Source organism: Myotis nattereri (assembly GCF_964212035.1).
Source record: "Myotis nattereri genome assembly, chromosome: X".
Lineage (NCBI taxonomy): Eukaryota > Metazoa > Chordata > Mammalia > Chiroptera > Vespertilionidae > Myotis > Myotis nattereri.
Genome location: NC_138078.1, coordinates 145,420,404 through 145,707,583, shown reverse-complemented (window position 1 = coordinate 145,707,583; position 287,180 = coordinate 145,420,404). Strand labels below are relative to the sequence as shown.

General features: G+C 47.5%; 5 protein-coding genes, 1 long non-coding RNA gene and 2 pseudogenes across 16 annotated transcripts; 5 read left to right on the top strand and 3 right to left on the bottom strand.

Moving 5' to 3' along the window:
- Window positions 1-89,769: 89,769 nt before the first annotated feature.
- Window positions 89,770-93,689, top strand: GPR173 (G protein-coupled receptor 173; the record flags this gene model as incomplete). Its single annotated transcript, XM_081081156.1, has 1 exon — window positions 89,770-93,689. One exon carries the CDS (start codon window positions 89,770-89,772, stop codon window positions 90,889-90,891), a length of 1,122 nt encoding a protein of 373 aa, XP_080937282.1. The 3' UTR covers window positions 90,892-93,689.
- Window positions 93,690-94,865: 1,176 nt separating this feature from the next.
- Window positions 94,866-101,344, top strand: TSPYL2 (TSPY like 2). 2 transcript variants are annotated; one of them, XM_081081194.1, is made up of 7 exons: window positions 94,866-96,022; window positions 97,312-97,389; window positions 97,501-97,612; window positions 97,697-97,842; window positions 97,951-98,048; window positions 98,334-98,959; window positions 100,643-101,344. In XM_081081194.1, exons 1-7 carry the CDS (start codon window positions 95,189-95,191, stop codon window positions 100,795-100,797), a joined length of 2,049 nt encoding a protein of 682 aa, XP_080937320.1. In that variant the 5' UTR covers window positions 94,866-95,188; the 3' UTR covers window positions 100,798-101,344. The 2 variants fall into 2 exon arrangements, with proteins under 2 accessions (XP_080937320.1, XP_080937319.1); XM_081081193.1 differs by having other exon boundaries at window positions 100,640-101,344.
- A 2,273-nt stretch (window positions 101,345-103,617) lies between these two features.
- LOC308511496 (small ubiquitin-related modifier 2-like) lies at window positions 103,618-103,899 on the bottom strand (annotated as a pseudogene). Its single transcript has one exon. The product of its transcript is annotated as a small ubiquitin-related modifier 2-like (transcript).
- Window positions 103,900-108,145: 4,246 nt separating this feature from the next.
- Window positions 108,146-122,659, top strand: LOC308536018. Its single transcript, XR_013997323.1, has 4 exons — window positions 108,146-108,284; window positions 108,400-108,473; window positions 117,927-118,306; window positions 121,993-122,659. It is a non-coding gene; the product is annotated as an uncharacterized lncRNA (long non-coding RNA).
- KANTR (KANTR integral membrane protein) lies at window positions 118,744-118,974 on the top strand (the record flags this gene model as incomplete). The annotated part of the gene is made up of 1 exon (XM_081081381.1): window positions 118,744-118,974. The coding sequence occupies one exon, from the start codon at window positions 118,744-118,746 to the stop codon at window positions 118,972-118,974; it is 231 nt and encodes a 76-aa protein (XP_080937507.1).
- Window positions 122,660-139,826: 17,167 nt separating the features above from the next.
- Window positions 139,827-172,049, bottom strand: KDM5C (lysine demethylase 5C). Of its 6 annotated transcripts, none has more exons than XM_081115056.1 (26): window positions 171,339-172,049; window positions 167,435-167,512; window positions 164,561-164,683; window positions 164,076-164,246; window positions 163,420-163,554; window positions 162,507-162,630; window positions 162,222-162,403; window positions 160,750-160,908; window positions 158,676-158,795; window positions 158,385-158,543; window positions 157,709-157,890; window positions 157,455-157,617; window positions 150,802-150,921; window positions 150,494-150,688; window positions 147,216-147,397; window positions 147,001-147,125; window positions 146,726-146,873; window positions 145,999-146,104; window positions 144,946-145,304; window positions 144,273-144,411; window positions 143,647-143,826; window positions 143,367-143,504; window positions 142,606-143,205; window positions 142,254-142,329; window positions 141,921-142,120; window positions 139,827-141,816 (listed from the first exon to the last, which is right to left on the bottom strand). In XM_081115056.1, the coding sequence occupies exons 1-26, from the start codon at window positions 171,486-171,488 to the stop codon at window positions 141,451-141,453; spliced, it is 4,680 nt and encodes a 1,559-aa protein (XP_080971182.1). In that variant the 5' UTR covers window positions 171,489-172,049; the 3' UTR covers window positions 139,827-141,450. The 6 variants fall into 6 exon arrangements, with proteins under 6 accessions (XP_080971182.1, XP_080971184.1, XP_080971180.1 ...); XM_081115058.1 differs by having other exon boundaries at window positions 142,263-142,329; XM_081115054.1 differs by having other exon boundaries at window positions 162,222-162,424; window positions 171,339-171,816.
- A 7,283-nt stretch (window positions 172,050-179,332) lies between these two features.
- On the bottom strand, window positions 179,333-265,422 carry IQSEC2 (IQ motif and Sec7 domain ArfGEF 2). Of its 3 annotated transcripts, XM_081081333.1 has the most exons (16): window positions 264,488-265,422; window positions 238,373-238,402; window positions 223,530-223,625; window positions 200,319-200,580; window positions 198,038-198,439; window positions 194,841-195,736; window positions 193,397-193,558; window positions 192,806-192,928; window positions 191,182-191,348; window positions 188,497-188,636; window positions 187,130-187,255; window positions 185,106-185,205; window positions 184,419-184,580; window positions 182,682-182,855; window positions 182,143-182,192; window positions 179,333-181,551 (listed from the first exon to the last, which is right to left on the bottom strand). In XM_081081333.1, the coding sequence occupies exons 1-16, from the start codon at window positions 265,195-265,197 to the stop codon at window positions 180,586-180,588; spliced, it is 4,566 nt and encodes a 1,521-aa protein (XP_080937459.1). In that variant the 5' UTR covers window positions 265,198-265,422; the 3' UTR covers window positions 179,333-180,585. The 3 variants fall into 3 exon arrangements, with proteins under 3 accessions (XP_080937459.1, XP_080937457.1, XP_080937458.1); XM_081081331.1 differs by lacking the exons at window positions 179,333-181,551; window positions 182,143-182,192; window positions 182,682-182,855; ... (8 more) ...; window positions 198,038-198,439; window positions 200,319-200,580 and adding an exon at window positions 210,543-211,256; XM_081081332.1 differs by lacking the exons at window positions 179,333-181,551; window positions 182,143-182,192; window positions 182,682-182,855; ... (10 more) ...; window positions 238,373-238,402; window positions 264,488-265,422 and adding exons at window positions 210,543-211,256; window positions 225,405-225,517.
- A 1,295-nt stretch (window positions 265,423-266,717) lies between these two features.
- Window positions 266,718-267,486, top strand: LOC308511937 (small ribosomal subunit protein uS2B-like; annotated as a pseudogene). The gene has a single exon. The product of its transcript is annotated as a small ribosomal subunit protein uS2B-like (transcript).
- Window positions 267,487-287,180: the final 19,694 nt, after the last annotated feature.

Below are 287,180 nucleotides of genomic sequence, written 5' to 3'. Positions count from 1 at the left end.
AGTCACAGAAAAAACAGGTCCATTGAGTTTGGGAAGCACTGAGGAGCTGGACCCCAGTGCTTCCGTGTGCTGCAGGCCATAGTAGGGGAGGTCAGTGGGATGAAGTAGGATTGCTCGTGAGTGAGGTAGTGGTGTTTGTAGAGTGAGAGGGAAAGTGAGAAGCACCCCCCCCCCTGGTTATGCAGTTAAGATAAACAGTTCAGTAAGGTTTATATTTTTGTCATCAAAGCTCAGGTGCTCAGGCACAAGCAGGCTGTGTCCCTATGGGGGCACAACAGGAGAGTAGGAAGGCGGTGAAAGGAGCAAGAGAGTTGTTTTGGAGCAGATTATATACCCCGGGGACGCTGTAGAGAAGAGGCCTGGTGGAAGGTGGGGAGGCCGTGGGCTCTACACTGGAGGCACCAGAGGGGTCCAAGGCTGTCTAAGCAGGTGCATTAGAAGGAAGGGAGCTAGACATCCAGGGAAGCTGTTGAAGCGACCAGAGAGGGGAATGCTAGAGAAGGACGGCATGGAGGGCCCCGAGCTTCCGATACCCAGGGCATGACCTTGGGCAGGGGGGTGCTCGGCTGGGTCGCGGGAGAACCTTCTGGACTGCAGAGGGGCTCCGAGTTGTCCGTGCTGGGCTCCTGTGCCCTGAGTCCCAGGAGGGTTCTGCGGAGTGAGGTCTGAGAGGACCGAGAGAATGACAGGAGACCAGTGTGCCCACAAGCTGGGGAGAGGCCGTAGGGTGACGACCAGGGGCGGTACCAGTCCTGCTGGTGGGGCAGAGCAGCGACTAGGGCCGCCGGGCCACAGGAATCTCAAAATTCCTGTCCAAACCCGCAGCTGATCTTTGCAGCAGGATCCGGACTAAACCTCCAGCAGATGCTGGCAGAGAAGCCGGCAGAAACCTCACTGCGCACCAACGCGCATGCCCAGGACCCGCCAATGAGCGCGCAGAACCGGCCCTTCTGTGCGTCATACGTCATTCCTGTGCGCCTGTCCCGCCAGTGTCTGTGTTGAGGGCTCCGAGGGCCACTTCCCGGAGTTCGTCCGCGTTCCCTCCGTTAGGGGATCCTCCTCTCCACCCAGGCAGCCTTCCTCGGCCCCGGTCCCTCTGGCCCCGCCAGCAACTCCGCGGGAAACACGGGTTTCCCTCCGAGATCGGGGCCCGGTGTCTCCGGCCAGCAGAGGGCAGTGGAGGGCCGTGCGCGGGCCAGCCCCCTCCGCCCCGCCTTTCGGGCTTGGAAAAAACACGGGAGCAGAATGCAGGGAAAAGCCCTAACCGCCTTTGCCCAGCGCTCCGCACACTCTTCCCGCAGCTCCTGGGCACAGTGGTTCATTCCTGCAGTGGCCAGTGAGCGGTTTCCTCTGTGATCAAAACCACTTGCTTTCCAAATGGACGATTCTGCCAAAGTCCTTCCTGGGTCACTTAGCAACTTGCAGTCCCGCGACTCTGAAGGCCAGAGTCACGTGCTTTCCCCAACTGTTTGGGGTTTTCTGGGCCTTTTCAATACACTGTTCAATAATGACAGTCACTCAGACCTCACTAGGAAACATGGTAATTCAAACGACAGCCCCATCACCCAATATTGACCATTAGGAATATTTTGTGATCAGGTTCTTAGAGATCTTTCATCAAACACCAGGTTCATTTTAAATATACTAAGGGTCATTTTTGCATCAGGACTTCAACCTCCCCTTGTTAAACTCAGTTATTCCTTTTGGAAAGTCATTTTTAGATTTTTAGTTACATTACTGAAAAAATAAGGGAGACATCTTGCAAACTGTTGGAAGTGTCTGTAAATGTGGAGTGGAAGGTGCCGTGGCCTATGATCCAGAAGCAGCAGAGCCCGTGTGTGAGAGCAGGGGCTGCAGTGCGGGTGGGCTGCACTCTTCCCTCAGCGCCAGGAGGAGGACCAGCACTTAGCTGGGCTCAGGAAATACTGGGAGATGTTTTCAAAAATTTACTTTTGTGATCGTTTTTATTTTTATATATCTAAGATCCATCTTTTGCTAGTCCTCAATTATTATAATGTACAAACAGTTTTCTACATGTTTTCTTTTTTTTTAATTTGGCTCTTTGTGGATCAGCATTTCTCTAAGTCATTAGCATTTCTTAACATCTGATTTTCTGACTTACATTCCTGGGTAAGGGAATGGAGCAATATGTAGCAACTTGTAGGATCCTGTGCAAGGCAAATTGTCTAAAATGTGGGTGTGTATTTATTCAAAAAGTTTTCATACCAGTATTGTTTATATTTCTAAAACGGTGTAGGTGGAGTGGATAAAACATTTGGCTCAGTATCAGCAAAGTTGAATTTCAAGAAAATACAGGAATAGCATACTATCAACCATAAAAACTTCACAATGACTGTAAAAATGAAAGTGATATGCAAAACATGTTGAAAGTGTTTGGGATGTGGGTGACTATTCTTCCTTTGTCTTTTCTCTATCTTCTTAAATGGCTAAAATCAGACCAATTTCCCTTAGGGCCTGAGGGGAAAATAATGGAGTGACTAAATGGTAAATTTCAGTGGGTTTTGTAAATCCCCAGGCCCACTGGACAGAAGCAGAGAGCAGTTGGCCCTTACCATGGGGATAATAAAGTAAGGATGCTGGAGGACAGACAAAACAAGTGTTGAAAATACAATGTTAAGCAAAAACAAAGCCAAAAAGATAGCTCCCTTCCTTAGGAAGGTAACAGTATAGTGCAGCCCTGGGCAAACTACGGCCCGCAGGCCTGATCCGGCCCATTTGAAATGAATAAAGCTAAAAAAAAAAGACCGTACCCTTTTATGTAATGATGTTTACTTTGAATTTATATTAGTTCACACAAACACTCCATCCATGCTTTTGTTCCGGCCCTCCGGTCCAGTGTAAGACCCCATTGTGGCCCTCCAGTCAAAAAGTTTGCCCACCCCTGGGATAGTGTTTCTCTTTGAGATAGGAGTCACGGTTTATTTCTGTTTTTTATCTCCATTATCAAATATCGCATTTTCACTCTTTAAGAGTATATAGGCTACTAAGTAGAAAAAGGAATAAAAATTATTCAAGTCCTTACAAATTATTTTTAGAACAGCTAACTCACACGAAAAACCTGAGTTTAATACAATATGTTGTAGTCACAATGTAATAAGAATCTCCTTCTGTGTGCAATGCACCTTTATGGATGGGAAGACCTCTAAAGAAATGGATTACACATTATTAATGGTCATCGGTGGGTGATAAAACTGGGGTTTAGATAACTTTATTATATGTTATCAGTCTCCCAAATATTCTGCATTGAGGTTTGCGTGCTTAGGGCTAACTGAAAAAAATATACTGGTTCAAAGCCAATGGGAAGACCATTCAGAGAATCAGAAATACATGAGGCTAAGGAACCAAGGCACCTCATTTTCACTAGGACTGCCAAGAATGGAACAGTTCAGCCCCAGGAAGGAACCAGCCAGCTCCTGTTCAGAAACAATTGAGCAATTCTTCCAGAAATGGCTCACAGCATTTTTTCCAAACACAAAAGGAGGGGGAGAGAGGATTTCGTGGCTCCATGCTGCCACCTGCTGACCAAAGAAACTCAGAGCCATGATTCTTGCAATAAAATTCCCATTTTCCCTTAGATTTCCAAAATAACAGGACAGAGGATGTCACAAAAAACATACCTGATGACAGTAATGGTCAGGAAAAGCAGAGATTAGCTCAAGGGACGCCTGTAAAACAACACCAGCACCACCTCTTCCATATTCCCACCCTCAGAACTGAGGAATTTAGAATAAAGTGTCTGGTCCCAGAGCCCACCCCAGAGGATCCAGGGCTGCATTTCCATTGGAGGTTCTAGGCCTGGAGGAAAAGAGAGGGCAGTGGAAGTCTCTGAGCCTCTCTCAGCTACGTGTTTCCCCTGATAACCTGTTGCAAACTTTCAGCTGATGGATAGAGCCTGTGATGTCCAGGTCCTGTGACTTGACTGCCCAAGCCACCTCACTTAATGGTCTCTGCCAATTCCCTGCTCACCCTGTGCCTGCCCTAGCCTTTGTACAGGCTGGTCCTTTGGAACTACCACCTACCTGATCTCAGAACTCATTCTTGAGAAACCTCTTGATGATATCAGGGCCCAGGAGCCTAACTAGGTCAACAACAATGGAGACTCTCACCTCAGTGTTATTTTCCATGTGATCACTTGAGCATCACCATACACAGGATCATGCCTTGAACATTCAAAGGAAACCACCTGCCCTTCCATGATGTCCGCTTCTAGCATTCCCCTTTGTCAACACCTCACCACTGTGCAAGGCTTCTAATCTCTCTGCTTAAATAACCTTCAGTGTCATGGGGGCCTACAGCTAGGAACCCACAACCTTCCTCACTTCCACAGGCCCCTCCTTACTCAGCCTACTCCATCCTATAAATTCCCCATCTAACAAAGCTCTCTTGCTCCTTTCTCCCCCTCCACACTCTCATGCTGTGTCCCTGCCTGTATGTGAGCACCTGAGCATTGATGACAAAAACACAAACCTCACTGAATTGTTCATCTTATATGCATCACCAGGAGACCATTGCCTCTCACTGTCACCCTGCTCCAACCTCCATCACTACCTCACTCACCAGCACCCTCTTCCATTTCAATGGAGAAGACAGAAGCAATGAGGGTGACTTCTCGCAGGTCCCAAGTCCAACCGACCGGGTCTCTGCCCTGACAGTCCCTGCTGCGCCTGGGCATACCTGCTCCCGCCTGCAGCCAGCCCTCACGCGTGCTCAGGATCCCGTGTCCTCCGCCTGCTCAGGGACTCTGCCCCTGCACTTGCCATCACTCCTCTCCTGCACTGTCGCCGAGCAGGAAGGGAGAGGAAACCAAAGGGGAGCTATACAGCCTATACTGTACGTGGCTTCCAAGGAATCCACACGTGGGTATTAGAAGCAGAGGGCTGTTTGCTTTTCGGTATGTTATTTACCACCCCCAAAACAAGACAACACCCCAAGACGCAGGTAGCAGGAAGCCCTAAGGATCCTGAGGACACTGGCACAAGGCAATGTTCCAGAGCTGGCATGAACCTCAGAGGAGATGCCTTAAGTGAGGGCGGATGATCAGGGGTTTCAAGGGGCACTGGGTCTACAAAAAGACCCCGTCCTCTCGCCTGCTCCCATTCTTTGTCCTGATCTAGGACGAGACCCACAGGGCCACGAGTTTGACCTGCTTGCGTTGTCAGCGACCTCACTGGACTCCTGCGCGCGTGCCCAGAAGCCGCCAATCGGAATGCAGCACCTTGGCCTGTTAGAAAATTTCCGAGTTGCCTGGACTTCAGGCCCCTGTTAAGGTGGTTCCCAGAGCTACAAGGTAAGTAGTCTTGCTGGACCTTTTGAGCAGGTACTGAAGCCCCTCCCCTTCCCCTTTGATATAAGCACCCTGGGGAGATCAGACCTGGCTGGGCATATCTGCTCAGCAGACTGCTGTTACCTACAGTTTGCAGCCTTCGGTTTCTCCGGACAGTAGAGGGCAGTGGTGCATCGTGTTCCAGGCCAGGCCTCCTCTCCCCCGCCCTTTGTGTCTGAAAAAACATACTTGTGTCTTTTCCAGAATTGGTAGATACTTTCTCAGTCCCAGCAGCTTCGCTGGCTTAGCAACCACCTTCACTAAATTGCTCCTTCAGGGGCTTCACAGGTGAAACTTCTAATCTGCAGACTGGAACACTGTGCCTTTCAGATCGCCTGTTTTTCTAAGTTTCTGCCTGGGTTGTTTAGCAACATTTATTTCTGCTTCTCAGAAGGGGATCCTCATTGGCTTTCCCCAACTCATTTTGGGTTTTATGGACCTTAATGCATACACTAGAGGCCCTGTGCATGAAATTCCTGCTGGGGGGGTGGGGGGGTGGGGGGGTTATCCCTCAGTCCTGCCTTCGCCCTCTTGCAATCCTGGGAAACACTCTTGCAATCCAGGATTCCTCGGGTAGGGCCTAGGCCTGGCCAGCAATCAGGGCCTATCTGGGCTTTCCTTCCCCAGGCTGCCAGCAGCTGGCCCCGCCCCCGCTGCTGCCACTGTTTGTCATCTGTGCAAAGCTACCCCCCACTCCCCCGCCACCTGTAGCCTCCCTCTGAGGGCAACAGACATGGGGTGTGATCCCTTGGCTGGCCTGGGCCTCCCTCTGTGGGGCAATTGCTGGCCAGCCTCACACACCACACCATAGCTGACCAATGGCCTGGGCCTCCCTCTGTGGGGTGGATCTGGTGCCCCAGATCCATTGCTACACAGAGGGAGGCCCCACCCATCCAGGACAGTGCCTCCAGCCGCCTCCTGGTGGCCATGGCCTCCCTTTGTGGCTGCCAGCCAGGTGGCCTGGGCCTCCCTCTTTGGGGCGATGGATGGTAGAGGTCCACCATCAATCGCCTGCAGAGGGTAATCCAAGCATTTGTTCTGCTGTTCCTTTGGTCAATCAATTTGCATATTATGCTTTTATTACTATAGATAATTCAATGATGGCAGTCACTCAAACCTCACTGTAGAAAATTGGATGGGGGAGAGATAAAATATAATAAAGTAATTTAATCCACGTTCCTATCCTCCAATAATAACCATAAAGAGTGTTTTGGGGTCAATTTCTTAGAGATCTATCATCAAACACAAGGTGCATTTAAAATATACTAAGGTTCTTTTTTGCATCAGGACTTCAACCTCCCCCTTGTTAAACTCAGTTATTCCTTTTGGAAAGTCATTTTTAGATTTTTAGTTACATTACTGAAAAAAGAAGGGAGACATCTTGCAAACTGTTGGAAGTGTCTGTAACTGTGAAGTTGAAGGTGCCGTGACCTATGATCCAGAAGCAGCAGAGCCCGTGTGTGAGAGCAGGGTCTGCAGTGCGGGTGGGCTGCACTCTTCCCTCGGCGCCAGGAGGAGGACCAGCACTTAGCCGGGCTCAGTAAACATTGGGAGATGTTTTCAAATTTTACTTTTGGGTCCTTTTTCTTTAAATATGTATAACTCGTCTTTTCCTAGTACTTGATTATAATATACGAAGTTTTCTTTTATATCTATATATTTTATTGATTTTTTACAGAGAGGAAGGGAGAGGGATAGAGAGAGTTAGAAACATCGATGAGAGAGAAACATCGATCAGCTGCCTCCTGCACAACCCATACTGGGGATGTGCCCGCAACCAACGTACATGCCCTTGACCGGAATCGAACCTGGGACCCTTCAGTCCGCAGGCCGACGCTCTATCTACTGAGCCAAACCAGTTAGGGCGAGCTTTCTACATGGTGGTTTATTTTTTCATTTGGCCCTTGGCACATCAGCATTGTTCTATGTCATTCCCATTCCTTAAAGTCATATTACCTGGCTCAGCCAGGTAAACTCCTGAGTCAAATGCTGGTGAAAAGCAAAGTGGTCCATTGAGTGTGGGACACCTGGGAAAACAGGGACTCTTGTCTCAAAGCCCATCGCCACATGACCCCATCTCAGTGCAGGCAGGGATTTTACAGGCAGAGAGAGGAAAGCAGAACAAAGACATCGAGGGCAGGGGTTGCAGAGTGGTACGTGGCGGCCAGCACGGTACACGCCGATAAGCATCTTGAAACCTGTCAAGTGATGGTCTGGTGTGCGTCAGGCTGGTCCCCATCGTGCTGGCTCTAGGGCGGAAGGTCAGCAATTCCCTGGGAACTGGGATGACTGAAGGCCACACTCTGTATGTTTTCAAGTTAGTTCCCAGGATTCTTAGACAAACATGCTGCTTATCTACCAGCTGCATTTACAGAAAGAATGTGAAAAGAATGGTGGGTGGGTTACCACTTCCTACTGTTGCATTCCCAAGCGGCTATAATCTGAAGAATTTCCTTTACACCCGGAGGGAAAAGTAATGGAGTGGATATGCGATGGATCATTTCGGTGGGATTTGTAAACTCCCATCCCCACCCAGCAGGATCAAGGGAGCAGCTGGCCATCCCTGTGGGGCCAAGCCAGGTTGGGAGAAGACACACACAACAAGTGGGTTTCATGCAGGCCTTTCTGCCAAACTCAAGTGCCCTTTAGTGTGGAAATGGTAGGACAAGTCTGGTCAGTGGGAACTACCACCGTCTTGTTCTTTGAAGTCAAATCCTGTCTTACCTGCCCTGCCCAACCCCTCCAACCCTTGCCCCTGCCATCTGTTCTGAAGACGAGTTTTGTTCCCACAGCTGCCAGGTTCTTTTCTTTGAAAATACTTTGCCTTTATGTGTGGAGTTTAAAATAATCTTCATGCTTGGGCGACCTTCTGAGTCAAAATCTGCGGTAGAACATTTGAGGTAAGAGAAAGCTAAAGCCACAATTGAGGGAGAAGTTTATAGAGGAGCATCTACGGGTGCCAATACCACTAGTCCATAAGCACAGAGGAAAGGTCCATTAGGGGCCTGGGAAGGAGAAATCCTCTCTAGTGTGTTGGCTGCTGTGAAGTGTCATTTGTTGGGGGTCTCCCCTTAGTTGGAGGTAGGCAGGGGAATGGAGTTAGGAAAATAGGGATGGAAATAACAGGACAGGCAGATTAGGAAGGGCCTTGTCAGTTTTGTACCAAAGAGCAAAGCCACGCAGGGAAAAATGACCCTGTAGATATGGCTACATAAAGTAAATTTATCCCTGCCTCTGAAAGCCACAGACATAACTAAAAGGCAAACAACAACAACACACACACACACACACACAACAGGAAAAGAACTTGCACCATATACGACAGCATGGCAGTCTCTTTCTATACATACAGCTGTTAAAAGAAATGCGCTGAGGTTTTTCAGAACACAAACAGGTTCTGGTGTGAGTGTGAAGGAACAGGAATTCTCACAGAATGTGGGGGGCCAGACAAATGGGTCTGTGTTCCTTGCAGTGCGCACCAAGCCTGTTGCGTGTTTACGCCTTCAATCCAGAACTGTACTCCTGAAAATCTTCTCTAAACAACCCGAGGCGGTTAGCATATGCGTGCGCCACAACATGCTTTTCACGTTCCGGGGGGGCAGCCTTTGAGGAAGGGACCAGTGTGCTTTCCTCACCTGTATCCTCTTCATTGCGTCTCCCTCCGAGTCACCATTGAGTCTTCCTCCACAAGGCAGAAGCGGCCAGTTGAAGTCACCTGCTGCATGTAAGTTACGAGAGCGCCTGCCTTTTGTCACACTTGGGCTGTGGCTGGAAACCCTGTGCCGGCTCCACGCATTACAGGGGATAGTGCAGCTAGCACCAGCAGTGGTACCGTGACATCTCCCACTGCCCAGCTCCGCCCTGTGGGGGGATTTATGCTGGCCACCACCCCGTGAAGCACAGGCTGCTCCCGCCCTCATCTGATACCCGTGGAAGCTGGCACACAGTCAGGGGTCTCAGGGCTCCTCGCAGAGGGCCCCAAAGTTCAGTCCGACGCTACAGATCGCACACTGCTTTGCAGGATGCCTTCCTGCCCCCGACACCACGGGCTAATAACAGACTCACTGGGGAAGAGGGTAAAAGAGCCGGCGAAACCTTCCAAAGCATGTAAGACATAGTTATTGCTCACCATCGAGTCCTCAGTGGAAAGGAGGAGGGGGAAGCCATGTAGGAGGTGTTGCCTACATCTCATCCCAGTATTAGGGAACAATTCAGTATTTACAAAGAAAAGAACCTGAAAGAAATTAATAGGTGCTCATTTCCTTTAAAAAAGTGTACTGAGAACACACTGCTTCCCCCTCAGTTTTATTGAGAAAGAATTGGCACACATCACTGTGTGATTTGACGGTGTACAGCAGGATGGTTTGGTTTACATACATTGTGAAGTGATTGCCAAATAGGATTAGCTAACCTCCATCTTCTCCTGCTCACGTAATATTGCCATAACAAGCAAATAGAGAAGAAAAGAGAACAGTTTTCTCCCTGGGGTGAGAACCTTAGGATTTATTCCCTGAACAACTGTGCTATGCATCCTACAGCAGTGTGAGCTACAGTACTCCTGTTTACATCATATCCCTCGCCCCTTTTTATCTTATAACTCAGCTTTCTACCTTTTGATCACCTTCCTCCAGTTTCCCTTTCCCCCACCCTCCGCCTCTGGCAACCACAAGTCTGATCTCCTTTTCTAGGACTTTCTTTTTGTAAAGATCCCACATATAAGTGATATCATACAGGACTTCTCTTTCTCTCAATTATTTCACTTAGCGTAATGCCTTCAAAGTCTATTTATATGGTAGCAAATGGTAGGATTTATTCTTTTTAATGGCGGAATAATATTCCAGGGCTACAAACTTTTCCCACTTATCCATCAGGTTGCTTGCATACCTTGGCTATTGTAAAACACACTCCTATGAACATGAGGGTGCAGATATCTTTTCGAGCTTGTGTTTCCTTTTATTCCTTTGCTTTTCTGCATATATTCCCAGAAGCAGAACTGCTGGGTAATACGATACTTCTATTTTTAATATTTGGGGGACCCTGCATAATGTTTTCCATAGTGGCCCGAGCATTTAAATTCCCACCAACAATGTACAAGGGTTCCCTATGATGCACATCCACACTAGCGGTGTTTTGTTCCTTGTGATATAAAAAAAATATTAACATATAGTTGATGTGCAATATTATGTGAGTCTCAGGTGTACAACATAGTTATTCGATATTTATATGCCTTAAGAAGAAATCACCACAAAAAAAGCCAAGACTGATCTTTCTTTACCAGGCTTACCTTCTTGCCTTTTGGATGGCGGACACATTAACAGGTATGAAGTGACATTTCATTGTGGTTTTGATTTGCATTTCCCTAATGGCTACAGATCTTGAGCATTTTTTCATGTATCTGTTGGCCTCTCTTATAGCTTTTTGGATAAAAGTCTATTCGGGTCCTAAGCTGACTTTTAAAACTGGCTTACTTGGATTTTTGCTAATACTCCTGTGAGCTCTTTCTATAGTCTGCATATTAATCCCTTGTCACATATGTGGTTTGCAAAGATTTGTTACCATGCCTGAGGTGGTCTTTTCACTTGGTAGATGGTTTCTCTTGCAGTGGGCACTTATTTCTTGACCTCTTGAAAATACAGGCGTGAGCACAAACAAAGCAAATTATAGCTCTGGTCTTTGGGAAAATTACAGGTCAGGTGGTCCTTTCTGCTTTTTATGTCAGCCTTTAAATATAATTTTTAGTCTTTTAGACTACGTGTACTTTTAGGAAGAGAAATGAATTTTAAAATGTTAAAGTCTTTTCAGATGATTTCTGAAAACTAACGTGAAAAATCTCAGTTTAATAAAAGATGTTGAATTGACAAAGCAATATGAATTTTACACGAAGCACCTTAATGTATGAAAAGTCTCTAAGAAAATGCATCACTAAGTATTGTTCATGGTCATTGATGGGTGATGGGACTGTGGCTTAGGTGACTATATTTCATCGGTCCTCCAAATTTCTACAGTGAGGTTTGAGTGACTAATGGATCTGAAGAACATAATGATAAAGGGTCAAAACAACTGGGGGAAACCACTGAGGCCCATTCAGGGAAGGAGAAATAAAAATTGAGGAACCAGGGGGCATACGTTTCCACTAGAGATAGCTCCTAAGGTAGCAAGTAGCCCCAAGATCAGTGAGGCCAGCTAATCTCAGAGGCCGAGCTCCATTCTTTGCACAAAGATGCGTCCTATCATCTTTCCCCACCGTTTTTTTCAAGAAGGAAGGGCGGGGGAAGAGGCGAGCAGTTGTGGTGCGTGGAGCAACACTGCCCCCTCCCGACCAGAGAAACGGAACGCCATCATCACACAACAAAAGACTCCTTGCCGCGAGTCGGGGGTCTGCGGCTGAACACGAGTAGGACCGCGGAAGCATCACGGAGGGGCGGGACCGCGAAGACAGCATAGAAAGTCGCGGAGCCCTCGGAGAAGTTTCAGCGAAGGGGCCCCAGGAAAGGCATTTCCACAGTCCCGCCCTCGGAACCCAGCAACACTGGCAGGAAGTCCTGGCACCCGAGCAGGAAGTTCCTGGAGAGACGCTGCGCATGATTGGCCAGATCTGCACATGCACACTGATTGGCCGGTTCTGCGCATGCGCACGCGATCCCGGTGAGGCGCCTGCCAGTCCCCCAGCCTCCGGGTCCTGGAGGTTGTCCTGCAGACCGTGTTGGGACCTGGGGCTGAGGAGCCCGATCTGCGATGTCCACCCGGGTGCTGTGACCCGACTGCTGCAGCCGCCGCCCCGCCGCCACACGGCAGGACCCTTACCCGTGCCCTCGCCGTCCTGCTCCTGTTCCCACTGTCCCTAGCCATGAACGAGCTCTGCTAACCTCAGGTCCAGGAGCCTGACCTGGTCAACCTGAACGCGCTCCAGGAGGGCCACTGCCCCTCCTCCCGTGTCCACCTCCCCACGGCCATGCCCTGGACTTCAGGAAACCCAGCGCCGCTCCGTGACGTCCCTTCCAGCTCCGCTCCGGTCACTTCTGAGCACCTGCCCTGGTCAACCAGCTTTCTACTCCAATGCCTCTGCTTAGAGAGCCCTCAACCCTTAGGGGCGTCCGGTGTGGAAGCCACAGCCCTCCGCCGCCCACCGACTTGAAGGCTGTCTCAGCGGAGGCATTAGAGGAAGGGGGCTGGACAGACGGGACATGCTTTTGAGGTGAGGGAACAGGAGAATGCGAGAAAGGGATATGATGGAGTGGCGCGGGGCTCCCTGCAGCCCAGGCGTGACCTTGGGCTGGGGGGCAGTGGGGGCATACAGGACGTGGAGGAAGTGAAGAATGGCCCTGAGAATTTCTAGACTGAATGTTGACCTAGTGCAGCTCATGGGCCGAGAGGTCACCTGCAGGCTTCCAAGGAGTGATGAGCAAGGGGGAACATTTCACAGAACATGTTTGTTCCAAGACTAGGGAGGGGGAGGAGAGGCCAGGAAGAGGATAAAGAGGAGATTGGTACCTATGCCACTGGTGGGCCGCTTGGCTTCTCGGACAAGTTCTGGACATCACAGGTCCTATCCTATAAGCTGATAGGTTGCAGCTAGATCGGAGAGGAAACCTCAGGACTCAATACTGGCAGCGACCTCACTGGCTCCCAGAGCGCATGCCCAGAACCAGCCAATCTGAGCACAGCACCAGCTTATGGACACAGCTGTTCAAATATAACTGAACTTCAGCCAATTGTTTTGGTTCCCAGAGCAAGACTACAGAAATGGCATTGCTGAGGCCTTTTAAGCAGGTTCTTTTTCATTTAGTGATACTCATCATCATATCTCTTCACCTTAATCTGGCTTGCAAAGTCCACTCAGAAGACGATTTTCCCTACAGTTTGTGGCTTTCCGTTTCTCTTGACAGTAGAGGGCAGTAGTGCATCGTGTTCCAAGCCAGGCCGCCTCTCCCCCGCCCTTCCTGCTTGAAAAAACTGGCCTGAGTCTTTCCCATAATTGGTAGAAAGTTTCTAGGCCTCAGCAGCTTCAGCTGCCTTAGCAGCCACCTTCACTAAATTGCTCCTTCTGGGGGTTCAGAGGTGAAAACTTCTAATCTACAGACTGGAACACTTAGCCTTTCAAATCGCCTTTTCTTCCAAGCTACCTCCTAGGTTGCTTGGCAACATTTACTTATGCTTCTCAGAAGGGGATCCTCATTGGCTTTCCCCAACTCATTTTGGTTTTATGGGCCTTTATGAATCTATACTTACCTTATGGCAGTCACTCAAACCTCAGTATCGAAAATTGGGGGGAGGGGAGGATGAAGAGGAGCAGATAAAATATAATAAAGTGATTCAAACAACAGTCCCATCCTCCAATATTAACTATTAAGAATATTTTGTGATCAGATACTTAGAGATTTTTTCATCAAACACAAGATGCATTTAAATGTATTAAGGTTCATTTTTGCATCAGGACTTTACCCTCCTTTTTTAACCTCCTGTTGTTCTCAACAAGGAACTCATTCCACAGTATGCCCCGTTGACCAGCATAAATATGGGTCATCTTGAGTCAACGTGAGAGAAAACAAGGAAAGAGCATCTGTTCCAGTCAATGGGCAACAAACTACAGAACCAGTGGCAGTCAGAAATGAGACATCTCAGAAGGGAGGTGAGTCAAGAAGAATATGGACCACGCACATGTTGCATCTAACCATGCTTAGCAGATTAGAAGCCAAGGCAGGGGCCTTTTCTCCCTCACGAATATTCCCGTTCAGAGGGCGGGCACTGCTGCTGAAGATCAGCACAGTCGGGCAGAAGGCATAACCCAAGTGGCGGTGCAGTCAGAGGAGCCAGCACCTGTGAATCTGGGTGTCGGCACACCTTCCCCACAGGTGCTCCTGTGCCCGCCGTCCAGTCTGTCCCTGTGAGAGGCGACCTGGGGGTCCTTGCCTCCCCCTGCCTTTAGCCAGGACAGCATGTAGCCTGCCATGAGCGGACCCTAAAACGGATCACAGCAAGCGGAGAGGCCCAGACAGACTCACCGAGAGGAGGAGCCGATGAGGGTGTCACTGAGGGCAGCGGGGTCTCCTCCAGGCCGTCCTCGCCTCCACAGGCCATGCTGGGCTCCTTCTCCTGTAACAGCACGGGCCATCCCTGCAAGGCCGGCGTCCTGGAGCTGGGCTGCAGAAAAAGGTTTCCAGAGCCAGGAAAGGAAGCCTGGGGAAGGTGCAGAACGTCAGTATGCTCATTAGGAGAAGGCGCTGTTTTCCTCCTTATTCCTTTGGGGGGTGAATCATGCCAGTGTCCTCTCTGAGTTGAGGCCTGGGTGAGTATCGCAAGAGCTGCTGACAGACCCAGAGTATCTCCCAAGATGTCTTGCCCAGCCGGCTGTCCTCAGAGAATTTGTTCTTTGTTTTTAAATACATTGTTGTTGATTTTAGAGAGGAAATGAGAGGGAGAGAGAGATAGAAACATAAATGATAAGAGAGAATCATTCATTGATTGGCTGCCTCCTGGCACACCCCGTAACAGGGATTGATCCAGGAACCCGGGCATGTGCCCTTGACCGGAATTGAATCCTGGGACCCTTCAGTCCCTAGGCTGATGATCTATCCATTGAGCCAAACCAGCCAGGGCCAGACAATCTATAGTTCAAGGGGAGCCCTGCCCTTCTGTCCTATGCATCCCAGCCCTGAGCATAAGCACTGCCTTTTGTCCATGAATGGCAGTCATCAAACCCTCCTAGTTATGGGCAGGTCTCAGTTCTCCACTCCTGGGCAACTCGGGTGCCCATTGTCACTGGAGTGTGTTTTCCACAGAGGAGAGCCCATTGAATAATGCAAACCATCAGTTAAATATCAGAATTTAATTTAGCAGGCTTCCTGTACATGAGGTCATGTGACTTAGGAAGCATTTACATATCCTTTCCCTCACTGGGTTCTTGAAGCTCAGAAAACCATACCCTCTACCCCCTTCTGCTTAAGGGGACAGAAAGGGTCTGAGGCCCTAGAGTCTCTCAAGGGGAAACCAGGGACTTGTCCCAAGAAGCCACTGGGATCCTGTTGTCTCAACCTGGTGACTGAAAGGGTCAATTTGCAGGAAGGACGTGGTTCTTCCATTTTCCGTCATGGTCCGCCTCAGCCCCGTTCCTCATCATTTGCTGTCTCAGCTCTGGTCCTCCCCTCCCCCACCCCCCACACAGGGGTGGAGGAGCTTTGGGAAAACACGGACTCCTGCACAAAGACCCGGAGTGGCTAGAGTGCCCGACTGTGCCCAGGTAGCAGCGGCAGAAATCTCAGGGACTGGACCCGGCTCCCTCACCCGAGAGCACAGGCTCACAGTTGTCTCATGGTGGCCTGAGACCTGTGGCCCTCGGTAAGATGCTGAAGACTTGAGTCATGTTTCTCCCTGCCCTTCTAACAGCCCACCCTGCCCTTTGTGAGGATCTGTGGGGAGATGGATACCCACCTCCGCAGGGACCAGAACCAGAAGCGAGCTCCTCTCTACTGCCCCGTGGCCCAGCCCGCTGTTCCTTGTCTCAGGGACCCCAGAGCACAGCCCCATCACCAGCAGGTGTGAGTGACCGAGGCCAGTCTCATCCACAGGGCTTAGCCTTACAGATGCTTCAAATCCATCCGCATCCAGGGCCCAGACCCGGCAAACCTCTCCTAGCTCTCCTGGCTTCCTGGGCTTCTACGGTCCTGCAAGGAGAAGTGTCTGCAGAGACATTTTGTCTGAACTTGGTGGCCATTCAAGTGCCCATGACTCCAGCTCCTGCCGTCACCCCAACCCCAAGCCCTTGCACCCACTGCCCTCATACAGGACTGCTGTGTGGTCCTCCCGTACAACTCACCTTCCCTCTTATGCCACTTTTCCCAAAACTCTTCTGTTTCCTTCCAGGATTCCCTTCTTTAGTTCACTCAATCTTGTTCTCTCCCCCTATATTACCGATGTAGGCCTTTGAATTGGGTGACCTTGCGTCTTTCAACCTGGTAGCTCTGTGGGTCACTGAGGTAAGAATGGTAGCAGGAGTGAGGATGGGGGTCTTCCTGTGACCTGGTACTGCTTGAAAACCCTGCTTCTCCCTCTTTGACTTAAAGCATCTCCTCTGAGGTGCACCCCAACTTCCCAACACTGTTATCTATTCAACATCCTCAGGATCCTTAGGGCTTTCTGCTACCTGCGTCTTGGGGTCTGCTACCTGCTTCTAATACCCACGTGTGGATTCCTTGGAAGCCACGTACAGTATAGGCTGTATAGATCCCCTTTTGGTTTCCTCTCCCTTCCTGCTCGGCGACAGTGCAGGAGAGGAGTGATGGTAAGTGCAGGGGCAGAGTCCCTGAGCAGGCGGAGGACACGGGATCCTGAGCACGCGTGAGGGCTGGCTGCAGGCGGGAGCAGGTATGCCCTGGCGCAGCAGGGACTGTCAGGGCAGAGACCCGGTCGGTTGGACTTGGGACCTGCGAGAAGTCACCCTCATTGCTTCTGTCTTCTCCATTGAAATGGAAGAGGGTGCTGGTGAGTGAGGTAGTGATGGAGGTTGGAGCAGGGTGACAGTGAGAGGCAATGGTCTCCTGGTGATGCATATAAGATGAACAATTCAGTGAGGTTTGTGTTTTTGTCATCAATGCTCAGGTGCTCACATACAGGCAGGGACACAGCATGAGAGTGTGGAGGGGGAGAAAGGAGCAAGAGAGCTTTGTTAGATGGGGAGTTTATAGGCCTAGGTCCGTGGTTGGCAAACTGCGGCTCGCGAGCCACATGCGGCTCTTTGGCCCTTTGAGTGTGGCTCTTCCACAAAATACCACGTGCGGTTGCGCGTACAGTGCGATCGAATCTTTGCGGCCCATGCGCAGAAGTCGGTTTTCGGCCTGGGCGAGTCTATTTTGAAGAAGTACTGTTGATATTTGGCTCTGTTGACTAATGAGTTTGCCGACCACTGGCCTAGGTATACTGGGTAAGCACGGGCCTACTGGATGGTGAAGAGGGCTGTAGGATCCAAACTGAAATTCGCCAAAGATTGAATGCTCTCCAACCACAGGCATTAGAGGAAGAGAGCTGGTTTACCAAGGTGTGCACAGGTGATCAGAGAGGCAATGCTTGGAAGGGACATCACAGAGCAGCGCTGGATTTCTGATGTGCAGAGCATGTCTATGCGGAGGTGGACACAACAAGGGAAGGAGCAGTAAAACCTCCTTGAGAACGTGTCAGGGTTGACCAGGTCAGGTTCCTGGACCTTGAGGTTCCCAGGAGGGTTCCCAGGAATAAGGGCTGAGCCTGTGTCAGAGGATGAACTCTGTCATGGCTAGAGACAGAGGGAGCAGGAGAAGGATGTCGAGGGGATTGGAACACAGCACCTGGGCATCATTGTTCAGTTCCCTCAGCCTAAAATTTCATCACAGTGTACAAGAAAACCTCTCGCACTGTGTATGCTGGCGGAGTACTGGCAGGGACTTCACTGGTATATCCTGCGCATGCGCACGACTGGCCAATCAGTGCGCAGCGCCTTAAGGAACTTCCTGTTCCAGCCAAGGGACTTCCTGTCTTTGTTTCTAGGGTTCCTCGGGCGGGACTATGAAAGTGGCATTGTGGGGGCTGGTTCCCTGGAGCCCCTGGGCGCGTTCTGTGCCTTTCTGCGCTGTTTCCGTAGTCCGGTTCGTGCTCAGACACGCATCCCCAGGCTCCGCGCGGGAAAGTCGTGGAAATGGTGTTTTTAATTGTGTTTGGTCCCGTTCCGTTTCTCTGGTCAGCAGGGGGCAGTGTTGCTCCATGCATCCGAGCTGCTCACCACTCCCCCGCCCTTCCTTCTTAGAAAAAATGGAAGGGCAATTTTTCTACACCAAATGGCGCTTCGTTTCAGAGATTGCGCAGTGGGTTCTTTACTCTTTGGGAAATAAATGACTGTTTTTCTTCCCCTGACCTATATATGGGGGAAAGTTTTTCTATGTGAGAAGTCTGAAATTTTGCTGTTTACATATTATTCTAGGATTTTTATTATTTCATAACTTATATTTACGTCTTTTATGCCTTTTGTTTGTGGTGTAAGTTGGTAGTTTGGTTTCATTTTTTGTATGGACCTGTCCACTTTTCCCAACACCCTTTGCTGAACAGACTGTCTTACTCCATTGTATGCTCTTGCCTCTTTGTCAAATACTAATTAACCATAATGCCTTGGGTCGACTTCTTGGTTCTCTGTTCTGTTCCATAATCTACATGCCCTATACATTGCCCATGGACACAGATAATAGGATGGTGAAGCCCTGGGGAGGGCAGGGCCGGTGGGAGGGGCAATGGGGAAAGAAAAGGGGGACCTCTATAATACTCTCAACAATAAAGATTGAATAAAATAGAAGGGACTGAGGAAAGCTCTTCAGATTTTTCCATGAGTTCCTCTTGTCTAAGAGGAGACAATGTAGATTAATTAAAATAAATCCCAGTTTTCCTTACTTAAAGCCCTGCCCCTTAAACTTTTTTTCTCTTCCCTGTTGTACCTTTTTTGGTAGCTCCTGTAACGCTCAAAATGTAAAAAAACAACAAGGCCTACAAAAACATGTCTCAAAGAACTCTGCTGCTGGAATGGAATTGTACCAAGTATCCAAGCAACAGGCAAGTTGAACTAATTCCCAGCCTTTCAAACCATACCTTTGGGATAGTTACAAGAAACTGAAACCTGAGCAATACCAGTCATGAACCTGTCTTCTTTCCCTATACATGGTCCTCTCATCCCCTTCCCCTGTACAACATCCATTCTGCTTCAGCTCAGAATTACCTGGTCTTATGGAGACAAACATCAGCTGAATGAAGCCATTAACTTCTACTTGAGTCACTTTTACTAGATTTTTTCTCCCTAAGTTCTACCACTAATTTGACCCCGATTTTTATTTTTATTTTTTTAATATATTTTATTGATTTTTTACAGAGAGGAAGGGAGAAGGATAGTTAGAAACATCGATGAGAGAGAAACATTGATCAGCTGCCTCCTGCACACTCCCTACTGGGGATGTCCCCGCAACCAAGGTACATGCCCTTGACCAGAATTGAACCTGGGACCCTTGAGTCCGTAGGCCGACGCTCTATCCACTGAACCAAACCAGTCAGGCAGGGCTTGACCCCGATTTTTTAAAAAAAATATATTTTATTGATTTTTTACAGAGAGGAAGGGGGAGGGATAGAGAGTTAGAAACATCGATGAGAGAGAAACATTGATCAGCTGCCTCCTGCACACCCCCTACTGGCAATGTACCCGCAATCAAGGTACATGCCCTTGACCGGAATCAAACCTGGGACCCTTCAGTCCGCAGGCCGACGCTCTAGCCACTGAACCAAACCGGTTAGGGCTGACCCCGATTTTTGACCATCCAAAGCAAAGACTTCTACAGGTCCAGTTAATGAATTATAGTCACCACTGGGATGATACAAACATTTCAAGGCACCAGTGTTCCTAATCATGAGATTCCAGGGTAACTTCTTCCCTCGGTCATCATAGGGTTCATGTTAGACTCCCTGAGTACTGATCTCTCTAAGTAGCAATTTTCTTCCGTATCTGTTAAATGGGGATAATTATATTAACCTAACAGGTAAAGTTTTTGTCATAAATGACACCACATAATATACAAAGGACTCACCAAAACCAGTTTGGCTCAGTGGATAGAGCGTCGGCCTGCGGACTGAGAGGTCCCAGGTTCGATTCCGGTCAAGGGCATGTACCTGGGTTGGGGGCACATCCCCAGTAGGAGATGTGCAGGAGGCAGCTGATCGATGATTCTCTCTCATCGATGTTTCTAACTCTCTATCTCTCTCCCTTCCTCTCTGTAAAAAATCAATAAAATGTATTAAAAAAAAAATATATATATATATATATATATATATATACACACAAAGGACTTATTGGAGTGCCTAACACATAGTGTATTCTCAATACATCTCAGCAGCTAAGAGCGCAAGCTCTGGAATCATAATTTTAGGATGACTAAAGAATTTCACGCCGGCCTTCGTGGTTCAGTGCTTGAACCTTCAACCTATGAACCAGAAGGTCATGGTTCGATTCCTGGTCAGGGCACAGGCCAGTTTTTGGGCTCAATCCCCAGTGTAGGGAGTGCAGGAGGCAGCCTATCAATGATTCTCATCACTGATGTTTCTATCTCTCGATTCCTCTCCCTTGTTCTCTGAAATCAATAAAAATATATTTTAATAAAAGAATTTCCCTACATTCTTAGATTAAAAACAAAGGATGTTTGTGCCAAAATAATACAACTACACATGCCATTAGTTTAAAAATATACAAAAAAGTTTTTTGGTTTTTTTTAAAATATATTTCATTGCTCCCCCACAGAGAGGAAGGGAGAGAGACAGAGAGCTAGAAACATCGATGAGAGAGAAACATCGATCAGCCCTCTCCTGCACACCCCCCACTGGGGATGTGCCCGCAACCCAGGTACATGCCCCTGACCGGAATCGAACCCGGGACCCTTCAGTCCGCAGGCCGACGCTCTATCCACTGAGCCAAACCGGTTTCGGCTACAAAAAAGTTTGATTTTCTATTTTGAAAAGATATTTTGTAGAAAACTCGAGCAAAAAAAAAAAGGACTCAAATTTCTAGGAATTTTTTTTTTTTTTAGTGATGCTGCAGTCTACACACTTATATTACGGAACACTCTAGTCTTTTGAATAAGGGGGCAAAAATACTTTCGCTTAAAAAGATGGAAGTTTCTCTATTAGATAATTTTTGCATTACCATAAGAGCAGGTATAGTAACTTGACAGTGTTGGGGACCTAAGCTTTGAGTTTCTTTTTAGTGTGTGGTACTCCTGAGGATGGCCCCGTCTATTCATTTTTATAATTTCATTCCTCTCCATTCTCCCTTTCATGCCTGCAGAACTGAGCAGAGGAAATCTCAGAGACCATGTAGTCCAGGGATATCAAACTCTGTCAAAGTCAGTTAAACCTTTCCTAGGGTGAATTCCCATACAGACAAGAAAGAAGAGGAGTTTCTGTACGAGGAGCAGGGGCTCTCTCACCACCCCTTTCCTAGGTGCGTCCTCCTCTTCACCAATAACATGGCCTGACTCCCCCCCCCACCCCCCACCTGGGGCTATTTTTTCCATTGATTTTTTTAGGAGAGAGTGGAAAGGGGAGAGAGAGAGGTGAGAGGCACAGACACATTGACTGGTTGCTTTGCGCGCACACACCCCTGGGGGGGCGGGGGGCAGGGATTGAGCCTGCAACCCAGGTACATACATGCCCTTGACCAGAATCAAACCCAAAACCCTTCCGTCAGAAGGCCAGCGCTCTAACCACTGACCAAAACTGGGTAGGGCTTCACTTATTAAGACTGAGGAAACAGCAGGCCCAGAAAGCAAAGGGACTTAGGGAAATGGGGAAGGCTGGTAGAGCTGGAACTGGGAGCGCGTTCTCTGGAGCCCTGGCCCAAGGCCCTCCAGGAGACCTACAGAAAGAAAATATTAGGGAGGAACTGCATGTCCAATCAAAAGTAGCCCCCCTCTCCCATTTCACGTAGAAAAAGAAGAAAAAAAGGAGCCTCTTTGGGAAAGAAGTTGTCAGTATACATGAGTTCAATTATTTATGCACACTACTCTTTAAAATGAAAGTTTTTGGTAAGAAATGTGGGACTTTTTTCAGTTATGAGAGGCCTTCCAAAGCAGAAGCAGAAGCATTCGCGGACTTGGGGAGAGAAAGACCTTTGCAGTCAGATCGGGCTGGCTTCATGCACACTGCTCTCTGTCAGATGACCACGTTCCCAATCCCAACAGCATGTCATTCACTGGGCCCCTTAGTTCATGCGCAGCGTTTTCTTCTTTATGCACCCTGACACTCATTGCATGACCCAAACCAACCCTCCAATGTGGCCGGCTACGGTGACTGTAGTTTTTAAACACTGGACCAAAGTATCTTAGGTGCATTGCAGAACGGAAGTTCTACCAAGTGAATATGCTACAGGGCAGGATCCTTCTGGAAAGATTCCCAACATGTTGACAGCTGATGAAAACAGGGAGCAACAATGAAAGATGTATCATTTCCACCAAGGCCATTCTTATTCATTTAAGTTTCACTTGAACTTTTTATACCATGAAGGAAACAGGGCTGAAACTGGAAAGACCTGGGCTTTGTCCTGAATGTGTCACCAACAATCTATAAATGGCTTTCACTTAGTCAACTGGCCTGGCCTAAATCAGAAAATCTGATGTTAACAAATGCTAATGACATAGAGAAATGCTGACTCCAAAAGGACCTAAAGAAAAAAAAACAACAATAAAAGCATGTTGAAAACTGTATATTATAATCAAGGACTTGAAAAAGATGAATTATATATATAAAGAAAAATTACCAGAAAAGTAAATTTTTGAAAACATCTCCCAGTGTTTCCTGAGCCCGGCTAAGTGCTGGTCCTCCTCCTGGCGCTGAGGGAAGAGTGCAGCCCACCCGCACTGCAGCCCCTGCTCTCACACACGGGCTCTGCTGCTTCTAGATCATAGGCCAGGCACCTTCCACTCCACATTTACAGACACTTCCAACAGTTTGCAAGATGCCTCCCTTATTTTTTCAGTAATGTAACTAAAAATCTAAAAATAACTTTCCAAAAGGAATAAAAGTTTAAAAAGAGGAGGTTTAAGTCCTGATGCAAAAATGACCCTTAGTATATTTAAAATGCACCTTGTGTTTGGTGCAAAATCTCTAAGAAATTGGTCAGAAAACACTATTAATGGTCAATATTGGAGAATGGGACTGTGATTTGAATTAGTTTATTATATTTTATTTGCCCCCCAAATTTTCTACAGTGAGGTTTGAGTGACTGCCATAAATGAAGTACATATTCACAGAGGCCCATAAAACCCAAAATGAGTTGGGGAAAGCCAATGAGGATCCCCTTCTGAGAAGCATAAGTAAATGTTGCCAAGCAACCTAGGAGGTAGCTTGGAAGAAAAGGCGATTTGAAAGGCTAAGTGTTCCAGTCTGTAGATTAGAAGTTTTCACCTCTGAACCCCCAGAAGGAGCAATTTAGTGAAGGTGGCTGCTAAGGCAGCTGAAGCTGCTGAGGCCTAGAAACTTTCTACCAATTATGGGAGAGACTCAGGCCAGTTTTTTCAAGCAGGAAGGGCGGGGGAGAGGCTGCCTGGCTTGGAACACGATGCACTACTGCCATCTACTGTCAAGAGAAACGGAAAGCCACAAACTGTACGGAAAATCCTTCTCTGATGACATAAAGTACAAGGTCAGAAACCGCCTGGCTGCTTTCGTCAACAGGGATGATAACTGTATCACTACGTGGACAAAAACCTTCCCAAAAGGCCTCAGCAAGGTCTTTTTCCTGGTTCCTCTCAGTGAACCACATCTACGGAGACTTTGAAATCCAGGCGACCAGGACAGCTTTGCCCACGAACTGCTGCCCCGCTTCGATTGGCTGTTTCTGGGTATGTGCAAAGATGGCCAGTGATGTCACAGCCAGTCTCCCCTTACCCATCCACTGGAGGTTTTGTCCAGGATCAGGCTGCAACCTATCCAGCTTACTGATAGGTCCTGTGTTGTCAAGGTCTTATCCCTTGACTGCCCCAGACACCCCAGTGCCCCACCTGTGGCATCGGTACCAATCCCCTCTTCATCCTCCTCCGGCCCCCTCTACCCGCCCCTCACCTTAGTCTTGAACAGGCCAGTCCTGTGAAAAGTTCTCCCTTACTCGTCACTATTTGGAAGCCTGCAGGTGACCTCAGGGGCCCATGAGCCAGACTAGGTCAACATAGAGCCTAGACGTCCTCAGGGATGTTCTTCGCATCCATCCTGTATGCCCCCACTGCCCCCCAGCCCAAGGTCACGCCTGGGCTGCAGGGAGCCCCGCGCCACTCCATCATATCCCTTTCTCGCATTCTCGTTCCCTCACCTCAAAAGCATGTCCCGTCTGTCCAGCCCCCTTCCTCTAATGCCTCCGCTGAGACAGCCTTCAAGTCGGTGGGCGGCGGAGGGCTGTGGCTTCCACACCGGACGCCCCTAAGGGTTGAGGGCTCTCTAAGCAGAGGCATTGGAGTAGAAAGCTGGTTGACCAGGGCAGGTGCTCAGAAGTGACCGGAGCGGAGCTGGAAGGGACGTCACGGAGCGGCGCTGGGTTTCCTGAAGTCCAGGGCATGGCCGTGGGGAGGTGGACACGGGAGGAGGGGCAGTGGCCCTCCTGGAGCGCGTTCAGGTTGACCAGGTCAGGCTCCTGGACCTGAGGTTAGCAGAGCTCGTTCATGGCTAGGGACAGTGGGAACAGGAGCAGGACGGCGAGGGCACGGGTAAGGGTCCTGCCGTGTGGCGGCGGGGCGGCGGCTGCAGCAGTCGGGTCACAGCACCCGGGTGGACATCGCAGATCGGGCTCCTCAGCCCGAGGTCCCAACACGGTCTGCAGGACAACCTCCAGGACTCGCAGGCTGGGGGACTAGCAGGCGCCTCAGCGGGATCGCGTGCGCATGCGCAGAACTGGCCAATCAGTGCGCATGAGCGGACCTGGCCAATCAGTGCGCAGCGACTCTCCAGGAACTTCCTGCTCGGGTGCCAGGACTTCCTGCCAGTGTTGCTGGGTTCCGAGGGCGGGACTGTGGAAATGCCTTTCCTGGGGCCCCGTCGCGGAAACCTCTCCGAGGCTCCCGCCCCTCCGTGATGCTTCCGCGGTCGTACTCGTGTTCAGCCGCAGACCCCCGACTCGCGGCAAGGAGTCTTTTGTTGTGTGATGATGGCGTTCCGTTTCTCTGGTCGGGAGGGGGCAGTGTTGCTCCACGCACCACAACTGCTCGCCTCTTCCCCCGCCCTTCCTTCTTGAAAAAAACGGTGGGGAGCGATGATAGGACGCATCTTTGTGCAAAGAATGGAGCTCGGCCTCTGAGATTAGCTGGCCTCACTGATCTTGGGGCTACTTGCTACCTTAGGAGGTATCTCTAGTGGAAACGTATGCCCCCTGGTTCCTCAATTTTTATTTCTCCTTCCCTGAATGGGCCTCAGTGGTTTCCCCCAGTTGTTTTGACCCTTTATCATTATGTTCTTCAGATCCATTAGTCACTCAAACCTCACTGTAGAAATTTGGAGGACCGATGAAATATAGTCACCTAAGCCACAGTCCCATCACCCATCAATGACCATGAACAATACTTAGTGAAGCATTTTCTTAGAGACTTTTCATACATTAAGGTGCTTTGTGTAAAATTCATATTGCTTTGTCAATTCAACATCTTTTATTAAACTGAGATTTTTCACGTTAGTTTTCAGAAATCATCTGAAAAGACTTTAACATTTTAAAATTCATTTCTCTTCCTAAAAGTACACGTAGTCTAAAAGACTAAAAATTATATTTAAAGGCTGACATAAAAAGCAGAAAGGACCACCTGACCTGTAATTTTCCCAAAGACCAGATCTATATTTTTGCTCACACCTATATTTTCAAGAGGTCAAGAAATAAGTGCCCACTGCAAGAGAAACCATCTACCAAGTGAAAAGACCACCTCAGGCATGGTAACAAATCTTTGCAAACCACATATGTGACAAGGGATTAATATGCAGACTATAGAAAGAGCTCACAGGAGTATTAGCAAAAATCCAAGTAAGCCAGTTTTAAAAGTCAGCTTAGGACCCGAATAGACTTTTATCCAAAAAGCTGTAGAAGAGGCCAACAGATACATGAAAAAATGCTCAAGATCTGTAGCCATTAGGGAAATGCAAATCAAAACCACAATGAAATGTCACTTCATGCCTGTTAATGTGTCCGCCATTCAAAAGGCAAGAAGGTAAGCCTGGTAAAGAAAGACCAGTCTTGGCTTTTTTTGTGGTGATTTCTTCGTAAGGCATATAAATGTCGAATAACTATGTTGTACACCTGAGACTCACATAATATTGCACATCAACTATATGTTAATATTTTTTTTATATCACAAGGAACAAAACACCGCTAGTGTGGATGTGCATCATAGGGAACCCTTGTACATTGTTGGTGGGAATTTAAATGCTCGGGCCACTATGGAAAACATTATGCAGGGTCCCCCAAATATTAAAAATAGAAGTATCGTATTACCCAGCAGTTCTGCTTCTGGGAATATATGCAGAAAAGCAAAGGAATAAAAGGAAACACAAGCTCGAAAAGATATCTGCACCCTCATGTTCATAGGAGTGTGTTTTACAATAGCCAAGGTATGCAAGCAACCTGATGGATAAGTGGGAAAAGTTTGTAGCCCTGGAATATTATTCCGCCATTAAAAAGAATAAATCCTACCATTTGCAACCATATAAATGGACTTTGAAGGCATTACGCTAAGTGAAATAATTGAGAGAAAGAGAAGTCCTGTATGATATCACTTATATGTGGGATCTTTACAAAAAGAAAGTCCTAGAAAAGGAGATCAGACTTGTGGTTGCCAGAGGCGGAGGGTGGGGGAAAGGGAAACTGGAGGAAGGTGATCAAAAGGTAGAAAGCTGAGTTATAAGATAAAAAGGGGCGAGGGATATGATGTAAACAGGAGTACTGTAGCTCACACTGCTGTAGGATGCATAGCACAGTTGTTCAGGGAATAAATCCTAAGGTTCTCACCCCAGGGAGAAAACTGTTCTCTTTTCTTCTCTATTTGCTTGTTATGGCAATATTACGTGAGCAGGAGAAGATGGAGGTTAGCTAATCCTATTTGGCAATCACTTCACAATGTATGTAAACCAAACCATCCTGCTGTACACCGTCAAATCACACAGTGATGTGTGCCAATTCTTTCTCAATAAAACTGAGGGGGAAGCAGTGTGTTCTCAGTACACTTTTTTAAAGGAAATGAGCACCTATTAATTTCTTTCAGGTTCTTTTCTTTGTAAATACTGAATTGTTCCCTAATACTGGGATGAGATGTAGGCAACACCTCCTACATGGCTTCCCCCTCCTCCTTTCCACTGAGGACTCGATGGTGAGCAATAACTATGTCTTACATGCTTTGGAAGGTTTCGCCGGCTCTTTTACCCTCTTCCCCAGTGAGTCTGTTATTAGCCCGTGGTGTCGGGGGCAGGAAGGCATCCTGCAAAGCAGTGTGCGATCTGTAGCGTCGGACTGAACTTTGGGGCCCTCTGCGAGGAGCCCTGAGACCCCTGACTGTGTGCCAGCTTCCACGGGTATCAGATGAGGGCGGGAGCAGCCTGTGCTTCACGGGGTGGTGGCCAGCATAAATCCCCCCACAGGGCGGAGCTGGGCAGTGGGAGATGTCACGGTACCACTGCTGGTGCTAGCTGCACTATCCCCTGTAATGCGTGGAGCCGGCACAGGGTTTCCAGCCACAGCCCAAGTGTGACAAAAGGCAGGCGCTCTCGTAACTTACATGCAGCAGGTGACTTCAACTGGCCGCTTCTGCCTTGTGGAGGAAGACTCAATGGTGACTCGGAGGGAGACGCAATGAAGAGGATACAGGTGAGGAAAGCACACTGGTCCCTTCCTCAAAGGCTGCCCCCCCGGAACGTGAAAAGCATGTTGTGGCGCACGCATATGCTAACCGCCTCGGGTTGTTTAGAGAAGATTTTCAGGAGTACAGTTCTGGATTGAAGGCGTAAACACGCAACAGGCTTGGTGCGCACTGCAAGGAACACAGACCCATTTGTCTGGCCCCCCACATTCTGTGAGAATTCCTGTTCCTTCACACTCACACCAGAACCTGTTTGTGTTCTGAAAAACCTCAGCGCATTTCTTTTAACAGCTGTATGTATAGAAAGAGACTGCCATGCTGTCGTATATGGTGCAAGTTCTTTTCCTGTTGTGTGTGTGTGTGTGTGTGTTGTTGTTGTTTGCCTTTTAGTTATGTCTGTGGCTTTCAGAGGCAGGGATAAATTTACTTTATGTAGCCATATCTACAGGGTCATTTTTCCCTGCGTGGCTTTGCTCTTTGGTACAAAACTGACAAGGCCCTTCCTAATCTGCCTGTCCTGTTATTTCCATCCCTATTTTCCTAACTCCATTCCCCTGCCTACCTCCAACTAAGGGGAGACCCCCAACAAATGACACTTCACAGCAGCCAACACACTAGAGAGGATTTCTCCTTCCCAGGCCCCTAATGGACCTTTCCTCTGTGCTTATGGACTAGTGGTATTGGCACCCGTAGATGCTCCTCTATAAACTTCTCCCTCAATTGTGGCTTTAGCTTTCTCTTACCTCAAATGTTCTACCGCAGATTTTGACTCAGAAGGTCGCCCAAGCATGAAGATTATTTTAAACTCCACACATAAAGGCAAAGTATTTTCAAAGAAAAGAACCTGGCAGCTGTGGGAACAAAACTCGTCTTCAGAACAGATGGCAGGGGCAAGGGTTGGAGGGGTTGGGCAGGGCAGGTAAGACAGGATTTGACTTCAAAGAACAAGACGGTGGTAGTTCCCACTGACCAGACTTGTCCTACCATTTCCACACTAAAGGGCACTTGAGTTTGGCAGAAAGGCCTGCATGAAACCCACTTGTTGTGTGTGTCTTCTCCCAACCTGGCTTGGCCCCACAGGGATGGCCAGCTGCTCCCTTGATCCTGCTGGGTGGGGATGGGAGTTTACAAATCCCACCGAAATGATCCATCGCATATCCACTCCATTACTTTTCCCTCCGGGTGTAAAGGAAATTCTTCAGATTATAGCCGCTTGGGAATGCAACAGTAGGAAGTGGTAACCCACCCACCATTCTTTTCACATTCTTTCTGTAAATGCAGCTGGTAGATAAGCAGCATGTTTGTCTAAGAATCCTGGGAACTAACTTGAAAACATACAGAGTGTGGCCTTCAGTCATCCCAGTTCCCAGGGAATTGCTGACCTTCCGCCCTAGAGCCAGCACGATGGGGACCAGCCTGACGCACACCAGACCATCACTTGACAGGTTTCAAGATGCTTATCGGCGTGTACCGTGCTGGCCGCCACGTACCACTCTGCAACCCCTGCCCTCGATGTCTTTGTTCTGCTTTCCTCTCTCTGCCTGTAAAATCCCTGCCTGCACTGAGATGGGGTCATGTGGCGATGGGCTTTGAGACAAGAGTCCCTGTTTTCCCAGGTGTCCCACACTCAATGGACCACTTTGCTTTTCACCAGCATTTGACTCAGGAGTTTACCTGGCTGAGCCAGGTAATATGACTTTAAGGAATGGGAATGAGCTGAAACCGGTTTGGCTCAGTGGATAGAGCGTAGGCCTGTGGACTGAAAGGTCCCGGGCTCGATTCCGGTCAAGGGCATGTACCTGGGTTGCGGGCACATCCCCAGTAGGAAATGTGCAGGAGGCAGCTGATCGATGTTTCTCTCTCATGGATGTTTCCAACACTCTATCTCCCTTCCTCTCTGTAAAAAATCAATAAAATATATTTTATTTATTTATTTTTTTTTCAGTGAGATAGATGACTTCTTTATTTTTAGTTTTTCCTTCTTCCTTACCCCTTGCCTATTATATATTATTTTTTTTAATTAAATCTTTATTGTTCAGATTATTACATTTGTTCCTCTCTGTAAAAAATCAATAAAATATATTTTAAAAAAAAGAAAAAAAAAAAAGAAATGGGAATGACGTAGAACAATGCTGATGTGCCAAGGGCCAAATGAAAAAATAAAACACCATGTAGAAAAGTGCTTGTGCATTATAATCAAGTACTAGGGAAAGATGGGTTATACATATTTAAAGAAAAAGGACCCAAAAGTAAATTTTGAAAACATCTCCCAATGTTTCCTGAGCCCGGCTAAGTGCTGGTCCTCCTCCTGGCGCTGAGGGAAGAGTGCAGCCCACCCGCACTGCAGCCCCTGCTCTCACACGGGCTCTGCTGCTTCTGGATCATAGGTCAGGCACCTTCAACTTCACATTTACAGACACTTCCAACAGTTTTCAAGATGTTTCTAATACTTCTCAGATAACTAAAAATATAAAAACAAGTGTCCAAAAGGTATACCTGTGTTTAACAACAGGAGGTTGAAGTCCTGATGCAAAAATGAACATTAGTATATTTAAAATGCACCTTATGCTTGATGAAAAATCTCTAAGAAATTGATTTCAAAACACTCTTAATGGTCAATTTTGGAGGATCAGACTGTCGATTGAATAACATTATTATATTTTATTCTTCCCCCCTCCAATTTTCTGCAGTGAGGTTTGACTGACTGCCATCATTGAATTATGGTAGATAAGAAATGCCTAATATGCAAATTACCCCCTCAGATGGTCATTAGACCAGGAGTTCCACCACTTGCTATGATGTGCGCTGACCACCAGGGGGCGGCGTGGAACATGGCGGGCATTGGTGACGCTCCACTGGCAGTGGGCAACAGTGAAGGCGATGCTGGCCCTGATGGGCCCAGAGGAGATCAGGATATAGTTGGATGGTGGAGCAGGTGAGCAGGCCGGTGGCATCAAGCCAAGGCAGGGTGCCAGGTGGGGCTGCTGGGCTGGGGGCTGCTAGGCTGCAGGGCTCCTGGCGCAAGCTGGGGCCAGATCTCAGATCTCTGCAGGCCACCCTGAGGGACCCCACCAGTGCATAAATTCGTGCACAGGGCCTCTAGTGTATGCATAAAGGCTCATAAAACCCAAAATGAGTTGGGGAAAGCTAATGAGGATCCCCTTCTGAGAAGCAGAAATAAATGTTGCTAAACAACCCAGGCAGCAGGTTAGAAGAACAGGCGATCTGAAAGGCAAAGTATTCCAGTCTGCAGATTAGAAGTTTCACCTGTGAAGCTCCCGAAGGAGCAATTTAGTGAAGGTGGTTGCTAAGCCCGCAAAGTTGCTAGGACTGAGAAAGTATCTACCAATTCTGGAAAAGACACAAGTATGTTTTTTCAGACACAAAGGGCGGGGGAGAGGAGGCCTGGCGTGGAACACGATGCACCACTGCCCTCTACTGTCCGGAGAAACCGAAGGCTGCAAACTGTAGGTAACAGCAGTCTGCTGAGCAGATATGCCCAGCCAGGTTTAACACACCCCCCCGTCCCCCCCCCCGCCCAGATTCTGATGTCAAACAGGTGAGATATCAGTAAAATGGAAAGAACCTGCTTAAAAGCCCCAACAACAGTACTTCCCTAGTGCACCTTTCGGAACCACAGTACCGGGGGTCTGAAGTCCAGGGGAATCAGGTAAGTTGCTAACAGCACCTAGTGCTGTGTTCATATTGCCGGGTTTGGGGTATGAGCACAGGAACCCAGTGAGGTCGCTGCCAGAGTGTACTGAAGGTTTCGTCCTAGATCAGGACAAAGAATGGGAGCAGGCGAGAGGACGGGGTCTTTTTGTAGACCCAGTGCCCCTTGAAACCCCTGATCATCCGCCCTCACTTAAGGCATCTCCTCTGAGGTTCATGCCAGCTCTGGAACATTGCCTTGTGCCAGTGTCCTCAGGATCCTTAGGGCTTCCTGCTACCTGCGTCTTGGGGTGTTGTCTTGTTTGGGGGGTGGTAAATAACATACCGAAAAGCAAACAGCCCTCTGCTTCTAATACCCACGTGTGGATTCCTTGGAAGCCACGTACAGTATAGGCTGTATAGCTCCCCTTTGGTTTCCTCTCCCTTCCTGCTCGGCGACAGTGCAGGAGAGGAGTGATGGCAAGTGCAGGGGCAGAGTCCCTGAGCAGGCGGAGGACACGGGATCCTGAGCACGCGTGAGGGCTGGCTGCAGGCGGGAGCAGGTATGCCCAGGCGCAGCAGGGACTGTCAGGGCAGAGACCCGGTCGGTTGGATTTGGGACCTGCGAGAAGTCACCCTCACTGCTTCTGTCTTCTCCATTGAAATGGAAGAGGGTGCTGGTGAGTGAGGTAGTGATGGAGGTTGGAGCAGGGTGACAGTGAGAGGCAATGGTCTCCTGTGAGGGCTGAGCCTGTGGCACAGGAAGAGCTGTCATGGCTAGGGACAGGGAGAGCAGGATGGCGAGGGGAGTGGTTAAGGGAACTGTACGTATAGCAGTGGGGCGATTCCCGTTGTTGGGCCTCAGCATCTGGACCTCACTAGTCAGGATCCTCACCCAGAACTTCCATCACACTGTACAAGAAAACCTCTCGCACTGTATATGCTGGCGGAGTACCGGCAACGACTTCACTGGTATATCGTACGCATGCGCACGACTGGCCAATCAGTGCGCAGCGCCTTAAGGAACTTCCTGTTCCAGCCAAGGGACTTCCTGTCTTTGTTTCTAGGGTTCCTCGGGCGGGACTATGAAAGTGGCATTGTGGGGGCTGGTTCCCTGGAGCCCCTGGGCGCGTTCTGTGCCTTTCTGCTCTGTTTCCGTAGTCCGGTTCGTGCTCAGACACGCATCCCCAGGCTCCGCGCGGGAAAGTCGTGGAAATGGTGTTTTTATTGTGTGTTTGGTCCCGTTCCGTTTCTCTGGTCAGCAGGGGGCAGTGTTGCTCCATGCATCCGAGCTGCTCACCACTCCCCCGCCCTTCCTTCTTAGAAAAAATGGAAGGGCAATTTTTCTACACCAAATGGCGCTTCGTTTCAGATATTGCGCAGTGCATCCCGTCCTTTACTCTTTGAAAAAAATCTTTTTCTCTTACCCTAGCGATGTATGGAGGCAAAGTTTTGCTATGAAAGATGTCTGATATTATGGTGCCTATGTATTATGCTAGGATTTTTATGGTTTCACGACTTATATTTAAGTCTTTTATGCATTTTGAGTCTATTCTTGTGTGTGTTGTAAATTGGTGGTCTAGTTTATCTTTTCTTTTTTTTTTGCATGGACCTGTCCACTTTTCCCAACACCATTTGCTGAATAGACTGTCTTACTCCATTGTGTGCTCTTGCCTCTTTGTCAATTTTTTTTTTTTTTTTGTCAAATATTAATTGACCATAATGCCTTGGGTTGATTTCTGGGTTCTCTGTTCTGTTCCCTGATCTATATGCTGTATACTTTGTCCATGGAATCGGATAATATGATGGTGAAGGCTTACAGGCAACGGGGAGGGCAGGGCCGGTGGGAGGGGCAATGGGGAAATAAAGAGAGGACCTCAGTAATACTCTCAACAATAAAGATTGAAATAAAAAAGAATCAACTGATGAAAGCTCTTCAGATTTTTCATGAGTTCCCCTTTTCTAGGAGGAGACAATATAGATTAGTTAAAATAAATCCCAGTTTTCCTTGCTTCAAGCCCTATCTCCTTAAACTTTTTTTTCTCTTTCCAGTTACATCTTTGTTTTTAGTTCCTATAACCCTCAAAATGTAAAAAACAAGGCCTACAAAAACTTCTCTCACCCTAGCAAATTTGGCTCAGTAGATAGAGTGTCGGTCTGTGGACTGGAGGTCCCAGTTTTGATTCTGGTCAAGGGTGTATGACTGGGTTGCACACTTGATTTTCAGTGTGGGGCATGCAGGAGGCAGCCAAACAATGATTCCTTCTTATCATTGATGTTTTTATCTCCCTCTCCCTAGCTCTCTGAAATCAATAAAAGTATATTTTTTTGAAAAAAGCAATTTCCCTACATTCTTAGATTAAAAACAAAAGATGTTTGTGCCAAAATAATACTACACATGCCATTAGTTAACAAGTATAGGAAAGATTATGACTTGTTCTTTGGAAAAGATATTTTGTAGAAGACTCAAGGAGCTAAAAAAAAAAAGAACTCAAATTTCTATAGTTTCATTATTTAGTGATTCTGCAGTCATTGCACTTATATAACAGGTACATTTTAGTCTTTTGAATAAGAGGGCAAAAATACATTTGCTTAAAAAAGATGGAAGTTTCTCTTTCATTAGAGATAATGAAAGATAATTTTCTTTAAAATTATAATTTTAAAAAATTATCATGAGAGATAATTTTTGCATTAACACAAGAGCAGGTATAGTAACTTGACAGTGTTGGGGACCTAAGCTGTGAGTTTCTTTTTAGTGTGTGGTACTCCTGAGGATGGCCCCGTCTATTCATATTTATAATTTCATTCCTCTCCATTCTCCCTTTCATGCCTGCAGAACTGAGCAGAGGAAATCTCAGAGACCATGTAGTCCAGGGGATATCAAACTCTGTCAAAGTCAGTTAAACCTTTCCTGGGGTGAATTCCCATACAGACAAGAAAGAAGAGGAGTTTATGTATGAGGAGCAGGGGCTCTCTCACCACCCCTTTCCTAGGTGCGCCCTCCTCTTCACCAATAACATGGCCTGACTCCTCTCTCTCTCTCTCTCTCTCTCTCTCTCTCTCTCTCTCTCTCTCTCTCTCTCTTTCTCTCTCTTCCCAACCCCCCCACCCCCCACCTGGGGCTATTTTTTCCATTGATTTTTTTAGGGGAGAGTGGAAAGGGGAGAGAGAGAGGTGAGAGGCACAGACACATTGACTGGTTGCTTTGCGCGCACACACCCCTGGGGGGGGGGGCGGTAGGGATTGAGCCTGCAACCCAGGTACATACATGCCCTTGACCAGAATCAAACCCAAAACCCTTCCGTCAGAAGGCCAGCGCTCTAACCACTGACCAAAACTGGGTAGGGCTTCACTTATTAAGACTGAGGAAACAGCAGGCCCAGAAAGCAAAGGGACTTAGGGAAATGGGGAAGGCTGGTAGAGCTGGAACTGGGAGCGCATTCTCTGGAGCCCTGGCCCAAGGCCCTCCAGGAGACCTACAGAAAGAAAATATTAGGGAGGAACTGCATGTCCAATCAAAAGTAGCCCCCCTCTCCCTCTCCCATTTCATGTAGAAAAAGGAAAACAAAAGGAGCCTCTTTGGGAAAGAAGTTGTCAGTATACATGAGTTCAATTATTTATGCACACTACTCTTTAAAATGAAAGTTTTTGGTAAGAAATGTGGGACTTTTTTCAGTTATGAGAGGCCTTCCAAAGCAGGATCAGAAGCATTCGCGGACTTGGGGAGAGAAAGACCTTTGCAGTCAGATCGGGCTGGCTTCATGCACACTGCTCTCTGTCAGATGACCACGTTCCCAATCCCAACAGCATGTCATTCACTGGGCCCCTTAGTTCATGCGCAGCGTTTTCTTCTTTATGCACCCTGACACTCATTGCATGACCCAAACCAACCCTCCAATGTGGCCGGCTACAGTGACTGTAGTTTTTAAACACTGGACCAAAGTATCTTAGGTGCATTGCAGAACAGAAGGTCTACCAAGTGAATATGCTACAGGGCAGGATCCTTCTGGAAAGATTCCCAACATGTTGACAGCTGATGAAAATAGGGAGCAACAATGAAAGATGTATCATCTCCACCAAGGCCATTCTGTGCTATTTCTTGTTAAATCCCAGTAAGGTTTTTATGGAATGCAGGAAAGATCCTAGAAACGAGAAAGACTTGGGTTCTGTCCTGAATCTGTCACCAACAAACTAAATGGTCTTCAAATCTGGCTAAGGCAATCAAATCTGATGTTAAGAAATAATAATGACATAGAGAAATCCTGACCTTAAAAAGGTCTAATGAAAATAAATGTAGAAAACTCTTTGTATATTATAATCCAGGACTAGGAAAAGATGGATTGTGTGTGTGTGTGTATGTATGTGTGTGTGTGTGTGTGTATATATATATATATATATATATATATACACACACACACACACACACATACACATACAATCTCTCTCTCTCTCTCTCTCTCTCTCTATATATATATATATAGAGAGAGAGAGAGAGAGAAAGGACCAGTAAAGTGAAATTTAAAAACATCCTATATAATAAGAAACATGCAAATTAACTGTCCCTCTGCCACAAGGATGGCTGCACCCACAGCTGAGGCTGAGTTCCCATAATGAGCCTTAAGGAGCAATCAGCAGGGACCTGAGGACACGCGCGCCCCCCCCCCACCACCACCATGGGGCTTAACAGGGGACCTCAGGCTGTGCCTTCCACCTGGCAGGGCTTGACAGGGGACCTCAGGCCGTGCCCCCTGCCCTGGTGCCAGGCCACAGGACCTCAATCCGCGCCTCCTGCTCAGCGGGGCTTGACGGGACCTCAGGCCATGCCCCTTGCCCCGGCACCGTGCCAGGGGACCTGAGGCCATGCCCCCACCGTGGAGGAGGTTAACATGGGACCTCATGGTGCGCTCCCCGCCCCGGTGCTGGGCCAGGGGACCTCAGGCTGCTCCCCCCACCCCGGGGCCAGGACAGAGTAACTCAGGCTGCGCTCCCTGCCCTGGTGCCAGGCCGGGGGACCTCAGGCCATGCCCCCTGCCCTGGCACCGGGCCAGGGGACCTGAAGCTGTGCCCTCCACCCCGGCACCAGACCAGGGGACCTGAGGCTGAGCCGCCCCCCCACCCAGCGGGACTTGATGGGGGACCTCAAGGTGCACCCCCTGCCCTGGTGCTGGGCCAGAGGACCTCAGGCCGTGCCCCCCACCCGGCGGGGATTTACAGGGGACCCTGAGGCCGCACCCCCCGCCCTGGGACCAGGCTGGGGGATGGCAGGCCGTGCCCCCCTCCACCCCTGGTGCCAGGCCAGGGGACCTGAGGCTGGGCCCCCCCACCCGGTGGGACTTGACAATGGTGGGACCGGCCAGGTCTGTATCTAGCCCAATGAGGGGGGTCTGACTGGGTCTGGGTCTCGTGCGATTTTGAGGTGCACGTGGGTAGGTGGGAACTTGACTCGGGGTCCCGTGGTGCACCCCAGACTCTGACAGGAGTTATATTTTCATATACGTTTTACTAATTTTCTTTCATCTCTGATACTTCTATTATAGAGAAAGGGCAAATAGCAATATTAAAATATTTCCTCTAATTAATCCCCTTTTAATGTGCACGAATTTCATGCACTGGGCCACTAGTCTATATATGTAACAGGCTAATATGTAAACATCCCCTCGAAGTTTGACCAAGAGACAGGGAGTTTGATTGCTCACTATGACGTGTGCTGAACAACAGGGGGCAGCACGGAATGAAGGAAGGCCCTGGCCAGAAGCTGGTAGCTGGGGAAAGGAGGCCCCAGCCAGCGGCTGAAAGGCCCTGATCGGCACTGATCACCAGCCAGGGCTAGGGACCCTACCTGTGCACGAATTTTGTGCACTGGGGCTCTCATCTCAAGATATTTACTGAGAACCCACTAACTGCTGGTACTCTTCCTGGTGCTGAGAGAAAAGAGTGCAGACCGCCAGCACTGCAGCCCCTGCTCTCACACAGATACTATGCTGCTTCTGGATCATAGATCATTGCATGTTCAACTTCAGATTTACAGACATTTCTAACAGTTTGCAATATGTCTCCCTTATTTTTTCAGTAATATAACTAACAATCTAAAAATGACATTCCAAAAGGAATAATTGAGTTTAAAAAGAGGAGGTTGAAGTCCTGATGCAAAAATGACCCTTAGTATATTTAAAATGAACCTGGTGTTTGATGAAAGATCTCTAAGAACCTGATCACAAAATATTCCTAATGGTCAATATTGGGTGATGGGGCTGTCGTTTGAATTACCATGTTTCCTAGTGAGGTCTGAGTGACTGTCATTATTGAACAGTGTATTGAAAAGGCCCAGAAAACCCCAAACAGTTGGGGAAAGCCAGTGACTCTAGCCTTCAGAGTCGCGGGACTGCAAGTTGCTAAGGAACCCAGGAAGGACTTTGGCAGAATCGTCCATTTGGAAAGCAAGTGGTTTTGATCACAGAGGAAACCGCTCACTGGCCACTGCAGGAATGAACCACTGTGCCCAGGAGCTGCGGGAAGAGTGTGCGGAGCGCTGGGCAAAGGCGGTTAGGGCTTTTCCCTGCATTCTGCTCCCGTGTTTTTTCCAAGCCCGAAAGGCGGGGCGGAGGGGGCTGGCCCGCGCACGGCCCTCCACTGCCCTCTGCTGGCCGGAGACACCGGGCCCCGATCTCGGAGGGAAACCCGTGTTTCCCGCGGAGTTGCTGGCGGGGCCAGAGGGACCGGGGCCGAGGAAGGCTGCCTGGGTGGAGAGGAGGATCCCCTAACGGAGGGAACGCGGACGAACTCCGGGAAGTGGCCCTCGGAGCCCTCAACACAGACACTGGCGGGACAGGCGCACAGGAATGACGTATGACGCACAGAAGGGCCGGTTCTGCGCGCTCATTGGCGGGTCCTGGGCATGCGCGTTGGTGCGCAGTGAGGTTTCTGCCGGCTTCTCTGCCAGCATCTGCTGGAGGTTTAGTCCGGATCCTGCTGCAAAGATCAGCTGCGGGTTTGGACAGGAGTTTTGAGATTCCTGTGGCCCCGCGGCCCTAGTCGCTGCTCTGCCCCACCAGCAGGACTGGTACCGCCCCTGGTCGTCACCCTACGGCCTCTCCCCAGCTTGTGGGCACACTGGTCTCCTGTCATTCTCTCGGTCCTCTCAGACCTCACTCCGCAGAACCCTCCTGGGACTCAGGGCACAGGAGCCCAGCACGGACAACTCGGAGCCCCTCTGCAGTCCAGAAGGTTCTCCCGCGACCCAGCCGAGCACCCCCCTGCCCAAGGTCATGCCCTGGGTATCGGAAGCTCGGGGCCCTCCATGCCGTCCTTCTCTAGCATTCCCCTCTCTGGTCGCTTCAACAGCTTCCCTGGATGTCTAGCTCCCTCCCTTCTAATGCACCTGCTTAGACAGCCTTGGACCCCTCTGGTGCCTCCAGTGTAGAGCCCACGGCCTCCCCCACCTTCCACCAGGCCTCTTCTCTACAGCGTCCCCGGGGTATATAATCTGCTCCAAAACAACTCTCTTGCTCCTTTCACCGCCTTCCTACTCTCCTGTTGTGCCCCCATAGGGACACAGCCTGCTTGTGCCTGAGCACCTGAGCTTTGATGACAAAAATATAAACCTTACTGAACTGTTTATCTTAACTGCATAACCAGGGGGGGGGGTGTTGCTTCTCACTTTCCCTCTCACTCTACCTACACCACTACCTCACTCACGAGCAATCCTACTTCATCCCACTGACCTCCCCTACTATGGCCTGCAGCACACGGAAGCACTGGGGTCCAGCTCCTCAGTGCTTCCCAAACTCAATGGACCTGTTTTTTCTGTGACTCTGCTTCCCCTGAGCATACCTGCTCCTGAGTGCAGCCAGCCCTCACCTGTGCTCAGGATCCCATGTCTTCCACCTGCTCTTATGAGCCGTCTCCTAAGGTATCACCTGCTCTTTGTACACTGGACCATCCCACAACAAATGGGGGAAACCCAACCTCCATCCCACATGTCATTTTGCAGCTACTGGCACGTTGATGGATTAACTCCAAAGCCAAACTGCTTCAACTCCTCCTGAGACCGTTTGCTCCTCCACCCCCTTCAATACGACTTATTTTTCCTATCACTCCACTGCAACTAGTCTACTCAAGGCCACCACTAATGTTCACGTTTTCTGAGCCACAACCACTTTCCTATGCTCATCTTAGGAAACAGTCAGTCATATTGGTCACATGTGACCACTGCATTCTTTATCACTGTGCTGCACTTAATATTTTTGAGGGGAGGGGTGATGTGCCAACGGTGCTCATATTGTTAGTGACAAGGTACACATTGCACAGTTGCCCGACTGACCTGGATAGAGCATGGGAAATCATCAACACAAAAGACGAGCCCCAGAAGAGAGTGTCCGTTGCAGTCACAGGAGTTCGGCCCACAGAAGCAGAGACGGGAAAGTAACACAGCTCAGACAAGGGAGGTGAGTCAAGACGTGCAGAGAGGCTCCAAGTAAATGGGCCTTGAAGGTGTTATGCTCAGAGAAATGTCAGTTAGAGAAAGACAACTACCATAGGAGTGCACTCACATATGGAATCAAAAGCACAACATAAATGAAAAAGCAAAACAGAAACGGACTCATAGACACAGAGAACAAGACAGATGGTTGCCAAGGAGAGGGGGTGGGGACTGGGTGAAAATGGAGAAGGGACCAAGAAGTACAAAGTGGTCGTTACAACAGAGTCATGGGGCTATAATGTACAGCGTAGGGATTATAGTTAATAATCCTATATAATAAAGAGCTAATATGCTAATTAGACTGAACAGCAGAACAACTGGGAATGACTGGTCTCTATGACACAAACTGACCAACAGGGGGCAGACACTCAATGCAGGAGCTGCCCCTGGTGGTCAGTGTGCTCCCACAGGGGGAGCTCTTCTCAGCCACAACCCAGGCTGACAGCTGCCAGTACAGAGTTGGTGGTGGGAGCCTCTCCAGCCTCCTCAGCAGAGGTAAGGATGTCCGACTGCAGCTTAGGCCTGCTCCCCGCTGGCAAGTGGACATCCCTCAAGGGCTCCCGGGCTGCCAGAGGGATGTCTGACTGCCAGCTTAGGCCCAATCCCCCCGGGGAGCAGGCCTAAGCCAGCAGGTGGTCATCCCCCGAGGGGTCCCAGTCTGCCAGAGGGCATAGGCCGGGCTGAGGGACACCCCCCCACCCCGAGTGCACAAATTTTTGTGCACCAAGCCTCTAGTGTTGTAATAAGTGCGTATGGTGCCAGGAAGGTACTGGGACTATCGGGAGAACACTTTGTAAAGTATATGACTGTCTAACTGCTATGCGGCACACCTGCAACTAATACAGAGTCATACGGAATGTAAACTGTCATTAAAAAATAAACGTTAAAGAGGTGTCCTTTCCACAAAGACCACCTGGGGCACTGTGAGCCATAGAGGTGTTATAGATCCCCTTCCCGCATCATCACACAGACTCACAAGCCACACGTGCTCGTTCCCAATGGGAAAGACCTGGAGATGTGGGGTAGAGATCTGGGAGAGAGCATTCTCAGTGAGGTCACTGAGCATTTGTACACATGGACCACGCACATGTTGCATCTTAGCTCAGCTAGCAGATTAGAAGCCAAGGCAGGGGCCTTTTCTCCCTCACGAATATTCCCGTTCAGAGGGCGGGCACTGCTGCTGAAGATCAGCACAGTCGGGCAGAAGGCATAACCCAAGTGCCGGTGCAGTCAGAGGAGCACCTGTGAATCTGGGTGTCGGCACACCTGCCCCACAGGTGCTCCTGTGCCCGCCGTCCAGTCTGTCCCTGTGAGAGGCGACCTGGGGGTCCTTGCCTCCCCCTGCCTTTAGCCAGGACAGCATGTAGCCTGCCATGAGCGGACCCTAAAACGGATCACAGCAAGCGGACAGGCCCAGACAGACTCACCGAGAGGAGGAGCCGATGAGGGTGTCACTGAGGGCAGCGGGGTCTCCTCCAGGCCGTCCTCGCCTCCACAGGCCATGCTGGGCTCTTTCTCCTGTAACAGCAGGCCATCCCTGCAAGGCCGGCGTCCTGGAGCTGGGCTGCAGAAAAAGGTTTCCAGAGCCAGGAAAGGAGGCCTGGGGAAGGTGCAGAACGTCAGTATGCTTATTAGGAGAAGGCGCTGTTTTCCTCCTTATTTCTTTGGGAGGTGAATCATGCCAGTGGCCTCTCTGAGTTGAGGCCTGGGTGAGTATCGCAAGAGCTGCTGACAGGCCCAGAGCATCTCCCAGGATGTCTTGCCCAGCCCAATGTCCTCGGACAATCTCTTCTTCAAGGAGGACCCGGCCCTTGTGTCCTACACATCCCGGCCCTGAGCACAGCACAGCCTTTTGTCCAGGGGGAGCAGCCATCAAACCCTCCTAGTGATGGGCAGATCTCAGGTCTCCACTTATGGGCAATTCAACTACCCTGGCCTCTGGAGTGTGTTTTCCACAGAGAACCCATCGAATAATGCAAAACCATCAAGTAAATGTCAGAAATGGTATCCACTGTACAGGACACCTGGGGGTCCCTGTACATGGGATCATGTGACTTAGGAAGCATTTACATCCCCTTTCCCTCATTGGGTTCTTGCAGCTCAGAAAACCGTACCCTCTACCCCCTTCTTCTTAAGGGGACAGGAAGGATCTGAGGCCCTAGAGCAGCCGTGGGCAAACTACGGCCCGCGGGCCGGATCCGGCCTGTTTGAAATGAATAAAACTAAAAAAAAAAAAAAGACCGTACCCTTTTATGTAATGATGTTTACTTTGAATTTATATTAGTTCACACAAAGATTCCATTCATGCTTTTGTTCCGGCCCTCCAGTCCAGTTTAAGGACCCATTGTGGCCCTCGAGTCAAAGAGTTTGCCCATGGCTGCCCTAGAGCAGTGGTTCTCAACCCTCTGGCCCTTTAAATACAGTTCCTCATGTTGTGACCTAACCACAAAATTATTTTCGTTGCTACTTCGTAACTGTAATGTTGCTACTGTTATGAATCATAATGTAAATATCTGATATTCAGGATGGTCTTGGGCGACCCCTGTGAAAGGGTCGTTCGCCCGCCAAAGGGGTCGCGACCCACAGGTTGAGAACCGCTGCCCTAGAGTCTCTCAAGGGGAAACCAGGGACTTGTCCCCAAGAAGCCACTGGGATCCTGTTGTCTCAACCTGGTGACTGAAAGGGTCAATTTGCAGGAAGGACGTGGTTCTTCCATTTTCCGTCATGGTCCGCCTCAGCCCCGTTCCTCATCGTTTGCTGTCTCAGCTCTGGTCCTCCCCTCCCCCACCCCCCACACAGGGGTGGAGGAGCTTTGGGAAAACACGGACTCCTGCACAAAGACCCGGAGTGGCTAGAGTGCCCGGCTGTGCCCAGGTAGCAGCGGCAGAAATCTCAGGGACTGGACCCGGCTCCCTCACCCGAGAGCACAGGCTCACAGTTGTCTCATGGTGGCCTGAGACCTGTGGCCCTCGGTAAGATGCTGAAGACTTGAGTCATGTTTCTCCCTGCCCTTCTAACAGCCCACCCTGCCCTTTGTGAGGATCTGTGGGGAGATGGATACCCACCTCCGCAGGGACCAGAACCAGAAGCGAGCTCCTCTCTACTGCCCCGTGGCCCAGCCCGCTGTTCCTCGTCTCAGGGACCCCAGAGCACAGCCCCATCACCAGCAGGTGTGAGTGACCGAGGCCAGTCTCATCCACAGGGCTTAGCCTTACAGATGCTTCAAATCCATCCGCATGCAGGGCCCAGACCCGGCAAACCTCTCCTAGCTCTCCTGGCTTCCTGGGCTTCTACGGTCCTGCAAGGAGAAGTGTCTGCAGAGACATTTTGTCTGAACTTGGTGGCCATTCACGTGTCCATGACTCCAGCTCCTGCCGTCACCCCAACCCCAAACCCCTTGCACCCACTGCCCTCATACAGGACTGCTGTGTGGTCCTCCCGTACAACTCACCTTCCCTCTTATGCCACCTTTGCCCAAATGTCCAATTCTCTCCCCTTTCCGGAGTTAACTCAATTGTGTTCTCCCGGATACCACCGATTGCGGCCTTTGACTTGGAAGCTGCTGTAACTCCGCACACATAGCTGCACGGGTCTCAGATGTAAGAACGGGAGGGGAGTGAGGATGGCGTCTTCCTGCAGACCCAGGGCTGCCTGAGACCCCTGCTGTGCACTCCTCACCTTCAAGCATCCCCCCTGAGCTCATCCAGTGTCTCCTTGACCTGTCATCCACACCATGGCCTCAGGGCGCTCAGGGTTCCTGGTACCTGCGTCCTGTGATTTTGCCCCTTGTTATGGGGGACACACCCTCAAAGGGCACACCCTGAGTGCACCCACCTCTGCTTCCAATGCCCATGTCTGGGTTCCTTGGAAGCCAAGCTTCTTGGGAGTGTAGACTCCAGTAGCCTGTTTGTTTGGTCACCTCTCGATCCTCCTCAGGGTCCCCCATCCAGGGAATGCTCCCTTGCGAACCTCTCCAAAGAGCTCCATGTTGGCAAACAAAGTACCCAATGCTGTCTTGCACACAGTTAACACTTTCCATTCTCTCAATGCCCTCCTTTCTCTTCATCTCTCCCACCTGCTTGGTTCTCATCTGTATCCTCTTGTGTCCTGACGGCTTGCTGCATCACCAGGTCTACCTAAGCAATCTCAGCTGGACTGCAGAGCCCCTTCAGGCCGAGACCTGTGGGCACCTCCCCTCAGATGTCACACAAGCCCTGCAATTCTCCAGGGGACCCAAAACCTATGTTCCCTGTGTCATGGGTGGGCTCTGCCATCTACCCATGTCCTTAAACCAAAGTCCTAGGAATGCCGCTAGGTGTGACCTCCACTACCCCATGCCTCCCCTGGCCCTGCCCTGGAAAAGGCTAAACCATGATCTTCATGTTCCCACGGATGTTGGTAAATTCCCAGGGCTCCCTCTTCCCAGTCACTGATGGCGTCTATGTCCTGGTTTGGCTGGGCCCGCCACAGGAAGTCCAAGGGGAACCTGTACCCTGTAATAGTCCCGACCCACTGAGATGCTCACCTCCTACAGGAACTCCACAGATGCTGTTTGAACTCCAGGGATCAGGCCATAGCAGCAGTGCCCATCGTGGCTGGAGGAGAACGTTTGCTGTGGCAAATGTCCACGGCTGTGCACGAAACATGGGTTGGCTAACTTTTCGTTTTCATCATAAATATCCTGGCCTATGTGGTCTGTCCCGGAGAGCACGCATGAATGTGAAAACACATGATCATAAAAAGTGAAAATGCCCCTGAGCGAATGTCACGGAGAAGCCTGACAGCTGGTCCTTCGCATGGACGGGTAAAATCTCAGCTCGCTGTACTTCCCACAGAACTCCTGTGCTCTGCCCCATGACGGCCTCTGTACACGGTCTCACAAACTTTTAAAGTAACTAAGCACACGGGATTGTGACAGGAAATGAAAAGCCGTAAGATCGGTTAGCGAAGGCAAGGTTTCAACTTCACACTTTTGGTTCCAGGACCTCGGAGGAGAGCAAAGGCAATGCTGGCTTTAGCACACAGGTACCTGGGCACGTGGCTTCCTCCCCCTCATCCCAAGTGAGCTGTCAGCCAGCGCGGGTCATGAGGAGAGCCCGCTTCCTTTGGAAGGAAGTCTCCCATGCCCAGGGCTAGCCTTCCTCCGTAAGGATGGCTGTTGTGGGGAGCTGATATACGATTAAGCCTCCTCGGACTGAGCTGTTGGCAAAGTCACAAGCAAGTCCTAGCTCAGAGGGCACAGTCCTCTTAGCATAATGAGGCTTGACCTTATGACGCTCCCGAGATCTTATCTGGGAAGCTGATGGGCTGAGGACAGTGCAGCAAGTGGCCAAAACAAGTGAAACTCGTAAAAACAGTGTAACTATGGTCAAAACAAGTGAGACTCACAAGAACAGTGTAACTATGGTAACCACTACCTTGTTTACCTCTGACTATAAAATAAAGGTTCAGTTTGCCTTGGGATCTTTCTCTGTAGCCTCAGCCAGGTGCAGGAAGATCCACGGAGACTAAAGAGAGCTAGAGAGTCCTGAACGCTGTCTCCGTGTAAAACATTCTTCTCCAACTCTGTCCACACCTTTGGGAAACCCTGGACTCCCGGGGCTGGACCCTAGCAGGCTGTTTCCACGACAGCAATCCAGGCTTTCACGGGAGGAGGACTCAATGAGGCTCCTGCAGGGGCCACATCCAGACCTACTGACTCAGCCTCTGGGCGGGGGGCGGGGGTGCCCAGGGCCTGCTCTTTTAAAGAGGCTCCCGGGCAGTGAAGGCACCCTGTGGTGGGGAAGCCTAAGCACCCCAGTGCCTCACCTGTACTGCTTTCAAATACCATCCTGGACTTACAGCCAGGTTTGCTAATCCGCTGTGATGTGTCTTGCCTTTTGAGAGCTGTCTATGGCATACTTCCTTTACCCTATACTCACACTCAGAACAATTGCTGGGAGTGAGGAGTGTGTTTATGCCACACCTGCCCTTGGCTGCCTAACACCAGGCAGGCGGAGAGGAGAGAGAAGGCCGGCTGCTGGAAAGGCAGCTGCATTCTGTCGTCTTGGTTACGGCTCTGCTGCGCATCCCCACTGGGTCCCGAGCTGGGGAGGGCGCTCTGTGACGGGGACAACACCCCTCCCCACTCTGTGTGCCTTCCTGTGATTAGAGGCTGAAGCTAAGGGCCCAGCTTGGTTGCCAGGGAAACTGTAGCTGGGTCTGTGGGAGGCGTGAAGAACAGGCAACCCGAAGTGGAATTGCAGACGCGGGGTGGATTATGGGAGCCGGCCCTGGGCGGTGGAATTGTGAGTCGACCATTATGTCCACCTGAAGGGCGCCTGCGCAGGAACACTCAGGGACACACAGGCAGACAGGCGGCCTGCACACTCACAGCTCTCCTCCTGGCCTTTGCACAGTGCCTCCCTCTGGTGGAGCATGGAGGACACTGCAGGAGGCAGGGATGGTGGACCCAGAACACAGAACACAGAAGAGGCAGGGGAGTCCTTGGCGTCAGGAAAGCGATGGCACAGCTTGGCCTCCATGGCTGGGGCATTCGCAGTGCATTTCGCAATTACCTGTACCGAGGTGTAATGTGCAGTTAGTGTGCACAGCAGGGACTGGTAGGAAATCTAAAGGGTTCTGCCACCGTCACCACACTCCAGTTTGAGAACCTTTCTATCGTCCCAAAGAGACCCCGTGTTCCTGTTCGCAGTCCATCCCCACGACCACCTCCGGGCCCAGGCCAGCTGCCAGCTAATCTCTGTCTCTAGATGGACCATTTCTGGCATTTGGGAAACACTGACTCATGGTTACGCTACCCCCACTCTCTCCCAGTATTTCCCTGCCTCCTGGCGCCTCTGATGTCTGGCCTGGAACCTGACACGCTGGACGTGTGTGCACATCGCTGGATTCTGGGCCCTAGTCTGTAGCTGGGGACTGTATCCCGTCTCACAGGTGGCCCCGGGTCTCCTGCTGTACCCCACACGTGGGCGTGAGGACAAGGCCTTTAGGTGGGGAGACAGCGGGTGTCCGCCGACTCCCCGTTACCCCTGCAGGCCCCTTCTCTGTGTGCCCTCATGTAGAGAGGTGGGCCGGTAGCACCACCCTCAGCCAGCCCCATCCCACCTCACCCAACCCTGTCCCTTCTCACCCCGCTCTTCTCCTGCCCCCCAAGCCTCACAGGGGCCAACGAGGTGCTCTCCACCACATGCATGGGTGTCAGATCCCTTCCCGGAGAAGAGGCTCATTGCCCAGGACAGGGACTGGCTCTGCCATTCCTCCCCCCCCCCCCCCGCCAACAGCGAGCCTAGCACGCAGGTGGGGGGCAAGGGGAGACGACGGAAGCCGTCTCCAGGGCACATGGTCGATTGTGGTTGGCAGGACTGACCTGATGTGGCTGCCGGAGTGAGGCCATCCCCGTCTGACCTCTGCCAGTGGGCACGGTCCCCGCCTTCTCTGTAGTCTGCATGCCACCTCACATCTGGGACGGGAATCTTGCTCCAGGATGGGTTTGTGGGAAAGAGGAAGTCAGCTGACATGCGGAAGCATGGAGCATACGGTGCGACACCTAGTAAGGAACCCATGACAGCGAAATGCCACGTTCCCCAGCTCACACCCCGCCCCCATGACCAGGCTGAAGTCAGGCCCTTGTGTTTCAGGAGGGACACGCCCTGACTCACTGACCTTCTCCCCGGGGCTGTGAGACCAGCTTGCCGGGCTCCAGGGAGCTCCCACGCTCTCTGCTGCGGTCACAGCTTCAGAATCTAATAAACGCACCTGTTCTCAAGCCACTTCTGTCTGCAGACGCAGACGTGTTTGCAGCAACACAGCTCTGGGCCCACCTGAAAGCACAGGGAGAGAATTCAGAATTCATTTTCACTCCAGTCCAACACGGTCCCTTCCTCGCTAGACAGGATCAGGTTCAGGGTGGGGGCGAGATTTAATCACTCGTGCCTCCTGAAATGAAATGCATCCTGCCCAAATCCCGACCCTTAGTAACTCTATGACATGCTGCCTCTGTTGCAGCAGCAGGAAACTGCTGTTCCCGCTCACCTCCGGGACACCAGGCAACAAGGCCTGGCCCGGAGCCTGAGGCCAGGGGCACCAGCACCACCGGAGGGCCCTCCTGTGGGCACGCCCTCTGTCCAGCTCTCCCTGCCCCGCAGGACGCTCTTGCTTTGCCTCTGCCCAGAGGATCGGAGGCTGGTCCTGCTGCAGGGTCGCCAAGAGTGACGTGCGTGTTCTCTGGGCCCTCCCTCCGCTCCATCCCAATCTGCTCCTGGTGATAAACTGGGATCTGCTGCTCGGGGACTGGAATGTGGTGGTCGCAGATCTGACAGAGAACAGGCCACGGTGGGTGAGGAAATCTCAATTCTAAACTTAGTTTCCTTTAATTCGTATCTTTATTGGGTGCCAGGAGGAAGTTATCCATCAGAAACTCCTCCTAGGGCAGCGGTTCTTAGCCTGTGGGTCGCGACAATACCTTTGGGGGTCGAACGACCCTTTCACAGGGGTCGCCTAAGACCACCGGAAAACACATATATAATTACAGATTGTTTTTGTGATTAATCACTATGCTTTAACTATGTTCAATTTGTAACAATGAAATTGGGGGTCACCACAACATGAGGGACTGTATTACAGGGTCGTGGCATTAGGAAGGTTGAGAACCACTGTCCTAGGGGAGTGCGACTCAGTGACAGGGAGCAGTGAACATTTGCCTGCATTGGGGTCCTATTCATTGTGGCAAAGACCACAATGGAGCACCCCCACATTCCCATTTTACACCCCCTTTCCACACTTTCTTGTTTTAAAATGTGTCTTTATTGTTGAAAGTATTACAGAAGGCCCCCTTTATTCCCCATGGACCCCCTCTCCACTCCTGCCCCTCCCCAGGCCTTCACCCCACTATTGTCTGTGTCCATGGTTTATGCAGATTTTCTTATTAGTTCTTTGATTGATCTGTTCCCCCTCCTTCCCTCTGAGGATCCTCAGTCTGTTACATGCTTCCATGTCTCTGGATCTATTTTGTTTGTCACTTTATCCTGTTCATTAGATGCCTCATAGGAGTGGGAGCCTGTGATACCTGTCTTTCTCTGACTGGCTTATTTCACTCAGCATAATGCTCTCCAGGTCCCTCCATGCTGTCTCAAAGGGTAGGAGACCCTTCTTTTTTACTACTGCATAGTATTCCACGGTGTAAATGTACCACAGCCTTTTTACCTGTTTATCTACTGGTGGGCACTTGGGCTGTTTCCAGATCTTAGCTATTGTAAAGTGTGCTGCTAGGAACACAGGGGTGCATATATCCTTTCTGACTGGTGTTTCAGGCTTCTTAGCGTATGTTTGTAGAAGAGGATCACTGGGTCCAACGGAAGTTCCATTTTTAATGTTTTGAGGAAACGCCACACTCTTTTCTGCAGAGCCTGTACCAGGGTTTCTGTTTCTCCACATCCTCACCAGCACTTGTCGTCTGTTGATTTACTGATGGTAGCCAATCTGGTAGGTGTGAGGTGGTATCTCATTGTCGTTTTAATTGGCATCTCTGCTGATGAGTCATGCTGAACATTTTTTCATATGTCTCTAGGCCATTTCTATGTTCTCTTTGGAGAAGTGTCCATTTAGGTGCTCTTCCCATTTTGTGGTTGGACTGGCTTTGTCTTCCTTTTGTTGAATTGTATGAGAACTTGATATATTTTGGAAATTAGCCCCTTATCCAATGTATCATTGGCAAGTATGTTCTCCCTTACAGTGTGTTCCCATTTGATTTTGATCCTGGTTTCTTTTGCTGTGCAGAAGCTTTATATTAGACACAGTCCCACCTGTTTATGTTTTCCCATGTTTCTCTTGCCCTAGGGGTTGCATCAGTGAAAATATTGCTAAGTGAAGTGTCTGACAGGATGGCTGCCATTGCTTTCTTCTAGGATTTTTATGGTTTCACGACTACACTGAAGTCCTTTATCCATTTTGAGTTTATTCTAGTGTCTGTGTAAGTTGGTGGTCTAGTTTTTTTTTTTTGCATGTACCTGTCCATGTTCCCATCCCCATTTACTGAAGATAGATGCGTGGAAGCAACCTCGTATTAGCACACGTGCATGGGAACGCTCACTGGGCTGCTGCCCGGAGGCAGTGAAGGCAATGGCACAGAAGCACCTGGGCATCGCGGGGCATTCGCACTGCGGAGAGCCTTCCTGTCCACGGAGAGCAGCACAGGGAGGACACAGAGACGGGGTGTGAAAGTGACTGCATGCGTCACGGAGCCATGACACAGGAGCTGAGGACCACTGCTGGGCGCCTCCCGGCCTCGGAGTGCCGCAGGGCGGTCCCACTGCCCCCAGAAAAGGCCAGGACGTTCCTGGGATCCGGGCGCGCTCATGCCGGAAGCGTTTTCAGTCAAACTGGTTGACTTAACCCTCCGCCTATTGGGCTCACTGTTGGGCCCAAAAGGAACCCCCGCCCAGCATCCGTCAGGTGAGGTGCGATGGTCAGTGTCCTTCAAGCACTGGAACCTCTTAGGAGCCTGTGGGACATGCTTCTGCTGTCCTGCCGCCCCTCCAGTTCGAGCTTGTCCTGTCCGTGCTGCTGTCGGAGCGGCCCTTCTGAGGGAAGGCCGGGCCAATAGGGACCAGGCTGCGCCTCAAGCCCACAGGCCCTGTAGGAGGCTTTCCCCGCAGGCATCCCACCCACAGGTGGCCCGTGGCTCTGGCAGTACCGACATTCACACCTAAATCGGTTCTGATCTCTCCCACCTGAGGAAGAGACTCCGGTTTCCCTCTGAACCCAATTAAGGGGCTGCGGGACCAACATGTCTCCGTCTCAGGCGTCCCAGAAATGCTTTTGCTCTGAGGGGTCGCTGACCTTTCCCAGGGCCTCTCTTATAGGGTGTTCTCACCTCGGTGCCGCTGCTGGAGCACCCCTGGTAGAGGGCAGGGCAGGTGGTGCCAGGACTGGGGTTCCCGTCATCGAGGCCCCATGGTCAGTTCTGGGAGGGAAGGAGGAGAGGCTGCCGTGACTTCCCAGCAAGACTCTTCTGAGGCCATCGGGGAAGATGCAGAAATCAACGCTGAGCTGCGTCCTGGGGTGGATCCAGGAAGGCCTAGTCCCTGCTCAAAGCTCCAGGCGGCCGTTGGGTCTGGACAGGAAGGTGAAGAAGGTTCTCAAAGAGCCCGATGAACCCCGACTGCAACACACGGTGGTGAAAGAAGAAGGAAAGTCCAGCATCATTCATCCTCACTTTCCTGTCCCTGTGTTTCCAAGCTGCAGAATGGGGAGTGTAAGGAGCCCTACCTCCTGGATCCTTCTGCGTGTTAAATGGGGTAATACACCCCAAGACCTCAAACACTGATGGCTTACATGCAGGGTTTTAGAAAAGCAGTGCATTCATGCATCCAGATATGACATGGGATGCAAAATGAGCGGCCATGGTAACGCCCTGCTCAGTGTCGCCCAGCAGTATGTGAGGAGCCACGGGCCTGGAGGCATTGCGGGAAACTCACTGTGATGCGGGTTTGTTGCATCAAGGCTAAGATCCAATGGCCACTGCAAAGGATTTCGATTTACAGCTCACATGGAACACAGATTGACTTTGGAGCATGGGACTGCACAGTAAATAGGCAGCTGTCTGCAATGGAAATCCTTTAGGTGGGAGTTTGACAGGACTGGGACCAGGACACTTGGTGGAAATGACGCTCTGAGAGCCTCCTCAGTCCAGCCGACAGCACGGCAGCCTCTGGCCTGAATGTGCTGCCTTGGGTCTGTGCATCGGAGAAGGCCAGACGGTGGTCACTTATACATCCTCACAATGAACAGGGCAGCCTGGCAGCAGGAACAAGACCGTTGCCCTGTCCCACTAGTTCCCAGACGAGTTGTCCACATAAGTGGGAACCCAGGAACTTAAAATGCGCCCCCTGTGACCCACACTGTGGAAATCCCACTTGGTGTGGCCACCACAGTGCCCTAGGAACGGTGATTTTAATCTCTGCCAGGAAACTCTCAGGAACATGATTAAATCCTTTGGTAGCCAGCCGGTCTCTAATGTACTGACTCTTTCCGGTGAGACACACGGCTGAGGAGACCAACCAGAAACCTCAGAGGCAGAGAACATAATGAACACGAGAGCCAAGGGCAGGGCAGGGGACCTTTGAGACGACCTCACAACCCCACTGGCCTTCCTCCCTGAAGGGTGCACTGTACCTCCAATCCATTCTTTCATGGCCGGTGGGTGGAGGTAGGCACAGGAGATGACATTTTAGACGCCATAATGGCACAGGCTTTTCTCCGGGACCATGCAAGACCCATGAAGTGAGATTATGGGACGCATTATCCCCACCCTCTCAGCCTCTGGTCCTTTCCTGCACCCAACTCCATTCCCTCAAGGCTAGAGCAACCGGCACTTGGGCAAATGTCTTTCCTTCAACTATGAGACACGGACCCTGACCTGAGGAGATCTCTCTCCCTTTCCTGCTTTCAGCTGTCCTTCCCCTGATCTCAGCTGTGGTCCCAAACCAGACAGCTTTCTCCAGCAGCTAAGGGACCCAGCCTGGTCCCTTCCTCTGGTGGCCTAGCCTGGAGAGGGCTTGTTCTCACAGAGAAGGCCCTGTTCCAGGAGCCAAGAGCCACGACTCGTACAGAGCCACCCTGGGCATCCATGGCAGTGGTACACACACACACACACACACACACACACACACACACACACGGCCTTATCCGGCCATAAAAAAGAGGAAAATCCTGCTTTTTGCAACTATATGTGGAGTTGACGGGATTATGCTGAGTGAAATAACTTGGAGAAAGACAAATACTGGATGTTCTTGCATATGTGGAAACTCAAAAACCAAACTCATGGAAATATAGATTAGAATGGTGGTTGTCAGGGCATGGGGGAAATGTTGAGCAAATTTTCCAAATTCTAGCTATGAGCTAAGTCATGGGGATCTGATGTACCCCACGACGACTCTAATTAGCAACACTGTGTTCTTTATTGAAAGTAGCTGAGCGAGTGGATCTTACATGTTATCGTCACACACTCAAAATGGTAATTATGTGAGGGGATGGAGATGCCAACACACCTTACTGTGGCCATCATTTCATGATATAAATGTGTATCAAATCATCGCGCTGTATACTCTAAACGTACATGTGTTACACGTTGATATGTCAAAGCTGAAAAACATTGTGTCATCCCCCCCCACCCCGTCAAGTGGGCATCCCTCCAGCCATGTTCTGTGCCCTCTGATACTCCAATCATTCCCTGAACTTACTCTTAGTATTGACACCACAAGTTCAGCCGGATTCTGTCCTCCTCGCCCTCCCGCAGCGCCGGCGCCAATCCTTTAGTGGAGAATCGTATTTAGAAGCCAGGACCTGGGGGCTAGGTGTACTAGTGCCATTGCAATGCTGCTGGAACCAGCAGTATTGGGATATGCCAGGGGTGGGCAAACTTTTTGACTCGAGGGCCACAATGGGTTCTTAAACTGGACCGGAGGGCCGGAACAAAAGCATGGATGGAGTGTTTGTGTGAACTAATATAAATTCAAAGTAAACATCATTACATAAAAGGGTACGGTCTTTTTTTTTTTTTAAGTTTTATTCATTTCAAACGGGCCGGATCCGGCCCGCGGGCTGTAGTTTGCCCACGGCTGGGATATACGCATGTACACAATCACACACACACAAACATATGCTTCTGTGCCACCCTTCCCACGCATTCTCGTGGACACATACTAAAGCCATGAGTTCACATGGAGGCCTCTGACTGCAGCATACCACCTCCGAGTTTGTTCTGGTTTGCTTCTTGCCCCATTGGGAACTCCCCTTTCTCAAGCGAGAGTCCTGGCTCCCATCGCCCTGTGCATTTCCCGAGCTGATGGGTCCCAGTGTATTTAAGCTAGCCCTTCCCCACAGAGAGCCCTCCTCACACGCGGTGCTGAAGCATCCCCTGCTCTTGACCGCCTCAACCCCTCAGCACTGCATCCCTGAGCCAGCTAGCCTTCCAGCACCCAACCCTGGGTCATCCTCCTGGCTGCCTGGGGCTCTCTCACCCCTGCAGCCTGTCCCCCAGTGTAGACGCCTCCTTCCCGTGCTGGGGTCTGACCCCCAACTTGCTTCCTTGCTCTGCTGCACCTGATATGGTAGCTGCAGGACAGAACTTCTCTGGCACAAAAGGGAAGGGAGGCGAGACAAAGGGGAGGGAAGCGCAAAAGGTGAGCACATTTAGGACCATCAGGTAATTCAGGTGAATCGGGCCCAAGCATGGCAACACCACGAAGCCCCTGACTTTTTTCTCACTGGTCTCCAGCTTCCCTTTCCTGTCCCTCTCCTCTGCCCCAGGTCCTCTCTCATTCATAACATCCTCCCCTCCATCCAGCGGAAAATGTCACCCTGGCGTGATTCCTGCACTATCATTGCATCGGCCGCTTGGCTGACCTTCAGAGTGGACGGTGTCCTCCCTGAAGCTCCGACACTCAAGCCCCTCTGCCTCTCATGATGGAGTTGAAAGTTTCACTCCGCTTTTAGCCATTTCAGGCGTGAGCAGGAGGGCAAGCTCACAGGCTACTTCCTGGAGCCTCAGGTCCTTGGTCTGGAAGATGAGCGTGACCCCAACCCCCTCACGGGCGGGAGGAGAAACAGAGATCGCAACACGAGGGGCACCTCCCATGCGCGCTGTGTGTCAATCCCAGCGCGGAGGCACTTTACCAGGCTCACGGGACTCCTGGACCTCCAGGAACAGGCCGCGTGCATGCCCCCCTCAGCACTGTTGCACTTGCTGTTCCTTGTGCCTGGCATGCTTTTCCCGAAGGCCATCTACGGCTCTCCCTCACTTCCTCCCGGTCTCTGCTCCATCAGCACCTTTCCAGGAGGCCTTCCCCGATCACCCGGAATAAAACACTCTTCCCCCTCACCTGGCCTTATCTTGCCCCTTAACCCCGCTCACTCTCATGAAATGACAACTCCATGAAATCAGAGACTTTGCCAATTATTGCTCCGTTGTACCCCTAACTCCTGGAACACATAGCCCGTGCTCAGAAGACGGACTGCGCCCCGGGCTCTTGACACACACTGCTAGGATGGACAGGACCCTCTGGTATGGGCACCGGCCTCATTGTACTGATTAGGATCCATATGGAGGCTGCAGGAGACAAGTGACTCGCCCAAGGACACGCAACCAGGACTTGGGGCTCCAGGCTTCGGGATCATACCTGCCAGGTGCCAACGCTCTCAGTTCCTGGTTGGAGACCTCACAACCAAAGAGAACAAAGACTTTACCAGAGCCACAGACTCCCATACCCAGGGACACCAAATACAGCTCACTGAACACAACCAGAGCAGACGCCAAAAACCTGTCCAGGAGCTCACAAAGGGAGGCACAGACTCCCCAGCAGAGCAGCGACCATGCGCACTGAGACAATCCGCCCGAAAGACCAAAGTCCTCAGCCCAGGACTCTAAACCGCGACCCTGCGTGCCCTAGGACAGACTCCCAAGCAGCAGACACCCCCCAAGTTAATTCAAGGACCGCGCTAACAGAAGGACAGAAGTTCAAATAACTGACACCTTAAGGCGGGGTCCCCAGACAGACCAGAGAACCCGCACCCGGACACAGACCCCCAAACAGCTGGGAGCCTGGATGCCTGAGGGTGAAGCCCCCCCCCCCCCCGGCCAGTTCAGGGACATCACAACCCGGCCCGGAGTCACAAGCTGCTGGAGACCTCACACCCTGGGGTGGCAGACACCCGCTCCGAGGTCTCCCTCGGACACAAATGCCCGGGGCGCAGGAGGTGCACACCAGGTGCACAGGCACACAAGGCCCAGGAGGCGCTCAGACCAGGGCACACAGTCCACCCCAACATCCCGCTCATCACCGGCCCGAGGCTCGGAGAGCACCGGCACCGGCAGCACCCGGGGAGTCACAGCAGCGAGGCCCGCCCCGAAGGCCTGACGCCGGGCTTCCCAGGCAGACGCACCCAACCTGCGCGGGGCCTCCGGGTCCTCAGGTGCTGGCCTCTGCGGACCGAAGCTGCGGTGCCCCGCGCGCCGCTCCAGGCGGGCGACGGAGGGACAGGAGCCGAGGCTGCGGGGCTCACGGGGAGACAGCCCGTCACCGGCTCGCCCGGCCTCGGACCCCGACCACAGGCCGGCGGCACCGATCCTCGCCGCTGACCCGGCGCCACGTAGGCCGAGATCGGACAGTTGGTGGTCGAGCGGTCAACTCGGAGCAAATCCGACATCTGAGAGGCCGCGCCACGCGCACACGCCTCACCCTCAGCTCCTGCGCTGCCGCCACCTCGCGGCCCAGACCGAGGGCCAGGGGACCGGCGGGGGACGGGGGCCCGGACCGGGGTCCAGCGGCAGCCGCTCCGCGCCCTGGAAGGGCTTCCAGCCTCCGCCTCCGGAAGCCAATCACCGCCCCGCACGGCCTCGGCCCCGCCCCCACAGCTGGGAAGCAGTCTCTCAGCCAATCGCCAGCCGGGATGGACGTGACGTGCGGGGACCGGGGGTGGAGCTGGAGGCGAGAAAAGGAGGGGCGCAGCCTCCCACCAGGTGTCTCCGGAGCGGCCGGTCCTACCTCCCAGCCCCGTGGGGGTAGCTCCCGGGAAGGGACTCCCCTCTCGCGCGCCCCTCGGCGGTGCGAACCGGGAAAGCGCGTCGATGCAGATGAGATGTCCTGGTTGGCAAACCGCGGCTCCGAGCCACATGCGGCTCTTTGGCCCCTTGAGTGTGGCTCTTCCTAAGCCTTAGGAGTACCCTAATTAAGTGAATAACAATGTACCTACCTATATAGTTTAAGTTTCAAAACTGTGGCTCTCGAAAGAAATTTCAGTCGTTGTACTGTTGGTATTTGGCTCTGTTGGCTAATGAGGTTGCCGACCACTGCAGGGACCACTGTAAGCTGGGCCGTCAGGAGGAACCCCACAGCCCGCTGCGGGTGGGGCCCTTGAAGAAGCCTTCCTGAGCTGAAGTTTACCTCCCGCAGCGGCCAGCAGGATAACAGGGGTCGGACCAGCGTTTCCCGTGCGCTGGGCACTGAGAGGGCCTGTGCCTCCCTGGGTCATGCAGAATCGATTGGGGGGGGGGGGGTGGGGGGCGCAGCCAAAGTCCCCCAAGGGGCAGCAGGGCTAGAGCACCTGCCTGGGGCCAGAGGCCTGGTGTGGGGCAGGCCTCGTCCTTGACTGTCAGTAGTAGGTGAGATGGACAGCAGGACAGCAGGACAGCAGGATGTTTGGTTTTGTTAGGGAAGGGGCCATCTCCCAGGGGCCCCAGGGACACTGTATTAGTGAGGTAGGACACAGGCTTTGTCACCATCTTGTCACCTCTGAGCACGTTCCCTAGGAGAATCCTGGGCCTGTCTAGCTATGCCTCTTGCCACACCTTTGCATTTATTTATTCATTCTCTCAGTCATTTGTTCACCAAAGGAGAGGCCCAGGCTCAGTCAAGGGCAGAAAGCATGTGTTTGAGCAGAAAGAGTGGCCACCCCGGAGATGCAGATCTAGGTAGCGACCCAAACTGCACCCTGAAAAGAACAGAGAAAGTCGGGGTTTACAAAGCAAACCCCACAGAGTGTAATTCTTTCATGCAAATGAACCCTAGCTGGCTAGGTTAGCAGGGGTTGCTCAGTCACAATATGCACAGGAAGAGGGCACAGACTACAGGAAGGAGGCGGAGCCCATGTGTGTTCTTACAGCAGTTGTACAGCATCGGGGTAGCCCCTTCATAGCAGCTCTGAGAACTGAGGCACAGGGTGTGCCTGAGCCCCGCCTCCCTATTAGGATCGGACTCTATTTTAAGTGACTTTCTTAGCAATGCTCATTCCATGTCATTTATTTTCCATCTTCACATTCATTCTCGCCAGCTTCTGTCAGGCACTATAATGGGAGTTAGGAAGAGCCGTGTGGAAAGAGAAAGAACCTGGCCCCCCACCCCCGGAGCTGACATTCTATGGGGACAGAGAGCACAAAAATGCCAGCAATTTGCCAGGTGTTGTTAATGGCTGCGATGAGAAGTAAATGGGAGGGGAGCATTTCTAGAGAGCGTGGTCCAGCAAAGTTTTTCTAAGCTCGGGACATTTGAGCCAAAACCTAGAGGACAGCATCCCAGGGGGAGTAAGAGCCAGTGGGAGAGTGGGAGTGGAACTCAGGCTAAGGTGTATGAGGAAGGAACAGTGTGGGGCTGGTGTGGCTGGGACCGCATGATGAAGGGAGAGGTAGAAGCTGAGGGCAGAGGGGTGATGGGGACCGGACACGTAGGGCCTTCTGGACCACGGGGAGGACTTGGACGGACTCTGAGTGAGCCATGGAGGATTTCTAGCAGTGAAGACCCACGCCCCTTTCAGAGGCCAGAGGCTCAGGTCACTGATGTATGGGGAGGAGCTCCCCGTTTGCTCCAAGGAAGAACCCCATCCCCAGCCCCTTTCAGCTGAACACATCTTCCCTGTCTGGCCCTCGAGGTCACAGGGCCTCTTCACTCATAGGTGTCACATGTCTCCCCACAGGTCTACAGGCTGCACCCAGGAACACAGAGCCTCAAATTGCAGCTCAGAGCTTCCGTGTGGCCAGTGATAGGGAGTCTTTGTTCCGTCCACTGTGTGGGTGAAAGGCTTGGGGTACTGCAGTCCCCACTGTCTGCAGTCACCACCATGTCCTTGTAAGGAGGGCAGATTCAGTCCAGGGATGGGGGCTCTGAGGCTGTGGTTCTGAGAGTGGCCGATTCCTGGGATTGGCCATGGTTTGACCAACCCTGCTCTCCTCTGGTCCTGGATGGAAAAAGTAAAATGGAATTATACAGTTTAAAATTCTTATACTCTAGCCCTGGCCAGCGTGGCTCAGTGATTATTCAGCCTGCACCTCAGAGGGTGGAGGGTTGGATTCCCAGTCAAGGGCACATACCTGGGTTGCAGGTCTGATCCTGGACCCCAGGCGGTGCGTGTGTGGGAGGCAGCCAGTTGATGTGTTTCTGTCACATCAATTTTTCTCTATATCTCACTCTCTTTCTCTCTTCCTCCTCCTCCCTCTCTCCCTCCTTCCCCTCCCTTCCACTCTCTCTAAAATCAAAAATATCCTCACTCCTCAGGTGAGGATAAAATAAAATCCGTATGCTCTATTCAAAGTGGTATAACATTACTTAAAATATATTGTGATAAATTGTAGACATATGCTATATATAAATCAAATAAAAGGAATAAAAAACATTCTTTAGTTTTATTGTGGTGTAACTGATAAGTGAAATTGTAGTGTATTTAAAGTACACAATGTCATGATTTGACATAAATATACATGGTAGAAGTGATCCCACCATCTCATCCATCACCTTACATCTTAACGTTGTTTTTGTGAGAATATTCAAATTCCACTGTCTTAACAAATTCAATGATAGATCCTTAGACCTTATTCACCTCATAACTGAAAGTTTATACCCTTTCACCAGCCTCTCTCATTTCCCCCACTCCAGCCCCACCTCTTGGCAACCACCATTCTACTCTCTGATTTTAGGTTCCACGTAAAGTGATGCCACGCATAATGCCCTCCAAGTTCATCCATGTTGTCACAAATGGCAGAACTTCCCTTTTAAGGCTGAATATTTCAGTGTGTGTGTGTGTGTGTGTGTGTGTGTGTGTACATATACATCACATTTCCTTTATTCATTCATCTGTTGACAGACACTTAAATTGTTTCAATACCTTGACTATTGTGAATAATGCTGCAATGAACATAGGAGTACAGATATCTCTACAAGATAGTGATTTCATTTCCTTTGGATATATATGCAGAAATGGGATTGCTGAATCATATAGTAGTTCTGTTATTGATTTCTTGAGGAATCTCCATGCTGTTTTCCATAGTCGCTGTACCAGTTTATATTTCCATCGACAATAAATATACAAGGATGCCGCCTTCTCTATATCCTCTCTAGCATTTGTTACCTCTTTTTTTATATATAACAGTAGTCATCCTAATAGGAGTGAGGTAATTTCTCATTATGGTTTTGATTTGCATTTCCCTGATGAGTAGTGATGTTGAACATCTTTGAAAAACCTACAGCTAGCATCACATACTCTATGGAAGAAAGACTGAATGCGTTCTCTTTATGATTAGCCATAAAGTAAGAATGTCTCACCCCACCGCTCTTCAACAATGTACTGGAGGTTCTAACCCTTGCACTATGGTAAAAAAAAAAAATAACAGGTATCCAGATTGCAAAGGAATAAGTAAAAGCTGTCTTTTTCACATATAACTTTATTTTCTATAGAAAATCCTAAGATATCTATAAAAATCCTACCAAATAAGTATAGCAAGGTTATAAAATGAAAGTCTATATTCAAAATCAACTTCATTTCTATATACTAGAAATTAGAATTTGAACAATTACCACTTGTAATAGTATTACAACATACAAAATATTTAGAGATAAATTTGACAACCACTGACCAACACCAGCTGGGCAAATTGCCCATAATTTTTGTGCACTTTTGTGTGTTCTATACTTGAATAAAGAAAAACTAAACTAAGATAGTTAACCATTGAAAAAAAGCAAGGAAGTACAGGCATACCTCAGATATATTGTGGGTTCTGTTCAAGACCACCACAATAAAGTGAATATGGTAATAAAGTGAGTCACACAAATTTTTAATTTTCTACTGCATATAAGTTATGGCTACACTATTCTGTCGTCTATTAAGTGTGCAATAGCATTATGTTTATTTTTTTGCAATAGCATTATGTTTAAAGAGGCAATCTTAGTTTTAAAATATTTTATTGCTAAAAAATGCTAACCATCATCTGAGCTTTCAGCTAGTCATGATCTTTTTTATCATGGTGGAGGGTTTTACCTTCAATTTGTAAAAAATCTGCAAAGCACAATAAAGCAAAGCTCAATAAAATAAGGTGTGCCTGTAAATATCATAAAGTTCAGGATGATAGGGAGCTATGATTAGTAAAAGTCACCTAAAGTCTTCTAGGGTGCTAATAATGTTCTATTTCTTAATCTATGTGGTAGTTATACTGATGTTTATAATTATTCCTCTTGACTTGGTGTGGTGAACACACAATACAATGAGGTATAGAATTGTACACCTGAAACCTACATAATTTTATTAACCAATGTCACCCCAATAAATTCAATAAAAAGGTTAAAAAATTATAATTAGTCTTAAAAAGTGAATATATGTACTTTTATGTACATACTAGAGGCCCAGTGCACAAATTCATACATGGGTAGGGTCCCTAGGCCTGGCTGGTGATCAGGGCCGATCGGAGCCTGCCAGCCAGAGAGAGGTATGGGGCGCAGGAGGTTCTCCGGCAGCCCCGAGGAGGGAGCTGGCCCTTAGCCCCCCTGGGAAAGGGGCCATGTCCACCGCCACCCACCCCCGGTTCCCTGTCCTAGCCCGGGGCCCGAAGGCCCCAGTGGTGTTGGGAGAGGAGGCAAGGGTAGCCACCACCACAGTGGGCCCTGCTGGCCGGGGGAAGGGACAGAATGTGGGAGGTTGGCCACTGGCCCAAGGAGGGAGCCAGCCCTCAGCTCCCTGCCCTGGGAAAGGAGCCATGTCCATCACCACCCACCCCTGGTTTCCTGTCCCCCAGCCCGGGGCCCAAAGGCCCTGGTGGGGTCAGGAGAGGAGGTGACGGTCACTGGGCTGGGCTCAGAAGGAACAGACACCGGATGCGGACACCACATTGGCGCCCTGCCACCATGCGGTTCCCCGCTTCCCCCCTCCTCCTTCCCTCTCATAGCGACTGGCTGACTCACCTTTCTGGTTGTTCGGTTGTAAAGGTTGCTTAGGCTTTTATATATATAGATATTCTATTTTACCATTAAAATGTTTTTATAAGAAAAAAATGTTTTTATGAGTACATACATTTCAGGACATATTTGTAAAGAAAATAGTACAAAAGCAAAGTGCAATAGAGTATCTGCAGTTTGTTATCTTTTGTGTAAGAAAGAAGTAGAAATTAAAAATATTTATGTTTGTTTGTGCAATAAGAAACACAGTATGGGTAAACTAGAAATGAGTGGGATTTACTACCTACAGAGGATGCGGGGGAAGGTTTAGAGAATGAGAATGGGGTACAGGGGGTGGCCAAGTGACACTTCTCTGGGTATAATTTTTATATAGTTTTGACTTTTAAAATCATGTTGATGTTTTACATAATCAATCAACAAGGATGGAGAAAGAACTAAATGGAATACAAACAAAATAAATGAGCCTATTTTAAATGAATAACATTACACTGAAGGGGAAAAGCAAAAAGAACTGTAAACAAATATTAAAACCCTAGTTAGTACCTTTATTTTTCACAATGGTATGGGCTGGCAGTTCTGAAACTACTGAATGCATATCCAAGTATTGAACAAATAAGTTAATATATTGTGGATAATGATAATCTGGTTTCTCACTGTCAGAGAAGGGAAAAGGGGAAGGCTAGAATGAACCTTGTGGTTTGGTATTAGAATTGGAGTACCAGTATGAACTCATTTTTAAGATGATACAGAGTTTAGGTAGATGATAGATAGATAGATAGATAGATAGATAGATAGATGATAGATAGATAGATAGATAATGTGTGTATATGTATATGTAGAAATGCATATAAACTTTGTTCACTGAGATGGCCTAGAAGCAATGACCTCCTGGTTGCAGAAGTTGAGCACACCTAGTGCCTATATCTTGGTATCTCTACCAAGAGGAACCAAGGCTGGATTCTTAGAGAAATGGCTGATTCCAGAGCTGGGACAGGAAAAGTACAAGATGAACCTGGAATACCTCACTGTTCCAGAAAGTAAGGGAGTACTCAAAGAACAGTGGGCCTATGAAAAGGACACAAAAGCGAGCTTGAAAGATTCCCCTTGTCAAATTCTGGGACAATTTTGGCATCAAAATAAGTAATGAATATAGCAGTTTATAACCCACTAAATAAAGTAAGAATCCACAAACCCACATGACAAAACTAAATATATGAATGAATAAATGAAGGAGAAGAGAATGCTCTTCTTTATTGTAGATGCAGTAATGTAGAAGGAATAATGGGATTAGAAAATCACCATTTGGCAACCACCAAAAGAATAATTGCTTCAGTCAAGTGCAGTGGGATTAGGCGAGGGAGAGGGCAAGCCATGGCTTGTTATTCCACACACTTCTGTGTCGTTCAGGCATCTCGCAATATGCATGCTTTCATGCATTACTTGTGTAATTAAAAATATGTTTATTCTTTTGACATGCTGAGGGACAAGTGTTTGTCACTGTCAGTGCTCACTGCAAGATAGTGGGAGATAAATAACTTGCACTGAAGCGACACCCAGGAGCACTGTCTCCTGAGAGACAGAGATAAGAGCAGCAGCCCTAATTAACTGTAATACCGAAAAACACACTAGAACATGGTGATAAGTGGAATTGCTCTTGCCTGAGTACCTTAGCACAGTGCTGGGAACATAATAAGCACTCGATAGAGGCTTGCAGAAAGTGTAAAACAGTATATCCAGCCCACTAACTCTGAGTAAGAAAGGGGAAATGCAAAGTATAAGTATTATGTAAAAGTATATATAGCCCTAGCCGGTTTCGCTCAATGGATAGAGGGCCGGCCTGCAGACACAAGAGTCCCAGGTTCAATTCTGATCAAAGACACATACCTCTGTTGTAGGCTCTTCCCCGGCCCGGGCCCTCGTTGGGACTCGTGCAGGAGGCAGCCAATTGATGTGAGAGACACATTGATATTTCTCTCTCTAAAAAGCAATGGAAACATATGCTCAGGTGAGGATTTAAAAAAACTAAAAACAAAACAAACAAACAAACAAAAAAGCATGAGTTCATAATGACACTAAGAACAAGAATAACCTCATTTGAAATTTTGGACCCATAGGGCATCAATTTCATCCTCTAACATTGGCATTTGTAATGACAGCATTACATCTTCATCTTGTCCTTCCTGTATGAACTGTATTTTGGGTAGCCTGAATTGATGAAGGAAAGTTTTTACTTATATAAGAATGTTGGTTAATAAATGTGGGAAAGTGATAAGATTTCAGAAAAATTACCACTTTGCAAGTCCTAATAAAATAACTGGTTCAGGCAATAATCATCAATAGATGAAAGGTGTATGGATAAATTTTCCATGAAGGGATCAAGAGATTACCACCCACTGATGAATCTTAACATCATTAAAAACAGAACCAGAAGATATTATATGCTTCCTGGTGTGATGAGATAGGAATGTCACAGCACCACCTATGAAGTGTTCTTGCAAAATACATGCATACATACATACATACATACATACACATACACACACATAAATAAATAAATACATAAATAACCTGAATGCAATAGAGTCCTCAGCACTAACTTCCTTATCTAGGAAAGATGGGGAGTAAAGAACATGTTAAATGATACCACAAGGGAGCAAACAGACAAATTCAGGAGATGAGTTCTTCTAAAGAGTAACTGCAACAAGTCAAGGGCATGCCACAAAAACTGAGAGGAGAGGACCTGCTCTAGATTAAGGGACCCTTAACAGACATCAAACCATGTAGTGTGTTCTGATTAGAACAAGCCCACTTGTTCTAATGTGTATATATAAATGTCTAAAAAAGACATTTGATTATGAGGACAATTGGGTAATTGTGGACTTGCTTATTATTAAACATTACCAAGGACATTATTAGACATACTAATGCTTAAGTGTAATGGCATAGTGGTTTTATTAAATTATGCCTTTTTAAGAAATTCATGTTTAAGTATATAGGAATGCAATATGGTAACTGCGATTTGCTTTGAAATACTGCAACAAAAGGAAAAATGGAATAGATGAAACAAATATGGTAGAATCTTATTTCTTGTTCAATCATGGTGGTGGTAGGTATGTATGTTCATGCTACTCCTCTCTGCTCTGTGTGTTTGAAATGTTCATAATAAAAAAAAATTAGTTTGTTGAGAGAATGAAAGGGGGCCCTGACTAAGAAAAATTCCAGAATAAGTTGGAAATTTTTCAAGCATTTTTATTCAAGCTTGAGGTAAAAGCCTTGTTTAGATTCAGTAACTAGGACAGTTAACCATGGGTGAGAAGTGTACCAAACATTCCCAGCTGTTTAGACACCAATCTGGGACATTCGTTATGATCAAAATGTAGTCTTTTGTTTTTTAAAATAAAAGAATCTTTAATCTACGAGCTTCTGGATATTGTTAATATCTATCTCTTGAGCTTGTAACAGCAGGGAATTGTACCCCCCCCCCCACCCCGCCATCTTTTGACATGGTTTCTGTAAATGCTGACTGTGAGTAATACGTAGCTTGTAGATAAACAGCATTTTGTATAAGAATCCTCAGAACTAACTTTAGAAAATATAGACTCTGGCCTTCAGTCATCCCAGCTCTAGGGGAATTGCTGACCTTCAAGCATAGAACCAGAATGGCGAAGACCAGGATGATGCACAGCAGACCATCACTTGACCAGTTTTGAGATCCTTATCAGAATGGATTGTGCTGGCCTGCACGTAGAGAACTCTTCAACACCCTCCCCTTGATTTCTTTGTTCTGCTTTCCCTCTCCCTTCTTATAAAATCCTCTGCCTGCACTGAGATGTGGAGAGGGGCTTTTCGACAAGAGTTCCCCATATCCTCAGGTAACAAACACTTGAATAAATCTCTTTCCTTTTTCTCTAGCATCTGTCTCATGAGTTTGGTTTTTGCGGTGGCAGGCAGCTGAACTTGGGTTCTAGTTACAAGCTGAACAGTGGTTACATGGGTGTATAGTTTATAACTATTTGTTAATCTGCATGTATAAATCTTATGCACATTTCTATGTGTATATTACATTTCACACTTGAAAATGTTATTTTTTTAAAAGCTGAATTGAATGCTAAAACATGGCACTCTTTCTCCCACTTCAATGCAACCTGGACTGGTTAAATAGAACACAGCAGCCCCACAAAGGTGGTGCAGTACTGTCATTTCAGAGAAAGAAACAGGAAGAAATAAGGAACTTTTAAAATCCTCTCAAATGGGCTTATCTCCCCACCTGTACAGGCGGGTAAATAGAGGGGCAGAGGCAAAAGAGAACCAAGGATTTCCCATTCCTAGAAAGTTGGAGTTGCTTCAAAATAAGGGACTGTGGCTACAAATGCATGACTCAGGTTCCCCTCCCTTCTCCCGGTACAGCTCTGCCTATTAGTTCCTATGTGCTTATCTCATAGAGACAAGCCCTTTTGGAGAACCCTCTCTTCCCCCTGCCAAGGGAAGAAGGTTGCTTCAGGGTGGAGGGTAGGGTGACGGGCTTGAGTCTAGCTGGCCTCTGCTGCCCTCCTTTCCTCATTGCTATTCCTTGCCATTCCAAGGATCTCACCAGAACAATCCTTTCTCCCAAGGGCTTTAGAAAGACGTGGGTTGGAAGCTAACTGAGGGTAAAACCAAGATAGCAGGAGTCTCAAAGATAGAAAAATAATACTATCTTTGAGAGAAAGTCTGAGATCTTTAGCCTGTCATTCCGGGTCTGGCCTGTACCGGAGGAGCATGCCTCACCCAGACCACAACAAATTGCCAGAAACATCTGGCTTTCTGGAACCCTCACCCTACCCCCAGGCTTTTGTATGAGCTGTTTCACTCACGTAGGCATCATTTTTATTTAATCAAGATGTGCATGGTACTCATTATATGGCTTGACATTATTATGAACACTTGACCAAAATTACCTCATATATCCTCACAGCTCTATACTGTAAGCACTATTATGACCTCATTTAATAGAGAAGGAACTTGAAAGGAAAGGAGAGGAAGAGGCATGGATTCAAAACCAAAGCAGCCTGGAGCCAGAGTCCATGTTCTTAACCACTACACTGTATTGCCTCTTAAACATCTTCTAATTCACTTCCACTTCCCCCTACCTCTGCCCACATGACCCCTGACATCCCTAAGCTCCCACAGCTCCCAGTTGCCATTTTTGTCTCCCATTATGATGAAACAATCTGACCGCTTATTTGACTTTTTCATTAAAAAAATTTTTTTTCTTGCAGTATAATACACATAAAGAAAAGTACGCCAGGCCTAAGCACACAGCTCCCAATGAATTGTTGCTCAGTAACCACCCATGTAATCACCTCAGAAATCAAGAAACAGAACATTTCCAGCATTCTGGAAAGTCTCCTGGACCTCCTACTCAGGCGCCAAAGACAATTCCGATGTCTATCACCCTAGATTAGTTTTACCTGGTTTAGAACTTTATCTCAGTGGAACTATATAGTATGTTCTATGTCTGGTTTATCTTGCTCAGTGCAATGTTTATGGAATTCATCTTTATGCTTGTATGTAATTGCGAGGCATTGCTTCTAGTCAATGTATAGTATTCCACTGTGCGCCTATGCCACAATTTAGCATTTTTCTGTTTATAGCATTTGGGTTGTTTCCAGTTTGGACTATTACAAAAAATGCTTTTATGAACATTATTGCATATGTTTTGATAAACGTAAGTTTTTCTGTTGGGCATATACCTAGGAGTAGGACTGCTGGGTTATGAGGCGTGTATATGGTCACCTTTAGTAGATATAGCTAAACAGCTTCCAAAGGGTTATATCAATTTATACTCTCATCAGCATTGTATGAGAATTCCAGCCACTCCACATTCTCACCAACATTCAGTATTGTCTTTTTCTTTTTAGTCATTCTAGTGAGTGTGATTTTATATTATATTTCATTGTCTACAAATGAAGTTGCATGTTTATATCTTCCTTTCTAGTCATTATGTCTTTTACTTATTTTTCTTGCTTTAGTGCACTAGCCAGGACTTCCAGTATAATTTGAAGAAAAGTCATTATAGTGGGCATCCTGGCCTCATTTCCAATCTTAAATGAAAAGTGTTCAAGATTTCCGCACTAGATATGGTATTTGCTACAGGTTTTTTGTAGGTAATGTATGTTAAATTCAGGAATTTCCCATATATTTATTGCAAATTTAAGTTTGCTAAGTTTTTTGTCATGGTGAGTTTTTTTGCACCTGTTGAAATGATCGTATAATTTTTCTCCAATACCCTGAAAAATTTTGTGCAAAATTAGAAAATTGGTGTTATCTTTTTCTTTAAATATTTTGTAGAGTGCACCATTGACAGCCTCTGGAGGTTTCTTCGTGGAAAGCTTTTTACTTATAAATTCAATAACTTAATAGTTATAGGACTGTTCTGATTTAAATTTTTTCTTATGTTTTAGTGAATTGCATTTTCCCCATTTTATCAAAATTTTCAAAATTGAAGGTATAAAGTTCTTCATAATACTGTCTTAATATATTTTAATGTATCTGTGACCTGTATTGTAGTACCCCCTGTAGTGTTCCTCATACTAGTTATGTGTCTGGATCAGTCTCAGGGATTTATCATTTTTTCTATTTTTTTTTCAAAGAAAAACTTTAAGCTTTGTTGAGTCTCTCTGCTATAGTTCTGTTTTTTTATTTCATTGATTTCTGTTCTTTTTTTTTTCTTTTTTTATATTTTATTGATTTTTTACAGAGAGGAAGGGAGAGAGATAGAGAGTTAGAAACATCGATGAGAGAGAAACATCGATCAGCCGCCTCCTGCACACCTCCTACTGGGGATGTGCCCGCAACCCAGGTACATGCCCTTGACCGGAATCGAACCCGGGACCCTTCAGTCTGCAGGCCGACGCTCTATCCACTGAGCCAAATCGGTTTCGGCTGATTTCTGTTCTTATCTCTGTTGTTTTTTCTCCTCTACTTTCTTTAAGTTTAATTTGTTGTTTCTAACTTCTTGAGATGGATTTTCATATAAAAAAAATAATATATAGCCTGGCCAGTGTGGTTCAGTGGGTTGAGCATCGTCCTATGGACCTAGAGGTTCTCGGTTTGATTCCTGGTCAGGGCACATGACTGGGTTGCAGGCTCAATCCCCAGTAGGGGGCATGCATGAGGCAGCCAATCACTGATTCTCTCTCGTTGATGTTTCTATCTCTCCTTCTCCCTTCCTCTCTATCTAAAAATCGATAAAAACATATATTTTTTAAAAATAATAACATATAAGTGTAAGGCTATAAATGTCCCTCTAAGCATGGCCTGAGGAGTATCCACAGGATTTCAGATGTAATCTTTTTAACTGCCAATTCAAAATAAATTTTAGCACTGGCCGGTTTTGCTCAGTGGATAGAGCGTCGGCCTGTGGACTGAAGGGTCCCAGGTTCGATTCCGGTCAAGGGCATGTACCTTGGTTGTGGACACATCCCCAGTAGGGAGTGTGCAGGAGGCAGCTGATCGCTGTTTCTCTCTCATCGATGTTTCTAACTCTCCCTCTCCCTTCCTCTCTGTAAAAAAGTCAATAAGATATATATTTTTAAAAAATAAATAAATAAATTTTAATTTCCATTGTGAATTTATCTTTGACTCATGGGTTTTCCTCCCTCTTCAAAGTATGGTATCCAAACTTCAGTGGACATAAAAGCTACTACCTGAGGACCTTGTCAAAATAGGGTTTCATCCCAAACCTCCTAGATTAGTACTTCTGGGAGGTAGGCCTGGGGATCCACATTCACAAGCTCTCCAAGGGATTTAGACACAGTTGGGCTGCAGGACCACAGTTGGGTAGCAAAGCAAGGGTTTCCTGAGGGCAGAGAGCAAGTCTGATTCACCCAAAATTGTCAGTAGCCACCCCTGGGCCTAGCATAAAGCATGTTTATAAAGTGGGTGAACCAATGGGTTGGGGGAGAAAGGAAGTAAAATTGCTTATATTGAGAGAATTGGGATTCTTAAAAGCTATAAATTAGGGGATCCACTATGGCATCATTTGGTCCCAATTTAGTCCATTCAGCACAGAAATATTTTTTCGTCTTCAAATCTCTGCCAACCAGGCTGTCTCTTCACCTGTCCCGTTCTGCTGTCCTGGAACATGGACTTAAGTATGGGTGCCTGCCAGTCTAGCAGCCCCAAGAAGGTAAGGGTGGTACCGGAGATTTCCTGAGAGGGGTTGTTCAGAGCTGGGCAGCATTCCCTGCCCTGCCCACCCCCACCCCCACCCCCAGTTCACCTCCAGGTCTTGGCTGGGAAAATGCCCATAGAATCCATTCTAAATAAGGTTATCTGCCCCACCTCTCAGAGCTCTAAGCATCCCTCCCATCCCCAAGCCTTTGCAAAACTTCCACAGGACCTTTCTGCCCCTCCCCAACCTCAGAGCCCCCACCCTTGTCCCCTCTGCACTTGTAGCCCCTGTGAGTTCCTCTCTCAGCAGCCTTTTGGCCACCTCTCCCCACCTCCACGCATGCCTCTCTCGAGCATCTCAGAAAAGCCCGAGTCTGACTTCCCCAGCCAGCTATTGTCCTGGCAGCACAGCCACCACGCCAGCATCCCCACCCAGTCGGCCAGCCAGCCAGCCGGCTGCTCCCGGCCTCCCCAGCCCGCCCCCCCTCCCCGCCCCGCCCCAGGGAGGACCAGGCTGGCGGCTGGGAGTCTCCCTGCCGGCTCAGCCTCCCTCCTTCCCTCCTTCTCTCTCCTTGCTTCCCTCCCTCCTCCCTCCCTCCGCCCGCCCCTGAGGTAGGGACCGTGCAAATCGAGGAGAGGGGGGACGGACAGTCAGGATGGGGTCCAGCTGAGGGCCCTGGGCTCCCCATTGATGCTCTATTCAGGCTGAGTGTCCCGGAATCTTAGAACCTGGATTTGTGTGAGCTGCGGTGGTTCCCAGACCTGGAGGGTCCCTCCGGCAGGCCTGTGGTGCCCCCGTTTTGCACCAGGACCCCCCCTCGGATGCTCTGAGCCACCCTCCTCAACCCGGATCTAAAACCCGGGACACAGCTCTCAGGCCAGCCTCTCTCTCCACCCCAACCCCCCTTTCTGGCGTCCATCCCCTCCCCAACACCACCTTTGCTGCTGCCTCTGGCTGTGGACCTGCACCTCTTCCCCATCCCCTCCAGGCCCAGGGAGCAGGGGGGAACCTGGATGAGAGCCCCCTCAACCTGGGGCTCTCCCAGGCCATGGCCCAAGTGCTCCCAGGGAGGAGCCCCGGACCCTGAGCATCTGCTAGAGGCTTGGCAGAGGCTCCGCGGGGACCGTGTCTTCTGAGGACAAAAGGCGGCGGCCAGCAGGCAGACAGGGGGGGCGGGGGGGGGGCGGAGGGACCGGCAGCCAGACGGGCAGACGGGTAGCAGGGGCCAGCGCTGGCCCCCTCCCAGCTTGGCGGTGGCATGAAGATGGGGGTGGGAGTGTGTAGTGGGGGAAGCATCTGCCCGGACCCCCACCTGCCAGCTAGCTGGGCACCCCAAGGCTGTGTGCTGCCCACCTGGTGTTCCCCAACACCCCCAGCCCTGCTCAGTGCACCCCTCCGGTGCCTGCTTCCCCTGATGTCTGCGATTTAGACCAGCCCAGCTGTATCCACGGCAACAGAAGCAGGAGTGTCACTGGCCGCCAGATCACGGAGGGTCCCACAATGTGGCCTGGGATGTGATTTATCCTGGGTGAGACAGCTTGAGCTCCCTCCCTGGATTCCAAGACAGCCCTGCTGAAAGGAGCCCAGGTAAGTAGTCAGCATCCCTCCACCAAGGATGGGGGCTGGGACTTCTCTTCTGTCTCCCCACACAGATTTCAGAGTCTCCATCACTGCATTCTCTCTCTCTCTCTCTCTCTCTCTCTCTCTCTCTCTCTCTCTCTAAATGTTAGTCTCTCTCTCTCTCTCTCTTTCTGCTCCATCACAAGGGCTACTTGGACACCCAAGCTTGGAGAGTCCTCTAGCCATCCCCATCTTTCCCAATCCCAAATGTCCCATGAGAAAGGGTACCACCACCTGTTTCCCCAGCACGGGGTCTGTTATCATCATGGTTGCATTTGGACAAGAGGCTGTGCAAACATTGCCTTGTGTGCTAGCTGTGGAAGGCATGCCTGGGAGCCGGCGGTGCTCTCCTCACAATGCCTGCACCCTAAGCAGGCTCAGCCTCCTGCAGCTGCCTCCTCTCCCTCTCCCTCCTCTTCCACTCTCCTCCAGGTTCCTTGGCCTGCATGCATATTGTCTGCCTGTCTGTTTGAGCAGGCAAGTGGGTAGACATGATAGAGAAGCTGCTCCCAGCCCAGACCACCCCCCACTCCTTCTTTCCTTCATCTCTCCCTCCCTCCCTCCATTGCTTCCTTCCCTTCTTCCCCTGTTTTCCCCCACAGGTAGTAGACTTTTGCTCACTCACCACCGAAGATATTGCTGAGATTCCAAGATAGGGGGAGGAAGCCACACTGTAGGGCTAAAAGGAAGGTGAGGGAGGGGGCGGGGAGCATTTCCAGGCCCTAGGCTGTCTAATGGCTCTGTGGGGACAAGGACCACACCACACATCAACCTGCAGGGGCCAGACACAACATGGTTGTCCCCACAGTGTGGACCCCAGCCTCCATCTCAAGGCTGTCTGTCTTTGTTTCAGACATGCATGCTGTGTCTGGGACCCCAAGATCTTATAGCTGTGTGCATAGTGGCCAGTGTTCTCTATGTCTGGAGGGGCAAGAAAGCCTGGTACATGGAGAGCATGGATTCTCCAGGGGCACTTCCCCTAACTGCAACTTTAGTGAAAGCGAGCCTCTTACTAAACCTGTTTTCCCATCTGACAAAGAGACTGGTGACCCTTCCATCATGGGTGTGTGTAGTGACTAAATGAGTTGGTGCATGGAAAGAAAAGATGTGTATAGAAGTGGCTCTGAAGCAGTGTCAGCAAAGCTCATAGTCAATACTGTTGCTGATTATTCATGATTAATATTGTTATTGATTATTCAGGGGAGACGCTGACCCCTCTTCTCCAGGGTCTTGGTAGAGATCTGGACAGGGCAGCAGGTAGGCATATGGGGAGTAGTAGAGTGGAGGCAGATTAGCTCTGTGTTATAGCTCCTCATTTGTAGGGAGTGATAAGTGGTGGCTATGAGCAAAGCCTCCTGTCCCCACCCCACTCCAGGCTCCTTTTCTTGCACTTGCCCAGTCCCCTGTCTGTGCAGAAACACACACACACACACACACACAGAGGCTTGAGCTGCCCCCTCCCCCCTATGATCTAGCAGAGGCCTGGCTTGCAGCCTGCAGCATTCCTGGCCCTGGTGATGTATGCGTCTCCCTGTTGAGGGGAGACTTGGCAAGAGTTTGGCCTGTGGTCAGTGGTTGGCATGGCCTATTGACAAGGCTGAAGCTTCTGAGATCTCAGGGCTTTGGGTAGAGCTGGGGTGTGGCCCATGCAGCAGTCAGACCTGTGGAGGACGGGTCCCAGAGAGTTGCTAACCTAGAGCCTGGGCTGGGGAAACAGTGGGGTCTGCTGGCTGGTTTCTGGGTGTGGACATGTGGTGGAACACTGGGTGAGGGGTTGGTGGCTGGAGAAGGGTCCTCAAGGCTGGGGAGGAGGAGGAGGAGAAAGACTGAGGCCCAGAAAATGCCCTATGTGGGGGCAGGGAAGGGTGGGGCTTTGAGGTCTAGAGTAGACTTTTCTGAAGAAGCATTTGGTGCAGAAGGGAAAGGACCCAGCTTGCGGTCCGGAGGCATCTGGCCCTCAGTGTGGGTGTGTATGTGCAACTGAAAATGTGGCTGTGTGTGTAGTCTGTTTGTGTTTGTGTGTCTGTTCATGAGCACTGTGGATGTGTATGAGTCTGTGTCTGTGAGCAGGCCACGTGAAGGTGTGTGCAAGTGTGTGCATGTTTGGGTAGGCTTGTTTGTGTGTATAGGGGAGTGGGTATGACTTTGCATGTCTCTCTGGGTAAGCAAATGGGCATGTGTGATTCTGAGTCTGGATGAGGGTGTGTTGCTCTGAGTAAGTAAGCCTGTTGAATGTCTGGTTGTATGTGTGTGGTATCAATTTGTCTTTGAGTGTATGTGTGTGAGTGTGAGGGTTTCAGAATGTCTGGGACTACATGTCCAAATAGGTGAATGCCTAGTTGTATCTGATCGTGTATATCTCTATGTGCCCATGTGTGCATATGTGTGTAGGTGCATCTAAATGGTATGTTTGTGAGTGCAAGGCATGTTTATATGTCCATGAATGTATGACAGGGTATGTGTGTGCACATGCTTCTATATGGGTGTGTCTGCCATGTATATGTATGAGTAGGCCTCATATGTAAGTATGTGAATGTCCATGTGGATTCTCCAGTATTTTTAATTGTGTATATGTCTGTGTGCATGCTTGAGTAGATTTTGTTTGTAGACAGCCCTCTGGGTTTACATCTGATTGGGGAAATGTTTAGTGTAGATGGCCACATTAGTATAAGGAGAACTAATTGTGTGGGTAAGGGTGAGTGTGTGAAAACATGTTTTGTATATGGAAATATATTTTGTGTGTGCCCATTTGATTATGTATATGGATGGGTAGGGCTGGGGGAGGTGTACACCTGTATGTATCTGCACAAAAGGCTGTGTGCAAGGTGAATAGATGCATTTGTGTATATGTCTCATTGTTTGTGGGTACGCTGTTATGTGTGAGTGCATGTCTGATTGTGGTATGCTTGAATAACTACATTTCATAATACTTGAGTGCACATGTCTCATGTTTTGTTTGAATTTCTAAGTGTGAGTGTGGATATGTGACTGAATGTATATATGTGTCTATGTTAGTATGTGTTAACATCTGGCCGTGTGTGCATTTGAGTGAATATTTTGTGCATTAAATATTTCCTGTGTCCAAGCACATTTCTTGTGCCCATGCACATCTAAGTGTGTATGTGTGTGAATATGCCTGTGTGTGTACCTAGCTGAATGTACAGATATGTGAATGTACCAGTTTTCACAGTTCTAATTATTTGCATATGTGTGTTGTGCTTATATACCATCGTTTGTTCTGGAATTATGTTGTGGAACAGTGTAAATGAATGTGTGTCCATGCCACTATTGGCCTATAAGTGTGTATGTGTGTGTATGAGGATGACTTTGCATGTGTGTGTCATGATGAGTGTTACCAATTCTTCTTTTGCAGATGTACAAGTATGTGGAATATGTGATTTTTCTTCCCTGTGTGTATGTGTGCGGACATACCTTTGTGTCCAGGTCTATCCGGGAATGTAAGTGTAAATGAATCTTCTTTTGTTTACCTACTTCTCATATGGATGCATGAACATGTGGGAACATGCATGATGTGCACATCTGTGATTTGTGTGTTTTTTAAAATATATTTATGCCTGATTGTGTACAGAGAGAAATGAATGCTGTACAAATCTGTGTGCATATGAATATGCTCACAGGTGTACATGCTCAGTTGTGTGTGTAAGTCTATGTGTGTTAGAATGTCTGTATATGAATATATCATCTCATTGACAAGCATGTACACACCTGAGTGTTTATATGTGTGAGTACACCCATGTGTGAATGTGTGTGAATATACTTATCTATATAAATAATTTTCACAGAAAGCACCCAAATTATGCCATCCAGGCAGAAATCTAGATGTGAATGTGTATGTGTAAGTGAAAGTATATCTGGGGAAAGTAGGGAGGCAGAGGGAGAGAGAAAGTATTTGCATTGTATGTATGTAAGAGAGAGCCTTGGTGTTTCTGGTTAGGGTGTACATGTGAGATATTTGGGTGTACAGGTATACTCCGCTTTCCAAACATTCTCATTAAGCCATTTCCCTTTCATGAAAGACCTACTTTAGTAAGGTAATGGCTTTTTATTCATAAAAGCAAAGTGGCATAACACAAACTTTCAGAAAGAGGGAGATACTTCTGACTTTACACCATTTTGACTTACAAAAGGTTTCATAGGAATGCTGTAGTTTTGGATAGAGGGGAAACCTTTATTTGAGAAGGATGAATGTGAGTGTGGCTGTATGTAAATGGTGTGTTTGTAAGGTACTCTGAGAGTATCAGCCTATTTGGGTGGAAGATCATATGAGTAAGAGATTGGGTGTGGCTGGGTGGGAACATGTGTGAGGATGTGTATATTTGTGGGGTATGTGAGGATGGATGTATCTGGATGATGCAAGAGAGAGTGGGAGTATCTGAATTACATATATATATATATATATATGTTTGATAATGTGGATATATCTGTGTTGTATGTGTAAGAGGATGTGGGTGTTTGGGGGTAGAGTATGTGTATGAGAGAGTATGGGTGTAATGGGATGGGGGCATTCAAGTGAGAGCATACCTAGATGATGTGTAGGTGGGTGAGAGCACAAGTGTATCTAGGCAATGAAAGTGTATGATGGAGTATATCTAGAGGGTGTATGTGTGTCAGAGAGAGAATTTGGGCACATCTTGGTGAGGATGGGGGCGTATGTGAATGTACATATAATTGGAGGGTACTATGGATGGTGTGTAGGGGTGTATTGCGAGAGAATGGGTGTATCTGCATTGTGTGTATGGACTGTGAGTATTCTAGATGATGGTGATTAAGAGGAGGAGGAGGATTTGGATTGTGTGTATGTGTAAGAGAGAGTAGGTGTTTCTGAGTGTGGTGGGGGTCTGAGAGCACAGATGTGTTTGGTAGGAGGAGTGTGTGAGTGTATCTGGATGGGGTGTGTTTGGGTTTAATTGGGTTGGAGTGAGTGTGGGTGTATTAGGGTGTGAGTGGGTGTATCTGGATGATGAGTACACCGAGGCTGTGTGTGAGATAGTATGTGGGTGTATTTTGAGGGAATGTGTTTGAATGTGAGTGTATCTGGATGATGGGTGATTGAGAGCACAGGTATGTTTGGGTGGCAGAGCGTGTGCTAAGGTAATCTAGATGGTGTGCTGTGAGAGCTTTGGTTTTGTATCTGGGTATGTATGTACTTGGGTATGTATGTGAGTGTGTATATAACTGGATGGCGGGTGTGAAAGAGAGTTTGGGGGCATATCTGGGTGGGAAGTTTGTGTTTGGTGTGTGTGCGGATGGTGTTGAGGGGTTGAGAGCATTGGATATATCTAGGCAGTGGAGTGTCTGGAGATGTGCACCTGGATGGCATGTGTGAGAGTTGGATATATCTCAGTGGGATGTGTGTAAATGCAGATGTATAGACAGTAGTGGAGTGTATCTAGATTATGTGTGTAGGGAGTGAATATATCTCAATGGTCCATATGGGAGGAATCTGGAGGGTGTGTGAGAGGGTGGATGGATCTGGGTAGAGCCATGTGACTGGAGCTGTGTTTGATGGGAGGTGGGTGAGAGAAAGACAGACAGACAGACAGAAACAGAGAGACAAAGAAAGAGACAGAGAAACAACATGAGAAAGTCTGGATGTATATGGATAGGATTTGTGTGTGAGTAGGTGTCTCTGGATTATATGTAGGTGGGTATCTGTGTGTGAATGTATTTGAGTTGGGAATTTGTGAATGTGAGTGTCTGGGTGGGGTGTGTGCAAGTGTAGTGTCTTTGAATGGTGTGTGTCTCATTTTGGGTGTGTCTTGATTATATCTGTAAGAGATTGTAGGTGTGCTTGGGTCGGATATGAGGGCTCTGGGATGGGGGGTGCGTTTGAGTGTATCTTAATATTGTATGTAAGAGTGTGGATATACTGAGTTTGGAGTTTGTGTAAGTGTGGCTGTATCTGGGTGGAGTGCCTGTAACTGTAAGTGTATTTGAGGTGTGTGTGTGTGTGTGTGTGTGTGTATAAGAGTGGGTGTGTTGAGATGGGATGTGTGCAAGAAAGTATAGCTGTATCAGTATTGAGTATGCGTGTGAAAGTGAGTGCATCTGAATAGTGTGTGTGAGAATGTGCACCTAGCTGGATCAGGGTGTATGAGAATGGGTATATTTAAGCAGGATATGTGGGTTTCTTTCTGGATGGTGTATAAGAAAGAGATCAGGTTATCTGGGTACGTGAAAGAGAGAGTGTATAGCTAAGTCTGTGCAGGGTGTGTGAGTGTGAATGTAACTAGGTCAGGGGGTGTGCTTGTGAGCAAATATGGTTAGTTTGTATAAAAGTGTTTGGTGTATTTGGGTGGGGAAGTACCTGAAAATGCAGGTGTACCTGTATGTAAATATGGACTTATCTGGATGCTGTGTAGGTGGTGTATCTGGGTGTTCTGTGTGTTTGATAGTGTGGGTGTGTCTGTATGTGTGATTGTGAGTGTGTGTATAAATATATATATATATATATATATATATATATATATATATATATATATATTCCTAGGGCATCTATACCTCTGCTGGAGTGTCTGTGAGTACATACATGCGTATGTGTGAGCATCTGTACCTGAGAATGTTGGTACATGGCTTGTGTGTGCATATACTTGTGCTAGGATGGTGTGTATATGTATATGTGCATGAGGTGAATGCATTTCTACACATGAATAAGTTGAATCTGCAAGGTCTCTGGAGCCAGACTCTGGGTTTAAATCCTAGTTCTGCCATTTTTTAGCTGTGCAGCTTTGGGCAAGTCACCTAACCTCAACTAAGCTCCAGTTTCTTACTTGTAAGTAAGGGTAATAATACAGCCTGTCTCTGAGGGGGAGGATTGGTTGAGTTAATATTTGAAAAGTGCTTAGGACAGTGCCTGGCACGTAATGAGTCCTCTGTGCCAAATAGGGTGTTATCCCGTGCTGTAATTATTACATGTGCTGATGTGTAAGTAACATTATGTGTCCACCTGGGAGTGTGAATGGGATTGTTTCTGTGTGCACATTTTATACACCTGTATCCATGTGTATGTATGACAGAATGAGCAGATCCTGTGTATATGTGAGAGTGTTTGTACATAAAACTAGGTTTGTACTTTTATGTGTCGCAGTGTGTGTGTATACAACTGTGGATGTATGAGGAAGGAAGTATGTGTCTAGTAGGTTGATGGCAGGGGTATGGTCCTGAGTGTGTATTTCCCAGTGCACGGACATCTGGTGTATGAGTGCACACACCTGTATTTGTGGCAGTGTTGTGTCCATGTGAGTGCAGGTGTTACCTTCATTGCTGATGTGCCTGCATATGTGTGTGTGCATGTGTGAGAGTGTCTTTTTTATCTGAATATGAAAACATGTTTGTAATGGTTAGAATGTAAATGTGTGCTTATGAATGTCTGTTGTGAGGGTCTATAAATGTAAGAATGTTGGTATCCACGCTTATATGTGATGATGTAAGTGTGTGTGTGTGTGTGTGTGTGTGTGTGTGTGTGTGTAAAAGATTTGTGCCTATCTGGCCATGTGCTAGGATATGTGTATCTCTGTTGTGTGAGTGTACGTGTAGGTGTGAATGGGTGTGTGCATCAGAGGGTTTGTTCCTATCTGTGTTTATAAGCATGAGTGGCTCTGTGGGTATAAATGCATGAGTCTGCACTGCTCCCCATGCCTGCCTGCTTCTGTGTGTGTAGCAGTGAGCCTGAGCGATGTGCCTGTATGTGCAAGCATGTCTGTACTGTGTGTATATGTGCCAGGGGCGATTTTTATACTGTGTGTATGTGTATGTGTATGTGTATGTGTATGTGTATGTGTATGTGTATGTGTATGTGTGGGAGGGCAGAGTTTGTATAAGAGAGTGGGTTTTAATACCTTAGCGTAAGAGCATAAGGTGGGGAAAGGCCTGGATCTGGAGGATGTGAGCAGGACTTGCCTGTGTCTAAATGAATGTCAGTTCCGTGCATTCATGACTATGTCTGACAGCGTGTGGGTCCATACGATTTGGTTTGTAGGTGTATGTGTCTGCACGTGTGTCCATGTGAATGGTGAATGTGTCTCTGCCTAGGCCTATATTTCTATGGAAGGGTGTATGTGTGTGTGTGTGCACTTCGCTGCACTTATTGGCTGACATAAGTCTGAAAGGGAATGCAAATTTGAATCTCCGTGTGTGCATGTGCTTGTGTGCATGTATCTGTCTGTGTATGCTAGTGTGTCTATGCAATGTGACTCGATGTAATGTGCTAGGGCATTAGTAACCCAGCACACAGAGAAGGTGAAATAGGTATATGGCACACTGGAGTAAACTGAAGAGGATTTAATTTAGGGGTACTGGGGTTTGATGAAAATAAATTCCTTACATTTTCTTGATATTATTAATTTGTAAATTGGTAAGAAAAACAAAAATGCAACGTTTTAGGGAATTTATAAAATTTGATTACAACTTTGAAATGAAATTTTCTCATAGCACACTTGACTCACTTCTGGAACTATAACTTTTTTATTCCCTCATGCAAATTAGTAGTGGTCAACATAATTCTGAGACTTTGGTCTGATGGCCTTGATTTAGTTTTTGGTCATTTAATTCATTTATGGTCATTTTTATCATGATTGGTAAATCACTTGGTGCTGAGCATAGATCTACATTAAGTTATTTTGTTTCTTGGTAAACACACACACACCCCAAATAAATTAAAATAACCAGTTTTGCCAAAACCGGTTTGGCTCAGTGGATAGAGCGTCGGCCTGCAGACTGAAGGGTCCCAGGTTCGATTCCGGTCAAGGGCATGTACCTGGGTTGCGGGCACATCCCCAGTGGGAGATGTGCAGGAGGCAGCTGATCGATGTTTCTCTCTCATCGATGTTTCTAACTCTCTATCTCTCTCCCTTCCTCTCTGTAAAAAATCAATAAAATATATTTAAAAAATAAAAAAATAAAAAAATAAAATAACCAGTTTTGACATGGATATAAGCTTCCATCATGGCCTGCCACTCCTTGATCTTGGAAGGCATGTTGTTGAAGGTAAGATCCATTCCATGGAGGATGCTCAGGCACAATTTGCCCCAATGCCCTCAATAATTAGCTTGAATGTCTGAAACGAAGCTGCGTAGTTCTGTAGATCAGCAAAGCTCACCTCAAAGGCATGAACTTTGCAGTCATCAAGTACCATTTTTGAAGCATCAGATGCAGTTTCTAGTGTTGAATATGGCTGATGATACCAACCTTTCCAAAGAAATGGAACAATTGTTTGTTCGTGCCTCCTCATTTCACCTCCCTTTGATAACTCACTTGTTCTTGCCATGGCCAGGCAGAAACCCAGGTTTTATGCCCAAAATAGCTACATGATCGCTTCTATCTCTTGGTAGTCACCATCAACAGGAAACTGCTTGCATTAAGTAGGTGGCAGCAAATGGTCAAATAGGTCAAATAGTATTTTCTTTCTTTTTTTTTTTCTTTCTTTCTTTCTTTCTTTCTTTCTTTCTTTCTTTTTTTCTTTTTCTATCTTTTTTGAAGAGTATGTTTTTAATTGGTTAAAACTCCTTTCTCATCAATAAGCAGAACTTGGATAATTCGTAGTCTTTGAATTTTGTGCTTCAAAGGTGGCTTTAAAGCACAAATGCCTTTAAATCTAATGCCTTTTTCTTTTCTTTCAGTCAAATGTAATGTTGAAATTTCTTGCAACGAATGCTCATAAGTTTTGAATCCAACAGAAAATTTTCATTTTGAGTATTTCAAAATAATCATGAAGCTTCCCCCCTAAGTAGACACAGACATTACTCCACTCGTCTTAATAAGTCTCTTTTTAGTATTCAGCTTCTAATGCCAACTAACCATCATCCAGGGAGCCATGCTTGACCTTACTGCTTCTAAGTTGAAGTTTGGCTTTGAATCCATAAACCTTGTCATTGTACTTTTAAAAAAAAGCAACCTTGTCAGTACACCTTTACATATTTTTTAGCGTCTTAAAATTTTTTATATAATTTTATTCATGTGCTCAAAATGCCATTTGTTTAAACCAGTAAGCATCAAATCTGCAACGTGATGATCGTTCACAAAGAAATGCTGAAACTTCTTTTGACTCATAAATCTTTTACCAAATCCTTACACACTTAGGTTTAAAGCAACAGAGAAGGGTGTACTGATCCCACTGCTTCACAGAAAGCTGACATGCAGGTGGGTGGTGCTTTGAATTTAATTAAATTCACCTAGGATCATTTACTGTGGACATTAAACCTATTGGCAATATATATATATATATATATATATATATATATATATATATATATATATATATATATAATTTCTATTGATTTCAGAGAGCAAGGGAGAGGGAAAGAGAGAAACATCAATGATGAGAATCATTGATTGGCTGCCTCCTGCACACACCCCACTGGGGATCAAACCTGCAACACAGGCATGTGCCCTGACTCGGAATCAAACCCTAACTTCCTGGTTCCAAAGGTCGACCCTCAACCACTGACCCACACCATCAGGCTGCAGGCAAGCTTTCTAAGTTAAGGGCTCCTCGGTGAATGAATCTCAGTGTTTTCAGAACAAATTCCAGATATAAACTTCCTGCCATCACAAAAACAGCACCAGTTCACAGACATATGCAGTTTCCACAATATTTCAAAATATGTATCACCTTGAATTTCAACCTTAGTTTTTTCAGTGCTTCTTGCATGTCTCTTCAGGGTTTCTGACTAATCCTATGAACCATGACAATTAGTTAACATCCAGAGATGCATCAATGTAAAATGAAAACTCTTTGATTCAGTAGTCTTCTGGGTTAATGTCATCTTGATGTCCTTTGACCTGTCCACACTATCTCCTAATAGCAATCATTGAAAGTGGCCCCTTTCCTATTTTTACCTCCTGGGTTTCAAGTATAGCGTGGACAATCCTGGCAGACTGCTAACATGTGAGATTCTACTGGGAAGGGCATCTTAGGTTTACTTGCTAATCTTGTAACCCTGTCACTAGCTGGTTGAGCTCTATCTAAAAATGTTCTAATCCATCTCATAAATGAGCCTTGGTTTCTTAATTTGCACTTCCAGATGCTTTAAGAAGTCCAGATCTTTCTCTGTGTGATAATGTTTTGTGGTCAGTTGACCAACATAGCCTACTAAGAAATGAAGTTTCTTTTGATAACTTTTCCACACAAATCAGACATTTAGGCTGAGAAAGAAAGGACTAATTGGGCAGCTAAATGCAAATTTGAGACAATCTTCGGTAGATTGCTTAAATTATGGACATCCTGGATTTTTTTGGGACGGGAAATTCCTGTTTGTCCTGTGAGTCTCCTGATTTTCCAGCTTTAATGAAAAAAAAAAAAAAAGTCCATCACAATGGGGGAAAAAAATTTCTTAACAATTGAATTTACTTGAATATAAAACATTGAAGAGCCCTAGCCGGTTTGGCTCAGTGGATAGAACGTTGGCCCGCAGACGGAAGGATCTTGCGTTTGATTCCCAGTCAAGGGCATGTACCTCAGTTGCAGGCTCAATCCTTGCCCAGTCACATGAAAGAGGCAACCAATCCATGTGTCTCTCTCACTTTGATGTCTCTGTCTGTCTCTCCCTCTCCCTTCCACTCTCTCTTAAAAAAATAAAATATAAAATAAAATATTGAAGGGGTCAGCCGAGCTTTGTGACTTCTGAAAACTGAGTTTTTCAGTAAACAAATTTTAGGTCTTTTGCAGTGTTAGGAAAGCAGCCATAAAAGCCTAGCTTTCTCTTTAATGAATCAATTCCATTCAACTACAGTCAGGCTTCATTCATTTACTGACAAATATTTTTTATCTAAAAACAAAGGATAATAACTATGACATTCCACCAAGAATCAGATTTGGCTAATTGTTAGTATTAAAAGCCAATAGCAAGTAAATGAATACTCTAAGAAATAATAAAAATATGGTATTATTTTAATGTTTTTAAATGTGTTCTTTTAAAAATACTAAAATACTTATGAATAAAATGGTATAATAGATATGCTTCAAAATATTCTGTAAGTGGGGGCAGTGTGTGAGGTTATAGGTGAAATAAGACCCTGTGAGTTGGTCATTAGTGAACCTGGGTGATAGGTGCACTGAGGTTCATTACAGGATTCTTTCTACTTTTTTCTGTCTCAAATGTTCTAGAAGAAAACAGTTTCTTTTATAAAGAAGCAACGATGAAGGAAATTAGCAAGCTAATTATATTCCTCTTAGGAACACCTAATACCATATAATAGTAATAATAGCAACAATCACACAACCCTTCTATTTCTGTAGGAAAAATAGTTGTGAAACAATAAAAATGCGATCAAATTAAAAGAAAAACAAACATTGTATACTTATGGGGAAAACCAATAAAACCTCACTGAAGATGAACAAGAATCCCATCTTGTTCTGGCCCCCTCCTGTGGCAGGTGCCCACCAGCCTGGCAGATCTGCTAATGTTTCCACTTGCGTGTGCAGGGCTTGGCTTGTCTGCACATGCGCAGGACTACCTCTCGGTGTATACCTGTTGCAAGATGTGTAAGTGTATCTGTATTGTGAGCAAGTTTGTGTGTGTACACATGTCTGTGAGTATGATTGTACACATGGGCAGTTTTTCTCTTTGTGTTGTATGTATGTGTGTAGCAAGGTTCAAGTGCATGTGAGCATGGTGGCCTGTGTAAGTGACTTTGAAGCTGACTGTTAATGTGTGTAATAGTGTTTGTATATGTGACGGTATAGGTATGCCACTGGTTGCATACCTGTGTTGGAAGAGCTTGTCTGGATATGTGAGAGGATTTGAATAAGCAGGTACATTGATACAAAGGGAATATCTGAGTCTATGTGTAACAGTGAGTAGGTTTACAGGTGTGTATCTGTCAGGATTTGAGAGTTCACGTGTGTGTATTTGAGGGGGGTTATAATTGTGGGTTTATGAACCATTGCACAAGTATATGTGTGAGTGTGTCTGACTGTGTATGTAATTCTCAGCCCTCTTATACCCAACACCCTCTTTTATGTAACATTTTGCAATGCCTCTTTACTATCTGTACACGAAGTTCTTAAATAATATAATCTTTCTCCACATACAATTTCAAAAGACAATCCATATAGTATTTTACACAATAGTCATATTGTATTAACTCTAGTACAAATAAATAAGAAATAAAAAGGAAGTGGTTTATAAGAAAATAATTTGTATTTCAATATGTAAGTGCTTGGCCATAACCCTCCCCAGGAGATTCAAAGAAGTAGTTAGAGGTATGTAACATCTTACACTGATTACATGGATTAAGAAGGGGGAAATCAGAAGCTGCCCCTTGTAAAAACTGCAGGAAAATGACAGGCAAAGGCTTAGGGCTAAGATTTTTCTGAAATATCAAACAGCTCAAGGAAAGTGCTCCACAAAACAAAATACAGTTCCTGTGAACTTAGCCACACTCCTGGATAATTCCGAGTGTAGTAAATCCTCGCTTAACATCATCAATGGGTTCTTGAAATTGTGGCAAAATGATGTATAACAAAACCAGTTTTACCACAGGCTGACTGATGTAAACAAGATTTAAGTTCCTAAATGCATCTTGTCAACGTTATAACCATACAACATTGAATGAAACCTTATTCGAGGACCTACTGTATATTAAAAATGAGGGAAATTGTGTTTATCTCTGAAATAGAGGTAGATTCTAGGTTCAGTTCCTTACAAATCCAAAGTCCTAGGGGATACGGGACAATATGTTGGCTGTGTGGGACTGCCCCACACATTGTTGGATCGCCAGTATCCTCACCTGGTACCCCTAAATGTTAGAATGACACCCTACACCCCAGCATGGTGACAACCAAAAATGCATCTACAAATTTCGAATATGTCCCCTAGGGGGCAGTAATGCCTCAATTGAGGACGAAGCACTGGCGTTTAGGCCGGGTACACTGTACCTGTGCGACTAAGGCAGCGTTCATGGTACGCCCTCCGTGTGTGTGTGTGTGTGTGTGTGTGTGTGTGTGTGCGCGCGCGCGCGCGCGCGCAGGCACGATGTCCCTATGTGTGAGCTGGTTGCTGTCCATGGGTCTCCATTGCAGTAGGCTGTGTGTCAGTGTGAGTGTGCAGGTGTCTTGTGTATCTGTGTCTAAAGACGTCTGGGCACCAGGCTGAGTCTGTGCTCAGAAGAACTCTCTCCTCAGTGGCTTATATAAGTGCCCCAGCTTTCCAAGCAACACCAGGGTTTTGTTCCTTTGCTGCTATTCTTTTTTTCTTTTGTTTCATTTTAGCATTTGCTTTTGTTTTCATTCTGGACTTTGTACACATTATCCACCTTCTTGGTCTTAGTATGTCTCCCTGTCCCCCTCTCTGTATCTTCATCTTTATTTCTGTCTCTCTCTTTCTCTGCCTCTATCTCCACCCCACCCCACCCTTCATCTGTCTCTCACTCCCCCACCCCATCTCTATTTCTCTATATCTTTCTTTGTTTCCTGGTTTTCTCCCTCCCCTGCTATCTATCTACCTCAATATCTACCTATCTCTCTCCCTCCCTCCCTCTGTCCCTCCTTTTCTGGCTGTTTCTGTTTTGTTTTGTTTTCTGTCTCTTTCTCTCTATCTCTGTCTTTCTCCCTCACTATCTCTATTTTTTGTATCTCTATCTCTGTCTTTATTTTTTATCTCTCTCCCGCTCTTTCATTTTCTCTCTGTGTACCTCTGTTTCTTTTGTCTCACTCCCTTTTTCTCTTCTTCCCCTTTGTGTTTCTCTTTTTATCTCTTCCTCTCTGTGTGTAAGGCTGTCTCCCCTTTCTTTGTCTCTGTCTCTCTCCCCCCACCTTCCTCTCCCTCTGTCTCTCTCTCTGCTCCTATCTCTTTCTCTTCTCTGTTACTCCATGTGTCTCTTTGACTCTCTCTTACACTCCATTTTTGTCTCTTTAACTTCCTACCCTATCTCCTCTCAAGGCTAAGGTAGGTGTGTGTGTGTGTGTGTGTGTGTGTGTGTGTGTGTGTCTGTGTGTGTGTATGTACACATTTACACATAGCCAGCTGTCTGTTAGCTGGTCCACAGTTCTATGGGAACTATCAGGCCTTGAGGGCCAACTGAAAGGGACCTGTCAACCCATTTCCCCTGTGTCCCTGCCCCAGCACCTTCTTGTGGCCTATTGGCACTGGTTCTGAGACTTCCGGGTGCCATCAACAAGCCTGGCCCCGGCTAGCTGTGGCAGACCAGGTTGGATTGAGCTGGAAAACAATGCAGATGGGACACTTTTTCCTGAGAGAGGAGGGTTAGAAAGACACCCACTCAAGTCCCGCCTTCACCAACCTCAAGTTCATCCCAGCCTCAAAAGTAACTCTGGTCTTTTCCAGTGTCTGCCTTGTAACCTTCCCTCTTGAACCTTCCCTGTTATCTTATCACATCCCATACCCTCTGCCCCAGCCTGCACACACCAGGATTCTACCTGTTTCCTGCCCAGTGTTGCCTGTGCCCTCCCACTCATGCACTGCCCTGCTTTAGTTCTTTTCCTAGAAGTTATCTCTTTTTAAAAATAAATATATTTGTATTGATTTCAGGGTGGGAGAGGGAGAGAAACATAGAAACATCAATGATGAGAGAGAATCATTGATTGGCTGCTCTCTCAGCAAATACTACCTGGATGCTTCCAAGCAGCCCTCCCTGAGCCACCAGCCCATTTAGTCCCTCAGTCAATTGGAGAGTGTGTGAGTCTCTAAGCCCTGCCCTGTGGAGCTTTTGTTCTCATAGGGAGAGACAGACAATAAAGCAAAATTTAAAGGTAAATTAAGCCCGTCCAGCATGGCTCAGTGGTTGAGTATCAACCTATGAACCAGGAGGTCACAGTTCAATTCCCGGTCATGGCACATGCTTGAGTTGCAGGCTCGAGCCCCAGTGTGGGATGTGCAGGAGGCCGCTGATCAATGATTCTCTCTCATCATTGATGCTTCTATATTTCTGTCCCTTCCACTCTGAAATTAATAAAAACATAAAATTTTTAAGTAAATTAATACAGTGTGTTAAAAGAGATAAATTCTAGCCTGACCAGCATGGCTCAATGGTTGAGCATCGACCTAGGAATCAAGAAGTCCTGGTTAGATTCCGGGTCAGGGCACATGCCTGGGTTGTGGGCTCGATCCCCAGCAGGGGGTGTGCAGGAGGCAGCCAATCAATGACTCTTTCTCATCATTGATGTTTCTATCTCTCTCTCCCTCTCCCACTCTGAAATCCATAAAAATATATGTATTTTTAAAAAGATAAATTCTAGGAAAAAGAACTAAAGCAGGGCAAAAGGCACGGGGGTGCTCTTATTTTTCACCCAGATTACTGCAGGAGCCTCCTAACTAGTTTCCCAACTTCCACACTTGTCCTCATGGTCTGTGCTCCTCATAGCAGCAAGCAGGATTCCGTTCAATCCCTAGTCATATCATATCTGACCTCTGCTCACGGCCCCTCCTATGGCTCCCACCTCACTCAGAATAGAAGTCAAAGTTCCCACCATGCCTACATGATCTGGCCTTGCCACCTTTGTGACCGCACCTCACATCACTTGCCCCTTACTCACTCTGTTCCGCCCACAGTGGCCTCCTGTGCTTCTTCAAATGTACCATCTGTGGTCCCACCTCAGGGCCTTTGCTCTGGCTGTTCCCTCTGCCTGGACTTCTCTTCCCCCAGATACCCACACGAGCAACTCTCTCCCCTCCTTCAGATCATTGTTCAGATGACACCTCTATAAAACCTTCCCTGTCCACCTCATAAAAAATTGCATCTCACCCCCCCAACACTTCCTATCCCCCTCCCCCCCTTTTTTATTTGTAGGAATTTATCATCATCTGACCTACTATACTTCATCCATGTATCTTCTTTTTTTTATCTAGAATGTCAGCTCCACAAAGGCAGGGATCCTTTTCTGGTTCACAGCTGCATCCACCATGCCTGGCACACAATAGATACTCAATAAATGGTTTCTCTTTTTTAAAAAAAATATTTTATTTATGAGAGAGAGAGAGAGAGAGAGAGAGAGAGAGAGATATTGATTTGTTGTTCCACTTATGTATGCCTTCATTGGTTGCTTCTTGTATGTGCTGTGACTGGGAATCAAACCCACAACCTTGACCTATTGGGATGATGCTCTAACCACTGAGATACCCAGCCAGGGCAATAAATGGTTTTTCAATGAAGGAATACACACAAGCATATCTACATCTTTATATTCACACAGTCTCTGCCTTACTTAAACTAAAAACCCAAGTCCTCGTCATCGCCCGCAGCCCATGACCTGGCCTTGGACACCTCTACGACCTTACTTTCTATTACTGCCCTATTCCAACCACACTGGGTTTTCCCACTGCTCCTTAAGCAGGCTAAGCGCATTCCTGATCATGAATAAATACACCTATTTAATGAGTGGCTACCAGTATTAACAAGAACAATAAAAAACAACCAAAAGAATGAAATAGAGTAGAAACTAATGAGAGTATATTAGACATAGACTCAGTACTGTTCTGTGAAACTTTTGATTCAGCCATGTATGCGTGTGTGTGTGTGTGTGTGTGTGTGCGTGCGCTGCATTGCAATGTGGATGGCAATAAAAAAGGGGGAAGAGCCTGGCTGGCATGGCTGAGTGGTTGAACATGGACCTATGAACAGTCACAGTTTGCTTCCCGGTCAGGGTGCATACCTGGGTTGCTGCTGTATGCCCAGTGTGGGGCATGCAGGAGGCAGCTGATCAATGATTCTCTCTCATCATTGATGTTTCTCTCTCTCCCTCTCCCTTCCTCGCTGAAATCAATAAAAATGTTTGTGTGTTTTTTTAAGAAGGGAAAAGAGCCACATCAACATCCCTGCCCCACAGACCCATCAACATAGCAAACAGGTAACCAAGGACACCTAGAGATATGAAGTGCCCTCACTCAGCAAGGGCAGGATAGAAGCAGCAGTGGGCCAGGGACAGGGCCTGACACCAGCCAGGGAGTAATCAGGGGTGGGGACATGGGGAGGTGGCTACACAGACACGCTAACACTGCCCTTTCTTTTTCTTCCTCACTTTCTCTTTGCATCTGTTTCTTCCTGTCTCTGTCTTGTTTCTCTCCCTCCCTCTTTTCCCTCTCTCCTCTTCTCCCTCTCTCCTCCTTTCCCCTATCACCCTGTCCCTCTCCCTCTCTGTCCCTCTCTCACCTTCATTTCCCCTTTCTGTCTCTCTCTTTTTATCCCCTCCATTTCTGTCTCAATTTTTTACCCATTTATATCTTTGTTGCCATTTTCCATCTCTTTGGTCTATCCTTTCTCACTCCTTCTCTGTACCTCTGTGTGTTTTCTCCTCTCTATCTCTCTCTCTCTTACCCTCATCTCTCTGTCTCTATGTCTGTGTCTCTCCCACTACCCCCATTTGCAGGAGCAGCCCAGCAGGACAACTGATGGAGTCCCCCAGAGCCCATCGAGTACCGGACTGGCTGACTCCATAGGGTTGGGAGCACCCCCTGCCCTTCATTATGGCCAACACCACTGGAGAGCCCGAGGAGGTGAGCGGTGCTCTGTCCCCACCATCAGCATCGGCGTATGTCAAGCTGGTGCTGCTGGGACTGATCATGTGCGTGAGCCTGGCGGGCAACGCCATCTTGTCCCTGCTGGTGCTCAAGGAGCGTGCCCTGCACAAGGCTCCTTACTACTTTCTCCTGGACCTGTGCCTGGCCGACGGCATCCGCTCTGCCGTCTGCTTTCCCTTTGTGCTGGCTTCTGTGCGCCACGGCTCCTCATGGACCTTCAGTGCGCTCAGCTGCAAGATTGTGGCCTTTATGGCTGTGCTCTTTTGCTTCCATGCGGCCTTCATGCTGTTCTGCATCAGCGTCACCCGCTACATGGCCATCGCCCACCACCGCTTCTATGCCAAACGCATGACACTCTGGACATGTGCAGCCGTCATCTGCATGGCCTGGACCCTGTCTGTGGCCATGGCCTTCCCACCTGTCTTCGACGTGGGCACCTACAAGTTTATCCGTGAGGAGGACCAGTGCATCTTTGAGCATCGTTACTTCAAGGCCAATGACACGCTGGGTTTCATGCTTATGTTGGCTGTGCTCATGGCAGCCACACATGCTGTCTATGGCAAACTGCTCCTCTTTGAGTATCGTCACCGCAAGATGAAGCCAGTGCAGATGGTGCCAGCCATTAGCCAGAACTGGACATTCCATGGCCCTGGGGCCACCGGCCAGGCTGCTGCCAACTGGATCGCTGGCTTTGGCCGTGGGCCCATGCCACCAACCCTGCTGGGTATCCGGCAGAATGGGCATGCAGCCAGCCGGCGGCTGCTGGGCATGGACGAGGTCAAGGGTGAGAAGCAGCTGGGCCGCATGTTCTACGCGATCACACTGCTCTTCCTGCTCCTCTGGTCACCTTACATCGTGGCCTGCTACTGGCGAGTGTTTGTTAAAGCCTGCGCTGTGCCCCACCGTTACCTGGCCACTGCTGTTTGGATGAGCTTCGCCCAGGCTGCTGTCAACCCGATCGTCTGCTTCCTGCTCAACAAGGACCTCAAGAAGTGCCTGAGGACTCACGCCCCCTGCTGGGGCACAGGAGGTGCCCCAGCTCCCAGAGAACCCTACTGTGTCATGTGAAGCAGGCTGATAGGCAGACAGACAGGGTGAAGGTCATGGCCACCATGATGGGGCTAACAGAAAGGGAGGGGTAGGGCCCCATACAGGAGCCTTTCTTTCTGAGCTCCAGCCCCAGCCCCTCAAACCACCCGGAATCTAGGCACCTTTGCCAACACCTCCCCAGGGGTGGGGGACTGGGAAAGAGGTGTTTCTAGTTCTAGGGCCTGTCTCCGCTGCCGCCTTTTCCACTTCTACAATCTCTTTCCTCTCTCTCTCATTTCTCTCTCTCTCTCTCTCTCTCTCTCTCTCTCTCTCTCTCTCTCTCTCTCATTTTCTCTCTCTCTCATTCAGAAAAAGAAAACAAAAGTGAAAATGCAGGTTTTTCTACTATCAGCTGAGGAGTCAGGCTTTCTTGCTTTAATGTCTCTCCTTCTGATACTGTCTAGAATGGGGAAATTTGTCCTGTAAAATAGACTTTCAGAGCTCTTCTGGCCCCCTCTGCTCCCATGCACCCTCCCCTTCCAAGTCCTCTAGCAAGGCCTGGATATTTAGGGGGAAACTGATCTGTTGACAAGAGGGACCAAAGGGGGTGCAGGGTCCCCAGGGAGCAGGGATGTTTAATTGCTATGTTGTGTGCAATGTTGTTTTAGGCTAACTCTGGTCCCAAGCCCAGTCTCCTCTTGCTACCCATGTCCAGACATCCCAAGTGTTTCTTGAGCATCTGAGAAGCCAGGAGGGGAGGGAGAAGGGCTCTCAGGATGGGCCCAGGCTAGTGAAGATCAGGATGTGAGCTGCACGCCTGGAGCTGAAGAGACGTGAGCTTGACTGTATTCTCTTGAGCTGCCTCCTGGATCCCCAGCCCCCAGCTCTTCTTTCTAAGGATGGAAATCCACTCCAGCTCCACTAGGGCTGATGTGGGTGCCATACAGGCAGGAGCACACCCCCCCCCCCAGAAGTATAGGGAGAGAGCTGAACTCCCCAGAGTAGCTGGATCCCAGAGCCTGGCATCAGAGTGGAATTCAGCCCCAGAATTGTCTCCTGGGTTCACACTACTCTCCCAAAGATGAAAATTGGGGGGCGGGGGAGGGCTTGGTATCTCATAGTGGATAAGCTCCAAGGCACTGTGGATTTGAATCCATCCCTATCCAACCTCTTTTCGTCCTCTTCAAGCCTCAGGGCCCTCAAGCCCCTCCGTGGTAGCCCTTGGTCATCCGGGTCCTCAGCTCCCGACTTGCCACCCTCCACCCTTACCTCCTCCCAAAGTGGAACAGACTGTAGCCAGATTCCCCAGGTGGGTGATCCCAAGCTTCCCTCCCAGGGCAGAGTCCACTCTGGGTTCACACCAAGGACAGTTCTTGTGGACTGGGGATCCAAGCTGGCACTCCTTTGCCTGGTCTTGCCCAGGTTCTCTGTGGGCGGGGCAGATCTGTATTTATCCACCCCCTTTTCCTTCCCTATTGAAACCCTAGTCCTAAGCCTTGACCCCAGAAGAATGGGGAGGGCACTCTAGGCAGGAGAGACATTAATGAGCCTGGCTGTGGAGTTGTCCTGGAAAGGCAGGCCAGAGTGGCTGAGAGGCTGGGGGTGGGAGGGTACCTGTTCTCTCAGTGATAGTGATGGGGGTGCCTTTTCCAGGGGGTGGGGTGGGGGGGCCACGGGGGTGGGGTAAATAGGGTACATTCAGGAGGGTTTTCCTCCATTTCTTTTTTCTAACTGCCTGGATTCACCATTGGATTTTGTAAATGGAAAACTGAAATGAACAATGCTATATTGGATGTTTTCTCTTTCTGACTGTGTGTGTGTGTGTGTCTGTCTGCGTGTGTCTGTGTGTCTGTGTGTCCTGTCTGCATGACCACATGTGGGGAAGTATGATTGAGTGAGACAGTGTGTTTGTGTGACTTTTTATGGGGAGGCACCCCTGCCTGCTACACATGCGTGAGTAAATGCCTGTATGTAGAGACATATATGGCATGCACACACACATACATGTATGCACCTAACTGAGAGGAGACAAACTACAGTATGTGCCTGCAGCAGGAAGTAGAGTGGCCGGTGAGATAGAACTTGAAAAGTACGTATGCATGTAGCAAGAGGGAGACTCCCATCTCATCAGATCTTCCTCCCTTGGCCCAGGTTCTGAACATGGCAGACAGAATACTTGAGAACCCCATTCTCTTCCCCAAACCCGGAGCCCCCAGGTATCACTTTCAACTTCCTGAATCAGCCTCTTCTCCAAAACCCAAACAAGGTGTTCCTGAAACTGGACCACCATGGAGAATGGGGACTGGGAATTAGGGATCCAACTTGGGGAGAGCTGATGGGGTTAGGAAATGCCCCCCACAAAGTAATGGCTTCTGGAGGGCCTGCTCAATCTGGGATGGGAGATCTTCTGAAGGATCCACTTTATGCAGCTGGCACTTTGGTAAGCTTTGCCTAAATTCAGAGGGAGGGATGTCACAGGAGGGAACCCAAGCTTGGGAGTCTACCCAACCAGACTGTTGCCTGGGCACTCAATTATTATTTATTTACTTATTCTCTCAGGTGCACAGAATTGAGGTGACCATACTCCTCAGTTCTTGGCACAACTATATCATCATTGATCCATGCGAAGTCCTTTTAGTCTTTATTTTGTTTTGTTTTGTCCCCTTCATCAGCCATCCCTGATCCCATCCCCCTCCCACATAGGCACCCACTCTCGTGTATTTAACATATGTCCTTCCAATCTACCATTCATGTGTTTATTTACATATGTGTATCTGTGAAAAAATATATGGTATTGTTATGTGTTTTAATTTACATAAACAGTATTGTACTATAAATCTTGTTGTTTCTTTTTTCACTCAACATTCTGTTTTTGAGAGATCCAGCCATATTGCTGTATGTAGATCTAATTCATTCTAGTTGTCATCTTATCCACATATATCACATTTTCCTTAGCCATTCCCCTGGAGATGGGTCTCTAGGTTGCTTCCAGTTCTCTACTACAAGGCTGCAATGGGTAGTTTCCTACACTTCTCTTTAAGGACACCTCATTTAGAGGAGAGGAAACTGAGGCTCAGAGTTACAAAGTGAGGGAATAGACTCCTGATTTGAATCCTTACCAGAGCCAGAACCCTACCACGCTTCATCAGAGACCTGTCCATCTGGCCAAAAAAATTTTTTTTCAAATACAATTAAATACAGTCTACACCGAGGAAAAGGCGAGGAAGGGAGGGGAAGAAGTATTGAGTACGTGAAGAGAAAGACCTAGAAAAATCTAGCATACGAACTGAATCACATCATTTTAGTGACGCATAGATGTTACTTTTTTTTTTTTTTTTGCGTGATTATTTCTAGAGCCATTTTGCAGAGATGAAAAACGCCACGTCAAAACCTGGCCTCAAATCAAAGTCCCTAGGTCTCCACTGAAGTACCGGTTCGGGGTTAGAGCAACCTGAACCCGCAGGGGGCCTCATTGCTGTCTGCTGCATGGCAAAAGCTGGGGGCAGGGGCTGGAGACGAGGCAGATTTAAGAAGTGCGTAGTTGCGGCAGGGAAAAGGAGGGGAGGGAAGCGGAGGAGGGGGGGGATGGATGAACGACAGCGAGGCTCTCCAATTTGATTCGAGCACGTCGTGCTCAGCGCCTGCCTTCGTTTTTTGTTTTGATTTTTTGGTCTTAAGAACCACTGGTAAGATTGATGAATAAAATTACATCGGTTTCAGGCGTACGGTTTTATAATACATCTGTATAATGTATGGCGTTCACTACCGCAAGCCAAGTCTTCTATCGCCATTTATCCCCCCCTCCCCCCGTACCCTCTGGTTCAATAAAAAAAAACACACACACAAAAAAAAACCACTGGTACTTTTCCCATTGGATAAAACGCGAAAGGGTGAGGGAGAGGGGCTTCTTCCCCAAGCTTTTCTCTCAGCCAATTGCCCCTCAGCTTTCCCTCAGGTCGCGCGGGGGCGTCAGCTCCATGATTGGCAGAGTTGAGGGGAGCCAATGGGAAAGTGATGAAGTGGGGTGTTGGCAAGCAGATTGCGTGAGAGCGGGCAGCGGTCTGGGAAACGTAAGTGCCGCCCCTGCAGTTGACAGTCAATGGCGAGGCAGAATAGGCTCTTGACGTCAGCGAGGGGAGGGACCTGAGCAGTTGGCGCGGAGGGAATAGGACTGGCTCCGTGGGAGGGAGCGCAGAGCGGAGCGGAGCGGCGAGCGGTGCGGTGGTGTGCAGGCGCAGGTGGTGTGCAGGCGCAGGGTCTCGCTTCAGGTGTGACTGGCCGCAGCGGCCTGTCTGAGAGGGGAAGGGGCGAGCTCGGTGCCCTAAGCGCAGTCAGCATGGACCGCCCGGATGAGGGGCCTCCTGCCAAGGCCCGCCGCCTCAGCAGCTCCGAGCCATCTCAGGATGACGCGCCGCCACCGCCGCCGCCTCCGCCGCCGCCGCCGCTCATGCGACTGCCCCTGCCTCCACCGGAGCAGCGCCCGAGGCTCCGGGAGGAAACGGAGGCGGCACAGGTGCTGGCTGACATGAGGGGGGCGGGATTGGGCCCCACTCTGCCCCCGCCGCCCCCCTATGTTATTCTGGAGGAGGGGGGAGTGCGCGCGTACTTCACCCTAGGTGCCGGGTGTTCCTACTGGGATCCCGAATTCGAGTCTGGGTATGGGGAGGCGCCCCCTCCCGCGGAGAGCCTTGAAACATTCTCTCCTGAGGAGGTGGCGGGGGGAAGCCTGGAGATCGACATTCAGGTTACCGAGCCCGAGCCGGAGCCGGAGCCCGAGCCGGAGCCGAGCGGCTTTAGTGGAGAGGCCATAGATACCTGTAGCATAGGCGGACGTGAGTACCAGGTGTTAGCCGGTCTACAGGGGAAGGAAGAGGCCATCATTATAGTAGAAGATGATGAGGAGGAGGTGAAGGAGAATGTGAGGAAGAAGAGAAGAAGGAGGAGGAGGAAGCAGAGGAAGGTGAAGAAGCAAAGCAGAGAGGTGAATCCCGAGAAGATACAGTACGTCCTGCAGGCACTAGAAAGCGTTCAGCTAGACCTGGAGGCGGTGAACGTCAAGGCAGGCAAGGCCTTCCTCCGCCTCAAGCGCAAGTTCATCCAGATGCGGAGACCCTTCCTGGAGCGCAGAGACCTTATCATCCAGCACATCCCAGGCTTCTGGGTCAAAGCAGTATCCTTGATACCTATACCCATGGGCTACGAGCCCATGACAGAAAGGGGGGGAGATGGGGGGAGGGAGACAGGGTGAAAGTGTGTGGGGGCGGGCCTCTATTGAAAGAATGACTACGTTTGGTGGAGGAGGGAGGGAAGGAGGGGGGGCGAGACATCAGAGAAGCTGGATTGGAGATGGGGAGGGGGGGCGGGGGTGGGGGGAGGAGCCACACAACATAAAAACTGAACCACAGATGGGGAAGGGTGAAGATGAAGAGCATAACATAAAGAAATGGATCACACATATATAATACTATAAAGAATTTAAAAAAAAAGAAAGAAATGGATCACAGGTGGTAAAAAGGGGTGGGTAGTAGAGGGGCACATAGAAAAATTGGACCATAGATGGTGAAAGGAGGAGGGAGGGGTACACAGAAAATAAACTGACTCTGAGATAGTAATGGGCTCCATAATGGGGAAATTGCCCAGAATGGGTGCCTAACTCACACATGGCTCTTAAAGCCTGGGTGTCTGCTTAGATGCTACGGAGACCCTAATCCTGGCTGGAGAAAAGGGGGCTAGGAAGGGACTGGAGCCCCTAAAGGATCAGGAGAAGGAATACCTAGGAATAGATATCAAGGAGTTAAATGAAGGAAAGGGGAGTAAAAAAAAATCACATTCACTAGTGATAACCCCATCTCTGGGGGACACACATATAGACATGCAACATGTTAGGAACACATGGATTTAACACAGAATTACATAGATATAGATCCTTGACACTCCCATACAAAGGATCCATGATCACAGACCCTCAGTACCCAATTTAATTTGGACAGAACCCCTCAGACCTAGATACATAGCATGTGGATAAAGACCCATAACACTTATATATATAATATTGTGACTATAGGTCCTCAGCAACCAGATACAGCATTACTTGGACATGGGCCTTCAGCCCCCAGATACACAATGTTTCGTGAACACAAGCCCTCAGCATCCAGAGACACAATCACATGGACATAGACCCTCAGCACCCAGACACAACAAGTAAGAACCATGGCAAGGCCACCTAATAGAGGTTTTACAAAGCATAAACACGAGCTCTCACCACATAGTATCATGGAAATATAGTAAAGTACAGGTCATGTCCCGTGACCCACTTGTTCCACACATATCAAAAGCACACAGAAGGAATTCTGCTCCAGCTTCTCTTTTGCTTTGCCCTGCCTGACCTGACTTGCGTGGCCTTCCCTCCCTCCTCTCAAAGAGTAGTCACTCCTTAACCTAAACCGCTCCCTCCCGCAGTTCCTCAACCACCCCAAAATTTCAGTCTTGATCAGTCAACGCGATGAAGACATTTTCCGCTACTTGACCAATCTGCAGGTCAGGCCAAAGAGATGTTTTTACTAAGACCAGCCAAGGAATCTGGTTCTTGAAGGTGAGGTGGGGGAAATGGTGGGGTGGTGATTCCATCATTACCCCCACCCTGAGCAGGTACAGGACCTCAGACATATCTCCATGGGCTACAAAATGAAGCTGTACTTCAAGACAAACCCCTATTTCACAAATATGGTGATTGTCAAGGAGTTCCAGTGCAACCGATCAGGTAAGAGACAGTCCCCAGGGCAAATCCATGGGACCCACACCTACCCTTGCTCAGTGCCTTCTCCACAGCCTCCTTTTTCCCTAGGCCGGCTGGTGTCTCACTCCACCCCAATCCGCTGGCACCGGGGCCAGGAACCCCAGGCTTACAAGGAAAGGAACCAGGACACCAACTATAGCTTCTTCAGCTGGTTCTCAAATCACAGCCTCCCAGAGGCTGACAGGATTGCTGAGGTGGGGTCCCTCCTGGGAAGGCCTTGCTGGGCTTGCCTCTAGGTGCTGGGAGTAGGTTCTGGGGCTTGTACTCATAGCTCTGTTCTCTCCTTTCTCCTCTCTCAACAGATTATCAAGAATGACCTGTGGGTCAACCCTGTGCGCTACTACATGATGGGAGAAGCCGGCTACCGAGCAAAGAGAAAGAAGCAAGAAAAGAAAGAAAGGTGATGGGGGGTTAGAGGCTGAGAGATGGTGTTTTAGTATCACACAGGGTTTATAAAGCCAAAAGGGATATTTGAGACAATTCAGTCCAATATGTTTTACAAGTGGGAATGATGCCCAGAAATGGGGTGTGATTAGCTTTAGGTTACACAGTCAGGGGCAGAAATGGGACTCCCCCCACCCTAGCTTCATCCCTGGGAGCCCTTGTAGCCTACTGCCTTCCCAGTTACTTCCCATCTTTCAGTGTCTATCTTGTACCTCCCCCCCAAACTTATATTCAACCACAGGTTTTCCCAGATTAAAAAGAACAGATATGAGTTGGTGATCATGGATGACTTCGATGACTATCAACTGATGCAAGACATTATTGGCGAGACCTCAGACAGTGATTTTATCACTGACAATGAGACTGTTCACGACATCAAGATCTCTGACTTCATGGAGACCACCGACTGCTTCGAGACCACGGACAACGAGATAACTGACTTCAGTGAGAGTTTCTGTGACAGTGAGAGCGTCTATGACTGTGAAAGCCCAGACCGCCACCTCACCACCGAAAACAGTGACAGTGCTGATGAGCACACTTATGGTGGTGAGAACTCCAAAGGTGGCGGCTGTGGCAACAACCTTGACAGCAGCGACAGTGACTACGGAGACAATGAGACCAGCGATGATGAAGATAATGATGGCAACGAAGGTGACAATGAAGGCAGTGATGATGACGGCAATGAAGGTGACAATGAAGGCAGTGATGATGATGACAGAGACATTGGTTACTATGAGAATGCCATTGCAGAGCCTCAGAAGAATCAGCTTAACATCAGCAACCTGGGCTACTATGAGGATGAGGTAGAGAACATCTTTGAAGAAGAATCGTCAATGGAGGAGGAGGATGAGGAGGGCAGTGAGGAAGGTGAGCTGGACCCCCTCTTGTCCTCCCTCCTTTCTCTTCCCTCAGGGAAAATCTGGCCAGGATCAGGGAATGGAGACATGAGCACAATCTGCCCTGTGGTGAAAAGAAAAAAGCATCTGTGCAACTTGCAAAACAAATCAAGGCCAGGAACATTTAACTTACAAATGTAACAAAACCAAAGAAATACATTTCAGTTCTAGCTGATGGGTAGATAGGTTGCAACAGCAAAATACAAAGAGGAGGGAAGATATAGGAGAGAGTCTGTGCGAAATTAAGGACTGGCTGAGAGAGAGAGAGAGAGAGAGAGAGAGAGAGAGAGAGAGAGAGAGAAGAGAAAGAGAGAGAAATAAAGCAGCAAACACATTATAATTCAGTACACTTTGTACCCAGCCCTAGCCTTCTGGGAACTCCCAGTCCTGTTCGGGGAGCTGGGGGCAAAGTGAACATTATGCTCTGTGAGCCCAGAGGAGGGAACAGCTAATTGTACCTCAAGAATGAGGAAGGGGAGAACTAGATAAAGGAACTGACATTTGAATTGGAGGCTGCATTCGTCTTAAGGGGTGTTATGGGGCATTCTCAGTAGAAGGGATCACATGAACAAGGACCTGGAAGGGTGAAAATGCATATGTTGGGCACAGTTTACCAAATTGTCTTCTGAGGACCCTTCACCAGTTCTTAAAGCTGCTTCTCACAAAAAGGTTCAGTGGTTGCATATGTCGGGGAAAATACTGCATACATGAATATCTTCATGTAGTCACATGTACATTAACACCTTAAAGGCTCTGAGAAGTCCTGCTTAAGAAACCTATTTAAACTTCATAGAACCCAGCATTTTTCAAGCTTCTTGACCACAGAAGCCATTTTTTCTCACCAAAGAATGCCTTTTGAGAAATGAGTATGGGGTTTGAGGGAAAAGATGGTATTTCAGGTGACTTCCAGGTTTGGTTCTGGCCTTGAATGACTGGAGAAGTGAACCATTTTCTGGGAAGGGAAAGGGCATGGTGGTGAGATTGATGGGATGCAGGGAGAAATACAGAGGACATAAGGCAGGCCTCTGGGGGAAGACCAACCATTCAGAGTTTTGACCTCACAGTCAAAAAGTTCCATTGAGGGCAGGGGACCAAGGAAGGAGGCATTGAGTGAATGAGTACAGTCAATCTCGAAATTTTCAGCTTGCCTAGGGAAATTGAGGGAGTTGCTCGCCCCATTCCCTCCCACCTAATAACACCTGTTCTTTTGGAGGAGGAGAGGCAGCCCTATCTGCCCAGCCCTAGGGTGGGAGTGGGGGTGGGGGTTGGGCTGAAGAAGACAGACTGGGCCTGTTTGCATCAGACTATGGAGAAGGAGTGAGGGAGCTGCCTGGGGATGAATAGGTTTATTCAGCTGAGATCGCAGCTCAGGAAGAGACACACATTGTTACATACAGGAGGAGGAGAAGCTGCTTTCAGATATGTATCCATTTTGATAGGACAGAGGCAAGGAGCCCACCCTACCTTCCTGTTTGTTTCCCCCCCACACACACTTGGCTGTTTGCTCCAAGCAGAGGTGCTTGGCAAGTGGTCTCTGGCCCCCAACCACCCTAGTTAGGGGCTGTGTTCCATTAGGAGTGACATGTACTTGCCCATCTAACCACCCTCCTCCATTTTCTGTTTTTTTCCTCTCTTTCCCCTGTGCTGCCAGAAGATGAGGACAGCGATGAGGAGGAAGGAAGTGAGGAGGAGGAGGAAGATGAGGAGGAGGAAGGGATCGAAGAAGACTGGGAGGACTCTGACGTGGAGGAGGTGCTTCAGGTCCAGAATGCTTGGGCCAACCCCCGGAAGAGGGGCAAAACCGGATAAACAGATGTCTCACCCTTGCCCTTGTGGCTACTGCCTCTGTGTCCCTCTCCCTCTGTCCCATTTGCCCTCCCCCTCAGCTAGGGCCTTGAGGCCCCACATTGCACTTCTGGGGGGTGACCACTTCGTACACGGGTTTGAAGTTTATTTTTATGGTTTAGTAATTGCAGAGTTCTTATTTTGGGGGGAGGGAAAGGGGCACCCCCCCCTTCTTTCGGCCCTCCTCCCTCGCAGGCTTCTGTGTGCTGCTACGTATTTATTGTGATGCCTTGGCCACGGCCCCTCTATCCCCCTCCTCGTGCTGTTTGGAGTGAACACCCCTGATCCCGAAGCGGGGAGGGCTGCTGTGGCCTTGGGAGAGCTGCTGCCTCCCAGTTGTCCTAAGTCTTTCTCTTCCCCTCACTTTTCCACCTGCTGTGCCCGCTAGCCCGCATCGGTGTCTATGCAAGGCCGCTTCGCCATTGCGGTATTCCTGCCCCCCCCCCCCCAGAAGCCCAGTTCATTCCCTGTGAACCCTGGTAATCCTAATAAAATTCCCAGCAAGTCCAAAGTGTTGCTTTGAGTCTTTTGTTCCGCCCGGTGCCCAGTTCCCAACAGCAGCAGTCGCCCTTACTACAGGCCTATCTACGCCACTGGCCTGCGAGATGGTAGTTGCGAGTTGTTAGGGTGGGGGGATTTGGCGGGCAGGGGGTCGAGCTCTGCGGGACTGCAGAGCTGTGGCGTCAGGCCAATGCGGACCATCCTGACCAATGGCAAGACGAGGCTGAGGAAGCCCCTCCCTCTCCTGGCTGCTGCAGTGGCCTCAGCCAGGTATCAAACAGCTTCCCACGCCTTCCCCTCGCGCATGCGCGCAGAAAAGCTCTGCGCCCTAGAACATCCATTTATTCAGTGATTCATCTTTTAATTTATCTTGCGTCAAACCTTTCTTCGGGCCTAGTGTGAGCTGAGCGGGGGCGGAATGAGCCAGAGGAATCCATTTTTCTCGCATGTGGTAGAAAAAAACAGTTGGTTAATGCAAGGATGCTCTCTCGTCTTAGGGAGGGGTTGCAGAGTCCCTGGCGCTGGGTCTGGGAGAGAAGGCAAGAAAAGATGGCTCAGGTCGAGGAGTTTGCAAAGCAAAGGGAAATTACTATGTAGCTGCGTGATTGAGGGCGGGAGGAGTCGTGAGTTGGGAGTCTGAAAGGCGGGCTCTATCTGGGAGATGTTTCAAATTTTGAATACAGTAATTTTATTTCAAGAGACATCGGCAATAACACCCAGATTCTTTCTGGATCATAATGGCAACCAATGTAGTCATCAGGGTCAGTGTTCTGCAAGATACCTCCAGAACTTTCCATCCAACGCCCTTATTTTGCTGGAAGGATTCAGATTTGTGTTTTAGAGAATGCCCTCTGCTGGCTGCCAGCAGAATGGATTGGAGAAGGGAGAGCAGTGAACAAAGCTATACCTTAAGTTGAGAGGTGTGACGGGGTGGATATAGGTTTTTTTAATTTATTTTCAAAATCTTAGATTTACAGAATTATTGCTAAGGTAATACGGAGAGTTCCCATATACCCTACAGCCAGTTTCTGCTAGTGTTAACATCTCACATTGGTATGGTACATCTGTCACAATTAATAAACCAGTATTAATACTGTATTGTTAACTAAAGTCCATACTTTATTCATATCTTATTAGTTTTTACCTAATTTCCTTTGTCTGTTCCAGGATGCCACCTTACATTTAGTCATCATGTCCCTGTAGGCTCCTATTGGCTGTGACAGTTTCTCAGACTTCCCTTGTTTTTAATGGCCTGGAGTCATCAACATTTGAGGAGTACTGGTCAGGTATTTTGTATAATTTTCTCAATTAGGATTTGTCTGATATTTTCTTCATGATTAGAGTGGGGTTGTGAGGTTGGGGAAGGAAGACCACAGAAATAAAGTCCTGTTCTCATTGCAATCATATCAAGGGTGTGTGCTATCAATATGCCTTATTACTGTCCATGCTAACATTGCTGTCATGGCTGAGGTAGTGTATGTCAGATCTCTATGCTGTAAAATTACTCCTCCCCCTTTCCACACTGCTTTGGAAGGAAGCCACTAAGTGTAGCTCATGCTTAAGGAGTGGAGGGTTATGCTCCATCTCCCTGAGGGCGAAGTGTCTACATAAACTAATTGGCATTGTCCCACACTATAAACGTATCTGTTCTATGAGAGCTTTTAAGATGCTGGAACTGACAGGCTTTATTTTTTCCACTTTAAACAAAAAGTTTATTTAAACAACAAGATGCTGGGCATGAAGGAGAAACTATCTAGGATTCATTTCTTTTAGAGTAATTTACCTCTACTTAAAGACAGATTGCCCTACATGTAACAGCTGTGTATAAAAAAGTTATAAAAACTCTCCTTGGGTTTACAATGATAAATGAAAAACATTAAAATTCTCCAATTGAACGAGGTATGCAAGGACTTTTATGTTGTTGTTGTTGTTGTTAAACAGTGAGAAGTGAAATAACTTACTTAAATAGGAGATAAGAGCTGAATGAGCTTCCACTGAAGAAAAGGGGGTATTTTCACCGAACCAGTCTTTTTCCCCATCTCATTTCCATTTGATGTCAATCAAAACATACCATTGGCCATTTAGTTTAAAACATGCAAATGCTTGTGCACATACATCAGTTAATTTATGTACAATAAAGGAGCAGGGAAGGGGAAAATGAAAGAACAGAGAAAACTGTACTGTAATAGTCAGGATGCAGTGGATCCAAATTGCAGTTTTCTAACTGAGAATGTCTTCTTGGCTGGAGGAACAGAGTTCTGGAGTAAATAGCAGGTTCCCTTTTTAGCAGACACCTCCTGTCTGCTGCTGGAACACATCAGTTGTATCTTCATCCACCATTTCCAACTGTGCAGGTGTGTCTGTATCATTGATTGGCTGCCCATCAAATTGGAATCTGATCTGCCTCATTGACAAACCCTGTCGTTCACAATAGGCTTTTATTAATTTACTAAGTGTGTATGTCTCTTAATCTTAAACCACAGAACCATCCTACCCCACCACCTTCAAATTAATATGACCATTGTTCTCAGTCTTGACTCCTTCTTTGGGCTTTTTGTCAGTCATGGTGAGCACTGGAGTCTTCTCAGCTGTAGCTTCACAAAAGAGGTACCAGGTCCACACCAGATGAGCACACAAGCAGCACCAGGAGTGGCAGAAACTGACAGGCTTTAGATATGGGAAAAGAAGGATTGAGAGAAGTCAAGGATGACTACCAGGTTGCTGTGGAACCTTTAACAAGGCCCCTTCCTCTCTGGGCCTCTTCTATGAAATGGTTGGAACACCAGATCTTGAACATACTCCATGATTCTGATAAATGTTTTGGGAAGAGCATGGGGGCTTGGATGCCCTCTAGTTCTGACCTGGGACTACACTGTCAGAAGTGGGGAGGGGAAACTCTGACCCAGAAAAGGGAACATTTTTGCCTCAGAGCCAGAGCTGAGAGTGTAGGATCCTGAGTCAAGACCAAGACTATATTTTAGAGTTGGATGTGGCCTTAAAGACCTTCTAGAACAGTCCATTGAGACAACTACGTGCGATATCTGCAGCCAGTCCCAGTGAGCAGGTGGTGAAGTGAAGGGGAGGAGAAAGCAGCAGGGGCAAATCCATAGGCCCTCATCTTGGAATTTGAGGCTCTGCTTCACCCATTCTGTCAGGGCCTCTGGCTTCAGCGGCACTATTAGGAGCCAAGTATGGGATTCTAATGTACTTAACCAGGGTGCTCATGCCCTGGCCTGAGGCATGGGAGGAGAGGATGTTCTTTGCCTAGAGTGACATCTTGTTGTTCCTTGTGCCCTCACTCCTTGGTGTATGGTATAGCTTCAGGTCCTGCCCAATCTCGGCCTCCAAAACGAATAGACTGTTCTAGAAGGTCTTTAAGGCCACATCCAACTCCAAAGTATAGTCTTTGCTGAAGACCAGAAAATACAGGCCCTAAACAGAAACCAGGAGGAGAAGGGGGAGTTGTGGACCCAATGTACCCCAGGGCCTGTTCCCATGCTGAAGCTAATTGTCTTTGTGTCCTTCACAGCTCACTCCATTCCTCTGCAGCTGAGGGCCCTGCTCCTGGGCATGAAGTCCCCAGAATGTCCTGGGGCCAGACCTTTAAAATGCCACTCACTGCTGTGAGCCAAAGATTGGCAAAATTTAACCAAAACTAGATTCAGGAATATCCCTCCTTTTTAGGTCATCAAAAGGGCCAGCACTGGCTCCCTCATTTGGGGGTGTGTAGGATGGTTAGGAAGGAATCCTATTATTCATCCAGTAAACATTTATTAAGCACCTACTGTATGCCTGATACTAAACTGGGTGATAGTGATATAACAAGGAGACACGACAGACTGAGTCTTTGTTCTCCTGGAGCCCAGAGTTTAAAAACAAGGTTTTTTTTGTGGTTTGTTTGTTTTTTTGTCCTTGACTGTAATTTTTTTTACTTTTATTTAAAATTTTCTTTTACTTTTTCAATTACATTTGACATACAATATTATATTAGTTTCAGCTGTATAACCCAGTGATTGGACATTATATAACTAAGTGATCACCCCAATAAATCTTTTTTAAAAGATTTTAAAATTGATTTTTAGAGAGAGAGGAAGGGAGAGGGAGAGAGAGAAACTTCAATGTGAGAGGGAAACATCGATCAGCTGTCTCCTTCATGCCCTCCACCAGGGATCAAAACCGCAACTGGGCATGCGCCCTGACCAGAATAAAACCAGCAACCTTTTGGTGCATGGGATGACACCCAACCGACCAACTGAGCCACACCGACCAGGTCAACTCCAATACATCTTGTATCCATCTGACACCATATATAGTTAATTACAATATTGTTGACTATATTTCTTTTTTTTAAAATATATTCTATTGATTTTCTACAGAGAGGAAGGGAGAGGGACAGAGAGTTAGAAACATCGATGAGAGAGAAACATTGACCAGCTGCCTCCTGCACACCCCCTACTGGGGATGTGCCCGCAACCAAGGTACATGCCCTTGACCGGAATCGAACCCAGGACCCCCCCAGTCCGCAGGCCGACGCTCTATCCACTGAGCCAAACCAGTTTGGCGTTGTTGACTATATTTCTTATGCCCCCTCCCATCTTTCAAAAACCTAGTCCTCTACTCCCCCCTCCCCCCCCCCCCCCAACCACCAGGTTCTCTGTGTAAGACAAGTATTCTTAACTCTTTGTATACACGGATCTGTTTGATGGTCTGGTGAAGCTTATAGAACTTCATAAAATACTATCTTTTAAATGCATAAAATAAAATACCTTTGGTTACAAAAGAAAGTGATTATATTGAAATATAATTATTAAAATATGGCAAAAGCAAATATGTGCTATAATAATATATGTGCTCCTCGTTAATTCACTAAATCATAAGGTCCAATGGAGGGTCTAATGATAGTCATGATTTTAAAATAGAGGTTGCATGATATTTCAAAAGATCTGCGACATTATTTTGAACTGCAACCACTATAATGTGATATGAAAAGCTCTGTGATTTCTGTTGGTGACAGTCACAAGTAATTGTGACTAATGTGGCTAGTTACATTCTTTGCTGAAAAAAAAAAGAGCTAAATTTCAACAAGAGGAGAGTGAAAAATAAAGATGTAATTTTTCCCCCCATACAAATTCATGGGCTACTCCAAACCCTGTCCCCAGACTCAATTGGAGGTCTGTGAACCGAAATTAAGAACCTTCCTGTCTCTCCTTCCTTCTTAAACAGCTGTTGTTTGGAGGGCAGAAGCCTGGGTTTTATTTTGGGTCTTACTGCTGTGTACCATCATGCCAATCAGTTTGCCTCTCTGGGCCATAGTTCCCTCAGTCTGAAACAATGGGAAAAGCAAGAATAGGGACAGGAGACCTTAACTATTAATGTTCTGGGCAATTACTTTATATTCTTTCATTTAATCCTCACAATGATAGTATCAGGTGAGATTTTTATTTATTTATTTTTAAAATAATTCTTTATTGTTGAAAGTATTACATATGTCCCCTTTTTGCCCCAATTGACATCCTCCAACAAGCTCCCACCCGCCGCCCAAGGCCCTCAGCGCCCCATTTTCTGTGTCCATGGGCCATGCATATATGCATACAAGGTTCGGGTGAGATTTTTTTTTAAATTTAAATTCTTTATTATTTAAGTATTACATATGTCTCCTTTTCCTCCCTTGACCTCTCCCGGCCACTCCCACCCCCAGCACATGGTCTCACCCTCCTACTGTCTGTGTCCATTGGTGATACTCATATACATGCATACAAGTCCTGTGGTTGATCTCTTACCTGCTCCGCCCCCTCCCCCCCTGCCCCCACCTTTCAGGCGAGATTTTTAAACTGTCTTCCCATTTCACAGATGAACTGAGGCTCCTAGTGAGGTTATCACTTGACCAATGTCTCAGTAAGTAGCAGGGGCTGGTGGGTAACTAGCCACACCCTCATAACCCCTTCCTCCTCCATGGATGAAATTAGGAGCTACACTCATTTTGAGCGATAGAAACCTAGCTCGGAAATCCCTGCAGTGAGGGTAGAGCTATAGGAAATTCCGGCCGGTGTCGTGTCTCATAACCGGGCAGTGGTTTATACAAAAGGACTTACAGAGTAAGATGTCAAGAAGACAGGATCGCCAGGCTGGTGTGGCTCAGTGATTCAGCATCGACCTATGAACCAGGAGGTCACAGTTAGATTCCCAGTAGGGGGAGTGCAGGAGGCAGCTGATCAATGATTCTCTCTCATCATTGATGTTTCTATCTCCCTCTCTCTTCCTCTCTGAAATCAATAAAATATGTATTAAATTAAAAAAAAAAAAGAAGCCAGCCCTAGCTGGCTTGGCTCAGTGGATAGAGCGTCAGCCTGCGGACTGAAGGGCCCCAAGTTCGATTCCAGTCAAGGGCACATGCCTGGGATTGCGGCTCGGTCCCCAGTAGGGGGCGTGCAGGAGCAGCCGATCAATGATTCTCTCATCATTGCTGTTTCTATCTCTCTCTCCCTCTCTGTAATCAATAAAAATATATTCTTTAAAAAGAAGTCAGGAAATCTGATCATTGGGTGACTCGCGCCAGGCCCCACTTTGGGCTTAGAGTCTGAGTGTTTCCAGCTAGTCTAATAGACCCGCTAAAAGAGGATGATGAGTCCTCATCTTCATCCTCTTAAAGGGTGGGCTTGGCTAATCAGCCAATCAAAGACCCCGAAGGGGCGGGGTTTTCTTCCTCCTGGATCCGGGCCTGGGGGGGAAGCGGCTAAAAAAAAGTGTTTCCATCTCCAGCCAATCCCAGGGCCGACAGGAGAGCACTCCTCCAATGGGAGCCCGAGGCTGTAGGTAGCGGTGGAGCTAGCGATCCTGCTCGCGCTTCAGCCTGCGGGAGGGATACCTCCTGGGTATTCTCGAGATCCAGCTCTCGGTTCCTGGGATCTTGGAGTCTGCTCACACGTGGCTTGTACGGCGGAGGTTGTCCGGTGAGAGGCTGTAACGACCGGGGTGGGAGTGGGGCGTGGGGGAAAGAGGCCGGGCGGGAGCGCGTGAGGGGTGGGGCCTGGGTGAGCTTTTACCTGGGCGGCCTCTCAACCCTAGGTCAGCGGGTTGCGGAGGATCCCGCAGGTAGCAAAGGGAGGGCGAGGGCCCCTGCGACCCCAGACTGCGACTAGGTGAGTACCCTGCGTAGCCCACTGCCCGTGCCCACCTTCCCGCCCCCTCCCCCCAAATCTCTTGGAAAGCCGTTCTGTGCAGGTCTGCAGCTCACATGATCGTCTGCGTGCGTGTCTGTAAGTCTCCTCTCTTTCTGCCCCGCCTTTCCCTCTCGCAGTCTGTCTCTATCTCCATCTTTCTGGCTGTCTCTGTCTTTCTGTTTCTCTCCCTCCCTGAGACATACTAAACAACCTAGACCTAGAAGGCTGAATCCTGTTAAAACTAGCCATGAGACCTTGAGCCATCTACTTCCTGGATGTGGGCCGCAGTTTTCCTCATCTGTCAAATGGGAGTCTAATCATCTCCACCTGAGACAATACTTGTGCATCCCTTTGCCCAATACCCAGCCCCTAGAAAATATTCAATAAATGACGGTCGTGATTGAGAAGAATATTCTCTCTCCTGGTCTTTGGCTTTGTTTACTCCCTGTCTGTCTCTGAGCCTACCCTCATTGGTTCTCTTTCTCTGTTATTGTGTTTTCTTAAATAGCTTAAAGGTGCATTGTTTATAGCAATGAGGTTGGCCTAAGAGCAACTGTGAACTTAGCCAAGGGCTCTAGACTGTTCTGTGTGGAAAAAAAAGGAGCCTGGACTTGAGCTGCTTCTGGCTTCATTGAAGAGAGATCCTCTTTGTTCCCCAGCCTCCTGTGTTAATCAGGTAGAGACCCCTAGGGTGAGGAGCAACTTAAATGAAAAAAGTGGATCAGGCCCTTTATGTTAGTCAACACAAGAAGACCAAGGGTCTCCTAGTTACATCCCCATACAGTCCTTCTGCCCCCTCCCTGAAATCCTTTGGCCAGGCCTTCTGGAACTCACCTTCAATTATCAGCAAAATCCCCTCCATTCTCACCCTGGCTTCTGAATAGTCTTAGTTTTCTTTCCATTCCTTAGAGGTTCTCATACCTGTTGGACCCAACACTCCATTTTTACAGTGTATATTTTGAAATGCCTCTTCACTATTCTGAAATGAAGTGCATAGATAATAGAATCTGTCTACACACATAATCCCCCCAAACCAATATAATGCCCTAATTGTAATATAAATGAGAAGTAAAGGAAGAGCAATTTATAATAAAACAATATGTATTTTAATAAGTAAAGCCTGGGATGTAATTCTATTAGAAGTCATAATGAAATGGTCTTGCATATACTGATACTTAAACCTGGGAATGTGACAGCTACATACATGTGTGTTGACTGATGACTCAGAAACCGCAGGTAGGATGATGCAGTTTTCCTAGATGATGAGCAATTCTTCATAAAGTTCTAAACAAAACATAGTGCAGTCTTCCCTCAATTTATGTAGTTGTAGAATTTCTGGAACAGTCAGTATACTAGTATATTAGAATCTATGATGTGGCCTTCATAACCTCTCTGGGCTTATATCCTACCACTCTCCCCACTTGCTCTCTCTATGCCACCCATCCTTGCCTTCTTTATGCTACTTGAACATATTAGGCTCACTTCCACCTCAGGGGTTTGTACTGGGCCATCACCTGTACCTAGAATGCTTTTCTTGCACACGACTCATGCCCTCACTTCCTTCAGGTCTCTATTCAGATGTCACTTTCTCACTGAGGCCTACCCTGACCATCCTTTTTATTTTGTCTTTTATTTTTTAAAAAATATGCTTTTTATTGATTTTAGGGAGAGAGAGATAGAAGTATCAATGAAAGAAAAACATCGATCGGCTGACACCTGTATGCCCCATACTGGGGATCAAGCCTGCAACCCGGGCATGTGCTCTGACAGGGAATCGAACCAAGACGTCTTCATTCATGGGTCGACACTCAACCCCTGAGTCACATCGGCCGGGCCTGACCATCCTTTTTAAAATTACAGCTCTCCACTAGCACACACCTGATCTATTTTTCTCATAGTGTTCCTCACCCTCTTACAGAATATAAAATTCACATTTTTTTTTATGTCTGACTCTCCCACTCAATTGTAAGCTCTAGAAGGGCAGACATTGCCTGACCGGTTTGGCTCAGTGGATAGAGTGTCGGCCTGTGGACTGAAAGGTCCCAGGTTCGATTCCGGTCAAGGGCATGTACCTTGGTTGCGGGCACATCCCCAATAGGAGGTGTGCAGAGGGCAGCTGATCGATGTTTCTCTCTCATCGATATTTCTAACTATCTCTCTCCCTTCCTCTCTGTAAAAAATCAATAAAATATATTTTAAAAAATAGAAGGGCAGACATGTGTGTGTGTGTGTGTGTGTGTGTGCACGCACACGCACCCTGATGCATCCCTATTACCTGGCACATAGTAGGCTCCCTTAGTAAATGTTGAATGACTAAGTAAATGAATGAATAACCAGGCTTTTTACCTACATGGTTGTCTGGTGGGACATTCTAAAGTTGTATGGAATGTGGTTCAATTCTTTGCTGTGTGGAGCTATTTTGTGCAGCTGAGCATCCCTGGTCCATGCCCACTAAATGTCACCAGTGATCTCCAACTATCGTGACAATAAAAAATGCCCCCAAACACCCCTTGATTGTCCAGACCCCCGCCACTGAGAATCACTGCTTGAATAGAAATCTAGCTTTCCCCTGAGCTCTTTGCTCCTCCAGCAGCTCCTGCATAGCCCTCTTACCAGGAGGTCAGGAGATGGGGGTAGGTGTCCTCACTCTAACTGCCCTTCCCAGACACTTTCTTTTCCTCCTCCTTAAACTACTTTTTAAATCCTCACCTGATGCCAAACCGGTTTGGCTCAGTGGATAGAGCGTTGGCCTGCGGACTGAAGGGTCCCAGGTTCGATTCCAGTTGAGGGCATGTTCCTTGGTTGCGGGCACATCCCCAATGGGAGGTGTGCAGGAGGCAGCTGGTCATTGTTTCTCTCTCATCGATGTTTCTGACTCTCTGTCCCTCTCCCTTCCTCTCTGTGGAAAATCAATGGGATATATTTAAAAAAAAAAAAAAAAACCTCACCTGACGATATTTTTTTCCATTGATTTTTAGAGAGAGTGGAAGGGATGGTCTTATTGTTGAGTTGTAAGAATTCTTTTTTAAAAAATATGTTTTTATTGATTTCAGAGAGGAAGGGAAAGAGAGATAGAAACGTCAATGATTAGAGAGAACCACTGATCGTCTTCCTCCTACACGCCCCCCACTGGGGATAGAGCCCACAACCCTGGGCATGTGCCCTGACCGGGAATTGAACCGTGACCTCCTGGTTCATAGGTCGGTGCTCAACCACTGAGCCATTCCAGCCGGACAGGTTGTAAGAATTCTTTATGTATTTTAGAGACAAGTCCCTTATCAGATATATAAAATGCAAATCTTTTCTCTTTCTCTGGGTTGACTTTTCACCTTCTTGATGGAGTTCTTTGATGCATAAAAGTTTTAAATTTTGAAGTCAATTTATATATATTTTTTCTTTCTTTTTTAATCCTTACCCGAGGAAATGATTAGAGAGAGGAAGGGAAAGAGCAAAACCTCGATGTTAGAAACATCAATCAGTTGCCTTCCCTACGTTCCTCAACTGGGGATCAAACCCACAACGCCCTGACCAGGAATTGAACCAGCAACCTTTTGGTGCACAGGACTATGCTCAACCAACTGAGCCACTCTGGCCAGGCCATACCTATTTTTCTTTTGTCACTTGACTTTTTCATGTCATATCTAAGGAACCAGTCAATAACCCAAGGCCACAAAGACTTATTCCTGTGCTTTCTTCCAGGAGTTATATGATTTTTAGCTCTTGCATTTAGGTTGATGACCCATTTTGAGTTAATTTTTGTGTGTGGTGAGGTAGGGGTCCAAATTTTATTCTTCTGCATGTGAATATCTAGTTGTCCCAGTACCTTTTGTTGAAAAGAGTATTCTGTCCGTCCCCTTGAATTGTCTTGGCAACCTTGTGAAAAATCAATTGACCATAAATAATAAATTTAAAGGTTCATTTCTGGACTCTGAATTCTAATCTATTGATCTATGTCTGTCATTATGCCAGACTACACTGTGTTGATTACTATAGTTGCATATAGTAAGTTTTGAAAACAGGCATTGGAATCTTCAACCTTTGTTCTTTTTCAAGATTGTTTTGGCTCTTCTAAGTCCCTTGCATTTCTATATAGATTTTAGGATCAGTTTGCCATGTTTCTGCAGAAAATCAGCTAGAATTTTTATAGGGATTGTGTTGAATCTATATATCAATTAGGAATTATTGCCATTTAACAATATTGTGTCTTCCTGTTTGTGAACATGAGAAGTCTTTCCATTTAGATTGTCTTTAATTTCTTTTGGAAGTGTTTTAAGTATATAAGTTTTTCACTTTTGTTAAATTTATGCCTAAGTATTTTACTTTTGCTGCTATTATAAATGGGATTATTTTCTTAATTTCACTTGCTGATTATTCATTGCTAATGTGTAGAGATACAATTGATTTTTATTTTTATTTATTTATTTTTTTAAATATATTTTATTGATTTTTTACAGAGAGGAAGGGAGAGAGATAGTTAGAAACATCGATGAGAGAGAAACATCGATCAGCTGCCTCCTGCACATCTCCTACTGGGGATATGCCCGCAACCCAGGTACATGCCCTTGACCAGAATCGAACCTGGGACCTTTCAGTCCGCAGGCCGACGCTCTATCCACTGAGCCAAACCGGTTTTGGCTGATTTTTATTTATTGATCTTCTATTCTGCCACATTGCTGAACTTGTTTATTAGTTCAAATAGTTTTTTAGTAGATTCCTGAGGATTTACTGTATATTAGATCATGTGATCTACAAATATAGTTTTACATTTTCTTTCCAATCTGGATGCTTTAAAAAAATTTTATTGATTGATTTTATTTTTGTAATATATTTTTATTGATTTCAGAGAGGAAGGGAGAGGGAGAGAGAGATAGAAACATCAATGATGAGAATCATTGATTGGCTGCCTCCTGCATGCCCCCTCCTGAGGATCAAGCCCCTAACCAAGGTGTGTGCCCTTGACCAGAATCGAACCTGGGACCCTTCAATCCCCAGGCCACCGCTCTATCCACTGAGCCAAACCGGCTAGGGCTATTTATTGATTTTAGAGAGTGAGGAAGGGGGAGAGAGAAAGAGAGAGAGGGAAAGAGGAAGAGATAGAGGGAGAGAGAGAGAGAAAGACAGAGAGAGAGAGAGAGAGAGAGAGAGAGAGAGAGAGAGAGAGAGATTGATTTGTTGTTCTACTTATTTATGCATTCATTGGTTGATTCTTGCATGTGCCCTGACTGGGGATTGAACCTGCTACCTGGCCAGAATGTGGGTGCTTTTTTGCTTTTTTTTTTCTTGATTAATAGCCCTGGCTAGACTTTCTAGTACAGTGCTGACTGGAAGTAATGACAGCAAGTATCCTTATCTTGTTCCTGATCTTAGGGGTAAAGTATTGATTCTTTCTCTATTAAGTATGATGTTAGCTGTGGGTTTTACCTTTTACCAAGTTGAAGAAGTTCCCTTCTACTCCTAGTTCTCTGAGTGCTTTTGCCATGAATGGGCTTTGTCAAATGCCTTTTCTGCATCTATTGAGATGATCGTGTGGAGTTTATGCTTTATTCTATTAATATGGTGTATTATATTGATTACTTTTCAGATGATAAGCTAACCTTGCATTTCTGAAATAGATCCTAATTCATCATGTTATAAAATACTTTTTCTATGGTGCTGGACTTGGTTTGTTAGTATTTTCCTGAGGATTTTTACATCTACTGTATATTCATAAGGGATATTGGTCTGTAGTTTTCTTGTGATGTCTTTGGTTTTGGTGTTAGTGTAATACTGCCTGCATAAAATGAATTGGGAAGTGTTTTCTGTTTTTTGGATGAGTTTGTGAAGGATTGATATTTGCTTTGCGTACATCTTATGTCTTCGGTTCCATTGTTCTTTAATTCCTCTCTTCTTTTGTGGTAAGTAGATATTTTCTACTTTAACTTTTTAATTTCCTTATCAAGTATATATTTTTTGAGTTAATTTCTTAGTGGTTACTCTAGGGATTACAATTAACATCTTAATTTGAAACATTCCACTTTGGATTAATTCTAACTTACTTTCTTTTTTTTGTTTTTTTTTGTGTGTTTTTTTTTTGTTCATCAGATTATTTATTCACTTGATTCTTAGATTCACTTGTTGATAGATGCATATTTGTTGTTCATAATTTTTATCTTTACCTTTTTCTTCCTCTTCCTCTTCTTAAAGGATACCTTTCAGCATTTCATATAATCCTGGTTTGGTGGTGATGAACTCCTTTAGCTTTTCCTTATCTGTGAAGCACTTTATCTGACCTTCAATTCTGAATGATAGCTTTGCTGGATAAAGTAATCTTGGTTGTAGGTTCTTGGTATTCATCACTTTGAATATTTCTTGCCACTCCCTTCTGGCCTGCAAAGTTTCTGTTGAGAAATCAGCTGACAGTCGTATGGGTATTCCCTTGTAGGTAACTGAGTTTCTTTCTCTTGCTGTTTTTAAGATTCTCTCTTTATCTTTTGCTCTTGGCATTTTAATTATGATGTGTCTTGGTGTGGTCCTCTTTGGATTCCTTTTGTTTGGGGTTCTCCGCGCTTCTTGGACCTGTAAGTCCATTTCTTTCACCAGGTGGGGGAAGTTTTCTGTCATTATTTCTTCAAATAGGTTTTCAGTATCTTGCTCTCTCTCATCTTCTGGCACCCCTATAATTCTGATGTTGGTACGCTTGAAGTTGTCCCAGAGGCTCCTTACACTATCCTCGCATTTTTGGATTCTTTTTTCATTTTGCTTTTCCGGTTGGGTGTTTTTTGCTTCCTCGCATTTCAAATCATTGACTTGATTCTTGCGCTCCTCTGGTCTGCTGTCGGGAGTCTGTATAATATTCGTTATTTCAGTCCGTGTATGCTTAATTTCTAGTTGGTTCCCCAATATAAGATCGAGGGTCTCATTAGTTTTCTTGTAGATCTCATTAAGTTTATCGGCGGCTTCTAAGCAGTTCTTGAGAGACCTTAAAAGTGTGGTTCTGAACTCTATATCTTCCATTGACAATTTTGTCCTGTTTCTTTGTCTCCGCATTTTGTTATGCTTCCTTGGTGCACCCCCCTAACTTACTTTCAATAGTGTGTAAAAACCTTTGCTCCAGTATACCTGTTTCCTCTCCCCTTTGTAGTATTATCATGCAAATTACTTCTTTATATATTACTAGAGGCCTGGTGCACGAAATTCATGCACTTGGGGAGGGTTCCTCAGCCCAGTCCTCTTGTAGTCCAGAGCCCCTGGGGAATGTCTGACTGATGGTTTAGGCCTGCTCTCCAGGGGAGCGGGCCTAAGCTGGCAGTTGGACATCCCTCTTGCAGTCCAGGACCCCTTGCCCCTTACCACCCACCTGCTCACTGTTCCTTACCACTGTGCTCACTGCTCCTTTGTGCTGCCGTCGAGGCAGGAGAGGCTCCCGCCACCACCACTGTGCTCATCAGCTATGAGCCTGGCTTCTGGCTGAGCGGTGCTTCCCCTGTGGGAATGCACTGACCACCAGGGGGAAGCTCCTGCATTGATCATCTGCCGTCTGGTGGTCAGTGCACTTCATATCGACCGGTCATTCCTCCATTCAGCCAATTTGCATATTAGCCTTTTTATTATATAGGATTAGTCCATCACCAAATTTTATTATTATTGCTTTATGCAATCTTTTATAACAGATAGGAAAATAAAGTGTTACAAAAATTATTTTTTCCATACCCATGTAGGTACCTTCAAGTTACCATCTAGTGTCCTCTAATTTCAGCCTGAAGCTAGCAACGAATTCTTTCAGTTTTGTTTATCTTAACTTCTCTTTCATCTTTGAAGGACAGTTTAGTTAGATGTGGAATTCTCCTTTGACAGTCTTTTTCTTTCAACATTTTGAAGATGCTGCGACACAGTCTTCTGTCCTCTGGTTTCTGATGAGAAATCAGCTACTAATGTTATTGAGAATCCCTTATGCACAATAAGTCATTTTCCTGTTGCTGCATTTGAGATTTTCTTTTTGTCTTTGATTTTGACCAGTTTCACTACGTATCTAGGTATGGATCTCTTTGAGTTTATTCTACTTGAGGTTGTTGAATGTATAGATTAATATTTTACATCAAATTTGTGATGTTTTGGCCCCTTTGTCTTCCTCTTGTCCTTCTGAGATTTCTGTTATACTTATGTTAGTACACTGATGTAGTCTCACAGGTCTGTGAGGCTGTTTCTTTCTCTTCATTCTTTTTTCTTTCTGCTTTTCATAATGGATAATCTCTATTTACCTATCATCAACTTCACCCTTCTCTTCTGCCAGCTCATATCTGTTGTTGAACCCCTCAAAATGTATTTTTCATTCCATTTGTAATACTTTTCACTCCAGATTTTCTATTTGATTCTTCTTTATGATTTTTATCTCTATTGACATTCTCTATTTTATGACAGTGTTCTCATACTTTCCTTTAATTCTATAGATATGGGTTCCTTTAGTTCTTTGAAAATGTTTATAATAGTTAATTTAAAGTCTTTGTCTATTAAGTCCCAAATATTAGCCCCCTTGAGGACATGTTCTTTTGGCTGCTATTTTCCCTGTATATGTAACATAATTTACTGTTTCTTTGCATGTCTCACAGTTGTTGGTGTGTTTTTTTTGTAAAATACTGGTCATTTTAGATACTCTAACAACTCTGGTATCAGACTCTTCCACCCTCAAAGTTTGTTGTTGTTCTGGGTTGTGCATGTGTGGTTGTTGTTGTTATTTTTCTTGTTGCCCTTTACTTGTGAATTCTGTATTCCCTGTATTACAGGGTGTGCCAAGAGCAGCTCACAGTTGTTCATATGGAAAATAATGTAATAATACACAAATAAACTTTTACGTACTTAAAATTCTAAACCTACTTTTGCCCCACCCTGTATGTGGACCCTGAGTTCTCTACCAACTTTTTTTAAGTTCTTGTTTTCATTATTTATTTATTTTTTAATCTCACCTAAGGACATGTTTAGAGAAAGGAAAGGGAGAGAGAGGAAAAAAATTGATGTTCTAGAGAAACATTGATCGGTCGCCCCCCACACGGGATTGAACACACAACCCAGGTATGTGCCTTGACTGGGAGTCTTTTCAGATTTTTAAATGAAAAATTTGAAAACTGCTTGAATAACATGTTTATTTTTATATTAGGTTTATGCTTACAATGGATACACCCAAATTCTGACCAAGACTTTTTAATGATGTGTTCTTTCAAATTTTCAGTAGTCACGATCAAGAAAAATTTATGTACAAGTAGCTGATAAAGTATTTAAAACCAATTTTTAAAGTCTTCAAAAATGTTCAACAACTGAAATGGTATCTGACAGCTTTTCTTTCTGTTTTATTGAAGAATATATTGTTAAAATTTCTTGTGATAATGTGATTAGATTTCAAAACAATTGAACTCTTTCATATAAATTATTTCAAAATAATGATGAAGCTCTTATTTGCAGAACATCCATCATTGTTAGCCCCGCAGCTAGCTTGGACACCATTAAAAGGGCTCATCAGCTTCAAATGAATAAAAGTATCTGATATTCATGAAGACAGAGTTTCAGGGCTTCTACACTCTCTAGAAGCCCCTGCTTGGCCTTCCTGCACCCAACCCCACCCCAGCTAGTCACAACTTGGCTGTGTATGGTGTTTCTTGGCAACTGGAACACAGACTCCTCCAGCAGCTCCACAGATCCCTTGTCCTCAGTGAGCAGAAGACTACAGAAACTGTCTACTGAAGAGGCTGTCCATGTGATTGAGCTCGGCTCTGCTTAACACACTTAACCACAGAGCAGTAACTGAGTGCTGGATGTTACTCATTCGTGCTCACCTCCTGCAGGTACGGGAGAGGGATTTGTCAGACCACATTTCACTAAGGGTCACCCTCTAAGGATCTCCACAGGAGGCTGCCCATAGAGAGAGGCAGCCTGCCTAGGGTTTCCACTGCCTTAGGTTCTACATGGACACCATTAGGGCTGAGGGAATCAGTATCTCTTTACTTACCTGTAATCTACATATCAACTAGAAAATTCTGCCTTCTGCTATTTGTTTGTTTGTTTATTTATTTATTCATTCGTTCATTTATTTTTGGTAGAAAGAGTTTTAACTGCTGCTTCAATTCCTTTAATAGAGGACTATTCAGGATTTCTTTTTCTTCTTGAGTCAGTTTTGGTACGTTAAAGTTTTCTAGGAATTGGTCTATTTTGCCTGCATTCTCAAATTTATTGGCATCAACTTCCCTTATTTTTGATTCTCTGCTGTACATAATCTGTAGTTATGTCTCCTTTTTCATTGCTGTTATTGGTTATTTGTGCCTTCTCACTTTTTTTCATGATCAATCTCTCCAGAGGTTTATCTATTTTATTAGTCTTTTCAAAGAACCAACTTTTGGCTTTGTTGCTTCTCTCTATTATGTCTTTGTTTTCTATTTCTTTAATTTCCGCTCTTATCTTTTTTGATCTCCTTCCTTCCACATTTTTTGGATTTATTCTGTTGTTCTTTTTCTAATTTCTTATATTGAATACTGAGCTCATTAATCTTCAGCCTTCCTTGTTTTTCGATTTGTGCATTTAAGGATATAAATTGCCCTCTAAATACTGCTTTTTTATAAGTTCAGACATGTCCTATTTCATTATTGTTCTGTTCCGAGTACTTTAACATTTTCATCATGGTTACTTCTTTGACCTGTGAGTTATATAGAAGTGTGTTTTTAAATTTCTCAATGTTTGGTGATTTTTAATTTTATCTCTTTGTTATTGAAATCTATCTTAATTGCATTATGGTCAGAGGATGTTGTCTGTGTGATAACAATTCTGAATTTTATTGAGACTTGATTATGGCTTAGTACGTGATCAATATTTTTTAATGTTTCCTGTGTGCTTTATAAGAATGTATGTTCTCTAATTGTTTACAGAGTTCTACATATGTCTATTATCAAGCTTGTTAGTTGTATTGTTCAAATTTTCTATATCTATACTGAATTTTTGGTGTCACTATATAGCAGTAATTGTAAGAGGTGTATTAATATTCAACTATGATGGTGGATTTATCTATTTCTCTTGTAGTTCTTTTTTAAAATTTTATATATTTTGAGAATATTTTATTAGGACTATTCAAAATAAGAATTGTTATATATTCCTGATAAATATGTAATGACTCTCTCTATTCTTGATAATGCATTTTTCCTTGAAGTCTATTTTACCTTATATTAATATAACAACACAGCTTTTTTCTTGTTAGGATTTATGCGGCATATAATTTTCCAACCTTTTACTTTACATTTTCATGCTCTTATGCTTCAGTTATACCTCTTGGGAATGGCATATAGCTGGACCTTTTTTTTTTTTTTTTTTTTTTTAAGGTAATCTGGTGATCTCTGTTTTTTAACGGGCAAGTTTAATCTGTTTACATTTATTGTGATATATTTGGGCTTGTTTCTACCATTATACTTTTTTATTTCTATTTCCTACCAACATCTTTTCTATGCTTCATTTTCTTCCTTTCTTTCTTTCCTTCTTTCTTTCTTTCTTTCTTTCGCTTGCTTTTTCAGCTTTAAGATTTGTAGTGTTTGCTTTCTTATGCAATATTTTTCTCCCTACTGTTTGGAATTTACATTTTTTCTATTCTTTTTGTGGTTATCCTTGACATTTTACCATGCATGTTTAATTTATAAGGTCTAAAGTTAAACAGTATTTTAACCTCCATCTTCAAGAACACAGGAACCTTCAACTGTAGGCATTTCTTTCTTGACCACATGCTATTGTGTTGAGTTTGTTCCTTTTTTCTAACCTCATAAATTCTACATTATCATTAGTATAATTTTATATGCATAGTGTTTGGATTTTCATGCATACATTCTTGCATCTCAGACCATCATTCTGGGATCATTTTCTTTCATTATGAATACAGTGTTTAGATGCTCTTTTAGTACAGGTCTCTTGGTGTTAAATTGTCCCAGTCTTTGTTATATGTAAATGTAATTTTATCCTCATCTTAAATGACAGTGCTATAGGTATTTAGAAGTCTGCTACCAGTCTAATTGCTGTTTTTGTAGGTGTTTTTGTTTTCTTATATTCTGGCTACCTTTAAGATCTCTCTTTCTCTCTCTCTCTCTCTCTCTGAGGGAGATGTACAGGGGGCTCTTCAGTATCATTCTAAAATGTTTAGGCATGTATTTCTTTTTCATTTATTCTACTTTAGAAATGCACTTGCTTTATGCCTCTGGATTTTTTCACCCATAATTTCTAGAAAATTCTCAGCCATTATTTCTTCAAATGTTGCCCTCTCCCATTATTTATATATTTTCTTTCTCAGAATCCAGTTAGTCATGTTTTTTACCTCTTCATTATATCTTCCATATCTCAACATCTTTTTTTATGTTTTCTGTCTCCTTGTCTTCCTGCACTTCATTCTGGGCAATTTCTCCAGATTTTTACCAATTAACTCTTCAGCTGTGTCTGATCTGTTGTTTCATCTGTCCACTGAGTTTTTTGTTTCAACAGTTGCATTTTTCATTTGTATAAGCTCCATATATTTCACTTTCTAATTCAACCCTAATAATCTCTTGTTGCTTGCTCATCTTTGTGGTTGCATCTCCTGTTTCTTTAAAGATTTTATACAATTTTTGTTCAACCAATGATCACTGTTTGCATAAGTATGACATTGTAAATATTGTTCATATCTAAACCACAGAGTATACTCTGATTATATATCCTTTGTTGTATACCTTTTTGTTTTCTTAGTAGTTGTCTGTTTTTTTCTTTGCCTAGTGTTGTAATACCTATTACTAATTCTTATCTGAAATTCTTTTTAAAAATCCCTACCAGATGATGTCCCTCCTCTGCTCAAAACTCTCCCATGGCTCCCAGCTCCTCAGAATAAAAGCCATAGCCCTCACCATGTCCTAAAAGTCTCTACACATTCTGGACCTCAACCCCTCTCTGACTTCATTTCCTGTCATTCTCCCCATCACTCACTCTTCTCCAGCCACACTGGCCTACTTGCTGTTACTCAAACTGACAAGTACCCGCCCTCTTCATTGGCTTTGTACTTGTTCTCACTGCCGGGGACACTCTTCTACCCAGATAATCTGATGACTTGCCCACCCACATCCAGTATTCTCAAATGCTCCTTAGAGAAGCATTCCCTGGCCAGCATATCTAAATTGGTCTCATTCACCAGCACTGTCTATCCCCTTATCTTACTTTTTTTGTCTTATGTTTTTCTGCAAAACACCGATCACCACCTGAAATATTTCATATTTATTTATTGTGATTAGTGTCTGTCTCTCCCCAATAGACTGTAAGCTCCACAAAGCAGGGCCTTTTGTTTTGTTCACTGTTGTATCCCCAGTTCCAAGAACAGTGCATAGTAATATTTAGTAGATGCTCAATAAATATTTGTGGAATAAACCCATTCAAAGACATACCTATATGGCAGGGCTTGGGGAGGGATGGGAATGTGGATAATACGGAATAAACAAGAAAGGGTGAAAGAAAAAATAAAGTGTATATTCCCTTGTCTTAGGTCACCCACTCCATGACATTCATCCTTTAGTTTCTGCTCTTCGCTAAGGAGAAAACAACACCACCTGTCATCTGTTAACCCGAGGACAGAATGCCCAGGTGAGCCTGACTCACAGTACCTGTACTTAGCTAACCTTGACCACGTGCTGCCAAAGCTCCTGCAAGCCCTCCCTCCAAGCACAGCAGCAGCCCAGCTCCAGAGCGGACAGGCATTCCACCCCACAGAAGTGATCTGCTGTCACCTACTCTTGGGGGGCAAAGGGGATTATGGGGAGATTAGAAGAAGATAGATGGGCCCACTCCATCAACCCATATTGTTATCAGACAACTCATTCTGGTCCACACAACAGCCCTGCCGGTGCACTGACTGAGGGGAGCCACGTGTTTAGTTCCCTGGACTCCCGTGTGACCTCACCCACTGACTTCCCCAGAAGGGGCTCTTGTAACCCCTTCAGGAAGCTGAAGCCAGACAATGACTGAGAGGTTCTGTTCAGCTCCTCCTCTCCTGGGCAGCTTCACCCAGGAGTGACTTCAGTAACCAGTGGGGTGTGTGCTCGCCACTCAGGTTTTCAAAACAAAAACATATATTATTTAGGGATACTTACACAGGAAGCAAAACTTTCAAGAAAAGCAAAAAAAAAAAAAAAAAAAAAAAAAAAAGAGAGAGAGAGTAAGAGAGAGAGAGAGAACATCAAGGTCAGGATAATGGTTTCCTCTGGGGCAGGGAAACAGGAGGGTTCTAAAATACTTTAATGTTCTAGTTCTTAGCATGGTTGGCAGGTAGATGGGAATTTTATTATTCTTCCTTAAACTGTACAAGTTTTAGAAACTGTTCCATATGTTCAGTGCATTTAAAATTTTAACAGAAACACAATTTTCAAACCAAATAATATGTACAACTGACTGAACATATAGAATCAAAGATAATCACAATAAGCACATCAGAATACCTGCCTATGGAGGGAGAGGGTTGGAAATGGGAGTGGAGAACGAGAAAATGGGATGCACAAATTTATATATATAAAAGCCCAGCGACCATTATGGAAGAATGATTGGAACAACCAGAACAATGGGTCACTATGACACTCACTGACTACCAGGGGGCAGATGCTCAACACAGAAGCTGCCCCTGGTGGTCAGTGCGTTCCCACAGCAGGAGCACTGCTCAGCCTGAAGTGGGGCTCACAGCTGGTGAATGCAATGGCAGTGGTGGGAGCTTCTGCCGCCTCCACAGCAGTGCTAAGGAGTGGTGAGCCAAGTGGTAAGGAGTGAGCAGGTGGGCGGTAAGGGGCAAGCAGGTGGGTAGTTAGGAGCAAGGGGTCATGGTTTGTGAGAGTGATGTCCAACTGCCAGTTTAGGCCCAATCAGACACCCCCCGAGGGGCCCCAGATTGCAAGAGGGCACAGGCTGGGCTGAGGGAACAACCCTCCTCCCCATGCACGGATTTTGTGCATTGGGCCTCTAGTAAATAAATAACATATACATTCTACTTATCAAAGATAATTATGTGACCATGGAGTACAGTTTCCTCTACCTTCTGCACCAGAATATTGAATGTGATAAAGAAGCTGAACCTTATTAAATCTGATTGGTCCAAAATCAAGCTGTATGAAACCAAATCACATGAATACTGCAAAGAGTATTATAATCAAGTAAATGGTTGCTACAGAAGATTTTCCCAGGTGGAGGATTTTGAAGGCCCCTCTGAGTGGTCATTTCTCCAAAGTTTCATCTGTGTTCTGCTGTCCAGCATTCCTGAAGGATTTCAAATGCAGCCCTTGGCTTATCAGCCCATTTCACAATAAAACTTGAAAACCAATAGAGAGGTTCCCAGAGAGGAAGCGGGGGTCAAATATATGGTGACAGAAAGACTAAACTTTGGGTGATGAGCACACAGTGCAATATACAGATGATGTATTATAATATTGTACACTTGAAACTAATATAGTCTTATTAACCATTGTCACCCCACTAATTTAATTTTTTAAAAAAGAGAAAGCAGGAGACTAAACTGGTATCCCTACAAGAGGAAAAGACCAAACCCTCATACCTCAAAAAGAAGTACAGTCCTATGTTGGACTGTGTCTTGGAAATTGCCTCTATGGTTTAAAAAGATCATGTATGCATATCTCATGGACATGGACAATAGTTTGGTGAAGGCCAAGGGAGGGAGGGTGGAAGTGGTCAAAGGGGGGGGGGCGGGAAACGGGGAAACACCTCTAATATTAACATTAAAAAAAGTTTTTAAAAAAGATTCACTTGTTCTTTTAAAAAAATTTATTTTGTCTATAGTTATTCTACCTTTTCATTCTGTGTGTTGGGTTTTAAATTGTCAGAGGTCTGTCTCCCTTATTAGTCTTTGATTTGACCAGTTTTCACTGTTGCTTGTCTTCTCTATAATGTTGGTGGTGTAATTTGGATTAAAGGATTAGAGTATCATCTGTGTATATCCCGAGGAAAAGAATAGCCATCTAAAAACTTAAATTGTTCAACTGGATTTAAATGATTTTAAGAATGAAATAGAAATTCTGGCTAATGGGGAAAAAAACAAATTATCCTTAACTTTTTACCACCACCTACTTGAGAAAAAATAAAAGCATTTCTCTTTAATAGCCACAATCAAGATTTTGAAGAGATCATTAATGAAAAGTCCTGATCAGGAATTGTATGTAGCCATTTTCAGCATAAAATCTTAAGCTAAAATGTACATTCACAGAAGATGCTCATGTGTGTCATTAAAGTGTGAAAATAGTTTATTTAGTTATATAAATTAAAGGTTTGCTATCTTTCTGTCACCCTTGCAGTACCCACATACCTCCTCCAAATCAGAGCCAGAGCCACTGCCAGGCTCTACTTATCTCCTCTGAGCTATAGGTAGTTTTGCTCCAGCTCTGGGAGCCCAAGAACCAGGACTGAGAACATCTATATATATAAAAGCCTAAGTGACCGTCTACCATCTGACCCGTAGCTATGATGCGCAATGACCACCAGGCAGCAGATGCTCAATGCAGGAGCTGCTGAGCTGCAGTGATTTGGCAGCTGTAGTTCTCAGATGACGCACCCGGAACCAGAGAGGAGGGAGCCTAATTCTGGGATGCGTCACCCGAGAACCACCCTCTTGCAATCCAGGACCCCTTGGGGGATGTCGGAGAGCCAGTTTTGGCCCAATCCCCGCACTGAGGGACCTCACCGGGCCTATAGTCCTATATAATAAAAGCCTCATATGCTAAGTGTCCAGTCACAGTTGGCCATTCAACCAATCAAAGCATAATGTGCTAATGATATGCATAGGCCACTCAACTGCTCGCTATGACATGCACTGACCACCAGGGAGCAGATAGCCAACTCACTGACCAGTTGCTATGATGTGCACTGACCACCAGGGGCAGATGCTCTGACCGGTAGGTTAGCTTGCTGCTGGGGTCTGGCCCATCTGAACTGAGTAAGATGGGCTGGACACGCCCTGGAGCCCTCCCGTGGTCTCTTCCCGGCTGGCCAACCTCCCACATCTCTCTCCACTTCCCCCCATCATGCACCAGTGGGGTCCCTCAGTCTGGCCTGTGCCCTCTCACAATCTGGGACCCCTCAGGGGATGTCGGAGAACCGGTTTCAGCCCGATCCCACAGGCCAGGCCAAGGGACCCCACTGGTGCACGAATTCGTGCACCAGGCTTCTAGTGTAATAATAATGGCAGCTAATGTTTATTGAGAGTTTAATTTATGCCAGACACTATGTAATCTCATTTAATTATCATAATAACCATCTGTGATAAGTACTATTATTCTATTATCCTTCAGTATAAAGATGCAGGAACTGAGACTATAAGAGATTAAGTACTTTGGCAAAAACCACATAGCAGGCAATTGATGGAAGCAGAATTTGCACCCAGGCAGTTCTGCAGCCCCTAGGTAGGTAGCTCCTCCCTCCCTGAGTACCCTCAATGTGCCCACTCCTTCTGGGCCCCTTTATGCTCCCCTTGGAATCAGCTTTTCATCTGCAGTGGTAAGTTGTGTGGAGGCTACCAGGGCTGTGCCAGGCCAAACTACAGGTTGACCAGGTGACCATAGCAGTCACACAGCAGGACAGCTCAGATGATGATGCTGACTACAGTTGGGGGAAAAAGAGAACCTGACCCTAAGCCTAGTCAAGAGGAAAGGTTTGGCCTTCTACCTACCCTCCTGTCTGGAGCTGATTACGGGACAACACAGCAGATGCCATTGTCCAGGGGTCAGGGAGGTCCTTAGAAGAGAATTAGGCCCCCAAACCAGGTAAAGGGCAGGAAAGGGCTCAGTCCCAACAGTGCCCCCTGGCAGTAGTTGAGGGGATAGAATAGCCTGAGAGGAGACTGGCCCTGAGGGCATCTTGAATCCCTCTACAGCCAGCCTCAACTCCCAACCCTCTGGACTAGTCAGTTCGTTCTGGTTAGACCAAGGCAGACTCTTGGAACTACCGCCAAGCCCCATCTAGCTCTCTCCCACATTTTGCCATTATTACCTGTTTAGACCACCCTTAATTTCTCCAAGTCCCTCCACTCTCCTGCAAAGTTCAAGTCCAATCTCACTTCCTCCAGAAAAAACTTCTAGGGACCAATTTAGGTTTCTTCATATGATGACTTGACTAGTTGGTTGATTCCGTTTTTTCCCATTTGCTATTCTCAGGGAATCAAGCTAATTTCAAAAGATATAACCTTTGTATGTGTTCTGGCAAAGCATTTTGTTTGCATGTATTTGTAATATATCTAAGGGTGTTATCTTGTATATTTTCTCTTTCCTACTTGAGTGACACAGCAATGTGCTTTTAATTTTTAAAATTTTAAAAAAACCTTTTGTTTTGTAATGATATCAGACTTATAAAAAGTTACAAAACTATGCCCTACCTGGTTTGGCTCAGTGGATAGAGCATCGGCCTGTGGACTGAAGGGTCCCGGGTTCGATTCCAGTTAGGGGCACATGCCCAGGTTGCAGGCTCAATCCCCAGTAGGGGGCGTGCAGGAGGCAGCCGATCAATGATTCTCTCTCATCTTTGATGTTTCTATCCCTCTCCCTTCCTCCCTGAAATCAATTTTTTTAAAAGTTACAAAACTAATACAAAGAATTCTCATATACCTTTCACCCAGCTTCCCCAAATGTTACTGTTGTACATAATCATAGTACAATTCTCAAAACTAAGAAATTAACATTGATACAATACTATTAATTAATCTATTCAAATTTCACCTTCAAATTTATTCAGATTTCACCAGATTTTCCCCTAATGTTCATTTTGCCTCCTTAGTATCTTCTCATCTGTTACAGTTCTCCAATCCTTCCGTCTTTCATGACCTTGATACTTTTGAAGAGGACTGGCCAGTTATTTTGTAGGATATCCCTCAAATGGGCTTTTCTGATGTTCTCTCATGTTTACATTTAAGCTATGCATATTGGGCAAGAAAACCACAGAAGCAGTGCAATGTATCCTTCTCAGTCCATCATAATGGGTTATATTATGTCTAAATGTCTTATTGGTGATGATGTTAATCCTCATCACTTGGTTAGGTGGTGTTGCCACTGTCAAGTTCTATATTTACCTTTGTGATGAACTGAATTGTGAGGAGATAGTCAAAGTATCTAAGCAAACATCCTGTTTTTCATCAAGCTTTTACCCACTAATTTTAGCACCCACTGATGATTCATGCTTCACACAATTATTACTGTGGGTGTTTGCCAAATAGTGATTTTCTGATTCCACCATTTCTTCTACATTTATTAGACTTTATTAGTTAGACTTTGACTGTCATGAAGACTTTAGATTCTCTCTCATTCATTCGTTTATAGCTGTATGTGTTCATGAATTCTTATTTCATTTTATGGGTTATAATTTATTACATCCATTACTTATTTTGTTGCTCAAGTTGTTCCAGATTTAGCCATTGGGGGATCCTTTAAGTTGGCTCCTGTGTGCTTTTGACATGTTTCTCTCATTTTTAAATGTTTTCTAACTCTCTGGTCCCATCCCTGGAATCAACTGTTTCTCCAAAGAGGCAGCAGCATGTTTAGATAGATGACTGGTGATGTTTTATATTATCAGCAATATGTTTATATGTATATCAGCTTTATTGAGATATACATACATCCTATATAATAAAAGGCTAATAAGCAAATAGACTGAATGGCGGAACAACCAGAACAACTGAACAAATGAACAACTGAACAATCAGTCGCTATGACATGCACTGACCACCAGGGAGCTTGTGCGGAACATGGTGGGTGTCAGCCATGGCAGTATGGTAGAACAGGTGAGCCGGGGCGCCAGACCAAGGCAGGAAGCCAGTCACTGTCACTGTCATCGGGGTGAGCCTGTGGTGGTTACTGAAAATTCTTTGCTCCAACGCACCATGGTCCCACCCGGCACTAGCACCTGCTGCCAGCACCGGCCCCACTCGCACCCGCAGCCGGTGCCAGAGTCACCACTCGCACCCACTGCTGGTGCCCAGCGCTGGTCCTGATCACTTGGTGCCATCAGCAGGTGCAAGTGGCGGCTGCTGGCCTTGATTGCCCCTGAGGCTTCTCCACCTCCCCCTGCTCCTGAGGAGCAATTGGGGTAGCAGCCGCTGTTCACACCCACCGACAGCGCCGGCCCCAATCGCTCCACGCTGTCAGGAGATGCAAGCGGGGCCAGTGCCATCAGAGCATGCTGCCAGCAGACAGGGACTGGGTGGGGGCAGTGGGAGGAGCCATGCAGAGTCATGGAGGAAGGACCGAGACCCGCCCCTGTGCCTACTGCAGCCTCTCGAGCCCACAGTTCCTTTCAAGGTGCACTAATTTGTGCACTGGGCCCCTAGTAATATATATATAACAGCTTTATTGAAATACAATTCATATATCCCACAAGTCACCCATTTAAAGTGTCTTTTAGCATATTCACAGATTGTTCAACCATTATCACAATTTAAGTTTAAAATATTTTCATCACCCTGCCCAGTGGTACAGCTCAGTGGATTGTCATCCCATGCACCAAGAGGTCATCAGTTTGATTCCTGGTCAGGGTACATGCAACAGGGTTGTGGGCTCAATCTCCAATAGTGAACATGCAGGAGGCAGTCTATCGATATTTCTATCTCTCCTTCTTTTCTCTCTTTCTAAAATCAATAAAAAAATTTTAAAATAAAAATAAAATATTTCCATCACCCCCAAAAGGAAACCTGTACCCATTAGCAGTCACTCTCCATTTCCCTCCAATCTCCCCCCACTGCCCCTGCCTTCCTAGGCAACCACTAATCTACTTTCTGTAGATTTCCCTACTCTGGATAGTCATATAAATGGAATCATACAGCCGAAACCAGTTTGGCTCAGTGGATAGAGCGTCGGCCTGCGGACTGAAAGGTCCCAGGTTCGATTCCGGTCAAGGGCATGTACCTGGGTTGCGGGCACATCCCCAGTAGGAGATGTGCAGGAGGCAGCTGATTGATGTTTCTCTCTCATCGATGTTTCTAACTCTCATCTCTCTCCCTTCCTCTCTGTAAAAAAATCAATAAAATATATTAAAAAAAAATGGAATCATACAATATGTGGTCTTTGGTGTCTGGCTTCTCTCATTTAGCATAATGTTTTCAAGTTTCATTAATGTTATAGCATGGGTCAGTACTTCACCCCCTTTATTGCTAAACTAGAGGCCCGGTGCATGAAATTCGTGCATGGGGCGGGGGGAGGGCCCTCAGCCTGGCCTGCACCCTCTCCAATCTGGTATCCCTCTTGCAATCCGGGACTGCTGACTCCTAATCACTCACTTGCCTGCCTGCCTGATTGCTCTTTTTTAAAAATATATTTTATTGATTTTTTACAGAGAGGAAGGGAGAGGGACAGAGAGTTAGAAACATCAATGAGAGAGACTTCGATCAGCTGCCTCTTGCACACTCCCCACTGGGGATGTGCCTGCAACCAAGGTACAGGTCCTTGACCGGAATCGAACCTGGGACCCTTGAGGCCGCAGGCTGATGCTCTATCCACTGAGCCAAACCGGCTAGGGCCTGATCGCTCTTAACCACTCTGCCTGCCTGCCTGATTGCCCCTAACCACTGTGCATGCCTGCCTGATAACCCTACTGCTCCCCTGCCTGCCTGCTTGCCTCTAACCCAGCCGTGGGCAAACTACGGCCCACGGGCCAGCTCCGGCCCGTTTGAAATGAATAAAACTAAAAAAAAAAAAAGACCGTACCCTTTTATGTAATGATGTTTACTTAGAATTTATATTAGTTCACACAAACACTCCATCCATGCTTTTGTTCCGGCCCTCCGGTCCAGCTTAAGAACCCCTTGTGGCCCTCGAGTCAAAAAGTTTGCCCACCCCTGCAACCTCTCTGCCTGCTGGCCTGATCACCCCTAATTGCCTCTGCCTACTGGTCTGATTGTCCCTAACCACCCTCCCCTGCAGGCCTGGTTGCCCCTAACTGCCTCTGCTTCGGCCCCTGCCACCATGACTTTGTCCGGAAGATGTCCAGTCTAATTAGCATATTACCCATTTATTAGTATAGATAATAGTCCATTGTATGGCTTTACCACCTTTTATTTACCCATCCATCAGTTTTGGACATTTGTGCTGTTCCCACTTTTTGGCTATCATGAATAATGGCAGATATATTCAAGAGGCTATGTGTATATCTTCCATCAACCTCAACTACCTCATAGCACTCTATGGTGTGAAAGCTTCCCACTTTTCTTATCTACTCACCAAGGATGGCCACCCAGATTGCTTCCAATTCTTTGCCATCACAGATTTTCTAATTTTTATTTTTCAATTACAGTTGATGTACAATATTATACTAGTTACAGGTGTGCAACCTAGTGATCAGACATGTATATAACCTCCTCTCCCAGTTCCTGGTAACTTTTAAGCTACTTTCTATATATATGAACTTGCCTATTCTAGATATTTCATATAAGTGGAATCATATAGTATTTGTCTTTTTGTGTCTGTATTATTTCATTTAGAATAATGTCTTCAAGGTTTATCCATGTTGTAACATGTGTCTGAACTTTATTCCTTTTCATGGCTGAATATTTCAGTATATGTATATACCATATTTTGTTTATTCATCTATTGATGAACACGAGTTGTTTCCACCTTTTGGCTATTGTAGATAATGCTGCAATGAACATTGCTATACAAGTATCTGTTTGAGTACTTGTTTTCAATTCTCTTGGGTATATACCTAGGAGTGGAATTGCTGGTTCATATGGTAGTTCTCTATTTAACTTTTTGGGAAACTGACGAAATGTTTACACAGTGGGCGCACCATTTTACATTCCCATCATCAATGTGCAAAGGTTCCAATTTCTCCATTCTTTTCAGTGTTTTTTTGTGTGTTGTTATTGCCATCTAGTGGTGTGAAGTGGTATCTCATTGTGGTTTTGATTTTTATTTTCCTAATAACCAATGATGTTGAGCAATATTTCATTTGCTTGTTGGTCATTTTTATACTTTCTTTAGGGAAATGTCTTTCCAAATTCTTTGCCCATTTTTAAAATTGGTTTATTAGTCTTTTTGTCATTGAGTTGTAGTTTTTTTTTTATATATTCTGGATTGTAAACCTTTATCATATATATGATTTGCAATATTTTCTTCCATTCTGTGGGTTATCTTTTTACTTTCTTGATAGTGTTCCTTGGTACACAAAGTTTTTAATTTTGATTAAGTCCAATTTATCTATTTTTTCTTTTGTTGCTTTTGCTTTTGGTGTCATACTTAAGTACCTCTTGCCAAATCCAAGGTCATGAAGACTTACCCTATGTTTTCTTCTAAGAGTTGTATAGTAATCACATTTTGAAGATGGCAGACCTTCTAGACAGAAGGTGCCCAGGCACCTTAGAAGAGGGAAACCCAACTATTAATCTCTTTTGGAATATTACAGGAGCAAGAAGTAAACTTTTATTGCCTTAAAGTACAGAGTGTTGTTGTTGTTTTTTTTTGTCTCAGAAACTAACTTTACCTTAACTAACATGAGTGAACATCAGCATTCTTAAAAAGCATTGCAGTGTTATTTTGTGTTCTTTAATTTGTTTTTATTGATTTTTAGAAAGAGAGGAAGGGAGAGAGATAGAAACATCAATGATGAGAGAGAAACATGGATCGTCTGCCTCCTGCCTGGCCCCCACTGGGAATCGAGCCAGAAACCCAGGCATGTGCCCTGTTGGTGGGTGTCGGGAATCGAACAGGTGATCTCTTGGTGCATGGGTCAATGCTCAACCACTGAGCCACACAGTCTGGGCAAGTGTTTTTTCGGTTAGTCATTGTCACAGTGAGTAATCATGATAATGGGTCCCTGATTTCAATGGGGATGTGAGGGTCATGCCCAAAGACAAATGTTGGGTTTCATTCCTATAATGAACAGCAGAGCCATAGGAGTAATCGGAATGGTTTGACTTATGGGGTTCTGTAGTGGTTGCTAATTAACATGGTTTCCCTAGTTCTAAAATAGATGAACAGCCTGATAAGGTCCTATTTGATTTATATAACAAAAAAAAATTTAGTCTAGCAAATGGATTCCTAATCTAGTCCTCAAAATGTAGAGTCCTAGCCTCTCTCACAGTTCATGAAGTAGAGCCGTTGAATGAAGGGGAGGGTCTATTTCAAGAGGGACCTTGCTACACTTTTTACAAGTGTATATGGTAAAGTCTCCCTTCTTGCTTTTCCCATAGGGACCTGCAGCCAGCTTATTTGTGCCCTGGGGACAGGGAAATATCTAGATGTTTTCAAAGAAACTGGAGCCCTAACCGGTTTTTGCTAAGTGAATAGAGTGTTGGCCTGCAGACTGAAGGGTCCTGGGTTCGATTCCAGTCAAGAGTACGTACCTCGGTTACAGGCTCAATCCCTAGCCCAGGTCAGGGCTCCTGTGGGAGGCAACCAATCGATGTGTCTCTTTCAAATCGAGCTTTCTTTCTCTGTGTCTCTCCCTCTCCTCTTCCATTCTCTCTAAAAATCAATGGAGGATTAACAAAAAATTAAATTAAATTAAATTAAAGAGACTGGATAGTGGTTCTGTGTTAATGTTAATCTCTGGTGACCTAGACTGTCACTGTGGTCCACTTAAGTATCTGCCTAAGTCCTTCTCCTTTTGGGCCCAGGAAATCCTAAGTCCCATCCTGTGGTGATTTCCCTAGTTCCTGGACACATTATTGGAGCACACACTGTATAGATGGCATAGAGGTTAGGAGGGCTACAGCTGAACAACAAATTAGTGAGTGGAAAGATCAACAGGAAAGTATAAAGAGATACAAAATATTTTTCAAAGAAATGGAGGGTAAAATTAGAAGTGGCCACATCGTGATAGTAGGAGTCTCAGCAGAAGAGAAAAATAAAAATGGAAAAGCAGATCTGATTTGTGAATGAATGCCTGAGCATAGGACACTAAAAGTGAGCTGTGTGTTAAACTATCACATCAAGCCATGAGGTTGTCTCTGTGCAGCAGCACTCCACCGCCAATTAGAATAGGTTTACACAAGCAGGTCTAGAAGACACGAGTACATTGCCTGAGCAGGTGGATCGTACACCCACCAGCTGCACTGCCATCCCTTTCTCACTCAGGCCTCCTGGGGCTTTCCCTGTGACCAGATGACTAAGGGATCCAATATTTAAGTTTGGTTTACAGATGCTTCTGCATGATATGCTGCCACCAGCTGGTAGTAGCTAGCTGCGGTGTTACAGCCTCACTTAGGGTTCACCCTGTAGGGAAATTCCCCCAGCAGAAAGATTGGCCTGTCGCAAAGATAGAGGCATAGATCTCCACTGATTCGTGCAGTTTCCAATGATTTGGCTGGATTGTCAATGACTTAGAAAGACCTGGGTTGAAATATTGTTGATAACGAACGTCTGGGGGAGAGGCATATGGGTATCCCTCTTGGAATGGGCACAGAGTGTGAGGATATTCACATCCCACATACATGGAGCACCAGTGGATTCTCTCCATCAGATGGACAAATGCCCCATTCTGTTGATGTCAGTCAACGTCTATCTCTGATACCTTTTTCCTTACTCAACAGACTCCTGAACAAAATGGCCATGGTGGTAGGCGTGGTATGCATGGGCTCCACAATATGGACTTCCAACCTGCCAATAAGACAGAAACACCAGGTCCCTCTATGGAATAATTGTCCAGTGGCAGCTTCTGTTTACAGAAACAGTACATTGGACCCCCAAGTTTTGTACTGGCAGGAAGCAGACTGGGAAAATTATTCAGCAGCAAACATGTGCTACCTTTCATGAAAAAAAGGAAGGGCCATAGCCGGTTTGGCTGAGTGGATAGAGTGTTGGCCTGTGGACTAAAGGGTCCTGGGTTCAATTCCGGTCAAGGGCACATGCCCAGGTTTTGGGTTTGATCCCCATTAAGGGGCATGCAGGAGGCAGCCTATCAATGATTCTCTCTCATCATTAATGTTTCTATCTCTCTCCCCTCTCCCTTCCTCTCTGAAATCAATCTACATTATAAAAGGCCTGTGGCCCTAACGCCTAACAACCAAAGACCATTGCAGGTGGGCCGGGCTGTGCAATTTCACACGCTGGGCTTCTAGTCTATAATAATAAAAGCATAATATGCAAATCGACCGAACGGCTGAAGAGCAGAATGACCGTCCAGACAACCACACTATGACACACACTTGTGCCAGTCCAGCCAAGGCAGGTGCGATGTGATTGGTCCGGGGGGCCCTGCCATCGCCCCACAATTGCCCTGCAGAGGGAGGCCCAGACCCCTGGCCTGCAGAGCGATCGATCGGGCGGGGGGTGGGGGGTGGGGAGGGCTTTGCAATGGCCCCAAAGAGGGAGGCCCAGGCCACTGACCGGCAGGCTGCAGCAGGTTGAGTGATTGATCACGGAGCCCCAGCAGGGTGAGCGGGGCCTACCTCTTTGGGGCAATAAATTGCGAGGCTCCTGGACTGTGAGAGGGCACAGGCCAGGCTGAGGGACACCCCCACCCTCCGAGTGCATGAATTTCATGCACTGGGCCTCTACTAAAAATATATTTTTTTAAAAAAAGAAAGGAAGATACCAAGGGTGGAACCAAGAGCCCAGAAAGCAGAGCCAAGAGCCATGGAGAATTATCCCCAGCTTTGAAAACTAATCAAGGAACAGCATTTCAAATTGGATTTCAGAATTGCTATAGACCAACGACTCCTTTGTGTCTCCCATTTCCCCCCTTTTAAACTGGAATGCCTATAGCAGCTATCTTGTGCCTGTTCCATCATTGTATGTTGGGTGTGTTGGGGACAGATAATTTGTCTAAGTTTCATAGATCTATGGATGGAGAAAAATAGTACTTAAGGAGCCATACTTAAGGAATACACCCAAGGAGCCTTGTTCACCCCTGAGATTCTGGACTTTGAGGCAATGCTGAAATAGAATGAGGCTTTTACAGACCTTGGGAAGGAGTGAATGTATTTGCATGTGGAAGGAATGTGAATCATTGGGGTCAGAGAATGAATGATAGTAGTCAGTTTCCAAGTTGGCCCCCAATGATCCTCACCTCCTGGTATTCACAGCCATGTGTAATCCCCTCCCCTTGAGTGTGCTCTGGACCTGGTGACTTGCTTCTAATAAGTAGAATATTGCAAAAGTGATGGGATGTCAAAGCGATTGGTCTGCTGTCCTGGACCACTGGAGTCCACGGGGCTGTGGCGGGGCTGGAGTGGGAAGAGGGGATTGGGCCATCCAGAATGACTGCCCAGGTGAGGTCCCTGTGGGCTTTTGGCCCCCCATGTCACCCCGTGCTTTTTCGCACAGCACTTCTTTGTGGAACGAGCATGTTCCTGCTTTCCTGTTTCTTGTGCTGTGGGGAAATAGTGCCTGGCCCAGAGAACAACTCATAGGTGACCAGGGGGGTAGGGCAGGCCAGCCATGCTGGGCTTAGGAAGGTTAAGGTTAGGGTTAGGGCTAGGGTTAGAGGTTAGGGTTAGGGTTAGGGTTAGGGTTAGGGTTAGGGATAGAGTTAGGGGTTAGGTTAGGGATAGGGTTAGACGTTAGGGTTTGGGTTAGGGCTTAGGGTTAGGGTTAGAGTTTAGGGTTAGCATTAGGGTTAGGGTTAGAGCTTAGAGTTAGTGTTAGGGTTAGGGTTAGAGCTTAGGGTTAGGTTTTGAGGTTAGGATTAGGGTTAGAGCTTAGGGTTAGGCTTAGGGTTAGAGTGTTGAGCTTAGGGTTAGGGTTGGAGTTTAGAGTTAGGGTTAGGGTTAGAGGTTAGGATTAGGGTTAGAGTTTAGTGTTAGGCTTAGGGTCAGAGCGTAGAGCTTAGGGTTAGGGTTAGAGTTTGAGGTTAGGTTGTGTTAGAGCTTAGGGTTAGTGTTAGTGTTAGGGTTGGAGCTTAAGGTTATGGTTAGGGTTAGGGTTAGAGGTTAGGATTAGGGGTAGAGCTTAGGGTTAGACTTAGGGTTAGAGCTTAGGGTTAGGGTTGGAGTTTAGAGTTAGGGTTAGGGTTAGAGTTTGAGGTTAGGTTTAGTGTTAGATCTTAGGTTTAGGATTAGGGTTAGAGCGTATGGTTAGTGTTAGGGTTAGAGGTTAAGGTTAGAGTTTGAGGTTAGGGTTAGCATTAGGGTTAGAGTTAGGGTAAAAAACAAAGTGATTGGATCTCACTTCAGTGATTGGGTTATAAAAACTGTGACTTCCACCTTGCAGATGCACAATTAACTTCCCCCTCTCCCTCTCCTCTTTCTCTCTCCTCACTTGATTGGTCTGATGAAGCAAGCAGCCATATTATCAGGTGCCTTATGGAAAGGTCCACTTTATAACGAAACTGAGGGTGACCTCCCACCAACAGCTAGACAGAAACTGAGGTTCTCCATCCAACAACCCACAAGGAACTGAATTCTGTGAGAGCTAGGTAACCTTGGATGCAAATCCTTCCCCAGTCAAGCCTTGAGATACACGACTACAGCACAGCTGACACCCTGAAATAGAATCCCAGCTACATTGTGCCCAGATTTGTGACCTCCAGGGTCTGTGGATACTCATTGTTTTGTGCCACTAAGGTTTTGAAGTAATCTGTTACACAGCAGTACATAAGGAGTATAGGCCGGCATGGAGGTTATGCACAAGTTCAACAATATGGACTTTTGCCTAACAAGGCCAATCTGGCTATAGCACCAGAGTTGCCACCTGCCACAGCAGAGAGCAGCACTGAGCCCCGCTGTGAAGGATTTCCTAGGGAGCAGGATGATTACCTTGAACCCCTTCTGTCATGCAGCACAGGCTGTAGGTTCACAGAGACTTGGTGGGAATCCCAGCTCTGCCAGGCTGATCTGCCTGGGCCAGGTCTGCTTTTTGAGGAGTCTGTTTCCTGCATGTCTGACAGGAACTTCATCAAGTATCTCATGTGGAACTTGGCACCCAGGAGGGCTTCACAAAGGGCTGCTCCCTTCCCTTTCCTGAAATCAGAGTGTCCCAGGAGCAGGGACCCTGTCTCTCTGCCTTGCAACCCCTCTTCAATCACAATTTCAGGACTTCCGGGAAGCATGGCCATTGTCTCCCCTTCAGGACTCCAGTGACCATAGGTCTCAGATCTTATAACCCACTCCCATGAGGGAGCACCCTTACCAATGAGCTTTATGCAACGAACAGAGTTCACATGCACAGTGTGGGGTTCCAACTGCTCTGGTCTTCCCCTTCTTAGCCCAGACTCTGCAGGCCTGACTGGAAGTGGGGACAGAGGACGCAGGCCTGGGCCTTGCTTTCCCTGTAGCAGCACCCACTATGGGGAGCTTGGGGATGGGAGAGACAGACCTGTTAACCCTAGAGTGTTTCAGATGCCACAAGACACAGTGGAGGCACTAGGGAGGGGGAAGGGAGGGGTTGGTTGGGCCTGAGAGAAGGCATTGGGTTAGTTGGGTTAGTTGTTAGAAGTGATGTCTCTTCCCATCCCCTTATCACCTGTGGACTCAGGAGCTATACTGGGGCGGGGGGAGGGGGGCGGGCGGGGTGTGCAACTTGGAAGAACATAGCAGCAAGGTAGTGTCTATGGTAGAAAATGACTGAAGGTACCCTCTGCTTCCCGATCCTTTCTCCTCACCTCCCACTCATCCGCTCCCTGCCACGCCTACCCCAGGAGTCATTCGGGGAGTGTCTGGGAAAGAGGAACAGATCTGCAACCAGAGCAAGCTCTCTGGAAGGGGTCACATTTTTTTTATTATTGATTTTAGAGAGAAACATCGACGTGAGAAACATCAATTGGTTGCCTCCTATGTGCGCCCTGAGGATCGAACCCACCTTTTGGTGTACAGGATGATGCTCCAACCGACTGAGCCAAAGGGCCAGGGCTGGAAGGGGTCACATTTGATCTGGGTCTTGCACAATGGGGGCTAGGGCCTCTCCTGCAGAGCTCATGGCGTGCATATCCCGAGGCGAGGGCAGTGGTAAGATGGGAAAGTCTGGAAACTGCTGAGGGCCCAGCAGTGCTCCAGCCTGGGGACTGCTACAGGTTGTAGGCACCCTCTTCCTCCCATCAGGCCACTTCTTGTTCCTGTCTCAGCTCTCATGCCTGTCTCTTCTGAAGTCATCTCCTCCAACCCTCTTTCAGGGTCAATCCCATATAGGTGGGCAGACAAAAGGGCAGCTTCCCCCCACTGAATTGGGGCCTGGGGTCAAACTGGGTCCAGGACAGAATTGTCCAGGGGTCCCTGCTTCCCTTACTTGTCCAGCCCAGGGCCTCCCAATTACAAGATGAAGGGAGGCAGCGCTGAGCCCAACCCTCCCATCAATCAAAGCTGCCAGAAGAGGTGGGCTTTCACCACCAGGTTCCTATCGAGACAAGTGGAGCAGAGAGAGCCCACTGAGCATTCCCACGAGAAAGGCCAAGTGGCAGTGTGCTGGGCTCCTGGGCTAGGTAGGCATCCATCTTTAGCCTTTAAGCCCTCGGTGCAGCGCCCAGCCCCCCAGGAGGAACAGCCCTTGTGGAAGCGGGCCCGACAGGTGAAGGGACAGAACGGAACTTGAAAGAACTAAGCAGAACTAAGCAGAAATGCACCCTCCTCCCTCTTCAAGGACGAAGCAGGGACATGCTCTTCTCACTCTCCTCTATCTTGTCTTGCAAGGCTGGGCCCTCAGCCCAAGCCGCCCCCCCCCCCCCCCGAGAGTGACCACAAAGAATGCTGGTATTGTCCTAACTCTCCCAACCACCCACCTGAGTGGACCAATGAAGCTCCAGAAATGTAGCTAAGGTCCTAATAAGGCTATAGTGGAGGACGGCTCCAACCTTCAGAATGTGATGGTCACTTCCTGACCCTATGCTGTAAAACCCTGACCAATCTCTATAACTCACGCCACCCCTAAAGCCCACCCCAAATAGCTAGCCCTATATAACCTTTGTTCTCCTGGGACACGCTCTCTCGCCTCACCGCTGTGCCGGATAGAGGCTGGGAGCCAATTCTAGAATTGATCAATAAAGACTCGTTGCTTTTGCATCGGAGGAGGCTCCCTGGTGGTGGATTATTGGGGACCCCAAGCTCTGGGCATAACACAGGAAGCTCGTGGGCTGCCCCCCTGAAGCAGCCCCATTGCTCTGGCTTCCTCTCCTGTATCTTCATGGGCAGAGTGAACACAGAATATTCAGGACCAGAGTCGTTCTTGCCTTTGGAGGGAAAAGGACCCCTTTATAAATGGGATGCAAGCTGGCTAGTCTCCTTGCCAGAAGAACATGCATGCAAAGCCCCACATAAACATGTAAACACCCTCCTGTGATGATCCCTAATCCAGTCCACCACCTTCACTTTGGGGCCCAGAAGGGGAAAACATCTGCCCCAAATAAAGACGCCATCAATACCTACATTTAAAAGTGAATTCGGCTCGAATATGCTGAGTGAAAGAACAGTCACAAAGGATCACATATTGTATGATTCCGTTTATATAAAATGTTCAAAATAGGCAAATCCATAGAGATTACTGGTGGCCTAGGAATGGGAAACGGGGGGGGGGAGGGATGGATGCCCAAGGAGTGTGGAATTCCTTTTTAGAATGATGAAACAATTCTAAAATCTCTTGCGATGATGGTTGCACAACTGGAATGTAAGCCACTGAACTGTATAGTTTAAGTGGGTGAACTGCACAGTATGTAAATTACATTACAATAAAGCTGTTTTTCAAAAGTGCATTCAGGTTGCAAATGACCACACATCTGAGCTTTAGTCCCATTCAAGGGGCAAAAAGAACCCTTGAGGGCGGAGAAAAATCAGGGCAGGGTCCCTGACTGGCGTATGGATTGGCCAGGAAGCATTCCAGAAAGAATGAGATTATATATATAATCTTGGTCTTCAGGGCAATGAAGCATCACGGACAGTTTTAAGCAGTAGAGTGACATGATCAGATCTGCGCTTTAGAAACATCCCTCTGATCTACTGAATTGTACATTTAAAGCCAGTACATTTTAGGGTGTGTAAATTGAGACCTCAATAAAGCCAAAAAAATCACTCTGGGGTTTGAGGACAGACAACGGCAGGAGTTAAGCGAGAGGTGCAGGGCCATCTGCAGGGAGGTGGGGAAACTGGCTGGGGAAGTGGGGAGACTCGGGATGTCCTCCCTCCAGGTAAGGAGAACCTGGTGGAACTCGGTTCCAGAGCCCAGCAGCCAGCCAGGCAGCTGCTCCACTGACGGGCGATGGAGGACTCACTGTTCTCCCCTTCGAAGAGAAATGCACTTCAGAAACATGTTTCCAAAAAACGTTGCTAAGGGTTTTATTTCTAACAAGAGGAAAATAATAAAATAAAATTAAAATAGGCTTCAGCTGGAACCAAGTTTCTTGTTTTGCTTTTTGTTTTCTTTTGAACAAATTAATTACACACCAACAATCTTGTTTTATTACAACAGGAACCCAGGAGGAGGAAAGGAGATGGGGCGGGGCGGGGAGGGAAGGTCCGGTGGCTGTGAGGACAAGCACCAAAAGCTTTCTTCAGATTGCAGGGAGCCCTGCTAGCTCCCCGACCAAATCATTTAAAAGACACTGTGAGCACAGCTATGTGGTTTCCTCCTCCTGGGTGCATCAGTCAGGAGAAGGGGGAGGAAGGCGAGGGGAAAGTGAGGAAGGGCAAGGGGAGAGTGAGGGGGAGGGGAGGTTAGTGTAGCCTGGCCTGGCCAGGGCTGGAACTGGGGTGAGGGAGAGGAGAGTCCCCCAGTTTGCATATGCACTGGCCTTGTCTCTGGAATGGTGCTGGCCCAGCCTCAGCCACCCCCGGTCCCCCTGCCCATCCATCTGTCCATCTGCCTCAGGTGTCTGGGAATGCTGGTTAGAGGCTACCAGGGAGGGGGACTCCAGGGGCCGGCCCCCAGGAGCTGAGGTCTAAACAATACCTTGGAGTCAGAATATAAAAGTCAAGGGACTCAGGGGTGGGCTGAGGTGGGGGGTGGCCATCCCCCCTACTCGCCCACCTCCCAAGAAGCAGGCTTGATGGTCAGAAAGAGGATCCTTGAGGTCAAGGGGGGGTCTCTGTCGGGGTCTGTGCCAGGCTCAGCCACTGTCACGACTGTTGCTGAGGCGGCTGCTGTGGGCAGGGCACGGGCAGCCGTGGAGTCAGAGTGGAGAAAGGGGCTGAGGGGCCCGAACTGGCCCCTGGGGCTGGCTCCAAGCCATTCTGGTTCTCTTGGGTGCTGGGGCTGCCAGTGGTGGGCAGGGGTTGGGGAGGACCCTCAGCCCCCGTCTCCTCCTCCAGCTCCTCCTCCTCCTGGGCCTCCTCGGCCTCTGGCCCTGAGCTCCGGACCCTCTTTGGCTCTAGCTCCTCTCGGGCTGGGTCATCACCCTCCCCACCCCGATCCACCTTCCGCCGCCGCCGCCTCTCCAACGCCCGGCCCCGGCCCCGGCTCCCATGGCGCTCTGCCTTCTCCAGCTGTGATCACAGATGGGCAGAAAGAGGTGTGGGCCAGTGGTCAGGCCTGGGCTCCGTGGCTGCTTGGCCTGACCTCCTGGCCCTGCCCACAGTCCCTTCCTCACCTCCAGAAGTGTGCGGATCCGCTCCAGGTCTGGAGGCTGCCCAGCCTGCAGCAGCTGCCAGATGCTGTGGTTCTCATCCAGGGTCACCTCAAGCAGGTCCCCCTCCAACATGAGCTCCTCCAGGGGCGCCCGGGTTGCCTCAGGCAGCTCCAACACGGGGCCAGTCAACTGTGGCAACAGCGAGGACAGCAGCTCCAGGTCTGGGGGCGTTGTGGAGACAGGCTGGGTTAGAGGCTGCCCCTGATCGCCTCCCCACCACCACGACAGAGCCCAGGACCACGTGAGTCAAGTCTGCTGACATGCAGTACACAGCCTGCCCGCATCTACACCTACCTCTCTTACCTGAGCCTTCCCCCGGGGCTACCTTCTCAGGACTGGTCAGGCTGTCTCCGTTCTCCAACCCCTGGGCCTGGCAGGGAGAGCAAGAGTGGGGAAGGGTAACGAAGAACCAGGCTCTGTTCTTCCCCACAACCCGACACCTGGGGCTCCCCACTCCTGGAGTGGAAAGGCAGACACGGGCTGCCAGCGGGGAACAGTCCAGGCATCTGGACAGAATATAGAATGGGGCAGGGTGGGTGAGCCAAGGGAGGTGGAAGGTCAGAGATCAGGGACAGGGCTGGAGCCTACACAGGGGTGGGGGTTAGAAAAAGGAATTTGGGGACAATAGCTGGGCCGGGCAGCTCACCTTAGGCATATCCTTGCCACTGCCTTCTCTGAGAGGGTCAGAGGCAGGGGCTGAAGGGAGGGTAGGGGGCTCCTCGGGCCTGGGTTCAGCCTGTAGCCGCTGGCGCAGTTCAGTCAGCCGTCCCAACAGGGCAGAAACGTCCTCAGAGGCCAGAGCCTGCCTGGCACGGCCTTGCCAGCTGATGGCCCTCTCTGTGAGGCACTGCAAGGCCTCGCCCTCAGGCAGCCGCACGGGCAGTCTCTGCAGGGCTACCAGCAGGGCCAGGATGGTCTCCAGGCGCGGCCGCCGGGAGCGCATACACAGCGGACATAAGAATTTGGTGTCCCACTCCCACCAGGCCAGCAGTGGGGATGAGGGGGGACTGGGCCTCAGGGAGTTGAGGAGGCGGGGTACCGACACACATCGCCCGTGGAACCAGTCCTGACACAAGTCACACCGCAGAGCTCCCGCCCCGGCTGGCACCTGCCCACACACACAGATGGAGTTTGCCGAGGCGGCCGTGGTCGATGACGCCAGGGGACTGGGCTTGGCGGAGTTGGTGCGTCGCAGCTGCAGGATGCCCTCCTTCTCCTTCTGTTCCCCCTCCTTGAAGGCCACGATCTGCCATGCCGTGCCCAGGACAGGGAGAACAGGTCAGCAGCCCAGCCCCTCCCTTGTCTGATGCCATAAACACCCCACCCCTAACCGGGAGAACTAGGCCCAGGGTGCAAGTGGTCTGCCTGTGGCCACCCAGCTCTCCCCATCCGGCCCAAGCTCCTTACCACAGAGCCTGGGTCCCTGAGGTCCTGCGCAGACAGCCCCAGCAGCTCTGTGTCAGACTTGTACAACCCCAGCTCCTTCTCCATCCACCGGCTGCGCTTGGTGCTGTCCGAGCCGGCGTCTGCACATGGGCAGAGCACCTGAGGCAGGCAGAGGGGGCATGATGGGCTTCCCCTGCCCCCCCCCCGCCCTTCCCTTCCCTCCCCAGAACCCCAAGCCCCCATGTTCTTCTCATGCCAGCCAGGCCAGAGGTGGGGAAGCTGGGGTCAGGTCCCATCTCACCTCCAGGAGCGTGTAGCAGGAATTCTTCTTGAGGAAGGTCTTTGAGGCCTTCTCCCGCCAGGAGTGTGCTGTCAGCACCTGCAGCTCTAGCTGCCTCAGCTCCTCCAACCCCACAGGTAGGTCCCGGCCCACGGCCACCAGGCCCTCCAAATCATCCAAGCAGGGATAGTGGTCACCATTCTGGGACAGGGGCAAGACAAAGCTCAATTCAACATGCCAACATCTATCTATCTACTGATGCTGCCCTGTGTCCGGCCCTGAGCTGGAAAGATGGAGCAGACTTCACAATGCAGAGGCAGCATAAAACCGGGCTCGACCTAACACAAGCACTCCCTAGAACTCCTATAGCCAGTGGCTCAGCCCCCACATATCCAGTCTGCCCCCAGGCCCACCAGTTCTTTTATTGTGCTTTGCCTCTTCTACCTGCCCTGCCCCCACCATTCTCACCCTCATCAGCCTCCTCTCTTCTCTTAGGCCAGTCTCACAACCCCTCCTCAGGCTGCTCACTAAGCACATTTTGCCTCTCTCTGGCCAAGCCAACCCCACCCACAACCCAATATATGGCATCTCTCCTGGTTGGCTTGAAGGTCTGGGGTGGAGGGAGAGGGAGGCGACACGGTCCTCACTTGGATCTCATCCACATCAGCAATCCAGGCCCGGGCCTTAGCAAGAGCCTCCTTGAGAGCCTGGATGTTGGGCAGGTGAACAGGAATGTTTTCTGCCTCATGGATTATGGCCTCGAGTGTGGCTGGTGGATGCTTCTGCCTGAAGGTAGGGAAAAAAGAGGCCTCAGTCTGGGGTGGTCTGTCTGACCAGAAACCCAGCCTGACTACCAGATACAGCGGTGTGAGCCCCTGGGGCTGCCACGTGGGCCTACTTGCATGTATTGTGCCTACGGGTGGCTGCCAGTCACTGCTGGCAGCGCCTACACACACAACTTTGGGCTGTACTTGTCAGGTTGCCCTGTGTGTGATGTTTTTCTACCAATGTGTGTCCATCTGCCTGTCGGTGCTTGTGCTCATGTGCACCTGCAAAGGGAGTCCTCCGTACACGGGGACTGTCCACCTCTGCTTCCCCACAAAGACTGTCTGCCTCTATGTGTATACGGAGTTTTGTTTTTTTGTGTTTTTTTTTTAAAGATAAGATAGGGAACGAAAAAGGGAAGGAGAGTCAATACACCAACACAGGAGCCTGGTACCCAAGGCCACCCACAGGAATCATCTTCAGCTTCTCTACTAACTCCGAAGGCTGGGGAAGGGCAGAGAGGGGAAGAGGCTGGCCCCAGCACCAGAAACTCACCTGGCCTCCAGACAGAGGTGGGCCTTCTCCTCCCAGCGTTCGGCGATGGTCAGCAGCTCCTGCAGCTCGGCCCGGGCCTTATCCACAGCGGGGCTAGGGGCTACACTGGCACCCGCCACCAGCAGTCCTCGCATGACAGCCAGGGTGCCCCTTCGGGCTGAGGGGGCCAACGTGCGTTTCACCTCATCCAGCCACCGCGCCTGTTCCACCTGCCGCTGGAGCTGCTGGGCCTCGGGCACCTCCACTCCCAGCTGCCGCCCTCTCTCCAACAAGGACTGCAGGAGCCCTGGGCTGGAGGGCAGTGAGGCCAGGGCCTCACGGGCCTCAGCCTGGTAGGCCTCCACCTGGTCCAGAACACCCTACCGGGGCACAGATGAAGAACACACCCTTCAGCTGGGCTCGCTTCCAGGTCCCACCACCAGATCTCCCGCCTACCTACCTTCTCACCCTTCAGTATTGGGAAGACAACCTAACATGAGCTGGGCTCCCCTCCTTCACTGTGCCCCGAGACACTGGTCCCTAACACTCACTGCCTATGTGAATACCCTTGGGGGATTTGTTAAAAATGCAGATTCCTGGGCCCCACCCCAAGATTCGTAATAGGGGCTGGTGAGGAGTTTCTGCTTATTTAAGTCCCCAGAGGGTTCTGAGGTACAGCACCAGGACACCCTCCTCGCTCTGCTATGCTTGGCCCTCACAAGCCCCTCCACTCACACCAGTGCCCATGGCTTTCTCCATCCCACTCTTACCTTCCTCAGCTTGACTCAGCTCCCCAGGCTCACAAACACCCTCGTACTTCTTCCTTTTCCTCTTTTACCTCCACCAGGAAACCTTCCCTTGATTTTGCATTCTATACTCATGCCTTTGCCACCTGTCCCTCACATCCCAGCCCTAAGAGGCAGTCACAAGAGCTCTGGCCTCCTGCTTCCCATTATTTTCTCACATGTCTTGCCTAAATATTGATGCCTTTTAAGGGAGCCAAGCGTGGCCGGCTGCCCAGGTCCCTCAACCCGCCTGAGCATTCAGGGGCACTCCAAGACCACCTCTACTTACCTTAACATCTCCAATCTGGTGCATGGCGCACGGCAGGTTGCTCATCTGGTCCAGAAAGGCCCGGAGCTCGGCCAGGGTCATCTGTACATCAGCTACCCTGTGGGGACTGTGAAGTTTCACATGTGGGGTTTCAAGTCCCCTCCTTCCATGTCTTTGCTGAGACCTAACACTTTTCCTCACAACTTCCCACCTTGATCTCTCATGCTTCAGCTTCCCCAGGGTGGAGGGAGGGTTCCCAGATTCAAGTGCATTCATATGAGGAGAACACTTGTTCCCTTACCTTCTAAAATGGAGATAACGGTACTATCCTCACTAGGTTGTTATGAGGATTAACAACGATAAGAGAGGAATATAGGATACATTTGGGAAGGGGGGGCTTAGAAATTCATTGATGGTCACAGAAGCTGGACTTTTCAACCCATCCTCTACTGTGAGCTGTCAGTAAGCCCCAAGCCTTCCACCAGTCTTCCCTGCCCACATGTTCCCTCAGCCTGTCTGAGATCTCCCCCAGGTATTGAAATAAAGGGACATTTCTAGCTTTCTTAGGACCGAGATACTCTTCTCCATTCTAATTGTCTGGTCTCTCTGCCCTCCCCCCATCACCTCCCAGACCACCTTGAACTTGTCAGCTTCCTACTGCTGTCGCCTGCCTGGTGGCACTCAGAGTCCATCCCTCGCAGCACTTTTCCTAGGTGCCACGTGCGCCCAACACCTCATGATGCCATACCCAGCTTCCTGGCCGCTGACCAGGCCCAGTGCCCGGGACACACAAGCCTCTGCCTCACTCAGGCAGTTCTTTAGTCGTTGCAGCAGCTCACTGTTCGGGAACCTCCGCTCACGGGCCTCAGACTCCAGTGCTCTCAGCTCTTCAAGGCCTGGAGAGAGAATGAGAGCAGCAAGGAGTAGGCAGCATTGAGTAAAGATAGAGCAAGAGGGTGGGGGCACAGAAGAAAAGGGAGTAGAACTTGCCTGTGGAGTCCCTCCGACCCCCCCATCACTCACTGCGCTTCCGCCCATCCTCCACCTCCAGGGCCACTCGCACTTTGTTGGCCCAGGTGTCAAAGGACTCAGCCCGAACCTTCAGCTTATGTAGCATGGCAGGGAGCTCATCCAAGGTGTAGCGATACCTGGAGGAAGAGGGCAGAGAAGAGCACCTCTCGCCCCGCTCTGCATCTCCCTCCTCGGCCCACTTCCTCCAGGTAGGCCCCCCTGCTCACCGCAGGTACTGCCGGCTACTGGAGCACTTGCAGAGGTCATTGATGTGGGAAAGGCAGACAAGGCCGTCTGGACAGTCGTAGCAGGCCAGGGCTGATAGGAAGCACGTGGTCTTACACTTGATGCACTGGCGCTCATCATCCGGGAGCAGCTCGAAAGCTTCTCGCTCAGCTTCAGTGATGCCCTGGGGGCAGTTCGACCCACGCTTATTATATGGAACCAGAACAGGGCCCACATCTCAGCCACCACTGAGCCCCGTGTTAGAAACCAAGCTATGCTGAGAGCTGGGGGCGGGGGGGGGGGGGGAGCTCAGACTTCAAGGAGCACCCTGCCTCTATGAAGTCCAGACTCACAGCTGGGAGAATCAGACGGCCCAGGGGAAGATCAGTGTGGGCTGAGCGGAACAATCAGGTACGATTGGCATCAGCTATAAGGGCCTTTTGGGTGGAAGAACATAAGGAAAGTGGTAACCAAGGCGCCAGAGAGGTGGCAAGGTGTGGGAGTAGGCAGGAGAAAGGCCATGCACTGGGGAACGAGGCTGGCTTCTAGCCACTCAGCACCTACTGTGTTCCAGGCACTGTGCTGGCAGCTTAGCAGGCAGGCCTCACTGAGTGCACATACATAAGTTCCAGAAATAAAACCTGTGCCTGTCTCCACTGTTTAAAGATACAATTTTTCCCCAAAACCTAATAAGCAATGACTTCATCTGTTGCTCAGATGAAGAAAAAGCAATCCATTCCAAAAAATGGAGGACAAGCTGGCTTAGTGGGAGGAATTGAAAGATAATACAACGCTATCATTATAGGCAATTTCAGGGATTTTAAAGGGACATTTGGATTCTTAACAGTTTTTATCTTGTATTTCTTTAACACCTATTCTTTACATAAAATATGATGTCCAGTGCATATTACGAATCCCACTTGGCCACTTATTAGCTGTGTGATCTTGACTTATTTAAACCTCTTTAGGTCTTGTAAAATGGAGATAATGGTACCAGTCTCATTGGGTTGTTATGAGGATTAACAAAGATAAAGCAACTAAGGACTTAGAAAAGTATCTTAACACTTAGAATAAGTGGAACCATATAAAAGCCAAATAGCCAAAGCAATCTTGTAAAAGAAGAACAAAGCTGGAGGTAACACAGTTCCTGATTTCAAACTATACTACAAGGCTATAGTAATGAAAACAGCATGGTACTGGCATAAAAACAGGCACATAGGCCAATGAAACAGACGTGAGAGCCCTGAAATAAACCCCTACATATATACTGTCAACTAATATTTTTGACAAGGGAGCCCAGACTATTCAATGGGGAAGTAATAGTCTCTTTAATAAATGGTGCTGGGAAAAGTAGATAATCACATGCAAAAGAATGAAACTGGACCCTATCTTACACCACTCACAAAAAGTAACTTGAAATAGATTAAAGACATAAACAGAAGACCCGAAACCATAAAAATCCTAGAAGAAAACATAAGAAAAACATCTCCCTGACATTGGTCTTGGCAACAATTTTTTTGCATGACACCAAAAGCTCAAATAAAAAGCAAAAAGAAGTGGGAATAAACCAAAACTAGAAAGTTTCTGCACAGCAAAAAATAAATATAATCAACAAAATGAAAAGCCAAATATGGAATGACAGAAAATATTTGCAAACCATATAAAGGGTTAATATTCAGAATATACAAAGATACAAATATACAACTCAATGGCAAAAAAAAAAACCAATTCAACTGGGCAAGTGTGGTGCTTTTAAGAAGGCAGCTGAACTACACTCATCTACACACACAACTGACACATGCTTATGAGAAATCTATTCAAGGAGGGCTGCCCTCTACTTGGTGATTTTACTTTAGTGTGAGCTATCAAACCATCTGAATGTAATAAAATGGCATTTCCTAAGAAGTGTTCCACATTTCAACCATTTTCTTCATGTATTAATATTACCAATAGCAGCAGTTGCTACATAGCAAATGCTACAGATGCTATTACTACAGATGCTTTGACATAAGTCACCTTACTCATGCTTTACCACCTTGTAAGTGAAGTATTTATTTCCATTTTACAGTGTGGGAAAGTGAGACTATGAGAGGTTAAGTGACTTGAAAAGGCCATCCAGCCAATCCGCATATGCCAGTCTACCTTGCTGGGTTATTTAAATAATAATGAATAGCAGCTATACTAGCACTTGCTATGGCTCAGTTACTTAATATACATCTTAATCTACACAGCTTTCAAAAAGGTAGCACTGAGTCGGTGTGGCTCCGTGGTTGAGTGCCAACCCATGAACTGAGAGGTCGCCGGTTTGATTCCCGGTCAGGGCACATGCCCAGGTTGTGGGCTCGATCCCCAGTAGAGGGCATGCAGGAGGCAGCCAATCAATGATTCTCTCTCATCATTGATGTTTCTCTCCCTCTCTCTTTCTCTCCCTTCCTCTCTCTGAAACCAATAAAAACATCCTATATAATAAAAGGCTAATATGCAAATAACCAAATGGTGGAATGACTGGTCGCTATGATGTGCACTGACCATCAGACACTCAATGCAGGAGCTGCCCCCTGGTGGTCAGTGCGCTCCCATAGGGGGAGCACCGCTCAGCCAGAAGCCCTGAGCCAGGCTCAAAGCTGGTAAGTGCGGTGGTGGGAGCCCCTTCTGCCTCCAAGGCAGTGCTAAGGCCTAAGCCAGGGGTGGGCAAACTTTTTGACTCGAGGGCCACAATGGGTTCTTAAACTGGACCGGAGGGCCGGAACAAAAGCATGGATGGAGTGTTTGTGTGAACTAATATAAATTCAAAGTAAACATCATTACATAAAAGGGTACGGTCTTTTTTTTTTTTAGTTTTATTCATTTCAAATGGGCCGGATCCGGCCCACGGGCTGTAGTTTGCCCACGGCTGGCCTAAGCCATCAGTTGGGCATCCACCGAGGGCTTTTGGACTGTGAAGGGGTGCAGACAGGGCTGAGGGGACCCCCCCCCCGTGCATGAATTTTGTGCACCAAGCCTCTAGTTAAAAATAAAAACAAACCAAAAAGATAAGCACTATTATAATCCCCGTTTTTCAGACAGGCATTCTGATATTCAGTGAAGTAAATTAACTTCCTTGTGGTTGTTGGTAAATGGGAGAGCAGGGAACGGGATGTAGTTCCCCATCCAGACGCATCTAGCTCTTTTTACTACTCCCTGAGAATAGAAGCTACAGTTACTTCTTGGGGCCACCCCTCCTTCCCCCCACTCTGCCATGCTAGGGTGTCTGATCCAGGGCACTCTCCCCACCACTCACTTTTTCCAGCAGAGCCTTTCGTAGACGCCGCTCCTCCTGAACCATGATGAACATCTCCTTATGCACAGCTGCTGCCAGGTTCAGGTCCAGCTTCTCTGGGCAGGCAGCCATCTTGCATATGAGCTCCTCATGGGAGAAGACACAGTATCTACGGAGTCGGCGGTAGTGCTCAATGCACTGGCGCCCAGCTGGCAACTGTGGACAGGTTCAAAGTTGAGTTTGGCCAAATGTGGAGACATGCGGTGCCTCAGCTTCCCCATAACCCTCCTCCTGCTTCTCCCTTCCAGCCTACCACACTCCAGACTCACCCAGTCAGCAGTGCAAAAGTTGACAGCCTCAGCAAAATTGTAGCCTTGGTTGAAGCCACTGTGGTAAGCGCGAGGGAAGGTAATGACGAATTCTCCTGCACACTGGTTGGTGCGGACAACCTGAGAAAGAAAGGCCAACATCACTGAGACAGACGTTTTCCACCGTCTGCAGAAACCTGATCTATAGTAAGTGCAGGGTACTTATGGAGACAAAGGAAAGCCTGAGGAACACAGTCTGACAACACATTCCCAGACCCTCAAACTGTGAAAGGACTGACCATTGGTCTCTAGATCTCAAGGTTTTGTGTTGACAGATGAGAGGAAAATTGGAGTCAAAAGTAAGAACTGTACACACCAAAATATTTCAGCCTCACTAGTAATTTTTATAAAAATTTAAAATATCACCTTTCATTAAGCTAGTCAAGGTTTTTTCATTAGAATATTTTTATCAGTCATACATGCAGCTTCTAGAGCCAAATGGTTCTACGGCGTTTGTTATAAAACCACTAGACCCTGCCATTCTCCACTCCCCAGAGCCAACTGCTTTCACCTCTTCTTATTTTGGCATTTACTTTAATACTGAACAACATGCCTCTAGGCTAAATCAAAAACAGCCTACATCTCAATTTGCTTAATTTTCTACGCATGTATTAGTAATTTAATCCCTACCTTTTGGACAAGTGTCCAATTCTGCTCTCTATGTTTTCACATTTCTGTAAGCCTCTCATGGAGCCTTATGATCTGTTCCAATCTGGACCAGCTGTCCCTCCTGGATTATCACTCTCCTGTGAAGGATCACCTGTGTTCCCAGATCCCACGTTTTCCTCTTTCTTGGTTTTTGATTTATTCCTTTGCTGTGCTTAAGCACATTCTCTTCTCTAGCTTACTGAGAAACGATGGGAAGAGTTTTTTTGTTTTTGTTTTGTTTTTTTTAAATTGCATATAGAATCCTAAGTTGAAAATCATTTGAAGGCATGGCTCTAGTCTTCTAGATTCCAGTATTATTTTGAAAACTCTGATGCCATTCTGATTACTAATGCTTTGAATTAAACCTGTTTTCTCTCTCAGAAAGCTTGTAGGATTTTTCTGGTCCCAGTGTTTAACATGAAAATCCACCAAATATACCTTGGTGTAGGTCCATTTTCATTCACGTACTGGGTAGGCCCTTTGATTCCAGAAACTCAGTCGTTCAGTTCAGGGACATTTTCTTCAATGATTTCATTAACGACTTGATCCTTTCAGTTTTTCTGTATTTTCTTTTCAGAACTCCTATTATTTATTGAGCCTCCTAAATAAATTCTGTAATTTTCTCTACATTTGTCCATATTTATCTTTTTATCCTATTTTTTTTTTTCTGGGAGAATTCCTTAATTATTCCTCTTCTAACATTTTTTGATTTTTTTAAATTTTTCAGTTTTGCTAGCATAATTTTAATTTCCAAGAGCTCTTTTTTGTTCTCCGTATGCTCTTTTAAAATAGTAATTGTTCTTATTTCATGTTTGCAATATATGCTCATCTCTAAAGTTACTAATGAGGTTTATTTTCTTTTCCTTTTTAAAGTTTACTTCTCCCTGCCTATGCTGTTTCTCCAGGTAGCTTTTTCCCCATTTGGTTCCATTCTGTTTTCTACAGTTTCCTTGATTGTATGTTAATTTGTGGCTACTTATATTTAAGAGTAAGAAATGAAAAAAATGAATAGAAACTCTGAAAGCATAGTTAATTTTGTCAACTGTGAGCTTCATTGTAGGGTGATCTGGCTGAGCCATTCAGTTTGGGAAACTCTAGGTTTTTCCTTTTGGGCCAGATTCCTGAGGGAAAAAAGTGTGACTGCCAGTGTTCTGAGAGCCAAGTAGAGGAATATGGCTGGGAACCTCAGCATCCAGTCTGTATACAACAAGAACTCCTATTATTTTCACTGTACCTCGACCCTCAACTGTACCTAGAATATCTCAATCCAGAGATCTTCTATTTTAACCTCTTTAAAATTAAATTTCTTGTCTGTTGCTGGAGTGAGGGAGGGTCGTATTTCCAGCTGCCCAGAATGGGAGGGTATCTCACAGCTTCTTATAGAGACATGAACCAATCCTTATTTTCACCTCATTCTCTTTATTCCCAGAATGCCTGGTGCCACCAACTAGTAAACTTTTGGGGGATTGTGAGGTATAAATCAGGTTGGTTCTCAGATATACCAGTACTGACTTAAGAATGAATTTTCTCGTTTTCTAGTTTCAAGCATTTTGTTTATCATTGTCTTCTCTCTTGTTTTTCCATCTGTTTTTTTTACCTTAAATAAAAACCCTCTGTGCCATTTTAGTGGAGTTTCAGTATAGAATGGAAGTATCCATCTTTATGTTTAATTCACCATCTTTACCGAGAAGTCTCATAAAGTTTTCTAAGATGAATATTCAATGCTGATAAAGACAAAGTGAAATAGGTACAGTGTCAATGAGGGGACAAATAACCTCTACTCTCTAGAAAGCAAAACTGCTAATAAATATCAAAAACCTAAGATATTTATATCCTTCAATCCAACGATTCCTCTGCTAGGATTCTAGATTAATGTGGAGAGAATTAATATCCTAACAATACTGAATCTTCCCATTAGTTAAAACACCTACATATTTATTCAGGTCACGCATCAACCCCCACCTCCAATACATTTTCTTCTTAAATCTATCCCTACTTAGAGGCAACATTAGCATTTCTTGCCTGTATTATAGCACTGGGCCCCATTATCAACCACTGGAAGTTCCAAAAAATGCGAATCTGACCCTACTGAGAAGCCCTCACTTGAATCCCTATTTCCACGTGATAGAGCCATGGCCAGACAGGCAAATTCTTCCTCTTCCTTCCTTTGTGCTTTTGTGACCGCCTTCCTAAGGACCCAGTCTGTTTTCTTTTGTAGCACCTCTAACATTTTATCCTACTTGTTACCTGTCCTCCACCCATCTGTGCATACCCGTAGGGCAGGGACAGGATTATCTACCTTTGTGGTGATGACCAGAGGCCTTGCACACAGAGGGAGTTCTAGCAATATCTGTTGAATGATCTAGTTCCAGCCTTAATTTTAAAGATGTGAAAAATGAGTCCCAGAGAAGTCTCAAATAGCAGAGCCAGAAATAGAACCTAATGCTCCCGACTCTTTGTCTCAACCTACCCCCTCATGTTGGCAATGTCCATCAACTGGTGAATGATAAACAAAACATGGTATACCCCTACAATGGAAAATTATCTGTATAAAGGCCTAAGCGACCGTTAGTGGAACAACCAGAACGACTAGTTGCTATGACACACACTGACCACCAGGGGGCAGATGCTTAATGCAGGAGCTGCCCCCTGGTGGTCAGTGCGCTCCCACAGGGGGAAGCACTGCTCAGCCAGAAGCTGGGCTGATGGCTGGCAAGCACAGCAGCAGTGGCAGGAGCCTCTCCCGCCTCCACAGCAGCACTGAGGATGTCCGACTGCTGGCTTAGGTAAGGGGGGAGGGGTCCCAGACTGCGAGAGGGATGTGCGACTGCCGGCTTAGGCTCTTGGGGAGCGGGCCTAAGCCGGCAGGCGGACATCCCCTGAGGGGTCCCAGACTGTGAGAGGGCACAGGCCAGGCTGACGGAGTCCCCCCCCCACCCCCCGCACGAATTTCATGCACCGGGCCTCTAGTTCCATTATAAAAAGAAACAAAGTTCTGACACAGGCTATATATAATATGAACTTTGAAAAGATTATGCTAAGTGAAAGAAGCCAGACACAAAAGACTACATATTATTATATTTATATAAACTATCTACAAGAGACAAATCTGTAGAAATAGAAGGCAGATTAGTGGTTGTTTGGGACGAAGGGTTGGAATGGAGATTGACTGCAAAAGGACATGGACATGAAGTACCTTTTTGGGGTGATAAAAATGTTCTAAAACTGGATTGTGGCGATGGTGTAACACAACTCTGTAAATTTGCTCAACTGTATACTTAAAATGCGTGAATTTTATGGTATGCAAATTGTACTGCAAGAAAGCTATTTTTTTAAAAAGACGATATTTTTTTTATTTATTTTTAGAGAGAGGAAGGGAAGGGGAGAGAAACATCTATATGAGAGCGTAACATCTATTGGCTGCCTCCTACAAGCCCACTACTGGGGATGAGCCTGCAACCCAGGCATATGTCCTGATCAGAAATTGAACTGGCAACCTTTTGGTGCACTGGATGAGGCCCAAACAACTGAGTCACAGTGGCCAGGGCAAGACTTGCTATTTTTAAAAAGGTGGTTATAAACAGTTCTTAGTAAGGAAGCAAAAATCATTTCAGTCCAGCACTGTCCAATATGCCAGCCACATATGCTTTTAAATTCTCTAGTAGCCACATTAAAAAAATAAAACATATGCAATTAATTTCAATATATTTTATTTAACTTAATATAGCTGCCATATTACCATTTTAATGTGTAATTGGTATACAAAAGTATTAGTGAGATATTGTTTTGTACTAAGTCTTGAAATCCAACGTGTTTTAACTTTCAGCACATTACAGTTAGGACTAGTCATGCTTCCAGTGCTCAGAGACCGCATGTGGCCATTAAACTTACAAGAAAAGATTATAAAATCTACACACTGATTATTGCTATGTCAAAATTTACACAGAAAAAACAACAGATGGAAATAAAAAATGTGAACGAAATAAGGATGGCCTCTCTATTTTCATTTTTTGGGAAGAGGGCATGTTTCTTTTATAATGAAAATAATAGTTATACTATATATCTATAAAAAGAAATGGCCTTTTCTCACCAAAGAGGAAGGAGGGGGCAGGCTAAAGATAGCTCTGGGGGAGCTCCAAATGGATAAACTGCAGCCTGCCAACACGAGAATCTGAAAATCACAGATGCCTTGGATTGAGGGATACTGCCATGAGCAAGAGAAATGCTGTGGCCGCAAAGAGCGTATATTTAAAAGTCTGTGATAAAGTTTTTTTAAAAAGAGGAAAGAACTAAGCAGCTACATATATATATGCATCTTTTTTTTTAATTGAGTTTTTTTTTTAGAGAGGGGAAAGAGAGAAACATCGGTACGAGAACACAACGTCAAATGGCTACCTCGTGCACCCTATCAGGACTGAGTCCACACGCGGGCATGTGCTCTGACCAGGAATCAAACCAGCAAGGGACGATGCACAATCCACTGACCAACACCGGCCAGGGCTATATATGTATCTTAGCTGTCTGAATCCTTAAGAGAATCCACCTCTACTTTTATAATTTTCCTTGACACTGTAGGCAAGGTTTGAGGAAAGGTCAGACCCAATGTCTAGTTGTGAAGAGAACTGGAAGGGCCTTTGATCAACTGGACATCTCAACTCCAGTAATTCTTAAATGGGGTGAGGTGGAGACAGAAAAGGATACTACACCTCTAAGTAGAAGAAGGTTGCCTGAACTATTGTAGATGCTTCCTCTAATCCCTAGATATCTCAATCCTTGGTTAAAGATCACTACAACGTAAAATAAAAAATATTACTCAAAGGGGTTATGCAGTATATCAAAACAAGGTGAAGGCAAGAAGAAATTTGGGTGAAAACCACTGACCCAGTCCAAAGCCCTACTGTACTAATGTCCAGGGATCTCAAGGAGACATTGATTCAATACGTACTGCCTGCCTACCATACCCCATGCGTTAGACTAAGTGGCAAGGCAGGTTAGGGTGGGGAATAGAAGGGAGAAGGGAGGAGTATAGAATAAAACTCAAAGCAAAGGTGGTGAATGCACTAATCCCTGTCCCTACAGGACTATTCATCAGGCTATTTTAAGATCCACACCAGGAAACTAACTGATGCTAATTAATGCTGGAAATTCCCAGGAATATAAAGTCTCTTATAGGTAAGCCAGGCTTATAACTAGCAAAGCGTTTGATAGAGGCCCACAGGAGGATAGGATAAGCCAGGACTCTGGGTTCAACTTTTTTAAAAAATGTTGAAAGATATTAGCACTTTTTTTAAAAGGTTACCTTACACCCCAGCTTTATTGAGATATATAAAACATTGTGTAAGTTTAAGGTGTACAACATATTGATTTGATAGACTTATATATCGCAAAATAATTGCCACCACTGAACCTCACACCTGTTAATTAAGTAAAAAGACCTAACACTGCTCCAAGGGTTATAGTATGGAAAGTATGGCAGAGAACTGCTAGTTGTCCCCTGATAATCTCTCACCTTCTTTCATAGTAACATGACCTCCAATTTGTAGCTGGTACGTAACCATCCAGAACAAAAATCACATTTCCCAGTTTTCCCTGCAGCTCAATGTGGCCATGTGACTAAGTTGTGACTAACAGGAAATGAATAGAAATGATGTCTGCCCTTAAAAGTAAAGAGAACCATCTTGCCCTGTCCTTCTCCCATTTCCCTCTTGTACTGGCTGGAATGCAGATGTGATAAGAAGCCACCCCTAAGGTGTTGCCCTCAAACACGTGGCCCAGAAGGCTCACCATCACATTGTATATCTAACCGTTATTTTGGGTCTCTATTAGAGCCGTCAAACCGATAGCCCAATGAAGATACAACAGGAATGAGAAATGGGGAGGGGTAGATTCCAGACAATGACCACCACCATTACAAAGGACATTGCTAAATCATTCCTACTCCTTGTCCCTGTTTCCTGGACACTCACCGGCACGCCATGGGACATGAGGGTATTGGGATTCATGAGGGTGACAAGTTGGTGGAGGAGGTCAGGCTGGCTATCAAAGAGCTCAGGTGTCAGCTTCTTCATCACCTCCTCTAAATGTTCTGCTGCGAGCGAGGGTACCCCATACCAAGTCTTCGGTTCACCCCTGTCCAATTGGAAAGGGGATATAGAGTGGTCACATCCATGGTCCTGAGGGCGTCCAGCCTGCTTTCCCAGGTCCCTGGGTCCCCACTCACCAGTGGAGGTAGTTAATGGAGTAACTCCAGTGATCCTCAATGTGCCAGCAAAAGGCTGAGAAGACCATGCCTACATAGAGCCAGGGCACCTTCATGCCGGAGATGTCTGCATTGATGTGGCACAGTACGGACTGCTCCAACACTGGCATCACATTCAGGTTCCAGCCACTGGTAGCATACTCCTGTCAGGTCAAGTATTTGTGGGAAGGGGATGAGGGTTATGATAAGGAACTGAGATCTTTAGCCCAGGGAATGTTAATTTTGAGGTCATAGACCTTTTTGAAACATCTAAGAAATAGTATAGGTATTCTCCTGCAAGTTAGAAGCTCCTGCTCTGTACCAAAACGCACCCTTCCCTTGATGCAGGGTCTGGGCCCTCATTTTTTTCTGCATGTACAATCTTACTCCCTAAGCTTTTTATGAACAAGTCAGGCACCCATGTCATACATCTTCTCATTTAATTCTTATAACCAATTTGTAATGTAGATACTATTCCCATTCCACAGACAAGGAATTAGTCAATCTCATGACTGGAGATGCCATGCCAGTTACCAGGCTATGATCTTTCCACACATCTCATCTCAAGTAAATCCCACAGAGCCACTGAATCTTTCAGACACTAGAAGTCTTGCCTAAGCTCACAGAGCTAACATATAACCATGAGTCATCCACTCACCTCCTCCTCAGGGGTTAGGTGACGCTTATTGTCGCTGACAGGGAAACCGCTGCCAAATTCTTTGGAATGGATGTCAGCCCCATACTCAACCGTCACATCTTCCTCAATGCTGTTCACCAGCCGCCAGAACTCCTTCTCCACAAGTTCTGTGGGTACCATCTGGGGGACAGGGGTAGCGAATGACTGGGGCCCGTCATATCCTAGCCCCACTGACCCGGGAGAGTTAAGACCGTCACACACCAGCAACCCATGACCCTAGCCCTGACACTACCCCAGTCCTCCATCACCTACGTGCACGGGCATGTTGAAGTAATCGGCTTTAAAGGAGTCAGCCATCTCTCCAAAGCTCTGCAGAGTGTATTCCCGGGTAGCCTGCTCAAAGCCAAAGGCTTCGGGGGGACGCTTACACTCCTGAAACCCAAAGGAGAACATGTCACAAGGGAGGGGCAAAGTGGTGGAGAAGTCTCCAAATCCGAGTTGGAATATGGGTACAGGCAGGGAGGGAAAATAGGCCTAGATCTGCACTTTGGGCACCGAGGCAGCTTCATTTAATAGCTCCGCCTTTCCTCCTAGCACCTCAGCTGAACGAGTCTTTTCATTCCTCACCTGCTCACTGCCATGCTTTTGCTCCTCTCTTGTTTGAGGACTTTACTATCTAAACCATGGGCTCTGACTTCAATATGCTATCCGATGCTCTTCTGCCACCATTTTTTTCTCTTGAGCTAAAATATGGATGTAGCCTGGCCCGCGTGGCTCAGTGGTTGAGCATTGACCTAAGAACCAGGAGGTCATGGTTCGATTCCCAGTCAGGGCACATGCCAGGGTTGCAGGCTCGATCCCCAGTGGGGGGCATGTGGGAGGCAGCCGATAAATGGTTCTCTCTCATCATTGGTGTTTGTCTCTTCCTCTCTGAAATCAATACAAATATTTTTAAAATAAATAAAATACGGGTTTATACAGCATGTTTAGGAAAGCTTTTTTTTATGCCCAGATTGGAACTAAAGGCCTGGGAAATGAGCAGTGAATATTCTAGTAGCTTGGAGGATGGGAGACAAAGGCACTAGCTTTCACAGTGCCAAAACCTACACTGTTCCTGTTCTTTAGATTTTCTCAAAGATTGGATGCCGGTCGACCTCACTTTGTACCTACAGTCCTGATTTTAGATGAGAGGTTGTGTGTATCCCAGAATCAGACACACACTCGTCTCGCGTCTGAGAAGTAAATGTCAATCTGGTCCACAACCACTGACAGAGCCAAGCAGAGCTGAGAATCTTGGCCGTCTGGGATACTGTTGGTATCCAAACTCCTCCCCAAAGGGATCTCCACCACTACCAAGGCCCATTCATTTTGCACTGCCAGGGTCTCCTCCATCATCTGGGTGTGTGCGTGTGTGTGCACTTGCACACCTGGTCTCTGCGACCTCAGCTGAGTCCCTGCGATAAGGCTAGAGAGACTATCAGTATCTGCTCTCCAGAAATCCAGAGAGAAATGGAGATGAGCAGAGAATTTGGATGAAGGTAGGAAGCTCGTGGAACAGACCTGGCGGACTTTTTAGGCTGCTGAGCCCTCACAGCTGCTTCAGCCGCTCTCCTTACTGCCCCTCTTGCACTAGGTAAATTCTCCCCATACACCGTTGCTTTGGCATTTCCTCCGCTCCCCAGTCTATAACTCCTGCCCACCTTTTCTATTGAAAGTCTACATCACTGCAAACTGATTTTATTATCACAACAGAAGGAAAACAAGTATTATACCCATATGATGGACCCCCTATAAGAAAAACAAATCATACCCATGAATAAATTTAATAATACAGAAAAATTATTAAAAGTAACAAATGAAAATATACAGTAAGATTCCCTAATGCAACAACAAAAAGACAAGAATAGACCAGCCTATTAACAATGGTTGTGTCTAGGTGATGAAATGAGAGGTAATTTGTCTATATTCTAAGCTTTCTAAAAAAAAACAAAGAATAAAATACTTGGAAATCAAAAGAACAATTTTTGCTTCATATTCCTGTCTTCCAAATGTCAATCCTGACATCTACCCTTAGTCATTTTCCTCTCTTTAGAATTTCTACACCTCCGAGTTTCTAACACACAATTTAGCATTTGATTACACGCCATTACATACAATCTGTCTAATCAGGACTCTCCCCACGAGGTCTGGGAGCTCCCAGAAGACACAGACGAAGGCTGTCTCCACCTCCTCTTTTTTCCAAAGCTCTGCCCAGCCTAGCCCCCACTCCAGGAACCCAAATCAGAAGCCTGTGGCTGAGCTAGGATGCTGCTCACAATAAAGCCAGACGAAGGAAGGCAAAGATAGCCTATGAGGCAGACATGGACTGTGGCTGGGAAGGCCTTACCGCCATGACACACTTTGGGCACCGCCAGACACCCTTGGGAATCTCAGGCAGAGGAGGCAGCAGGCAAAAGATGTGGTAGTTGTCATCACAGCCGTCACATAGCAGGAGTTTGTCGTCCTCATCCCCTCGGGAACACATCCGACATACATACGACTCAATCTGCCAGGGGAGGGAGGCAGTAGTTCATCCACCTAAGCCCTGTCCAGCCTTTACACAGCAGACTCCTCCAGAGGGACCCAGGTCTAGCAGTCTCCATCAGAAAGCTGCACTGCACCCTAGTTGGTTTGGCTCAATGGATAGAACATTGGCCCGTGGACTGAAGGGTCCTAGGCTTGATTCTGGTCAAGGGGAATCAGCTGCAGGCTCAATGGGGATTGGGGGTGGGGGGTGGGAGGGTGCACGTGCAGAAGGCAACCAATTGATGTGCCTCTCTCACATCGATGTTTCTTCCCCCCTCTCCCCATCCACTCTTGCTAAAAATCAATAGAAAAATATCCTCAGGTGAGGATTAACAACAACAACAAAAAAGCAAGCTGCAGTGCTCGCTAGCTGGATCATTCATGGCCCTATACAGGCTAGTCATACGCAGTCTGGAGTTTAACTGTATGCATGCACCACCTCCCCAAATATACTGGTCGAGTAGTGAAAGCAGAGTCTTTCTCATTCAATCCTAACCCTCCCCCCCTTTTTTCATTCAATCAACACTTGTGTGTTCTCCAGTTAAGACAGATTCTGCAGGTCAGTGATGAATATGACATGGCATCTGCCCTCTAGAGGCATACAGTAACCCAGAGATACAGGTTCATAAAAACTTAAGGGCAAAAAAATACAAAAACCCAACAAAAATAAAAAAATAAAAAATTCAAGGGCAGTGCAGAAACTGCCAAGAGTGGCCCATAGAGGGTACTGTGGGAGCCTAGAGAAGGAAGTACTCAAATCAGCTAGAGATAAGGAGGCACTCCGCCGCAGAGGTAACAGCTGAAACTGAAACCTGAAAGCCAACTGCAACGGGCAGAGTGCAAGGGGAAACTTTTCCAGGCGGAAGAACTGGCATGTGCAATGGATGGGAAAGGAGAGAGCATGGTGTGTCAGGGGAAAAAACCGAACATGCCTACAAGTAGTTTGGTGTGGCTATAACAGAGTGAGGGAGCAGTGTTGGGGAACAAGGCTAGACGTCAGCAGGGACTGGATCACGCATGGTAATGAGCTTAGCCTTTATCTTGGAATAATGGAGAGGGGGCAGCCTTCTCTGGACCCTTCCTGCACTTCATGTTGACAGTATTTGATCACCTTTTCTGGTTCTTTGTTTCATGTGAGTTGGCCTTGTTTCCCCAATTAAGTGAGCAACCTGAAGGCAGGGCCCACCATACCTACTTTTCTGCTCAGTGCAACCCGGTCCAGTGCCATGTTGGGGAAATGCTTGTTGAAGGGACAAGAAGCAAAGCATTAGGAAGTCAGGGCTGGGTCCTTACAAACTGGGCATTGCTGTGGTTCCTCCGCAGCCTCATAGTCATTTTGGTGCAGGGCTCTGGGCTGTGACTCAGCTCCTCCTTGCTCTCCAGGTAGGTCTTGGGTGAGGCCGGCTCCACCTTCATATCCCCGCCTGACTCCTCCTTTATCACTACAGTCGGAGGACACTCAGGCCCTTCCTTATCTGGGAGAGAGCAGAGCAGCTCTAAAGAACAGGTGTGAGCAATCAGGCCCTGCCTTCTCTCCCAGGGGAGGCCATCCTTCACACTGCCCCTTTCAGGCCTCACCTTTCTTCCGCAGAGTCTTGTCCTTGGCCATGAGGCCTAGGCCCATCATCTTGGGGCCTGCCCCATAGATCTGCAGCTTCTTCAGCTCCGGGTTCTTTTCAATGTCTTCTTCTGTGGGTTCCGGCTGGAAGAAGGAAGGAAATGAATCAAGACTGCCCCATCCTAACAGAACAATAGCTTAGAGCAGTGGTCGCCAACCAGTGGTCTGCGGACCACTGGTGGTCCACGAAGTCCGAAAAGTTGGCAACCGCTGGCTTAGAGGATACATCATCTGAGCTTATGCCAGGGGCTGAAGCATGGGTGGGCTGGGGCAAGAACTCAGAGCTGCTTTTCGGAGAAAGGGATTAAGTGAGCTCTCTCTTCAGCCCTCTCTTGGAAATGAATTAACACAGGATTCCAATTTTTCCACCTCTAAAATTGAGAATGTTAACTCCTACCTTAAAGTTACAAGGTTTGGAGATTACATAAATAAAGAAATCTAAAAGTGTCTGCCACTACCAATAAATGGCAGTGACTAATATGATTCTAACGTATGTGCCTTGGTGAGTCCAGGGACAGTGACTCTCTTGTTCTTTGTTGTATTTCCAGTGCCTAGAAGAACACCTGGCATATAAGCTTCAGCCTGAAGCTGGGATACAGATATAAGGAGAAAGAAGCTCTGCCCCTATGAGTGGAGTGACTCAGGAAAAGGACGAAGAAGGGCAGAAATAGAAAAGATACTGTATGAATAGATCAAGACCCAACTCAGAAGCTCAGCGGAGAGGGGAGGAAGAGCAAGAGTGAATTCAAAGAGAGACACACTACTGCTCAGAACTGGAGAACTGAGAAAAGGGACAGTGGGACAGAGGCGTGGCCAGAGGGAAGGAGAGGACTCTCTCCGCTCCAAAGCCATAACCAGAAGGGAAGTACTCACATCAGGCTGCAGTCTCTTGGCCCGTCGGCCATAGCTGTTGAACTTGGAAGGCTGCACAGACTGTCGCAGGGGAATGCTGTGGGGTTTGTATTCCTTGTCCTTCTCCTCATTATCAAATGGACGTGTGTTGCACTGCTGGTGAGAAGTAAGGAGTAGAGGTCAGGGCATGGGGTCCCAGCCCCCAACAGCAAGGACTTCCTCTACCCTTACCCAGTGGCAACCGAAGCTGTGGTTGCACCTCCCTAACCCGCATGTTAGGTCCTGCTCCACTGGTGTTTACCACTGGCGCCGGCATACCCTCTGGGAATTCTTCTCATTCTTTGCTTATGCTATTCTTCCTTCTAGCCACCTCCCCGCAACCATCTCCCCAATGAAATCAGATTCCATCTTTTCCCAGACCTCTCCAGCCCAAAAGATCTCTCCCTCCTCTGAATTCTTTTATCTGTTAAAACCTTGTCACATAACAGAGAGCAGGCTGGCCATGCGGATAACTCCAGGACCTTGACCCTGGGCAGTGTGGGGAAAACGGCACCACTGGAAAAGAGTGGAGTTTAGCTTCCAGGTCTCTAGTCCACTGAACCAGTTTCATTAAGAGCAAGTGTGAAAATCTGTGTCTGAGGGGGAAGCCTCCTTCCACCCCGGCCTGGCATCCTTACCACCAGGTTGGCTCCAGACTGGTACATCTCATAGGGGTAAACGATGCGTTCATAGTGGGAGCGTAGCAGGGAGCCAATGTTTTTGCCTGGTGGGTAGTTGAGGCGCTGGGCCACCCGGGCCCACCGACGGTCCTTGCAGATGGCTTCATAGCCACCTTCCTCCACCACGATCTGCAGGGACAAGCAGGAAGGGACGTGGAGGTGCTGTGTGTATGTACATGAGGGAGCAGGCCTGCAGGAAGGGCGAGGAGGACAACTCCAGCCCCTCACTGCGTTGGGGGCTACCCCTCCTCCTACCGCCACCACGAAGACTCAAATTGCAGCAAGAGGTGCCCAGAAGTTCTGCTGATAGCGTTATGTGTTACCAGGCTGTGCCCCTTCCATTGCAGCCTAGAGATCCAATATCCAAACGAAAGGAGCCCCCAGAATACCAAGGATATTAAGGTATGGGGTGAGGAGGGGGTCTGAGAAAAACCTGCTCTTACTTTGCTGAGGCTGTAGAGGTCCAAGATCCGCCGTTCCACATTGGGAATCTTCAAGGAGGAGCCCTGGATTTCCCAGAATTTGGCAATCTGGTCCAAGTAGTTCAGTTTCACTCTCGTCTGGGCCTGGAAAAGAAATGGCTCAAAGAGGCTGACCCTTCACTTGACTCCTGTCTTCTGATCTAATCTTAGGGGAGGGAGGGTACAGAGCAGCCCACTACCTAGGGCCCAGTGGATCTCAAACTCTAAGCAGTGGTGAGCCCACCACTCGCTCATCTCTGCCACCTTCTAGTCAGTAGGATAAGCCCCAGGTCTCAAAACGGAGAGGGTCGGGTCACAACAGCCAAAGCTTTACATACTCTCTTTCTCAGTGTCCTTGACCGGGCTGGATGAGTAGCATCATCTCTTCTACAGAGAACCCGTGTCCTCAAGTCACACAGCAGGTACCAAGAGATCGAAATGTCAGTATGATGATAAAGCACACGCCCCAGAGGGGGGCAATTTGATTTTTAAGGGGGGCAATTTGAGAAAGAGTTAATGGTGATTTTTTTTTTTGCATTTCTTATGGTTCTAGGGGCCTCATATACAGTATATAAATGTATATTATGACATATTTATGCATTTCAGTTCTCTATTATGTTCCGAAACTTTGCTATTTTTTCATATCATTTCATATTATTAACAATTTCTTAGTGATTTCTTCCTCAGTACTTCAACTACGCTTTTGTTCTTTGATTTTTCTCTTTCATGGATGCCATGTTCTTTGGAAGCTTGTTTAGACCAAGTTAATGGCCTTTTAGGCTTCCTCCACATGAATAGGAGTTTTTTTTTGTTGTTGTTAATCCTCACTTGAGGATATTTTTCCATTGATTTTTAGGGAGAGTGGAAGAGAGAGGGAAAGACAGAGAGAAACATCGATGTGAGAGAAACACATCAATTGGTTGCTTCCTGCACGCACCCCAACAAGGACTTGGGCCAGGAAGGGTCGTGCAAGCAAGTTATGTGCCCTTGACCGGAATCAAACCCAGGACCCTTTGGTCTGCAGGCCAACGCTCTATTCATTGAGCCAAACTGGCCAGGGCAGGAGTTCACTTTTTAAAAAAAATATATATTTTATTGATTTTTTACAGAGAGGAAGGGAGAGGGATAGAGAGTTAGAAACATTGATGAGAGAGAAACATTGATTCAGCTGCCTCCTGCACACCCCCTACTGGGGATGTGCCCGCAACCAAGGTACATGCCCTTGACCTGAATCAAACCCTTCAGTCCGCAGGCTGACGCTCTATCCACTGAGCCAAACCGGTTACGGCAGGGGTTCACTTTTTGAATAATAAGAATTATATGTCATGGGGGAAGGGGGCATCAGGATTTTAGAGATTCTTAGGTGGGGCATGGCCAAAAAAGAGGTTGGGAACCACTGCTCTAATATGTAATGTGATAAACCCTGCTACATCAGCAATCATATTGCAATATATAAATGTATCAAAGCAATACACTGTATGTTACTTTAAACTTACACAATGCTACAATGTCAAATTTACTAAAAGAGATCTAAATGTTAAATAACAAGTTTCAGCTTTTCCCCTGCTACTGATTTGCTGAACAGCCTTGAGCAAATCAATTTTACTCTCTGGATCCCCATTTTCTAATTACAAAAGGGGAATAAGTGCCCAGTCCACTCACCCCAGAAGGATGGACTTACGAGAGGAACAATGAGGCCTTCTGGAAACTCCAGAATTTCATCTAAGCTCCAGGCATGTTCAGAGAATGAAGGTTCCAAAAGAGCAACTCACATTTTCGTATGCACCATGAAACTTGTCCCATGGTAGCTTAAGGGTGAGAGTGCACGCCAGAGACAGAATGGCCTAAAGAACTGAGAGATGCCCGGCCAGCATGGCTCAGTGGTTGAGCATCAACCTATGAACCAGGAGGTCACAGTTTGACTCCTGGTCAGGGCACATGCCCGAATTGCGGGCTCAGTCCCCAGAGGGAGGCGTTCAGGAGGCAGCCGATCGATGTGTCTCTCTCATCGATACTTCTATCTATTGCTCTCTCTCAAATCAATAAAAATATATTTTTAAAAAAATGTTATCTGGGCCAAAATGTCAATAGAGCCAAGGTTGAGGAACCATGGTCTAGAAAACAATGGTCTAGGTCATGGGTATTCAGTTGGGTCTAATATCCCCCAGGACATTAGTAAGGCCTGTGGATATACAACTGTTATTTTTGGAGGGGCGGTAGCATATTTCTCACCTCCATCCTCCCTGGGAAACTCCAGGATCTTACCTGGAACTGGCTTCAGGACAACTATTCTCATTTATCCTTGGACAGTCTCAAGCCCTTAGGGGAAACCTCACCTACCATGCAAAGGGCCTGGACTTCCTGTCCAGAGCAAAAGGCAGAGGGAAAAGACTACCTGTCTGACCCACTGCCCCAATCTGTAACCATTCTAGCCTCCACACAGACAGGTTTTTGTGTTGTTCCCACCCATCGCCTCATCAAGCACCATGGAAGGAAAGCAGGAAGCACAGGGCTGTGAATGAATTGGCCAAGCAAGAAAGGGTCTCAGTCAGCCCCCACACTTCCCTTTTGTTGAGCCAGGTAGGGTCGGGGATTGGCAGGGGAACTTCAGAAGTAGCAAACCGTTATGAGAAAGGGGTATCCCCAGCCTTTGGGCCACCAGATCAGAAGTGCTCAGTGCCCATGTTCTTGATTATATTCCAAGCCCTGAAGCTTCCTCCATGCAACTTCCCAGGAGAGAAAATAAAGACCTAGTCAGTAATGTATCTTAGCCAGAGAAGGTATGAGGGAAGTGGGGCAGAGCTCAGGTAGCCCTTCTGCCAACCCCACCACCCCACCGGCTGTTAGTCTTCTTACCTCTAGTTCATTCAGCCTCTGGATTCGGGGAGTAAATCTGAAGTTGTCCACTTCTACAGCAAAGGGTGGCTGCCAGTCCTGAGCGGGCACAGAGGGGAAAGGGAGTTGGGTTATTCCAGCAAGACCAGAGGGCACCGAAAGCAGCTCAACACCCCATTTGTACCTTCCCAGACCTTTTAACCTGCAAACACCCAACCCACTACACCACACACAGAACTCACAGCAGGGCCTTAGCAGCCCCTAAAGTTCACACCCAGTGCCCCATGCACAGGCCCTGGGAAACTTCTCCCAATCCCTCCCAACAGTATAGTGTGCTAGGATTTCAAGAAAGTGAGAGATGGAGCCCCAGTTGACCCCAAACTGTCCCTATACCCACATTAACCCTTCACCCCCTAGGCATGTGTTGTAGGCCACTCAGTCCAAAAGTACTGGAAAGCACACAGGATTTGGAGTCAGAAGACCTAGGTTCACGTTCTAGCTCCACTACTTACCAGCTATAGGATTTTACTTGTCTGTACATGTTTTCCCATCTGTAAGGCAGGAATATGAACTCTTGCCCTAGCTTCCTCACAAGACCAAAATGGCAAATTAAAGTGGTTTTCAAATGAAAATGTTCTTCAAAGATGCCATCATGAAGATCTGACATCTAAGGCTGACGTCGCCACCCAGTATACATGCAGGGTAGATCGGCTCTGATTCGGGCAGGATTTAAAGGTCTGGGCCTTAATGTCTGTTTTCTCAGTTTAAAGGGCCCAAGACAGGCACTGCAAGGAACAGGGAGCAAGAATGTGCATCACTCACCTAGAAGGTTCCTTGGGTCCTCTATCAAACACCTGCCTGGTGCAGGAAGAGGCAGGGGAGGAAGCCCGGGGGTGAGAGAGGGTGTAAGTGCAGGGATACCCAACTATGGTGGCTGAGTGTGGGAGGTGTTAGGGAGGAGAAGGGAAGCCAGAGAAAGATAATAAAAGTAGGGAAGGCTCTGTCCTGCCAAGTTGGAGCTTGTTGTGTCCTGCCCAAAAAGTGGCTGTGGAGAACCCTCTCCCCAATGCCCTCCCATACAGTCCTCTCCTCCCCGAAGCCCTGGCTCCTGCTGGGGTGGTAAAAAGAACCCAGAGGAGCCTAGACCAATGCCCTCATTTTAGGAATGGCAAAGAACTGTGATTTCTCCAAAATCACGTGCTGGGTTAGTGGTAGACGCAAGACTAGAATCCACGTCTTCTGACTGCCAGTCCAAGGACCTCTGCACTCCACCAGACTACCACTGTCCGTATACACATGCCTACATATGGAAGTGGGGAGAGGGACAGTAAAAGAAAAGACTGTTGGCCTCTTTTGCACACATACTTTTAGAAAAGGGGCCAGGGGCCTCATACTTGCATCCACGCATATTCCACCACCCCCCCCCCCCCGCCCCCAACTCCAAGCAGGTAGCAAACACCTGGGGCTCAGTAAAGCAGGGGCAAAAAAAAAAAAAAAAAATTTAAAAAGAGGCTAAAATGTTACGGCTCAAGCCCAGATAAACTCGCATGCCCTCTTGCCTCCCATTAGCAGGGCATTCTCCTCCACGTAGGTAACCCAGGCTCAAACCCCACACTCCAGGCACCCTTCTTTCCTGCTGAATTGAGTTCTAGATAAGAAAAAGCACCATCAAGCAAACTGACAGGAAATGGCAGAACCGAAATTCTAGAGCAGGAGCTGTGGGTGCAACAGATAGCGGGGGGAGGTCCAGCAAACCTCTCTGACTGGCTCTTCCTGGGACCTATGAGCTCCCTCACTCTGCCTTCAGTCCCACACTCCCGTATGCCAAACACCCAGTATGTCAGGATTCTCGGGATGGTGCTGAAAAGGTTGGCTCCCGGATGCAGTAAGCAATGTCCTTTCAAGCTCCCCGGGGTCTACTCCAGGGTACCAACACTCTCCTCCAACCCATCTTCCCCCAAAGTAATGGTTACCTGTCAAGCAATTCAGAACCCAAATCACCCTTCCTCAGGCAAATCTCCACTTCCAAGCGCCCACCCGTACACAGGCTCCCACCCTGGGCCCAAGCTCCACTTGGGTGAGTGCTTCAAACTCCAGCCAGAAGGCTTGGCTGCCTAAAGATGGCCTAGGAGCAGCCCTAGAGGAAGGAAAAAACCCCAAAACCAAAACAAAAAAAACACATGAACAAAACCAGAGTCAGGTCTCCTGAATTGGGGAGAAGCACACTGCTGAGGTACAGGAGAGAAGCATAACAAAGAACAACCCCCCACGCCACCCCCACACACACTAGGGGCATGTCACTTTCCCCCTTCCTAGTCTCCCCCTGCCCCCCTCCCCCCAAGGAAGGATAACAACACCTGTACAAGGCCCGGCTGCCCGGATAAATCCAAGACAGAAAAATGGAAATTCAGGCCTCAACTACCCGCTACGTCAGACATTGCCTCATTGAGGCTGCCCAACACTCCTGCTTCTCCTTTCTGGTAGCCTTCCTGACCTTTCCCTCCTCATGGCCACTCCCTCACCATGGCCAAGGATACCTCAGAGATCTGTGGCCAGGCTCCAACAAGGAAGAAATTCGTTTACCCAACACCTCCCAGAGGATCCATTTGAAACCAGCCTAGATCTGTGGCAGAGCACCAGAAAACACCGAGTTGAATAAGGAGGCCTGTGATGCCCTCCTCAGGTGGCAGTGCGACTTCCCAACCCGTTTCAGCCAGAGACACCCACTCAAAAACACCCTATTCCAGATAAACTGAATTCCTGCCCTTAGAATCCCAAGGGGTGACTGAACACACACATCATCATTTCTCCTCCATGCCAGACTAGCCCGGCTCTTGGGGGACTTCTCCTTGGCCTGAAGCCAGGCCTAGGAGCAAAGATATGCCCTTTGTCGCTGACCTCTGGGAATCAAGTGTTCCAAAGGAGGCAGGCTTCCACAGTTCCATTCTGTGTGGGAGTCCAAGAATACCCTATCCTCTGGGACCTCCTACATCCTGGGACACAGCAGAGTAGAGATCCTCTGAGAAGGGCTCATACCCCACCCCCAAGCCGACTGGTCCAAGCCTCTCCATAGAAGTCAAGTCTGGGGAGGGGTGATGTGCAGGAAAGGCCCGGATGGTGCTGTCAACTAGGAAAAGGAGACAATTCCCTGAACCCACCTCAGGGGAGCCAGATAAAGCATCCCCCATGAGACTGATTCCCAACTGGGCTACCAGGCTGGGATATGATCATAGATGGATTCGCCTGGCAGGGTGTGAGTAAATATGAGTCAACTCACATAGGAGCAAACCAATGACTCCATCAAACACCTTCGCAGGCACAATAATTACCACTTATGTAGTGCCTACTACACATCGACGCTATCTAGTTTAATTGAATTTCTGAAATAACTACTCATAGGGCTCCTTTCACAGACTTGGGGAGATTATGTTACTTGTCCAAGGTCACACAGCTGGGAAGCTGCGGAGTGGGGTTTTGAACTTCGGCCTGTCTCCTTTCAGACCTGTGATCTTCCCACTACGACACACCGCCTGCCTTAAGAGAAGTGATGACAGTAGATGGCAGAAAGGCCTTATTTAGAGCAGCCTTGACCTGGGTAGTCCCGGGTAACTAAGAGATGTGCGTGCGCCTCCCTGTGAACTCTCCCCGGCCGCCTAGGCATCCCTGTCTGGACCCTTACCCGGGTGATTCTGAAAGGCGAGATGGGAGTGGGTGTGGGTTTCTGAGCCCAGGTCACTTGGGGGCCTCACATCACGAGGACTCCTGGCCCCAGCATCCTTCCTCCGACCCGCGCCGCATCCACAACGGTCCCAGCCACCCCATTTCTCCCCATCTCCGGCTGCCCTGCGCCCAAGACTCCCCCGCTGGCTACCCTAGTTTCTCATCCCCGGCCACGCCGCCGGGGACCACCGACTCCGAGCCTTACCGCGGGTGGGCGGATCTTGCAAATGCCGGACTTCTCGGCGATGGGCCTGATTTTCGCGATGTAGCCAAGAGGGTCTCGGAACTCGGCCCAGCTAGGTTCGAACACCGGGCACTCCGGCGGCGGGAGGAAGTCGTCAGACCCCGGCTCCATGGTGGACCCTAGGACTGGAGGGCTCGGGCAGCCCTTAAGGACTCATGGCGGATGCCGCTGTATGAAACCGAGGCACTGCTCGGAGACTAGGCCCTAAGCGGGGCAGCCGCCGCCCGCCGGGGGCCAAGGGGGCGTGTTGAGTGCCGCGCTCTGAGAGGCAAAGGCTGGCCCTCCTGCTGCCGCCTCTCAATCCTGCTCCGTTCCTTCCAAACTCTGCTGCTGCCTCCCAACACCCGCAGCCTTCACCACCAGTTACCTCCCAACCGCCGCGGCCTTCACCGCTGCCGCCGCCATCTTGGTTTGTCAGCGTCCTCCCCCTTCCCACACCACAACAAACCGGATCCCTCCGCGGGGTGTTCCTCCGACCCTCGTATAGTTGGTATGAGGCCGAGCCCTAGGAAGCCTTCAGTCCGTGAGGACCAAGCAGAATCGGCAGGCGTGCGTTCCCTGTTTGGAAGCGGGAACTCAAAAGTAGCTCCCAGCCAGGGGTCAAATAGTTCTTCTCAGCGGCGGAGGAGCAAAATTGTAATTAACATGCCGGATCCTTTTTCCGGATGGACCAGCGGTGCACGTTTAAAGGCCAGTGGTGCGCATGCGCGTTATGAAGACAGACCGGAAGAGGAGCAGGGGTTGGTGGGCGGTAGGCTGAAACTAACACCCCCTCCTTCTATGACCTCAGTCCTGGAGGGAGCCCCGCCCCAACATTCTATCCTCCTTGGTCTTTACGTCGTGAGCCATAGCGAGCGACCTCTTTTGCTAGCCTGCAGTTTGGGGCGAGATGTAAGGAGTTCCCAGTTCTAGGTACCTAGAACTTTGAAGGTACCTAGAGCTTTGAAGGAAGGAAGGCAGAAGGCTGCTCACTCCCCAGGGGTTATGGATTTTTAGAATCCTGGGACCCAATGAAAGGAAGGAAATATTTATTTCATCCAAGGTTATGCATAGAGTCGTCTCTAAGATGGGGCTTCCATTCTTACCCCCAGAGTCATTGTCAGCATTTTAATGAACACTTTCCACTGTTCTGTATGCTCTTTTATTGTGTGCACATTTGTGGTATGTACTCCTACAAAATAAGCCTGTTTATATTTTGACTACTGGATATTTAGCAACAGCATATTTATCCCCCATCAGCCCCTCTCATATGAAACACTGTGCATTTGTGAGCCTACAGTGTACTTACCAAACATCCGTGTTCATGGATTGTATTTATGGTGTATAGCCCCTGTCATATGAGTCCCTAGTGTGTGTACATCTACTTCTATTGTGTACATGTTCATTGAGCAGTTTCTGAATAGGTTTATTGTAACTACTTCAAATGAGTGCTTTGCCCATACGTTAGGCATCTACTGATCTACTGCATTTGAGGATCGTCTTTGTTATTCAACAGTTGTGGGCCTGCTGCATACAGTTTGAACATCTGCTGTGCACATATCAGAGTACTTGTATACATGCTAATTAAGTGCTTATTTTTTCCCCCCAATCAGACTCAATTCCTTAAGGCATGGACAATGTTGCCTTATACATTCTTAACACTTGGCATGGTAAGCAATAAATTAATGTTGAGTAAACGAAAGAAAAATGAATATATATTTTGAGCAGTTTTATAAACTCTTTGCAAACATTTTGTGTATACTGTATTAAGCATCTGCTATACAGTTGAGTATGTTTGAAGGGGGTAGGAAGTGTCATTCCTTCATTAAGTTAATTGTTCATAATCACATATCATGTCCCAGTTATGCACATCATTCTGCCTGCTTCAGGAGCTCCACTCTGGGGTCAGACAGGGCCAACTTCTAGTACCACCAGCTCTCTGCCATTTTCTAATTATGTGACCTCGGGCAAGTCCTAACTTGTGAAACAAATGAGGATTATAATACCTACCTTTCAGAACTATTGTACAGTATCTGGCACACAGAAGGCCCTTGGTATGTGTTGACTGTTATTTTTTTTTTTCGTTTTTTTTTAAAATATATTTTATTGATTTTTCACAGAGAGGAAGGGAGAGAGATAGAGAGCCAGAAACATCGATGAGAGAGAAACATCGATCAGCTGCCTCCTGCACATCTCCCACTGGGGATGTGCCCGCAACCCAGGTACATGCCCTTGACCGGAATCGAACCTAGAACCTTTCAGTCCGCAGGCCAACGCTCCATCCACTGAGCCAAACCGGTTTCGGCATGACTGTTTTTTTTATTTCTGAAAGTCAACAACCAATATGTCAAATCTCATTAAGAATCTCTTTTGTTCCAAGCATTGTGCCTAGTGATTTCATATATTTATCACCTAAATCCTTATATTACCTTGAATGTTTGGAATCTTATCCTCACTTGGCTTGTGAAGAAACTTGTCCTAAGTAATACAAATAGAAAGTGACATATTCCTAGTTTTCTAGGTGTCAAGAGGAACCTCAGCCCCTTTCTTCCAGAAATACATGTGAATGACCCAAATGGACAACTGTCTGGATGAGAAATAGAAAGCTAGGGAAAATGATGCTAATAACAGCAAAATCACTAGCCTCTCATATGTGTAAGCATCCAACAGCCCACATAGCTCTTTCATACCAATTATCTCCCTTAATCTTTTCAACAGTCTTGGGGAAGATCTAAGTCAATTTACCCATTTTGTAGACGAGGAACCATGTTCCAGAAAGATTGAACAATTTGCCCACTGTTACACAGGGAGTTGTCAACTCCTGGTCAAATGTTCTTCCTGTCATTTGCTCTCACTAGAAATAGAACTGGGCAAGAGAAGAGTGAAGAGAATGAAGAAGGTAGGAGAATATGCTAAATCCTAGGCTGAAGGAAGTTCAGCCTTTCCTCCTGGAGGCAGGCAGCTCAGTGAAGGACAAAGAGCATCGATCACGAGTTTGGGGACCAGGTTTGATCCAATTCATTCATTCATAAATATTTATTAAATTCCTACTATGCACCAGGCATTTTTCTGGGACCTGGAAATATAATGGTGACCAGGACAGTCATGGTCCCTGCTTTCCTGAAGCTGACAATCACCCATTGAGATATGCCAAGTACCTTACCTCCCTGAGCCTTGATTTTCATATTTATCCAATGAGGGGCTATAATTCCCTCATCACAGGGTAGTTATGAAGATAGAGATAATGATGACTGCCAGTCATCAAGGGCCAGATGCTATGAAATAGGTATTGTTATCCGTGTTTTACAGATGAGGAGACTGAAACTCTGGGAAGTATAAACATACCCAAGTCACATGGCTAGTAAGCAACAGAGCCAAAATTCAAACCCAACTCTGTCTGACATACAATTCTGCCTGTAAAAGTCTCAGATGGTGCTCCCCCCCGCAACACACACAGTAAGGTGTTCATGGAATGGGAACTGCTTGGTTAAGAACTGGGAAGCACCAGGGAGCTCACTTTGCAACAGTCTTGGGAAATATATGTCAATTTATCCATTTTGTAGATGAGGAATCATATTCCAGAAAGACTGAACCCCCTAGGAGAGAGGGTCTGTGATTAGAAGGATTGGTGGGGCTCTCGACCACACTCACCCTACCCATGTTTTCGGAATGAACTGGATGAGTGTGATGTTGTGCCTCACTTTTTTGATTTGTAAAATAAGGTCGCTTCCAGTTCTTAAGTAGGTGTCAGCTGTGAGTTCTGACTCTAAAAAGAGTTCTGGAATTCATCCCCTGCCGCCATGTCATTTTCTAATCTACTTCTGTGAGAGCCATTTACTATCTCTAGCCTATATTAAAAGAGCCTCCTCAAGCTTATCAAGGCATCTGTGTGAACTCATATATATATATATAAACTCTCTCTCTCTCTCTCTCTCTCTCTCTCTCTCTCTCTCTATATATATATATAATGTGCTTAATACATACATGTAGCAATAAAAATATATATTTAAAATGACAATTCTAAATGAATTATAATAGTAGTAGGTTATAACTCATTGAATAAAATAAAAATCCATAACTCCACACTTATATAAATAAATCAAATGAGAGAAAAGGGAAAGCTCTTTTCTTAAAGGAATGATGGAGTTAGAAAATCGTCAATAGATGCTCAAACTTTTTTCAAATAAAAAAGCAAACTCTTAAAGCGGCTATAACACCTAGTGCCCAAATTTTGGTTCCTAAGTGCCATTCTTAATCCAAAGAACCAGGACTTCTTGGAAAAAATGCCTGATGCCAGGGTTGGAGCAGGAAAAGTACAAGACGGGCCTGGAACATCTTGTGGTGCCAGAAAACAGCAAGTGTTCGAGGAAAGATGAGGATCTGCCAAAAGGACACAGGCGCCAGCTTGGAGCACCTCTGGATGGCCAAACCTGGGATATATGAGCATCAAAATAAAGAATGGCATTAATGGGTTATATATAACCCATTGAGTAAAATAGGCAACCACGAGTCCATGAGGATATAAATAAATCAATGTAGGAGAGGGGAGAGTTCTCCGTTATAGTGGAAAGCCAACTAATACAAGTAAAAAGAATGATGGTATTTGAAAATCACTATTTGGCTACCTGGAGAATCATCGGTAAATGCTAAAACTGGTGGGTGAAAGTGTGAGGAGTAATAGGGTATTTACATAGTTTCAATACATCTCTCCACAAGATGCTCATCAATTACAAAGGGGAAAATGGTGACTTGGAGACACTATGTGGCCCAATGTATCACCTTACTTCAGCTCCTACTGAGGCCCAGGTGAGAAAACCTGTGGCAACAGAGGAATGAAGATACATGGACTGCCCACCTCTGTGCCATCATCCCCGAGCTGCCCTCTCCTCTTTCTTTCTTTCTTTTTTTTAAATATATTTTATTGATTTTTTACAGAGAGGAAGGGAGAGGGATAGAGAGTTAGAAACATTGATGAGAGAGACATCGACCAGCCGCCTCCCACACACCTCCTACTGGGGATGTGCCCGCAACCCAGGTACATGCCCTTGACCGGAATCGAACCTGGGACCCTTCAGTCCACAGGCCGACGCTCTATCCACCGAGCCAAACCGGTTTTGGCTCCTGTTTCTTTCTCATTATTCCACCGATACATTGCAGACTCCCACACCTCCATTCCTTTTCATATGCTGCTCCCTCTGACAAATGCCCTTCTTTCCCAGGCCAATTCCTACTCATCCTTCAAAATTCAGTGAAAGGGGCAGTTCTAGAAACACTTCCCTGACCCACTCTACCCCACCCCAAGTTGGGTTTGCCCCTGCTTTGTGCCCCCATGCATGCTGTGTTTACTTCTGGGCCCGTATTTATTATATTGTATTGACATAGCCCCACCGGGCTGTCGACTCCTCAAGGTCTTGTCCGGCCCTGTCCCATATGGTAGTCACTATCCACATGTGGCTATTTAAATTTAAATGTAAAAATTTGATTCCTCAGTGGTACTAGCCACATTTTAAGTAGCACATGTGGCTAGGGGTTACTGTATTGGACAGTTAAAGGGCATTTCCACCATCACAGAAAGACCTATTGGACAGCACCGGTCTAGGACAATGGTAAGAACTCTGTGAGATTCTAGGACCTTTGTCTTTTGTTATGTGTTGTCCCTCCCAATTCACATCCCTAGAGAGACTGGCTGTAGAACCCTTCAGAGGAGGAGCTGAACTACCCCTCCACACTCTGATTGGTAAGCCTCCAGGGGAGAGTGGGAAGGTGGGGCCGGGACAGCCCAGTGCTGGGACTGCAATGAGGAGGGGAGGAGGAGAACATCAGAAAGAGCTGAAGGAAACAGGAGGATGTTCCAAAGGGGCCCCAAAGTTTGGGGCACAGGAACATCAATCAATAACTCAACCAAAGACAACTTACTCTAAGATTTAGCATAGAAAGAACTATTCATTCAAATTAGCCATATTTTAGTGTCATCTGTGATGTACCAAGCATTTGCCGGACAATGCTCTGAACAGAGATCAATCACTCAGACCAGTGTCACTCTTGAGCCACTTATACCCTGAGGGAGGTTAGGGAGGGGGGAGATAGATAATGATCTGAGGCATCTCAGAAGATGTGACCAAGGGCACATTCTGTGAGGGATGGGTCCTTTAAGCCCAATTTACAGAAGAGAGAAAAACTTCATCAGAGATGTTGGGGAGAGCATGCCTGGCAAGGGGAAAGGCACAGGTAAAAAACAGTTGACCCTTGAACAATGTTAAGGAGAGGGGTAAGGGTACTGACCCACTGTAGATCAGAAATCAACATAGAAATGGACCCATGCAGTTCATACACTTGTTGTTCAATGGCCAATTGTACTGAGTTTGGAAATTACAGGCCTTTTCAGGGAGGAGTGAGTGGATATCCACAATGTGGGCGAGGAATGAGAGGACTCCAGAGATCGGCTGGGGCCACATGGTGAACCTCCAACATCAAGACAAGTTTACACATCTTTCTGTAGGTGGTTGAAAATAGCTTACTGTGTGTCTGGCAGGAGGTGGGCATTTCACATGCATCTATTAACAATTGCCCTGAAAAACTGTCCCTATTTTACAGGGGAAACACCAAGCTTTGAGTGTCTGGGTAGGTGACTTGCCAAAAGCAACACAGTCAAGTCTGCGACTGAGCCAGGATTTGAGTGCTAAAACTGAGCTTTGGGAAGGCAAAACCAGCACCAAACTGAAGGTAGGAGAAGAGGGGCATGACTAAAGGCAGTGCAGCTTGGTCTACAAGGAAAGAAACAAAAACATGCTGGTTGGACTTCCTTCCTGACCCTCCGGGTCTAAGCTCTTCAAACGCTTAGGTCTGGTCCTCAGGGAGGCATCAAATGCTTAAATGGCCCCAGCTGCAGCTTTTGCTTAAATGTGCATATGAGGAAGAAAACATTGATTCAAGATGCTAAAGAGTAGCCCAGCAGGTGTTGTTCAGTGGTTGAGCATTAACCCATGAACCAGGAGGTCATAGTTGGATTCCCGGTCAGGGCACATTCCCAGGTTGCAGACTTGATCCCCAGTGGGGGGTTGCAGGAGGCAGCTGTTTGATGATTCTCTCATTGATGTTTCTATCCCTCTCTCCCTCTCCCTGAAACCAACACACACACACACACACACGTACGTATTTTAAAGATGCTAAAGAGTAGGGCCATCCAATCCAGGCCTTCTTAAAGGCCATTCCAGACTCTAAAAAGGCACCAAAAATATTTCCTGACTGCTGCTTCCGGGACCCTACTAACCCCATTCCTCCTGAGCTCTGGTGTGGCCCAGGACATAATCAGTGGTGCTGGAAACTCCATTTCATAGGGAGGCTGTTTGAGGGACTGTTTTATGGCCTTGGGAAATATCCTTTGCTTGCCTGGGCCTGCCTCCTCTTCTGTAAACTAAAGGGAGTCCTGCTATTTGTTATCTAACATCCTAAGTATATACACAGAGCTCTTCTAATGTATCTAGCGCCTGGCTTCCTGGCCCAAGTCACCGCCCCCCTTCCAGAACAGAAATGTAGGCGGCTGTGGGGAGGGGAGAGGATCCAGGGCAAAGCCAAACCAGCCACAGGAAGGGTGAGTACAGATGCCACAAGAGAAGGAAGTACCCAGCCTGGGAACGGAAGAGGGGAACTCACTTGCTGAGCATCTACTGCACGCTTGACATGTTACCTCTGTGTGGCAAGGGCTCATCACCCCAAGTTTTCAACTGCGATAACAATTCAGGGAGGGTATCTTTCCCAAGAGTGCGTACCCAGCAAGGAAACCCCCCAGCATTTCAACTGTATCAACTCCACCACCCAGAGTCTCATTACTCTCTCACGCAGACTGTTAATGTGATAGGAAAACCTCCCTCATCCCCACCTCCCACCCAATTGAAGCACCTCACCCAGGCTAAGGCCTCTCTCTCCTGGGCTGCACTGTGGGGGAGGGGGCATAAGGAGGAGGCAGAGGCGGGAGGTGAGCACAAGGTCTTTTATGAGGCATCAAATATACATTCTTATATACAAGGAGGAAAAAAGACAATGCCTAAACCCCAGCTCCTCTCCATACAGCCCCTCCCGCTGCTGCCCTCCCCTGCCCCCAGGCTCCATGGTGCCTGGCCCTTCAGCCAGTCAGGCCTGTTTGTCCACTGCAGCCCATGGTGGAGAGGGGGGTGGGATGGTGGGAGGGGCTGTGAAAGGAGCTGGATCTGCAGGGCAAGAAGAGGAGCTGGAGTTTGTAAAAAATATATTTATAATAAATAAACAGGGCTGGAAAAGGGCTGGAGAGGCAGCAGAGGATTTTGATGAACAGAAGGACTTGGGCATCCTGGCTCCCAGCCCCCACTCTGATGGCTTCCATCTCTGCCTCAGGAAGGACATCTTGGGCTCATGGTGGCTCTCTGGGAGCCTCTCCCCAGGGCTGATGCTGGGCGCTCTGTCCCAGCGAGGTGTGTGGGTCATATCTGTAAAGTGCACTGTCTTCGGTTGTAGGTGGGAGAGGTGTAAGGGATGGGGGGGCATGCAATATGGGTGAGGGAGGGCAGTGCCCTTCTCATCCCAGACCTGAGCCCCCCGCCCAACCTGTCTGGACTTTGATCAGGATAAGAATGTTGCAAGAAGAGGCAAGGTCCTGAAGCTGAAAGTCTGGGCTGGGGCACAGACTGGCTCTGGAGAGGAAGCACTGCCCTGTTGGGGGGGCAGCATAAGTGGGGGCCCATCCACCTAGTGTGCGGACAGTCTGTGTCCTCCGGTAGGGCAGGCGGAGCCACACGGAAATGTGGAGCCAGGCCCTGAGGTCAGAGAGAGGGCCGAGCACTAAGGTTTGGCCACAACTCTACGGAGCTCCCTCCGAGCCCCTGACATCTGGCCCTCCCTACCAGCCAGGAAGCTCACACTGGCGGGGAGGTCCGAGGTCACCCAGCTAGACCTGGGGGAGGAGGGAGGATGAGGAGAGGAGAAGGAGCATGAGGATCCCCAAAAGGTCCTCAACACTCCCCAGAGCTCGAGCCATGCCCAGGCTTCAAGTGGCAAAGATCCTCGAATCTGGAAGGAAACCCCATGGCAACCATTGGGGGTTAGAGGAGGGGTCCCAAGGCAGGGAGGAAGTGGGGAGGAGGACACTTCTGTGTGTGTGTATTTTGGAAAAACTGGGGAAGCAGAGAGGGTGCAAGGCCCCTCTCCTGTGGATTTCCCCGGACCTCCCTGGGCCCCAGCTCCCTCTCTCCATGCATCAGACCACGGTGCTGATCCGACTTGGTTTGGCCTTAGGGTTTGCAGAGGGTTGGTTGGCCGTGCCAGGGGGCCCAGAGGCGTGCAGGGGGCCATGGGGCGAGGTGGGTGGCAGGGGTGAGTGCGGGGTGTGGGGAGAAGGAGGGGGCAGGGGTGGGTAGGAGGGGTGCGGTGGGATGGGCGAATGTGGTGACAATGGCGACTGCGGGTGGTGCGGGTGGGAGTAGGAGCCCCCTGGTTGCCGGGATCCTGGACCCCCAGAGGCCCCTGCTGCTGGCATCATCTGTGGGTGGTGACTGAAGATGAAGTGCTTGGGGCCCTGCTTGTGAGCTGGAGGGTGCTGGGGAGCAGGACTGTACAGGGGCAATGGGGACGTGGGCTGGTGCAGGGGGTGGCGGCCGTGTGGAGCGAACTGAGGGTGTCCTCCAGCGCCCCGTCTGGGAGCTCTGCCTGGCCGGCCCAACGTGTAGTGCTGGGGGCCTGGGACTGGGCCGTGGGTGTGGAAATGGCGATGTGGCCCCACAGGTGGGGCTGAGGCGGGAGGTGGTGGAATGGAGCCCAGTTGAGGCAGGGGTGGGGGCTGCTGAGGAGGAGGGGGCAGAGGGGGCTGCTGGGGTGGAAGGTAGGGCGGTGGGGCGGGGCCTGGTCCTTGGCAATACTGGGCATGCAGGGCCTGGAGCTTGGACTGCCCGTCGGGCAGCACCCCCAGGCTCCCGTGGCTGTGACCATGGTGATGGTGGTGGTGGTGGTGGTGGGTGGAAGAAGCAGATGAAGAGGAGGCAGAGGCCTGGCCTGTTGGCGGCGGTGGCATCTGGAAGGGCCCCTTGCCCCGCTTGCTTCCAAATAGGGAGCCCAGGAAGGATGAGGAGTTGGAGACGGGCCTCTGGCTCTTGTACTCCTCTGGCGGCGGGGGTGGGGGCGGAGGTGGCATCCTCTGGTGAGGGCGCGGACTGCTAATAACGGACCCCTGGAAGGGGGAGGGGGGCGAGTCAGGCCAGCCTAGATGCCCTAAATCCCCAACCCTAAAGTTCCCCTGGGCCCTGAGGGCTGGAGCTGGGGAGACAGGAAGCCCCCACAGCATCATGGAAAGCGATCACATAACAGTCCTGTCCTTGTGCCTGTGGTGCCCCCAGCAGGTGCATCATATCCACTATCTCCTCTGAGCCTCCGCTGGGAGAGGGAGTGAGCGGCCCTCCATCTCATCCCCCTTTTGTAGGTGGAGACAGTGTTAGACCCAGAGAGACAGTGACTCGCTCAGGCTCCAAGAGCAGGACTTCAGGTAGGAGCTCCTCGAGGCCCAACTCCAAGGGCCTCACTACTTGGAGGTGGCCCAGGGGTTGAGAGGGGGCCCGGAAGTGTGGGAGACAGACTGAGAGACAGGCAGAGTGAGGACAGACAGAGCTGAGGACAGATGGAGAGAGTAGTTGGCTGGGAGAGGCAGCCGCAGGGTTCCCAGCAGGGAAGGGGGAGCAATAGGGCCCCTCCTCCTCCGGGGTGCAGGGGTGCACGCAGGGCAGGGCTCATGCAGAGGACGAGTTGGGTGGGAGCTGGCACTTACTTCGATGGTGCTGTCCAGCGATCCCACGCTGTTACGCCGCCCCCGCTTCCCTGCACCCACAAGCAAGGAGCCCAGCGTCAGAGTGGCAACCCCCGCTCCCCACCCTGCTGGGCTCCTGAGCTGGGCACCAGGCCTGGGTCCCTCCCAGGGACCAACACCCCTATTCCCTTTCCCCCGTTGAAGAGGGGTGGGGTGGGGAAGAGGAGAGGTGGAGAAGGAGGAGCAGAAGGAGGAAGACATGGAGGAGGAGGAGAGGTGGTGCCAGAGAAATAGAAGAGGAAAGAGAGGAGGAGAGGTGGAGCAGCAGAGAGGGGCTAAGACTGTGGCCCCACTTCACACTCCCTGGCCCAAACCCTGGGCTCCACCTGTTCTGACCTGGCTCCCAGGCCCCCCTGCAGCGCAGCACCCAGGGCCCTGGATGAAGGCAGGGGGTGTGCATGTGTGGCGGGTGCAGGGAAGGCTGGTGGTCAGTGAAAGGAGGCGAAGAGGACTCCGGGTCCCACGTCTCCCCAGCCAGGGCAGGGCCCCAGGACACTTGCCTGCATCTGACAGGTCTCGCAGGGAACTGCTGAGTGCGCCCCGCTTGAGCCCATCGCCTGCGCCATAGGTGTCCTCCAGGCTGCTGCGGGCCAGCGTGCCATTCACTGAGTCCTTGGCCCCGCCGGGCTGTGAAGCATTAGGCCGCATCATACCTTTCTGCTTCTCTAGTTCCGCTGGGTGGCAGGGAGGAGACAGCGATCCAATGTCAGCAACGGGAGTGAGAGGCCACCTGACCTACCCCCAGTCCTCTATGTGCTCCTGCTTTGCCCCCCTGGACCTCCATCACGGCCCCACAACCCTCAGCTACATCTCCCAAGCCCCTTGCAGCGCCCAGTCTCCAGTCCTGTCTTGCGCTGTCTCCGCTGGTTTGGTCTTCCCTTCCTCCCTCTCAGCTCCTGCTCCTCCTCCTCTTGCTCTTCCTACTTTTCCCTGGCCCTGCCCGCTCTCAGTTTGGTCTCCTAAACCAGCCCTGCCCTTCCAAACAGAGCTTCCCAATGGCTGGTTCGCAGGAGGGGCACAAAGGCCCTTCTAGATGTTGGCAAAGGGCAATCGTTCCAGATACATTGCTCCAGAGCAGAGGGTTCCTGGAAGGGCAGGAATCGTGCCCTCTAGTATGTGCCCACACTATGCTGGGCACTACATGTCCCTGATCTCTCTCCATCCTCACAAGAGTTCCGAGGTAAATGTTATCCACAGTTTCAGAGGATGAAACTGAGAGTCTGAGAAGTCTCAGAGCTTGCCCAGGGTCATACAGCTGGAAACGGGGGAGCCAACATTCTGGAAGCAGATCTGCATGAGTCCAAAGCCTGTGCTCTTTGGCCTCCTTATACCCCTGCCCCTTGCGGAGGTCATGAAGCCTTCTATCCCCTCACCCCATCTTGGTACACGTATCTCTCTCCTTGAATGTCCCAGGGTCTCAAGGATCCAGGCACATACCTAGGTTGTGGGTTCTATCCCCAGTTGGGGTGCGTATGGGAGGCAACGAATCAATGTTTCTCTCTCTACATCAATGTTTCTCTTTCTCTCTCTCTCTCTCTCTCCTTAATACCATGTTACTTAACTGTAACTGCTTAGTCTGGAGGAGAAAAAACGTGGACAGCATTGAGACGAATGAGATGCAATCACTATTTTCCATTATATACAATCAAAATGATTTGGTGTGGTCGCTGGAGCTTGGAGGATGGGACACTGGAATCAGCCAAGGAACTAGCATGTGGGGATAGGAGAGGAAAGGCTGGGAAGGAGGCTAACATTGGTTGGTCACTTAGGATGTTCAACACTTGTGTCCTACTAGCATGGAGGATACTACGTCGGCCTTATCTCATTGAATCTCCCCTGCTCTGTGAAGGAGAGTTCATTATCTCAATTCATGTAGGAAGAAATTGGGACTCAGAGAGTCAAATGACTTGCTCCAGCTTACCCAGATAATAAGTAGCATACCTGGGATCTGAAACTAGCGTCCTGCCTCCAATACCCTGATTCTTCTCCCTGATGCCTTTCATTAGAAAGAAGAGTTGCTCATAATTAGGGCTTGGAATAATAATCAGAGCTTGGCAGGTAATGAGCCCCTAGTCACTGAAGGTATTCAAGCAGAGGCTGAAGGGTTCCTGGAATGAGAGTAGGAAGGTTGGGCAAGCTAACCCTTAGCTCTGAGATTTTTTCAGAGGACAGGATGCTTGGTGTCGACAGGGCACCGTATCAGGATGGGAAGTAGGCAACACGGCGGGGCTACTCACACTCCACGCGGTACTTCTCCATCTCCTGCACTTCAGCGATGGACTCGCGCAGGTCAGACGTAAAGCGCAGCCTATCCTGGAGGCTGGGGGCGTTGAAAATGATGAGGACTTTCCGCTCCCCACCAGGTACTGCAGACAGCAACTTGATTCCAAACTGGTAATCTGTGGGGCAGGGGGAAGTGGGGCCCCTCTGTCAGGACTGAAGCAAGGTGGCTCATATGCAAAATAATATTTCCAATGTCCAACTCTGGCGCCCCTTGGTCCCCAATGTCTCAAAGAGCTTCCTGGGAGTCACGGCCATGTTACTCCCTCTACTCTGGGATGTAAGGGCAAACTGAACTCTAGCTGCCTTCTAGAACCCTTCCTTTAATCCTCTACCTCTACCCACATTGTTTCTTCTGCCCAGAAGGCCACCCAACAAAGTTCCTCTGGCTCAGTCCTTCAAAGTGCAGCATTATCACCATCTCCTCGGCCCACCAGAAAACATACACACTGTGGACCATGAGCTCCCCAGGGCACAGACCCAAGTCATACTCCACCTTGGCCGGCCCTACATCCCAGGACCAAGTAGGTGACCTCAGCGCAGTTATAAAGGACTCCCAAAACTTGAGGTCACAGTGAATGAAGGATGAGCATGGGGACCATAGCATAGACTCTTGGGATGATGGGATCCAAGGAGGGACTCACATGAATTCTGGAAGAGCTGCATGTGCATTTCCACGAGGGGAAAAGACTGACGGAAGCTGTACGTCACCAAGATCTTCTTCTTCTGGAAAATTTTGGTGACCTTTGGTAGGGATGGGAAAAAGACGAGAGGCAGGGTTTGGGGTGGGGGATTTCCAAACGGCACCTATTTCTCATAACCTCCCTCCCCTCCCACTGCCACTGATAGACATCTACACACAAACACACATGCCCACAAACTGGGGAGAACTGAAGCTTGAGGAGCACAACAGGAGACACAGGAGAAAATACAACTTCCTGATGTAATGATGTCACACAAACAGGTGTTTACAATTCCACAGGAAGTAACTGAATGCTACTCCCCCCAGGAAGCATGTCCTAACATCCCACACACATCCACCCCCACCTCCCAGAGTGCTTGCTGATTCTGTGCCTTTCACTATCATCAGGCTTGAGGGGAGCACTCTGAGTGTGTGATCGCCCCCTGCTGGACCAGGAGCACCAAGAGAGAGGAGTCTGCTTTTCAATGTATTTCACCCACCCATGGGCCCCAGCACCCAATGTATACAGTTAACACCTTCCTCTCAACCACCCAAGGTCTTTATCAAGTACTTGGGCACTCTGGCCTCAACTAACGTAGGCTGTGAATGCGTCGCACAGATTCAAGCAGAGCAATCTGCACTTTGTGTTTAAAAGCAAATTATTTGGCTCTGGCCTGGTGGCTCAGTCAGTTGGAGTGTCGTCCTGCACACCAAAAGGTTGCAGTTTCGATTTCTGTCCAGAGCACATAACTAGGTTGCGGTTCCATCCCATTGATGTGCGTATGGGAGGCAATCAATCGATGTTTCTCTCTCTCTCTCTCTCTCTCTCTCTCTCTCTCTCTCTCTCTCTCTCTCTCCCTAAGAACAAGGACTGAGTCTCAGTCATCTCTGTGCACCCAGTACCTAGCATGGGGCTGGACACACACAAGGATCAGTGTGTGATGGATGTTGAAACATTTATTCAACCACTGTATGGGCCAGGAACTCCTCTGGGCTACGCTATTCCATACCTGACCTCTTATTTCATCCTTAGGACAACCATATGAGATAGGGAGTAGCACCATTTCACAGAGTAGGAAATTAAAGCTCAGAGAGGGCACTGGAGGGACTTCATCTAAAGCAGCGACTCTCAACAGGGAGTGACTTTGCCCACCCCCAGGGGAAATTTAACAATGTCTGGAGACATTTTTGGTTGAAGAAATGCAACAGACATCTAGTAGATAGAGACCAAATGCTGCTAAATATCCTACAATGCACAGAACAGCTCCCACCACAATGAATTATCTGGCCCCAAATGTCAATAGCACCAAAGTTGAGAGACCCTGCTCTGAAGGAGAGAGGATCAAGGGGGATCACTGTCCTCAAATGCCTGAGCAGAGAGAGATCTTTTCCCTGTGATCCCAAGGGTTGAGTGACAATTGCTGGAAGAAACCCATTGCGAGACAGATTTTAGCAGCCTTCTGTCCTGGAAGTCACACAAGCAGGGGGCCATGTAGGAAGCCAGTTCTTGCTGTGGGTGAGAGGCTGGACAGGAGACCCTGAAATTCCCTTCCCACCTGCAGACTCCTCAGAGTCCCAGCTCTGAAACATGCATATGGACACTGGTGATAAGCTTGGTTTTAAAAATCATAAGCACCCTGGCCACCCAAAGGTTCCAGACAGAACCAGGGTCACAGGTTCACCTCCCTCCACCTAAGCCTCCTGGCTACTGAGGTGGACCAGGACATTTCCTACCACTTCCCAGGCTATAAGCCTATCATCTCCAATGTTCCTCACATTTTCTGCTCCCATGTGGCTGTCATTACCTCCAAAAGGATCCAGGAGGTAAAGGAAGGGCAGAGGCGGCCCATACCTGTCCAAGACCGCACAGATCATGTGGCAGAACACTTCACCTACCATATTGCCACCACTAATGTTAGCATGGTTCATAGCACACAGGGACCCAGCTCACCACCTCCTCTCCATCGCCTCTCACAGCGCTCTTACCACAAGGAGGTCATTGAAGAGGAAGACCTCCCGCTGATGCAACCCTAGCCTCTGGGGGCGGTTTGGATCTGGCACCTCATAGAGCTGGCAGCAGCAAACCAGTCGACGGTGAGGAAGAGACAGTACCTAGATAGGCATGAAAAAATAGATGTCAGGCCCTAGCTGGTTTGGCTCAGTGGATAGAGCATCATCCTGTGGACTGAAGGGTACTGGGTTCGACTCCTGTCAGGGGCACATGCCCAGGTTGCAGGTTCTATCCTCAGTGTGGAGAGTGCAGGAGGCAGCCGATCAGTGATTCTCTTTCATCATTTATGTTTCTATCTCTCTCTCCCTCTCTGAAATCAATACAAATATATTTAAAAAAAAAAAATACGTGTCAGCCCAGCCAGTGTGGCTCAGTGGTTGAGCATCCACCTATGAACCAGCAGGTCATGGCTGGATTCCCAGTGAGGGCACATGCCCGGGGTTGTGGGCTTCATCCCTAATAGGGGGCATGCAGGAGGCAGCTGATCCATGATTCTCTCTCATCGATGTTTCTATCTCTCTATTCTCCCCCTTCCTCTCTCTCAAATCAATAAAAGCATTAAAAAAAAATATAAAGAAATAGGTGTCAGCAAGACCAGCACGGCAGCTTCAGGCACCTTAACATTGACTGCAAGAGGATGTTTATCTCAGATACATATCATTGTCGCTCAAATACAATGAGCCTAAGAAACTAAGGCCTGGGCTTATCTGCTGCCTTGCCTTTGTCCTGGTAGCTCCCTGTCTGGAATGCGTTTCCTGCTCAGCTCCATATGGCCACATTCCACTCTTCCAGTGTCATCTCTTCCAAGAAGCCATTTCTGCTCTCCACGGACTGAAAATGACCTCTCCCTCCTTTGTGTGCCCCTAAACTAACTGGAAGGCAGAAGTATTGTGCCTGTGTCTGATACCACCCCCCCCCCTCAGGCTCTGTAAGAGCCCCAAGGATAGAGACCACATCTGATTCATATCTGCATCCCTGGTGCCCAGTGAAATGTTGGGCTCAGTGGAAAGCATCTGTCAATGTTTGTTGACTAAAAGACTAGAATATGTTCTTGACTTTGGTTATCAACGATTGGCTTGGCTCCCCACTTGGGATGGACAGGCAAACAGGTGGGAAGGATGGTGAGATTTATACAGCACCCCACTGTGTACCTTGCAGTGTGCTAGATGCACTGCCATAGAGGTCTCACTCAGTGTGCACCGGGACCCCTGAGGAACGCATTCCACCCACTCTCTTCAGCAAGTGAGGTGGGCATAGGGCTCAAGAGAGGGACACTGACTTACCACTTGGTGGCAGAGGCCGACCCAACCCTGTCCCCTCTGAAGCTTCACAAATCACTTACTGGCTTCTTGCCCACAATCATGCGCTCCACAGCCTGCACTTGGGACACATGGTCATCATTGGTCCGAAGTTCACGCCCCTGGATTCGCTGGTAGATACCCACCAGGAGGTCTCGAGGGATGTCTTCACCATTGTCAACCCCTGGTTGGGGGAATAACAAAGATATATGGCATAAATGTGGGGAGTGGGTGGCAGGGGTTCTCCACAGCACCCCACACACAGGTGTAGGTCATAACAACAGCCAGGTCTAGAAGGAGTGGGAGCCCTTAACCCCTCGGTCAGCATCAGCCACAAGAGGCATCCTTCAACCAGATAACCAGTTGCTTTCCCACCCCTCCCCCCACCCCCAGTGTGGGGATTTTATCTAAACTCAGATCATACTGTGATTAAGACAATTAGATGCTTTTTTTGCCTTTCTAACTAGCAAAAATAATGTTAAGTAATATCCAGTGTTATTAAGAGTGCAAAGAAGCGGGCAAGTGTACTAACTTAAATATTTTGGAAGGTAATTTGGCAAGAGCATAAATATTCAGTGATTTCTCTTGTAGGAATCTGCCCTAAGGAATTACTCAGAAATCTGTACAAGGCATATGTACAAGTGCTACTGAGGGGAAATTTTTAAAAAAACCTAAGTTCTAACAATAGAGGAACAGCTAAATAGAGCTGAGTATATCTGTTTAATAAAATAATTTACAGCTATTAAAAACCGGATGTTTACAAAAAGCATGAAAACATTACTGTAGCAAGTTAAGTGAAAAGAGCAGGATACATTGCATATATGATCTTTACCTTATAAAAAGTTACATAAGCATAGGAAAAAACACTAGACTACCCTAAAATATCAACCATGGTTGCCTCCAGGGGGCAGAATTTTAGGTAATTAAAAGAAATGTTCTAATTTTCTCTACTTTCCAAAGTTGCAGTGAGCAGGTATTCATTTCATTTATTTATTTACTTAATAGGTAAATAAATAATAAATATATATAATAATAAATATATAATAAATGTATATATTTATATATATAATATATATTTATAAAATATATATGTATATTTATATATTTATAAAAATATGTATTTATAAATATATATATTTTATATGTATTTTATATAAAATACATATAAGCACACACATATGTACATATAAACACACACACATATGGGGAGGGAGGGAGAGAGAGAGAGAGAGAGAGAGAGAGAGAGAGGCAAATGAATGAATGAACAAATGACTAATGAAGGATTCTGGGAGACAGCTCCAGATGGCCTCTGATCTGTCTCGCTCCTCCCGTTTACCATCCTTCTCCATTTCTGATTGTCTGCTGAGCAAACCCACTCACTCTTCTCTCTAAACCTTCTGTTGGAGAAAATATTTTCCAGGTGCTAAAGGAACATCCTTCCTCACACTGCCTTTTGACTTCAGCTGTCAGAGTGATTTAAGCTCATCGACTGTGCAAACCCCGAAGGTCAGCAAATTTGTCTTGTCTGCTTGTTTTGCCACAATTCTGTTTTCCTCTTTTGTTTGTGTTTCAATAATCCTAACATATGAGCCATTTTTAGGAGGCTGCCCTTTGGTGAGAGGCAGGGCCTGACATCAATACAATAAACCAAGACAAAAGGTCAAGGTGAAACCTTTAATCTGGCACTCAAGGCCCTTGTATATTGGGTCCAACTGACCTTTCCAACTGGATCATCCCATCTCGATTATTCTCCAGGCAAGTTTAGATTTTCCTACTTCTGTGCCTTTGTTTTTCTTACTGCCAGGTAAGTCAAGTCCTACTTTATCTGTGTCTGCAAGGTCCACCTTAAAATGAATTCTCCAGCAAGCACTCTGGAGGTGAGCTCTACCTCCTCTGAGCTCTGACTGTCCTTTTGACCTGCCTGACATTATAGGCTGACATCACCACTTGCTTTCTTCCTTGTGTCGTGTCTCTGGTACTGTAAGTCAGTCTCTCCCACAAACGGGGAGCTCTTTTGGGGCAGGGACTATTGCAGAAGCCCTTCCACTGTCCTTAGCACCCATCATAGTGCCTGGCACACGAGGCACTCGGTTAGCGTCAACTTGCTGGCTGACTGGTTGAGATAAAAAATAAATACATAGCCTGGCCAGTGTGGCTCAGCATTTGAGAATCGAACTATGGACCAGGAGGTCAGGGTTTGATTCCCAGTCAGGGCACATGCCCGGGTTGTGGGCTCGATCTCCAGTAGGGGGCATGCAGGAGGCAGCCGATCAATGATTCTCTCTCATTATTGATGTTTCTATCTCTCCCTCTCCCTTTCTCTCTTTGAAATCAATAAAAATATATTTAAAAAATAAAAGCATAAAGAGAGGAAAGGGCACTAAAATAATTGAGCATTTATGGGCATAAATAAAGAAGAGAGAAAAGGAGGGAATGATGGGTGAATGGACACATGAATGAATGGGTGCCAGTATACGCTCTGTAAGAGTCAGGGCTTTTATCTCTCTTGTTTAGGACTTGCTCAGTCAATATTCAGTGTGGGAATGAGTAGATGGCCAAATGACCGAATGAATTAATAAATGAATGCCCCAGGAATATCCAGCCTTAGTAGAAAGTGAGAGCATCACAGGTTAATTTCCAAGGAACCTTCCTCACCCACCCTCCCATCCTGCCCACGTTCCCTTCTCAGGGGAAGGACAGGAAGAGCTGACAGGGAGGTCTGGGGTCACCTCTCAGGTTCTTGATGAAGTCATCTAGTTTCATCTTGCGTTCAGCCTTGACGCTGGGACTGTACATGTCAGTATTGAGGAGGATGATGGCAAAAGCGAGGATGAAGATGGTGTCTGGGTTCCGGAACTGGCGCACGAGGGCTGGGTTACACACACAGTACCGCTGGCTGCAGGGCAGGAGGGGCCAGGGCCAGGGTCAGGCACCAGGAATCTCCACCTACCCACCATCCTCCCAGTCTGGCACCACCAACTCTCTCCTTTAACAAGTACTCCCAAACCCTTTGGGTGTGTCCTTTTTCTTCAGAGATTCCCCAAGACTAGCATGTAAAATTCACAATCACTACCTTTTACTGAACTCCACACATCACCTCTCTCAGCTTCATACATAAATACCCTACAGAGGGTCTATGCCAGGGGTGGGCAAACTTTTTGACTCGAGGGCCACAATGGGTTCTTAAACTGGACCGGAGGGCCGGAACAAAAGCATGGATGGAGTGGTTTGTGTGAACTAATATAAATTCAAAGTAAACATCATTACATAAACGGGTACGGTCTTTTTTTTTTAGTTTTATTCATTTCAAACGGGCCGGAGCTGGCCCGCGGGCCATAGTTTGCCCACGGCTGGTCTATGTACATGTCCTATGTAGTCCTATCACAGTCCTGCAAGGTAGCTATTAGCAGCCCCATTTTACAGATGAAGTGACTGAGACCCCCAGTGGAAAGGTACCTTGCCCAAAGTAATAGAGCTGGTAAATGGGGAAGCCAGCATGAAAATCTATATCTTTCTGACTGCAAAGAAAACCTTCTCCCATTATGGGAAACAAATTCTCAACAACTCTCGTTCTCCTCTAAATACCTCCAAAGTGGTGGGGCCAGGATTTATACCCAGGTCTACCTGATCACCGCAGCATTCATAGTAGACTATAAAAGTTAAGGGTCATGCCCTGGCTAGTGTGACTTGGTTGGTTGAAGTGTTGTCCTGTTGTCTCAGGTTCGATTCCCAGTCAGGGCATGTACCCAGGTTGCGGGATCCATCTCAATAGGGGAGTATACAGGAGGGAACTGATTGATGTTTCTCACATCTCTCTCTCTCTCTCTCCTCCCTTTCCTCTCTCTAAAATCAATAAAAACATATCCTTGGGTGATGATTAAAAAAAGAGTTAAGGGACATGGAGTCAGACAAACTGAAGTTCAAATCCTGGTTCCACCGTGTATTCACTGTATGACTCTGGGCAAGTTATTTAACCTCTCTAAACTACTAATTTCTCATCTGCAAAACAGAAATAATAATAGAAACACCTACCTTATAGGGTTGTTGTGAGCATTCAGTGAAATAATAATATAAAGTGCCCAGCTCAGCACCTGATACTTGGTAAGAGCTCAACAAACACTAGCTATTGTTGCTGATGTTGTCATCACTTATGGGAGTCCCATGTCCCAGATGCCAAGCTAGATACTTTTAGCACATTACCTCTGATCCTCACAACTTAACTGCCTCACAAGGTAAGATTTATAATTGCCATTTTCTGATGAGGAAAGTATGAAGCTGAGAGAGGTGATCTGTAGACACACTATGCTGCACCCCAAAATAGGGAAACGTAGCTTTAGTGGGAAGCAGGCGCACCTGAAGGCTTCGATGAGTCGCTCCACTTTCTGGGCCTCGCCCTGAACCCGGATATGGGATTGGAACTTCCGGAGTGCATCATCCAAATCCATGGAGGAGAAGTCCATCTCATCCACCACACAGCTGAGGAGGAAGGAGGGTGTGGCACTCTCAATTCCTCTGCACAAAACCTCTGACCCACCCTGGCCTGCTCAAATGGACCAACTCCTCCATTGATAGACATCCACAAAATATGGACCCATGGCCCAAGTAAGTACATGTGAGGGCAGAACATTTGAAATTGAATCCACCCCAGAAAATCAGGTCCAGACATGTGGCTACTAAGAGTTCTTTCCATTACGCACTCATTTCAGAGATGGGAAAACTGAGACCCAAAGACCATAGGAAAAGCGTGCCTTACCTGGGGCCACCCAGAAGCCTTTAGGAATAGGGCCGAGAGATCAGGCCTTTTTGGTGCAGAGGGTTATGGGATAAGGAAGGCCCATTCATCCCATTTTGCAAGTTTGAGCAGAAAGGACAGGCTGCCCCCCACCTCCAGCCCTCCTTTTCCAGGAATCCCTGGCCCAGCCTGCCCCATGCCAGGGTCCTCACTCCAATACGTCTCTGTTGAACTGCTTCTGCCGGTTCCCTAGGAATTCCCCTATCATCTGCCGGCTGAGGCCTTTCCGTTCCAGGATGAAATGAGCCACTCCCACCGGTGTGTCTGACAGGAAGCCCCGCTCAATCAGATACTGGATGCCCTTCTCTGGCTTCCTGCAGAAAGAAGGGAGGTAGATGAGATGACCGTCCACCTAGAACTTGGCCCTCTGTCCCATTGCTTGAACTAATTTGGGGCCCAATCACGACCTCGGAGAACCAAGGAAGTCAAATACATAATTTGGTCCAATCCCTTCAAAATTCCAAGGCATCCTCAACCCAACTTCCTCCTTCACTGGAGCCACACTACAACGGAAAGAAAATTAAAATTTAGTGAGAGCCCGCTCTACGCCAGGAGCTTTGCTATTCCCAGCAGGCACTGAGGAGGCCTGGAAGAGGGCCCGAGCTCCAGGCTAAGCCCTCCTTTCCAAGGCCCAGGCCCAGGCCCACCTGTACAGGCATCACCCAGCCTCTGAGCGTTTCCAGAGACATGGTGTTTCCTACTTCCCACTGGGCCAACTCTGGGTCTGAACTATCCCACATTCAGAATCTCGGAGCCTTAAGACCTCACGAGGCTAAAACTGGAAGAGACTTTAGCGTGACAGGAGTCTCACACCCATCACTTACCATGCGTGACTTGGGACAATTCCCTTTGCTTCTTCAAGCCTCAGTTCCTTCTCTAAAAAATAGGGACAGTCCCACCCAGATTGCCAAGTTATTCTGAGAACTAAATATAGGTGGCAGTGTCTAATAGGCTACACATGTAAGGCATTTATTTTCTAACTATTTTCAAATCAAATGTCGCACTCACCCCTCACTCCTAAGGACCAGGCCCAGGACCAGGTATCTGGAAAGAGCTTGGTCCTGCTTACTGACTAGTCCAGCATTCCACCTTGCCCCACAGTGCCACAAATATACACACCCTGCTAGTGGATAGATGGAAACACCGAAGCCCAAAGAAGGAACCCACCTGGCCCAGAGCTACACAGTGAGTCTGGCTAAAGTCAGGATAGAGTCCAAGTGTCCTGTTTTTCAGAGCAGGGCTCTTTATATACCACATTGGCTCCCCACCAAATAGGGGAGGCTGAGGACACCAAGTTCAGAATCCATTCTATAGATAGCGAACTGGGGCCCAGAGAAGGGAGCATCTCACCCAAGATCACACAGCCAGTTAGAGGCAGTGCTAGGAGTAGAAGTGCCTCTGATAGGTGTGTTGGGGGACTCTCTCCTCTGCCACCCTGTTGCCAATCTTCTTCACTAAACAGCTGGGGAGAAACACCATCCACAAAATGCGAAGCTGGCAGAAGCAAATTACTGCTTGGAGTTCAGCCCCAGGGATTCGAAGTGCCTCGTGGCAGGGTAGGAAGGGGCAAGGGGGGCAGGAATAGGAAGCACATACTTATTGAAGAGGTTGAGGCCGATTCTGTAATGCCGCCTCTGCACCACGTCATTGTTGAAGGCTGGTGAGTCCCAGCTGTGCCTTGTCTCTCGCTGGTAAGTCTGCTTGCACAGGCTGGTGGCTGGAGGCTCCCTCAGGCTGTCCCTCGAAGAGGAGCCAGAGCTGCAGTTGATGGTCTCATTGGAATTGCTGGAGCTCTCAAGGCTCTCGTTATCGCCACCATCAGAGTTCTCGCCTGCCGCCTCGCACTTCCCCAGCCTCCGAGCCCCAGCCACACCACTGGGCCCAGTGCCACTGTTGGGGGCTGGTGGCAGGGGCCCTGGTGGGGCTGGGGCTGGGCCCTCTGGGGCTGGGTAGTGGCGGTGTAGGATTGGGGCCCTGCCTGGTGGCCCTTTGTGCTTTAGGGTTCCATGGGGGCTGCAGCCATCGGCCTCATACACCAGCTGGCGGTGGACAGAGCCGCGATCTGAGCGGTCACTCAGGTCCACAGAGCTGTCACTAGGAGGCTCAATGGTGAGCAGGGGAAGGTGAGCAGCCCGCAGCCGGAAATCCCGACACTCTGAGCACCCAGGCCCCCTTCGAGGGCCTTCCTCACGGCTCCCATCTTCCCGGGTCCCTGGTGGCCCTGGTGGAGGAACTGGCGGGAGAGGGGCTGGTGCCCAGAACTCAGGCCGGCTCTGGGGTGGGGGCTCTGCGCTGGGCAGTCGTTCAGGGGATGGTGGGGGAATTGGGTCATCCAAGTAGAGGGGAAGGTCACTGAAGGATGTGGCTGAGCTGTCCTCTTGCTGTTCCTTCGACTCTCGCTTCTCCAGTTGGGCTGACCCTGTCTCCTCAGACATGGGCCCTGATGGGTGGCAGTTCAGGGCCTCATCAATGGATTCAGCCAGAGACTTTACCTGTGTTTGCGGGGAAAGGAAAGGAGGGACAGAAAGGGAAAGGAAGGGAAGATGAAGGGAGGGTTGGTGGGATGGAAGAAGGGTGGGAATGAGGGAGGAGGGGAAGGGAATAGGGAGCACTTCCTGGTTGGTCAGCCAAGAAAAGGGATTCCCCTCCCCCCACAGGTTCTCTGCAGTATATGAAAGAACTCCCAGGGAGCGATTGCGAGCTCACAGGTGCTGGACTCATGCCCACAAGCTCCCCTCTCAGATATCCCAATACCTACTCAATGTCCATGTAGACCTAAGTCAAATGCCACCCACTCTCATTCAATCCACTGCCTCTGCCATCCCCTGGGTGAACCAAAGCCCCAGCTTCCTCCAGGCTTCCAGAGCCCTCTGTCTCCTTCTGCCTTAAGAAATCCATATGATTTAGCCTTGAAAAGCCAGACCATGGCTGGTAACTCTACCTCCCTGTGGTATTCAGCCTCTCAACTGGCCCCCAATGATTCCTGCCTCCTGGTATTCACACCCTTGTGTACCACACTGTCCTGGGGTTGGTCTGTGGGACTGATAGCATATGACAGAAGTGATGTCACTTCCGAGATTAGGTTATGAAAGACTACAGTTTCTGCCCTGAGTACGCCCGCTTGCTTGTGCTCTCTCTCCCTCAGACCCTTTGCTCTGCAGGAAGCCATGGGCAGTCCTATGGAGAGGCCCATGTAGCGAGAACCTGAACCCTCCTGCCAACAGCCAAGGGAGTGAGCTTGGAAGCAGACCTCTCAGCCCCAGTCAAGTCTTCTGAGACTTGACTTAAGCTTGATTATAGCCTTATGAGAGACCCTGAGTCATTTGCTATGCAGCAATAGGTAACTAATACACTTCCCCATCAGACTTGGATAACACTGAGAGCTGGGCCTAGGCCTGGTTCTTTGATCTCCCTACCAGACTATGAACCTCTTCCTTCCACTCCCCCTTGAAGGATGGGTCCAGGCCTAGTTTCTGTCTTTCTAACTCAGCTCAACACATTTCTTGACACAGTAGAGATGTTCAATTAATGTTTGTTATATGAGTGAATAGATGAGTGATTCAGATTTTTCCTTAATACTTCTTTCTTTCCCTCTACCCACCCTACCCAACACCCCCCCCCCCCCCCCCCCCACTTCGCTAGCTCCAGAGAGGCATACCCAGGCTGATGACAGGGCCACATCACAGAGGTTAGAGCAGAGTGATCTCTTCTCTTATAAAGCTTCATTAATTCATTAAACAATTTACCTTCTTGGTCTTTAGGAAGGAAACTAACATGGACTTAGTAGCTACCACATACTAGGTGTTTCTATATACATTACCTAGCTGAACTGAATCTCTGAAACAACTCTAAAAGGAAAGTTTTACCTCTATTTTATTTGTCATGTTTCAGTGAGGTTAAACAGTTTGTCCAAAGTCCCACAGCTGGGAAATGGCAGAGCTGGAATGTGCACGTGAATAGCTGTGCTGACGTACCCAAGCCTAGAATGATGACCCACTACCCTCAGTGCCTGCTACATTCCTACCCTTCCAGGCTATTGCTGATGCAATGCCTATGCAAGCAACACCCTGCCAACTAGCTCTAACTTGCTAAATGTTATTTGTCTGTTTTCTCAAAAAACCTTTCTCTGATCCTCCCAGAAGAAAGTTTCTCCTCCCTCTTCTGGCTTCCCATGGTGCTAGATGTGATCCTTTCTCATGGCTCTGAGCACACTCTATTTCTGAAGACAGTTGTGTGCCTGTGTGTTGGCCATTAGATCCTTGAGAGCTAATGGCTGGAAGATCTTTGGGAACAAGGACCCTGGTGGTTCAGCTGTCTCCCTCATGGCGCCCAGCACAGAGCCTGGTCCATGGTAGTATGAAGTAAGTGAAAGGGCGTGGGCTTTGGAACCAGACAGAGCTGAGTTCCAATCCAGATCGGAAAAGTCACTCCACCTCTCAGGGTCCCAGAGCCTCAGTTGCCTCCTCTGTGAAGTTGGGGTATCCCACCCATCTCACAGGTCATTATGAAGCACACACAGTAGGAGCTCATCACTGTTTGTTAGGCCTTAATTTGATAGCGCATCAAGTTCTTATGTGTTCTATAAACCCAGATTTTTAACTTGCTTGTTTTTACAATATAATTTTTTGTCTTGCCAATTCTTTGTCGTTCTTCTCACAGACCCTACTCATGGCAGCTAGTGGTTCTTAAATGCTTGTCGGGCCACATGTTTCAGTTTGAAGTATAGGTAAAAAGTCGGAGGAGTAGCCAGAGCATAGGAATAGGGAGGAAAGGCCCTTTTCAGGGATGCTGACCTGTTTGGAGAAGGAGTCCTCCAGCTCTGTGATGTCATTGGAAAACTCTCCCGATGTGGTGACCGAGCTTCCCCCACCATCGATGCCCCCTCCACAGGAGCCTGCATATGGGAGGCCCCGTTCAAGCAGGTGGCTCCGGGCACCAGCCATGGCACCCTCGTCCAGCGAGGCAGGCTTGCCCTCGAAGTACGCGGGGTTCTGGGCCTTCTCGTACTCCTCAAAGGAGAACTGCATCCGCATGTTGGAAAGGATGATCCGTCTGGACATGCGGCTTTCCGAAGCTGAGCTGCGGAGCCGCTCAAAGTTCTTGTTCATGCGGTACTGGCGGAAGGCCGTCTGGATGGTCCTGGCAGCCCTACGGCTCAAGAAGGAGCCCCCGTACTTCCTCTCCAGCATTTCCACCTGGCAGGGGAGGGTTGAGGGGAACAAGGTCAGACTCACAAAAGCCTCATGTTCCTGGACCTCAACCACACCACTACTGCTTACAGCTGCCTGAAGGCACCAGGCTGCGCGCTCAGTACCCTTTCCACTCTAATCTCAGATACTGCTTGTCACATGGGACTGGGTTGTGGTTTTCTTTTATTATTTACAAGAAGTAGACAGTCAGTATACCAAAAAGTTGGAAAAAACAGAGAAGCCAAAAACAGAAGGAATAAAGAAGGAAGGGAGGGAGGGAGGGAAGGGAAAGGAAGGGAAGGGAAGGGGAAGGAAGGAAGGAAAGGAAAGAGAAGGGAAGGGAAGGAAAAGAAAGAGAAGGGAAGGGAATGAAGGAAAGGAAAGAGAAGGGAAGGGAATGAAGGAAAGGAAAGAGAAGGGAAGAAAAGGGAAGGGAAGGGAAGGGAAGGGAAGAAAAAGGAAGGGAAGGGAAGGGAAGGGAAGGGGAGGGGAGGGGAGGGAAGGGAAGGGAAGGGAAGGGAAGGAAAGGAAAGGAAAGGAAAGGGAAGGATAGAGAAGGGAAGGGAAGAAAAGGGAAGGGAAGGAAAGAGAAGGGAAGGAAAGAGAAGGGAAGGGAATGAAGGAAAGCAAAGAGAAGGGAAGGAAGGAAAGAAAAGGGAAGGGAAGAGGAGGAAAGGGAAGGGAAGGGAAGAAAAGGGAAGGGAAGGGAGGGAAGAAAAGGGAAGGGAAGGGAAGGGGAGGGAAGGGGAGGGAAGGGAAGGGAAGAGGAGGAAAGGGAAGGGAAGGGAAGAGGAGGGAAAGGGAAGGGAAGGGAAGGGAAGGGAAGGGAAGGGAAGAGGAAGAAAAGGGAAGGGAAGGGAAGGGAAGGGAAGGGAAGGGAAGGGAAGGGAAGGGAAGGGAGAGGGATTAAGCAAAAAGCAAAAACAAAAAAACTCATAGACACAGACAACAGCATGGTGATTACCAGAGGGAAAGGCTGGGGGAGATAGGAGAGGGTAAAGGAGGGATAAAGGGTGACGGAAGGAGACGTGACTTGGGGTAGTGAACACATAATATAGCACACAGATTATGTATTACAGAATTGTACAACTGAAACCTCTATAATTTTATTAACCAGTGTCACCCCAATAAATTCAATAAAAATGAAAGAAATTGAGAGCAAGAAGGAGATGAAGGAGGGAGAGAGAGAACGAGAAGGGAGGAGAGAGAGGGAGGATATGGAGGGAGAGAGAGAGAGAAAGAAGGAAGGAAGGGAGGAAGGAAGGAAGGAAGGAAGGAAGGAAGGAAGGAAGGAAGGAAGGGAGGAAAGGATGGAAGGAGGGAGGGAGGGAGGGAGGGAAGGAGGGAGGAAGGAAGGGAGGAAGGAACGAAGGAAGGAAGGAAGGAAGGAAGGAAGAAAGGAAGGTTGGCTGGCTCACTTAAAGTCCCAACACCTAGGCATAAACACAATTAAAATTTTAGTATATGTCCTTCCAGGTTTTTTTTTTCTCCTATATGTAGTATTTTTGTGCCCTTCCCTTTAGCTAAGCAATACCTTGTGTGGTATATGTGATATATTGTAGCATATTCTTCTGAAATTGTCAACTTAAGTGTGTGCTTCTCCCATCAGAGATTTTTGAGAACAGGATCCAGGTCCCATTCATTTTTACATCTCCAGTGCCCAGCAGGGAGCTGAATCAGTATCTGCTGAGGGTGTAGAAATTGGTGAATAGGTGGTGAATGAGCCCCCAATAGGGTGAAGGGTCCTGGAGCCAGTCTTCTCCCCCTCCAGTCTCACTATCCCTCTAAGCATATCGCCCTCAAGTGCCACATCCCAACCCCTCCCTTGGTCCCCTCATAGCCCCATTCCTACTCCCACTCCCAAGCAGAGCCATGTCCTCTGTACCTTCTTGTCCTGCAGGTCCGTGGAGAGTTCGTAGCTGTCCGACAGGGCCTTGGAGCGCTTTATCTCCTCCTCCTCCTGCTTCCTCAAGGCCACACTGGCTGGCTGGAGGCGAGCCCGCTGAGCCCAGGGAAGGCCCACCCCAGCAGGGGGACCCCCCATATGGCTGCTGCTGGAGGGCAGCTGGCTCAGCCGGTAGGGGGGTTGGCTCCCAGGACTATCAACCGCTGTGCTCAGGTCACTGCCTGGGGCATCACCCTCCACACTGTGGGGATTAGATAAGATAAGCCAGGATGTGGGAACAAAGGATGCCTGCTGGGCCAGACTGAGCATGTGGACCAAATCCCTTCCGCAACCCCATCCCCCTCGGCTTCTTCAGATACAGGGACCCCAATACTTAAAGGCCAGAAAGCAGTCCTACCTGCCCCCAAGCTAGACAGTCCCACTGCCCTCATGCTCCCTTCCCTTCAGGCCCCCTTGCCTTCACAGCCCTGTCCTCATTCCACTTCAGCCCCATCTGCTCACAGCTCTATCTTCACGGGTCCTCTCCCCTCACAGCCCCTATCCCCGCTCACAGCTCCATCCTCCGACTCCTTTCCCTTAGGGTGTGGTCTTCTCAGTCTTGTCTGCAGTCCCATTTCACCCTTCACTGCCTGGTCCCCTCAGGGCCACGTCCCCCTTCCCCAGACTTTTTACCAGACTTGTTTCTTCCTGGTCTTGTCCCCATAAGCTCCCTTTTTTCCTAATAATCCCATCCTAACAGCTCCACCTCCAAATCCACCTTGATGGGCCATTTCCCTTATAGCTCCCCTCCCCCCAGACCTCTTCCCCTCACAGGTCTGTCCTCAGCACCACCCCAGATCAGCCCTGTCCCAGCCCCAGGCCCACTCCTGGCATCCAGGTATCCACGCTCTCCCCTCCTTGCCCCGCCCCGCCCCCTGAAGCCTCACCCCTGCCCTTAGAGGCCTGGACTTGGGCCTGGCCAGTTCCCAGAGTTCCCTGGCTGCCAGGGCACAGGGCTCAGTGACAGTGGGAGTCGATTCCCATGCAGCATCCTCACAGGTAAAGAGCTGCCCTCCGGGGCAGCTTCTTTTTTCTCCTCATGGCCTTCTCTGCTCAGCTGGGGGAGGGACACAGGGGTCTCAAGGCAGAAGAGTGGCAGGAGCTAGGCACTGGGCCTTGCCTGCCCTGGTTACCCAGAGCTGTTGTTCCACCAGACCTGCTTCATGGTGTCATGACAACCACGCTGCCAGGGAACCCAGGTGGCGACAGAGCCCAGCCGCTCAGAGCCCAGAGGACACTGTGAGGAGCCACAGAGGTTGGCCAACACGGGGGAGAATTAAGAGTAAGATCTGGTGAGGCCTGGAGAGGGTCGTGGTTGGGGGAAATGGGTGTGGCTGGGCCCAGGTAATGGTCTGATTTGGGCAGGCACAGGGTTGAGGGGGCTCTTGGCTGGTGAAAGGGCCACTCCCCAGCCCCTACTTGGCAAAGGCCAGGGTACAGGGCTGAGGAGAGCTGAGGTGGGTGTGGCGAGCTCCCTACCAGTGCAGGAGCTGGAGCTGCAGCAGGCCTGGCAGCTCCGCAGAAGAGCACTTTGGGCTGGGTGCTGGTCTCAGTGGGGAAGCTGCACCCACGAGGCCAGGTCCTGGGCTGCAGGGGTTTAGCTCCCGCCCACTGTTCATCTTCCTCCCTCCCAAACAGCAGTCTGCAGCACTGCTAGGAGCCAGGAGGAAACAAACTGGGGGGCTGCCTTTTACCCCAAATTCTCTCTCTTCCTGGACCTCAGGGGCCTGGGAAGTCCCCCTCCAGGAGTCAGACTCTGCCCAGCCCCTGGCTCCTACCCCAGGCATCTAAGATGCTCCTTCCCTCCCCCTTAGGACTGCAGAATCTTGCCCACCACCTCTCAAACCTCTGTCTCCCAGTACACAACCCCAGCTCAATTCCGATAAACTGTCGCCTTTGTTCATGAACCATCCATAGCTCCCACTGCTCACAAGAGATAGCCCAAGTTCCTTATCGTGGCATTGGAGTTCTCTCCCAAGGTAACAGCTAATGCTTAGAGAGCTCAGAGCATGTTCAGCCACTGTTCTTACGGCTTCACATTTAGTAACTTGTTTACTCTTCCCAACAGCCCTATGCAATAGGTATTGTTATTTATCCTCATGTTACACATCAAGAAACCAAGGCCCAGAGAGGTTAAGGAACATATCTGTGATCACACGCAGCTATTCACAGAGCCAGGATCCAAGTCCAGGGAGTCAGACTCCAGAGCTCACTCTTCAACATTAAGCCATGCAGAGTTGATTGCCAGTCCCCTCCCCCATCCACCCCTCTCTCCAGCCTGGCCCGGATCCTGTTTCTCCCCAATACCCTTCTGCTTCCCACTGCCAAAGCTGCACATACAGTACCTTTCACCTGGAATGCAGGCCCTATCATCTCCGCCATCTGCAATCTGAGAAATCCCCCCCCGCCCCCCCCCCCCCCCCCCCCGCCCCAACCCCGTTCATCAAGATTCGGGTCATATGCCACCACTAAGAAGCCCTCCCGGAGCCCGCCTCCAGCCAGACACCATGCCTAATCCTGTTCTGAGCTCCCCCCCTTTTTAAAAAAAATATATATTTTATTGATTTTTTTACAGAGAGGAAGGGAGAGGAATAGAGAGTCAGAAACATTGATGAGAGAGAAACATCGATCAGCTGCCTCCTGCACACTCCCACTGGGGATGTGCCCGCAACCAAGGTACATGCCCTTGACGGGAATTGAACCTGGGACCCTTCAGTCCGCAGGCCGACGCTCTATCCACTGAGCCAAACTGGTGAGGCTGAGCTCCCCCTTTTTATGGTGCAGGTTAGTTTTGGCAAAGCGTGACGGCTACTTATGGTTATGACTCCCAGAATCCCAGCCCAAGAAGAGAACTTGGTAATCTCCTAACGAACATAGAGTACAAGGCCTGGAGCAGAGTAGGTGCTCAATAAAAACTTCCAGAGTGAGGGAGTTAGTGAATGAGCTCTGGCAGGCTTATTAGCTGTGAGGACAGGTAAGTCCTTTCACCTAAATTTTTTGTTTGTTAATTCTCACCCAAGGATATTATTCCATTGATTTTTAGAGAGAGTGGAAGGGAGGGGAGAGACAGAAACATCGATGTGAGAGAGACAAATCCATTGGTTACCTCCCACATGCGCCAGACCAAGGCTCAAGGGTGGGGGATTGGGCCCGCAACTGGTATGTGCCCTTGACCGGAATCGAACCCAGGACCCTTCAGTCTGTGAGCCAACACTCTATTCACTGAGTCAAACCAGCTAGGGCCTTTCACCTAAATTTTAAAAAATAATATTTTTATTGGTTTCAGAGAGGAAAGGAGAGGAAGAGAGAAACATTGATGAGAGGAAATCATTGACTGGCTGCCTCCTGCAGGTTGGACCAAGCCCGCAACCCAGGCAGGTGCCCTTGACCGGAATTGAACCTGGGACCCTTTTGTCCGCAGGCTGATGCTCTATCCACCGAGCCAAACCAGCTAGGGCTCACCTAAATTTTGACCACAATGTCCAATCCTTTCTCCATCCTGTAGCCACACAGAGCTTTCCCAAGTACAAACCTGAGTATTTTGCTCTCCCACTAAAACACTTCCGTGGCTCCTCATGACTCAACCAGCAAACAATGACTGAACACTCTCTCTGTGCCAGGCACAGTGCTGGGGGCTGCAAACATAACAGCGAACAAGACACAGATTTGTTCCCTTGGGGAAATGACACTGTAGTGGGAGAAGCTCACTATAAATATATACTATCATTTCAGGTAGAGACACATGCTAGGAAGGAAGCTGCAGCACAATAATAAAAGGTGCTGTTTTAGATGTGGTGGCCAGGGAAGGTCTTTTTGAAGAAACGGCATATTAGCAGGGCTCTGATGGAAGTGAAAGAGTGAGCTGTGCAGTTGTCTGAGGCAAGAGCAGTGCAGACAGAGGGCAGAGCCAGTGCAAAGGCCCTGAGGTAGAACTGTGCCTGGCATGATTGATTGAGGAACAGTGTAGCTGGAGCAGAGTGACAGTAAGGAAAGTGATAGGAGATAAGATCAGAGAGGTAACAAGGGGCCAAATCATGAGGGCATTGAGTCCGCAATAAACACTGACTTTTTGTTGCTGTTACTCCTCACCCGGGGATATTTTTTTCATTCATTTTTAAAAAAATATTTTTACTTATTTCAGAGAGGGAGGGAGAGGGAGAGGGAGAGACATAGAAACATCAATGATGAGAGAGAATCATCAATTGGCTGCCTCCTGCATGCCCCACACTGGGGATTGAGCCCACAACCTGGGCATGTGCCCTGACCAGGAATTGAACCATGATCTCCAGGTTCATAGTTTGACGCTCAACCACGCCAGCAGGCTCCACTGATTTTTAAAAAAATATATTTTATTGATTTTTTACAGAGAGGAAGGGAGAGGGACAGAGAGTTAGAAACATCGATGAGAGAGAAACATGGATTCAGCTGCCTCCTGCACACCTCCTACTGGGGATGTGCCCGCAACCAGGGTACATGCCCTTGACCAGAATCGAACCTGGGACCCTTCAGTCCGCAGGCCGATGCTCTATCCACTGAGCCAAACCGGTTAGGACTCCACTGATTTTTTTTTAGAGGGAGTGGAAGGGAGGGGGAGAGACAGACAGAGAGAAAGATTGATGTGAGAGACACATCGATCTGCACACATCTCCACCGGGGCTGGGGATCAAACCTGCAACCCAGGCACATGCCCTTGACTGGGAATTGAACCCACAACCCTTCAGTGTGCAGGCTGATGCTTTGACCACTGAGGCAATAAAGATTGGCTTTTGCTCTGATTGAGATGCATGGAGGAGGGACATGATCTAACAGGTGTTTCAGGAAGTATCACCCATGGGACAACCTCCAACTTCTTCACCATCGCCATGGAATGGCTCTCCTGACCTGATCTCTGCCTCTTGTGCCCACTGCCCCCAATACTCCAATCTGGCAACTGCCTGCTCACCCTCCAACATTTAGCTCAGGTCTGTCCTTCCATGCCTGCCCGCGCCCTCCACACAGGTTGGCTTACAGGCCCCTTCTCTGTGCTGCCATAGGGCCCTCTAGTCACCACAATCCTTAAAACGAGGGCATTAGTTAGTTTCCTGGTCGGCAAACCGCGGCTCCGAGCCACATGCGGCTCTTTGGCCCCTTGAGTGTGGCTCTTCCTAAGCCTTAGGAGTACCCTAATTAAGTTACTAACAATGTACCTACCTATATAGTTTACGTTTAAAAAATGTGGCTCTCAAAAGAAATTTCAGTCGTTGTACTGTTGGTATTTGGCTCTGTTAACTAATGAGTTTGCCGACCACTGAGTTAGTGCATTGAAGCCTCATAACTTACTGAGGCAGGCACCATTTTATAGATGAGGACACTGAGGCTCAAAGGTGATGTAAATGGGCTCAAGGTCACACAGCTATTAAGTGAGAAAGGATGCAAATCTAGGGGCCAGACTCTTTTTTTTTTTCAGAGAGAGGAAGAGAAAGAGGGGTAGAAACAATGATGAGAGAGAATCATCTACCAGCTGCCTCTTGCACGCCCTACAACCTGGGCATGTGCCCCGAATGGGAATTGAACGTGACCTCCTGATCCATAGGTTGATGCTAAATGTCTGAGCCACAATGGCTGTGCCCAAGCTGTCTTTTCATGACATCTCCCTGTCTCTCCCCACTTCTAGCTCGGTGCTGCCCTTGACTCTCAACTCTCTGGCAATTACCCCCTTGGGAGCTCCACACCCTCTTTTGGTTGCAAAGAGAATAGTGGCAGGGAGGTCCGGCTGTCAGCTCAGGCTCCCCCTAGAGGGCCTGGCAAAAAGGACAATGCTTGGGGGCATTGCTCTCAGACAGGCTGATCAGATGGAAAATCTCTCTCCTCTCTCTCTCTCTCTCTCTCTCTCTCTCTCTCTCTCTCTCTCTCTCTCTCACACACACACACACACACACACACCTGTGCCCCATGTGCACTCTCTGCTGGGCTATTCTGTGGGGGAACTGAAAGCATCTTCTGCATCAGGGGAAATAAACCGCGTTACACAAATAACCACAGTACAAAGCTGAAAGTTCTCAGGGCTGGTGAACAGAGGAAGTGCTGGGGGAGCTCAGGAGAAAGATTCCTTCTGCTTGGGGGTGGCTGAGCGAATAAAAATAAACTCGCACTTACAGTGCACCTTCCCTGTGTCAGGCATTTTCTGCACATTATTTAATCTGCAAGGCAAACGTGAAGGAAGAATTCGGATCCCTATTCTGAATGTGAGCAAAAAGGCTCTGAACGCGGAAGTGATTGCCCAAGGTCTCACTCAGCAAGTGACAGAACAGGGACTCCAAGCCCAGAGCCCTGTTAGTTCCTCTGCTGCCTGAAGGCCTCCTGAGGGAGGAAGCAATTGAATGGGGCCTTGGCTAAGGGGAGGTGATAGAGGAGTGAAGGACCTTGTGAGTCAAGGCACTAAGATGGGGAGAAACAGGGAAGGACGTTCTGTGTGGATTCATGGTAGCCTGCCCGTGGCAGAAGTGCCAACCCTCCCGGATTGCTGCTCCGAATGGGAGGTCCCTCTCCCTCCTTCCCTTTATTGGCACTGCCCGGAGCCAGGCAGCCAGCAGGGGATGGGATCAGGATGCAGTTGCCATGGAAATGAATGGGGGCTGTTGCTATAGATACCATAAGATGAGGGCAAGAGGAAGCCAGGGATGCTGAAGACTATCCCCATGACAACTTGGGCTGGAAGGAGGGGGGCGCGGAAGTGAGAGACGAGAAAACAAGACGAGGAGGTCAGTGCACATAGATGAGGCCAGGGGCACCGGTCTCTGGAGGAAGACTTCTGCAAACTGTTTGTATGTCCAGTCCCAGCAACACAGAGATCCCAAACCTGAGGCCAGCCTGGCTTGGCACAGGAGCTGGCAGGGGAGAAGGAAGCCTGGATAGAGAGTGGCAAACACAGGCTGGCAAGCACACAGACTTGGGTATGAATCCCAGCTCCGCTTCTTTGCAGCCCTAAAAATAATAGTTGTCATGTGCTGAGTAGCTACTTTTTACTAGACCTAGCAACCCTGCAAGGTCTGGGTTGTTCTCCTGAAGGGGATAACACAGATGAGGAAACTGAGGGAACGAGAGATGAAGGAGCTTACTCACAGTCTCAAAGCTCAGCGGTGGTGGAGCCAGGAATTATATCAAGGCTCCTGCTATTACCACCACGCACTGAGTAGCTCCTCCAAGATGGAGTCCTGCATTTTCCAGCTTCCATTGCCTTCCCACAGGGGCATGCGGAGGGCTAGAGGCTGGGAAATATTTGTGGAGTGCATGAGTGAGGAAACAACCCAGGAGGAACAAGGAAAGCCTGAGGTGAGAAAGCAGAAGTGCCAGCTGCGAAAGCAATGGCTCATGGGTTGGGCTGGTTGAGGGTAGAAGATCCACAGAACTCGGATGGACTGTATGAACCTGACAATCCCACAGATGCAAAATGAGGTCCCAACATGCAAAGTGACTTGCCCAGGGTCACACAGGATGAGAATCCAAGTCCCCTTCTCTGCACGAGGGGAAATAAACCACGTTACACAAATAACCACAAAAAAACAAGTCCCCTTTTTTGCTTTTTAGCTGAATCTGTACGGCGTCCCCCTCCCCAACCTTTAAGTTCCTAGAGTAGGCAATAGCAGGCTACTTGCATTTCCTAGGCATCGAGCTGATGGGCATCGCCACACCTGTGCTCATGCTCTTCCTTGGTTTCTTCCACTGGGGGTGCCCTCACTCTCCCCTTTACCTGTAGACTCCATTGGTCTGGGGAAGCTCATCTGCATCTTGCAGCACCCCACATAGGCGAGCCCTCCTGGGAGGTTGGTTCTGACTCAGTACCTGACAGGGTCAGCTACTCCCCCCTGTATCCTGTGTACTCATGTCACAGTGGTCCTCATCTCCAGCTAACTTGTGGTTATCTATTGAAGTGTCCACCACCCACCCTGCTCCTCTTTCCCAAGGGCACTGGCTTGTGTGAGTCACCTCTGTGGATCCTCCAGGCTCAGGCCCAGCACACAGCAAGCAGCTACCTTGGTACCCTAAGAGCACAGGTGGTAGTCATGTGTGTCCATGTGACCATACTGCCTGACGACTATCCCCCTAGAAGCCACAGCCCATTATGCACAAAAGCCACCCACATGCAGTCTTGTGATTATCTCCACCAGGCACAGAAAGTCGCCACCTCACACAAAGGACCTCACACACTCAGAATTCCTCACACCCAGCCTCACACAATCACATTCCCTCAGATGTCTTGCTCCTGTTAGACCTGCCACCTCATGCAAAGACATGCACACATATGCACAGGCACACACATTTCCATCACAACTGATAGAAACCTACCCCCTTTCCACAGCACAGGACCTCAGCCAATTCAGTCGCCCACACGAGTCTACACCGTACCTCCCTTGCTGGCCATCTGACCTTGACTTGCCTCTTCTCTTCATTTAGTTGGACCCTTGGCCCCCCTATTTCCTTCTATATCCAATCAAATGTTCTCCCACTTCCCAGATGTGGGTCACCTAGGCCCACATGCCCTGGAGAGTCAGTCAAACAGAGCAATCTATGCACCATTCCCCAACACAACCCTAGAGCTCTCCACCAGGCTTTTGTCCATTCGGTTTCTCTCTCCTGTAATGCCTTCTCACCTCTCTACACCTATTCAAACTCTTCCCAGCCTTCCACTCTTGCCCCTCTTTCTCCAGCAAGCTCTCTCGGACACCACCCCTCCGCCCACCTTGACATCTCTCTCCTCTTTGGGCCAAGAACATATTTAGCTCATTACTGAAGCCATATGTGCTCAATCATTTCAACCCTTCACAGCCTGCACATTTTCCCAAAAGATTTTTCATCTACTCTGGGAGATAGAGAACTTATGGAGAACACAGCTACTGTCTTACTTTTGATCCCTCTCAGTATTTAGCTTGAAGCCTTGCACACAATAGGTGGAAGAATAAATAAGGGAGAGAGGAAGAGAGGGGGGAAGAAATAAATGAGAGTATGAATGAATAAATGAGTAGATGAGTTGAGAGACTGAGTGAAGCAATGAGTGAGAGAATGAGGTAAGCCTCTAGAAAAACTATGGGATCAATGTGTTCGAGATGCTGAAGGGAAGGAGGAAAGAAAGGAGAGGAGGGATTCTCACCTGAGCCTTAATCAAAACAAGAGCCACCATCACTGCACACTTGCCCAACCATGCACCAGACCCCATGCTGGGCTCCTTGTGTTTTCTTGCTAATCTTCGTGACAACCCAGAGAGGTATATTCTCACTGTACTCAGGAGGAAAATGAAGCACAAGAAGAAAATCCTTGCTCCAGTTTACACAAAGAATAAGCAGCAGAACCAGAGGTAAACTCAGATTCATCTACTGCCAAAGACACAGAAAGGGAAAGTCTTGGGGTATGTGCCCACTTGGGGATCTCCTGGATTTGCTCCTAACATACACACATGATAGAAGATGTGGGTCCTATATCCCATAAAGGACACCTTTCATCCTCCTGCTGACAGCCTCCAGGGATTCTTAGAACCAGCTGCTGGCAGGTGCAGGAAATATTTAGGATCATTATATCCTGGGGGAAATGGCTTCCCCCCAGATCCAGAGATCCCTAAAACTGTAGAATCAAATCTTGAAAGTACAGAATCAAGGACTCTGAACAGCTCAGAATATTTAAATCCCACCATCAGAAATTTTTTGAAATGTCAGAATCATGAAATTTTAAAACCACAGGAGATTGGAGAATCCAAAATTACTGTAGAAATAGAAACTACAGGATTGCATGAAATGTATCTCTGAATGATCATATCTTCACTTCACAGTTTCTTATAATTGTGGCATCTCAGATTGACAGAATATCAGAGCTGGAGAAGCCCTTGGAGATCCTCTGGTCAAACCTCTCTCCTCCTCTTACACATGAGGAAATTAGGTAGCAGAGAGGCCAAGTGACACATCCAAGTTGGCCAGCTCACTCTTTCTCAGGCTGAGGGGCTGGAGAAGGCAATAGGCTTGCACGTGATGAGAACACCACACCATTCATTCATGATTGCGGTGTTGACAATACCTGAAATTAAACCCTATTCTCTCTCCCAGCCACTGTTCCCAGCCTTGGATAAGAAAGCAGGTAAGGCCCTGGTGAGGATAGGGAGAGGGAAGCAGGGGTGGGGTGGAACATACATCAGACAGAGAGAAGAGATCAGCTTTTATTGATGGAAATTCCTTTGTACACAGCAACACCCACTCTGAAAGGCCTTTTCTTCCTGATCATATTTACAGAGCACTATGGGAGTGGCAGGGGGCATGAAACAAAGCCCTCAAGCAGTGGAAGAGATGGCAGCAATGGCCACAGCAAGGGAGAGCGACGGGGAACTCGGCAGTTCCGGGGCCCGCCCCCGTCTGGTCCTCTGAGCCCTAGGCACCCTGCATCTCTGTTTGTGCTCACAGAGGACAGAGGTAGGTCCTTGGGATGTCATTTGGAGACCTCTCCAGGAGTGGCAGGCTCCAGGGTGCCTGGGAAGTGGGGTGCAGGTGCGGGAGGGTCCGGGTTCCAAGCTCCAAGCTCTGCTGCTCCCACATTTTAGTCAGATCTAAGTCTCCAGCCTTTATAATTCGGGGGGCTGGAGTCCAGGGGAGACAGCAGTGGGGGTAGAAATTCCAAGAAGGAGGTAGGGGAGGGAAGGGGCACTATGCTTGCCCATCTGATTCTTGAAGCAGGGATGGGGTGCCATGGGGGATGCGGGGAGGGGGGAAGGGGGCTGGTTAAGGCTTTTGCTTCTGCATAGAAAATGGCCCTTGTCCTCTCAGTTACCGAGAGGAGGGACTGCTGCACTCGGAGGCTGGACAGCAGAACTGATGAGCGTCTTCCTCTTCCTCTTCCTCAGTCTCCTCCTCCTCCTCTTCCCTGGGACCAGGAAGGGCAGGGTAGAGGCCACAGGCGGCGGGTGACAGAGAGAGGCAGAGGCATTAGTTTGCAGAGCAGGGGAGATACATGAAGGGCTGGAACCAGGGAGGTGGGGCAAGGATGGGGGTCAGAATGGGGAGGCCAGCCAGAGGGACTGTGCTTGGCCACACCCTTAGGGCTCAGTCTCAGGTTTTAGGAAGAATATACCAACTCTAATGCAGACCAGACTGGCACCCAACTTTTATTTGAATATAAATAGAGCAATTTGCCCCCTGGAGCACTTTGCAGTACTTCACCTCATTTAACTCCCCCCACCTCCCCTTGCAACAACTCTGCATTTTAGAGATAAGGGAATTGAAGCTCAGAGAGGGTAGATTACCTGCCCCAGGCCACATACCTGGATGTGAGTTAGTGTCAGGATGTCAGACAGTAGGGATGTAAACCTGGAGTTCTAAGCCTCAGACTCATCCCTCTAGGGCAGCCGTGGGCAAACTACGGCCTGGCCCGCTGGCCGCATCCGGCCCATTTGAAATGAATAAAACTATTGAAAAAAAAGACCGTACCCTTTTATGTAATGATGTTTACTTTGAATTTATATGAGTTCACACAAACACTCCATCCATGCTTTTGTTCCGGCCCTCCGGTCCAGTTTAAGACCCATTGTGGCCCTCGAGTCAAAAAGTTTGCCCACCCCTGCTCTAGGGCCTTTGATGAATTTGGCACTAGCTCTAGAAATCCACCCTGCCCCTGAAGGACAAGATTTGTATTTCCTGAAGGCTCAGAGTTGGGAAACTAGGGAGATGCTTAGGAATGGAGTGTGGAAAGCTCACAGCTTTGAATGCAAACCGACCTGGGTGCAATGCTAGCTCTTCAAGTGCTTCCAGACTGTAAAAAACGGGGCTCATAGGCCAACCTCACTGCGTTGTTGAAAGGACTGGAACATACGTCAAGTGCCTGGCAAAGAAGAGCAATGGGGATGTGGTGGTGGTGGTTGTTCACTGCTCATGAGCTGAATGTAATTCCCAGGGTGGCCATTTGCACCCACACAGAAGTGCCACAGAGGCAGGGAGGAGTCATTGCAGGAATAAATGCCTGTCCTGAGAGCACTGCGGAGTGGTCCCAGGGGCCAGTCTGCATGTGGCAGTCATTGGAGCTGCACTACAGTTTCAAGGGGTGGATGGACAGACAGGAAGGCTAGGGGCCGGGGCTGTGAGACCCAGGGCCTAGGGAGTGAAAAGCCTGATCTGTGGAGTGTCCACTCCCGGACCCCTTGGCTTGGGAGAGGCAGTAGGTATGGAATCCAGGAAATTGGAGGATTGGGAAGAGGTGGGAAGGAAAGAGGATAGGCAAGGGAAGGCACTGCTGTCCATCTCACAGACAGACAAGCATGCGCACGCAGGCACGCACCCACTCACACGCAGCACGCTCACACGCACACATGCGCACGCAGGCACACACCCTCCTTGTAGTCAGAATTCTCTCTGACACATTGTTCCACAGAGCCCCTGAGTCAACAGAATCACATGAACCAGGGCTCAAGTCCCGAGCACGTAGCTCCCCCTTTCTGAGGCTCCCATTCCTCATCTATAAAAGGAGAAGCAGGCTCCACATGTCTCAAGGCTGTCATGAGGAACAAATCATCTTCCAGGCCCTCTGCTCACTTCCCTCCTATCCAGGCCACACCCCTGCTACCCTTCACCCTGACACTGCAGCCATTTCCTGATTTCTTCTTCCTACCCTCTTGGACCACATTAGCCTTCCTAAAGCCCACCTTCAACCATGAATCTCTTCTGCTCAGACACCTACCTTGGCTCCCCATTGCTCAGGCTTTAAAGTCAGACTGACCTGAGTTTTAATTATCAGCCCACCACCTTCTAGCTGGATGAATTTGGATCTATTTCTTCACTTCTCTAGGACTTATTTTCCTTGTCTGCAAAATGAGGAAATAGCTATTCTGCAGGGCTTGGTGGGATTAAATAAATTCAAGTATGTAAAGCACTACCACAGGGTAGGTCTGGTGCTTCATACATGGTAACTTATTGCTGTCATTATCAGTGACATCAACGCTATCCTGCTCACTCATGCCCAGCCTTCATCCAACTAGCTTGTTCATGATTCCATCAGTATGCCCCGTCTCTTCACGCCTCTATGCCTTTGCTAATTCTATTTCTTCCTTCTGCCCAGATCTTTGCCTATTGAAATCCCATCTGAACTTCATGGCCCAGCTCAAATGCTGCTTCCTACAGGAAGCCCTCCCTGACTCCCAACCAAAAGTATTTGCTTCCTCTTAGCTCTAGCATCCATGTCCTTGTCCAGGAATCTCCATTTATTGCTTTGAACTTTCTTGAAGCATTTCTTGTACCAATTCTCTCAATGCCCTTGTATTCCCCCGCCCCACTATCACCACCACCTCTGCTTTCCTTCCCTATGCTATTTAAGGCCAGTCCCTCCACCTGGGCTCTGGAGCCCACCCCTGCTACCTCCTCCGCAGCAATCATCCCCCCTCCCTTCTGTATTTCAACCTCTCCCTCTCGGTGCCTCCTTCCTACCAACATTTATAGAAGCTCAAGTCTCTCCCATCTGGGAATAAAAAACTCTCTATCTGCCCCCACATCTCCCTCTAGCACTTACTGCCCCTCTCTCCTCTTCACAGCTAAACTTCTTGAGAAATTCGTCTACACTGGCCATCTCCATTTCAGTACCTCCCACAAGCTCTTCAACCCACTGCAATCTGCCTCATGCGCCCACCACGCCATGGAAACTGCTCTTAGTAAGGTCGCCCAGGACCTCCTAGTGGTTAAAGCCAACAGACTCTCTTCCACCCTCATCTTACTTCCCCAACTGTAACATTTGCCACTCTTAACAAGCCCCTCCAGTGCACAGAGGGCTTTTTCCTTCCTCTGCTTCAGTGAGCCCACTCCCTGCTGGTTTTCCTCCTACTTCTCTGCCCACCCCAGCTCTTCTTCCTCTCCCCATTCCTTATGTGTGAGTACCTCTTACCCAGCTCTGCTCTGGTGCTCTTCTCTTTCATTCCACACTCTGTCACTGATCTCATTCTATTGCATAACATCAGGTATCGCTGCAGCTTGCTCTCTCTCTAGCATGGTCTCTCTCCTGGGTCCCAGACCCATCTTGCCTAAGGTTTGCTGGAAGCTCCACCAGGATGGCCCTTAGGGCCTTCAGAGCTCACCTCTAACTCACCATCTTACCACTGCAAACATATCCTCCTGCATTTCCCACCTTGCCAAAGGCACCACCATTCATCCAGTTGCCCAAGCCCAGAACACACCTGGGAGTCACCCTAGATTCTTCCTGCTCCCTCAGCAATTCCAGTGACCAAGTCCTGTTTATTCTACCTGCTAAATAGACCCCAAAAGCTATAAATACATCACCTGCCCCCTACCACCTCATTTTCTACTCTTCTTGCTCCTTGTTCATTCTCCAATCATACTGGTCTCTCTAATGTCTCTCAAACATAATGAGCGCACTTGCCTCAGGGCTTTTGCACTGATATTCTTCCCCAAGATAGGTGTGGCACCAGACACAGCCTACTATATATTTAGTTGTTTACTTATGAATTATCTGTCTCACCCACTGTAAGATCTATAAAGACAGGCATCTATCTGTCCCAGCACAGTGCCTGGGACTCAATAAATATTTGTCAAAAGGATGAATGCATTGCCATTTCTGAACACTACAACTGAACTCCACCCTCAGTCATCTCCACCTCCAACCCTCACCCATTATCTTGTTAGTCTTTAACTCTGGTCCTCTCTTCTTTCCAATCACCTCTCAAATCCATCTCCTCTGCACCTTCCCCATTGCCACTACCTTAGCTTCTCTCTCTCTTGGGTTACTTCAACAGCCTCCTCCCTAGTTTCCCTTTATTCTAAAGTACTCATTTGATCATGTCATTTTCCCTACTCAAGAACTGCTCATGGCTCTCCAGCTGCCTACCACAAAAAAGAAGCCTGGCTTCCCCAGACAGCTGTTTGAAGCATGTCTAATCTCTACACACGCCAATGTTTAGTTTCACCATTTCTTACCTCCAGGTCTTGGTTTACACGCTCAGAGCATCCTCTCCCATTTCTACCTCTCTCACAATCTTTTTTTTGTTTGTTTTTTTTAAAAATATATTTTATTGATTTTCTACAGAGAGGAAGGGAGAGGGATAGAGAGTTAGAAACATTGATGAGAGAGAAACATCGACCAGCTGCTTCCTGCACACTCCCTACTGGGGATGTGCCCGCAACCAAGGTACATGCCCTTGACCGGAATCGAACCTGAGACCCTTCAGTTCGCAGGCTGACGCTCCATCCACTGAGCCAAATCGGTTAGGGCACTCTCACAATCTTTATGAACTTCAAATGACTGGCTCAAACACTACTTTCTTCAGAAAATTCACAAACCAGAAGTAATTCCTCTCCAAAATCCATAGAGAAGTGTCTCCAATGTCCCTCAGGATCTCCAAGTATCAGGAGTAGGATGGGAGGTAGTAATTGTGTCTGGGACTGAAGACTTTTGTGGCTGGGTTAACACTAATAGGGGTTCCCTTTTTCTCCTGCACTATTACCGTGGACTCTGTCCCCATGGACCTCTCCTAACACTGATTCATCCTTGACTCGTCTCTTTCCCTCAACTTCTATTGGTGCTATTTCATTAATAACTCTCAAAGGATTTAGATTCCATAATTTGAGGTTAAAATGCTTCTGTGTGAATGGTGCTCACTGAAGTAGTGCAACAGTAACCCTGCTCAAATCCATTTCTTCTATGCTAACACTCCAGTTTGGGCCTTCCAGCTGTCCTCCATGCACAGAATCCATTTTTCATACTGCAAATGTGATGTTTCGAAATGACAAATGTTACTAAATTCCTCTCCTATTTATAATCCATTCACATGACAGTTCGTCACCAGAAACACGGATTCTTAACCTTTTGGGAGAAACACAAACCCTTTATGGATTTAATGAAAGTCATTAACCATCTTCCTGACAAAAAACACACACAGGTATACACACACAACATTTTTCATTCGGTTTCAGGAAGCTCATGGGCCACTTGAAGCCCATCTGGGGTCTATACACTCCAGGTTAAGAACCTCTGGCTCTACCCAATAACATCCAGGTTCTTTAGCATATACTGTTCCTTCTGCCTGGACTGTTCTTCCACACTTCACCCTCTGTCCCTAGCTAACTCTTACTCATCCTCTAAGGCTTAGCTCTTAGGCTGAGTAGATCTGCACCAGATCTAGCTGGAGCCAGATCCCTTCCTCTGGGTTTCCACAGCCCCCTGTGCTCTCCTCTCTTATAGCCCTTCTCAGTCTCCGCAACTGACTGGGAACTTGTGGAAAGCAAGAACCATTACCCAGCACAGCCTGTAGCCACAGCAGAGCTCCATAAGTGTCTACTGAAATGAATACTAACAACTGCTATGCTGTTTTGAGTACCCATTGTGTGCCAGGCACTCAGCGAGGTGAGTTCTATTTATGATCTCATCTACTCTTCAATAAACAAACCCCATGATGTTGGTGGTATTGTGTCCTTTTTAACAGATAAGGAGGTAGGCTAAGAGATGTGAAGTGAGTGGTTCAGCTAGTGAGTGACAGAGTTGGGATTGAAATTGAGATGTGTTGGCACCAATGCAAGTATTGGTCCACCATGCCTCCCTGCCCTGGACTGTGAGATTGAGAGATGGCATCAGCAAAGAAAAAACAAAACAAAAAACAACAGCCCAGCTGGCATGGCTAAGTGGTTGAGCGTCAACCGATGAACCAGGAGGTCACGGTTCCATTCCCGATCAGGGTACATGCCAGGATTGTGGGCTGGATCCCCAGTGTGGGGTGTGCAGGAGGCAGCCAATCAATGATTCTCTCTCATCATTGATGTTTCTATCCCTCTCTCCCTCTCCTTTCCTCTCTGAAATCAATAAAAATATATTAAAACAACAACAACAAAACAAAACAGGACCAAGACCCAAGGCCAGAATGCCCTGCCTGGGCTCCATTTCCCAGAGCCACCTATTTTGACTTTCCCTCCTGTGTCACCTTCATGCAAGGCCAGGTACCTGGTTCTTTCTTCTTTTGGCACAATCCCCTCCATCCCATGTACTATTTTCAGCCTCATTCCAAAGCCCCAGTATGGTCAGGCCGTCCTTTTCTCCAGAACCATCCCCAGACACGTACAGATTTTAGATCCAATCTAATCCAATGCTACACACTTGACCATGAGGAAAACAAGACACAGATAGTCTCTGCCCTTCAAGAGCTGATAGTCACCCAGGAGTTTTACTTGTATCATCTCCAATCAGCTCTGAGAGGTAAGTAGGCATTATCCTCATTACACAGACGAGGAAACAGAGGTTCAGAGGTTAAATGTCTTGCCCCAAGTCACAGAGTTGGTGTAAGTGGCCAAACTTGGACTTGAATAAAGGTACTGACTCAACCATTTTTCCCCCATTAGGTCATCCCACTTGGAAGAGCCAAAAGTGGGCAACTATTTTTGGCAGGGATGGGGGAAGGAAAGCTATTACTATTTCAACACTCAATATACATGTCCCCTCCTGTAGGACATAGAAAGGTTAGGTGCCCATCCTTTGGCAGCCCTCTAAGCCTACTTCTGTCCCATCCCAAACCACACTCCACTGTAATTGTCTATGTGTCTCTCTCCCTTCTAAAACTTGAACTCCCTAATGGTAGAACTAGATACAGTTCACTCCCATATCCAACCAAGGTTCAGCACAAGGCCTAGCCAAGGTCAGACAGGACAAACGCTTGCTAAATGAATGAGGTGGTCTTTCAGCTAGTTATTAAAGAAGCAAGAGCTGAACAGTGGATATAGGAAAAAGATATAGAGGAGAAGGGAAATGAATTAGTAAAAGCAAGGAAATGGCACCAAAGAAATAGTCCAATGCTTTTGAAATTGTGACAGGGTGCGTATAACATGCTGTCATTGTTGTTATGGGGATTTTGTTTTCCTTACAAGAATGGAAACATACTATAAGCCCTGTTCTGCAACTTGCTTTTTTCATATAATAATAAATCTTGGAGGTCTTTCCATGCCAGTATATTGAGATATATCTTTTTCTTTTGATCTGCTACAGAGTAATCCATAATATGGATGGATCATGAAGGAAAAGCTGTTCCTTAGTGATGGACATTCAGGTTGTTTTAATTTTTCGCTATTACAAACAATGCTGCAATGAATATCTTTGCATATGTCTGGAAGTAGTTTTGAAGGATAGGTTCCTAAACATTGAATTGCTGGGCCAAAGGAATGAACATTTTGTTTACAATGTAGATAAAAAGTTATTTCTGTTGCTTTAACACTTTTACAGACTAAATACAAATAGAGTATTCCTGCTAATATAAGCCAGTTTTTATCTTGAGAAGCATATGTCATGCAAGCTTTTCATTAAGAGTTGGTTAAGCCCGGCTGGTGTAGCTCAGTGGTTGAGCATTTTCCCATGAACCAATAGGTCACAGTTCAATTTCTGGTCAGGGCACATGCCTTGGCTGCAGCTCAATCCCCAGTGGCAGTGGGGGAAGGGGGTGTGCTCTCTCATCACTGATGTTTCTATCTTTCTCTCCCTCTCCCTTCCTCTCTCAAAATCAATAGAAAAACTTTTTTTTTTTTAATTAAAAAGAGTTGGTTGTGCCGAAACCCGTTTGGCTCAGTGGATAGAGCGTCGGCCTGCAGACTGAAAGGTCGCAGGTTCGATTCCGGTCAAGGGCATGTACCTGGGTTGCGGGCACATCCCCAGTGGGAGATGTGCAGGAGGCAGCTGATCGATGTTTCTCTCTCATTGATGTTTCTAACTTTCTATCTCTCTCCCTTCCTCTCTGTGAAAAATCAATAAAATATATTTAAAAAAAAAAAAAAAAAAGAGTTGGTTGAGAATGCTGTCCTATAAGGGTATATGATAAAGTATGGCTTAGAGTTGCAGTTGGAATTGAGGTATTTCAGGAAAGGCCTCTCTCTGCTAGCCAAATTTGGGTCCGTACAGTAGTAAAACCTTAGAGAAATCTAGCTTTAAGACATGATTCCTAGCTTGGAAGTATATGACATTTAGGATTTTGGTAGCAACTAATAAAATTGTCCTATTAAAACAATGGTACCAGTTTGCATTCCAATCAAGGTGAGAAGTTCTGTTTCCTCACAACCCTTTCAATATTTTAAATTTTAGCCCTTCCAAATTGACGCTTCATTGTTGTTTTAGTTACATTTCTTTGGCTTCAGTAAGCTTGAACATTCTTTCTCATTCATTAGCTAATGGTCTATTTCTTCCCTGAATTTTCAAATCATGTTATTTCTCCATTTTAAATGGGTTCCACACCTTTTTTCTTATTGATTTCCAGGAGACAATATAGATACAGACAAATAGGAACCTTTGCCTGATATCTATGTAACAAATACTTTCTCCTAGCCTGTTGTTTATGTTTCAACTTTGTATATAGCATCCTTCTCCACATAGAAGTTCTTAGCCTTAATGTAGTTGAAATTGCTTATGGGTTTTTAAGTCATGCTCAGAAAGGCTTTTCTACCCTGATACTAAATATTCTGATAGATCTCAGAGGGAAATGGGGTGTGTGTGGGGGGGGGGCGGGAAGGGATTAACCTAAGAATTTATATGCATATATATGCATAGCCCAGGGACACAAACAATAGTGCGGTGAATGCCTGGGGTAAGGGGGTGGGGTGGCGGCCGGGTGGAGTTAACAATAAAAATAAGTTTAAAAAAAAAGAACACATGGAGGCAAAAAATAAAATCCCTACATTGACAAAATGTGAAAAAAAAATCTGGATTTTCCTTGGCAGCTTTACAGCTTTATTTTTTGTATTTGTTTATGTATGAGGTAAGGGTTTAATTTAATTTTTTCCAAGTGGTAGCCAATAATCCCATCCCATTTACTGACTCATCCCACTGATTTGAAATGTGTTCTTTATCCTAAATTAAATTCCCATATGAACATTTGGATTTGTTTCTAAACTATTTTGTTCCATTTATGTATTCTTCTGTTTCTGTGAAGATATATTTCTAATTACTGCAGTTTTATGGTAAATTTTTTTGTATCAACTAGGGCAAGTGCCCCCTCATTGTTCTTTTTTTCTTTTCTTTTTTTTTAATATATTTTATTGATTTTCTACAGAGAGGAAGGGAGAGGGATATAGAGTTAGAAACATCGATGAGAGAGAAACATCAATCATCTGCCTCCTGCACATCTACTGGGGATGTGCCCGCAACCCAGGTACATGCCCTTGACCGGAATCGAACCTGGGACCTTTCAGTCCGCAGGCCGACGCTCTATCCACTGAGCCAAACCGGTTTCGGCTCATTGTTCTTTTTAAAAACTTTTCTTAGTAATTCATGGGCATCTACTCTTCCAAATGAACTTCAAAATCCAATTGCCCAATTCTCAAAGAAAATACCACTGAAATTTGAATGAGAAATGCATTGAACCTTTTGACCAAATTGTGGGGAAAATATGATTTTTACCGTGTTGAATCTTTCCATCCAGGAATAGGATAGGACTCTTGTTTTATTCAAGTTTCCTTTCAGCCTTTGATGAAATTTTATAGTTTTGTGGGGGTTTTTGTTTTTCTGGGGGGGGGGGTTGGTGTATGTGTGAAATTTTATAGTTTTCTATAGAAAACTATTTCACATTTCTTGTAAATTCCTAGGGATTTTATAAAATTTTTTTTTGCTATTGTGAATGAAATCTTTTTCTATTATGTCTTCTAATCAGTTATTGTTAGTATTCAGAGAAGTGGTTTAGGTGTATGTTTATCCTGTATCTACCTATCTCACTGAATTTTCCTGTTAGTTATAATAATTTTTTGCTTTATTCTGTTTATCTAAGTTGACGCCCATATGATCTTCAAATCACGACAACTCTGACTGTTTCTAATATTTATACCACTTATTTTTTAAAAATCCCATTGGTTTAACTTCCAGAAAAACAATGGCTAATGACAGTTATAGCAGTCATCCTTATTTTGTTCCTGAATTTAATGGAAATTTACCTAGTACTTCCCTGTTACATTTGATGATTGTCTTTGGTTTCTGACAAAAATTCTTTACCAAGTTAAGGAAGTTTTAATTGATTCCTAGCTTACTGTACTAGTTATCTATTACTGTGTAACAAATTACCCCAATACAGCAAGATAACTAAGACACTAAGAGTTTTTAAATCAAGAATGAATATGTAGGTCAATGGGGGGAAAAGGAGACATGTGTAACACTTTAATCAATAAAGAATAAATAAATAAATAAATAAATAAATAAATAAATAAATAAATAAAAGAAGGAATATGTAATTTTACCAGATGATTTTTCCCAGCATTTATGGAGATAGTTATAGGATCTTCCCTCTTGAATCTATTAATGCAATTAATTACAATAACATCTTGCCCAATGTTGAACAATCCCTGCACTACTAGGACAAGCCTTCCTTTGTCATGACACATTCTTTGTTTAATACACTGATGGATTCAGTTTGATAATTAAAATATTTGTTACTCTAGTAATATGTGAGATTAGACTATAGTTTTCCTCTTTTTGTCTAAACCTGTCCAATTATACTAGCCTTCTCTTTATTTTTATTTATTATTTTTATGTCCTATATAATAAAAGCCTAATATGCTAAGTGTCCGGTTGACCAGTAGGCCATTCAACCAATCAAAATGTAATGTGCTAATGATATGTTAAGGCTGCTCAACCACTAGTGTGCACTGACCACCAGGGGGCAGATGCTCTGACTTGTAGGTTAGCTTGCTGCTGGGGTCCCGCTGATTGGGACTGAGTAAGATGGGCCAGACACACCCTGGAGCCTTCCTGCATTCCCTCCCTGGCTGGCCAACCTCCCACGTCCCTCTCTGGCCCCAATCGTGCACCCGTGGGGATCCCTCGGCCTGGCCTGCATCCTCTCGCAATCCGGGACCCCTCGGGGGATATCGGAGAGCCAGTTCAGGCCCCCCACAGGCCAGGCTGAGGGACCCCACGGGTGTACGAATTCATGCACTGGGCCTCTAGAGTGTGTGTGTGTGTGTGTGTGTGTGTGCATGTGTGTGTATACATATATACATACACACACACACACACACACACATCCTTCTGGAATGAACTGGGAAGCTGTCAGTCTTTTCCTATTATCATTCAATCATTCAAGATTCTATAGAACTTCCATACCAATTGGGCCTGGTACTATTTCTGAGGAGAAAACTTCTTTTTGGCCATCTTTTAAACTTATTCTATTCTGCTCAGGTTTTCTGCCACTTCTTAAGTCATTTGGTAATTTATATTTTCCTACAATACCACCCATTTCATCTAGATTTTCACATTTACTGGCATAAAATTATACAAAGCATTTTCTCATGACATTTATTGTCTCCTCAGAATCTGTGGTTAAATTGCTTTTATCATAGATTATTTTATGTTTTCTTGCCTTTTCTCAAACATATCTGCCAGAGGACAATCTGTCCAGTTTACTGGCCTTTTCAAAACCTACCTCTTAGTCAATCAAATCTTTTGTTTTCTATTTCACTAATTTCTGGTTTTTATCTACAGTAATTATTTTATTCTGCTTTCTCTTGGTTGTTCTTTTTCTACATTCTTGAGTGGAATAATTAGTTCATTCAATTTAAACTGTCTTGTTCTCTGGTAAAAACATTTAAGACCACACATTTTCCTCTGGGAACCCCATAGTCATATCCCATAGGCCTTGATATATAGTATTCTCATTGGCATTTATTCTAAATAGTCCATAAATTCCCTTCTTCTTTACTCTTTAACATAATTATTTTTAAACTTTCAAATGGGCCTAGCCTTTTTGCCATTGCTATTAATATCTCATTTTATTGCATTATAATTAGAAAACGTAAAATGTGTTTTCCAATTAACTTGGAACTAATGTTCTCCCAAGATGTGGGCAGATTGTTCCCTCTGCCTAAATACCCTTCCCTATCTTATCCAAATGGCAAACTCTTACTCATCCTTTGAAAACAGTTCAAATGTTATATATTCTAGGGCCAAACACTCCCGCTTTTGGTGACAGGTATCTAGGGAAGAATTTTTAAGGCAGGACAAACTATAAACAGGTGCTGAATGTCCTCTATGGTCTCCTAACCTGGTCCCCCAATCATTCTCCTCACACGCGCTCTGCCACCCATGCCACAGTCACTCCAGGGGCTAGAGGGAGATAAGGGGAGGGTGTGGCAATGTTTTTGCCTATTTGTCTGCACCGTGAAGGATTGGGGGAGGGATGGGTCTAGCTCTTACCTGCTCTCTGCCAGCCTGCCTGAGGGGGTAAGCTTCATGGAGTCAAGGACCTGAGTAGGACAGCAATACTGGTGTAGAGTATGAGACGCTGTGGACCTGAGAGACAGCAAGAGACAGAGAAAGAGAGACAGAGAGAGACAAGGGAGGGTGGGGGAGAGGCAGGATGGGGAATGGGGACAGTGAGGTGAGTGAGTGGGGGAGGGGGAAAGGGAAGATGAGAGGCATGGGTGATGGAGGATAGGGGATGGAAGAGGAAGGGTGCGAGGCAGGGAGGCAAGAAGGAGGAAAGGAGGGAGGAAACGGAGAAAGGGAGGGAAAGAAGGAAGGAAGGAAGGAAGAAAAAAAGAAAAAACCACAAAGTCAAGAAAGAGAGGACGGCACTCGAACCACAAACAGAACACAACGACAACAGGGGGCAGCAGAGACAAAAGAGCTGGGCTGGGCCTCCTGTGTTCCAGGTGACTCCGTGGGGACCTTGGCCACGGAGACACTGGCACACCACAGCAGGGAAGGGGGAAGGGAGCCCTCCTCACACCAGACGCCACACGAGTAGGAAAGAGGGGGAGGGGGAGGGGGGTGAAAGAGAAAGGCAAAATATGTAGGGGGGCTCCCCCTTATAGGGTACTCCTCATGATAAGGGGCGGGATAGAGAGAGGAGGAGCTCTGGGTCCAAAGGGGGAAGAGCCCAGGCCAGGTGGGTGGAGGAAACACTGCAGGAAGAGAGGGAGAAAGACAGCCAGAAACCGAAAGAGACAAGGAAAGGGTGAGACAGAACTGGAGAAAGACAGAGAAAGAGGAAGACAGAGAAAGGGCGAGACAAAGGACACAGAGAGAAGACAGGAAGAGGCAGAGAGTGCCAGAGGAGAGGAGAGGAGAGGGCGGAGGAGAGCTGACAAGGTCTCAGTGGTCTTGGTGACAGGATGGGACTAGGGGGTGAGCGGGCGAGTGAGGCCCAGCTAGCCAGAGGACAGGCTAGTTCCAAGGAGAAGTCTTAGCTTCCCAGGCCAGTGCTGCACCCCCAGCCCTGGGCAGGGCCCACACTCCGCCCCCCAGCACTGTGTCCCCACCCCTACAGCAGGGTCCAAAGGCCCCTCTGCCTCCTGCTTCCCATGATTGAAGTCCAGGGAATGAAAAGAGAGGAGTGGTGAGGCTGAGGGTCTGGCCCCGCCCCTACCCAGCACGGGGCAGATGCTGGTAGTGGAGCTGGCCTTTCCTGGTCAGCCAGCCCCTGCCCCCCATAAGTCCCTGGAGGCTGCTTGTGGTCAGGGCCTGGCATTCAAGAGCCCAAATAAAGGCCTGAAGATGTGGCTGCAGGCTAGGCCAGCTGCCCACTATCTCACTTGCTGCACATTGGAGGATACCCAAATCTTAGAACCTTTAGAATCTTGGAATTTGCGACTCTTCTTATCAGAGACTCTGAATCATCGTCAGCGCCAGAATGACAGTCTCAACTGCTACCCATGTGCCAGTCACCCGCCCAAGTTCTCGGCTCCTTATCTCCTTAATCCTGAGACTCCGAGACTCTTCAGCTGCTGGAATGTTGCTATCAACGAATCTCAGCAGTTATCTGGAGCCCTGCAGTGCTGGGCCAGGCTAGCACCCCAGATCAGCTACCAATCACACCCCTCCCGGCCACAGACTGTGCTGCATGGGCCTCCAGGGTCTTTACGGTGCTGGGCACCCTGATGTCCACGGGCTTACCCACTGGAGCTGGCTCCCTCCCCCAAGCCAAAGGCCTCCAAGAGTCCAAGAGGGGAGCCAGGAACCAGGAAGCCAGGAGGCTGCTGAATCAGCAGCCCAGGAACCAGGTCCAGGCCTGAGCAGGAAGGGACGGCGGCGTCAGGCTGCAGGGGTTGCGGGGACCCAGGTTCCTACCTGCTACTCTTCCCGGGGGGCTCCATGGATCCGGACCTGTCCGGAGGGCAGGCCCCCTGGCCCTGGGCGGTGCCTCCACCGTGTCACCAAACCCTCCTCCCCAGCCCTTCCCTAGAAGGAGGAACCAAAGAGGCGGGGCCAGGCCAGCTGGGCTGTAGGCCAGACTGCAACTGGAAACTTTGCTCCTTCCCTTGCTTCCCCAGGAGGGCTGGGAAGTCCTGGTAAGAGGAAGCAGGTTTGCGAGCCCACAGTGGCTCCGGTGGGCCAAACCCCAGGCTGGGCTCCCTATGTGCACCTCCACCCAAGTACCCTGTCAAGTATGTGTCAACAGTAATGTTCTGAAGAGAAAATGGAGATGGCAACACGGCACAGGTCACACAGCCAGGAGGTGGCAGAATCCCAAGATCAGGACCTGGTTTGGCCATTTCCAAACCTGGAATCTGTCTCTTCAGCCATATCGCTGCCTTGTGAACACAGCAACCTTTCCATAGAGGCCTTTTCCCACACCCTCATCTTGAGCACAGCTAAAGAGACCATTTGGTTGTTCTGGGATGCTCCGGATCACGTAAAATTCAAATCACTCATTTTGGGAAATCGGACTGGCCCTGGCCAATATTCTTGACCACTGCAATAAGTCCTCACTCATTGGGTGTTGCTTTCTGGGCTGGCTGAGAGAAAAGCTCCCTGCAAAGAAGGACAAAAATCAGAAGAAATGCCCTTCACAATCAAGAGGCTGTTTTTCCAAGGAAGTGGCCCCACCTGGTCTGGGAAGAGGCCTGGGGATGGGAAGAAAGAGTCTTACTGACGTTCCCACAGCTGGGCAGACTAGAACCTAGGCCAGTGATGGCGAACCTATGACATGTGTGTCAGAGGTGACACATGAACTCATTTTTTTGGTTGATTTTTCTTTGTTAAATGGCATTTAAATATATACAATAAATATCAAAAATATGTCTTTGTCTGACTATGGTTGCAAATATCAAAAAATTTCTATATGTGATACGGCACCAGAGTTAAGTTAGGGTTTTTCAAAATGCTGACACGCCGAGCTCAAAAGGTTTGCCATCACTGACCTAGGCCCTGACTCCCCAATTACCTACCACAGAATGGGCGGGGCTGGCCAAAGAAGAGAATGTGGAGGCTTTGAAGGATGGGGGGCTCCTGAGGAGCACCCCAGATCCAGCTCAGAGCATCCCTGTCCTTTCACTGCCCCAGAGCCCAGGCCCCTGGCTGTTCTGAGCAGAAGGCAGCCCTGGGAGGGGCCAGGGGGCCAGTGATCTAGAAGGAATAGGAGCTGACAGGCAACAGGCCAGCCTTCCTGCCTCCCTGCTGGGGCAGCTGGTTCCTCTCAAGAAAGCCAAAGCTGCTGAGAGAGATAGGCCCTCCAAACCACCACAAAGTTGGCATCTATAGGCCCTTTGTGGCCTCCTCTGCCCACCCCTAAAGATCCTTGGTTCTCTGGACTCAGTGTCTGTTCTTTTCTCTCTCCTTCAGCAACTCTAGTTCCTGACGTAGCTGCACCTGGTGCCCATTTGCAGTTACTGTGCTAAGAGCTGCACCTCTGGCCCAACCCACCCCTTGACCTGGCAGGAGCTGAGAGAAAGATATTCCAGTCCTGGCCCTAAAGCTGATGCTGTGTGACCTTGGGCAAGTCCCTTCCCCTCTCTGGTGAGGCCAAGAGCCTTCATTTTGGTGCCTGGGAGAGCTGAGTACAAGTCCCAGGTCAACCACTTTTCAGCTGGTAACCCCTCTGAGGCTCAATTTATCCTATATAATAAGAGCCTAATATGCTAAGTGTCTGACAGTTCGTTTGATCGTTCAACCAGTTGCTATGACGTGCACTGACCACCAGGGAGTAGATGCTCCAACTGGTAGGTTAGCTTGATGCTGGGGTCTGGCTGATCAGGACTGGGCAAGACGGGCCAGACATGTGTTGGACGAATCCGTGCACCTGGCTGGTTTCGGCCCAATCCCTGCAGACCAGGCTGAGAGACTCCACTGGTCCACGAATCCATGCACTGGGCCCCTAGTTCATCTATAAAAGACAAGTGGCTATTTCTGCCTCACGGGTTCTTGTGAGATGAATTAGCACATGAGGAAGTAACTCAGCTCAAGCCTTAGACTGACCCTTCTCCCAGAGACGCCAGAGAGACCCATGGGAAGGCTGTTTGTTTCGGGGGTGGGACAATGGCTGGGGAAATCTCTCTTAATCCAGGCCACTCTTGGAATTCAGACTATGTGAACATGTTGGGTAGACTCGTGATGACCCGCCAGAGACTGAAGGGAAGAAGGAATTACGGGTGAGGACGTTGACCTGGCCACAGGGCACTGGCCAGGCCTTCATTCACTTGTTCACAGAGCCTGAGGACCAGGCACTGGGCTGGGGGCTGGACAAGCAGTGACTAAGGGTAGTCGGTGTCTTGATCTCATGGAGCTTATATTCGAGTGAGAGGAAACAGATGTTCAACAACTAATGGAGTTAAGCTGGGCAAAAGCGGAGGTAGCAGGAGAGAATGTTCCAGGCAGAGGAAACAACTTGGGCAAAGGACCTGAGGGGGTATTTCCAGGAACTGCAAAGAGGCCAAAGGGGCTGAATGGAAAAAGCAAAGAGAAGAGAGGTGAGACTAGAGATGTGGGCAAGGGCCCGATCGTGCAGGAGGCCACAGTAAAGTTTTAGTATGTATGCTAAGAACAGTTTGGCAGCCTGTGGTTCATGGATAGGCATACGGGGTGTCCCAGAAGCCCCTGAAGCTGAATGACAAATATTAATGCGTAACAGCATGTTTCCAGGGAGAGCATAGCTTTCATCAGATCCCAGATGGGTTTGTGATCCCAAAAGAACAGAGAAGCTCTTTCTATGAGAATATTCAAAAGTGCCTAAGCTGAGCAACTGCAAGGCATCCTAGAACCTTCTGTGAGCCGGCCCCTACCTCCCATCTCCAGCTAGTCTCAGCCTTCCCCCATCTTCACCCTGTGCTTCACCCAGACAGGAGTGCTTGCAATTCTCTGTCACTCCGCTGTCAGCCTATCCTTGACTGTGTCTTCCCTCCACTCAAAAGGCCCTTCCCCACCACCCGGCCCCCACTGCCACCGCCCCACCTCTTTAGTTCCCCCATGTTCTCAGACGTTGTGGTCCTCTGGGAACTTGCTCTGACTCCTCCCCTGTGTCCTTCCCACCCTGTACTTCTCTCAGCACTGTCTGTCACCTCTTCTGGGTCAGGAGCTCTGTCTTATTCATCTGTGTCCCCATCGTTTAACACAGGGCACCCAGACACACAAGTCAGTAAGGTGTTGGTAGGAGACACAATCCAGAGATGGAGGCTGCAAGATGGGCTTGTGGACACTAGAGGGCACTGTGGCCTCTGGAATCCAGGCCTGACGCTGGCCAGGCGGGGCTCCAGGGCCTGGTAGGCAAACTTCCTGTCTCTAGGAACCCTGAAGCACGGAAACTGCTCTTGGGTTCTGCTGCTCCTCAGCTCTGGGCCTCATTGATCAGGGTCCCCGTTCCAGCCCCCGATTCACTTTCTTCTCCCTTTCCACACCACTTGTCAGGGCAGGGCCATCCCACTGCACACATAGCCTTTATAATTCACAAACGCAATGCCAAGTACCCCTCCCACAGCCTTAGCATACATTTTTTGCTCTGTCTGCAACCCTGGCCACTTCACCTCACCCCACCCCCACAGCTCACCTAGCTAACTTCTACTCATCTTCCAACTCTCAGCTTAGATGTCAGCTTGGAGAAACCGCCCTGACCCTCAGGCTGGGTTGGGTATATTTCCGAGGTGCTCCCACAGCATCCTGCCCTTCCCTGTAATTGTCTGTAATTGTCTGTTTCCTCGCCTGTTTCCCTACAAGACAGTGAGTTTCCTCAGAGGAGGACTCTGGACTCTGTTATTACTCATCATTGTGACCAACTGCGTTTAATTTAGCACATTACTGCCTGGCACATCATCCTTAAGTGAATGATTGAATAAAGGGATGGATGAATGGATGGATGACCTCTAACAAGTGACTTTACCTCTCTAGTTTTCTTTCGTTCCCTATTCATAAAGTGGATGTGATCGCCACAACTTAGTAGGGCGGCCAGGAAGATTAAAGATAATATGTGTTGAGTGCTAACAGGGCCTGACACATAGTAGACATTTCTGGAATCAAAACAATTGTTAATATTTGGAATAGTGAAAAAAGGGAGGGAAGGAGACTCTGCCTGGAGCTGGGGATGATCTCACCCACTCGTGTTTACCATTTACTTGTGAAAGATGGTTTTAACAACAATAAGAAAAGTATCATTTTTTAATGTTCACTGTGTTTTCTTAGTTCATTTGTTTTGTTATTATTATTATTCATTTCAGAGAGGAAGGGAGAGAGAGAGAGAGGGAGAGAGAGAGAGAGAGAGAGAGAGAGAGAGAGAGAGAGAGAGAAACATCAATGATGAGAATCATTGATCCACTACCTCCTGCACGTCCCACACTGGGGATTGAGCCCACAACCCAGGCATGTGCTCCGACCAGGAATCAAACTGTGACCTCCTTATTCATAGGTTGACACTCAACCACTGAGCAACACCAACCGGGCGAACAGTATCATTTTTACTAGAAATAATGACAGCATCTGCTATGTGACAGACCAGAAACAGGAGGCTCCCAAGGAGGAGGTGCGCAGCCTCTAGCCTCAGCCAGAGAATTTGAGGCCAGGGCCGAGGTCAGAGCTGCAGGCATTGCCCCAGCGTCTGGAGACCAGTCATTACAGGCACCGCTGGTTCCAAACTCTTTACTCATAGGTGAAAACTTGTCTAAGGGGTCATTAATTCCCTCTGTAATTAATGCAAAAACTGCAGGGTTTGTATTCATGGAAAACTAAACTCAAGCATCAAGCTGATAATATTGATAATGTGCGCTTGTAATTATATACTGCAGGTAACTATAAATTCAGTCCCTGCACTAATAAAATATAAAAATTCCTGAAGCAACCAAGAACTTGGTAGCAGCTGTACCATGGGTAACATTATGCCCATCATTCTGAGGCTATGAAAATCACCACATACTGGGAGCCGCGGTAATAAGGGGAAATTTTTTGGTGAAACAGGGTGTTCTGATGCAAAAGCATGCTATGTGAAAGCGTAGTGAGCACAGATCTATTTGCATTACAGTAGGAACCCAAACCCTGATGAATGAGCAATCTTATATTGTGGGTGGGTCCCTGAGCTGACTGCTACCCAGGCTCCAATCTCACTGTGGACACATAAAAGCTGTGGTGACTGTAGAAGACCAAGTATCGAGCATTTGATCTCTCTACCCTTACCCACTTCAAAGAGAACTGACTCCCACCTACAGCCCCTTGCCACCTTGTGTGACCATAGGCTAGACATGCTGTGGTCATATGGGGGTGGACTCTGAAGCTGGAAGGTTGTGTGTGAAAGCAGAGGAAGCCAGGCCAGAGAGAGGAGTCAATGACAAAGAGATGACAGGGACCAGGCAAGCCATGAGAGGTGAGAGCCAAGACACAGGCCCCAGAAATGGAGAGAGAGAGAGAGAGAGAGAGAGAGAGAGAGAGAGAGAGAGAGAGAGAAGATAGAAGGGATAGTGAGAGAGACAGAAAGACAGAAAGAGAGCACACAATCTTGGTCCTTGACTTCTTGGACCCACTTCCAGCTGGCGTGTGGCCTGGCTATACTTCATATATACTTCATATACTGTTCTTAGATTCTGTGAGATGTAGCCTTGCAAGAGGTCCCTCTACCCTTTATTCTTGACTGAGTCTGAGTGGGTTTCTGTTCCCTGCAACAGAATGTACCCAGGTTAAGAGAAGGGAAAATTGGGCATATAAGTGCAGGGCTTGCACAGGCAAAAACGCATAAAGAACATTTATGGCCAGGTCGGCGTGGCTCAGTGGTAGAGCATCGACCTATGAACCAGGAGGTCACAGTTCGATTCCCGGTTAGGGCACAGGTCCAGGTTGCGGGCTCTATCCTCAGTGTGGGGCGTGCAGGAGGTAGCCGATCAATGACTCACTCCCTCTCATCATTGATGTTTCTATGTCTCTTCCTCTCAGAAATCAATAAAAATATATGTTAAAAAAGAACACTTATGTAGGCGGGCTGAATGCAATGATAAAGCAGTTGTGTTTGTTCACCCTAATGCTCCCTCATTTCCTGACACTTTCTACCACAGACAAACGCTGAAGCCACACACACGCACACACTGACGTCCAGTGGCACACAGAAACAAAGGCAGCGACAACCAGATATGCTCCTATGTGGACACCCGCACATGCATGGCTGTGCTAGCATGCAGCACTGCCGCTGCACTCTTCACATCATATGGACAGGGCCGGTCGGCCAGCAGGGAGCACCCACACACATGAACGCAGTGGCATGGAGTACCCACATGCATGAACGCAGGGGCAGGGAGCACCCACATGTATGAATGCAGGGGCAGTGAGAACCCAGATGTATGAACGCAGGAGCGGGGAGCACCCACATGCATGAACGCAGGGGCAGGGAGCACCCACATGTATGAATGCAGGGGCAGTGAGAACCCACATGTATGAACGCAGGAGCGGGGAGCACCCACATGCATGAACGCAGGGGCAGGGAGCACCCACATGTATGAATGCAGGGACAGTGAGAACCCACATGTATGAACACCGGAGCAGGGAGCACCCACATGCATGAACGCAGGGGCATGGAGCACCCACATGCATGAACGCAGTGGCGCTGCCCGAAAGGCTGGGGCCAGGAGTGGAGGTTTGACTGGGTGCTGCGCAGCCTCCCTCCCCAACTACCAAGTGACTCATCCCCAGGGCTGCTAATTAAAGCCAGGACAGAGGGGACAGAAGTGAGGGGAGGGGAAGAGAGAGGTTTATTTTGGTGCCAACCAGGCACGCAGCCAGTTTAGGGGTCACCCACTTCCTGGAGCTGGGCCAGGCGGGGGCACAGGAATGCAGACAGGAACGGGGGGGGGGGGGGGGGGGAGGGGGCGGGGGGAGGACCCTCTTATCCGTCCTTGTTTCTTGTGAGCTTCCTGGAAAGGTGCCTTCTTTGGGAAAATTTCCCAACTTCCCCCACCTCCCTCCTCTTCTGTCCCACTGTCAGATTCCAACTCTGCCCCCTCCAGACTCTCATCCTTACCACGGGTTCTCCTGGGCACCACACTCCCATTGGGGCTTGCCAGAGCCGGCTCATCTGTGTTTGCACCCCATTTCTGTAACCCTCTCTCTCTCACCCCAAGGATCCCACAACACAGGCCTGGTACATAGGGGATGCTCTGCGGTGCTTCTGGAACATGACTGGGTTAACCCCGCTATAGCACAGTGTGGTTGCTGCAACTCTGATGGTCTGGATTCCTATTCTAGTTCTAGCATGGGGAGAATCATTTTAGTTCTCTAAGCCTCGGTTTCCTCATCTGTAAAATGACAGGAATATATGCCCTATAGGATTGTTGTGAGGATTCAATGAGAGAATAGATGAAATACCCAGCATGGTGCCCAGCACAGCTTTAGCGATCACCTAGAAAGTGCTGTTGCTAACACCCACCTCAGGCCCAGGGGGAAGCCGAACGGGGCAGGAGGGGAGGGTGGTGGCTGCACTTACAGAGCCAAATTCCCGGCCTGGCTCCATCACACAGCACCCAGAGAATCGCAGACAAGTCACAAGCTCTCAGGGCACTGTCTCTCATGTAAAATGGGATCTGCCATATGACACCATCAATCTACTGTAAAGGCTTTAGCCTGTCAAGTGTCCTGCGTGGAGCCCAGCTCCTAGAAGCGGCTTGATGAGCTGCAGCAGTGATTGCTAGGGATGGCAGCAGGAGCTCAACCCGAAGAAGCCCAGGAGGGAGGAGGCAGGCAGGGAGGGCTTCCCAGAATGGGCAGGACTGGAGTTGGGCCCCAGAGCGCATTGGGCGGGCGGGGCAGTAAGTGACAAGATTCCAGGCAAAGGAAGCGGTGGGAAGAGACAGCTGGACAGGGCGGGCACCCAGGCAGCAGCGAACAGCAGACAGCATGAGAGGGAAGAGGCAGTGCAGCTCTGGGCACTGGCGGTGTCTTGCACTTGTGAATGCAGGAACCACGGAAAGTCCTCTGTGAGGTCTCAGCCACCCCAGATTACCAGGAGGTCAAAACAAGGAAGAATTTTAGAGATAATCTAATCCAAAGTCCCGCTGGACAGATGGGGGCACTGAGGCCCAGAGTGGGAGGACTCCTCTGGGAGCAGAGCCAGCAATGGCTGCTCCTCCCACCTCTCCTCCCCGAGGTTGCAGTGGCTCCTGTTGCCATGGGGACATCCCAGCTCCAAGGGTGTCAGCAGCTCCCCTCCCCCTCCCTCCTTCCTTAGCAACAGGCCACCTCCTCCAGCTCTCCATCTTGCGTGCCTAGCAACCCCAGCCTAGTCCCTGATTCCCCCCCCCCCCCCCCCCTCTCCAATTCCAGTCTGACCCTAAGTGCAGAGGCAGTGCCTCCAGGCCTGGGGCCCCTCCTGCCCCTCTATTTTCAAGTTCTACACTTCACCTTTTTCCTTATTCAGCACTGACAGTGGACTAGGTTAGGAAAAGGCAGAGGGCACTCCAATGTGTTAGCCACAGTTTGGTGCTGAGCATCACTTTACTGTAAGTTCCCTCACCAACCCAAGGAAGTCAGAATCATTATCCTCATTTCACCGATGAGGAAACAAATAAGGACCAGAGAAGTTGAGTGGCTTCACAAAGAACACACAGCAAGAAAGCAGGCTCTGCTGAGAGCTAGCTTCGGGAACTTGAGCCATCGCCAGACCCTCTCTGGACCTTGGCTTAAGGTGCCTGGAGGTCTGACAACTTCTCACTGATCTGCAGGAAGTCCAGGCACCTTCTACCCACAGCCCTCCCGAGATACCAGCTGTTCAGCTCTAATTAGATAGACTCCACACTTCCTCTGGCACTCGGTGCTTGGAAGCCCTCAGGCCTGGGCCTTGCCACAGGGTGTGTGTGGGGGGGGTGTTTTCAATCCACAGATGCTGCTCATTCCTTGCTGTTCTACTTTCAACAAAGCCGCGGCCTAATCCCTCTCCTTGGTGTTCCTGCTACCCTCCTAACCTTTCCCCTTCACACGCACACACTGCTCATTAGAGGAGGGCACTGGGGCTCCAAGGGATGAACAGAGCAGTCCAAAGTCACGTATCTAGCCCTGGCGCACTTGCTCAGTGGTTACAGCATCAGCCTGCAGACCCCGAAGGGTCACCAGTTCGATTCCTGGTCAAGGGCACATACCTCGGTTGCAGGCTCGATCCCAGGACCCGGTAAGGGGGGGCACATGTGGGAGGCAACCAATTGATGTCTCTCTCTCACATCAATGTTTCTCTCTCTCCCCCTTCCTCCCTCCCCTTCTCTCTCTCTAAAAACAAGCAAACAAAACAAAACAAAAATCAATGGAAAAAATAGCCTCGGGTGCAGAATAAAAAAACAAAAAAAGAAGTCACATATTTATAAAGTGACCTGACCATAAATGGAGCCCTTTGCTTCCCTTGCTTTGCTGGGGAGCCCAGCCTCTTCTCTAAACTTCCCCGGCTCCTCACTGGTGACAGAAGGCGTCTGTGACCCAGCCCTGACCAGCATTCTGATCTTGAACATTTGAGCCTTTCCTGCCCAGATCTGTTTTAGCCCAACTGACTGCCACCTTCTGTAAGTCCACCCTCATTTCCTGGGCATGCTGGTTCCAGTGCCAGCAATGCCCTCTATATGCAGAGTCTGTGTGTCTGTCCTCCACAGCCCAGCTTAGAAGCCACCTTCTCCCAGAAGCCATCCCTGACCCATAACTGAAGTGAGCTCAAGAATTTACATGCAAGTCCAGCCAGTGTGGCTCAGTGGTTGAGTGTCAACCTATGAACCAGGAGGTCTTGGTTCAATTCCAGGTCAGGGCACATGCCCAGGTTGTGGGCTCCATCCCCAGTGTGGGGTGTGCAGGAGGCAGCCGATCAATGATTCTCTCTCATCATTGATGTTTCTATCTTTCTCTCTCTCCCCTTCTCTCTTCCTCTCTGAAATCAATAAACATATTTTTAAAAAATTGACATGCAGCCCTGACCAGTTTGGCTCAGTGGCTAGAGCGTCGGCATGTGGACTGAAGAGTCCCAGGTTCGATTCCAGTCAAGGGCATGTACCTCGGTTGCGGGCACATCCCCAGTAGGGGGTGTGCAGGAGGCAGCTGATCGATGTTTCTCTCTCATGGATGTTTCTAACTCTCTATGTCTCTCCCTTCCTCTCTGTAGAAAATCAATAAAATATATTTAAAAACATTGACATGCAGGTACTGAGAGCATCCTCAGACAGTCCACCTAACCCTGGCTCCCACTCTGTTTGCATCATCATGCCCCACAAATGCTATGTCTCAGGTCCCTTAGACAACCCAGGTTTGACCCTTGCTTCTCCAATTGCTGAGTCCTCAAGGGCCCTGTAGCTTCCTTGACTGTGGGCCCAAATGCAGACGCTGGCTTTGGAACCAGACAGCTCAGGGTGTGAGTCAGAGCGATGCCTTCCAGCCCCATTGCTCTTCTTTCCTTGGGCATCATCGACCCTCTAGGGAACCTCATCTGTAAACCAGGGATCCTAATCCATGTCTAATAGGGCTGTTGTGAGCATGAAATAAGAACATGTTCAGATTTCTTAGTATTCGAGGAGCAAATGATAACTGCTATTATTCCTAATATTAGGAGGAGGCTGAGGAGGATTACTATGATCTGCAAGGCTTCCCACAGCTCCCGCAGGGACGACGTGGGCTGGGCTCTGGGCTGTGTGCCAGGCAGACCTGGGTTTGAATCCAGGCTTAGCCAAATATTAGTGGCGTGGCTTTGGGCAAACCAGGCTGAGCCACAGTTGCCTCAACTGTAAAACAATGATGATAAGGCCAGCCCAGGTTCCGCCTACAGTGTCACTGGGAGGATCAAACAAAAGAAAGTCGTTGACAACTTCAGTAAGTTGTAAAGGCCCAACTTATATCACCATATGACTTATGATTATGATAATTACTAAATACCCTGAGCTCCAGGTCCCGGGAACTCCCCTGCTGGGAAGAGCAGAGGGAGAGACACTGTCAATCTGTCCCTCAACAAGTAAGCAGGCACATCAACAGGAAGCCCAAACTGTCTTTCTCTAAGCACACAGTGGGACAGTGGGTCCCTGCTCCTTTTTGAGACCAGTGCCTTCTTAAATGCTAGGAGCGCCTGGCTGGTGTGGCTCAGTGGTTGAGCATTGACCTATGAACCAGGAGGTCACGGTTCAATTCCCAGTCAGGGGACATGCCCGGGTTGTGGGCTCGATCCCCAGTGTCGGGGGTGCAGGAGGCAGCTGATCAATGATTCTCTCTCATCATTGATGTTTCTATCTCTCTCTCCCTCTCCCTTCCTGTCTGAAATCAATAAAAATATGTTTAAAAAATAATAATAAATGCTCAGATAGACCATGCCCATGACATATCCTTCACTGCATGCACTGCAGGGACCAACTGTGTCTTTTTTAAAAAAATATATTTTACTGATTTTTTACAGAGAAGAAGGGAGAGGGACAGAGAGTTAGAAACATCGATGAGAGAGAAGCATCGATCAGCTGCCCTGCACGCCCCCTACTGGGTATGTGCCTGCAACCAAGGTACATGCCCTTGACTGGAATCGAACCTGAGACCCTTGAGTCCGCAGGTCGACGCTCTATCCACTGAGCCAAACCGGTCAGGGCTAAGTGTGTCTTGTCATATTCACTGGGCCTGACTGCGGACATCACATTCCCCTTGATTTCCTGATGGCCCAAGTGTTGTCCCATTCCACAGCCCCGGCCTTGGCCTTGGGCATCAGTGTGCTCACTCCACCCCGCCCCCCCCCCCTCGCCCCCGTTCTGTCTGGGATACTAAGTAACAGTGTGTTCTTCTGCACCTCTGTCTGTATGCTAGGCTCCTCTGCCCTCTCCCACATCCACTGCCTGGATGCCAGGCCAGGGCTGCTGCATATGGTTGGGCAAGCTGTGCCCTGCACAAGGGTTCACAGCCAAGAGGGCATGAGTGGGGGCTGAATCCAATCTGTGCTCTGCTCACTGAGCCAGAGACCCTGGTGATGGGCCGAAGTAGCCCCGTGGAAAGGGAACATTCCTCCAACTGATCCACTCAGTGGATTCTACTCTTCCCAAAGGTGTTATATATGCTGGTCACAGCCCTGACTGGGACCTGGCGTGCCCATCCCATGCCTCTGTCATCTGGGCCCATCTCATCTCAGAGGCCCACCCCATCAGTCCCTACCTGAATGCTAACACTAATGGGCCCTCCTCTGAAACCCCCATCATTCCCACTTAGCCCCTTCACTTAACACTTGTCTTCATGAAGCTTCTGATGGCTTAAGGCCTGGGAAATGCACAAATAGCCCTTGTCTCTAACCCAGTTTTACTCCCACCTACTGAAGTGGCAGATTTATCACACCTTGAAAACTTACTGAAGCTTGCAAACCTTTTTAGCAAGCGCGCGCGCACACACACACAGTGTGCGCTTGTCACCATAATGTATATTTCTAATATGTCAAATGTGTCACATCAAAAGTCCATCCAAATGCCACTAACTCAGGGCTGGAGTTGTTCAGGGTGGAGCATGAAAGCCAGACCAGGGAAGCCCCATATGTACTGTGCCCTCTTCTCCGGGGAGGAGAAGGTTGAGAAGGTCCCAGGGCCAGAGCTGAACTCTCTGTGGGTCAACTTTCCCATCTGGGCAGCTCCCATGAACCCCTTGGGGGTTCAGCCCAGCCCTGAATCAGCTAGGGTTAGAAAGACTGACGAACAGTTTCAACCCCCTCCCCATACCTGCCAGCCCTCCACCCCACTCCACAGCACCTCTAATACCAACAGGACAAAACCCTTGGAATTGGTCCCCACTTCTGCCCATGGATCCCGAAGTAACAAACCAAAGGCCCCCACCCCAGTCCCTGTCCCATCTCCCAATCACTATTAAAGAAAGGAGGTACTGACCTGACTGTTCTGGAATTCTCACCATCCGATCTGAAAGAGAAACAGAGAAAGAAAATGACAGTCAGCATATGCTTTCACCTCTTCTCCCTCTGCCCTATGCAGTGTCCTCGAAGGCTAACATGCATCATGAAAATGAGGGGTAAGGTATTTCAGGGAGAGCAAAGAGCCGGTACAAAGGGTTTGAGATGGCAAAGGGCCTGGCCAGTTGTTGGGACAGGGAGGAGGACAGTGTGGCTGAGGTGGAGTGAGTACGGGGAAGAGTGGTTGGAGGTGAGGTCAAAGAGATGCCAGGAACCACCCGGCTGGCATGATTCCGGGTCAGGGCACATGCCTGGGTTGTGAGCTCGATCCCCAGTAGGGGGCATGCAGGAGGCAGCCGATCAATGATTCTCTCTCATCATTGATGTTTCTATCTCTCTCTTCCTCTCCCTTCCTCTCTGAAATCAATAAAAACATTAAAAGAGAGAGAGAGAGAGAGAGAGAGAGAGAGAGAGAGAGAGAGAGAGAAAGAGAGAGAGAGAGAGAGAGAGAGAGAGAGAGAGAGAGAGAGAGAGAGGCGCCAGGAACCAACCATGTGGGCCTGGTGGGCCACGGTGAGGAGTGAGGCCTTCCTCAGAGTGGCTGAGTGGCAGCCACAGCTGTGGGCAGGGGCAAAGTCCAAGCTTTGAACAATAGACTGAGCCTCAGATATCAGCTCTGCCACGTACCAGCCCTTCCCCTCTCGGAATCTGAGCCTCAGTCTCCCCACTTGTAACATGAGGCCAAGTCTCACAGGGCTGTTGGGATGATTAAGCCCTTTAGAACCCAGCAGACAAATGCCAGGTATTATTAACAACATAGAAAAGGCTTTGCCAAATGCTTGGTCCAACCTGCTTATTTTCCAGATGAAGAGAACAAGGCTGAGAGGGTGAGTCAGCTGCTGAGCTCCTTTCTACTACATTGGTCTGCCTTCTTCATTGTGAGGCCCCCTCAGAGGCAACGGAAGGGCGACAAAAGAGAATGGAGTGGGGACAGCTTTGAGGGAAATGAGGGGATGAGTGAAATCTGAACCACACCCTTCCGCTGCTCCTCCTCGCCTATGTGCAGGGGAAGGGAGTTAGGAAAGAACATAGTGCGTTGATGCGTTGGGGGTGGGGAAGGGCAGGAAGAAGGACCAGGGAACTTGGAAAAAGTGGGACAGTGTGGGAAGTGTTTTCTTCATCCCCTATTGTCTTCTTTCTTCTTCTTTACCTCCTCGCCCAACCATGACATACTGCAGAGGGGACAGAGATGAACACATTGCAGGCTCTGTCCTTAGGTGAGAGAACCATGATGCAACCTTAAGTGAGGGGAGCGTCAGCTATGCTGAGTATAAAATGAGAGAGCCTGGCCAGCGTGACTCCATGGTTGAGCGTCGACCTATGAACCAGGAGGTCACGGTTTGATTACGATCAAGGGCACATGACCGGGTTGTGGGCTGAATCCCCAGTTGGGGGCGTGCAGGAGGCAGTCGATCAGTGATTCTCTCTCCCTTCCTCTCTGAAATCAATAAAAATATATATTAAAAAATAAATAACATGAGAGAGGGACCCACAGGAAGCAGGTAGACCTCAGAAGGGAATATTTGTTGGGAGAGTGAATGGCACACCACCCAGCGAGGTGAGGTAGGCAAGCATCAGGGTGCCGGAGCTCAGAGAGTGGGTGAGTTCAGTACTTCATTCTGCTACTTACTAGCCACAAAATCCTGGGAAGGCATTCCCTCTGTCCAGCCTCAGCTTTCTCACTTGTGAAATGGGGGTGGGATGATAAGACTCCCGCCCCTTGTGGGTGGAGCTGTGAGGCTAGGCCTAGTGCAGTGCCAGGTACAGGGTGCATGACCATGGGTCAAACCTTTAGCTTTCACAGCTTCTTAAAGGGATGGAGGGCCAGGACCACAGAGCATCTTTTTACACTAAACCTTTTCATCTGACTCTGCAGCAACAAGATTGCTTCTGAGCCCTGGTCCAATTATTTGCATGTATCAGATAAGCATCACTTCGGTGACTCCCCAACTACCAACAGAATGGAAGCCAAGCCCCTCAGCCTCTGTCTCTAACATTAAACCTCTGCTCCAGGCAGGCCAGTCTCCCCGCTATCCCACCCCAACACACACTTATGCAGTCCACTGTAACTAGGTCCTGACCCGGGAATACAAACCCTCAAGGAGCTCACAGACTGGCCCCCTGCCCCAATCTATTGTAGAGCGATGTAGGTACTCATCTCCACTCTCATGGGAACACTCAGCACCTACTGCATACCAGGCAGGGTGTCTGTCTCTTCTTGTACACTATTTCCATTGATCCTGCAAAATGGGAGTTACCCATCCAATTTTAAGATGATGAAACTGAGACTAAAAGAAGTTGAAATGATTCACCCCACGTCGCACAAGTAAGGGGAGCTTGGTGTGAACCCCAAAGCTTGTGCTCTTACCACCAGGCTCCACTGTACCAGTAGCTCAGGGCTGGGCAATTGCTTGCAGTTAAGGTGGCTTTCTTTATCCTGGTTCCCCCATGTCAAGATAGACCCTTCCTCTCCAGGGCCCTTTCTTCTGAGAGATGCTAGTCCTCAACATGGCAGCTAGGGGGAGCAAAAGATCTCCGTTCCAGCAGTGACGCAGAGTGAATTAGCCACTTCTTTCTCCTCACTGTGGACTGATTTTTATTAGTTTGGGGGTATATGGTGTCATATGACCCTCAATGTGGGGTGCTCCCACACCAGGGGAACATCGATGTGAGAGAAACACATCGATTGGTTGCCTCCTGCACGAGCCCTACCAGGGTCCGGGCCGGGGAGGAGTCTGCAACCAAGGTACTTCCTCTTGACCGGAATGGAACCCGAGACCCTTCAGTCCGCAGGCTAATGCTCTATCCACTGAGCCAAAACGGCTAGGGCTGGGCTGCCATTCTTTTGGGGGGCAGCACAGACTCATAGAAAGAATACTGGGTTCTATTATGGCTCCTTCCCTAACTGGCAGCCTATGTAGACTTGGACAAGTCACCTGCTCTCTGGACCTTGGTTCCTCGTCTACAAAACAATGGGGCTGTGTTAGTTGAGTTCTGAACAATTTTCAGGACCTAAAACATTCAGTTTCTTCAGAATCCCAAAGTTCTCTCTTTTTTCAACCACGGTCAGCTGTGTACATAAAGCAAAGACCCAGGTAGCAGGCCTCCCTTTATCAATCCACATCAGGAGAAATGGATTTCTCCTGCTGGTCCCACACACTTCTCTAATGAAAGGCCACTTAGGACCCCAGCCTTCTCAAAGGCTCAGCTACGCGAATTCTCATCCTCAGAAGTGATGCTCACTAAACAGTAACATATTGAAGCCTATGAGTATAGTGACTGTATTATCTGAACCCAAAACTCAGGCATGTAACCTGACCAAGGATTTTGATATTGCTGCTTCCAGGTACAAGGGACAATCTGGAAGATGGAAGAATAAATGGCAAAATATAGAAAGTTCCTGAACCTTTTGGGAACTTATGGGGATGACAAGGGCAGAATGTAGGGCCTCAATATTCATTTTGGGGTTTCTGTCCTCACCTCCTGACTGGATTCCCTGTCTCTGGTTTGTGATCCTCTAAGTAATTTATCAGCAGCACCTGGGGAAACTATAAGGCCCTCTGGAATTAGATAAATAAGGTTGTCCACTGGGAACTAAACTATTTATTAAAAAAACATAAAATGCATCAGAAACAAGATATGCAAAGTTACCTGAAAGAAACAGACTGGCCTGGCCAGTGTGTCTCGGTGGTTGAACGTCAACCTATGAACCAGGAGGTCACAGTTTCATTCCGTCAGGACACATGCCCGGGTTGTAGGCTCGGTCCCCTGTGTGGGGCGTGCAGGAGGCAGCCGATCCATGATTCTCTCACATCATTGATCTCTCTCTCTCTCTCTCTCTCTCTCTCTCTCTCTCTCTCTCTCTCTCTTCCTCTCTGCAGTCAATAAAAACTTTTTTTTTTTTAAAGAAACAGACTGGAGACTGGTCCTTAAGCCAAGATTTGAGTAACATGTCTAAAAAAACGTGAAAGGAGATTGGACATCAATGACAGTAGATTTTTTTAAAGGAGACTTGAAAGGCAACTGTGAACAGGGCTCCTCCCAGAAGTATCCCGAGGAGAAAGAAGTGGGTAGACTGACCCAGGAATCATGTAAGTCTCTCCAAAAGCTGAGATCCAGTCCTGGGGACAGCCAGGCTCCTCTTCCAAACATTAGTTTATCTAACTGCAAGTCTCTTCAATGGACGACTCCCTTCTCTAAAGTGCAAACCAGTTGATAGGGTTCTTCTGCTTCTGTCATTCAGTAATTTTCCCATCAACATTACTGCTGGTCAAGCCCAGGCTCTCCAAAGCTCTAAATCTCACTCTGCCTTTCCATCTGCTTTTAAAAATATGTATTTTTATTGATTTCAGAGAGGAAGGGAGAGGGAGAGTGAGAGAGAGGTAGAAACATCAATGATGAGAGAGAATCACTGACCGGTTGCCTCCTACATGCCCCGCACTGGGGGATCGCACCCCCAAATTGGGCACGTGCTCTGACAGGGAATCGAACTGTGACCTCCTGGTTCATAGGTCGATGCTCAACCACTGAGTCACACAGACGGGCTACTTTTTTTTTTTTTAAGTGCATTTGGTACTTGCTACTTGGAACCCTCTTGGCCCTCTCTATGACTTTCAAAATTATTTTTAATTTTATTAAAGTGACATGTGAAGCTTGACAAGTCAAATTGTAAAAGGATCTTAACAAAAATAATGGCCTTTTTTTCAACTGTTTTAGTTACTTTTTTCAGAATTTGTGTTCATATTTCTAAAGTAGATGCTCATATTACTAATCTGTTTGAATTTTTTGTGTATGTCCTTTTAAATTTTTATTTTTACCCAAGTAATACATGTATATAGATTTCCCCATCACACTGTATTGCAAGGATTATAACAAAAAAACACAAATTCCCCACTCTACCCGTCCTCCCCCAACTCCCACTCTCAGAGACAAACAGTTTTCAAGTTTTTTAACTGCTTTTGGCTATTTACCTCATTTCTAAAGAACACACGCATACTTCAATTTCGTTTTTAGTTTTATGTATTATGTATGGAATTCCTACTATTCAGGGAGAGGATACAGCTCTCTTACACACACTTCCACCTCCAGCCCCCAGTTTTCATGCAGGTGTACACATCCCCTTCTCTCATTCTACCACTGTAGTCACATCACAAAGTTTTGGTTAAATCAATATTAGTGGTTTCCATTATTATGACTGCCTTGATACTAATAGTGGATAAATCATATCATATACTGTAATTACATTTCCTTTGCCATACAACTTTTTCTTTTCTCTAGTGTTGATTATTATTATTATTGCTTGCATAGTTTTCTTCATATATATGATCAATTGTCCCCAAACTATCACAAGTGCAATTCTCCTCTCAATATGTTTTGACACAGGTAATCCATCAGATTTTTTTTCCCCTTGGAGACATCGTTCCCACAACAATCCAGACTGGTTGCTCTCTAGCCCGAACAAGGTTGCCCTAAGATCTTCTGCCTTCCCCACAGCCCTGAGGTTCTGTGTTGGATTTACTGTTTCCTAGATTCCTTGGCCTTTTTTCCCCTGAATTTGTGTCTGTATTTCACTGGAGCACTTTCTCTAGTACTTCCTGTGAGACGAGGCATGGGTCATAAAATCTTTTGATCTTCCATGTCTGAGAATGTCTTTATTACACCCTCACCTTTGATTGATATCAACTGAGTATAGACTTCTAAGTTGGAAGTAATGTCCCCTCAGAATTTTGAGAATGCTACTCCATTGTCTCCTAGCTTCCAGTTTGCTGTTGAGAAGTCCAATGTTATTCTTTTTCTTTTTCTTTTTTAAATATATTTTATTGATTTTTCACAGAGAGGAAGAGAGAGAGACAGAGAGCTAGAAACATCGATGAGAGAGGAACATCAATCAGCTGCCTCCTGCACATCCCCCACTGGGGGGTGTGCCCGCAACCCAGGTACATGCCCTTGACCGGAATCGAACCCGGGACCCTTCAGTCCGAAAGCCGATGCTCTATCCACTGAGCCAAACCGGTTCCGGCATTATTCTTTTTCTTGATCCTTTGTATATGACATGGTTTTTCTCTGGAAGCTTTTAGTATCTTCCATTTACCCCTGCTATTTCACAGGTGCATACCTTGGTATGGATCATTTTATCATTTATTTTGAGTGGGATTTTCATTCCTTTGGTTCTGGACATGTTCTTGTATTAGGTCTTTGATCATTTCTTTCCTGCTGTTTCCTCCATTCTCTATTTCTGGAACTCCTATTGTTGGATGTTGACATTCCTCAATTGATCCTCCAATTTTCTTATCTTTTCTCTTCTGTTGTCCATCTCTGTCTTGTTATTCTGCTTCTTAGGCTATTTCTTCACCTTTTATTTTCTAGTCCTTCTGCTGAAATATTTATTTTGACTTTCACTATCTTTTATTTCCCAGATGTCTTCTCCTCCCTTCATTGCCTCTGTTCCTTCCAAGTTCTTCTGTTATGTTTGTTTGTTTGCTTGCTTTTTTGGTCATTCTTGCAGGTTGATTATCTTCCTCAAATAGCCTGTACTAGCTGATCATCTGGCTACCTAAGGTTTGGGTGTTTTTTTTAATTTGTTTTACTGAGGTTTAATTTACATGAAATGAAGTAAACCTATTTTAAGGTTCCTTGGCTGGTGATCCTTGGTGATAAGTTCCCATGACACTAACAAGCTGATGGAGATTTCTGTATGTAGATGGTGCTTGCCAGGTGATAGGCTTCACTACAGTGTTACTGAGCTGCAAACCTGTTCCTTTGTGGGAAGACTGCAAAATGTCTTCTTTTGGAGGCCTTTTTCTGGGGCCTGTCAGTTTCCCTAGAGAAGCCTCCTTCGTCCTTTTGTGTGGTCCTGATTTGTTGTCCTGGAAGTGGAGAATGAAGTTGGGGTCCCACTGTTTTAGGATGCAGATCCCTTTACTTGCAGCCCTGTTTCACCCCATCCTCCATTGTGCCTGGTGTCCCCAAGCCCAGAGCCTCTTAGCTTCAATTTCTTCAAAGAATCAACCTCTGGCTGCAGAATAGGGGGTGCATCCCTGACTGAATAGGGTTGGGGAAGGGCCAAGAGAGTCTGTTAACAGATTTTCAATATTCTCCCTGTTTTCAGTCCCACATTTCACCCTGCTTTGTGGTTCATAGCATCTTTGAATCCTGAGCATTTATTGGGCTTTCTGGATGGAATAGTTTACTTCTGATCAGCATTTCCAACCTTATGTGTTTCTGCCTTTTTTATTCCTTTATTCATATTTCAGTAGGATTTGGGGAAGCAACAGAGAAATTTATTCAATTTGTTGTGTTTAACAGGAAGTTCCCCTTCTTTTTTTTAAAAAATATATATTTTATTGATTTTTTACAGAGAGGAAGGGAGAGGGATAGAGAGTTAGAAACATCGATGAGAGAGAAACATCCATCAGCTGCCTCCTGCACACTCCCTACCATCGATCAGCTGCCTCCTGCACACTCCCTACCATCGATCAGCTGCCTCCTGCACACTCCCTACCATCGATCAGCTGCCTCCTGCACACTCCCTACCATCGATCAGCTGCCTCCTGCACACTCCCTACCGGGGATGTGCCCGCAACCAAGGTACATGCCCTTGACCAGAATCAAACCCGGGACCCTTGAGTCCGCAGGCCGACGCTCTATCCACGGAGCCAAACCGGTTAGGGCGGAAGTTCCCCTTCTTATTCCAGCCAACTGCTACTCTTCCTCCAGTGACTTATTTGGACCTCCTCCAGGGAGCTTGTCTTAATGTCCCTAGGCTGGACGAGGAGCCCTTCCTCTGATCTCCCATGGGATCCTTTGCTTGACTCTATCACAGCTCTGATCAAACTGTTCTGAAAGTGTCCATTTCCGTGCCTGACTCTCCCTGCAGACTCTTCTTGCTGGTTTGGGGCTGTGTCTTACGTCATGTCCATATCCCCAGTTCCCAGCATCTGGTCCACAGTGGTACAGAGCAAATATGAGGCGATGGGATGAATAAATGAACGACTATAAGAATGAATCAGAACAACCAGAGGGACTATCTAGAAAGAGAAATAAGCTGAATGCAATTGTTCCTATACAAGGCCAGTTCCCTAAAAGTTGTAAGTCCCTGAAAAGCTGTACGTGCAAAGATGCCCACTGTAGCCTGATTTAAACTAGTAAAAAAAAAATGGGTTCAGCTTCTACAGACTACATTCAGAGGATGGTTAAGTACATATGGTATATCCTTGCCATTAAAAATGTCATTAAAAACAATTACTTATGAAGAATATGCAGTGACAAAGAGAAATGCTCAAACAAAAAAAGCAAGAATCATTTTTTTCTTGAATGCTGAATCATTTCAACTATATGAAAAGAATGCAGAGAACAAGGGAAATACACCAAATGTTCAGAGTGGCTGCCTTTGTGTGTTGTAATGACGGGTAATGGTTTTCTCTTCCACTTTTCCAAGATTTTTAAAATTTTCTAATGGAAGAATACATTAAATTATAATTTTGAAAGGCTCTTTTAAAAAAGGAAGATAACTATCCTGCTATGAACAAAAATTACTGTGAAGGGGACCTAAGGGTATGTGTGCACATTTAGCAGTGCTTGCTGGGAAGGCTCCGTTCTTCACTGGCCAGAGACCCTGAACACCACCCCCATCCTCACTGCAAAGCAGGACCTAGCGCAGGAAGCTAAAAGGGGCTCATGGAGCCCAGCCTAGGAGAAGTCACAATGTCAGAGGCTGTATTGGGAAACAGAGGCCCCTACACTGGACCCCAAACTTTGGAGGCCCTCCTCCATGAGGTAAAGGGTCTGTGGGACAAAGGGAATATGTCCATCAGGATCTTTGGCCGTCTCTCTTCCAGACTGCACTCCAGGTACCCAGGACCCCAGAATTGCCTGTCTATAGTTCTTGAGCTTACTTGTAGGAATTGTATGGTCTTACTACCCAGGTCCATATGCTAGGCCTAATGGGTGGCCAAGTGGAAGGAGAAATAGATGGGGCTTGGATGTGGCCTACGGTGTCCATACACATTTCAAAGTTTCACATGAAGCACAGGTGGAAAGAGAAGGGTGAAGGACCAAGGGCCTCAACTGTACCTTGCCTGGGACCCAGAAATACAGAGGCAGGCAAGTCCATGGATCCCTCCTAAGCCTCAGGGTTTGTAGAAGGGCCTAGCCTTGAGTGGTGGACAGATTTGGGTTCAAATCAACTTATTTGCTGTGTAACTGTGGATGAGTCCATTCCCCTCTCTGCCCCTCAATTTCCCCAACTATAATATAGGTATAGTAATTCCAACTTCACAGAGTTGTTGTGAGGCTTGCTGGGGGCACAATGGTTTAGTGGCTGTGAGTATAGGCATTGGGTCAGATAGGCTGGGTTTAAATCCCAGCTCTGTCCCTCCTAACTATGTGCTTTACATCTCTAAGGCACAGTTTGTTCATCAATATAATAGAGGTAATAAAACCACTAATCCGATAAAGTTGTTGAAAGGATTATGGTTGTAATGAATATGTAATAACATTGGAAAATGCTTAAATGAGAAAAGGCTGCTTAATAATGATCTTGTGAATACTGACTATGGTGGAGTTGACTGGGCTTCTGCACTCCCGCCCCCCCCCCCCCCCGCCCCCATCCAGCCTTATTTGTCTCCATAGCACTTACCACTATTTGACACATTCTGTATCTTCTTGTTTGTTTCTTTTCTGTACCTGCCCCCTACATTCACACACTAGAATGTCTGCTCCTCAGGGCAGAGGTTTTGTCGGTTTTGTTCACTGTGTCCCAGTGCCTGGAACAGTGTGAAGATGTTCTTCAGCAATGGAACAGCTATCTGCCATGTAGATAGGGGTACAAAGGCATTCTTGGCTAGGAGAACAGCTGGGACTGTTCCATAGTCATGGAAGCATAAAGAAGTCCACTATGATTAGGGAACCCTAGACAGATCAGTACAACTGGAGTGCAAGGGAAGGGAACAGAATGGCTAGAAGGTGTGTGGGACTGTGGTCTGACCCAAAGGTGCACATAAGAGCATTCCTGGACCATAAGTGCTGTGGAGACCTACTCGTGGTCGCTAGGAAGTGGAAAAGCACTAGAGGAGAAGCAAAGCTGCCTCCCAAGTTCAAGTGCCACCTAAATCACAACCATGTGGAAGGTGAAAGTAAAAACCTTTTCTAAGGGGCCCATCTGAATCAGGAATCAGACCTAGAAATGACAAGTAGGCAGGTAGTGAAGTCAGATGGATGAGGTAATGGTGACATGCAAGAAAATCTTATAAAGATTTATTAAAAGGGAAGAATAACTAGATGAACCGCAGGACAAATCAAAAAGCTTATTGGATAATGTAACTGCTTTCAGCAATGGATCCACACATCAAGGCCAAGATGGTGGTGGGGATGCAAAATGGAGGCCACAGTTGTTTCTTTCTTTATTTTTTATTTTTTATTTTTTATTGCTTAAAGTATTACAAAGGGAGTTTCTGTTACTGGTTAGCTTTTTGCTTCTTTCTTTCTTCCTTTTTTTTGCAATTTAAAACTTTTAATTCTTGATTATCCATATACCAAAAGAAGAAACCAACATCTATGGAAAAATCTAATATGCATTAAGCATGTTGTGTCTATAATCTCCTTTTATTTTTGTCACCCAAAATACATAGGTATATTCATCTCCATTTTATGGATAAGGGAACCATTTTTCTCAGGACGTCAATCAGAATATAATGGAATCATGATTATGACTCAAAAGCTTTTTGCTTCTGATTACTCTTCCTATAGTGCTTGTTACCACGACTCATTGGACAAGTTCAGGGATGGAAAGGATGGTGATGATGATGATAATGACTGCTCCATACTTCAAAGGAAAGATCTTTCTATCACTTTTTAAATTTCTCTTTCAGGAAATAAAGAGGCAAGTATCACTTCAAATTTTCCGTTTAAAGAGAAGAAAGACGGGCAGAGACTACAGCGAAGAGAGCCTTCAACACGAGGCAAGAGTGTGAAGTTCATTGTGTAATTGCTGGGGAGCCTCTGGGGGGCTTGGCCCAAGGGGTGATAAGGCCAAATGCTGTCTTCTCTAATCCCAATTCCTTTCAATCACCAAAGCAGGGTTTATTTGGTCCTTAGCATGTTCTGCCTTCTAATAACCCAAAAAGAATTAAGTGACTATATATTAAGCACCTACAATGGTCCCAGGCTTGTATTATCTTCATAACAGCTGTGCAAGGTAGTAATTTTTTAAAAAATATATTTATATTGATTTCAGAGAGAAGAAAGAGGTAGAAACATCAATGATGAGAGAGAATCATTGATCGGCTGCCTCTTGACACCCCACACCGGGGATCAAGCCCACAACCCGGGCTTGTGCCCTGATGGGGAATTGAACCGCGGCCTCCTGGTTCATACAGAGGTCAACGCTCAACCACTGGGCCACACTGTGAAAACTGACGCTCGGAGTAGCAATGTGATCTACCTAGAGTCACACAGCTAATAAGTTGTGCAGCTGAGATTCAAGTCTGAGTTTTTGTCTGGCTCCAAAACCAATGCTTTTACCACTACAGCTGTGGCTTCCTTCTGCCATACCAGAGCTAAACGGCACTTCATCTTCCATATCAGCCCATAAGCTTGGCCTCTTTCCCTCCCCCCTCCTCCACACAGTGCAACCCAAGGCCCCCCACGCCTTGAGCATTCAGGGAGTGCTTCTGGAAGAGATAATCACTCAAGGATGGGAGAGGAGAGCACGAGAAGGACAAGGTGGAGTTAGGCACAGGTACTGCAGCGCAGCACAGCTTAGCACGGTGACAGAGAACAGGAGGATGGAACTGGCTTTGCAGCCATCCCTTCTTACCTCCCTCTGCTGGAGGAAGAGGGATGGAGGCTCAGCCATGATGGGAAGAGAGTGGGCGGAAGGGGGAGCAGCTAGAGCAGCCTGCTGCTGCAGAAGCCTCAGCTCAGCCTCAAATCCCCCTCCTCTGCACTAGGGGCCCATCGCTGGCCCACCTGCTCCCCATTGCCTGAGGAAGGAGGCTGGGCTGCTCTCCAAGCACCCACCCGAATCCTGCCAAAGCACAGCTCACAGCAGCCCCATCACAGCAAGGACATCCTGAGAGGTGGAGTGGCTGAGCCGGGGGTGGGGGTGGGGGGGGCAGAGGGGGCAGCAGGAGGCAGTGGCAAAGCAGGGGTCAGAATGCGGATCTCCAGTCCCTCAGTTAAGGACTCTCTTTATATATATTTACTTATTGATATCAGAGAGGAAGGGAGAGAAGGAGAGATAGAAACATCAATGATGAGAATCACCGATCAGCTGCCTCCTGCACACCCCACACTGGGGACCGAGCCTGAAACCCAGGCATGTGCCCTGACTGGAAATCGAACTGTGACCTCCTGGTTCATGGGTTGATGCTCAACCACTGAGACACACTGGCTGGGCAGTTGAAGACTCTCTTGACTGCATGGTCTAGACCAGTGGTCGGCAAACTGCGGCTCGCGAGCCACATGCGGCTCTTTGGCCCCTTGAGTGTGGCTCTTCCTAAGCCTTAGGAGTACCCTAATTAAGTTAATAACAATGTACCTACCTATATAGTTTAAGTTTAAAAAATTTGGCTCTCAAAAGAAATTTCAATCGTACTGTTGATATTTGGCTCTGTTGACTAATGAGTTTGCCAACCACTGCTCTAGACAGCTGAAAAGGAAAAAGGGGTGCTCCAAAGGCTGCCACGGGAATGCTCAGGACAGGGCTGGAGCCAGGGGCAACACATGCCAAAATGAGGCCATCCAGAGTTGAGTATTTGGGGGGAGGGGTTTACTAATAATTTCCATTCTCAATCTGGTTTGAGGAAACCAACTATTTTTAAAAGTAGTGCCCTAGCCAGTTTTGCTTAGTAGTTATAGTGTTGGTCCGAGCACTGAAGAGTTGTGGCTTTGATTTCTAGTCAAGGGCGTGTACCTAGGTTTCAGGTTCTATCTCCAGCCATGTTGGAGTACATGCAGGAGGCAACCAATCAATGTCTCTCTCACATCGATGTTTCTCTGTGTGTCTCTTCCGCTCCCTTCCACGCTCTGTAAAATCAATGGAGAAAATATCCTTGGGTGAGGATTAACCACACAAAAAAAGTAGCTTTAGCTTGGTTTGGACCTCAAGAGCACACATGTTTATATCTCCCCTCTTTCTCAGGATCTCTAGCATGAAAGTGAAGGAATAAAGGAATAAAATAAGGTATAAATTCATAACAGTGAAGCAGATGTAAGAGAGAGGGTGATGTCAATGGGTGAGAAATTTCCACAAATTTCTGGAAGCAAAAAACAACAGGAAGTGTTCACAGTGGCAGGAGAGCCAAGGACACCACTCAGGGAGCTGCAGCTGGGGAGGGAGCCAGTCGGGTCACCAGAGGCCCAGAGAGACTGCAGACTTGGAGATGGGAGGTATGAGGAAAGGGCTGAAAATGGGGATAATCTGAAGGTAAATACATGAAATCACCCCCACCCCGTTCCCCAAGACCCCTCACCTGCCCAGAGCAGAGACTGTCTGGCACTCACCCTTAGGCAAAATATCAGAGGGCTTTTGTCTAAAGAAATTAAACTATCTGGGATGGATTAAGGCACCTAGTCACACGTTGATTCCCCCCAATAAAGTGCTTTTTATTTTGCCCTTTGGGGGACACCCATTCTAACAGCCAGCTCCCTGGTGGTTCACCTAAAATAAAGCCAGTGCCCAGCCAGCGTGGCTCAGCGGTTGAGCACGGTTTGATTCCTGGTCAGGGCACATGCCTGGGATGTGGGCTTGATCCCCAATGAGGGGCGTGCAGGAGGCAGCCGGTCGATTAGTCTCTCTCATCATTGATGTTTATAGCTCCCTCTTTCTCTCCCTTCCTCTCTGAAATCAATAAAAAATATATTTCTAAAATAAAGCCAGTGAGTGAACACACCGGCCTTGGATAGACAGACACCTCGTTCAGAACATCTATGAACTCATTCATAAACTATCAAATGGAAAAGATGAGAGAAAAGATGAGTGGCCTGGAGGATCCATCCAGGAAGTTCAACATCCAACTAACAGGCATTCCAGAAAGAGAAAACAGAGAAAATGAGGGGGAGGAAACGATTCAAGAAATTATATAAGAAAAAATAGTGCATCAAATGGCAAGGGCTCGCTGAGTACCAGGTGGGGTGAATGACAAACAGACCTTGAGCTAAGTGCTGGTTACATAAGGAATGTTTGGCTTGTAAAAACTGACCAAATTATTCATTTGTGATCTGAGTGCTTTTCTATATGCATATTTCAGTATGAATTTACAAAAAAAAAAAAAAAAAACCTCTCTTAAAAATGTCCAAGTCAAATGTCCCCAGAAGATGTGTTATGATTATCTTGTGGATTCACGAACTCTACACAACAGTAAGCAACCAAGCAAATAAATAGGAAGGAAGGAAGGAAGGAAGGAAGGAAGGAAGGAAGGAAGGAAGGAAGGAAGGGAAGGAGGGTGGGAAGGAGGCAGAAAGAAAGTTCTGGTCTAAATAGGAAAGAAAAGAAAAAGTGGCATGATTGTGAGCAATTTGTAGAGCATAAAAAAGGAAAATTCATTTGCTCTTGAAGCTAGAAACATTTTCCCGGGAGTACAGAGGTTGTGACAAGGACCTGTGGGAAGTGATGTGCAATTACAGTACACTATTTGGTCCTGCAATGAATACTATTGACATAGTCATCATCACATAAACACAGTGTGTCGGTGGTCAGCTTTTAAAACCAATTTGTCTAGATAAAGCACTGGAAACCTAATTATTGTTACAGAATGGAATGCAAATGTAACCAGCCTCACTGGATCCAAAACTACTGAACATAGGCCTGGCTGGTTTTGGTAAGTGGTTAGAGCGTCAGCCAGGTCATACCTGAAGGGTGGCAGGTTTGATTCTGGTCAAGGGCACGTACCTCAGTTGCAGGCTTGATCCCTGGCCCTGGACGGGGCCGGTGCATGAGGCAACCAGTTGATGTGTCTCTCTCACATCAATGTTTCTTTCTCTGTCTCTGTCTCTCCCTGTCCCTTCCACTCTCTCTAAAAATCAATGGGGAAAAAATAATATCCTCGGGTGAGGATTAACAAAACACAAACAATGACTGAATACAGAAAAGTGGGAGGAAAAGGGCAGAGACGAGATGGAGGAAGGATGGGGCGCTAGTAACCACGTCTTACCATCTGAGTGGTCAAGAGACACTGTGGAAAATTGGTGGAATAAGAAATCACATTTTAAAATAGTATTAATAAAGTTATAAAGGTAACTAGAGGGACCAAAATAGTAATATTATGACAATTTAGGAGGGGGACAAGAAAGAGCCAAGTGTTATAAATAAGTGAAATTCTCATTTGTCATGCTAGGATGAAGTCAATAGATGATGTTTAAAGCTGATAAATAAAGAAATAACCATTGGGGCATGTTATTTAGAGATATGAAGTTACCACCAGAAATCCTAAATGGTAAAAGTGCTCCTGCTGGGGGCTGAGAAGTGGGGGCATGAGACACTGGCTTTTTACTATATATGTCCTTGTGAACGATTTGCCTTTTAAAATTGCGTAAATGTACTGCTTTGACTTAATTTTATTTATTTATTTTTAAAATATATTTTTATTGATTTCAGAGAGGAAGGGAGAGGGAGAGAGAGATAGAAACATCAATGATGAGAGGGAATCATTGATCGGCTGCCTCCTGCACGCCTCCCACTAGGGCTCAAGCCTGCAACCCAGGCATGTGCCTTTGACCTGAATCAAACCTGGGACCCTTCAGTCCACAGGCTGACGCTCTATCCACTGAGCCAAACTGGCTAGGGCTATTTTTTTTTTTAAATACATATTTTTAAAATATATTTTTATTGATTTCAGAGAGGAAGGGAGAGGGAGAGAGAGACCAAAACATCAATGATGAAAGACAATCATTGATTGTCTGCCTCCTGCATGCCCCCTACTGAGAACTGAGCCCACAACAACAACCCGGGCATGTGCTCTGACTGGGAATTGAATGGTGACTTCCTGGTTCCTGGGTGGATGCTCAACCACTGAGCCACACTGGCCGGGTTAATTTAAAAAACAAGTCCCTCCTCTTTCTTTGGACCTCAGTCTTCCACATGGCACATATTTAAGGGGGAGGTTGATGATTCCGGGGAGAGGTGACACGAGAACCTGTTCTCCAATCCACGCTTCTTTTTACAGCAGTAGCAAGGCAGGTGAGCAAAGGATTGATTCCTCCCTAACTAATCCTTCAACTCCTCACAGGACCACAGTCATCCATGCAGATGCAGACTCTCAGCTGCCCCAGCCTGCACCGCCCTCTGGTCCTCTTCCAACACTTCCATGGCCAGTCCAGCCTCTCCTGCCTTCCATTCATTCAACTATTTACACCCATTAGTTATTTATACCCGCCTGAGTCAGAAAGGATTTGAGGGCTTACTCCAATAACACAGATAAGGGAAGGATAAAAATTAAACTAGATCCCTAACTGGTTTGGCTCAGTGGATAGAGTGTCGGCCTGCGGCCTCAAGGGTCCCAGGTTCGATTCCGGTCAAGGGCATGTACCTGGGTTGCAGCACATCCCCAGTAGGGAGTGTGCAGGAGGCGGCTGATTGATGTTTCTCTCTCTCATTGATGTTTCTAACTATCCTTCTCCCTTCCTCTCTGTAAAAAATCAATAAAATATATTTAAAAAATTAAAGTAGAAAATAAGAACTCAGAAAAGGAGATCAACAAGATACTAGAGTTGTTCTTCAAATTAACCAGTAGCTTATGCAGAAAGCAAGATACAGTGAGCCATGACAGCCTCACATGAGGAAGGAGGAAATGTACCAGTTTTCAAGAGAAGCAAATCTTTGCCGAGCACTAAATTCTTCAATTCGTTGTCCATGGGAGATTTCATGAAGGAGAAGGAAATGACTGTTTTATTTTGTTTTGTTTCAACTTCGTCTTATTTTAATGATATGCTATTTAAATATTTGGATGTTATTGCCTATAAAAAAAATGAAGAATCCGCCCTGGCCGGATAGCTCAGTCGGTTGGAGCATCATCCCAAACACCAAAAAGTTGTGGGTTCAAGCCCTGGTCAGGGCACACACCTAGGTTTCGGGTTCAATCCTTGGTTGGGGTGTGTACGGGAGGACATGGATCAATTATTCTCTCTCACATTGATTTTTTTCTCTCTCTGTCTCTCCCCCTTCCTTGCTCTTTAAAATCAATAAAGATATATCCTCAGGTGAGGATTAAAAAAACAAAACTGAAGGATCCCTGGTAATATCATGATTACGAAATGAGGTATAAGAGCATACGCTTTGGCACGATCAAGGATTATTTCACTGGTTTTCTTCCCCCCGGAAATGATTCTTTATTGAGCATCTGCAAGTACCAGGGAGTACCCTTCGATGATCTTGGGTAATCCTGAGAACTGGGCATTGTTGGCCCCTTTTACAAACGAGGAAACTAAGGCTCAGAGAAGGCAAAATGACCTAGCTGAGGTCACCCAGTGGATTTGGGCAGAGCCTAGATTCAAACTTAGGTGTGTCTGTCTCCAAAGCTCATTCTGTACGTATCATACCACGGGGCCTCAGGCAGGATGACAGGCCTGGCTGTCGGGCCAGAAACTGCTTCTGAGCTGCCTCATTAAGTGAGGACCTCTCCAGCAGAGAGCAGCAGAAAGAAGGCTGGACCTGAGTTGAAGAAATGAGACCACAGTTTCCTCATGAATCTAGCAGATCTGATGTCTGAGGGCTGAACCAGACCAGAGAGTTTTGTCTGCCGTGGAAGCAAGAAAGCCTTTATTTCGGTGATGCCTCCTCTTCATCGCTTCCTCCTCCACAAGACACCCAGCCTCCTTGAGCCCCAGTTTTTTAAATCTGTACAACACAAAGATAATGATCCCCGCAACCTCCATAAGATTTCAAGGCATAAAAGAATCGTTTAAGGAACGATGCTTTGATCACTGGCATTCATGTGAGTGTGGCCCTTTACAAGTCTGTTCTCTCTGGGCCTCCGTCTTCTCTATAAACTGAACAGTCTGGACTGGATGGTTTTTTTTAAGGGCCCTTTCAGCCCCAAGTTTTTTGACTCTTATGCTGGTTTTATTTATTTATTTTATTTTTTTTATTTATTGATTTCAGAGAGGAAGGGGGTGGGAGAGAGAGAAACACCAATGATGAGAGAGAATCATTGATCAGCTGCCTCCTGCGCACCCCCTACTGGGGATCAAGCCCGCAACCTGGGCATGTGCCCTGACTTGGTTCATAGTTCAGTGCGCAACCACTGAGCCACACCAACCTGGCTTATGCTGGGATTATTAAAACCCTTCTGGTCACGAACGGCTGCTGCTCCTCTGAGCTCCCACAGTAGGCTGTATTCCCCTCTGTCACAGCACTTGTCATTGTGTTGTCACTACCTTCCCCCGCCCCCCCCAATAGATGATCTCTACTCTCTCTGCCCAAGCTCAGACCTTATCATCCCTCACCTAGACTGTCACATGAGCCTCCTGACTGGATGCCTCCAAACTATCTTCCAAACTGCCCTCTGGTGGGATCTCTCCAAAACACGCTCTCAACAGGTCACCCCATACTCTACAATGCACACCTCTTCCCTCAGCTTAAAAACCTACGTTGGTTCTCAATTTTTAATAGGATAAAACTCCTGACCCTGCTATTCAAGTGTCCTCATGATCTAGGCTGGCCAACTCTTCAGACTCTTCTCCAGATGCTCCCTGCCTCCCTGTTGTGCTCCAGTTTGTACTAACTTGATGAAACTACTTTTCCCACCATAGCTGGTTGCTCAGTGGTTAGAGCATCGGCCTGTGGACCAAAGCGTTGTGGGTTTGATTCCCAGTGATGAACATTATACAGTTCCTGGCTTCAGGGTGCTCGCGGTTGGATGGAGAGGACAGTCATGGAAACAGATCATTGCAGTGGGGTGTTCTGTGAGCTAGAGGGCATGGGTATCCAAAAGAGGAACATCTATCCTGACTGTCATCACAGAACTCCCCGCCTGCAGGAGCATAAGGGTGTGCCACATGGTAGGCACACAAAATTCACTGACCGGCCTCTCAGAAAGTGGCAACTTCCCATGTGACTTCTCCCGCCTGCCCTTCCAGGGCACAATTTTGCAGTTATTATTAATAATAAAAATGCCTAGACCTCCCTTTTGCAAACACATAGCGTGCTTTTGCGTAAACACACACTATGTGCTGAACACTTCATATGTGTCGTCCTATTTAATTCTCACACCAAACACCATAAGATGGGTTATTTATGAATTGGCTCGCATATCAGATGTGTACAGTTGTGTGAGATGCCTTTCAGTTTTACAAGGAAATTTGGGGGAAGGGAGAAATTAGGTGCTTTTTATTATTGACATAATAACAAGTCTAATGTGGTTATATAAAGAAAAATACTGGTTTCATTCAAGTGGATGCAGTTTACTGCATTCGGGAATCCTGTAGGAAATCAGAAGGCCCAGATATGCAATGGTATTCTCTCTGGGGAAAAAGGCAGAAAAATCACATAGCTACAAATAAGTGCATTTGAAATGGCACATATCTGGTGGTAACTGTGATAGATTTCCTCCTAAGATGTCAGAGGAGTCACCCAGTCAGCAGCGTACCTCTGCCCGGCTTGTCATCTTTGTTTTGAAAAGGCTGTAATGCGATGTCGATCTTGGCTAGGTTGTTTTGATTGCTACGCTCCACCTCTAGGGGGCAGGGTAGCCTCACATATTATTTTCCATCCTTGTTCCTCAGCTTTCTATCCTGATCAGAAGCTTGATGGGTGTGCTAGACAGCCAGGAAATTTTCGGATACATGTTTGTAACGGGCAACACGAATCTCACATGTCAAAAAACACAGCCTTATCCCTGTTTCCTACTTGAGAAAACAGAGACACTGAAAGTGATGCGAGGTGCCTAGAGTCACTCAGTCCTCCCAGCGCCACACTTTATCCGAATGCTGAGCTGCCGGAGAGTTCCAGTTCCGAAGGGCGTGAGAATGGGCTTTTGACATGGGTGCTTGGAGAGAGACCCAAGGCCATTATGAAGTGAGAGTGACTAGCAAATGATCTTATCTCAAAAGAGGTACCTCAAAAGAGGAAATAAGTCATTTAATTCGTCATTTTTTCCCCTGTGACCAGTGTTTATTCTTCTTCCAGGAAATAAAGCAGGAAATGAGCCAGAGGGGCTGAATCTTATTCTGACTCCAACACACTGTGCTTGGCCCAGGGTCTGAGCCCAATAAAGAGTTTCTGGAGGACTGCACAGGGGTCCTATGCAGCTTCTTTGGTCCTTTCAGAACAGAATACCTTGCATTGAGGGTCAAGACCATGGCGTGACATGGCCATAGCATGGGATGAAGAGGTAACCATGGGCAGATGTGCCCAAATATCTCCAAGTCCTGTCTGATTCTGTTACCCTGACATTCTATGAACTGGGAGGCTGGTGAGTATGAGGGGAACAGAGATCAGAGGTCAAAGAGCTTCAGGGAGCATGAGGAAAAAGCCACCCAAAGGCCAAGAGAATTCTGAAGTTGAGTCATCTTTCTCTATAGAAGTCCTGGAATGAAGAAAAACGTAGGCACCTGTGGCCATTAGTGCACCAAGCCTCTAGCTCCTTCACTCATGCCCACAGCACCTCACTTAGATACAACATGCACTCAATAAATGTCAGTTAAATCACAATTTGCAGGGGCTCTCAATCTAGTAGAGAGGGCACAAGATGTAAACAAATAACCATCAAGGTATAAAACGGGGCAAAGTGCTCATTTCAAGGGTCATGGATAGACCAAACACCAGGAGGGACCAGCAAACAAACATGGGAGAGATGACAGCAGTGTTGAGCCTGGGAACTGGATGGAGCAGCCCAGGAGAAAGGAACAGCATGAGCAAAGATCCAGAGGCTAGCAGAAGGCTGAGTGAGGGCTAACAAAGGGGGACACGGGCCAGTCTGGCTGGAGTGCGGTCTGTGTGAAGGGCACTGTAAAAAGATGAGAAGAGAGTTGCGGGCACATCCAAAGAGGACCATGTGCGGCAGACAGAAAAGTTTGAACATTCCCCTGCAGGCAGAAGAGAAAGTGAAACCACTGGAACCCTGTAGAAAGGTTGGCCTGGCTGCACTTCATCAGAGGCTTGACGAAGCAAGAGCAGGAGGGGTATCTATTCGGAGACTAGGGCAAAAACTACGAGGCTATCCAGGAGAGGGAGCCTGACTGGGGCAGTGGTCCCAGGAGCTCTGCTGGGGGAAGCCCTGAGCCGCAGCTAGAGTGATGGCTTTACACCCCGCCTGCCTGCAGGAGGCAAAGCTGTACCACAGACTCAGGAGTCAGACGGTTCTGGGCTCCATGCAGCTGTGCAACCTCCGGCATGTGACCACGCCTCTCTGATCCTTGTTACCTAGTCTGAAAAACGAGGATAATACCAATACCCACCTGGCAGGGACTCCCTCTGTGCAAATGAGAGAAGAGGCAGTACTGCCTGATGGGGAAGAACACTGTCGATGAACTCCGGAGCCCGACCACCAAGGCTCTTTCTAGTTCCTTCTCAGTTCTTTCCCTTACTCAGTGAGTGACCCTGGGTAGGTGAGCCAACTTTTCTGGGCCTTGGTTTCCTCATCTGTAAAATGGATTTAATAACAATAGCCACATCAAAGGATTCGGTTGAAGACTGAATGAATTCATACATGCAAAGGGCTTAGAACAAGTAGTTCTTGGCACACACAGTGCATGCAGGAAGAAGATGATAGCTATTATTACATAAAGCCACATAGGGTGCTGTCTGGCACGCAGAAGGCTGAGACTCACTCAGCACACGCATGGCCCCTTCTCTGTGCTACAGGCCTTTACTATGCTCCCAGCAATTCAGAAGCCACAGCAGGCAGTGGTGGGACAGATCAAAGAGCAGTGGAGGGCAAGCTTGCATCGGTCTTCTTCCCGGGGCACCCCCCTCAGGAGACACCCACTCTCTTCAAAGCTCCCCCACATCCCCCACTCCTCACCATCCTTGCTATGTGCATTTGTTCTGGGCACCATTGTGATGGGGGGCCTGCACGGAACCCTGTGTGTCTGGCTGGGGGTGGGGGACGGGGCTCTCAAGCGCAGAGATCCTGGCGTTGGCTCAGCCTGGTGGCCCCTCCTGCTGTGTGCACGCAGCTAAGAAATGTTTGTGGATGACAACAACCCCATTCTTGTCCCAGATCTAGACAGAGAAGGAAGATTCCTCTAATTCTCATTCAACTTGACAATATCATTTCCTCCCACACGAGTATAATGCTCTCAACACAGTAGGGGGAAGATAAATGGTTTTCCCTCCTGAGAAAAAGGAAAGACCCCCCCTGGGAAAAGCACCGGAGACCCCCACAGGAGACAGACTTCCCTGGGGCTTCTCCCTGGGCTTGCTCCTGCCCTCCCAGTGCCCTCAGCCCCTGTGGGCAGCACGGGGAGCGCGCTGACACCCCAGGGCCTGTGGGAGACAGCTGCGTGGTAGACCAGATGTTGCTCTGGCTGTCGAGAACACCAGGCCAGCCGCCTGGCTGCTGTCCCTAGTGTGGGCCAGCTTGTGGGTGGGCAGGGGGTGGGGGCAGAGGATGGAGAGTTCCCCCCCACACCAGCTTCAGCCCACCACCGCCTACAGCAAAGCCGGAGCTGGGCCCCCGCACACAGCATTGGGAACACAGCTGGCTTCAGCCTGGAGCAGCTCAGCAGTGACCACCACCCCCCCCCCCTCCCCAGCGTGTCTGTAAATCATCCAGGTGCCTGACCTGCAAGGGGGAGCCAGGCCAAGATCAACAAAGAAAGCAGGGCGCTTCTCTAGTCATCTGGCCCGGGGGGGTGGGGGTGGGGGTGGAATTTCAAGGTGGGGGGGGGAATTTCAAGGAAAACGATCTAAGCATTGGTAGCGCCCAGCAGCTACTAAAAAAACAAACAAGCAAAGCCCTCCTGTCCAGAGGACCGGTGGCCAGAAGGAGGTCGGGCCTCATGTCGCTCCCTGCTGTACTAGAAAGGCCACACCCAGAGCACAGCAGAAGGCATACTGGCATCCGGGAACTTGTCCAGAAGAGACAGTGCGGGAGGATGTGGGAATCCTGGGGGGATGACATGGGTGGGGGTGGCCATGACAGCTGCTATCAACTGCAGTAGAGGGAAAGTTCACAGGATCGGGAGTCTGCCTTATGGGTAGTGTGACTTCTGCTGTGTCACTTCACTTCTCTGAGCCCCCAGTTGCTTCAGCTGTAAAATGCGCACTGTGTACACAGACGCACAGGGTCGCTGGGAGGACTCAGTAAGTCCCTTGGCGGAGGAGGGGGGGCCTCAACCAGCCGGAGCTGGGCCCCGGCCCCTCTCTCCCCTCTTCCTCCACCAGAGGGAGCCTGGGGACCAGGAGCGCCCAGCCTGTACCAGCATCTACCTATCCTCCCCCAATGCTGCAGCCTCTGCTGCTAAACTCCCACCCTGCCTGCCCCAGCTTCCAGCGGCAGCCTTCTCACCCACTCTGCAAACCCAGAACAGGCCTGGCAGGGGAGTCACTTGCAGCAGCTGTGGTGGCGGCATTGGCTACTGCATCAACAGGCCCTCCTGACGTCTGGCCAGGCGGCAGAGTGGAAAGGAGGGAGGCACAGCCTTCTTCCCTCTCCTGTCAACTCCCTCACTCATCCTACTCAAATCCTCTAGATACCTAAGGGTCTCCTGGCCTCTCCCAGTTCCTGACCCAGCCAGGTTCTGAGGCCAAGAGATTCCTGTGGTTTGGAGAACTCTTGTGGAAAAATAACAGGCATCAGAGACAGGTGGGCTTGGGTTCTAGTCCCAGGTCCATTAGGAACTTGCAGCCTAACCTTGAGCAAGGTCTCTTCATCTTGGAGCCTCAGTTTCCTCATCTCTAAAATGGAGTTAGTAATGCTCACTGCCTGTTGTGAGGAGCAAAAGAGGAAATAATGGAGGTGCCTGTATTTAATATGTGGTTAGGAGAAATTCAAAGAACTATCCAACCCCCTTTGTGAATCCAGTAGGAAATGTGAAGCCAGGAAATCCAATGAGAACTGGGAGGGATCAAGAGGTTGGTTGGCGTGGCCGGCAGAAGCACCGAGCTCAAGAGCAAATGGGCTGACAGCCAGCCAAGAGCTTCAAACCTACGTCTGCAGGATGAAGAAACTGAACGTCAGAGAACCCTGGAACTGGGGGAGGCTCGGGTCATTTCACTGGGCTGTACACCTGATTCAAGAATTGTGCTTTCTCCAGCTCTCCTCGACCCCCAGCCCGCCCTCCCCCCCGCCCCCCTAGAGGCAGTCTACTGCATCACCAGACAGCCAAGTTAGGAAGTTCTTCCTGATTTATCCCCAATTTTCCCATTGCTCCTTGTTCTGGTCCCTGGAGCCACACATAATGAGGCTGCCCCCTGTCACGGGCCTGATCACTCTAGCAAAGTCCGCAGCCAGGCTTGAGGAGCACAGTGCCTGCCCAGTGTACCCCTGCAGTCACCCTACCATGGCCCTGTCCTGAAAGAAGACCAAGACCGTGCTCGGTGGATCCAGACCCTTCCTCCATGCGGGGCCCCACACCACATGCAGCCAGTCCTCCAGAAGTGGCCTCCCAGCAGCCCTGCCGGGGCAGGAGAGCCCCTCTCCCTCGCCCCCAGTGCTCTGGGACAGTCCACAGCAAAACTGAGCTGAGGGTGCACTGCAGTGAAGCCCAGCCGGGCATTCGAGCTGCAGCTGCTGCTCCTGGGGCCCAGCCATCTCAACCCAGCACCCCAGTCTGCTGCCTCACCACGGGGGAGTTGCAGAGAGCTGTCTCCCGGCAGATTTCCTGAGGCAGAAGGCTTCCCCACCCCCAGCCCAGCCTCCGAGAGACACTCCACTGGTTGTGGCACATGGTAGGACCAGCTGAGCGGTGAGAGGAGGGGGAAGGCTGTCCATTCGCTAGAGGACTTCAGACTTGCTCTGTAGTGTGGCTGGATTAGTCATAGAACCATCAAATTGAAGCTGGAGTGGCCCTTAAAGAGCATTCAAGGCAGACCTTGCCTTTGAAAAAGATATAAAGGAACCGATGGGCAGAGAGAGGAAGGTACTCAGTCAAGGTCACAAAGCCAATCTGCAGCAGAGCTGGAGGGGGAACCCAGGTCTCCTAACTCCCAGCTCAGTGTTCTTTCCAATCAAGCAGAAGAGAAAGCAGGGAGCCTGGAGGGCAGCCCTGGGAGCCCGCATGCCCTTGACTCTCAGCCTGACATTTAGCCTGCCCAGCTTAGTGTGGTATCTGCATGGAAGGAGGCCCAGCCCATGTCCCACCAACCCAACAGATAATGCCAAGGTGTCCCAGATAGGCGGACACGCAGACCCCAGCACAGAAACTGGCACTGATCCAACAAGAGGGAAGCTCTGTAGACCGGTCTTCCGTGTGGCCTCTTTAACTGGGTGGTGTTTTTCTGGACGGTGGAGAAGGGGTGGTCTCGGAGGAACTAGCCAACGGCCAGGCCTCCATCTTTGCTCCCCAGGCCAGGCTGTGCTGCAGTTCCCCTCACATGGATCTCTCAGCCTCCAGCAGCCATTCTGCTCCCCACCTGCCTCCCTGGGAAAGGATAGAGCCGAGGCTGCCAGAGGAGGGGGGAGCAGGCCTGCACGCAGGACCTGTACGGGAGACCCCAACAGGCAAAACAACAACAACGGCAAAAAAAAAAAAAGGGAAAAAAAAAGGAGGGGGGTGCTCTTTTCCTTGAGGTTCTGAGTTGGCACCTTCACAGACAATAAACACGTCCAAAATAAATAAATAAATAAGTGGAAAGCCATCCTCTCGCAAGGATCCGGGCGGGGAGTGAAAAAGTGGAGGGGTGATGACTGCTGGAGGCTCCCACGGGTCACGGTTCTGGGCATCAAGGGCCAACCGCTCTCATGGGGCCAACCCAGTCCCCGGTGGCTAGACAAGGGGCGTCTGCGGTGGCGGGAGGGGGACCCGGCTTCTCCTAACAGGTTGGGGCAGGGGAGGAGGACCTGGAATCAGGCACGGGGTTCTTACTTTACCGGCTGGACAAGTTGGAGAGGGAACTAGAGGGGAAGAGCCGAGAGTACAAACACGCATTCCTTACTTTCTCTGGAGGGTTGTGGCCGGGCTGGTGCTGGTACTGGTGCTGTGGCCGCCGCCGGTCCCGGGACTGGAGCTCCTGGATGCGCCACGGCTCAGTTGGCCCCGCTCCCGAGGGGGCCGGGACCCCACGCCCACCGCCGCCGCCGAATAGCCGCCTTCCTTGTCGCGGCCCGGGTGCGCCGGCCCGGCATCCCGCCCGCCCCGCTCGCGACCCAGGGCTGGGTTGTCGTGGTGCAGGTGGCACTGGGCCACGTCGCGCTCTCGGGCTGAGTAACCGGTAGTGTCCTGGAGCGGGTAGGAGGCGTCCCGCTCCTTGTCCCGATACACCGCCTCCCGGTTCTGGTAGGCGCCTTCGCGGTTCGGGTACCCCACGTCCCGGGCCGCCTGGTGGAACTGGCTCTCCCGCAGCTCGCGGTGGTGGAACTGGGTTTCTCGCAGGTTCTGATACTGGCTCTCGCGGCCGGGGCTGTCCCGTGCGCCGTGGGGGTCCCTGTGCAGCTCCCCGCGGTGCAGCTGGCTCTCCTCCCGCAGGTCGCGGTTCTCCTGGGTGAGCTGGTCCAGCTGGCCCTCCAGCTCCTCGATGCGCCGTCTCTGGGTCTCCAGCAGCTGCTGCTGGCTCTCGATGATGTTGTTCAGCTCCAGCAGGTACTCCACCGCCCGATTGGGGCTCTCCGATCCCGGGCCGCCCGGGGGCCCCGACCCCGCCTCCATCCTAGCGGCCCAGGGGCAGGGGAAGGGGCAGGAGAGCCCGGTCCCCGCTCGCTCACGGCGCCACCCTCCCCCGGGCCCAGCCGGGGGAGGGGGCCGGCGGGACGCGAGGGCGCGCACCGGGCTCGAGGGCCCGGGGGCCCGGGGGGGCCCGGGAGACAGCGCTGGGTGGTCCGACGGCACGGGGAGCAGGAGCTGAGGCTGCCGCCACCGCCACCGCCACGGCTCAGGAGGACGCGGCCCACGGCGCTCCGCCCGCTGCGGAGTCACTGCGCAGCGCGGCCGCGCGGGACCGCCCCGGCCGCCGGCCCGCCCCCCGCCCCTGCCCCCACTCTCCCGCCCGGCCCGCCCCCGCGCGCCCCACCTGCTACAGCCACCCGCGTCCGAAGCGAGACCCGCCCCAGGCACCCGGGCCAGCCCCATCGCGGGCTGCCGGAAATCGCTCCCTTCCACCGTCCACGGTCCGGTGTCCTCACCTAAAGCAGTCTAATGAAGCCCTCCATCCCAGTCCCTTCCAATGCATTCCCCGTCCGCCAGGCCCCAGATCCTCATCTAAGACATCCCAAGAAGCCCCATCCCCGGCGGCCGCCAGCTCCAGGCATCCCGCGGACTCCCCATCCCCTTTGGATCTTCCAATCCCAAGTGTCAGAAACCTTCCAGCTTAGCTAGTGCCTGGGTCCTCCAAGCCAACGAAGACAGTCCCAGGATCTCCATCTTAACAAGCCATCGCAGAGTTAGGATCAAAGCTCCGTGTATTCATTCCTTCAACCCTCATTTCCTGCTCTTCTTTGGAAATGCTCTCTTCTATTCAGCCCATCATCTCTATGCAGGGAAACTGTACCCATCTTTCAAGATTTAAATGCCACCTTACTGAATGCTTTCCCAAGCCAGGGTGCTCACTTTTCCTCTCCTCTTGACCTCCCACTGCACTTTGTCTACACTTCCCTCGTGGCATTTGTGGGCCAAGTGGAACTCTGCTTTGTAGTGCGTTCGTTTGTGTTCTTGTTTGAAGACCTCTGCCAGCCTGAACTCCTCAAAGCCAGAAACATTCATCTTGGTGAGCAGGTTGGGGGAGAGGAGAAAGCATGAGTTTTACAGTCTGACAAAAACTGGATTTAAACTTCATCTCCTCTCTGAACTTTCATTTCCCTATCAAGAACATCTACCTCACGGGGGTGGTCTTGGAAGAAGGCAGGCAAAAACATTTGGCACAGAAAAGACAACCCACAGAATGGGAGAAAAATCTGTGTAAGTGATATATCTGATAAGGACTTTGTGTCCAGATTATGTAAAGAACGCTTGCATGTCAACAACAAATAACAAGCAATTTTCTTTAAGTGGACAAAGGACTTGAATACACATTTCTCCAAAAAAGAGGTACACATGACCAGTAAGCAGATGAAAAGATGCTTCTCATCATTAGCCATCGGGGAAATGCAGACCCAAATCGCAGTGAGCTTTCCCTGCTACCCACAAGGTGTTTTTTCCGGGTGCCTGTTGTCACTGAAAGGGAAACTTTCACAATGTCCGGAGCCCTTGCTGTTCTGCAGATGGAGGAGGTTGTCCTTAAATTCCTTGCAGCAGGAACCCACTTAGGTGGCCCCAATGTTGGCTTCCAAGTAGAAGAGCTCATCTCCAAAGTGAAAAGTGATGGCGTCTGCGTCAGAATTCTGAAATGAACATGTGGGGGATCTTCTGCTGGTGGCTTGTGCGTGCTCTTGTTGACCCTGAAAACCCTGCTGTCAGTATCACATTGTCCAGGAATACTGGCCAGTAAACTGTGCTAAAGTTTGCTTCTGCCACCAGAGACACTCCTATTGCTGGCTGCCTCATCCCTGGGACCTTCACTAACCAGATCCAGGCATCCTTCTGGGAGTTGAGACTTCCGGTGGTTACTGATCCCAGGGCTGACCACCAGCCTGTCACAGGGGCGTCTTATGTTAACCTGCCCACCATCCCTCTGTGTAACACAGATGCCCCTCTGTGCCCTGTGGACGTTGCCATCCCATCCAACAAGGGGGCTGGCTCAGTGGGTTTGATATCGCAGATGCTGGTACAGGAAGTTCTATGCATGTGCGGGACCATCTACCATGAGCATCTGTGGGAGGTCATGCCTGCTCTCCCACTGCAATTGGAGACCCTGAAGAGACTGGAAAAGAAGAGCAGGCGGCTGCTGAAAAGGCTGTGACCAAGGAGGCATTTTCAGGGAGAATGGACTGCTCAGCTCCCGCGTTCTCTGCTGCGCAGCCTGAGGTTACTGAATGGGTAGGAACAACCACTGGGTGGTCTTAAGCTGTTCTTCCACAGGCTCTTAAGTGAAAACTGGAAATAAGGTTGTTGAAAATAAACATCAGTCTCTTAAAACACACACATACATATAAACACAGTGAGATGCCACTTCACACCCACTATGAGAACTAAAGTAAAAAGGACACACCAGGAGGCATATTGGTGAGCATGTGAAGACCTGGAACCCTCATTCTTTGCTGGTGGGAATGTAAAATGGGGTGGTCAACTTGGAAAACAATGTGTAAGTGTCTTAAAATGTTAAACACAGAGTTACCATATAATCAAGGAATTCCACTCCTAGGCATATGCCCAAGAGAAATTAAAACATGTCCACACAAAAACTTGTATATGAATGTTCATAGCAGCATTATTCGTAATAGTCAAAATGTGGAAACAATCAAATGTTCATGTATTGATGAATGGGTAAATAAAGGGTGGCATATCCACACAGTGGAACATTATTCAGCCATAAAAAGGAATGAGATACTGATGCATGCTAAAACATGGATGAACCTTGAAAACATATTGCTATAAGAGACCCAAAAGGACACAGATTATATGATTCCCTTTATATAAAATTCCAGAATAGGTAAATCCATAGAGACAAAAAGTAGAGTAGTGATTTCCAGGGGCTGGGGCATGGGTTGGGGAAAGAGGACTGACTGCTAACGGGTATGGTGTGTGTGTGTTTTTTGGAAGGAGAATGAAAATATTCTAAAATTAGATTGTGGTGATGATTGTACAGCCCCGTTAATTAAAAACCACTGAGTTGGAATATCACATGATCTCATTTATATGGAGAATCTAATGAACAAAATAAACTGATGAACAAAATAGTTCCAGAGCCACGGATACATGGAACAGACTGACAGATCTCAGAGGGGAGGAGAGGGCGGGTGGGGACGGGAAGAGATTAACCAAAGAACTTACATGCATATATGCATAGCCCATAGACACAATAGTGTGGGGAAGGCTTGGGGTGGGGCAGGAGCTGGGTGGAGGGGGTAGAGGGGAGAAAATGGGAGACATCTGTAATACTGTCAACAATTTAAAAACCACTGAGTTGTATATTTTTAAAGGGAGAATTTTATGGTATGTGAATTATATCTTGATAAAGCCGGCTTTTTCAAAAGCCTTGCACAGACAGAGTCTAGCACATACCAGCAACCACAGTAATAATAACTAACACATCTATAGTGCTTATCATGTGACAGCCTAAGTCTTTACATGTTCAAACTCAGAAAATCCTCAGGACAAACCAATGAGATAGCTACTGTTATTACCTCCATCTTACAGATGAGGAAGTAAACCCTGAGGTTGAATTACTTGCCCAAGGTCACACAGAGGCATAGCCAGGATGCTCAGATGTTTCCTTCTCACTCCTTTATACCTTTCCTCATACTTTGTATAAAATTGGTGCTCCATAAGTGTCAAATTACTATATCCATCAAAATTCTATTCATCCAGTGAACATTTACTAAGCATTTATTATGTTCTAGGCAATACTTGCATTTTACCTTATCCCTGCTTCTCTCATTCAGATTCACTGTGGGGTAGAGGGCAGATGGGTACAAAGATTCATTCATTCACAAAATATTTACTGAGTATCTACTATGTGTCAAGCACTGTTCTGGACTCTAAGAATATAGCAATGAATAAAATAGACAACAATCCCTAACCTCATAGAGTTCACAGGGGGGGAGAAACAATAAACAGACTATAGAGAGCATGTTGGATGTTGTGCTGGGTTGAGTAATATCCCTCAAAACTTGCTGTCCACCTGTAAATGTAATCTTATTTGGAAATAAAGGTCTTTGCAGATGTAATCAAGTTACGGTGAGATCATATTCTATTGGCGTGGGTCCTGATTCAATGACTGGTATCCTTGTAAGAAAAGGGAAATTTGGACACACACACACACACACACACACACACACAGAACATCATGTGAAGATGGAAGTAGAGATTGGCGTCTATAAGCCAAGAAAAGGAACACCAAGGATTGCCAGCAACCACCTGAAGCTGGAAGAGGCAATGAAGGATTATTCCGTAGAGTAGAGAGAGAGAGAGAGAGAGAGAGAGAGAGAGAGAGAGAGAAATGGCCCTGGCGACACCTTGATTTCAGACTTCTAGCTTCCAGAACTGAGAGAGACTACATATCTGCTGTTGTTTTAAGCCACTCAGTTTGTTGTACTTTGTTACGGCAGCCCTAGGAAACTAACACAGATGGAGAAAAGCAGAACAGGGAGGGATGATGGAGAGCTCTGGGTGCATCAGACATAGCCTGTGCCCTTCAGGGAGCTCCCAATCTAGTCAGACAGCTACAACAATAAGTCGAAAATAGGACCAACAAGACAGAATGTGCAAGTGCTAGAGTGGAGGCACTGGGTGCTGGAATGTCTTTATGGATGTGAAGGTATTTGAGCTGAGCTTAAGATTTCTATAGGCAGAAATGGCAGAGCTGTGAAATACCTGTTGAAGGGAGCCATGTGCAGTAGGAAGACAGGAACAGTCAGGAAAACAGACCGTGTGTATTTAGGGAACCACATATAGTTTGGTTGAAGAGAGTACAGGAGCTGTGTGTGTGTGTGTGTGTGTGTGTGTGTGCGTGCACACACGAGTGCGCGCACACACACTACAAGGGATAGGAAGAGATGGGAAGACATGGCTCGATTCAGTTTGGAGGAGACTCATTGCCAAACTGGAGCATCTGGACCTTCTCTTACAGACAATAAAAAGTCATGGGAGGTTTCTGAGCAAGAGAATAACATGGTAGGAGGGGAGAGGGTCCATGTGGATGTTGTACATACTGAATAGTATGCACTACCAGGTGAGACTTGTGCTGGTTCCTTGTTCAGCAGAGACTGGCACTACCTTCTTTCCCTGCCTACTGCCTCTTGGAGGCATTTTCCAGGAGCTTCAGCCCCTGGTGTGATTGCTCCAATCCCCCTTACCCTAGAGCCCTGAAAACCTGCATCTCAGCACCGCCAGTATCCAGTCAACAAGAACTTGTCATGATAATGAGAGCCATGAAATATCTTCCTCAGAGGCAAAGGTGACATCTGTTCAAATTGGTTTTTCCTTTGGATTCTCACAGCTCTTCTCATAAGCAGATCTTCTGTACCTGTTAGCTGCCAGACACGAGATGGGAAAATCAAATTTAAAAAAGGAAATCATTGCCCTGGTGGGTGTAGCTCAGTTGGTTACGCATCATCCCATGCACAAAAAGATTGCCGGTTCGATTCCCAGTCAGGGCACATGCCCAGGTTACAGGTTTGATCCTTTCTCTTTAAAATCAATAAAATCATATTAAATAAAAGAAATAATTGGTCTTTCCCTCAAAGAGTTCACAGTCCAGACTATCAGAGCTGAAGTGACCTTAGAGACAAACTTGTTTTCCTTTTTTAGTTTCTTTTTAAAATATATATATTTTTATTGATTTCAGAGAAGGAAGAGGGAGAGATAGAAACATCAGTAATGAGAGAGAATCATTGATCAGCTGCCTCCTGCAGGCTCCCCACTGGGGATTGAGCCCACAACTGGGGCATGTGCCCTGACTGGGAATCAAACTGTGACCTCCTGGTTCAGAGGTCAATGCTCAACCACTGAGCCACACTGGCTAGGCAGACTCATTTTTCAAATGAGGAGACTGAAGACCGGAGAGAAATGATTTGCACAGAATTGCTGTGTGACCACTAGGCTATAATTTTTTACTTGGCCTATTCTCTAGGGTCTGGTGTTCCAAAGAGTCTTAGGATGCAGACTTTAAAGAGCAGAATGGTAGGAAACTGACCATCTGTGAGAAACATAGGAGAAGGAAGGGAAAAGGAAGCCTCCTCTCTGTGGGGATCCCTAAGGAGATAGCAGTGCTTAAAACTGAGACAGCATTTGTCTAATTAATTAATTATCCTCCCAGCCCTCTTCCCTCTCCTGGGGAAGGGCCAAGACGTAGCCAAAGTGCCTGTCAGTCTTGAACAGTCTCACAGAAAGCCAGCCGAATAAGCTAGTCTGCAGTTTCGTTTTAGGAAAAATTTTCTCTCTGAAGATGATTTGTAAGCTTGATCCTGTCAGAACATAAAACCACATAACCCAATGTGTTTCCAATTTTGTCCTAGCTGCCATAAAACTTTGAGCCAAATTCAGAGTCCAATTATAATCCAGTTCATTTTAGGTACCTGGCAACATCTATTCGTGCTTCCTTTACATGGTCTCTGCTCTGTTTTCTTCCACATTCTCATCCCTAATTGTCTTTCTTTCATGCTGCAACTGATGAGCTGCCTAATATCCTCCTTAAAGTAGGCAGAATATAAATCTTACATAAACTAAACTATATTTACAAATGTGAAGGGGATATGACCAATAAAGAACATCAGAAGGAACAGATGATATTTGGCCTAGAGGAGGGCAGGCTTATGAAGACGTGATTACTGGCTTCAAATATCCAATAGGCTGTCAGGGGGTGGGGGCAATGTAGTGGAATTATTCTGCTTAGTTCCAAAGGGTGCAGCCAGAAGTGATGGGTGAAAATCACAGGGAGACAGATTCCCAAAGGGAAGAAACCTCTCACAGGCAAAGCTCAGTGAAGATGGTGAGTTCCCCATCACTGGAGGTCTTCAAACAGTGGCTGGCCAGCCTCATTTGGAGGGTCTGTTGCACAGGGAATGTAAAACTGAATGGAAGGGTTAGATAAGATGATTTTAAGCACTCTCCCTGATATATGCAAAACAGTTCTAGATGTAGAAAAGAAGGCTGGGGGTGGAGTGGGAAGAGAGGACAGGAAAGAAACAAAGGTTCATGGAATGCCGGAACATTCTAACCCAAAGCAGTGAACCCTGATTGCTCCTGAGACTCTCGTAAAGGACAAGTGGCCCATAAGCAGAATCCTAAGCCTGCATTTCCCCAGCCCTAGTCCATGTGACTCCTACAGAACAGTAGAAATAGAAGAATCAGCTCCATTGTTCCCATTGCCATCTAACTGGCTGTTATTCAAGGGAGAGCAGGTCCAGACTGTTAGAGCTAGAAGGGGCCTTAGAGATCCTATAATCCCAACCCCTCATTTTAGAACTGGAGAGAAAGAGGCCCAGAGGGTGGAAGGAGCCTGTCTACCTGACAGCCACTTCACTGGACCATGTGCTGCTGGAGGACAGTTTTACTTACCTTTCACTCCCCCAACCAGGCCTGGCTCCAGGCCCTTGCACATGGTAGGTGCCCAGTAAGCAGTTGGAAAATTGGGCTGAATTGCCCGGAAGGGCTGGAGCTAGAAGCTAGGCTTTTTGACCCATAGCCTGTGAAGCTTTCCATGATAGAAATTCATCCAATTCAATTTATTTGGCGTTTCTGTGTGCCAAGCCTGGAGCTACAGCAAGAGATGAACAAGAGGCAGGCTGTGCCCTCAAGGAGGAAACAGCTCCTCCTGGGAACTGGGCTCTTCCCATCTCGGGCCCTGTGCACCTGCTGTTCTTTTGGCGTGGAAAGCTCTTTTCGCTGCCTACTTACTGCCTATTCATCCTTCAGTTCTCAGTTCAAATGTCACTTCATCAGTGGCACCTTCTTTCACTCCAAGATGAGGCAGATCCCTCTGATACAGGCTCTTAGTGAGTCCTTCTTCTTCCTTGAATTTAGCAAGTGTGTAATTATATATTGATTTGTGCGGATCTTTGTTTGCTTCCCTCCTGCCTCCTTCACTAGACTGTTAGCTCTACAAGGGCAGATTCTCTGTCTCTTGCTCCCCAGTGTAGCAAGAGTCTGGTAAAAGCCTGGGACATGGTAGGTAAGCAGTAAATTATTCATGTTTGTTGAATATCAAAATCAACATTCTTTTTTAAAAATTTTTTAATTGACTTTAGAGAGGAAGGGAGAGAGAGAGAGAGAGAGAGAGAGAGAGAGAGAGAGAGAGAGAAACATCAATAATGAGAGAAGATCATTGATTGGCTGCCTCCTGTATGCCCCCCACTGGGGATCGAACCCAGAACTTGGGCATGTGCCCTGACCAGGAATCTGAACCGTGATCTCTCAGTTCACAGGTGGATGCTCAAATAAACACTGAGCCACACCAGCCAGGCTAAATCAACATTCTAATGGGTTATCTAGATAGATAAATTATAACTACAATTCAATGTGATCAGGGGTATAAGGGGATAGAGAAATCAGCTCTCTAGGAAGGAGGAAGCCACTCCTTTCTCAGTGGAGCTGGTCCTGCAGAATGTGTACACGGCCAATCACAAGGCCGAACAGCACAGCCTTGTGAAAGTGCCTGTTGTGTTCCCACAAACCAAAGCCACATGTCAGCATCTTTCTATGTCCCCAGCTCCCTGAGGAGCAGGTCAGTGCTACCAGAGCAGGACAGACTGGGCACGTGAGTGCCGATTGGGGTTCTGGCACAATTGGCAAAATCAGACCACATGGGGCTGGCAAGGCCAAAAGGAAGCCCCTGATATTTGAGACCCATGGAATGTTCTACTCTTCAGTGTTTCCTACAAGAGAAAGACTGAAGGAATTGTTTGGTACTGGAATGAGGGGACAGTTCTGCATCTTTTGGGTGGGGTTAGACCTAACTCCCAGGCATAAGAGAATGTTGCCCTCTAGTGGTAATAATAATCATAATGATGATGATAATGATAATGATAGGTATTGGATATGGTCCTTGTTAGGGTGACCAACTATCCCATTCTGGCCAGGATTGTTTCAGCACTGAAGTTCTGCCTCCCAGGGGGCCTCTACAGGCAAATTGGGACAGTTGGTCATCCTACCCCTTGATGGTACTCAAACTCAATATACATAAACACCATCTTATTAGATGGCTCATAACCCCCAAGGCCAGGAATCAGATATCAGGCTCCATAGATGTGTAGAGCTTTAGAGATCTAGCCCATGTTCCAGATGAGGAAAGAAAACTCAAGAGAAGGGAAGGAACTTCATTGTTCAACATCATATTGTAGCCTGGCTGGTATGGTTCAATGGTTGAGTGTCGACCTATGTACCTGGAGGTCACGGTTCGATTTCCGGTCGGGGCACATGCCCAGGTTGTGGCCTCAATCCCCAGTGTGGGGCATGCAGGAGGCAGCTGATCAATGATTCTCTCATCACTGATGATTCTATCTCTCTCCTCCTCTCCCTTCCTCTCTGAATCAATAAAAATACATATACTTTAAAAACATCACATTGTAAATCAATGGCAGGACTGGAATCTAGGTGTCCTGATCTACAGTCGGTGCCCTTGGCCTCTGCCGGGTGTGTCCTCCCCTACTCCATCATTTTGTCTAGGTCCCACATCCTCCAAGAATCTTGCCCAAACTACCCACCCTTTAACCCTTTCAGAAGTTTCCCACCCTGAAAGCCTGAAACATTCATTTGATACTTAGCATGTTCCATAGGTACTGGGTGTTTTGTTTTTGTTTTTTAATCTTTTAAATGTATAAGTAGGAAAGAAAGGAAAGCTCCTCAGCCCCCCACCTCAAACCTCCCTGCCCCTCCCACCCTGTCCTGCGGAGGAGAACAGTCTCTTGAAGAGTCTCAAGTGTGCCCATAGTTTGTCCAGGGCCCCGAGGAAAGGGCATTTGGCATCACAGAGCAAGGAAAGAAGCAAAGGAGAGGCTTTTGCAATCACCAGGTGGGATTGATTTGAGAGCCAAGAGCTGAGCAGAGGCGAGAAGGCAGCCCTGCAGCCTCGAGAGGAGAGCGAGTGAGAGCCTTCCTCGTCCCAGTGATGCCATCAAGGAAAGGATCTTAGTTTTCTTGCTACCAGAATTGCAGTGTCCCTCCCTGCTCCCCTGGTCCCTGACGAGGACCCCCCAAATCAGCTCTTGCCGCTCCCCTCCACTGAGACAAATTTGCAAACTCCCACATCTCTGTGGAAACGGCAGAGAGCAGGAGAGAAGAAAAAAGGAGAAAAATCCACCCACATGCCAACAAACTGGAAAAAAAATAACCCAGGCCTTGTCTCACTCAGCTGTTGGCTTGCTGCTCCCTCCCACTGTGGCGGCTGCTCCTGCCTCCTGGACAGGGACCTAGCTCTGTGCAGCTTCCCTTCCCATCCAGAGCTGGTTTTTGTCAATATCCCTCCCCACAGCCCAACTACAGGAGGGAGGGTCCTGGAGCCCAGAGGTAGGAAAGCTGTAAGGAAGGACTGACCGAGCCACTAAATGTTTGTGGCCAACCACAAAGTCAGTTTCCATCACTGTCCCCAAAACCGTGCAGGGGACAAACTCCTCTCCTGTCCCAGGAAAATAAGTCAAGGAGCTCTCTCCTGCCAGGCAACTCCTCCCTCAGATGCTGTCCCCTGCCTGCCCAGCCCACTCTCTCTGCTGCCTCTCTCTACCATTTCATTTTTAGGCTTTATTTTCAGTATAACTCTCTCAACTTAAAACAAAACACTTTATTGATTTTTTAGAGAGAGGAAGGAAGAGGGAGAGGGAGAGAGAGAGGGAGAGAGAGAGAGACAGAGAGAGAGAAAGAGAGAGAGAAGAGAGAAACATGGGTGTGAGAGCACATCAACCAGCTGCCTCCTGCATGCCCCCAACTGGGAATCAAGCCCTCAACTGGGCAAGTGCCCTGACCAGGATGCACAGGACGATGCCCAATCGAGTCATACCAGCCAGGGCACTCCCTCTACTTTTTGTGCCCTATTTTTAATACACCTTCTGCCCTGGGGTGGGGAACCATATATTTTTAAAAAATAAAATAGGGTGTGCTGATAGGAAAGGAGGGCTTTGGAAATCATCACTGTTAGAAACTGTTGAGGAAAGTTGAAATGTTTAGGCTGTGAGACAAAGGATATGGACTCAGAGAATCTTGGAAGGATGGAACTACAAAGAGCTTTTAGAACAGAGGTTCTCAACCTGTGGGTCGCGACCCCTTTGGGGGTCGAATGACCCTTTCATAGGGGCCGCCTAAGACCATCCGAAAACACAAATATAATTACATACTGTTTTTGTGATTAATCACTATGCTTTAATTATGTTCAATGTGTAACAATGAAATTGGGGGTCACCACAACATGAGGAACTGTATTAAAGGGTCGCGGCATTAGGAAGGTTGAGAACCGCTGTTTTAGAGTAACCATGCCCAACCCGTCATTTCACAGATGAGATGACTGAAGCCCAGAGAGGGAGGAACACCTGGGCTGTCACACAGAAGAGGGGACAGCTTTGGTCTGTGGGCCTCCAGGAAACAGAAGGAGAACTGGTGAGTGAAAGATATGAGAAAGTAGATTTAAGACAGTTTTGTCTCTTCCTTCCAAATCCTTATTCCTGTTTTTTTATTTGCTTCTCATACTGTGCAGGATCTCCAGTTCAGCGCTGAAAAAAAGGGGCGTTAAAGGGCAAACCTGTCTTGTTAGTCATCTTAAAGGGAAACGGTTCAATGTTTCACCATTATATATGTTTGCTGTAGGGTTTTGGAGGATGGTTTTTATCCTTTTAAGGAAGTTCCCTTTTATTTCTAGTGTGCTAATAACTTCTTTTTTTTTTTTAAATCACAAACAGGGGTTACATTTTAAATGCTTTCTCAGCATCTTTTGTAATGATCATAAGTTCTTTTCTCTTCTAGTCTGTTTATATGGTCAAGAATGCAGTATAGCCCTGATCGGTTTGGCTCAGTGGATAGAGCGTCAGCTTGCGGACTCAAGAGTCCCAGGTTCAACTCTGGTCAAGGGCATGTACCTTGGTTGCGGGCACATCCCCAGTAGGGAGTGTGCAGGAGGCAGCTGATCAATGTTTCTCTCATCGATGTTTCTAACTCTCTATCCCTCTCCCTTCCTCTCTGTAAAAAAAATCAATTACATATATATATATAATACTCTTCTAAAAAAAAAAGAATGCAGTATTTAACTCAATAAAAATATGACATTTATAACATTAAAAAAAATCCAAAGAGGCATTGGCCACCTTGTGGATCAAAGTAGGCAGCTCCTAGTCACTGAAAATGTTCAAGCACAAGTGCAGCCATTCAGTAAATATGTGTGTGCCAGGTTCTGTTCTAGGTGCTGAGAATTCAGTGGCAAAGAAGGTCCCTGCTCTCCTGAAGCTCACATTTTAGAGAAAGGATGACAGACACAACCAACAGATACATGAATAAGATTACTTCAAAAAATCAAAAGTGTGTTGAGTTCAGCAGTGTTGCTCAGTGGTTGAGCATTGGCCTATGAACCAGGAGGTCACAGTTTTGTTTTGTTTTTAGTTTTTTTAAAAAAATATATTTTATTGATTTTTTACAGAGAGGAAGGGAGAGGGATAGAGAGTCAGAAACATCGATGAGAGAGAAACATCAATCAGCTGCCTCCTGCACACCTCCTACTGGGGATGTGAAGGCAACCAATGTACATGCCTTTGACCGGAATCGAACCTGGGACCCTTTAGTCCGCAGGCCAACGCTCTATCCACTGAGCCAAACCGGTTAGGGCGACAGTTTGATTCCTGGTCAGGGCACATGCCCGGGTTGTGGGCTCGATCCCAGTAGGGCACATTCAGAAGGCAGCCAATCAATGATTCTCTCTCGTTATTGATGTTTCTATCTCTCTCTCCCTTCCTCTATGAAATCAATAAAAACATATTTTTTAAAAAGTGCTTTGAAAATAAATGAAAACAGACATGCAAAGGTATTAGGATTGGGTGGGGATGGGGATTAAGATTAAATAGAGTAGTTAAGGAAGGTCTCTCCAGGGAATGACAGTTGAGGCTAGTTGAATGACAAGAAGAAGCAGTCATTTTAGGTAGATCTAGAGCAGCGGTTCTCAACCTGTGGGTCGCGACCCCTTTGGGGGTCGCCTAAGACCATCAGAAAACACATATATAATTACATATTGTTTTTGTGATGAATCACTATGCTTTAATTATGCTCAATTTGTAACAATGAAAATACATCCTGCATATCAGATATTTACATTATGATTCATAACAGTAGCAAAATTACAGTTATGAAGTAGCAACAAAAATAATTTTATGGTTGGGGGTCACCACAACATGAGGAACTGTATTAAAGGGTCGTGGCATTAGGAAGGTTGAGAACCACTGACCTAGAGTCATGTCATCTCAGACAGCAGGCCCTAGGGTGGGAATGAACTTGTTTATTCAAAGGACTTCAGGAAGACGTCTGACTGGAGAGAGCAGGAGGTACTGTTATTAGATGAGGTAGGAAAGAAGTTCTGAAGCAAGACTATGTAAGCCATGTCAGCCCTGGGAAGATGTTTAGATTTTTTTAAATATATTTTTTATTTTTATTGATTTCAGAGAGGAAGGGAGAGGGAGAGAGAGAGACAGAAACATCAATGATGAGAGAGAATCACCGATCGGCTGCCTCCTGCATGTCCCCTACTGGGGATCGAGCCCACAACCCAGGCATGTGCCCTTGACTGGAATCGAACCCGGGACCCTTCAGTCCGCAGGCCGACGCTCTACCCACTGAGCCAAACCAACTAGAGAAGATGTTTAGATTTTATTCAAGGTACAATGAAAAGCCATTGGAAGGTCTTGAGTTGGGAGTGACATTATCTATGATTGCTCTGTTTGATGTGTGAACAATGGATTATAGTGGGGCAAAACTGGAAATGGGTTCACCAGTTAGAAGGTCCAGGCAAGAGACCATGATAGCTTGGGCTAAGATAGTGATGATGGAGAAAGAGAAGTGGACAGATTTGGGATATATTTTAATCTGAACATTATCAATCAATTTGATTTCATTGGCATTTACAGACTATACCATCTAACAACAGCAGAAAGCACATTCCTCTCTAGCTTACAGTGTACACTTACCAAAATAGATCATATTCTGGACCACAAAACACATCTTAACCAACTTAAAAGAACAGAAATCACACAAAGTGTGCTCTCAGAACACAATGTAATTAAACTAAAAATCAGTAAAAGATAATTTGCTGGGAAATCCCAAATGTTTAGAAACTGAACAACACATTTCTAAATAACATATGAGTCAAATAAGAAGTTTCAAGAGAAATTTTTAAAGATTTTGAGTGAAATAGAAATGAAAATACAATTAATAAAAATTGGTGGGTTTGTATAAAATCCCAATCTATAAAAAAAGCCCTCCTGTAACTAACAAGAATATATATAGCAAGATTGTAAAATACAAGGTCAATAAACAAAAATCAATTGCTTTCCTAAAAGGTGTCCCACAATTCATGCAAGAAGTAATTTTGATAGAAAACACAGGTTTATAATTAAAAATTATAAATTTTTTATTGATTCATAAAGTATACAGTATAGGGTTATGTATGGAATAGGATATTGGGTAAGTAGCCTCCATGGCTTTGCTGGCACATGCGCACTCTTTTGTTATTGCCTGAGTAGCCGCATTTTTGAAGAAGAATGGTCCGATGATGCCTGCAGCCCAAAATCCACACCAAACAGTGACACATTGTGGATGCATTTGTTTCTCAACAATCACTCGTGGATTTTCTGAACCCCAAATGTGACAATTTTGTCAATTAACCAAGCCATCAAGATGAAAATGAGCCTCATCAAAATTCAGCCACATTTATGCAAAATGATCAAGGAAAATTTCAACAAATTTTGTGCCAGCACAGCTGTGGAGGCCATTTACCCGATATGCTATTCCATACATAACCCTATACTGTATACTTTATGAATCAATAAAAAATTTACAATTTTTAATTATAAACCTGTGTTTTCTATCAAAATTACTTCTTGCGTGAATTTTGGGACACCCTTTATATAACAGCAAGGAACAATTAAAATTTGAATTTTCAGAAAGCAGTACTATTTACAATAGCTGCAATGAAATACTTAGGTATAAATATAATAAAATATGTACAGGATCTAAATGTGGAAAACTATAAAACACAAATGAAATATATCAAAGAAGTTCTAAATAAATGGAGAGATAGTTCATGTTCATGGACAGGAATACTCACTATAAGGTGTGGCAAAAGTAGGTTTACAGTTGTGAGTATGCGAAAGTTTATTCTTCTGTTATTATTTGTTAATTATTGTATTCGTTTCCATATGAACAACTATAAACCTACTTTTGCCACACTCTATATTGTAAAAATGTCAGTTCTTCCCAACCTGATGTATAGATTCAATGTAATTTCAGTCAAAATCTCACCAAGCTGTTTTGTAAATATAAACAAAGCAATTCTAAAGTTTATGTGCCAAGATGTTTAAATACAGTGTATTTATTGTCAAGCTTCCTATCTTCACACAAAAATAAAGTATTGACACTCACCAAAAAAAGTTTATGTGGAGTAGCAAAAGACCTCACACAACCAAAATGATACTGGAAAAGAAAGAACAAAGTTGGAGGATTTACACTACCTGATTTCAAGACAGCCTCGGAACTATAAAGCTACAGTACACAAGAGAGTGGTATTAAAGAAAGAATAGATTCAGGGATCAATGGAACAGAATGGGATATATTTCGAGGCAGAGCCAACAGAACTTATTGATGGATGTACAGGGTGAGGAAAAGAAAGGAATCAAAAAAGACTATCTGTATGAAATAGAGAAAAATTAGGTTAGATGCCTTGTTAAATTTCTTCCCAACTGTAAGTTTTAATACAAAATTTGTGAAGTCTATGATTCCTTGACATGACCCACATATTTCTTCTGATCCACAAGAGCTATACTTGGGGCTGGGGTCTCCCTTCTTAATGACCCCACACCTCTAAGCTCAGGCCCCCCACTTCCCCTTCCTTTTCTGTGGAGGGGTATCAGGGACTCTCTGCAAGTGAGAGCCAATGATCTGGGTGAATGTTGCCTCCAGTCTTGATTTTAAGAGGCTTCAAGCTATGTATGTCAGAGATCTGATTACCCTATAATTAGTGTGTTCATGAAGCATGAGGGAGAAGCTGGGGCAGAGAAAGAAGAAGGGAAGGAGAATGAAGAAAAGAGAAAAGGAGAAGACAAAGAAGGAGATATGGAGGAGGGAAGAAAAAGAAGAAGAACTGATCTATTGGCAGAAAGGGGGGAGAGAAGCAGGCCACAATGGCACACAGGAGTCCCCTCAGCTCATGTCCTCAGCGAGATCCCTCCTTATTTTCAGCCCCAAGAGAGCAGAGAAACTGTTACATGGAGAGATAGTCCTCTGTAGTCACTACATCTGGTCAGAGTGGGAGGATAGATAAAGAGAAATTAATGTAGTTAGAACAACGGGGCTTAACTTTTTGTTGAGTCACAGACATGACTGAGAATGTGATAAAGCTATGGCCTACGTACTTTCCCCAGAAAAATGCTAATATGCACAATTATATAAAATTTTGCCTACAACTTAGCATGTTCATGGATTCTCTGAAACCTTCCAGGGTCCAAGAACCCCTGTGCAGAATCTCTGAATAAGAGAATATTTTGGAAGTAAAAATCAACATGATTAGTGAATACATTGTATGTGGTTGTTAAGAGAGTGAGCAAAGAGGAAACCGGTATATTCTTTTTTTTTAATATATTTTTTATTGATTAAGATATTACATATGTGTCCTTGTCCCCACATTACCCTCTACCCCGCCCACCCCACCCCCCGCTCATGCCCTCACCCCCCCGTTGTCCGTGTCCATTGGTTAGGCCTATATGCTTGCATATAAGTCCTTTGGTTGATCTTTCCCCCTTACCACCACCCTCCCCTACCTTCCCTCCAAGGCCCGACAGTCCAATCAATGCCTCTCCGTCTCTGGATCAGTCCTTGTTCATCAGTTTATGTTGTTCATTATATTCCACAAATGAGTGAGATCCTGTGGTATTTATCCGCTCTCCAGTTCCATCCATGCTGTGGCAAATGGTAAGAGTTCCTTTTTCTTCTTCATCTTCTTAAAGAATACCTTTCAGCATTTCATATAGTACTGGTTTGGTGGTGATGAACTCCTTTAGCTTTTTCTTATCCGTGAAGCTCTTTATCTGACCTTCTATTCTGAATGATAGCTTTGCTGGATAAAGTAATCTTGGTTGCAGGTTCTTGCTATTCATCACTTTGAATATTTCTTGCCACTCTCTTCTGGCCTGCATGGTTTCTGTTGAGAAATCAGCTGACAGTCATATGGGTACTCCCTTGTAGGTAACTGACTGTCTTTCTCTTGCTGCTTTTAAGATTCTCTCTTTATCTTTTGCTCTTGGCATTTTAATTATGATGTGTCTTGGTGTGGTCCTCTTTGGATTCCTTTTGTTTGGGGTTCTCTGCGCTTCCTGGACTTGGAAGTCTATTTCTTTCACCAGGTAGGGGAAGTTTTCTGTCATTATTTCTTCTAAAAGGTTTTCAATATCTTGCCCTCTCTCTCCTTCTGGTACCCCTATAATTCTGATGTTGGTATGCTTGAAGTTGTCCCAGAGGTTCCTTACACTATCTTCATATTTTTGGAATCTCTTTTCTTTTTTCTTTTTCGGTTGGGTATTTTTTGTTTCTTTGTATTTCAAATCTTTGACTTGATTCTTGGGATCCTCTTGTCTGCTGTTGGATCTCTGTAAATTATTCTTTATTTCAGTCAGTGTATGCTTAATTTCTAGTTGGTCCTTTTTCATGTCCTCCATGGTCTCACCATACTTATTGAGGGATTCATTAAATTTATCAGCAGTTTCCATAAAATTCTTGAAAAACCTTATAAACGTGGCCTTGAACTCTATATCCAGTCTTTTGCTTTCCTCCATTTCTGCCATTTGTGACCTGTTTCTTTGTCTCCGCATTTTGGCTGCTTCCCTGTGTTGATAGAGTGGCCCTGCGCTCCAGGTGTCCTGTAGGGCCCAGTGGCTCAGCCTCCCCAGTTACCTGAGGTGGACACTCTTGGTGCACTCTTGGTGCCTTGGTTGTTGTAGGATCACTGGGAGGAATTGACCTCCAGGCCAATTGGCTGTGAGAATCAGCTGTGTCTGAAGTGGGAGAACTTCTGTGCTGAAGACACCCTTCTGGGGCAAGACTTGCTTCAGTGGGGCTTTGGTGCTCACTGAGTCTGCTCCCTGAGTGTGTCCTTTATGGATCTGAGGAGTTGCGATCTGGATGGTCCCCCTCTGACCCCTGGGTACACTGGCTCCTGGATCTAAGGAGGTGCTAATTCAGCCTCTGCCTGAGGCCACACAGCAGGAGCCACGAAGAGGCTCAGCTGTGAAGCAATGCAAGCCACTGCGGGGCCTTGGGCCTTCTCTTGGAAGTTCCGGGTCTGCCTGGCTCGGCTGCAGTTAGGTACATTCACATGCAAAAGCCTCTGCCGCAGCCTGGGTGGGGCGGGGTCTAAGGGAGTCAAAGGGCGGAGAAAGCAGCTATGGCTGATTCTCCTAAGGAGTCGCGCGTCTCAGTGACCCGATAATTGCTGCAAGCACCTCTGAGGGAAAGCCGCACTCAAGTTCACCTGCTGCCCGACAGTCCAGCTTCTCCCCGTATGAGTCCTGGGTCCCCAGAGACTTCCCGGGACTGGAGTTCAGAGCAGTCGGGAGCTTGTGATTCAAAAAAAACAGCCGCGTCCTCAGGTGCCACCCCCTTTCCGCGCGTGCAAGCCACCGTACTTCTGCACTTCACCTCCGCAGCTCCTCTGGCTCTCAGCGTGCTTTTCTTTCCTTCTAGTTGTAGAATTTACACTCAGCCAGGCTTCCTGTTGTTCTGGATGATGTCTGCTCTGTCCTTTGCGGTATTTTTCAATTGTTGTGGGAGGCAGCAATTTCCCGGTGTTTATCTATGCCACCATCTTAGTTTCTCCAACCAGTATATTCTTCACCATTTTGTGGTAAATTAGTTGACCTTATATGCATGCTGGCCTCTCTATTCTTTTCCATTGATCAATGTGTCTGTATTTATGCCAAAAACCATACTGGTTTTCCTAGTTTTATTGAGATATAATTGACATGCAGCACTGTATAAGTTCAAGGTATACAGCACAATGACTTCACACACATGTATTGCAAAAGGATTACTACAATAAGTTTAGTTAATATCCATCAGCTCATATAGTTACAAAAATTTGTTTTTTTCCTTGTGATAAGAACTTTTATGACCTAATACCATACTGTTTTGATAACGACAGGTTTGTAATATAGTTTGAAATCAAGAAGTGTGACTCTTCCAGCTTTGTTCTTTCTCAAGATTGCTTTGGAAATTTAGGGTCTTTTATGGTCCCAACAAGTTTTAAGATTGTTTGCTCTATTTCTGTAAAAAAAAATGCCATTGACATTTTTATAGCAATTACATTGAATCTGTAGATTGCTTTGGATAGAATGGACATTTTAATAATATTAATTCTTTCAACCCATGAACACAGAACATCTTTCCATTTATTTGTGTATTTTTAAATTTCTTTCATCAATGTCTTATTTTCATTTCCTTGGTTAAATTTACTCCTCAGTATTTTATTCTTTTTTATGTAATTGTAAATAGAATTGTTTTCTTAATTTCTATTTCTAATAGTTCATTGTTAGTGTATAGAAATGCAAGTGATTTTTGTATATTGATTTTGTATCCTGCAACTGTATAGAATTTCTTGATGAGTTCTAACAGTTTTTTTGTGGATTCTTTAGGAATCGCTATATATAATATCATGTCACCTGCAAATAGATACAGATTTACTTCTTCCTTTACAATATGGATACCTTTGATTTCTTTTTCTTGCCTAATTGCTCCAGCTAGGACTTTTAGTACTATGTTGAATAAAAGTGGCGAGAGTGGGCATTCCTGTCTTGATCCTGATTTTAGAGGAAAAGCTTTCAACTTTTCACCTTTGAGTATGATGTTAGCTGTGAGCTTGTCATATATGGCCTTTATTATGTTGAGGTACATTCCCTTTACACCCAGTTCGTTGACAGTTTTTTATTTATGAATAAAATAGATGTTGTATTTTGTCAAATGTTTTTTCTGCATCTATTAGGATGATCACATAATTTTTATCCTTCATTTTGTTAATGTGGTGTATCACATTGATTGGTTTGTGGATGTTGAACCATCTTTACATTCCTGGAATAAATCCCACTTGATCATGCTGTATGATCTTTTTAATATATTGTTGAATTCAGGACATTGGCCTATAATTTTTTCTTTCTTATAGTGTTCTTATCTGGTTTTGACATCAGGGTAATGCTGGCCTAAGATTGGAAGTGTTTCCCCCGCTTCAATTTTTTAGAAGAGTTTGAGAAGGAATGGTATTTATTCTTTAAATGTTTTGTAGAATTCTCCAGTGAAGCCCTCTGGTCCCAAACTCTTCTTCATTGAGGGGTTTTTGATTACTAATCCAATCTTCTTATTGGTAATTGGTCTATTCTGTTTTTCTATTTTTTTCATGATTCAGACTTGGTAGGTTGTATGTTTCTAGGAATTTATCTATTTCTTCTAGATTGTTCAATTTCTTGGCACAGAATTGTTCATAGTAGTCTCTTATGATCCTTTGTATTTCTGTGGTATCAATTGTAACGACTCCTCTTTCGTTTCTGATTTTATTTGGATCCTCCCTTTTTCTTGCTAAGTCTAGCCTTTATTTATCTCTTCTATTGACTTTTTTAGTCTCTACTTCACTTACTTCCAGTCTGATATTTGCTATTTAGAAACTAACTTTGGGCTTAGTTTGGTTTTCTTTTTCTAGTTTCTTGGGGTGCAGAGTTTGGTTGTTTTATTTTAGATCTTTCTTTTTTTTTAATGTAGGTGTTTATTGCTATGAATGTCCTTCTTAGACGTGCTTTTGCTACATCCCATAAGTTTTAGTGTGTTGTACTTCCATTTTCATTTGTCTCAAGATTTTTAAAATTTGTTTTGATTTTTTCTTTAACCCATTAGTCATTCAATAACATGTTGTTTAATCTCCACACATATGTGAATTTTCCAGTTTTCTTCTTTCATTTGCTTTCTACTTTCATAAAATTGTGGTTGGAAAAGATGCTTCATATGATTTCAATCTTTTTACATTTATTAAAACTTGTTTTGTGGCCTAATATATGATCTATCCTAAGAATGTTCTGTGCTGTTTTTATTTTTTAAAAAGCCAGATTTATTGAAGTATAATTACATAGCATAAAATTCACCTGCTTTAAGTATACAATTCAATTAATTTTAACATATTTATAGAACTGTAAAACTATATTATTTTATATGACTATTTATAGTGTCATTCACTAAAATGAAGTTAAATTTTCATACAGTTAAATTCATCCCTATATTGTTACTTGGGGGGAAAGCAAGGGGCAGAAAAAAATATATAGTATATTACTCTCCTTGTAAGAAAGGAGGGAATAGGAATAAATATACTTGCTCATACTGGTACAAAGACACATTGGGTGAACAAAAATGTTAATAATACTGGTTACATATAGAGCTCAAGGGGGAACAGGTAGATAGGGACAGGGTGTAAATATCTCAGTGTACACCTATTTATACAGTTTTGATTTTTGTAATTATATGCATTAGATTTCCTATTGCTGTCATAAAATATAACCACACACTTAGTGGCTTAAAACAACAGGAATTAATTATCTTATACTTCTGGAAGTCAGAAGTCTAAAATGAGGCTTAAGGGGCTAAAATCAAAGACTGTGTTCCTTCTGGAGACTTTAGGGGAAAATTCAATTCCTTGCCTTTTTTAGCTTTGAGAAGCCACCTGCATTCCTTAGCTCATGGTCCCTTCTCCATCTACAAGGGCAGTCGCAAAGCATCTTTAAATCTCTCTCTCTCTCTCTCTCTCTCTCTCTCTCTCTCTCTCTCTCTCTCTCTCTCTATGTGTGGTCACATCTCCCTCTCTGATTTTGATCACCTTTCTCCCTTGCAATTACATT

Coding starts and splice junctions, on each gene's coding strand:
- IQSEC2 (XM_081081333.1), bottom strand. CDS start 265,197: ATGGAGGCGGGGTCGGGGCCCCCGGGCGGCCCGGGATCGGAGAGCCCC. Junction 200,581..223,529: donor GGCAGGCTGGCAGAGAGCAG/GTAAGAGCTAGA, acceptor TAATCCCCACAG/TGTGGAGGGTGATGCCCCAG. Junction 185,206..187,129: donor TCTTCAATGACCTCCTTGTG/GTAAGAGCGCTG, acceptor TCCCTACCAAAG/GTCACCAAAATTTTCCAGAA.
- TSPYL2 (XM_081081193.1), top strand. CDS start 95,189: ATGGACCGCCCGGATGAGGGGCCTCCTGCCAAGGCCCGCCGCCTCAGC. Junction 96,023..97,311: donor CAGGCTTCTGGGTCAAAGCA/GTATCCTTGATA, acceptor TCCCTCCCGCAG/TTCCTCAACCACCCCAAAAT. Junction 98,960..100,639: donor TGAGGAGGGCAGTGAGGAAG/GTGAGCTGGACC, acceptor CTGTGCTGCCAG/AAGATGAGGACAGCGATGAG.
- KDM5C (XM_081115054.1), bottom strand. CDS start 171,488: ATGGAGCCGGGGTCTGACGACTTCCTCCCGCCGCCGGAGTGCCCGGTG. Junction 162,425..162,506: donor CAAGACTCTGCGGAAGAAAG/GTGAGGCCTGAA, acceptor CCTGTTCTTTAG/AGCTGCTCTGCTCTCTCCCA. Junction 158,544..158,675: donor ACTTCAACATGCCCGTGCAC/GTAGGTGATGGA, acceptor CCTGTCCCCCAG/ATGGTACCCACAGAACTTGT.